The following is a 241,982-nucleotide window of genomic DNA, read 5'->3' on the forward strand; positions in this document are numbered from 1 at the left end:
TATAGAATCATAGACCTCCAGAACCAGGTGTCTTGAAAGTAGTTGGTTAGTCAGATGTCCTTGTTTTACAGATGGAGAAACTGAGGCAAAGAGGTTTACTCCATCACAGAGCAAGAGCCAGAGTCTGGCCTGGAGCCCATGGCTGAGCTAGGAGAGGGACCAAGCCTTCTAACCAGTGCTCTCTGGGGTATGTCTATCTGTAAGAAGACATGGAGTGGGAACACTTGTTTCTCCTAGCAGGCCTGAATTGCCTCTTTATTGCTAGCCAGGCAAATTCCCACTGTAACAGGCCATGGCTGGGTTTCTGGAGGTGGTGGACAGGTTTTCCCTTTGGAGCCCTCTGAACAGGTAGTCTTGGCTTTGCAGGTGTTCTTGGACAAGGCTCACACATGCTGCAGGAGAATGCCTCTGCTTGTTCAGATGCTGTCCCTTAGGACACATCCTTGGCTCTTCCCTATCTCTATCCTTTCGCCTGCTTTCTCACTCCCCACCTTGCATCCCTCTCTATGCCCTCCAACTCTGACTTGCAAAATAGACCAAGGAGACAGGTTAGGAAGAACTTCTGGGAGCAACACAGAAAAAAGTACGTTTTTGGAATCTGGGTGACTATCGTAATCTGCTGCAGATAATGAGCAGTGAATGTGTGTTTGATGAGATGGGACTTCTTCCCCTTAGGTCTGAAGGAACTCATTTGGAGAACAGGCATGCAGATGCCCTGAGAGCTCGGTGCCACACGATGGACACACAAATGGAGATGTGGCTTCCACACGCTGTGTTCCCACACCTCTCATATTTCAGATGCAGTGCTTTGCCCTTCATCCATTAACTCGCATTCTTTTTCTCTTCTATCTCCCTCCATTTGGGATGATCAAAATTTTATTTCTGGATGAGTTCCTTTTTGCTCACTCTGAGAGTTAAATACCTTTGCTGACACTGAATTTGGAAACACAGATTTAGGGAAATTTTTCAGAAAGACTGCTTTAAGTGTAATTTTTTTCCAACAGACAACACAGAAGTAGAATTTTATTTTCTTGCTTTTGCTATTATTAGCCATTTATATCATATCATAACTTATGAATAAGACATTAAGATGAACATTGTAAACGAATGCTACCAATTGCATAAGAGAGAGAATCCATTCATTTTTGCTAGCTTGTATTGTTTTCTGTGTTTCCACCATACAATTAGATGTAAAATAGAAATACAATTCTATTGCATTAAAGATTAATACTTGTTTATATGTTACTATGTGATAGGCATATAATTAAAGCTTAAAAAATTTTTGCTGAATTAAATTGAATGTAATAAGGAACATTTGAAAAACACAGAAAAATAAAATTTTTAAAAATATAAAGTTTTCCATCCCTATTAAATAACCAATATAAACATTTTGGTGTATATCCTTTAACTCTTGTCCCTATGTGTGTATCTCTATCCATATCTCTGACTCTATCTGTAGCTCTATCATCTCTACACAAACACACACACACACACACACACACACACAAACACAAGATTAACAAATGTGGTATCATAGTTTATAAAATGTGTAGTATTGTAACATTTATAAATGTTGTAGTATAGTGTAGGAGCTCTACATGAGATAATGCATGGTTTATTTTGTATGATTCATGTTGCATCCTGCGAATCTCATCCTTAGCTCAAACCATGGGATTAGAAGTTAGACAAATCTGGATATAATATTGAATAAGTTTTTTGACTTCTTTGTATATGTTTCTCTATTCCTATAAAAATGGGAATAATAATACTCACCACACATTTTTGTGAAGATTAAATGAGATAATGAAAAGGCATGAAAAGCCCTTAGCACAGTGTGTGGAACGTAGAAGTTTTTCCGTATTATTAAAAGCTCACTGACGCATTTCCGTGTATATATATCTTCAGCCTCATCTCTTTATGTTTTATAAGCATTGATTCCTGGAAGTAGAATTGTTGAATCAAAGGAGATAATATTTTCCCCAGAGAACTCATTCCCAATGTAAAAGTAACATTTATTGAATTCTGTCTATGGGACAGACACTGTTCTAAGTATTTTACATGTTTTAACTCATTAAATCCAATGGTAACTCTGTGAAGTTGGTGACATCATTTTCCACATTTTACTGATGAGGGAATTATGTCCCTGGAGCCTGAGGATTTCCCCGAGGTCCCACCATTAGGAAATGAGGAGCCCAGATTGAGTCCAGCAGCCTGACTCCAGGCCCCATGCTCTTAACCAGGGTACAATCCTAAGTGGATCTCTGGTTGTTAAATCAATAGGAAGAGGGAGAAGAGGGAGCAAACTGGAAAAGTCCTAAATGCCAGGGAGGAGGGGGTGAAGTTGGCAGGATAGATGAGAAGCTGATGTTAAGTCCAAGGCCTTTAAAAAGATATCAAAGAGATGGATTTTGGAATGGGGTGGGGTGAAGGTGAAATCTGTGATTTTTGATAAGATCTCTTAATTTTCTCTTTTCTTTTTCTTTTTTTTTTCTTTTTTAGGTGGAGTCTTGCTCTGTCACCCAGGCTGGAGTGCAGGGGTGCGATCTCAGCTCACTGCAAGCTCCGCCTCCTGGGTTCACGCCATTCTCCTGCCTCAGCCACCCAAGTAGCTGGGACTACAGGGGCCCACCACCACGCCTGGCTAATTTTTTTGTATTTTTAGTAGAGACAGGGTTTCACAGTGTTAGCCAGGATGGTCTCAATATCCTGACCTTGTGATCCACCCTCCTCGGCCTCCCAAAGTGCTGGGATTACAGGCGTGAGCCACTGAGCCCGGACAATTTTCTCTTTTCTAAAGTTAAATAAACAAGTTGGTTTATTTTATAAATCGTGTTGCGTTTTGAGAATCCCATCCTTAGCTCAAACCATGTTCTTTTCACTTCCCAATGATGAAGGTAACGAGAGAGCATTGAGTATTCTCCCCTTTTCCAGGACCCTCTGTGTAAAAACTTGGTGTTCTGAGAAGGTTAATTTCTTACTGAGAAGGGGTTCACCAACTATTCTTTAATTCAGCTTTTAACAAGAGTGTCATTTTCATGAAAACAAAAGCATCCCTGCTGCAGATGGAAGCTTTCCATCTTGTGTTTATGCTAATGGTTGTCCCCACCCGCCTGGCCTAGTTATTTCACACTCAGATAAACTATGCAAGCATTCGGGATGGGCTGCAAGGCAGTGCCCGCTCCTTTTTATTTGCTGCCATGGCTGGTCAATTGGGAGCAGAGTAGATGGTCTGTGGTCCCAATTGTGGTGGTCTGTGCCCTGTTAGGATGTTAGGATGGTCTGTGGTCCCAATTGTGGTGGTCTGTGCCCTGTTAGGAACCAGGCCACACAGCAGTAGTTGAGTGTCAGGTGAGCAAGGAAAGCTTCATCTGTATTTATAGCTGCTCCCATGGCTCACATTATCACCTGAGCTCTGCCTCCTGCCAGATCAGCAGTGGCATCAGATTCTCACAGGGGCACAAACCCTATTGTGAACTGCACACAGGAGGGATCTAGGTTGCGCGCTCCTTATGAGAATCTAATGCCTGATGATCTGTCATTGTCTCCCATCACCCCCACATAATATCATCAGTTGCAGGAAAACAAGCTCAGGGCTCCCATTGATTCTGATTCTACATTATGGTGAGTTGTATAATTATTTCATTATATATCACAATGTAATAATAATAGAAATAAAGTACACAATGAAAGTAATGCACTGGAATCATCCTGAAACCATTTCCCAGCCCTGGTCCGTGGAAAAATTGTCTTCCACTGACAACTCCCTCCACCTCCATGCCCCCATTTGACAGGTGAGAAACCCAGGTGCAGTGTGATTTGCTGAAGATGAGTCTATTCCTGGCAGAGTTGGAATGGTGACTCAGGTGACCTTCACAAAAACTACCTGGGTTTATCCCAGTTGCACACTTTTTTCCCTAAGTCCTTTTGGAAAAGGTGCTTGGTAACCCGGAGCTTAGATTTTCTTTCTGTAACAACTTGCATAACTGTGGTATTATGGGATTTTGTGGGAAGTTCTAGATTAGTGCCTGGCACCTAGGGTGCACTCAGTGTTAATTAGGTTTATTATTACACCAGTGGTTTTCAATTTTTTGATTTATTGATTTGTTAATTATTTATTTTTCATTTTTTATTTATTTCAATTGTTGCTCCAACTGTGGGACCAACCTACTCATCAACTTTTTTTTTTGGAACGAAGGCCCAATGTCTACACAGAGTAAAGGTGGATGTGACTGGAATCCTTGCTGCCAGAGCATCTGCCTCTTCCTCCTCCTCCTCCTCCTCCTCTCACAGCCCTGATGAGGCCTGGCTGTGTCAGAGACTGTGATTTGGGCCTACTGGCTTGATTTTAAACTGCCATTTGTGTGTGATGCCTACCTCTGGGACTTCACCTCTATCCAAGTCATCCCGTTTGTTAAAGATAGCATGGAGTGGAACGGAACTGGCCTAAAGTTGTGGTTTGCAAATGTGGCTGCCCATTGGGATCTCCTGGATGGTGTAGAATATGTCCCGGTCCCACCTCTGGAGGTTCTGATGTGTGGTCTTAGGTGCACCCTGGGCACTTGGATTTTTTAAAGCTCCCAGGTGTTTGTAAAGTACAGCCAGGGTTCAGAATTACTGGCTTTGATCAATAATTTTCTACCTCAGCTGTACACTGAGATCACCTGGGATCTTAAAAAATAAGTGCATGACTACCTGAATCCTACCACGGGAGATTCAGATTCAAAAGGCATAAAGTTGTGCAGGGTACCCAGGGCCTCCTTCCTCCCTTCCTCCCTTTGTTCATCCGTTCCTTCCTTCCATTTCTTTTTTTTCCTTCCTTCCTTCCTTCTCTTCCTTTCGTTTCCTTCCTTCTTCCTTCCTTCCTTCTTTCCTTCCTTCCTTCCTCCTTCCTGCCTTCCTTTCCCTTCCCTTCCCTTCCCTTCTCTTTCTTCCTTCCTTCCGAAGTAAAGTAGAAGTTCCTCTTCAAAGACTTTCCTCTCTAATTAGGAATAAATAGTAACTTCTAACTAGGAATAAATAGTAACTTCTTTTAGAAGCAAAATTTATTCAAAGACCTGTGCTAACATTATTAAATATCTGCTAGCCGCAATAAAGAAATCAATGTACTTTATGTTCTTGGCTCCCATAGTTTAGCCTAAATATTTGTCCTGGCATGCTTATACTGGTCCAAGCAAGCATTAGGTCATAGCCTGTTCCTCTTCCTTATTTGTAGATGTTTTTACCTTTCTCAGCATTCCACAAGTTACTTCCTCCTTCCTTTATTCTCCTCTGCCTTTGCCTCTTTTAAAAAGTTCTAAGTTGCTAGCCAATTGGGACAAATACAGAATGCGAAGTCCCATTCTAGCCAGTGGAAACTGGATACAGCAGTAGAGTGGACGCGTCAGGTTATAAATGACCCTGTCTCCTTCGTTCGATGTACTGTCATGGCTAAACTGCTGGCGAGTGTAGCCTTTCTGCAGAAAGTAAAAATGGCCTTGCTGAGGAAATTAAACTTATGTTCAAGGGCTACTTCTTTATGGCACCAGGGAACAAGCATTTCTAACACTTCCCTCCCTCCCTCCCTCCCTCTTTTTTCCCAGGTGATTATACCCTGGGGCATGCATTGGAACACTTGGTGGGCTTGTCAAAACACAGATGCTGGGGCCCCTTGTCAACAGTCCTTGATTCACCGCTGAACCCAGGAGGTGGAGGTTGCAGTGAGTTGAGATCACACCACTGCACTCCAGCCTGGGTGACAGAGTGAGACTCCATCTCAAAAAAAAGAAATTAAAATTAAAATTAAAAAAGAGTCCTTGATTCAGGAGGTCTGGGGTAGGGCTTAAGAATTTTAATCTCGCCAAGTTCCCAGGTGAGGCTGCAAGTGCTGACTGGGGCCCCATTTTGAGGACCCTGGGATGGAAGATGAATGCGGTCTGAGAGGGAGTGAGGGGGTGCAGCATAACCTTCCTTAGGACTTGCTCCTGGCATCAAGGGTGCCAAGGAGGGATGCCATCCTCCTGTTCCTCCACCACATGCCTCCTCAGGTCACAGCACTCTAACCTGTATGGCTTGGGACCAGGTGTCATTTCCAGTGATCTCACCAACTCTGATGGAAAACCTAGTACAGATCCTTCAGCCTGATTCTCCTCTGGGAAAATGTATTGTAGAGATCAACTTTAGCTTATCCTTGGCATAGAACTAGCTCCAGCCAAAAATGCGTTCCCAACAATGGCAGTGTTTCCGGGTGTCAGCAGGGATATGTTTGCCTTGGGAAGTTTAGAGAAAGGTCAGAGTAGTCAGTGGTCAGAAAAGTAAGCCCAGATACTACAGGCTCACAGGGGCAGGCAGGCTACCAGAACAGGGCCCAGCAGCAGACAGAAAGGGGGAACCATAGAAGACAGGTAGCTTTCAGCAGGTGGACAGTGCGAGAAGAAGACAGAGCAGACACCCAACGTGTAGGGAGGACTTGGGCTACTTCGGGATCCAGTCACACAGGAACGTGAGCAGCTTGACTTGGGGATAAGACAGAGACAAAGGAACAAGGACATGAGGCAGGGGCTCTGTTATTGAAAATCTGGCCCACAGAGGGTGGGAGCAGGATCAGCATCCACATCTCAGAGCCTGGGACGGGGTGGAGAGCACAGAGTTCAGGTTTTGGCCGGGCATCCTCTAAGCACCTGCCAGTTATCATGCACATTCATGAGTACCTTGTGTGCACGATGTGAGCATATGTGGTGTGTGCGTTCTGGCAGCCTGCTGGCTGTGGTTCTGTGGAAACAGTATGCCCTGCACTTCTGCAGTGAGCAGCTGTTGGCACACTCTGGCAGCCTGTCAATCCAGGCAGCCTGAACGAAGACACTGGTCCCTCCCATTCGCACCACCCCAGCTGCCAGCACAGGAGAGATTTACCAGTGCCCAATGCTGGCACCATTTGCAGGTCCCATTTGCTTTTAAGAGGCCTTGTTAGTAACCGTCCCTCCCAATGTGCCATTATAGACGTGCCCACTGGACTAAGGTTGTCTTCAGAAGTGCCCTGTCATGATACCAGTTTCCCATGGTGTTTGTTCTGTGGCAGTGGGGAAGTCAGCACACATAGAAAGCATCATGGAAAAGGAAATAGTTGAAATCGTTCTTCCAGGATGAGAGGTTTTTCTGCTGACAGTGAACATTCGCTATTAGCACAGTTTGGTTCGTCAGTGTTTTGACACTTTGAGCTTGCCATTTGGATGAGATTGCATTTGTCTGTGTTTCTAAATCAGTGGATCTCATTTGGGGACAATTTTCTCTCAGGGCTATTTGGCAATGTCTGGAGACACTTTATTATTGTCATAACTTGGCAGTGGAAGGGTACTACTGGCATCCAGTGGGTAGAGGCAAGGGATGCAGCTAAACATCTTGCCAGTGCCCAGCACAGCTCTTGTAGCAAAGAATTATCCAACCCAAATGTTAATAGAGGCTGAGAAATTCTGTTCTAAACAGAGAGAGTCTTACATATGTCAGGTTAGTAACAGAGAATCTTACATTTGATTTCTGATGGGTTCTCAGTGCAGAGTTGTGTTGTGTTTTTAAACTGTTATCTGTTTTGAGTCTATAACACAGCTTACCAAGTACAACTGTGTCCTACTCAATAAGCTGAAGGAGTTGGGAGACTATATCCGGTGGGCCAAATCCAGCCTGCCACCTGCTTTTGTAAACAAAGTTTTCTTGGAACAGAATCATGCACATTGCTCTATGTCTTGTTGATGGCTGTTTTTATGCTGCAACCTCAGAGTTGAATAGTTGCAACAGAAACCATATGGCTAGCAAAGCCTAAAGTATTTTCTACCTAAACCTTTGTAGAAAAAATGTGCTGACCCCTGGGTAAAGGGATATGTTAAATCGCTTTCTTTTGGTCAAAACACAGCCATGAAGGAATAATCTTTGACTATAGCTCTAAGCACAAGTCTGCAATCTTTTGTAAGATTACTTTTTATGTTCTTCAAAATCACTTTCTAGTCTCTCTGACCTTCTTTTGACTTATTTGGAAAAGAAGGCTTGGATGTTCTTTCTTCCTTAGGTCGGGGAATTAATGTAACCCAAGACCTCTCTTACCAGCTTTCCCCAGCTCAGCACTGCACCCAGCCGAACGGGAAGGAACAGGCACAGGAGAGCATTAATCACTGGGATGAACTGGGGAACTGGCTCCTCAGAACTTGTTAGCTGAAAATTGCTGGTCTTGTCAGCCTCAACTTGTTAGCTGAAAATTGCTGTACTCGTCAGCCCCAAAAGGTGGCTCTGCATGTTAGAGTATGAGTTTCAGCCACACAGACCTCAGCTATGCCTGTTGGGCTTCCAGGCATCTTAGGGCCTGTTATTAATTGGGTGCTATGTAGGATGTGGATCTGTTTTGGGGCAAGCATCAATTTGGGAAATGGATGGGTCTATCTTTGTAGACAGCTTCAATTTTACAATTTCATTGGGAGTGACATCTGGACCCAATTTTTCAAGGTCTTTCAAGTCAAACCCATGTGAGGAGCTTATTCACTCACTCATGAATTAATTTTAAAAGTACTTAGTGCAGAGACAAAGTAAAAAGGAGCTCACAGGCCAGTATGGGAGGAGACAGGTAATATTCACAGAGTGGTCATTCAGTTGGTGACCACAGTGGGGCATAGTGGGCAAAGGAAAGAGACGCTGAGGCACTGAAGGGGTCTGGGAGGATGGGGAAGGCTGTGGCAGATGCCAGGAAGGGCTGTAAAAGTCTGAAAGGAGACTTTAATGAGAAGGAGAGGAGTGGCGCCCAGAAGCCTGGCCTCTTCTGCAGTCACCTACCATATTGGATTTACACTGGTCCTTGGTCCTGCAGCCTCGGAAACTTGATCCCTCGGCTCCCGGAGTTGACCAGTCCTAAGTGTGGCATGAGCTCACGAGGATGAAGCTCACAGGAAACAGTTCTCGGAGGGCGCCATTCCTGCCCCTTCCACCACCTACCGCACCTACTACCAATGAATTGTCTTCAATTACATGCAACAGATAGTGGAGGGATTAACCCTTGAAGTTGTTATAATTTCTATTGTACAATTTAGTTTACTCAAGTGATGTCCAAAACAGCAGCATACTGACAACAGGAGGGCAAGGGCAGGAAGAGGGTACAGACAGCCCCGAAGAAGAGGAAGGAGAGGCAAGGTGGCACTGCAGGGGAGATGGATCCAAAAGTGAAGCCCCAGAAGGAGGCTTTGTCTGCTCATGTGTTCATTTTATTCTGGGCTCAAGAATGTGGAACAGCACCATGGCCTTGCCATTGAACAAACAGTCCTCTCTCCGTGTAAATTCCAGAGGATTTTTCTTTGAGGTTGAGTAAATCAAAGGGAAAGAATAAAATCATGTTTGGAAATTGTAATAATAAAAAATTCAAGCCAAGTTAAACGCCTGGAATATTGAACATGGATATTCACCTGGGAACATCCCACATTTTCCCTTTCTTAAGAAAACAAATGAAAAATCTAAAAAGACAAGTAACAGCATATAAATAGAGTTTACTTTGATTCTTCCATCTACTGAACTTCTCTCTGAAGTTCACAGAGGACTATAATTAACACAGAGGAAGAAAGTACATTTAAGTAGCTTTTAAGAGATAAATCTTTGAAATTCTTAGTGAAGAAAATCTAGAGTTCTACTATTTCCAGTTAGCCTTGAAAAAAAAGTCCACTTATTAGTTTAATAAATAGTTTGTAAAAGGCCAACCATTCCCAGGGCAAAAGCATTTAATCAAAGCAACAGTATTCAACTAGCAGCAAGTGGGAAATTCTATACAAAAGGGGAAAAGTCAGATAATTCAGACACAGGAGTGCAGTAAAATTCTAATGTGGGGATAAGTTTAGTGCTAACTAGTTCACTGCGAATATAGAGAAAGTAACTCAGAGAGATGTCTGATAATTATGTTGAACAAAATTGTTGTTCATGGACAATTGGGCCAAAATTTTTGTTTATTTACTTTAATCATGAACTATTACATAATGGAATAAATTTAAAGTTCTACAACGTTCCATCAGCTGCATTCAGATCTTTACCAATGAGCTACTCACATTGTTTAAGACTGGACTATTTGTGAAATGAGTTAATGCATGATATAATTCATTTTAATTGTGTTTGTTTGTTTGTTTGTTTGTTTGAGACAGAGTCTTGCTCTGTTGCCCAGGCTGTAGTGCAGTGGCACGATCCCGGGTCACTGCAACCTCCGCCTCCTGGGTTCAAGCGATTCTCCTGCCTCAACCTCCCAAGTATCTGGGATTACAGGCGCCTACCACCATGCCCTGCTAATTTTTATATTTTTTGTAGAGACAGGGTTTCACTATGTTGGCCAGGCTGGTCTGGAACTCCTGACCTCAGGTGATCCGCCCTCCTCGGCCTCCCAAAGTGCTGAGATTACAGGCATGAGCCACTGCACCTGGCCTCATTTTGAATTAAAAAGTTCTAAAATATCTCTTGTCCATTAAAATTAGACCAAAGGGCTTATAATTACCTCATTTCCAGAAACACTTAGATTATCTTATAAGCTCATTCCACCTTAATGTTAAATAAGGCTTTTCATTAATTAGTCAAACAACTAATTTATTCATGCATGAATCCAACCAGTATTTATTAAATACCTCTGATGGGTGCAACTCCATGTCAGGGGCCCAGGTGCTGCAGGGCACAGGATGGGTGGGAGTGACCCTGTGGTCAGGAACATCACCTTGAAATGTGGGGAGCACCTTACACTTTCAGGGGCAGCAAAACTAAAATCATATGTTGAAAGGTTCCATTTTTAAGTAAGAGTGTTGTGTCCACAAGGAAGCTATCTCAGAGCTCCCTGACACTCAAGCCAGTAAGCTGCGCTGGTACCTAGAGAACAGCAGACCCACAGTGGGTTTATATTTATCCAGGGGGGAAAAAAGAAAAGAACATTTGTTATCAGCCTAATCTTGCTGAAGTTTGCCTTCCTGGTTGTACTTCTGGTTATGTGCTTTCTTTTTTCTTTGAACAATACAATAGAATCCTAGGGTTTTGATGTCAGTGTAGAAACTGACTTTGAAAGCCAGCTGACTCAGCCTCTCTTTCAAAGCAAGAATTCCACCTCAGTATCTCAGGTGAATAACCATGCTCTTTACTTTATGAAGCAGAATGTTTCTTCTCTTTTTCTGTTTCTGTTTTAAAAAACAGTTCCAATTTTTCTAAAAAAGGGTTTCCCTAGATTAAATAAAAATCTCTGCAACTTGGACTGAGTAATACTGCCTAGGAATGAATATTTCAAATCAAATCCATGTGAAAACCTTTCAAATGTATTGTATGGGACATGTTTTATTCATTTTTTTCCAGGCCAGCATCTTGTAGTTTGGAGACCCTTGCCCTCTCCTTGGTAACACCACTGTGTTTATGCTTTGGGGGCTGTCCCTCTCCCAGTCGCTGTAGGCACAGGGATGAGCCAGCAAATGAGACGATGTCATCGCCCTGGCCACATGACTGGTCTAATAAAGAGAACATGACTCATGGGAGCCTCTCAGTGTTACCATAAGTAGCTTTGTTGGAGCTATCTGGAAACATGTGTCCCACAGTGATGGAGGGGGCTGTGAGCCTGGAGCTGTGGTGGTCTTGTTTTCTGCCATGTAGAACGTGTCTGCCTGAAATGGAAGCAGCGTGAAAGCAGAGTGAAAGGTGAAGAGGAGAAAGGGGAAGGAAGTAGGGAGGGAGGGAAGGTGAATTTGAGAGAGCACCTAAGGGCTTGGATCTTTCTATGCTCATATTAGTCCAGAGTTTGGGGGTCCTTGAGCTGGTAGATTTTTCCCTCTCAGGTTAGATTCTGGACACTTGAATTCAAGAGTTATGCCTAACACTCAATGACTGCAGCCCCTATGCTCCGCTACACCTTCTCTTTCCTTCCTTCCTTCCTTCTTTCCTCCCTCCCTCCCTTCCTTCCTCCCTTCCTCCCTTCCTCTTCCCTTCCTTCCTTCTTTCCTTCCTTCCTTCCTTCCTTCTCTCTCTCTCTCTCTCTTTCTTTCTAGGCAGGCTCTGGCTCTGTTGTCCAGACTGGAGTGCAATGGCATGATCTTGGCTCACTGCAACCTCCGCCTCCTGGGCTCAAGTCATCCTCCCACCTCAGTCTCCCAAGAAGCTGGGACCACAGGCACACACCACCACGCCTGGCTAATTTTTGTATTTTTGTAGAGATGGAGTTTTGCCATGTTGGCCAGGCTGGTCTCAAATTCATGAGCTCAAGTAATCCACCCACCTCAGCCTCCCAAAGTGCTGGGATTACAGGCTTGAGCCGCTGCACCCGGCCTTCAACCTGTGCTAATATAAGAGGATTCTGACCTTTTACTTTTCTGATAGTTTCTCCTCGGAGAAGAGCTAACTGGTTAGATTTCTTCTAAAAATGTGCCCAGCATCAAGCACAATAATCCAATCATGTTTCACCTCCCTTCATGTTCCATGATTTTCCCACTTAGAGAGAATTTGGAAGCAAAATAGCAGCTGAGCAGTTGTGCTTTCTTTTTCTTTTCTTAGCCCCCATTGGTGGTCCTTTTTCCCATTGGTTTTCTTTGATCATATCTAATTGAGGGCTTTTGAAGGCCCATTGCTTTTTCAACAAGTTTCCATTATTTCGAGGTCCCAGTTTTCCTGAAACAATTCATTTCACTGCTCTTCATTTGCATTTGCGGTGGGTGAAATATTCTATGTTCATTTTTTACACGTCTCTTTTATTCCTAAGCATTTCAGAGGTCTTCTTGATTCAATGACATTTTCTGCTTTGGGTATCTTCACTCCTCATTTCCTCATTGGGATAACATTTATTTGTAGAATCAGCATTTTGGGGGTTTTCTTTAAGACCTTTTAATGACTCGAGATTTTTTTCTGTCTTGGACTTTCTAGGCATGGGCTTATACTTTAATGTGTTTCAGAAAGTCTTGAAACCTGCTGTATTAGTTAGGTTAGCTTGGGCTATGCCCCACCCTAACACACAAGCCCCAAGTCGTACAACAGTACACAGAAGAGTGTGTTCTCCCTTCACTGTGGGTTTGGTCGGCTCCTCAAAGTCATGTCCTCCATACAGAGACTCAGGGACCCAGCCTCTTACACCTTTTTTGCTCTGGCCAGAGACATGTCAGAGTAAGGCATGGCTTCTTCGCCACCTCTACCTGAAAGTGACCTGTGCCATTTCTGCCCACCCTTCCTTGGACAGACCTATTCATATGGCCTCCCAAGTGCAAGGGGGCTGCCAGTACCATTTTCTGAGTTCCAGAATAATGGGAAAGCTGCTGGTGGTGAGTACTCATCATGCCTACTCTGGTTCATGTTTGACTACACCCAGAGTTCCCTCCTTTTACTATTATCCAACCTAAGATGACAGGCCCCTTTCTCTCTAAATGTTCATGTTGGCACATTTGCTTAAACCTGGGTTCTCAGTAGCAAGACCTTTTTTTGCTTCCCAAACACTCCTGAGAGTAGACTGCTGGCATACCTTTCTGTTGCGCAAATTAGGGCTTCCAGAGATATATGGTTTGTTGCACTGCTCCAGCACTACCTCCCTTGTCCCTTTGCCAGATGTGTTATTTTTAGGGGACTCTGAGGCAGACTGCTCAACTCCTCCCAAAGGACTATGGCCCTTACCTATGCCCCAACCAGTAGCAGGGGCCCTGCCACCCAGGCAGACCCCCCAATGCTGCAGCTCACCTGCCTTACCTGTCGAGCTCCAACAGCCCAGGATTCCCGTCAATGTGCCCCAAATTATTCTCTCGCCTTCACTGTGTACCATTTTCCTGGCCCATGAACAGACCTCACTGAACTGATCTGACTACAAGTTTTACCTGCTTGACTGTACCACCTCCGTCAACGCCGGCTTTTGCATCATTTTTCCTAAATGCCAACCCTTCTTGGGGTGCTGGCTGTGTTCTCAGTTCTCCTGCATCATGCAAGTCCTGAGTGTTCCTGAAGCAGGACTCTCAGAAGCGTTATCACTTGAGAAAAAGCTAGTATCTCCTTGGGATAGACTGAACGCTGCCTTCTCTATACCTGATGTGTATAATGTCACCTGGAAGAACAAAGCCATCAGCCTGCATTTCAACTAGACACCAGGGGCAGGATCAGGGGTAGGACTGGGGGGACACCTTGTCAAATAATTTAATTGAATTCTTACAAAAAAGGAATCAGAATCTCCCGCTGAGTCTCTCTGTGGCTATGGACTGGCCCTTTAGAAGTTTCTGCTTGGCTAATTCAAGTTCTTTTCTTATTTCTAGCACCCAGTCAGCAAATTTGAAAATGTACCAAAGACAAAAGAAAAGGAACCACTCCTGCTCTGCAAAATCCTGTGAAGTCTTGTGAAGTACTAACTGCACTGTGGGCAAGGTGGCCTCAAAGAGCGAGGAGTGGTTAGGAAACTGTTCTCTCCTTAAGGGGATGGGAAAAATGGCTACTTGCCATTGGAAAGAGGATGTGTGTGTGCGAGAGAGAGAGAGAGAGAGAGAGAGAGAGAGAGAGAGAGAACGTGTGTGTGCATATGCGCCTGTATGTGTGCATGAGTGTGTGTGTGTGTGCGCATGTGTGTGCACATATATGTATGATGACAGCAGTTACCATCTGGACAACTGGAAGAAAAAGGTAGCAAAGTCACTGAGCTATAACTCACGTGTAGGTGGGGCCTCAGAGGGGACTGACTTGGCGTGCCTGTGCCCACCCTGAAGGACTCCAGCTGTCAAAAGCCATCTTGCTCTATTTGCAGGTCAAGTGTACTGTGCCAGACAGAGTAAATCAGACTTGGGGACACATATGCTGGATTTGAGAGTGGAGGGTTAAAGAAAGGAGGCCATCTTGGAGAGCAACCATGGCCCGGGAACAGGGTGAAAGCTGAAAGCATGCATCACATTCCCAGTACCAGTTGTTGGAAGCCATGAGCCATCAGGAGATTTAGAACCATCTGACCTTCAGGATTGATCACTAACCTGCGGAAGGGAGGGTGATGTTCAATGTTTGAATTTTCCACCTTATTGAAATTAGACTTGTCTGCAACATTGCTGAACTAAGAATTAGTTAATTCATATGAAACACCTTTCATGATGATTAACATAGGTGGTAGCCACTGCAGTTGAAGATTATCTGGCAGTTTACATATAAGAAGGATCCAAGCAAAGATTGTTCTAAAATATTTTTCAATGTGGTCATCCTTTCCATAGCTCCTGCTTATTGACTGTGTGGCCTACAGGCTGCCCGTGACCATCTGGGGGTTGGGGGGACCCTGATCTAATCAACACGGACAGGACGGCCTGGGTCAAACTGGCTCTGTCTAAGATGAGTGAAGGCTGCTGGACTCACACGTTCCATGGAGCGAAGTCTAAGTGCACACGAGGGCATATGGGGCGCTATGGACTGAATGTTAGGGTCCCCCCACAAAATTCATATGTTGAAACACTGCCCTCCAATGGGATGGTATTGGGAGGCGGGCCTTGGGAGCTGATTGGGGTGAGATGAGGTCATGAGGAAGACACCCCATGATGGGATTAGTGTCCTTATAAAAAGAGAAGGCACCTGGAGCTCTCTCTCAGCCCTATGAGGGTGCAGCTAGAAAGCGGCCACCCACAGCCCAGGAAACGGGCTCTCCCCAGGCGTGGAATCTGCTGGCACCTTGATACTGGACATTGACCCCTGGAACTGAAGAATACATGTTTGTTGTTTAAGCCTGTAGTCTACCGTAATTTGTTATGGCAGCTGGAGCCTATTAAGATGTGGGAGGAGAGCCCTGAAGGAGTGGGACCTTAAGAAAGGGACATGGTCAGCGTGGCTAGAGAGAGAGGCAGGAAACAGGTGAGAGAGGCCAGGGAGACTGGGGAATTCTGATTGCAGAATACGTGATTCTGCAAGACTAGCTCACTGGAAGAACTTCCACTTTAGCCCTAGAGGGAGGTGAGCTGTGAGTGGTTTGAGCAGGGGAACATGAGTGACTGCATTTTTAGCAGCTCATGGTTGTTGCTTTCTTGAGGACAGCCTCCGGGGGGAAGGTTGGGACAGGAAGAAGCAGGCACAAGGCAGTTATGATAAAACAGGGCAAGGCACTGAGGGAAAAGGTGGGGCTCGGGAGGTGGGGAGAAGGTGCTCCTTTGAGACAGAGCTGGGAGCATTTGCTGAGGATTGATGTGGAGAGGACCCCAGGCCCAAGGATATTACTATCATCCACCAGGATGGAGATGACAAGAGACAGGTTTAAGCCCACGTAGAACTGGAAGAAACCTTCTTTCCTTTTTTCCTTTCTCCTTTCCTCCTTCCTTCCCTCCTTCCCTCCCTCCTTCCCTTCCTTCCCTCCCTCCTTCCCTTCCTTCCCTATTTCCCCCCCTCCCTTCCTTCCTATCTTTCTTTTTTCCAGGATGAGAAAAGCGCCTGCTTGTTTGTGTCCTGACGGGGTGATCCAGGAGAGGGGAAATCCCATGATGCCTGAGAGGAAGAGGAGAGAATTGCTGGAGGCCTGTCCTTGAGATGGCAGGAAGGGATGGGTTTAGTGCCCCAGAGGATTTGGCCTTGGTTGGTTCATGAACAGTTGGCACAAACAATTCCTCTGCAGTAACAGGAGGGAAGGCCAGGTGTGTGTCTAGACATGGGGAGGCGGGTAGATGCAGTAACAGGAGGGAAGGCCAGGTGTGTGTCTAGACATGGGGAGGCGGGTAGATGCAGTAACAGGAGGGAAGGCCAGGTGTGTGTCTAGACATGGGGAGGCGGGTAGATGCAGTAACAGGAGGGAAGGCCAGGTGTGGGTCTAGACATGGGGAGGCGGGTAGATGCAGTAACAGGAGGGAAGGCCAGGTGTGTGTCTAGACATGGGGAGGCGGGTAGATGCAGTAACAGGAGGGAAGGCCAGGTGTGTGTCTAGACATGGGGAGGCGGGTAGATGCAGTAACAGGAGGGAAGGCCAGGTGTGTGTCTAGACATGGGGAGGCGGGTAGATGCAGTAACAGGAGGGAAGGCCAGGTGTGTGTCTAGACATGGGGAGGCGGGTAGATGCAGTAACAGGAGGGAAGGCCAGGTGTGTGTCTAGACATGGGGAGGCGGGTAGATGCAGTAACAGGAGGGAAGGCCAGGTGTGTGTCTAGACATGGGGAGGCGGGTAGATGCAGTAACAGGAGGGAAGGCCAGGTGTGTGTCTAGACATGGGGAGGCGGGTAGATGCAGTAACAGGAGGGAAGGCCAGGTGTGTGTCTAGACATGGGGAGGCGGGTAGATGCAGTAACAGGAGGGAAGGCCAGGTGTGTGTCTAGACATGGGGAGGCGGGTAGATGCAGTAACAGGAGGGAAGGCCAGGTGTGTGTCTAGACATGGGGAGGCGGGTAGATGCAGTAACAGGAGGGAAGGCCAGGTGTGGGTCTAGACATGGGGAGGCGGGTAGATGCAGACATCCTTTGTTGATTGTTTTTTCTCAGTGAAAAAGAGAGTTAGGTCATCAGATGAGAGTGAGGCTGGGAGAAGGGTTGAAAGTTTGGGGAGAGGGGAATAGGAGTGACATAGTCTCCTAGGATAGGGGGACACTGAAGTGACCAGGTGAACACAAGATTTCCAGGCAGCTTGGAGGGTCCTCCTGAAGTCAGTGGTCCTAAATTCAAGTGTGGCCAGTAGACCAGGTAGGAGTTTTTCTCCAGTATAATCAGGTGCAAGGGTGCAGTGAGGGGCTGGTAGAGTTGGGTTTAATTGGGTTTGGGGGCTTTCCAGGCTAACGTGACTGTGAGAGAATGGACAAAAGTGCTGAATGCATATGGAGGGGAAGGATTAAAATGGTGGGCTCTGGAATCCAAGCTGGTGTGGAGGGAATCGAGGATGAAGAGGAAAGGAGGGACCACTGGAAATCTAGCATCAGGGAGGTGTAGGTCCCAGGGAGATCAAATTATTGTTGGGGTGGAGGTGCATGGCCAGAAAATTGGAGGTGGGTTCAGGGAGTGGGATGCTTGACAGAGATTATGGAGGGTCACAGTTATGATTATGACGCTGTCTATGACGTGATGGAAAGTGGCTCCTGGTCTCCTGCGGGCAGCAGTAGCCTGGAAGAGAGGAGGAAGCCACTGAAGTGCCAGGTATTGGAGGGACCATCAATGTGGATATGCACACTGATGCATTATAGCAGAAGCAGTGGTGGGGAGACAGACAGGAGCCAGATGCTAAGATCTTTAGGGAATGAGGCTGGTGGCCTCAGAGGAGACCTCTAAGGGTCGAGATTGGTGCCACAGTCTACAGCATAGGCCACACAGCTTTTTCTTTAGGCAGGGATTATGGGGGACATCATGAGGGCAGGAGAAAAAGTATAAAGATCTGAAAATGATGGCAAGGAACAAACAGGACTATCTCCTACTTCTAAGCCCAGGGATAGAATGGGTGTGAGCAAAAGACACCGACCCCTCAGCAGACAGAAGCACAAGTGGCCTCTCAGGGCAGCACCAGATCCATTCAGGCAAGCGACTGAAGGCATTGCTCACAGCAGATATTTGTGAGCTGCACAAAATGACAAATACATAGTTTATTAATATTTTCAACTGGATTCCTATGACATTTATTTTAAATAACATGTTTGCTAAGACATATGAACTTTTAAGACTCATTTATTTCTTACCTGTCCATCATTGTTCTTTCAGAATTCAGACATTTCAACCCTGGAACTGTTATTATCTGGCAAATTGCAATGCATTATAATTGTTATGCTCTTACGCAGACCAGGCAGCTTTGCTCAAACAATAGCTGGATACTGACATTCCACGTTTCTATTTAGTTTGTTTCAGCAGTTGTAAAACACAGGCAGCACTGCTGCCCCCAGGTGGTGTGCAGGAAAACTTCGTCTTCATCTTCTAAGAAACACATACCTGAGCGCCTTGTTGGTATAGGCTGTCTGGCCTCATCTTTTGAACTTGCTACAACTCAGTGGAATGACTGTAAAGGCTACTAAATGTAGTGTTTTACTGTAGCTGATACACACAGGTAATTATTTATTAATTGACAACTCTAAGAAAATGAATACTCCTCTTCACACCCAGTGCCCCAATACACAACCATTGATGTGGGTATGAAGATAAACATGCATACAGTTCCAATTCCTATGGTGTTTGAAGAAGAGATGGATTAGTGTGAATATTTAAGAATTTTCAATCTTCGAACTTAAAATGAGCATGCAAATAACCGTTAAGCATGTGAAATTAAATAAAAACTTAAAAGAATTCAAATTTAAGCTGTTGGAACTTTAAATTATCCCGAGTCTTGAAAGGAATGTGACTATGCAGCCTGCATGAAGCATCATGCAGCTGCAACTTCTGCCTTTCATGTCACCATACATAATTAAGACCAATGGTGCCAGAGATAAGCCCCCCTCAGATCACCACCCCTTCTCATGGAGTAATAATTTTTTTTTTTTTTGAGATGGAGTCTCGCTCTGTCACCAGGCTGGAGTGCAGTGGTGTGATCTCAGCTCACTGCAACCTCCACCTTCTGGGTTCAAGTGATTCTCCTGCCTCGGCCTCCTGAGTAGCTGGGACTACAGGCACGCGCCATCACGCCCAGCTGATTTTTGTATTTTTAGTAGAGATGGGGTTTCACCATTTTGGCCAGGATGGTCTCCATCTCTTGACCTCGTCATTTGCCTGCCTTGACCTCCCAAAGTGCTGGGATTACAGGCACGAGTCACTGTGCCTGGCCGAGTAATTTTTTTTTTTTAGAATGTAACAATCTGTAATCAATCAGATTGCTGTAGTGTATGGAAAAGGTTGCAATCCTGCTAAAATTTCCATATAGATGAACCCTTAACCTCTCCACTTTGGAACACTGACTCCATTGGTTCAGTGTTTCGGGGTGGCCATCCTTGAGCTTTGTACTCAAATAAACTCTATACTTAATCATATTTTCTGAATCTCATTATTTAAGGTTGACAAGCATTATTAACCAATACAGAAGACCTGTGGTTTTCAAAGTGTGTCCCTTGACTGACAGCATCAGCATCATCTAGGAGCTTGTCATAAATGTGAATTTCCAAGCCCCACCCTGACCTATTGGATCAGCTACTCTAGGGTGGGGCCAGAAATCTAAGCATTAATGAGAGATAGTCTGCTGTTCCTGGAAGACTGAATCTGAATCTGTATATGGTCTCTAGAGAGCTATTTAACTCTTGGCATCATTGTAGTTCATCTCATTTGCCACCAACTTCACACAAATGCTGTGAGCCTCACATAAGATGATCTATATGAAGCCAGTCTGGAGACTGCACAGTAGCAATGAAACAAAAAGAATTATAATAACTACTATCATTTTTGCACTGATTTTTTTTTTTTTTGAGAGGGAGTCTTGTTCTGTCACTCAGGCTGAAGTGCAGTAGTGCGATCTTGGCTCACTGAAACCTCTGCCTCCCGGGTTCAAGTGATTCTCCTATCTCAGCCTCCTGAGTAGCTGGAATTATAGGCGTTCGCCACCACTCTTGGCTAATTTTTGTATTTTTAGTAGAGATGGGATTTCGCCATGTTGGCCAGGCTGGTTTTCGAATTCCTGACCTCAGGTGATCCACCCACCTTGGCCTCCCAAAGTGCTGAGATTACAGGCATGAGCCACCACGCTCGGCGGCACTGACTTTTTAACAGGTAATTTTGAAAACGTTTGCACCAATTCATTTTCTAAAACAGGGAGCCAACATCAGTAAAGGTTATCAGTTAGGGTCTCTCAAATTTTAATTCCTTGATTACTTGACCTCAGGTCTCTTTGGTCTATTATACTCTTACTTTCCCTTCAGGAAAAGAAAATCTGTTTGGAACTACAAATACACATGAACTAGACCCATTTTTTATTTCCTAGCAGTTTTTTAGCCCCAGCAGAAAAAAAAAATAGGTAGATACACAGTTTTCAGCAAGAAATATTACTTTAATTCAATGCACCCAATTTGATCATGTCTTTCCTACATGATGGGTGCCACAATAGGGTCTGGATACAGAAAGCTGAATAAAATATGATAGCTTCCCTCAAAAAGTTTATCAACTGGGGGTGGCGGGGGGGCGGGCATAGACATTTAACAACAGTTGTATCTTAGCTGGAAAGAAAGTTAGAAGAAAAACTTTAGACACATTAAATGTAACAGAGTTTAGTTGAGTAAAGAATGATTTTCCAGTGGGATAGGCCCCTGAACCAGAATAGGTTCAGAGCGCCTCCAGGGCTGCCACATGGTGAGATAACATTCATGGTTAGAAAAGAGAAGGTGAGGCACAGAAATAGCTGGATTGGTTACAGCTGGTGCTTGCATTATTTGAACGTGGCTTGAACAGTTGGACATCTGTGCATGGTTGAGCTAATCTGCTGAGAAGAGTCAGTAACAGTCTGTTTACAGATACAGTTAGGTTATGGTTCACTGTGTATGGAGAAACCTTTAGGCCAAACTTAAAATATGTAAAGAGACAGTTTTAGGCTGGGCTTAATTGGGAAAATGTGAGCCTTTTATGGCACTTGTCCTTTTTTTTTTGAGATGGAGTCTAGCTCTGATGCCCAGGCTAGAGTGCAGTGGCATGATCTTGGCTCACTGTAACCTCTGCGTCCCGGGTTCAAGCGATTCTCTTGCCTCAGCCTCCCAAGTAGCTGGGACTACAGGCACATGCCACCACGCCCGGCGAATTTTTGTATATTTAGTAGAGTTGTGATTTCGCCATGTTGGCCAGACTGGTCTTGAACTCCTGACATCAGTGATCCGCTCACCTCGGCCTCCCAAAATCCTGGGATAACAGGTGTGAGCCACCACGTCTGGCCAGCACTTAATTCTATTAGTGTCTCACACTGCTCTCTCCTCTCTTCTGTGCTCTCATCTAGAGAGGATTCTGGAAGGATGACAGGGGCAGCCTGGTAGGGTTTGAATTTCCAGAATCTGCCCATAAAGGCAAACAAGGCACTTAGGATAGCAGAACCAAAGACACTCAGACAACATCTCCCAGAGAGCCAAGTGGGTGGTAAGGAACCCCACACGCCCCGAATGCAAGCACACAGGATGGGACCACCTGCAGCCCCAGGACCAATGTGGCATGAGCGCTTGTGTGGAGGAAGCACAGGGAAGGGAAGGGGGGGGAGGGGAAGGGAGGGGAGCCAGCTGCCCTGGGAGGCGGCTCTCCATCCTCCATCTGCCACTGTGGGAGGTGGGTCGGGCCAAACAGGCACTGCGGGGGCGTCTGCAGCATTCCTGTTCCAGAGGCTCTGATGTAATCAGCCTGATGGTGTGGGAGAAACCTGACCTATACAGTCTCCTGACCAAGGAATTCAACTCCCTTCTAAAACAGATCCACAGGGAGGCAAACACTGGAAGGAGAATCCAATTACAGTCGGACAGGAACGGTAAGAACAGAGAGGAGAAGGTCCAGATAAAAGCAGAAGATCACAGCTGATAATAATGTGTTGTGTATTTCAAAATTGTTAAAAGAATAGATTTTTAACGTCCTCATCACAACAAAGTATGTTGGTGAGGTAATAGGTATGTTAATTGGCTTGACTGAATCTTTCTACAATGTAGACATAGATGAAAACATCACATTGTACCCCATCAATATACACAATTATTATTTGTCAATTAAGAACGAAAGGAGAGGAGGCAGATTGGAGAGAGAACAGGCCATTTTTGACCACTCTGCAAAAACAACAGAAGACAGACAAGCTATGCTGACTCCCAGCTCCTGCCAATATGTTCAGGGAAACTCTTGTTGCTAAAATACTCATATCATAATCATAAAAATAAACAAGAGACATGGAAAGTTATCATAAGAAAACAGACCATACGTGCAAAAGAAGTCCCTTGAGATGATGAAAATATGACAAGAGGCCCACAAAATGGAGGGAAACTAAGGTTGTTTTTTTTTTTTTTTGAGACAGAGTCTCGCACTGTCGCCTGGGCTGGCGTCCAGTGGCGTGGTCTTGGCTCATTGCAACCTCCGCCTCCTGGGTTCAAATGATACTCCTGCCTCATCCTCCTGAAGAGCTGGGATTACAGGTGCCCGCCACCATGCCCAGATAATTTTTTTGTGTTTTTAGTAGAGATAGGGTTTCACCATGTTGGCCAAGCTGACCTCATGATTCACCTGCCTCGGCCTCCGCAAGTGCTAGGATTACAGGCGTGAGCCTTCGTGCCCGGCCTAAGGTTGTGTTTTTTAAAAGAGAGTCCTGTCTTCTGGAGCTGCACACGCCTGTGTTTGGAGATGAAAAGTGTGTCCGGAGCTGGTTCCTGCTGGTGGGTTGGTGGTCTGGCAGACTTCAAGAATGAAGCCACGGACCTTCGAGTGTTACAGCTCTTAAAGATGGCATGGACCCAAAGAGTGAGTGGTAGCAAGGTTTATTGTGAAGAGCGAAAGGACAAAGCTTTCACAGCATGGAAGGGGACCCTAGCAGGTTGCCACTGCTGGCTGGGGTGGCCAGCTTTTATTCCCTTATTGTCCCCTTCCATGTTCCATTTCCCTTCTATCAGAGTGCCCTTTTTTCAATCCTCCCTAGGATTGGCTACTTTTAGAATCCTGCTGATTGGTGTATTTTACTCAGCACTGACTGGTGCGTTTTACAATCCTCTTGTAAGACAGTAAAGTTCCCCAAGTCCCCACTGGACCCAGGAAGTCCAGCTGGCCTCACCTCTCAAAAGCTCTGATGTCTGGGAGTTATTTCCAATCCGGGGAAGAAAAAGTGGATTGAAGTGTAGGAGAAAAAGATTGGTTCATTCACGGATGATGGGTGAAGGCTGATGATGGGCGTGTGGTGTTTGCAGTATGATTGGCAAGGTTTAGTCCATGAGCTCCTCCTCTTCCTAGGGTGTCCCTCACTCAGTTTCCTTTGTGGGCACCTGTGAACGATGGGCTCTGTCTTCAGCCCTCTCTCCTCTCCTCTTTCTACAGAGGGAGGTTCTACATTTTCCACGTACACATTTCTCCTGAGCCCCCGCATGTCATGGATGTCATGGACTCAAAAGCCCCTGGGGCATGTGTAGCTCAGGGTGGCAAGGGCTGAACACATTGACTTCTCCTTAACTGGCTCCTTCTCCTCTCTCCATTTCCATGAAGCACCTCACCATGCACCTCTTACCCAAGTCAGAAACCTGAGCCTTATCCTGGATTTGGCTCTTTCTGAATCTACGAATCTGATTGTCCCTCCAGCCTGCCTGATATGCCTCACAGGTCCCATGTCTCTCTCCCACCTTCGTGCCACTTATCCTCTGGACATACAATGGGCATACACCAAGCATCTTGCTTCACTCCACATCGTAGTTACGGTGACTTTCTCAGGTAAAAAGCTGGCCACTCTCGCACATATTCTGTGGCCGCTCAGCGCCAGGAGCATATCAACCAGGCTCGTCCCGGGTCACACGGGATTGACTTTCCCAATCTCCTGCCCACCTGCTTGGCCTCATCTTTACTACTCCCGCCCTCCTGTTTACGCCCCAGCAGAATGGAAGTCTGATTTGAAGATCGCGATTTCATTCCTATGTCACTTTGCACGTGCATTTCCCTTTCTGAAATAACTTCCCTGTTTCACAGCAAAAGCCAAGACTTTTTCTCTTTGTTTTCTCGGCATCCAGCAGTGTTTAATGCATATATGATGCTTTGCTAAATATTTTGAAAAGATAAATAGGAACGCTTCAGAAAACATCATGTTTATTTAGACATATGTCTTTGTTGTCTTGCCTCGCCAATCAGCTAAACTACAGATGGTTACAGTGGTTCAGTTTAGGCTTTTTTTGACTTTATGATGGTGCGAAAGCAATATGCATTTAGTAAAAATAGTACTTCAAATTTTTAATTTCCATCTTTTCTGGGGCTAGGGATATGCGGAACAATACTCAGAATGGTGGGCAGGGCAATGAGCCAGATGTCCCAGTCAGCTATATGATCATGAGGGCAAACAGCTGATAATGTACAGGGTGCTACGATTTCAGATGATGTTACCCCACTGTAGGCTAATGTACGTGTTCTGAGCATGTTTAAGGTGGGCTAGGCTAAGCTATGATATTCTATAGGTTAGGTGTGTTAAATGCATTTTTGACTTGGATAGTTTCAACTTAACCATGGGTTTATCGGGATGTAAACCCATTGTGTAAGTTGGGTTGCATCTGTACTTTGAAAGTAGCATTCTTCATCACGCACATAAAAACTCACTCCACTTCCAGTTCCTTTAATTCCTTAGATGACTGTGTCATTTGGAAATGAGGACAAAGTAGTAGTCATCTATGAGACCCATTGTTGGAAGCTTTCTAATTTTCTTATGAGAGTATCCATCAGTTGAAAAGCTGAAATAGTATAGCATTTTTTTATGGGCAATGTATGAGCAACTGCTATGATTGGCTCTAGATTTATAGCAAATAAGACAATAAATACAGCAAACTGGGTTGGTTTTTAAGGCAGCAGCCATTGTGAAACAAAAAAATAACATTGATATTTTTAATCTCAAAATGACTATGTTGTAAACTGTTTAGAGATCATCTATTATCAGACTAAAAGTCAAACAATCTGGAATTTCTCTTAGATTTTCAAAGATGATTGGGGAATGGACTCAGATGGCACCGTGTGGCAAGAATCCATAAGATTACACACGCTGTTTGTAAATTGACATTTAAATATTAGGCTTGACGGAGAGACAAGTGTATGGGCAGATTTGAATTCAGATAAAGAAAGAATGTGAAAGTATCTGTGTAAACTGTAAACTAAGTTATCAATACAGTGTAGGTTTTTTTCTGCACATAAACACGATGTACATGATTTCAAGCTAGCTCAAATTTATGAAAACTCCCAGACAGCATGAGAAACAAGAAGGAAGCGAGAGAGCAACATTTCCTCTTGCTTGCTGCCCTGTGGGTCATTGCTCGCTAACGTCCAAGGTCAAAGCCCTTGGCCGAGGGGCACTGCTGGCAGCCTCTGGGCTGGCTGACAGAAAAATACACTACCACTTTTCATCTTGGTGAGTGGTAAACTGGCGACCTAGGGTCAAAACTGCAGCTAAAGAGATCTGCTGACAAAAAGGCAGAGTGGAAATTATCTAGATGAATCCAACCAGCTGTTAGAAAAACAGAGCAACCCTGCTCTGAAGGTGACAGCAGAGGCCAGCCAGGCGTCTGTCTTTTTCCTCGGACTGGGGCCAGCTTTAAATGCAGCCAAACCAATCCACTGTACCACGGTGAACCAGCCAGTCCATGGTGCCTCTGGTTATCTCTAGGATCATCTCGTATGTTGGTAGCTGGGGAGATTGTGGCACCCCATAATAACCAGGCAGCCTGCTCTCTTACATGGGTGCATAGTGGATGCTGCTGCTCAGAGGCTTTCGGGAGTGGCCCTTCCAGAACCCTGTGAAGGTCTATACTCCAGGCACCTGAGGTTCCCCACCAAGGGTTTTGTTTGCTCTGTTTCATGCTTGTAACATGCCAGAAGTGCAGGGCAGTTGACACCACCAGGAGCAGCCACTAAAGCAGCTAACAAGAGCCGGTGTGCCCAGCATCCTTACCTTCAGGAGAGGCAGCCCTGGGATGTGTCCACACTGTCCAGGAGACCCAGCCGGTTGGGGCCCCAGCTGCCTACAGAGGAAACCACTCATGAGCATGCCTTATGTCCCTCTCCTCCCCTCCCCTCCCCTCCCGTCCCCTTCTTTTCCCCTTGTTGAAAGACTTTCACTCATAAATCCAAAAATCAGAAACAATTCTTCGTTGGGCCATATGTCCATCTTTTTTGTTTAAAATACTGTTTCTGCAATATTAAGCTTAATTACTCCTATCCGGGTTATACTTAATGCTAAATTCTCATAATCTTAGTGCCCAGTCCCCCCAAGCAACTGCAGTTTTGCTAGAAGCTCTTTAGCTCAGCTCCTCTGAGGGCTCTGCCATCTGTCCCACAGCTTCCATGTCCTGTGGCTCCCCGGATGGCAGTGGCTTCCTCAGCTCCTGCAACGTTACCTTTTATGCTTGTGGATTCTAACGTCTACCAAGCAATCCTCACTTAGACTCAAGGAAGAAAACTGGGTGAATACCCCAATCTCGCTGCAAGGCCCACACCTCACAGGTGATGACAGGGGCAGGAAGGAAGCCACACTGAGTGGAGGGTGCTGCCGTGAGCCTGCCCACCGCGCCGTGGTTTAGTCGCTAAACTTACATTTTCCTGATCTTGTCAGAAGTTCTCTCTAGGGAGGAAATGTTTTGGATATTCACCTCATTTTGATGGTGAGCAGCTTGAAGCAGTTTGGAAGTTGCTGTCAGTACCGAAGCCCTTCAGATCTTCACACTGATTTCTGTACAAAGAACTGCTAGGGAAATTCCTACTCTGTTTCTCATCTTTATTGAAGCTTAAACTCAAATCCTTGAGCCTGTGAAACATGTCCTTTTCCTCTATAGACGCTTCATTTTCACAACCCTGCACGAAAACTGCTTAGAAGCATTCCTTTCCATCTGTCACCTTCCTTCACTTGGGTTTCTTCATTCCTAGTAGGGTTTCTTCAATTACCTTCTGCAGAATAGCACTAGGTCCAGTCCCCAGGGATCGGCAACGTATAAGCCCACAGCCAGCACCGCTGTGGAGCCTTCTGTTCCTTCCCATTCCTGATGAGATGAGAAACTTGAGTGGCAGATTTGCTGGGAACCGGATCGCAGGGTTGCTTTTTAGCCACCCCTGTCTACCAATCTGCCTTTTCCCTCAGCATGTGCGCAGTAATTTATCCAGCTCTCCTTCACTACACTTTGTTTGGAGTGTGTGTGTGTGTGTGTGTGTGTGTGAGAGAGACAGAAAGACAGGGACAGAGAGAGAGGCAGAAAGATAGAGACAGAGAGAGCTACAGAGAGTTACTGAGATACAGAGACAGGGGTCAGAGACAGAGAGATAGGGAGATAGAGAGACATAGAAAGAGACAGACAGAGATAGAGACAGAGATCAGAGACAGAGAGACAGACAGAGATAGAGACAGAGACAGAGAGAGACAGAAAGATAGACCCCCCCCCCCAACATACGTATGTCTTCAATCAGTTTTATTTCCATACCATAGGTTTTATGCTTAGGGGAAATCTCATTTCTTCCAGATAACCCTGGGCTTTTCAAGCCTCTAGTCTAAATTGCTTCTGTGAGGATTCATTTATCTCTTTTTCCATAACCTGAATTTTGAACTTCTTGTCCGTTTTCTCCTCCCAGTGCTTTCTTTTCCTTCTAGCCTGAGAATGGAGTTTTAAAGCTGAGAGTCTAGGTGGACGGCAGGGGAGTCCTGCACAGCACCGCCTCCACCCTACTCATGGCAGGGAGACCTCGCTCTCTCCGCGGGCCCTAGAAGTGCTGCGCTGCTCGCGGCCGGCAGGAGGAAGCGGGCCTCCCTGCTGTTGCCTAGGATATGTCCCGAGGTGCCTCCCTTCGGACATCTTACGTGGGTGTTTTTGCTGATGCGTTTTTGAAGCTCAGTTAGGTCAAGGAAGTGCCTATCCGTGATTGAGCTTGGGAAGCACTCAGGACATATCTGGCATTTTTCTGGCTCATAACCAAACAAATCACAGCGCCCCTCCACCACAAAAAAAAGAAAAAAAAAGAAATAAATGCCTTGGCTTGTATGTATGGAGTAAACGGACCAAAGTGGGGTCAGATATCTGCTTCTGTGAGTTCGTTCAAGTGGGGAGAATCCTCCTAACTGCACGTGGGGCTTGAACAGATGCCTGTGCCCGGCTGATTCTCCCACATGGAAAACTTTCAATTTCGCTCGGATTCAGGCTGCTTCCGGAGCCAGTCTCCCAGCTGGGGGAAGTGAGCGGATGCTGCCATCTAGAGTCAGGATGAGGTAAAGCGACCAAACCCCTTGGGTTAGCGTTTTCTATTTCCTCTCGCTTTAGAATTTTCTCATTATTTGTTTTATATTCTTACATCGCATTGACAATACCCGGAGGAAAGAATTCCAGGCAATGATTCTGTCCTTAGCTGTCTGGTGGGATGCTATTTATTCACATATCTATAGACGCCCCATGTGTGCCTTGCACGGTGCCAAAATCTCTGAATTCAAGTAGACAATAAATATTCTTGTCAAATAATCTGTGCCCTAAGGTCACTTATTAAATCAGTTATTTAAAAGGAATGAGTTTATCCGTGAAACCAATTTTAGAAAGGATGATGGCTGGGTCATTGGTTACATGCATTTAAAATGCTTACGTATTTGACAAATTCCAAATTCCAAAGAGGCGGCGCCTGTTTACCTCTAACAGTGTATAAGGGTACCTTTCCCTCCAACACTGCAAACATTGTGTATGGTCAAGCTGGCAAAACAATTTGTACTTGGATGTGTGAAAAGGATCTCTTATAATAAATAGTTCGTGAATTTTAAAATGTGAGGTTGAAATTGCTAAGAACTTATTTAAAGTCATCTATTTATGTATTTATTTAGGATTGTGTCCTATCATGTCATTTGCTTATTTTATTTTTATTAGGTTTTTGTTTTACTTTTTGCTATTGATTTGATAATTTTTTTATGTCATAAGGAAATTGGGTTTTCATTAGATTCCTTGTAAATACAGTTTCTCCAGTTTTCACTTGACTTTTGCATTTGCCTATGTTTTGAAAATAATTTTGTCTTGAAGGCATTTTGAAATACTCTGGTTATGTCCATGCATCTTCTCCTTTATGGCTTTTGGCCTTGGGAGTACTGTTGATCTAGATAAAGAGATAAACAGAGTCCTGGCGCCTAACTAGTGATAAATCATTTGCTGAATGATGAGTCCTTCCATGAAGCCTTTTTGTGATTGTGCTGATTTTGCATCCTTCAGATGATCAGTGCGGATACTTTCCCTGCCCACACTAGAAGACCATTGGCCATGCCCATGGCAACGAATAGAGTGGAGGAAAGTCCCGGGGCGTCAGGCTCCGGCTCCACTTCTCTGCAATGCTCCTGGCAGGTCCTGCATGCCTCCTGTGACTGCTGTACCTCAGCTTCCCTCCTTTCCTGGTGTCAAGACTGTGGCCTCAGGTATGCACTTCCATCAAACATAGCACAATCCACAAAGAAGAGGCTATGTCTTTCCATCAGTGCTTTTCAAGAATTAGGAGGCTTCTTTAAAACAGCACCTCACCTGTCATGGCCCAAGTGCGTCAGGTGCCTGGGCGTGGAAACACAGCAGCTGGAAGAGGCCTTGGCGGGCTTAGGATGGAGCGAACCTCAGCTCTTCAAAGGCAGGGATGCCTTAGGCATCTAAGGCAGATCTGTTAACAGAATAGTCAGTCCTCAGGTTAGCTGTCGGACACCTTTTAAGTAAGAAGGGCCCACTGATGTGGTGGCAGTGAGAGGTGACAGCAGCCTAGCAGCCCTCGCTCGCTCTTGGCACCTCCTCGGCCTCGGTGCCCACTCTGGCCACGCTTGAGGAGCCCTTCGGCCCGCCGCTGCACTGTGGGAGCCCTTCTCTGTGCTGGCTGAGGCCGGAGTCAGCTCCCTCTGCTTGCTTGCGGGCAGGTGTGAAGGGAGAGGCGCCGGCGGGAACCGGGACTGAGGGCGGTGCTTGCCAGCGCAAGTTCCAGGTGACCGCGGGCTCCGCGGGCCGCGCACTCCCGGGCAGTGAGGGCCTTAGCACCCGGGCCAGCAGCTGCGGAGGGCCCGCCCACGCCTTGCTCTGGACCTCAGCCGCCTCCCCGTGGGGCAGGGATCGGGACCTGCAGCCCACCATGCTCGAGCGCCCCACCTTCCCGCAGTGGGCTCTTGGGCAGCCCGAGCCTCCCTGACCCGCGCTGCCCCCTGCTCTGCGGCGCTACCCCCTGCTCAGGGGCGCTGGGTCCCCTCCACCGCCCAAGGGCTGAGGAGTGCAGACCTGTGCCCTGGGGGACTGGCGGGTAGCTCCACCTGCACCTGGCGCGGGATCCTAGTGTGCTGGATCCTAGGGCACGGGATACACTAGGGGAAACCAGCTGAGCCCCTGAGTCAGGTGGAGACTTGGAGAACTTTTGTGTCTAGCTAGAGGATTATAAATGCACCAATCAGCACTCTGTGTGTAGCTCAGGGATTGTAAATACACCAATCAGCACCCTGTCAAAGGGACCAATCAGCTCTCTGTAAAATGGACCAATCAGCTCTCTGTAAAATGGACCAATCAGCACGCTGTCAACACGGACCAATCAGCTCTCTGTAAAACAGACCAATCAGCTCTCTGTAAAATGGGCCAATCAGCAGGATTTGGGTGGGGTCAGATAAGGGAATAAAAGCAGGCTGCCTGAGGCAGCAGTGGCAAACAGCTGAGGTTGTGTGGTGGAACGTGGGTGCTTTGTTGTTTTAGTATTCGCAACAAAGCTTGCTGCTGCTACTCGTTTGAGTCAGCAGTGCTTTCGTGAGCTGTAACGCTGACTGCAGAGGTTTGCTGCTTCGGTATAGAGGCCAACGAGAGTACGAACTCACTGAGAGGAATGAACAACTGTGGACGCGCCGCCTTGAGAGCTGTAACAGCGCGAAGAAGGTCTGCAGCTTCACTCCTGAAACCAGCAAGACCATGAACCCAGCAGAAGGAAAAACTCCGAACAGTTTTGAACATCAGAAGTAAACTGGTCACACTGTCTTTAAGAATTGTAACAGTCACTGTGAGGGTCCGGTTTCATTCTTTAAGTCAGTGAAACCAAGAACCCACCAATTCCGGACACAGCACTAGATCCAGATTGGCAAAAAAGGGCCCTGGGCTTGCTCAACCGAGAGAGACAGGAGAACGGAGAGGGCAGCCTTAAGGAAGGGTGTGACCTAGAGGCTGGGCCAGGGGGTGGAACCAAGAAGGACGAGCGTAACGCCTGGCTCTTTCCACCTCTGTTCATCACCATTCTTTTTGCTGTGATTCCAACGTTTCGTATATGTGAAAACATTTTGAGGGAAGACTCACGAGAATCGTTTCACAAACTTATAAGCAAGAGTTCAGCAAAGTCCCAACGTGGGAAGTAAGTAGATAAAAGTCAATTGTTTTCCTTACACTGTAGTAATAATGTTGAATATGTTATGGAAAATATTTTGTTTACAACAACAAATAGACTAAGCCAACAGAAGCCATAAAATCGTAGATAAAAAAACTGGAATTTACCGTAGAGTCACAAAAGATTTCAGTAAAAGGAAAGTATTTCTGCAGGGAAAAGAGTACTGCTAGTATGTCAATGCTTTTGACAATGATTTTGTATTTGTTACTTGGAATGAGAGGTAGATTGTGAGCAGGTATGTGTTTGGGGAAGGTAACTTAATAAGCGTGGAATTAAATGAGTGGAATGGGGCATGGTGTAGATAGTGCGTGGGTTTACACGGGGTGTGTAGGTGGGTAGTGGGGTCGGGTAGATAGTTGAGTGAGTCAGGGCCGAGGGTAGCGAGTTGTGTGGGCTAGGGTGTGGATACTGAGTAGGGGACGGCAGCGTGTGGCTTAGAATTGTTGCTTGAAGAATATTCTGCTTTGTTCAGAAGACTGTTTTGAATCTAGTTGTGTTGTACTATAGTAGCAGTAGAAATTTTAATTGCTTTAAATATTTTATGTATGTATGTATGTATGTATGTTTTATTTATGTATGTATGTAAGAGAGGGGCTTACATACATACTAAGCCACTCGGTGGCTTAGGCTCAGTGCAGTGGTGCCATCAAGGCTCACTGCGGACTCAAAATCCTGAGTTCAAGCAATTTTCCCACCTCAGCCTCCTGAGTAGCCAGGACTACAGTATCATCATGCTCAACTAATTTTGTATTTTTGTAGAGACGGGATATTGTTGCTTGTAGATGTTGCCCAGGTTGGTTTGGAACTCCTGACCTCAAGCAATTTTCCTGCCTCGGCTTCCCACGTAATAACTGCGTGGGTTTAGATAGTGTGTGCTGTTGGTTTTTCTAGGTGACATTTGAGAGTTTAATTATTTTGCCTCATTTTTCTTTGGCCATACAGATCTAGCCAAGCGTAGAATAACTCGGTTTGGCAGAGGACAATTGGTCCCTCTTCTTTTCTTTTTTTTTTTTTGTTAATCGGATTTAAAAAAAATGTATAATTGACACATTATCATTGTACAAGTGTATGGAGTACAGTGTGATGTTTCCATGCACACAATGATCAAATTGGAATAATTACCACATCCATTACTTTAGACGTTTATTTTTTCTTTGTGGTGACAACATTGAGTATCTTCTGGTTATCTTGAAATATACACTACATTATTTGCTATGGTCACCCTACTGTGCAATAGAAATCATTCCTCCTATCTGTGACTTTGCCCAGATGACCAACCTCTCTGGTTCCCCGCCTCCTCCCTACTCTCCCCAGCGTCTGGTCACTATAACTCATGAAATCAACTAAGGTTCCAGATATGAGTGAGATCCTGCGGTGTTTGTCCTTTATGCCTGTTTTATTTCACTTGACGAGAGTCCTCTGGGTTCCCACACTGCCTTTCTTAGGAGTGAGCTTTTGCAGTGTTGTGGATCAGCTGCGGGGGATCAGCCTCTGGGCGCTGTGGTCCTGGCCCTCTTGTGCTCCGCTGCCCCCTGCTGCCCATCCAGGGTATGCACAGCGAGTGGGGAAATCCTATGCCGCCTGTGAACGTTCCCATTATGTCTCGTTTCTTGTCCAAAAAATGAGACTTAACGTTTTCATTGCTTCTATTCACTTTAGAAGAATGAACAGAAAGCACTCGCTACCCTTTAACCTAAATCAGAGTATAAGCCAACATTTCTAACAAGAGTACGGATTCTTTCTTACCTTTGGAGTCCACGGACCCTTAAAAGGTACGTGGGTGGTGGCCGGGCGCGGTGGCTAACACCTGTAATCCCAGCACTTTGGGAGGCCGAGGCGGGTGGATCACGAGGTCAGGAGATCGAGACCATTCTAGCTAACAGGGTGAAACCCCGTCTCCACTAAAAATAGAAAAAATTAGCCGGGTGTGGTGGCGGCGCGGTGGCGGGCGCCTTGTAGTTCCAGCTACTCGGCAGGCTGAGGCAGGAGAATCGCTTGAACCTGGGAGAGGGGAGGTTGCAGTGAGCCAAGATGGCGTCGTTGTACTCCAGCCTGGGTGACAGAGTGAGACTCCTCATAAATAAATAAAAATAAAGAAATATGCGGGTGGGCCTCCTGGAGGTGACCAAGCCCTCGTGACAGTTAGCATGAATGCGTATTTATTTAAGGCTGCACCTTTGGCTTTCACAAGATTCTGTATAGGATTCACATTCCCAGAAGTTTAATATACATTGCTCTGGAGCAGTGACATTGAAACTTTTTGGACTGTGCACCTCGAATATGTGTATTTACTCATAACTTCTATGCGAGTACTAAGTGATGAGCTGAAGGTGAAATAAGGATGTCTTTCAACATCCTTATTCATGTCTTTCAATGTCTTTTAGTGTCTAATGCTGATGGGTTCATAATAGCATTAGCCGATATCGCAAGTCACACAGGCAGAGGTTTGCCACCAATGGTGGAAATATAACCATACTCCTCCTTGACAGTTTCTGTTCAACTTCTTTCCTTCTGTGATAAATATTCTCATTGCTTCTATCTTGAAATGTGGTTGATGAAGAACTAGTATTAGAAGTAGTCTACTCGGGAGGCTGAGGCAGGAGAATGGCATGAACCTGGGAGGCGGAGCTTGCAGTGAGCTGAGATCGTGCAACTGCACCCCAGCCTGGGCGACAGAGCGAGACTCCATCTCAAAAAAAAAAAAAAAAAAATTAGTAGTATTAGGACCCTTCTCCTAATACTAGCTATTTTTTTGAGGTTCCCCTGGGCTGGCATTATTAGTAGCATATTGAATCTATAGTGAATACACAAAACTCTTTTTAAAGCCACTTTTCCGTCTTGTGAAGTTATTTTGTTTAAAATGAATCAGCAATCCAATCAACAATTGGCTCTGATACAAGCCCTTTCTCTATAGTGCCTGGATAATATTTTTAAAATATTGTTTGAAAGTCTGATTTCTTTTTCTACCTCCCTATTAGTCTTGAATATTACTACCGTTTACAAAACAGCTAGGTCGGTCTGGGATTCATTGCTTCTAGGAAGGAATGTTTTGATATTACTGTGTAAACATCTATATTTAAAAAAAACCCTGAGAATTAACTCAGTATTATGACTAATAATAAGGTTCACTAAGCTGGCTGAATACCAACATGTATGTACATGTACAAGTACATACGTGTACAGCACCATTCCTCTATGTCGGCAAAACCAGCTGGTAAATCGAGTTCATTCAACATGTGTGTATTGAGTGTGGATTTTCTTCTAGGTCCCTTTAGCCTTGAGACTATGGCCTTGAACAAAGCAGATGAACCCCTGTTTTCACTGGCATTTATATTCTAGTAAAGATTGACAGAGAATTAACAAATAAGTAAAATACGCTAAGTGAGATGTGTTATGGCCCCTGGAAGATGCAGAAGTGAGGAAGAAGAAAGATGATTGTGGGCGTGGGGCTGCAACTTTAAATAAGGGGTCATGGAAGGCCTCATGGAGAAGGTGTAAATTGGTAAAAACCCGGAGGTGGTGAAGGAGAGAGCCATACGGGTTTCTGGGGGGACAGCACGCCGGGCAGAGGGTAAAGCAAGTGCAAAGGCCTTGACATAGAAAGCTTACCATTCTGGAAGCAGCAGGAGGTCAGTGGGGCTGGTCAGTGTGTGTGCATGGGAGATGTGTTGTAGGAAATGGGTTAGAGAAATAGGTGGAAGCTAGGTCTCACAGGATTTCAGAGACTGTTGGTGAGACACACGGAGGCTTCAAAGAGGAGTGGCATCATCTGGCTTTTTATTTTTTTTTCTTCCACGATGATAGCGCACTGCAGCCTCTTAACTCCTGGGCTCAAGTCATCCTCCTGCCTCAGCCTCCTGAGTAGGTGAGACTACAGTGTACCACCAATACCCAGCTGATCTGGCTAAATTTTTAACAGGACATATCTGCCTGCAGAGCAGAGACTAGGCAAAAGGTGGAAGAGCAGAAGTGACTTTGGAAGAGCTGATATTTTTTAATAATAAAATGTCATTCTTGGGCACCATGTCCCTCAGAATCTTGAGGCTTATGGGCAGTCAGGGGAACTAGCATATTCTCAGCTCTGTGCCTCACTTGTCAAATCTTTGCTTGCTCCTACAATCTCACAAAATCTTGCATCCTCTGAACCTTGTTAGTGCCCATTCCTCTGTTGTCTTTATGTCTTCTTCCCTAGGACTTGTCCTTAAAGCATCTTGCTTATGTATCTGCCTCCAACTTGGAGATCCTTTTGCCCTGATGCTTGTGGAACCACATTGCATTTGAGAAGCGGGATTTTCTTTGTATTTGCCTAACCATGAATTCTATTTGGCTGTATATGAACACAGCTGTCTTTCTCCTCAATGTGAGTTTAGGTTCAGAGGACTAAGACGTGATGTCCAGTCAAAAACTGGGTTATGTAGTGGTGTACCTAGTTACAGATCAGAAGGTATCTTTGAATACAGGTTTTATGCCCCTAAATTTCTTTACCCTAAAAGGAGGCAGGGCCCTTGTGAGTGGATTAATGCCATTATTCCTGGAGTGGGTTCCTGATAAAGGGATGAGGTTTTGGCCCTCTTCTTTCTGTTTCTCACCGTCACACGTCTGCCACCGGGTGATGCAGCACATGCTCTTGTCAGATGCCAGCACATGCTCTTGGACTTCCCAGACTCCAGAAACTTGAGTTTCTGTTTATTCTAAATTACCCAGTCTGTAGTTTTATTCTATAGCATTGACATTATCCTATTTTATCCTGTCCAATCCTGTTCTATCGTAACTGTCAGTCCATTTTGCATTGCTATAAAGGAATATATGAAACTGGGTAATTTATAAAGAAAAGAGGTTTATTTGGCTCTGCAGACTATACAAGAAGCATGGTGCCAGCATCTACTTGGCTTTTGGGGAGGCTTCAGGAAGCTTTTTCTCATGGCAGAAGGTTAAACAGGAACAAGTGTGTCATATGGTGAGAGAGGAAGCAAGAGAAAGAGGAGGAGGTACTGGACTTCTACAAAAACCAGCTCTCATGTGAACTAATAGAGTGAGAACTCACTCATTACCGTGGGGAGGGCACCAAGCCATTCATGAGGAAGCCGTCCCCATGACACAAACACCTTCCACCAGGCTTCACTTCTGACATCGGGGATCAGATCACATTTCAACATGAGATTTGGAGGGGACAAATATCCAAACCATATCACTAACCTATGCTATCCTATTCCATCTCCTTCCATTTAAAAATGATGGTCAAGCCAGGCACGGTGGGTCATGCCTGTAATCCCAGTACTTTGGGAGGCTGAGGCGGGCAGATCACTTGAGGGGTCAGCAGTTTCAGACCAGCCTGGCCAACGCGGCAAAAACCCATCCTACTAAAAATACAAAAACCAGCCTGGTATGGGGGCGTGTGCCTGTAGTCCCAGCTACTCAGGAGGCTGAGGCACGAGAATTGCTTGAAGCTGGGAGACGGAGGTTGCAGTGAGCTGAGATTGCACAACTGCACTCCAGCCTGGTTGACAGAGAGACTCTGTCTTTGAAAAAAAAAAAAAAGATGGTCAAGACCCACTGCATAGGGTCCAATCAGGGAAGCAGAGCCACCATGAGTATTATAGATATGAGATTGCTTATAGGACTTGTTACTTTTACACAGTTACACAATTACAATTGTGGTGCCTGGGAAGCTTTGTTTAAGTGGAGAAGTAAAGGTCTGAAAGAGGACAGTGGTTCAGAACTACACAGGGAAGAAGTGAACAAGTCTGAGGAAAGCTGTCGCCTCTTCAGCGATTGAGGTTCTGAGGTGGTGGTTGTGGGCCCGCAGAGCAGGCAGCTGGGAACAAACACTGGACATAAGGTGGAGAAGGAGAAAGACTGGAACTCATGGAGATAAGCGAGAGGACAGCCTGGAGCCTGGTCTGTCTCTCATGGAATCTAACTTTGAAGATGTGTTTGAACAGCAGAAAACTCATCTTGGAAATATATACATGTCTGGCCTGGGAGCACCGAAAGAGATTATCTGGCAGGTGCTGCGGGAGCTGCAGGCCAGGCTGCTACCCCGTGCAATCCCGCGTCAACAGGCTGAGCCGACACATCAGTGACAATGCGCACAATCCGCTGCTGTGTTGGGGCCATATGTTGAGCTTCTGACAGTCATGGCAGCGGCTTCATGTCAATTTCCACATCTTGCACAGATTTCTCTTACAGCCAGCTCCAATCTGGTGCCATGCATGGAAGGGAAATTTGGAAAATAGGGTTCTAGTTTAGGTAAGATTACAGTACAAAATCAGCCCCTCCAATAATGAGGTGGCTTCAGTGATGTGCTGGAGCCAGCTTGAACCAGCTCGTGGGAGCCAGTTGTTAAATTTTCAGGAATTTTGCTAGCCTGTAGTTAAGCACAACGATTATTAAGGTTATCTGAACTTACAATTAAAATTATGCTTGAAAACAAAGACAATACAATACTCCAAACTCACACTAATACTTTCAGTTTTGTCTATTGTATCTTAATGATGGGTAGCAAAGTCTTGGCTCAATTCTTCCAGGTTCCAGCTGCTACGTTTTCTGTTGGCTTACTGGGGTCTCACCCATACATTTGAAGTTTAGTAGTCAGCCAGACATTTGGAGGATAATTACATGCAGATTCTGGGGTACGCTTTCTCCCAGGATTTTCCTTATACTTTCCTAGCTGTTCTATCAGACTCTAAACTCTGTCTTCTAGCACCTCTTGCCAGAACAGCTATAATTTTCTCACCCTCAAAAGCTGTGCCCACGTATCGGGTGGTACGCATAGGCAAAAAGCCACAGACTCATACATGTTCCCTTCTAGGTTCCATCTTTCGAGGCTGGACATCCCTCCAGTTTCTGCTTGCATTATTAGCCTGGGCTCCAGGTGCCTTCCATAGTCATTTTGTTTGGTTTTAACTGTATTTTATTTCTGAAGGAGACTTAGTCTGATCAAGCTACTTTGCCATTACCAGAAGCTGGATTATTTCTGGTTATTTTGGGAATTCTAGTTATTTTTAAATTGAAATCAGACTTTATGCCTGAAAACACCTGGACACTGGAATTGCTGAGAGGAAGTCTCCTATTAATTTTTTTAAAATGGTGGGGCAGGTGTCTTTTACTTCTGGTAGGCTTTTGGATTTTCCTCTCATCCCTAATGTTTTGCAGTTTCACCATTGTGTGTCCAGGTATGATTTTATTTTAATTTTGTTTCTAAGAATTAGTAGATGGAATTGACTTAATTTTTCTAAATTAATTGTGAACATGCAGTTTTAAGAAATAACACACAGACAATCTATATACTCCTCACCCAGTTTCCCCCCATGGTAACATCTTGTGTAAGTATATAGTATGATTTCACAACCAGGAGGCTGACGTTGATAGGATCCATTGACCTTACTCAGATTTCACCAGTTTTACATGCACTCATTTGTGTCTGTGTGTATTTTTTGTTCTATGCAATTTTGTCACCTGTAGATTCCTGTGATGTCACCACAGTCAGGATACAGAACAGTTTAGTCCTAACAATTTCTTTTGCTACCCTTTTATAGCACCACTTTCTAGTGACTGCCTACCACTAATCTGTTTGCTATTTTTTTTACAATTTTAAAAATTGATGCATAATAGATGTACATAGTTTTGGGGGTGCATGTGATAATTTAATACTTTCATGTAATTCGTAAAGATCAAATCAGTGCACTTGGGATATTCATCACCTTAAATATTTGTCATTTCTTTATGCTAGAAACATTGAATTATTCCCTTCTAGTTACTTTGAAATGTACGATAGATTATTATAAACTATAGTTGCCCTACTGATCTACAGAACACTATCTTTTTTTTGTTTTCCATCTTTATAAATTTATTTTGAAAACATTAAAGAACATTAAAAAGTTATGCATTATGTAGCCTTTGCAAAATATTTAACAAAATATTTAAAAATAAAAATAAAAAATTTAAAATAAGTCTCAGTGGGAGGGTTGATCTGAAGCAACTTAATTTGCCATGTCTGGGACTCGTCTTCAGAATTTGATTTAGTTTTCTGTGATCTAATATTAGAAACATGGCTTTTAATAATTTTCCTTTGCATTTCTCTCCTCTGTGTCTAAAAGAGACAAGCTTGAGCCCACTCAAACATTTTTCATGTTTGAATTGATTTAAAAAATGTGAGCCTTTTTTTAGTAGTGTTTTCTTCTGAAGGGAAGCATCCTTGGAGAAAAAAAGTGGAAAACATTCAAATAATCTTCACTATTTCTTATAGATACTGCATATCATCTTCAGTTACCATGCTGGGCTCTCAATGAACCTTGCAAATTTCTGATGGTATCAGGATATTCTGTTGCTCACTCAAGCTGTTGATTCTTGATTTAAAAATTCCTCTACTCATTGAGAATCTAAAGTGTATTCCTTGTTCAGTTTGGTTGTCTTAACTTGTAAACCTTCTATATCTTTTATCATGATGCTGCTTTTGCTTTGTTCATTGTTCTCTAAAGTAAGTAGCTATATCTGCAGAGTGGGGCTTTCACAACAGCTTCTGAGGTTGGCCCTCTGGCTTACTATATAGACTTCTGCTTGCCTGATGTTTTCTCACGTTTTTGCATGTACATGTTAGAGGGTTGAAGCTGTCTCTGGGAGCAAGTGGCTAACCTGCTGGGATTGCTTGCCTTTGGCATCCTGTGAGGTCAACCATGAAGTCACGACTTTCCAGGATTGTAATGGAGCAATTGCTCATTTCCTCCATGTCCCCTCATCCTGTGTTACCAGGAAGACCACAGACTGCCCAGGGACCAGGCTCATGGCTGGAAGTGGCAGCTTGAGGTTGGCCAGACCACACTCTCACTATGATGTCCACAAATACTGCTTCTGGGATGTCTGTTACACAGATATTGGAGCCTCTCACTCTGTCCTCCATAAATCCTACCTGCTCTTCCATACATTCTTTTCTCTTTGTCTGTATATGATGCATTCTGGGTGAATCTCTTGGTACCTCTGTTAGTCCATTTCACACTGCTGATAAAGACATAGCCAAAACTGGGCACTTTACAAAAGAAAGAGGTTTAATGGACTCACAGTTCCACATGGCTGGGGAGGCCTCACAATCATGGCAGAAGGTGGAAGGCATGTTTCATAGGACAGCAGACAAGAGAAGAAAGCTTGTGTAGGGAAACACCCCTTTTAAAAACCATCAGCTCTTGTAAGACTTATTCACTATCACAAGAAGAGCACGGGAAAGACCTGCTCCCATGATTCAATTATCTCACACAGGGTCCCTCCCACAACACGTGGGAATTATGGGAGCTACAATTCAAGATGGGATTTGGGTGGGGACACAGCCAAACCATATCAGTACCATATTCCAATCAAATAATTTTTCCCTATTTTGTCCAATTTACAGTTTATCCCATTAACTGAGTTTACTTATTTCATTGATAATTTTTTTATTTTCCAGATTTATAATTTTTTTATACTTATCTAACATTTTATAAATTTATTTTATACTTTTATTAATGGAAGTCATGCTTTTATCATCTTAGATATCATAATTATACTTATTGAACACAATGCTTAATCATTAGTTTCAGCTGGTGTGAACTCACACTCCTATTTTTAAAATGTTATTGACTGTTTTTCTTAGAGAATAGCTCCTTTGAGTTGGATATTTTCTTGCTTTTGTTCAATTCTATTCTTTATTTGCTTTTCCTTGAGTCTCTTTTCTTATCTGCTAATTTTCTAGTTTTGCTCTTGCTCTCAGCCAGCCCCTAAAGCCTCCTGGCCTTAAGTAAATATCATGATGGATTTCAAGGACTTCTGTTCCATTATGATACTGGGAATATTATTTAAAGTAACTAGAGGTAGGTAGGTTTAGTTTCTCATCATCTGGAGTTCACATTTTTGCCAACCACAGAGAAGGTGGCCATAGAGTAAGTGGTCAGTTTAATTCTTAGCCAGCAACCATGAGCTGGCTCCAAGATACCTTCTTGCTAAAGAACTTCTAGTGCTTGTTCCCCTGCAGTAGCCAGGTTACTATTCACCTATCTCTTGTGACCCTGAAGGTCAGGAGGCCCACAGCCTCTGCTCCTCTTATGACCTGGTATTTGTCTTTTGATTTGGTTCACAGAACTGTTTTCTTGGTTTTCAGTCCAGCTATAGTATTTGGGTTAACTTTCTGTATTTTATCATATTGCTGTGGGTTTGGCACAGAGAGTATGGTCTTAGCAAGGATACCTGATCTCTCTAGATAATCTGAAAAAGTGGGATGATAGTAATGTTCTTTACTTCGTAGGGTTGTGTTAAGAATCAAATCAGTTAGTGCATATAAAACGCTTGGCACATAGTTATTTTTACCATAGTATAAATAATACCTAGCACAAAGTACATGGTTGATAAATATTTATAGGGTAGAGTGGATTCGTTTAATACAAACAAATGCATGAGGCTCTCCTGGTTACATCTCATAATGATTGTATTAGTCAAGGTAAGCTGGGTTATGCTGCAGCCACTAACAACTTCTGAATCTTGTAGTTTATAACAACAAAGGTCTGTTTCCGACTCTGACTGCCTGCCCATCACAGGAAAGTTGGGCTTTGCTCTGCTCTGTTTTTATCCGTACTCTGGGTCCCAGGTCTTTGGAGGAGTCGCTTGCTGGAACACTTAGACACTATGGTAGTAGGAAAAGAGAATGGCCCTTAGCACTTCCTCGGCAAAGTGGCAATTGATGATACTGCTCACATTCTTACCAAAACAAGTAATGTGATCATTTGTTCGGTGGGGCAAGAGATGCAGTTCTACCATGTGCCCACAAGGAGAGAACTGAATATTTGTAAGCATCCTGATGATTTCTGCAGTGATCACCATGAATAAACATTGACTGGATGCTTACTTGAAGTAAGGTATTGTACTAGTTAGTCTACAAAGAGGTGGAAGTAACTTTTAACAACAGGACTCTTTTGATAATAGCACCTTTATCTTTACTCAAGAATAAAATTATTTTTAGTGGTTGGTGACAAGTATAAATTCCTGGCTATGAGAAAAGAGACATGATTGCGGTCTTGGCAAAAATACCATTCCAGTGCAATAACACATTTGTTATAAAGTCTTGGAACTATATGATCTGTTGAAATATTTATGGTTGAATTTAACTCTTTGAAATAAAAACACATCTCATACAGTGACAGATACAAGGTATGGCCATAAACTAGAGTCTTAAAGAAAACAATGCATCTTATGGTAAATGATTAGATGCATGCAGTAATTGCTGTAAGCATACCTACTCCAAATTTTCCAATGTACCACCTGCGATCCTTGCTACAAAATGAAATCATTACCAGCTCAGTAAAAGAATGATTAATATTTTTGTGAAGTGGGTTTCACATATCCTTGGCCTTTCTGCGATGTTGCTATAGCCTCACTTTGAGCTGAGGAAAGAGAACTGTTGGTGTATTGGGTTAAATGCTTCTATTTTAAAATCTAATTTTCTGTTCAAAGATACCTCCTAGACACATCATGTGCATGCTTTAAGGCTGCAGGTACCTGTGAAGTTTCCTCATTTTTATAACTAAAAGTTTGTAAGTCTAGTAAATTAAACTTCAAGAAATAAAATGAGAACTCAGTTAATAAGCTGACAGTTTGCCCATTGAAATTGCTGGAGGCTTTTTAGCTTCTAATGTACTAATTTCATTTCCTTACTAGTGTTTGCAATTTGGCTGGGCTTAGAAGCAGATTTGGTTTAAATTGAAGGTGAGAAAGGAAAGAGATGATGTTCTAACATAAAATAAGAGCATTTACTTGTCATTTCACCGTTAGATTTATTGTTTTGGATTTTTAATTTACGTTTTGGTCTTTGAATTCAAAGTAAATATCCTGCAGAATATGATTTAATAACAATATATGATCCACTGTCTTTAAGGGAGTTATTGGCAGCCAAAAGAGGAGGACACTGTGGGAATAAGACAAAGACCAGGCTTCTGGATGTATATATAGTGTGTGTATATATGTATGCATATAACATGAATGTGTATAATTAAGTTTGCATGTGTATAATTAAGTTTGCACGTATGCAGTGGGTGTGCAAGTACGCATGTAAGTTTGTATGTATGTAATGCATGTGTGTATGTATGAACATACACATGTGTTTAATTGTATGCCATGTAAATGTTATGTGTTCATATATAATGTAAGTGCATACATATAATGTGTATATATATGTGATGTGTATATGTACGTATGCGTGTAGTTTTGTTTGTGTATATATACAGAAATACATCTATCATTGGATCCCATTGAAACTTTGCTTTTGCAGGATGTGACATATTTAGTTTTCAGCATCAGATGTCTCTAATTTAATTTTCATTTTAAAGTTGCTTTTGATGTTCTAATTCTTTTGTATTTCTACATACGTTTTATAAGCAATTCGTCAATTTGTACGTAATAGCTTGTTGGGATGGAGTGGAGTTGCATTACAGCTATAGGTTTAATGAAGCCATTAAATGAACCGAAAGTTGACTTTGTTGGAAAGTTTTTAACTATAAATTCAGTTTCTTTTTTTTTTAATTATTAGTGTTTTTTGAGACGGAATCTCGCACTGTCTCCCAGGCTGGAGTGCAGTGGCACAATCTAGGCTTACTGCCAGCTCCACCTCCCAGGTTCACGCCATTCTCCTGCCTCAGCCTCCTGAGTAGCTGGGACTACAGGTGCCCACCACCATGCCTGGCTAATTTTTGTATTTTTAGTAGAGACAGGGTTTCACTGTGTTAGCCAGGGTGGTCTTGATCTCCTGACCTCGTGATCCGCCTGCCTCGGCGTCCCAAATTGCTGGGATTACAGGTGTGAGCCACTGCACCTAGCCAGTTTCTTTAAAAGATACATAAGTGTTCAAGTTATTTCTGAGCTAGATTTGATAGTTTTTATCTTTCAAGGAATTTGTCAAATTTATTGACATAGGATTTCGTAACATTCTTTTTATTCTTTTTTAACAGCTTCAGATAGAATTTGTATACCATACAATTCAAGTAAAGCATACAATTTAATGGTTTTTAGTATATTCACGGACATATACAACCATCACCTCAGTCAATTTTAAAACATTTTCATCACCTCAAAGGGAAACCCCATGACCTTTACTTATCACCACCCTATACTCCCCATCTTAGCCCTGAGCAACACCAACTCGTTTTTGTCTCCTTACTTGGGACTTCTGCCTGAATGGAATCATATAATATGTCATCTTTTACAACCAACTTCTCTCAGTTAGCATATAATTTTCAAGATTCATAAGTATTGTAGCCTATATCAGTAGTTTACTTTTTTTTTTTTGACCAAATCATATTTCATTGTATGGATATACATTTTGTTTATCTGTTTGCCTGTTGATGGGCACAGCTTGTTTTCACCTTTTGTCTATTTCAGTAGTATTGTTACAAATATTCATGTAGAAGCTTTTGTGTGGACATATGCTATCAATTCTTTCTTTGGATATATGACTGGGAGTGAAATTGCTGAGTCATACGGTGACTTTTTACTTAATCTTTTGATAAACTGCTAGATTGTTTTCCAAAGCAACTTTGCGATTTTACATTCTCACTAGCAGTGCTGAGGGCTCCAATTTTCCCATAATCTCACCAACATTTGTAATAATCTGACTTCTTTATTGTAGCCATCCTAGTGCTAGTTGAAGTGATACCTTACTGTGGTTTTGACTTGCGTTTTCATGATGACTAATGATGTTGAACATCTTTTTATATGCTTATTGGCTATTTGTGCATCTTCCTTGAAGAAATGTATATCCAGGTCCTTTGCCCATTTTAAATCTGTTTTTTCTTTTTATTATAGATTTTTAAAAGTATTTATACGAGTATATCTTAGATTATTTAATAATATTTTTATTGTTGAGTTGTTCTTTTGAATCCTGTATATACTCCGGATACAATTCCCTGATCAGATATATGGTTTGCAAATATTTTCTCTCATTTTGTGAATTGTCTTTTTATTTTTTTGATGATATCCTTTCAGGTAATAAGTTTTCCATTTTGATGAAGTCCAATTTATCTATTTTATATTTTGTTGCCTGTGCTTGTAGAGTCATATCCAAAAAATTATTGCCAAATTCAATGTCATGAAGATTTTTCCCTATTTTAAGAGTTTTATAGGTTTGGCTCTTACATTTAGGTCTTTGAGCTATTTTAAGTTACGTTTTGCATATTATATAAAGTAAATCTGCAAATTTGTTCTGCAGGTGGCTATACAAATGACTCAGTGCATTTGTTGAAAAGACTATTGCTTCCCAATTGAATGGCCTTGGCACCCTCATCAAAAATCGGTTAACCATAGGTGTATGGGTTTATTCTAGACTCTCAATTCTATTTCACTGATCTACATGTCTATTATCATGCCAATACTACACTGTCTTGATTACTGTTGCTTTATTCTAAGTTTTGGAATTGAGAAGTATACATTGTTCTATTTTGTTCTTCTTTTGCAAGAGGAGTGTTTTTGCCATTCTGGGACCCACCCATGAAATTCCACATGAATTTTAACACTGGCTTGTTAATTTCTATAAAGAAGCTCCCTAGGACTCTAATAGATATTGCCTTGAGTCTGTAGATCAATTTGGGAAGTATTGGCATCAGTGTTAGTCCATTTTTACGTCACTATAAAGGTATATCTGAGACTAGGTAATTTTATAAAGACAAAAGTTTTAATTTGCTAATGGTTCTGCAGGATGTACAAGCATGGCAACATCTTGGCTTCTGGTGAGGACCTAAGGAAGCTTACCATCATGGTGAAAGGTGAAGCAGGGGCAGGTAGGTCACATAATGAGAGTAGGAATGAGAGAGAGAGAGAGGTGAGGTGCCACACTGTTTTAAATAACCAGTGCTCCCATGAACTCAGAGTGATAATTCCTTGTGATCACAAGGACCACACCAAACATTCATGAGGGATCCACTCCTGTGACCCAAGCACCTCCCACCAGGCCCCACCTCCAACACTGGAGATTACGTTTAAATATGAGATTTGGAGGGGACAAACATCCAAAGTATATCATTCCACCCTGCCCCTGCCAAATCTCGTGTCCTTCTCACAATGCAAAATATAATCATCCATTCTCAATAGTTCCCCAAAGTCTTAATTCATTTCAGTTTTAATTTGAACGTCCTAATTCCCAAGTCTCATCTAGAGATTCCCACCCCCCCCCCACTAAGAGCCTATAAAACCAAAACAAGTTATGTTCTTCCAAGAGACAATGCAGGTATCAGCATTGGGTAAATATTCCTGTTCCAAAAGGGAGAAATTCACCTAAAGAAAGGGGCTACAAGTCCCATGGAAGTTGGAAACCCAGCAGGGCATTTATTAAATCTTAAAGCTACAAAATAATCTCCTTTGACTTCACATCCCACATCCAGAGCACAGTAGTGTCAGAAGTGGGCTCCCAAGGCCTTGGGCAGCCCTGCCCCTGAGGCTTTGCAGGGTCAGCCCCTGTGGTTGCTCTCACCGGCTGGTGTTGAGTGCCTTGGGTTTTCCAGGTGTAGGCTGTTGGTGGATCTTCTATTCTGGGGTTTGGAAGATAGTGGCCCTCTTCTCACAGCTACACTAGGCAGTGCCCCAGTGGGGACTCTGTGTGGGGACTCCAACCCCACATTTCCCCTCATCACTGCCTTACTAGAGGCTCTCTGTGGGAGTTTCCCCAATCGCTGGCTTTTGCCTGGGCACGCAGGATTTCCCATACCTCCTCTGAAATCTAGGGGGAAGCTGCCAAGCTTCTTTCATGCTTATATTCTGTGCAACTGTAGGCTTAACACCATGTGGAAGCCACCAAGGCTTATGACTTGTGCCCTTCAGAACAGAGACCCAAGCTGTACTGGAGGCCCTTTGAGCCTCAGCTGTAGCTAGAGCAGCTGGGATTCAGGAAACAGTGTCCTGAGGAGGGTGAGCAGGGCAACAAGGCCCCACACCTGACCCCTGAAACCGTTCTTTCCTCCTAGGCCTCTGGGCGTGTGATGTAATGTGCTGTCTCTAAGATCTCTGAAATGTTTCCACAGCCTTTTTCCCATTGTTTCGGATATTAGCACTTGACTCTCTTTTAGTCATGCAAATCTCCTTAGCAAATGGTTGCTACATAGCCTACTTACATTCCTTTTCTGAAAATGGTTTTACTTTCTGTGCCACATGGCTAGGCTGAACTTTTATGCTCTGCTTCCAACTTTAACTCATTTCTTTGCTTCTGTATCTGATCATAGGTTGTTAGATACAGTCCAGCCACATCTTGAATGCTTTGCTGTTTATAAATTTATTCCATTAGATACCCTAAGCCATCACTCTTAAGTTCAAACTTCCATAGATCTCTGGGACATGGACATAAATGCAGCCAAGTTCTTTGCTAGGATGTAACAGGGGCGACCTTTACTGTAATTTCTAATAACTTCTGCCTTTCTATCTGAGAATTCATCAGCACAGCCTTCACTGTTCATATCTCTGTCAGCATTTTGGTCACAACCATTTAACCAATCTTTAAGAAGTTCCAAATATTCCCTCATCTTGCCATCTTCTGAGTCCTCCAAACTCTTCCACCCTCTGCCTGTTACCCAGTTACAAAGCTGCTTCCATATTTTCAGGTATCTTGACAGCAACACCCCACCCCTTGGCAGTAATTTTCAGTGTTAGTCCGTTTTTTCATTACTATAAAGGAGTACCCAAGACTGGGTAATTTATAAAGAAAAGAGATTCAGTTGGATCACAGTTGTGCAGACTGTACAAGCATGACACCACCATCTGATTGGCTTCTGATGGGGGTCTTAGGAAGCTTATAATCATGGTAGGGCAGGCACATCACATGGTGAGAGTGGGAGCAAGGGAGAGAGGGTTGAGGTGCCACACATTTGTAATCCACCCGATCTTGCAAGAACTTAGAGCAAAATCTCATTATCACAAGGACAGCACCAAGCCATTCATGAGAGATCCACTCCATGACTCAAACACCTTCCACCAGGCTCCACCTCCAACATTAGAGATTACATTTCAGCATGAGATTTGGAGGGGACAAACATCCAAACTGTATCACCATACTAATGCCAGATCTCCTGATTCATATATGTTTGTTATTTCCCATTTATTTTGATTTTGAATAATTTTTACAACAATTTTTTGTAGTTTTTTAGAGTATAAGTTTTGACTTCTTGGCCACATTCACCAGAAGTTAGTCTCTGCAGGTTGAGTTGGAGGATAAGAGAAATAGTGGCAGCCTGCCCATCCTGGGAAGACACCATAGCAGTTTTCTGGAAAATCAGGAGTAAAGGGCCCTCTTCTTTGTTACACTCACGTGGAGCAGAGCTCCTGTCAAGCTGTGTAGCAGGAGAGAGAGAGCAGTTTGTGGCTTAAGAGCTATAGATCTTCACTATTTTACTTGAGTTTAGTAGATTTGAATAAATTATTCTTGGATAATTCTTCTTTAGCTAAATTGTTCCTTAGGACAATTTCCAAGGTTTTAGATGCTTTGGTTTTTTTTTTTTTTTTAAATAGTTTCTACTAGTTATGCTTTTATCAGTGGATATGAGTTCATGGAGCTCTGCATGCTGCCAGCCTCCAAATGGAACCTTTTTAATCATCACTTTAAAAAGCCCCAGAGGATGCACACATAAGAGCCTAAGGCTCCCTGGGAATTGCAGGCCTGAGAATCCACCTGACACCAGTGCTTCAGTCCTGAACAATTGTAAGGTTGGCATTACCATTCACTGAATGGGAAAGCCTACAGCAGATGGTGGTTTGGTGTGCCATGTGAGGAGTTTGATTTTGGAAATGCTGAATTCAAAATGCCTGTCAGACATCCACATGAGATGTAAGCGGGAAGATAGGTGTACAATCCTAAAACTTAGATAAGAGGCCTTTGATAGGGGTTTAATTTTGGGAAAGAACCATTTAGAAATAAGACTACTTAAAGTGACTCATAAAAATCATTTGCCCAGGTAAGATCTGACTTACTTCTGTTTTCCTGGTGTAACTATGAATGGCACCCTCTTTCATAAATGTCCTTATTTAGAGAACAACTTATATGGTTATCCTCTTCATGAAGTGAATAAAATATTCAATCAAAGACGCCCATAATTATTTATGACATCACACATTTTGGTGAAATAATTCAATAATGTCTTTTGTATAATGATATTTAAATTATTTTGAGAAAGTTTTTAAGATAAAACTATAGATACATACCTTTTGCATATTCCTTGATGATAAAAAAAGGCATTGAACTTTTGTAAAGTGGACTTTTTTATTGGAATATCACAAATCTATAAAACATGAAATATTGTAACTAAATTCAATTAAGAACAGACAATAAATTCAGAAATCTTGAAGAATGTGGGCTCACTGGTGAAAAAATAATTTAACAGACCTAAAGTTAATGCAGTTTGATGAATGAGAATCTTTCAAGAGTCACAGTATATTAGCATTTGATGTTGATGCTTTTGAAATACTGAGAATCACTTCAGTCAAATATTTCTCCCATTTGTGCTTTAGTTTTAGTGACTTAAATAGTGTCTAGCACATTGTATTAGTTCGTTCTTACACTGCTATGAATAATTACCTGAGACTGGGTAGTTTATAACGAAAGGAGGTTTAATTGACTCTCAGTTCTGCAGGCTGTACAGGAGGCATGGCCAGGGAGGGCTCAGGAAATTTACAATCATGGCAGAAAGCAAAGGGGAAGCAAGCACATCTTCGCATGGCAGCAGGAGAGAGAAAAGGGGGAAGTGCTACACATTTTGAAACAGTCAGATCTCATGATAACTCCATCATTATCAAAAAACAGCAAGGGAGAAGTATGCCCATATGCTCCCATTACCTCTCATCAGGTTCCTCCCCTGACGTTGGAGATTACAATTTGACATGAGATTTGGGTGGGGCACAGAGGCAAACCGTATCACATGTAGTCCATAATCAATGCATACATGTTGAATGAGTGAAGAGATAATTTAATGTGATAAGACACTGCATGAGCTGTAATATATGGAATGTGTATGCTTTAATGAGATCAGTTTTTTGAAAGAGTACTGTGTTAACGATAACATGATAAGGAAGGGTTAATTAAGGTGGATAGATCTTCATAAACTCAAGTTTATGAAGTTTAGCCTCAACTGGGGCCCTAGAGTGATGACCAACTGGCACTAAGTTCCCTTTAGGGGCCCAATTTAGGTCCGTTGTATAATTGCTCACTTCCAGTCATAGAGGATAGTCTTTGAACAGGAGAGACGGAGATGCCTGGAATAAGGTAAGTAATCACACTTGCAAAATGTATTAGAATGGGCTATTATTTCGATTGTACATGACTCAACTCAGATAAATCAAGCATTAGGAATTTTTTAAAAAGTCAGGGTAATGAGGAGTTTCATTTTACTACTCTTTGTAATTTTGCTTTCTGTTTGAAAATTTTTATAATAAAAAATCTAAATGTAGATTACCACCAATTTGAACCAGTTGAGTTTATTAAATTCCTTGCACCCATCCTAATAGTAAAATAGAAATTTATATAAAGTATGTCGTACAGTACAGGGTTGTATGCACATATGAGTGTTTCATAAAGATTAGAAAATGGCATTGATATATCTAAATTAGTAATATTCTCCATTCATGGCATGGCTATTACTCAGGTTATCACTTGTTAATTTGAAGATATTTGGTTCAAGGGTCTCAAGGAATAAGCAGGTACTTTTAAGGAGGTGTGAGGTCTCAATCTTTGTTTATGACTATTTTCAACTACTGTGAGAGAAAAGAAAATATTACCAATCTATGTATGGAAGATTATTGTGTCCGTTATTGTTTCTAATATTACCACCAGTTTTTCAGAGTTCATTCACTAACAATTTACAAAACAATTGCTTTAAGATTATCTTATTTTAATTTGCATTGTACAATGGCATACACTCAGTAACTAATTAAAATGGTTTCACATGGTGTTTTTTGGTCATAAGGTCATATTGCAAGGAGTGGTGAGGATCTAAACAAATGGGTTCATTAAAAAAAATCAAGTATTGATGGCTTCACTTCTGTGGCCATGATGATACAAAAATTCCTCCATTGTTTATTGTCCTCTTCCCCCAAAAGTCAGTACAATACTGTACCACAGGGAGCCAACAGGGTTATGTGGAGGTATCAGGGAGAAAGTGGAGGGAAATCAGAAGAAACTAAAGTGAGGAATAGGTATGTAAAATGAGATTCATTGTAATATACAGTTATCCCTTGGTATTCACAGGGGTTGGTTCCAGGACCTCCATCAAATACCAAAATTCAAAGATGCTCAAGTCCCTGGTATAAAATGGCGCACAGCATTTGAGCATCACCTATGCACACCCTCCCATACACTTTAAGTCATCTCTAGATTACCTATAATGCCTAATGCAGTGTAAGTGCTGTGTAAATAATTCTTACACTATATGTTTTATTTTCATCTTGTTTCACTGTTGTTTATTTATTGTGTTTTTTTTCTTCTGAACATTGCTGAATCCCACAATGCAGATAGGGGGGATTAATTGTCAGTGAGGACATGTATGGGAGAGTGTGGAACCTAAGAAGCAAATTATTTATGGACGAGCAGCAGTTGCTAACTGTTATGGTTTGAATTTAGTGTAGCCTGACATCCATCAGGAAAGTGTTCTGTGCTTAAATGGATTCCTTGCTGATCTCAATCATTCTGAAGCAGCAAGGGGAATACACATTTTTCTCAAACTATCCATTAGAAGCATCTATATCTAAGTAAGTGTACTGGACAGAAAGCTAAATTACATATAATATCTTTTTTGCAATGTGGAAAAAAATTACAAATGGACTAAAATGGCTTTGTCCAGATTACATAATTATGTATATTGTAATAACTTTTTGGCACAAAGAAGAAAAAAATCCTTTTAAATAACATATGATATATAAGAGATTCAAATTTCATAAAAACCAAAAATGTAACAATGATCAACGGTGGCATGCCAAAGGTGGGACAGTAGGAATGCCCATCGTAGATTTAGTTAGTAATGGGGAGGGGTGGAGAGGGTGGGGTTTGGGAGGTGGGAGTACATTATCAATGGAGAATAATAATAAAAAGAAAATCTAACCCGAATCTTTCTGCTTCTGTTATTACTGTGCTTTGCCTTTTGTTGGCTTAAGTTCTAGATCAGGGCTGCAAACTTTTTCTGTAGATGGCTAGGTAGAAAAGATTGTAGGCTTCGCAAGCCCTACATGTCTGTTGCTGCAGCTCTACCTTGTATCTGGAAAGCAGCCATTGACAATAAGCAAATGATGGGCATGGCTTTATTGGCTCCTGCTTTCCCCAGGAAAAGAGCAGGTGTCCCCACCCAGAACTGTGTGCCTTCTGAGTGCCTGGTGTGGAGAGTGGCTTCCTTTCCATTGGCATCGGCCTTAGCCATGAGTCTTGTGAGCAGACAGGACCCACAATTCATCCATGTGGATATTTTAGGAGTACAGTTGGGCTGCCTTTGACCTCTCCCCTCTGCAGTGAGATGAAGTACAGATGGACTAGCTCCTTTTACATGCAGGCCGGGATGAAGAAAACACTAGGGAGAGGAGCAAAAGTGCCTCTCTTTTGGAGCCGACTGTGAAGCTTTTTTGTATGGCAATGCAAGTCTGAGATAGCATGCTTCCACAGTAAAACTTAGTGAAAGACGATGGATGTATTTTCATCTTAACCAGTATCAATCTTAGACTGTAGGAAGAGGGGAAGCCTGAAGGCAGTTTCAGAAACTGTTTTTTGCTCATGAGAAACATGATTTCACACTATTTCCAACTTCTAAATGAGCTGCCAGGGAGCAGAATTTTAAAGCAATGGAACTTCTGTGAGACATTCAATTCTTCCTTCCACGTATTAATCCTCATCTACTGAAATAGCAAACAATAAAGATTTGAAATCATCCACTTATGACTTAGGTTAGGCTAAAGCCTTACATCTCTTCTTCCAATAATCTCTATATAAATCTATCTGATGCTGTGATAGAGACCATTTTGCACCTACTGAACAGACTCATGCAGACTTCTGAGCAATATTTATTAAACTTAATTCCTTTTGTTGACTTCTGTAGGGGACGGAGATGGTTGGAATTATTTTAATATTATAAGCCTTACACAAATAGGCTGTAGTTCCAATATATTTTATTAGGAGAGAGAATTTGCCCAATAATAATTATTGATAGAAAGATGCTTGGAAAAAAAATTTTATATCAGGCCACTTGAAATCTAATTATATAGTTTCCATTTTGTTCCAGTCAGTGCAAGATGAAGACAGGGATTTTGTTTCCATTGTAAATGGCTCAGTGGGTCATTGTCTTAGTCAGTTTGGAATGCTGTAACAAAGTGTCACAGACTGGGTGGCTTGTAGACAACAGAAATTCATTTCTCACAGTTCTGGAGGCAGGAAGTCTGAGGTCCGGGTGCCAGCATGGCCAGGTGCTGGTGAGGGCCCTCTCCAGGGTTACAGACCGTCAATTCCTCATTGTACCCTCATGGTGGGAAGAAGTCAAGAGAGCTTTCTGAGCCCCCCCCCCCCCCCCGTTTTTAAAACATTGTACTTATTTATTTGAGACAATGTCTTGCTCTGATACCTAGGCTGGAGTGTAGTGGTGACATCATAGCGGATCAAGTGATCTCACGCCTCAGCCTCCCCGTCCCCAGTGAGTAGTTGTGACTGCAGGTGTGCACCACCATGCCTGGCTAAGTTTTTAAAATTTTGTAGAGAGGAGGTCTCACTTTGTTTCTCAGGCTGGTGTCAAACTCCTAGCCTAAAGCGACCCTTACACCTCAGCCTCCCAAAGTACTGGGATTGTAGGCAAGAGACACTGCCTAGCTTGAGGTCCTTTTCATAAGGCACTAATCCCATTCATAAGACTCCACTCATGACCTGATCACCTTTCAAAGCCCCCACCTTATAATACCGTCACCTTGGGCATTAGGATTTCAACATATGAATTTTGAGGGTACACAAGCATTCAGTCCATTGCCATTCTCAATAAACTGAATCCATCTAACAAATTCTTACTGAGCAATGTGCTAGACATTGGGTGTTCAATGATGAGCAGAGCAGACAAATTTTGCTATCATTGAACTCTGGAATCACACACACACACACACACCCCAGAGAGAGACGTGAATCAATCACACAAATACAATTAACACTGCAATTCTCTTTAAGGATATGAAGAAGAAAACATTGTGTTTGGAGAATGTATTATGGGGGAATTTGCCTAGCTTGAGGATCCAGGAAGGTTACCCTGAAGACTAGACATTTCATCTACTCTGGGAAGAGTAACAGTCACTAGGTAAAGAGATGTAAAGAAGTGTTCCAGGCAGAAGGGACGGTGTATACAGAAATCCTATGGTGGAGAAAGCATGCTGGATACTTATGCCTGAGGCAAGGCCAGCGTGTACCACCTGGTGGTAAACATGGTGCAAGATAAGACTAGAAGAGGGGGCCATACCCCACAGGCCTTGTAGGCCAAACTAAGGAATTTTATGTTAATTACAGTGAGTTAATATTCCCCATGAGGAGGAGAGGCTGGATGCCACCAAATTGTGTTTGGAAAACCACTCTTGTAAGAGTAAAAGGTAACATAGCTGACTCCATCTTGCTTCCAACCTCATAAGCAAACTGCTTTTACTCATTCCTGAAAGTAGGCTAAGCTCACCATGAGAGGTATTTAGTTTATAGTTTAACTATGAGGATGATTACAGTCTCTTCCCAGTACTACCCCTGAAAAGGTAAGGAGGGTGTGTAGAAAAGTAATCATGTTTAAAGATTTATAGTAGCATTGTGACCTGACCAAGTGCAAAGACATTTTGCCAACTCCTCAAACCTCTGCTGACACCCACATATCTGTGGTCACCTGTTACCTCCTGACTTCATTGTCCTCCTTATTCTCCTTCCACTAATATAAAAAGAAGCTTGAGATTCATGTCTTTTAAGATGATTCTGTAGGACATTAGTCCACCATCATCTTGGTTTGCTAGCTTTCTGAAATAAAGTCACCTTCTTGCCCCAATACCTGTCTCTTGACTTGTTGGCTATCAAGTGGTGAATGGCACAAGCTTTAGACTCAGCTACACTCTGGCTGCAGGAAGTGAACAAATGGGATGCAGAGCAGGAGTGGGTGCAGGTGTACTATCTAGTAAGTTGCTGCAAGTGCACAGTTAGGAGATCATTGGGGTGATCCAGGTGAAAGTCTACTGGATCATAGGCTAGGGATGGTGGCTGTGGAAAAGAGAGAAGACATTAAATTTGAGGTTAGCTTTTGACACACACAAGAAGAGATGTCAAATAAAGAGTCGAATATAGAGGTCTGGAGCTCAGAGAGGTCTGAACTGAGACACAGACAGGCAAGTCATTAATATCTTACACACAGGTATCAGGTTACTTAGGGAGAGAGTACACAGTGAGAAGCAGAGAGAGTTTAGGCTTGAACTCTGAGGGAGGCTAACTTTTATTATATTTTGCAGGTTGTCAGCCATAATTTCTCTGAATATGTGTCATACTCTTCTCTGTCTCATGTCATTCTGTGACATCCATTATGCATATGTTGCTGTGCTTTACAGTGTCCTACATTTCTCTGGGCACTGGTTTTGGCAGGAGTCTTTTTGCCTGTTGATTGTCCTGACCACACCCAACTGGTAGCTTCTATTAATTGCTGGCTGATTTCCCTGTTGTTTTCATCAATGCCCTGAGTCATCAATTGCCCCGTAGATCAAACCAATCATATTACGCTTCTTTAAATGAATAATTTCTGTGGTCCATGTACGATATTTCTTCTGATCCCAGGCGGGTTCCTCTGGGCTATCTCTTTTCTGGGTTCCCTTGGGCAAACTAGCTGACCTGCAGTTTCTTGTGTATTTTCAATTAATCTAATCCTTCAGTTAATCTATCTCCTCTTAGTTGGCTTTGATGATGACTTTCACTATTTTTGAGAGTGCCCTTAGGCTTGAACCTCTCTACACTCTGTTGCAAATGGAATCAGTTTCTTTGGGAAGGGATTAGTAGCTTCAGGTTTATGGCCTGTTTCTCCCCTTAGGCAAAACTTCTGAGCCAGGAATCTGTAGCTGAGGATGAGGACAACAGTGCATTTCTTTCTGAGCGACATTTCCACTAAAGGAGCTGAGTGCTTGGTTGAGGTAGCAGGCAGTAGATTCATGTCTTTTTGGCTTGCCTCTCCTGGCAAGGGACCAGTGCCTTATGAGCTAGCACAAAGGCAGTCCAGACCCTGGTATTCTCAAGGTAGAGCGTCTGTCATATGGGTGAGGACTGGGCAGAAGAAGGGGGAGCTTGCACTTTTTGGCCATAGTCACCTGGAACTTGGAGCCTCAACAACAGTTAGCTTGAGGCAGAATGAGAAATGCTGACATCCTGGCCCTCCTTGGAAGAAAGCCCTCTTACTAGCTGCTAGGAGAAGAGGAGCTGTGTTTTCTTGGCTGCACCAGTCTGTAGTAGAATTTCTATCACACTGAGTTGGGACAGGGGAGGAAGGGAGTGAGTTTCAATGTAAATACCACAGACTCACTATTCTTACCACATTTTTAAAGATTTTCTTCATTTATTTCTTCTTTTGCCGTATGCTTTTCGGACCATTTCCAGAGACTTTAAATGGTTGTTTTAAAAAGATGTTTGCCATTTTTGCTGGTGGCAGGGGTTGCGGGGGGCAGATGTCTGCATGGTTTCTCATAGTGTGATGCTGGAAGTTTCTCTCTGAAAACTAACTTTGAGCAGCAGGGATAGAAGAGAATCCCTGCTGTCCTTCAGCAAGCTGCTGAAGGAAAGAAGCATAGACCAGTGAGGTAGAGAAAAATGAGAAGCTGTGTCATCAAAGCCAGGAGACCATTTCTGGTAGGTCAAGCAAGACTGAAAATGTGCATTGCGATGTACACAGGAATTCAGAGGCATTGTTACTTTTGGTGGATTGGTGGTTCTGGAAACCAGTTAGGAGTACAGTGGCATGGGAGCTAGGCAAAGAAGTGGATATAAAGACTATAGATAACTTTTGTATTTTTAAAATATAAAATATATAATTAGAAAATAATGTATAATGATCACATATGTACCTGCCACCTAGCTTTATCAGTTCTTAATGTTTCATCATATTTGCTTTAGATTAAAAAAATATACAGAGTGACTCGACTTTCCCTGTATACTCCTTCTCAATCCTACTTCCTACCTTCCAGAGATAACCATTATTGTTAATTTGGTGTCTTTCACTTGTATGTATTATATGTAATGCTATCAGTTCATTTACATGTTTGTATAAATAACGTACACTATTGCTTTGCAGGTCTGCAATCTGAATAGAAATGGTATTATGTATCATTGCTTTCTGCAACTTGCTTTTTTAAGCTCAATATTATACTTCAGAAATTTATTGATGTATCCATTGAAGATGTAGCTCAGGTTTATTTATATTATAAACATGCCTTAATTTAGCAACTTGCACTGATGAATGTTTAAACTGTATCCAAGTTTTTATAATTACAAACAGAGTTGCATTGAACATTCCTGTATGTGCCCCATTGCATGCCTGTGTCCAACTATTCCTGGGAATGGGAATGCTGTGATGGGAGGTCACATACCTGGAGTTTTCCCAGAGCGTGCTGGTGGCTCTCACAGTATCACCCACAGCAGTGAGCTTCTGTTACCTTCACATTCTCATCCTCAACACTTGGTTTTGTCTGACTTTCTAACTTGGCCTTTCAGATGGATGGGAAAAGGTATCTCACTGTGGCTTTAATTTGTTTTTCCTGACTTTTTTTTTTTTCTTTAAGATGAGTTTTCACTCTGTCACCCAGGCTGGAGTGCAGTGGGGTGATCTTAGCTCACTACAACCTCTGCCTCCCAGGCTCAAGCGATCTTCCCGCCCTAGCCTCCTGAGTAGCTGGGACCACAGGTGTGTGCCAGCACACACAGCTATTTTTTTGCATTTTGGGTAGAGACAGGGTTTTGCCATGTTGCCCAGGCTGGTCTCAAATCCTGAGCTCAAGTGATCCACCTGCTTCAGCCTCCCAAAGTGCTAAGATTACAGGCGTGAGCCACCACACCTGGCCTGTGGCTTTAATTTCTTTTCCCCGTTACTCATGAAGTTGAGCATCTTTATGCTACTTTCTGGCAACTTGATTTCCTCTTCTGAATTGCTTTTTTATCTAGTTGCCTTTTCTTCTCTGGAGATTTTTATTTTCCTTATTGACTTACGGGAATTCTTTATGTATGCTGGACTCTAATCTTTTGTCAGGAATGTGCATTACAAATATATTTTTCCAATCTGTGCCTTATTCCTCAGTTTGTTTTGTTGTCTTTCTTTGAACAGATGTGTTAAATTTTAATGTGTTCAGGCATATAAATGTCTGCTTTTATGGTTTGTTCTTATTGTTTTTGTTATTTGAAACAGGCTATTTTGTTTTGGTTTTCTCTTTTTTTATTTATCACTGATGTTAGAAGAGGGGGTGGATCAAAACATGAATTTATTACTTCATCTGGATATTCGAAATAGCTCTTAAAGACATGAAAGGCCAAAGGGAGATATGATACTGTGTAAGGTACAGTGAGGGTCACATTAGAGTGCACTTAAAAAAAGTGTCAGGAACTTACAAAAAAACAATGGGAAGGATCTTATCAAAGTAGGAAATGGCTAATTCAAGCCAGCAGAAGGAATGCATCTACTCGGGATGAAGAGGTTGAATGTGCAGAGATAAGATTAGGTTACTGCATATTCACACATAATCATTATATAGGTGTACTGGGTTCCTGAAAAACTGGAAAGCAGTGGAACAAATGACCAGGGGAGTTCTGGCCCCAGGTAGGAGGAAGGGCAGCATCCCTACTGTTAACGAAAGAGGGGAGGCCAGGGTGTGTGAGATGCAGCTGGGTTTGGAAGGCGAGGCTGTCTCACCTGACTTCTTTTTCTCTGCAAGTAGAGAAAATTCATCATCTGCTGAGAAAGAGGCTGGGATGGAAGAAGAATGATGACTTTCATCTTTTGAGAAAAGCAGAGCAACTATGAAACACTGAAGTGTTGGGAGAATGAGTTGAGTAGAGGAATCTGGTAGGTTTTCCAGTATCATCAACGTCCCACATGAAGTATTTAAAAATTCATAATAAAATCAGTTATCACTGTGGTGTGATCTTCTTCAGCAGCAGTTTGTTCTCAGGGGCAAGCATAGAAGCAGAAAGTCAAGACGAATTAAGGCAACTGTGCCACTGGACAATGATCGTGGAATACAGGCTGAATAAAGTAGGTAAAAGAAGAAAATGATCATGGATAGAGGGAAAGTGGAGAGGAGGTAAAACTTCATTACTCAGGGAGGAGTTGCCAAGCAGGCTGGAAAGAGAGCGATTGTAGGCGAGTGGTGTCTGAGTTAATGATTTTTGCACTTGGCACTGTTACAAGAAATGACAAGGTCCAGAGTGCAGTTATGTGCTGGACACCACCTGATAGCAGTGGAGGAAAATGGGTTTTGAAATTAGCACTTTGTGAAAATCAAAATGTCAAATTCAACTATTGGTAGAGTGTGGGGGTAGGAAAAAATGCAAGCCAGGTGCCAGAGTGGTCAGCCAGTGGGGAGGGTGAACCAGAGTTCAGCAAGGAGGAGCAGCATGTACAGTTTTAAAAGAGCAAGGTTATTTATATTTTTATGTATTCTTTTGATTGCTTTACAATAAAATGGAAGGTTGAGGGAAGTAAGAAGCATCTGAACTCTACTTTCTGACCCTGAGGTATCTGAGGTGGCAGGAATGCCTGATCTCTATGTGGAATAGGGGTACCTACAGGGAGGGTCACTGGCAAAGGCTTGGGAGTGCTGTTCTGTGGTCCTATGAAGCTGGGGCCCATAGGTCACAGTCGAAGATTTGGGGAGGTAGGAGGGCTGGGGCAGGGCAAGGACGCATGCAACACTGAGGGCATGAGGGTGCACTCAAGGATTGCAGAATGTGGCAGGAGTGGCAGCTCCATTTCACTCACAGGCTGAAGAAAACTGGTATAATTACATCAGTGGATTCAGACTGAGGAGAAGGTACACTGGGTCTCCCCACCAGAGGACCCATCGCATGTGCTTGGGTGAGGGCAGACTGGGAAGAGAGAGATCCCATATCCTGCTTGGACAGCTAACAGACCAACACTTTGCAATGGCTGACTTCTGAGTCTCTGCCTGACAAGGGACCAGCATTGAACAATTCTACACAGCTCCTGGGGCTAATGGTGGAGAGAGAAGTTGCTTGGAGATGCAGCTGACTTAGGACTCATGTGGCAGAGTGGCAAGAGTGGATTTGGGGAGAAATTGGGCCTGCCTAAGGCGATAGCTGCCTGGTGATCATGTGGAACTATGACACCATCTTCTTAGGCCAGTGGAACAAATACGTTATTATTTATGTATGATTAGCAATTCGATTGCTATTCAGATTTGAGTTTATTACCTTATCATTTGTTTAAATATCAGTAAACTATATTTTTGTACAATTTTACATTTATAGGAAGTTGAGCGGAAAGTACAGAGATTTTCGACATACTCCCTCTCCAACCCTAGAGTTTTCTCCATTACTAACATGTTGCATTGGTGTGGTACATTTTTTACAATTGATATACCAACATTAAAGTATTATTGTTAAAGTCCATAGTTTACATTAGGGCTCATTGTTTGTGTTATACTATAGGTTTTGAGAAATGTATAATGTCATGTATACACCAATACAATATGATATGGATGGAATAGCTTCACTGTCTTAAAAAATCCTCTGTGGTCCACCTGTTCATTCCATCCCACCTTTCATCCACTTCTCAACCCATGACAAACACTAATCTTTCCACTGTTTCTATAGTTTTGCCTTTTTCAGAATCCCCTGTAACTGAAATCATACGGTATATAGCCTTTTCATATTGGCTTCTTTCACTTTGCAAAGTGACATAAGGCTTCTCTATGTCTTTTTGTAGCTTGTTAGCCCATTTCGTTTTTATTGCTGAATAATATTCCATTGTATAGATGGTACCATACATTGTTTATCCATTCATGCATTAAAGGATGTCTTGTTTTTTTTCAGGTGTTGGCAATGATGAATACAGCTACTCTAAACATGCATGTGAAGGTTTTGGTGTAGACTTAAGTTTTCATTTCATTTGGGAAAGTACTAAGGAGTGTCATTGCTGGATCTTACAGTTAAGATTATGTTTAGTTTTGTAAGAAACTGTCAAACTGTCTTCCAAGGAGTTGTTCCATTTTGCATTCCTACCAGCACTGAATTTCTGTTGCTCCATATCTTCGGCAGCACTTGGTGTTGTCAGTGGTTTAAATTTTGGCCATTCTACAAGGTGGGCAGTGGTATCTAATCATTGTTTTAATTAATAACTTCCTAAGATGCTGTTGAGCATCTTCTCGTATGCTGATTGTCAACTGTATTATCTTCTTTTATCGCTTCAGATTTTTTTGTCCACTTGTTTAATTGGGTTGTTTTCTTGCTGTTGAATTTTAAGAGTTCTTTTTATATTTTGGATAACAGTCTTTTATCAGATACGTGTTTTGCAAGTATTTTCTCCCAGACGGTGGGTTGTGTTTTTATTCTCTTAACAGTGTCTTCCACAGAGAAGTTTTAATTATGTCAAATTTATCAATACTTTATTTCATCAATTGTGCTTTTGATGTTGTATCTAAAAGTCATGCCAAACACAATGTTAACTATTTTATCTCCCAAATATAACCTTCCAGAAATTTTATAGTTTTGTATTTTACGTTTAGGTATATGATTATTTTTGAGTTAATTTTTGTGAAAAGCATAAGATCAATGTCTAGATTTATTTATTTACTTTTTGCATGTGGATGTACAGTTGTTCCAGCACTATCTTTTGAAAAGACTATATTTTCTCCATTTTATTACCTTTGCTCCTTTGCCAAAGATCAGCTGGCTACATTTCTGTGGGTCTATTTAAGCGCTCTCCATTCTGGTTTATTGACCAATTTGTTTATTCTTTTATAATACCACACTGTTGTGAAGTGAGGTGATGCCAGTCCTCTGACTGGCACTTCTTTTCTGAACATTGTTTTGGCTATTCTGGGATGTTTCCCTCTGTATGTAAACTTTGAGATCAGTTTGTTCATATCCACAAGTAACTTGTTGGGATTTTGATTGGGTTTGTATTGAATCTATATATTAAATTGGGAAGAATTAATATCTTGATGATATTGAGTCTTCTATCCATGAACATGGAATATTTCTCAATTTTTTAGAACCGCTTTTTTTCATCAGAGTTCTGTAGTTTTCCTTATATAGACCTTTGTTTTAAAATGTAGGGTTTTTTTTGTTGTTGTGTTTTAAATATAACCCAATAATTCTATTTCTGGGCATATGTCCAAGGGAGGTAAAACCAGTATGTTAAAGACATATCTGCACTTCCTTGTTATTGAAGCATTATTCACAGTAGACAAGATAAGGAATCAAATGAAGTGTCCACTGAAGGATGAATGGATAAAGAAAATGTGACACACACCACACACACAAACACACACACACAATGGAATACCATTCACCCTTAAAAGATAAGGAAATTCTATTATTTGTGACAACATGGATGAAACTAGGGGACATTATGCTGAGTGACATAAGCCATGGACAGAAGGAGAAATAATGCATGATCTCCCTTTTGTGTAGAATCTAAAATAGTTGAGAAGTAGAAGCAGACAGTAGAGTGGTGGTCACCAGAGCCTGATGGTAGGGGTGAGGGGAATAAATGTGGAGAGGTTGGCCAAAGAGTACACAGTTTCAGTTAAACAGGATAAACAAGTTTTGGTGATCTATTTACAGCATGATGACTATAGTTAACAATAATGTATTAAATCTTTGAAAATTGCTAAGATGGTAGTTCTTAAATGTTCAATGTTCTCACCACAAGAAAGAAAGTATGTGAGGTGATGGCTATGTTAATTAACTTGATTTAGTCATTTACCAGTGTGTGTGTGTGTAATTAATATTGTACACTGAAAATATGTAGTATATAATTTTTATCAATCATACCTTAATAAGGCTGAGGGAAAAGAAATAGAAATGGAGGTTTTTTCTCACACGTCCGTGTGAAGAGAGCACCAAACAGGTTTTGTGTGAGCAACAAGGCTGTTTATTTCACCTGGGTGCAAGTGGGCTGAGTCCGAAAAGAGAGTCAGCAAAGTGTGGTGGGATTATCATTAGTTCTTACAGGTTTTGGGATAGGCAGTGGAGTTAGGAGCAATGTTTTGTGGGCAGCGGGTGGATCTCACAAAGTACATTCTCCAGGGTGGGGAGAATTACAAAGAACCTTCTTAAGGGTCAGGGAAAATAGAAAGTACATTGATCAGTTAGGGTGGGGCAGAAACAAATCACAATGGTGGAGTGTTATCAGTTAAGGCTATTTTCACTTCTTTGTGTGGATCTTCAGTTGCTTCAGGCCATCTGGATGTATAGTGCAGGTCACAGGGGATATGATGGCTTCGCTTGGGCTCAGAGGCCTGACAGGTTTTACTATTATTCAAATATGGTGAGCATAGCACATAAGGAGGTGACTGCCATTGAAAAGATAGTTTGTCACTCATCATTCCCAAGAGGAGAGGGCACACCACATCATGAAGGCACCACACAAGGAAGTGCTAAGGTTGGTCAGGAAGCAGAAAGAGGGAGGAAAATATAACAAGAGGCTTTATTGTGGTTTCTGTGGCGAAAAATGGCTAAGGCAGGCTAGGCATGTAGGATTGGCACATTTGAATAATTCAGCAGGCTCTCAGGTGTAGGGTATCCAGACCTGGTATAATTAGGGCATGGAAATATTCGCCCTGAGTGTGAGTTCCATAAAGAAAATTTGGGGGTGGAGGGGTAGGGGATATGGACTTTGGATTGCTTAGTTTGTATATGAAATGCACGCTCTTGGGCGAGTTGTTTACTATCTGTAGAAATTAGCTAACACTGGGAGGGGCAGATCTTCCCTGGTCAGGGAAGGGTTAGATAATAGAGCATCAAAAATACAGAAAATGATATGATATAATTAACATAATCTTGTGCATACTTTGTTAGGTTTGTATCTAAGTATTCCAATTTTTGGTATTAATGTAAAGGGTGTTATCTTAAGTTTCAAATTCCAGTTGTTCATTTTGGGTATATAGCAAAGCAATTGACTTTGGTATATTAACCTTGTATCCTGCAGCCTTGCTATAATCACTTGTTAGGTCCAGTAGATTTTTGATGATTCTTGGAAATCTTTTACATAGGTAATCATGCCATTTGTGAATGAAGTTTTATTTCTTCCCACTCAATCTGTATACCTTTTATTTGGTTATCTTACTTGTTGCATTAGCTTGGATTTCCAGTACAATGTTGAATAGTTGTAGTGAAAGAGGACATTTTTGCCTTGTTCCTGATCATAGTCGGAAAGCATCTAGTTTCTCATCATTAAAATGTTAGCTGTAGGTTTTCTGTAGATGTTCTTTATCAAATTGGAGAGTTTTTTTCTATTCCTAGTTTGCCGATATTTTTTAATCCTGAATGAATGGGTATCACATTTTGTCAAATGCTTTTTATGCATCTATTGATACGATCGTATGGTTTTTCTTGTCTAGCCTGTTGATATGGTGGATTAGATTAATCGATTTTTAAATGTTTAACCATCCTTGCTTACCTGGAATAAATCTCACTTTCTGTGGTGTAAACTCCTTTTTACACATTATTATATTCAATGTGCTAATATTTTGTTGAGGGTTTGGTGTATATGTTCATGATAAATGTTGGTCTATTGTTTTCCTTTCTTGTAATGTCTTTGTTTTGGTAATAGGGTAATGCTGGTCATAGAGTGAGTTAGAAAGTAGTCCCTTTGTTTCTACTTTCTGAAAAAGATGGTAGAGAATTGATTTAATTTCTTCCTTAAATGTTTGGTAGAATTTACCAGTGAACACATCTGGGCCTGATGCTTTCTCTTCTGGAAAGCTTCTAATTATTCCTTCAATTCTTAAAAAATAGATATATTTTATAATGTTAAATTAAAATGTCAGCTGTAGGTTTTTAGTAGATGTTCTTTATCAAACTAGAGAGTTTACTTCTATTCCTACTTTGCTGATAATTTTTCATCATAACGAATGGGTGTTAAATTTTGTCAAATGCTTTTTATGCATCTATGGATATGATCATATGATTTTTCTTGTCTAGCCTATTGCTATGGTGGGTTAGATTAATCGAGTTTTAAATGTTTAACTATCCTTGCTTACCTGGAATAAATCTCACTTTAAAAATAGATATATTTTAAAAACTGAACCTGTTTAGGTTATCAGTTTTTCCTATGTGAGTTTGGTAGCTTGTATCTTTTTAAGAAATAGGTCCATTTCATGTAAGTGATAAAAATCTGTGGGTACAGAGTTGTCAGTTAATAGCTTTTATTATCCTTTTAATGTCTGTGGGATCAGTAGTGATAGCCTCTTCATTTTTAATGTTAGTGACTTAATGTCTTCTACTTTCTTGGTTACCCTGGTTAGAGGTCTATCAATTTTATTGGTCTTTTCAAGGAACCAGCTTTTGTTTTTATTGGCTTTCTCTATTGTTTTTCTGTTTTTAATTTTATTGATTTTTATTATTTATTTTTTCCCACTTACTTTGCATTTACTTTTTAAAAAATTTTATAGTTTCCTGAGGTGAAAATTCAGATTACTAATTTTAGAGTTTTATTCTTTTTAAATACATGCATTCAATGTTATAAATTTCCCCTTAAGCACTGCTCTCATTACATTCCACATGTTATGATAGGTTGTATTTTTAGTTTCATTTGTTCAAAGAGTTTTTAAGTTTCTGTTGAGACTTCTCTGACCATGTGTTATTTAGAAGTATGTTGTTTCATCTCCAAACATTTTGGGCTTTTCTAGGTATCTTTCTGTTGTTAATTCTAGTTTAGCTTCATTGTGGTCTGAAAACATACTTTGCATGATGTCTATTCTTTTAACTTTGTAAGTTGTGTTTTATGGCCCAGAATGTAGTCTGTCTTAGTAAATGTCCCATGCGAGCTTGAGAAGAATGTATATTCTGGTCTTATTGCATGATGTATTCAATAAATGTCAATTAGATCAAATTGATTGATGGTGTTGTTCAATTCAACTCTACTCAATGATTTTCTGCCTGCAGAATGGGTCAATTACAGATACAGAAGTAGTGAAGTCTCCAACTTATGGTAGTAAATTTGCCTATTTCTCCTCACAGTTTGATGAGTTTCTGCCTCATGTATTTTGATGCTCTGTTGTTAGGCACACACATTAAGGATTGCTATCTCATCGTGGAGAGCTGGGCCCTTTATCATAACATAATACACCTTTTTATCCCTGATGAGTTTTTTATTTCTGCTCTGCATTTGCTCTGTCTGAAATTGAGTCTCCTACTCCCCTTTCTTTTGATTAGTGTTATGGCATGTTTGTCTTCATCTCTTTACTTTTATTCTATGTCTTTATATTTAAGTGGGCTTCTTAGAGACAACATACATTTGGATATTGTGGGGGGAAGGGTTATCCACTCTTACAGTCTCCAACTTTTAATTGGTATATGTAGAACATTCACATCTAAGATGATTATTGATATTGTTGGATTTTAATATCTACTACATTTATAACTTCTCTATTCATCTTTCTTTTTTGCTTTTTTTCTTGCAATTATTTTTTGCTTTCTTTGATTTTAAATGACCATTTTATATCATTCTGTTTTCTCTCCTATCAATTATAATTCTTTCAAAAAATATTTGGTGATTTCCCTAGAGTTTAAATAAATTACAGCTGGGTGCAGTGGTTCATTCCTGTAATCCCAGCACTTTAGGAGGCTGAGGCAGGTGGATCACGAGGTCAAGAGTTCGAGACCATCCTGGCCAATGTGGTGAAACCCTGTCTCTACTAAAAATACAAAAATTAGCAGGGCGAGGTGGCACATGCCTGTATCAGCTACTTGAGAGGCTGAGGCAGGAGAATCACTTGAACCCGGGAGGTGGAGGTTGCAGTGAGCCAAGATCGTGCACTGCAGCCTAGCTACAGAGCGAGACTCCATCTCAAAATAATAATAATAATAATAAAATAATAAATAAATTCCATGAAATAGCATCATCTGTTTTAGGAATTAAGAGTGCTTTGTGAAATATAAATGTAATTTACAAATATTGGGATTTAAAGACATTTAATAAGGATTATATACAAAATGATGTTTCAATAGGTCAGTCAATGGAAAAGTAGAGAACAAACCACTGTTCTTTGCCCAAATTTTCTTCTTTAAACAATTTCTGTAAATTTGTGGGGTATAAGAGAAAATTTGTTACATGTATATAATGTGTAGTGATCAAATCAGGGTATTCAGGGTTTTCATCACCTAAGTACAATATACTTTTTAAAAATATGGTCATCCTACTCTGCTAATTCAAACCTTGAATTGAGTGTTTTTTAATTGCTGATTAAAATTCTTCATGGCTTTGCATCTCTCTTGAGATTTATTCTACATATCTTCAAAGTAAAAGCAATATTACATTTTGTTGCTTCCATTGTCATGCTATTATAATTGCTTTTTCAATATTACTGCAAAACTTTTTATAAACACAATTTGAATGGAGGTGTAACATCCATTTAAGATGCCAACATTTATTCACTGATCTCTCTATGATTGACCAATTATTTCTAATATTCCACTGTTATAGTAAATACTATGATAAGCCCCAATATGGGAATCTTTCCCCCTATTTCGGATTATTTATCTAGAATATTTCCTGAATAGCAGTTACCTGGCTGCAGTGTACAGTTTTAAGGGTCCTAAGCTATACTGCCAAACTGTCCTCTTGAAAGGGTACACCGGTTTACAGTTCTGCTAGGAAGATGCGAGCCTGCTGATTTCATTTGACTCCTTATCAGCGAGTTTAAACAGCATTCACTAATTTCATGAGCAGTTTTCTGTATTTTCTTATTTAAAGTTTTGAAATTCCATAGCATGCTATTTGTTCCCAACTGTAAAGGAGTATGAACTTGATTATCAGCACACTAGGGAGAAGGGATATGTTTTATTCTACCTTTGTTTAGTAATTATTAAAATAAGAATTTCAAACACACCTTGTGTTCCTTTCCCTGTGATGTATATACTTATTTGTATACACATTTTCAAATCAAAATCATTAGCTGATTATCTCAAGAATAAACAAACATTCAATCAGACACCATTAGTATTCATACTGGAAACAACTAACATCTTCATTGTGAATGATCAAAATTGCCCAGCCTGCAGAGAAGAGATGAAGCAGAGACAATTGCTATAGAAACTGAGGGCACAATGCCTTTCAGATTGCAGGAAGAGTGTGCATTTCTGCTTCCTGCACACCTGTTTTCATTTGTGCTTTCAAATTGAAAGTTTATGGTGAGTCCCGGCAACAGCTTGAACTATATGTGAAAAACAATAATTGCTTTAGCCATTGGCTTCATTATAAGAAGTGTAGTTGAGAAATATTTTACAATCTGCAATAATAAGGAATAAAGAGTGACTTTTCTTTTTTATGTGTGTTGGAGCACCTTCCCTGCACCTGCATTGGCACTGACATCTACCCAAGCACATATCAAATATATAATTTGGGGAAGCAGGCTCTAGTAAGAAGCAGCATATTGCTAATGATTTAGCTAAAACATCTTTTTTTCTTTTTCGGTTAATTCTCTCCTTTAATCCTGATCACAACTCTCTGGGGAAAGGAGGAGGCTTGCAGGAGACAGGTTTGAGCTCAGGACAGTCTCCTGGTATGAGATTATGAGTTTTAACTCTTGAAATCCAGAGCTCTTGCTCTTCTGATGCCAGAATGTCTGCTCCTCATCTCTCAAATAAGATCCACAGACAGAAATCTACTTTTCATTTTCTTTCCCTGATAGCTGGAAGTGCTGATGTGACTTGGAAGGGTCCTGCTAAGTTTCACGGGCTTTATGGCCTCCATCCAAGTGACCCCTTTAAGCCCACGTAAAGGGAAAGTCCAAGTGCCTGGAGGGATGATGTGGGCGTAGGGCTTTTCATTTCTTGGAGACCCCATACATTTGACTGATAAGGGTGATGTGGTTTGGCAATTTACCTTGTGAGAGTAACATTAGTCATCATCAATTGGAGAGTCCTACTGTCTCCATTGCCAGGGTTCCATGTTGGTTTCCTTTACCTCTGCTCCAGGCTGTGTAGCATCTATAGGCATGGCCAGGCATTCACCTTGCCCTGACACAATGTAGCTGTTGGGCACAGATGGAGGGCAGGACAGTTGAAGATGGCTTCCACTGCAAAGAAAGCGGTATCTTGGGCACCTCCATCTTGTCATATGACAGATGGATATGGCTTCTGTGGGAAAGAAAACAACAGGAGTTTCTATTAGAAGAATTCAAGATTGTATCAACATAGATGCTGGTCTGGCTCCATATTAAGTTACTTTCTGTCCTGAAACACTGGAAGTTTTCTCAAGGTCTTGTTCTTTTTGCCTGCACAATAGAGAGAAGATCTTTTATACACTGCAACGTTTGGCTGCATCAAATTTGATAATAAGTGAGAAAATAGTTTGTAAAATTAAAGCTATCTGCAAGCTGGGTGTGTAGATAGCTGTTTTCTTAAAATGTACATTTATCTTTCTTCTGCCCTATGATTCCTCATCTCTGCCTGCCACCCTCTGCCCCCCACCATGTGCATAATGGAATTCTGTCAGAATTGTTAGACTAAGGTGATTTCCATCCAGAGAGCAGCTCAAAGTCAGCTCCCTATGGTAAACACTGTGGGTATGAAATGCTGTCAGTCCTATGGAGTGAATGTCTGAATCATGACAGCTCATACTTCTTAACTGCTTCCATCTCTGACTTTCTCGTTAAGAATTACCTCTCCACTGGCCACAGCCTATATGAAGGAAATTGCTGTTGTGTAGTTGTTCAGAATTAGTCAGCAGAAAAGAAAATATCACTACCCTGCTTAGGTAAGCCATAAAATGGGATTTAGCCCTTCAACCTATTGTAAAATTAGAAGACCGATAAAACAGATCACAGAATGCATTTCACAGAAGTAAAAGATAATGGAACATATGGTAAACTGAACAAACAGTGGATGGCAACGGTGTGATAGCTGAAGAGGAAATTGCAAGAACATAGGCATTTCAGCATTCTCTTAATTCAAGACCATGGCTGTTCACTGGAAACTTAATTTCATTAGGTGTATGTGGTTCAAAGACAAATTTTCAAGATAGATTTTATGATGAGCAAGGCAAGAGTGACCCTTGAAAGGACACAAGGTAATTCATTCAGGCTATCCACTCAACAGTGCTTGAACTTGGTTTTTAAAAAATGTTTTATTTTGAACTAATTTTAGTCTTTCAGAAAAGTCTAAATAATATTGAATGTTTACAGATACCCCTCACCCAGCTTCCTCTAATGTCAACATTTTAAATAAGTATAGCAAAATAATTAAAACAGAAAATTAACATTAGTACAATACTGTTAACAAAGTAAAGACCTTATTCTAATTTCAACATTTTTTTCCACTAATTTCCAGCATCCGAACCAGAACCTCACATTGCATTTGGTTTTTATTTCTCCTTATTCTTCTGAAATGTCATTCCTCACTTTTTCCTGTCTTTCATGATCTTGACATTTTTAAAGAATTTTGGTTAGTTATTTTGCTGAATATCTCCTACATTTGGATTTGTCTGATGTTTTCTCCAGATTGGGCTGAGGCTATTCACTTTTGCCGAGAATACTGAAGAAGAAAGTTGTGTTCTCAGCGTGTCATATCACAGGTTGCAGAGATCAATGTGTCTAATTATTGGTGATGTTGACCTTCGTCACTTGGTGAAGGTGATTTCTGCTGGGGCTTCCTCATTGTAAGACCTCTGTCATTCCCTTTGCAGTTAGTAAATATCCTGGGATATTTACGATTTCCTGTTTCTTCTGAAACTTTGCCTATTAATTTTAACATTCACCAGCAGATCTTTCCTGCAATAACAATTACTGTAGTGTTTGCCTAATGCTGATTTTCTATTCCGCTCTTTCCTTCTACATTCATTAACTAGAATTCCACCAAAAGGAAGAGGTCTCTCTTCTCCTCCATTTATTTATTTATTACATCAGTTTTTCAATTTTATATCAGTAGGGACTCATGGATATTTATGTTATGTTATGTGCTATAATCTAATTCTATCACAATCTATTTTGTTCCTCAAATTATTCCAGCTTTTGCATTAGGATCTTCTTCAGACAGGCTCTTGTGGTCTTTCTATAAGTGCATATATATATAATACATATAGGATATCATATATATATACACACACATATATGTATATAATTTTCTTTCTGGAATCACAAGATGCTTCAGCCTCACCTTGTATGTATTTTCCCTGCTGTAGACCTGGAACCAACCACTTCTGAAAGAGCTCTGGTTCCTTTTATTGGTGAAGGGCATCTAGAAATAAGATCTGAGCACTGAGTATTTATCTCTGCTGGGAGTCATTGCTTCCAGCCCTGTCGGCAGACAGAGTTGGAGCCACATGAGCATGCAAACACATGCCTATGCACATATCTGTATTTGTGTATCTCTATCTATCTATCTATCTATCTATCTATCTATCTATCTATGTATCTATGTATCTATGTATCTGTCTCTGTGTATGTGAAAACCATGGGTTTATACTGAAACTTGATTCCGGTCCAACACCAAGGGCTCCATTTAGCTTTCTCCAATTCCTTTTTTGTAACTTTCCCTCTAACAGTGAGCAACCTGATTCTCCTTATTTACAAAACATTCCCTGTTTTCCCGATTTTAGCATATCCATGAAGTAGTTCAGGATTTTCTAACTCACATTCCTGTGAGAAACATGTTTGTTAATTACCTTACAGTATTAATGCGTGGTTCTTTTGGTTTTCATCCCCACAGTATGTAGACTGTTTTATGCAGTCACTTAGTTGAGTTCTTTCCTTTTGTGTTGCCTTCAGCATGGTTATGGTGTTCATTGTAAATACAGTTTTTTGAGACAGAATCTCGCTCTGTCAGCAGGCTGGAGTGCAGTGGCATGATCTCGGCTCACTGCAACCTCTGCCTCCTGGGTTCAAGCAATTCTTTCACCTAAGCCTCCCGAATAGCTGGGACTACAGGCGCATGCCACCATGCCTGGCTAATTTTTGTATTTTTAGTAGAGATGGGGTGTCACCGTATTGGGGAGGCTGGTCTCAAACTCCTGACCTTGTGATCCACCCACCTTGGCTTCCCAAAGTGCTGGGATTGCAGGCATGGTAACACAGTTTTTAAGAGAAAACAGTTACTCAAGTTCACAGCCCAGATGAGCAAACTCATGACTGCTTCTGTCTGACTGGCTTTGGCTTACAAAGCAGATCTGCCACCTCTGCCTTTCCATGCACAGTCAAGCTCTGTTCTCTAGTTTGGATTTTTTACTTTAACAACTGCCTCCAGTGCTTTCCTTGTTTGAAGAAGTGGGCATACCTTGGTTCATACACTTCTCCAGGATTAGGTCCCATACTTCTAGAGGAGAACACTGGAATCCCAGCTGGAGTTGGCTTTGGTCTGTGCAGGCATGAGGGGGCCTTCCTGCCTCTGCTGTGCATGGACTGGTCACCACCAGCCACCTGTGGATGAGCTGGGGCAGGTTGTGCCACATGTCACGCAAGGGGACAGCATGGAGGAGTCCTTTTGGGTTTGTTGGAGATCAAAAAGAAAAGGGACCCTGTTGATGTGTTTCATTAGTGCCAAGTAGGCACCCTGCGATGACTCTTACCTGCATGTAGATCAGATCAGCAGGAGCATCTCTGCAGATGCGTGCTGTGGGCAGAATTCCTCTTCTGTCTTCAACCCCTTCCTGCTTCTTGCCCCCAGTTGACCTACCACAGTTGAGCTCTTGAAACTGACCCATTGTTCCTGTAGAGCTGATGTTTATGGTTTCTTTGAATAAACATAGAAATTGATCCTCTCAGTCTTAAAACTTGAGAAAGTTATATTTGTCTTATCTGAGTTCCTTTCTTAGGAAAGGAACTATCAGGACACCCAGATAGCATAAAGGAGTTGAAACTTACCAGATCCCTGTGTTTGGACAATGAGAAGCCAGACCCCTCACCCATTATGACTGCCTAAGTGACCACCTGCTGCCTGTTACGTTTTCTAACACATGGTTACATTTCTTCCCTGCTATATAAACTCCTAATTTTAGTCGGTGAGGGAGGTGAATTTGAGACTGAGCTTCCATCTGCTCAGCTGCAGCACCCGATTGAAGCCTTCTTCCCTGGCAATACTCATCTCAGTGATTGGCTTTCTGTGCAGCAAGCAGCAGGACCTAGACCAAACCCCTGGTGTTTTGGTAACATTCTGAGGAGCCATGGGCATCCCCAAGTGTGCCTCCTGTCAGCCTCAAACAGGCAGGGAGGAGAGCAGAAAGGTATCAAGGTGGCAGCACTGCCAGCCTCGCTGCCATGTGAGCTCAGCCCCTCTTCTGTTTGGCCCACTCTGAGTTTTCACAGGATAGGATTTTGGGGTAGATCCAGTTTGGAAGCATCTCGCCCCTCTTCTAGCCTTTTCCCAATGGTGTGTCTGCATTATTCTGCTAGAGCTGCCATAACTAAGAACAGTTGTCCTTCAGTATCCTGGAGGATTAACTGCAGGACCCCCCCGGCAAATACCAGATCTGTGGAAGGCTCAGTTCCCTGATAAAAAATGGTGTAGTATTTGCATATAACCTGCACATACCATTGTGGGTTTTTTTTGGTTTTTTTTTTAAACAGAGTCTGACTTTGTCGCCCAGGCTGGAGTGCAGTGATGCGATCTTGGATCACGGCTCACTGCAAGCTCTGCCTCCCGGGTTCATGCCATTCTCCTGCCTCAGCCTCCTGAGTAGCTGGGATTACAGGTGCCTGCCACCACGCCTGGCTAATTTTTTGTATTTTTAGTAGAGATGGGATTTCACCATGTTAGCCGGGATGGTCTCGATCTCCTGACCTCGTGATCTGCCCACCTTGGCCTCCCAAAGTGCTGGGATTACAAGCATGAGCCACCACACCTGGCCCCCTTTTTTATACTTTAAGTCACCTCTGGATTACTTCAAATAGCTAATACAATGTAATGTAAATGTTACGTAATGATTTTTACACTATCGTTTAGGGAACAGTGACAAGAAAAAAGTCTGTACATATTCAGTGCATCTACAAGCATCCATTATTTTTCCAACTATTTTTTGACCTGTGGTTGGTTGAATCCACAGATGGAGAATCCACCCACTTGGAAGGCCTGCAAGATTGCAGTGCCCTGTGCCCCTGGAGTTAAGGGAGGTGGTAGGAAGTGAGAGGCAGGGTAGGCACAGCGATAAGGATAGAAGGAGATGTGAGTCTTTTCTGGGTAACAACTTTCAATTTTCACTGTGTAGCTTGAAAACTCTCATGGGTCATTCCACCTCTGGCAAATGTATAAATTCACAGACTCTCAAGGTGTTCATTACTGTAAAACCTTCTGAATCGCAACTTTGAAGCTAAAGGGTGTATGGAATTTTCCAGAGTGAAGATCTTTTGGAGCAGAGCATGTTCCAAAACATCTCTAGGAGTGCTTTAAAGGGAGAAAAAACACAAATGTTCTTTTTTAGTCCTAACGAGCCATCTGCGGTTTGAAGTGATTTACATCTGACTTTTTTTCCACTTTGTAAATTATTGCCCTGGCTTGACAGTCTCTTGTTCTTGTCACCCCTGGATTCCCTTAACATAGGCTCACTGACGTGCTGAAAGGAAAGTGCTCCTTCTTCATGCTGTTTCTGCTGATGGATTTAGGTAGCTCACAAGTGAATTCTTTAATGGAGCAGTTCAGGCAGCCTATCTCATGTGTTGTTATAATACAGCCCACATCTCAGTACGGGAAGCAGCAGAGTGGGGATTCATTCAAATGTACGGCTGGGAAGCTCAGGTTCCTTCTCTTTCAGTTGGGGAATATTAATGAGATGGGATTTTAGGAAACAGGTGAAGTCTGCTCCCATGTAAGCTGATTTATAATAACTATTTCTTATTTACTGATTATAAATACTGGATTAGGTACATGTATGATTAAGAGAAAGAACCATATTTCTTACTGGTTTTTGATCTGGCACATTTAAAAATTGAAGAAAGGGTCAAAATTAAAAAAATAAAAGGAAGCTTGTGAGTTATCGATGGATGAATTATCAAAATGAAAGCTGAGACATCCTAAGATTCTGGAAAGTGCACAAAGGTTTGAGCTCAGGTTGTGACCTGGAAGGCTGAAGACCCTGGAGCTGGCACAGTGCTGTGACCCTCTGCCATCCCCTCTCATAAAGGTGGTGGCGGCAATGTCTGCCTCACAGGGAGGTTGTAAAAATAGCATCAGTTTATTTTAAAGCATTTTGAAGACTTGTAGTTGGTGCTTAGTGGCATGCTTTGCACATGAGAACCCCTTCACTGCACCTCCTCATCCAAGCCCTCCTAGACCTGCAGTGCAGCTCCATGGCCTTAGCTGACCCATGGGCAGACAGGGCTCCACATGCCCTGGAAAAAGATGGGGCAAACCATGGCTATAGGAGGCTGCCACAGAGTTGCAGGTGATCAAGAAGAGACAGTTGATAGACTGGCAGTGAAGAAAACCTTGGCATTTTATAAGTAGAAGCTAAGTTAATTAAAAATCCAAGCACAGCAAACTGGGGCCACTTAATGTATGGGAACAAACACTTCTGTATTTCTTAATCACCCTGGGAGTATCAATGTGAGCATGTTCAGCACAGTGGTGCAAGAACGTAAAGCTTCATCGTGATGATGTGCAGGCATTAAGAGATGGTTAAATTAGGCTTAATATTATTTGTTAAGTGGGCAGTGAAAAATGCTATTGGAGTATCTATCAATACTGGCAAAATATTTAAGTGTAGATGTTTATACTCATTCTGTCCTGAGCCGAATTCATCTTCTCCCTCCCTGCATCTACTAGATCTTGTTTTGTGCCAGGTGAACCTGCTTCTGGGCTTCCACACTAGTAACAATAGTTGCTTGAAAAACCACCCCAAAACTTAGTGGCTTAAAATGAACAGCTCATATTAAGCTCATGATTTGGGCAGGACTGGAGATTTTGGCCTGTGCTCAGCTGGGCAGTTCTTCTGGTCTCACCTGAGCTAAATCCTACGTCTGTGGTCAGCCTCCAGGCTTTCCTGCAGGGGCTTCAGCTGGAACCACACACCCTTCCAAGAGACTAACCTGGACCTCCTCATATGGCAATAGGCAGGGCTCCAAGAAAATGAGGGAATGTATCAAAGGCCTTCCAAGGCCTGGGCTTAGAACTAGCCACTTCTGCCACATTCTGTCGGCCACAGCAAGTTATGAGGCCAGCTCTGATGCAAGGGGAGCTCCTCCTGTTCGGGGAGCTGCAAAGTCACATTGGAAAGGACTTACATGTGGGGAGCCATGTGGACGTAGGCCACTTTCTAACCTACCACAGCTCTGTGCTTGGCTCTGTCAGGGAACTGTCCAACTCTATGGTAATTTTTGGTAGGCTTTTTTTCCATCTCCTTTTAGACTGCAAGTTGCTAAAGACAAGGATATTTTGTTTGTTTCCTGTATCCTCAGAAAACATGCCAATGGAGTGAAGACTCCATGAAGAAATAAAATAAAAGGGTGAGCTTTAAGACATTATTATGTTAAGGAAAGGATTGCCGGAGTGTGCAGGAAGGCTCCACTGACGGGGGGAAACTGACCTAGTCACAAAGGGTGGGGAGCGGTGAGACAGCTGTAAATGGGGAAAGCACTCAGGTAAGGAGGATGGGGTGACTTGTCTATAAAGGCAACACTGAAACTGGCCTACTTTCCCCATAGAACAGATGTTTGTGGTATTTTTGAATAAACATAGAAATTGACCATCCCAGTCTTAAAGCTTGAAACTTACATTTGTCATATCCAAGTTCCTTTCTAAGGAAACGAACCATCAGCTCTCTCAGATTGTATCAAGGAGCTGAAACTCACCAGACCACAGCAAGTGGACAATGACATGCCAGGCCGTTCACCTATCATGATGAAAGGTAGAGGCTTTGTTCTTTTCTTCTCACTGGAGAGATTTAGTTTCAACTGAAAGGCATAAATCCAGTTCCTGTGGCTTCTCTTCCTACACACCACCTGCTTTCTTTAGGCCAACTCCTCTTCCTTACTTCTCCCTAATTTCTGTTTTCCTGCACATAGTTACATTCCTTCCCTGCTATATAAACCCCCAATTTTAGTTGGTTAGGGAGATGGATTTGAGACTTCTTTCCTATTTCCTGACATCGTCCAAGTAAAGCCTTTCTTCCCTGGCAATACTTATTGACTCAGTGATTGGTTTTCCATGTGGCAGGCAAGGGGACCTGAACTGGACCCCTGGCATTTCAGTAACAACAATATTTAGGGGACTGAGGCTGAACTAAGTGCAGGGAATTAGGAGGAGATGAGATTAATAAGGTTGGTTAGGACCAAATGGTGGAGAGTTCAGAAGTTGCAACAGATTTGGACTTCATAGTCAAACAAAAGATGCATTTGGTTTTATACAAGTCTATATGTGGAGGACCCTTTATTGTTATAGGTATGTTCATATACTTGTGTTAATTAAAACAACTTTAAGCTTAGGTCTCTCTCTCGCTCTCTCTGTCTATAATCTGTCTGTCTGTCTGTCTGTCTGTCTGTCTATCTATCTATCTACCTACCTACCTACCTACCTACCTACCTATTTATCTATGGTACTGGTTAAGTCTGTAAATTTAAAAAGTTGTGAAGTTTGGCATCAGTTTGTCAGAATTTAAATGATATCCTTCAACTCTTGCCATCTGTGTGACCTTAGGCCAGTCACTTCATCTCTCAGGTCCTAGTTCCTTAATCTGTAAAGTGGAGTGTTGATGACAATACCTGGCTCATGGGTTACTGTGAGATAGAATGCCGTATGTACTATGTGGTAAGGTTCTTGGCCCTGGGAAGCACAAATGTGTGCTGGTGTCTTCATCATTAGTAATGATATTAATGCTGCATGGAGAGGTTGCTACCTGCCCCGTGTCCAAGCCCGGACAGCTAGCATTTCTGAGCAGGAGGAGCACATAGAAGTGGTGCTTTGGGAAGGTTGATCCCATAGATCCCATTGAAGACATTAACGTTGCCTTCAAGGCTTCAAAGGCTGGTTCGGATATAAATCATTCACACAGGAAAACACAGCAACACAAGATGGTAAGTAAGTTCCAGGTGAATGATACGGAGAGGGAAGCCCCTATAAAGATTGTGGGTGATGAGATAATATATGTGAGAGAGGAGGCATGGAAGAAGTGAGTTCTGGGATTGGTTTGATTCTGGCCTTGACTGTGGCTTTAGGCAAACAGAATATTATTTGTTTACATTTAAGATGAATTTCTAGGGGAAGCCCATGCAAAATAAAGTGTAAATATCATATAATGCTGCCTTTTCCTACATAATGTAACACTGCTTTTTGGGAAAAAAAATGATTTGTTTTTTTGTCTAATTCCCCTAGCTAGGCCAGGGATAGCCAGCCCTCTTGAAGACATTAAAAGCCAGTAAAACCAAGTTAAAAGGTGTGCATCACACTGATTCTTGAAGGTAATATTTGAGTGAGCCGACTGAACTGACTGAATAGGAGTCAGGCATTCTATTAAGGTGTTGGGGTGGAGAGAAGGTGAGGGTGCATTTTATTTCTTGCACCTAAGAAGATACGGTCAAACATCTCTGGAAAGGTATGTGTGGGTTTTCATGAAAAACTGTGGTATTTAGTAGAATGCTATAGTTACAATATTATTTTCTTGGTGACAGAATAAAAACAATACAAGTAAAAAGTATGTAAATATGTCCCAGAAGAATGGGGTGGAGCTGTGGATGCCCGGTGGATCTTGACCACATATTTCATTGGCCTTGACTCGGCTTAGGAACTTCTTTACATGGCCCAAGGTGCTCTATGAAGCTAATTGTTCATCAGTTATTACACAACTATGAGTTGCCTCTGTGTGTAAATATACACATATCTGTTACCTAACCTGAATTTTGCTGGAGTGCATTTCAGATCTTCACTTCGACGTCTTCTGCTCCTGAAGAGAAATGTCTCTTTTCTGCTCAATTATCATTTTAATCCAAATTCTTCCTCCCCTTCCTCTTCTTTTTCTGTCTTCCCCCTTCTTTAAATTTCTCCCCTTCTTCCTCCTTCCTCATCTTCCTTTTCTTTGTCTTGGGTTCTCATATGGAATCATAATATCTCACTCAGATGAGTAATTTCTGATATCAGGGACTACGTCCTCATTCCAAAGGACTCTCCTACCCATCATCACGTGTCTCCCTTCCCTCTTGCAGTCTGTTCTTTAGCATGTCAATCTCACTACATGTTATGGGTTGAGTTGTGTCCCACCAATATTCATATGTTGAAGTCCCAGTCCCTTATATCTCAGGATGGAAGTTTATTTGGAAATAGAGTCATTGCAGATGTAATCAGTTAAGATGAGGACAAACTGGATTGGGTGGGCCCTAATCCAATATCACCAGCATCCTTATAGAAACAGGAAATTTGAACACAGACCACACACAGGGAGGACGGCAGGGATTGAAGTGATGCATCTACAAGCCCAGAAATGCCAGAGACTGCCAGCAAACCACCAAGAGCTAGTAAAGAGATAATGGAACAGTGTCTTCCTCATAGCCCTCAGAAGGAACCAACCTGGCTGACACCTTGATCTCAGACATCTTGCCTTCGGAACTGAGCTAATAAATCTTTGTTGTTTAAGTCATTCACTCTGTGGTACTTTGTTATGGAGGCCCTAGCAAACTAGTACACACTTTTATAAGTGTTCTTAACGTATGTATACATTTAATCACCTTTATTATTTCAGAAGTGACTTGAGATGTTGGTATCAAAGAGATAGTAAATCTTAAAAAGAATAACATTGGATTTATAGAGTGCAGTTGAAGAAAGACAAAGCAGGAATTCTGACAATAAACTCATATTTTCTCTCAGCATTTATTATGAACCAAATTAATTTGGAAGTGGAAAAAGTTGTATTGATATTTAAACCTGTGAAAAGACTCATACCTTCACAGAGTTGTTGACCAAAGTTCTGAGCTTAAGGTTAAACTGGGAGCTCCGTGAGAGCAGTGACTCTGTTTTGTTTAACATAGTATTCTCAATACATCGTGCAATATCTGGCATATAGTAGGTACATAATACATTTTTATTGATTGCTTGTCTAGGGAAACAAATTTAATCATGTGGCAAAACAGAAATCATGTGGGCAAAACAGAAGGCAGATGCCATTGCTCAAGTGAGAAAAATATTAAACTGACTTCGTTAGGTCTGAAGACATGTATTATCAGTTTCTACCTGTCCAATTGGGGTATCATTTACTAAACATTCTTCAGATGTGTAGCTCAATGTAGACTCTACAGAGAGTGCAAAGAAATAATGTTTCATACTCTTTGGCTTCAAGGGGTTTATGATCCAGTTGGGGAAATTAGACATTGAATGGAGATAAGCAGCAATAATACAGTAAAATGCTCAGATCTATCCCACTGATGATAATGCTGTGGGAGGTCCCAGGAAGAGGCATGGGTGTGGCCATAGAGATTCACAGAGAATGCAGAATGAAGTCTCTGAGACAGTGTCTTTCAGGTGTGCATCCCCAGGGTACCAAAGAGCGTGGTCTTCAAAAAGAGTTTGTTGAATACAGAAATGGGAAAATGTGAGGTTGGCCTAGAGTTAGGTTTAGGGTGGGGGTGGAGAAGTATTCCATGTGGTCAGGATTGGCTTCATGGGCATGTCACCCCTAGAGTTGCATGGGGCCCCATTCTCAGAAGGGCCTGACACTTGACTGATGTGCTGCTGCTATATGTTGAAATTCTTAATGACTTTTGGACAAGGGGACTCACATTTTTATTTTGCACTGGGCCCTACCAATTATGTAGCTGGCCCTGCATATGCTTAAATAGCACTAAAGTGTTTGCTTCATGGATGCGATCTGCTGCAGTGGCACAATGTTTTCAATATAATTTTGAATTCTGCTTGGAAAGGACCTAAGCTAACCTGGTCATTGACAATTCTTAAGCCCTTCTTTCTGGACTGTATAGTAGTCACGAAGTTTGGGCTGGGTAAAGAGAGTTAGTTTCTCCCTTAAAGCTTCATACTCGCTTTACTACCAAGTGTTAACCAGAGCAAACCTCAGAAAAAATCAGTCTCTCATACCTGCATGAACTGAACAACCATATGGCCTGTCTTTATAGGCTCAATGAAGCCTGTGGATTCCGTCTTTCTGGAGCTCAGGCCACCACTTGCAGGAAGGATTTGTCCACAAGTCTAGGTTAGCACAACAACATTACAGAGCAGGATTCTCCAGCCTTATAGCTGGCATCAGGGAACTGATGGCTGAACAAGGGTTCCTTAGGGACAAAGTGGATGTGACAGATACAAGTCTCTCTGGATATACTGGATGCAAAGACAGGCAGTGCCTAGTTTATTTCAGTCAATCCACATATCTTGAGTACATTTATCTTTCCCAATGACAGCCTATTTCTAACTTCCATCATGCTATGACAGGTCACTATCTTCTCTGATGAAAACCTCTCCCTGATACTCCGTAGGATCATTAGAAAAGATTCAAGTGGGCCGGGCATAGTGGCTCATGCCTGTAATCCTAGCACTTTGGGAGGCTGAGGTGGGTGGGTCACGAGGTCAGGAGTTTGAGACCAGCCTGGCCAACATGGTGAAAGCAAACCCTGTCTGTACTAAAAATACAAAAATTAGCTGGGCATGATGGCATGCGCCTGTAGTCCCAGCTATTTGGGAGGCTGAGGCAGGAGAATTGCTTGAACCTGGGTGGTGGAGGTTGCAGTGAGCTGAGATTGCGTCACTGCACTCCAGCCTGGGCAGCAGAGTGAGACTCCGTCTCAAAACGAAAAACAAACAAAAAAAGTTTCAAGTGTTGGCTGTGATGTGAATAACAGGAGTTCTTGTAGCAGCCACTGTGCTGCCAATCAGGAAACTGGTGGGTTGTCCTGGATCTGCACATTTTTATCTTCAGCAACTTGTTAGCTTGAGTGAACACACCTAATATTACACTAACTGTTTTGAAGTAGTTAAAAGTAAATGGCAAACACTGTGACAAATGCTTTCGGTAGGTCACGTCAGTTACATAGAGTCCCTGTCACTTCCTAATGTCTTGAACCCACGGCTTCTGCCACGTGTGCCCCTGTTCGTCTTCTGCATTTTTTTGAATCCACGAAGTATGAAGGTTGATGGTATGGGCGTTGGAATCTAGGTGATGGAATTTACAGTTGACTCCACAAGACATTGGTCAGCCATGATAAAAATGGCATGTAGGGGAGCACATGAAAGTTCTTTAAACGGGCACTCTTGCGACGGCTTCAGGTCCCAATTCTGCCATTCCCTGGAGGTGTGGATTGGCTGCTACTTCATCTCTCTGGGGCTCAGCAGCCTCCTGTATAAAAAGCATAAACTGGATGAGATGCTTTTTAAAGATTTTTGTAATTCCCAACTGCATAATTTCGTATTCTACCTGGTGGTCATAGGCAGGATGAACTATTTGTAGAAGGAATATAAGTAGAAATTCAAGTTGGGAAAGAATAAGTACATTTTAAAATTTGCAGACATATCTGTAAACATTCCATACATAGTATGGAACGACTTAAATTTATCAGTTTATTACATCCTACCTACACCTTTATGCTATATGCACTATGGGACAAAGTTGCTATGTGGTGAAATTTTTCCTATTTATGCACTGATGTATTCACTGTACTCTGGTTAGCGTAGGATTAAAGGTGAAATTTCTTCTACTGGCATCTTTCTAATAATTTCATACTTTGTATGCAGAGCACTAGGTGGCAATGTTGCATCTTTTTAAAACCAGTTTTCCTTTTAGAAGAGAGAAATGATGGGTGAGATACTACTTAAAATAATTATTACGTTTTAAATTGTAGCTTATTTTGGAATCATATTTCCTAGGATTTGTTCATTGTTGGAAATGTGACAGGAAATCTTAATCCCTAAGTTCAGAGAAATTGGATTATTTTTGTTGTTAGAGGTAAATATCCCAATAGCTACATAAAATAAACTCTCTCCTACGGCAATAAGGGAATTTGAATTTCTCCTTTAAAGGGAATTTAGAATCTACCCTGAAAATATTTAGAGAATGGACAGATTTCTTTATTCTCCACAGAAGAGAGTGCGGAAGCCAGCATTAATCTTTTTAAAGTATATCTGTTTTCAGAGAAAAAAAGAAAAGTCTACTCTAAAAAGCAAAGGTCATTTTGGGTCATTATAATCATACACTTTTGGGAGAAAAGAGAGGTTAATCTCACAGACAGATAACTGTTTGCAAAAAGGCAAATTGCCCAATGCATGGTTTTCTCAAGTGAAGGTGAACTCTTGAAAGAAAGGGAAGTAAGTACACAAGACCAAGGATTTAGAGAGTGTGTGTTTTCTCCTGGATGACAGTGAAAGTATAGATTGATCTCTTTCACAGCTACTGGCTGTAGAAACTATCAATTTAGAGGAAAGATTGTTTGTATGTTCAATTATCTGAGATTGGTTTTCTCCAAATACTGTTATATTGACAATGGACAAGTGGCGGCAGGAGGAAGAATGAATAACATGGTGCTAGTCTTATTTACTCTGCCTGTCATTGATGTCACAAATCCTCACTTACTGATAAAACACACACCCAGCCAGTGTCTCAGAGAGCCGCAGAAGGTCGTTTAATATCACAGTTGGGCCAGCAACTCTGGAGCTCAACTGTTTGGCTTATCCTAGCTCCGTAGCTAGGGAGTCAATGTTTCAGGGTCTTGACTTTCTCATCTGTAAAATTTAAAAATTGTGCCTTCTGTCTCTTGGAATTGTGAAGACTCAGTAAGTGACAGCTTTAAAAAAAAAATCAAGCACAGTGCTTGAAACATAGTAGCTTTTCCCATAGTCTTCCCTTTGTACTGAAGGTTGACCAAAACAACCCTACCATCATCCAACCTGAATTACTGGCCAAACAAAGTAAGATTTATAACTATTTATTTTAATGTAATGTATGTATATATCTTCTCCTACTCATAGGCATTTTCATAGCAAATTCATAAGTTGTTCCACATTCAAAATAAGTCACTGCCCTTTAAAAAAAACAAACCATGAATTGTTCCCCGACAAATAAAAACCCTCATCTATAAAACAATGGCCTCAACAAGTGACTTGATCTTGTGATCAACAGTTTTAAAACTGTCCTCACTTAGAGGTTTAGAAATTCTTAAGACAAATAAATATGCATATGGAAGTTTGGTTTTGATTTGATTTCCTATCCTTATTTAACTTTTAGATTTTTAAAGTTTTTGCGTAATTTTTGTTTGTCTAATTCAACAGGCAAAAATAGAAGTGACGCTAGAATGCCCTATGATAAACATTCTTCTATAACTTGTTGAAATGATGAAACTTTATTGTCATATATATTAGAATACATGTTACATAATACATATATCATGTTACATGTATTATACATATATATAGTCCACTAAATTGAGGTTTCTTTAAACTAGTATCTCTGGAAGAGATAACTCTGCGTTCTTCACTGCTAAACGGGAGAAAACATCCACTCTCTCTAAATCATTGGTCTCATCCCTTCCCTTCCTTTCAACGATTCACCTTCTCTTGAGAAAACAATGCCCTAGGTAATTTTCCTTGTACGCAAAAATGTCTCTTAGATAGAATAACGTCTTTCTTCTCCCCAAAGTATATGCTTTGAAATAATGAAACCTTGAGTTCAGAAGGTACTTTCTGGTGAGTGTGACAAGAAGCAGCACAATCTTCCCAAGCAGGCGAATGGGAAGATGAGATCCCTTGTTATGGAAGGATCTCTGGGGACAGTAACCAAGGTGAATGATGATGATGATGATGATGATGAAAGCTGAAAGCCAACTGCTCTTCTAGAAGTCCTTCCAAGTAAAGGCCTTACTGACCACCCAGCACGTGCTAGCCATGGGATCCCATCAGTGTTCCTGGGTCACAGCAGTGGTTCTCAGCTTTGTCCCTTGCCCCACTCGGGACATCTGACAACATCTGGAAACATTTTTTGATTGTCACACCTGGGAGAAGGGCTACCACTGACATCCAGTGGGGAGAGTCCAGGGATGCTGCTAAACATCCAACAACACAGGAAAGCCCCTACCACAAATAACTACTCAGTCCGAAATGTAAACAGGGCTGTGGCTGAGAAAATCTGGCTTAGAAAGAGCTTCCTTGTTCTGGGATCCAGAGCCCTCTTGTATAGGTTAAAATTGTTAGGTGATAATGGGATGTCTGGGCCGCAGGTTAGCACTGAGAATGCCCTGCAATGAAAAGATAGAGTTTTTACCCTTTGCTTTTTTGTATCATTATGTCCAGAGAAAAGAAAGCTATGCGTGGGCTATTTTAGAGGACTTCAATGATCTTTCTAAGAAAATTACACAAACTAAACATTGTATACTACAATTACCTAATTACTTGAACACAATATGGGTTGTCATTCTGGATGAGCCTGTTAGAAATAATCAGTGTTTTATTGGCATGTAAAACAAGACGGAAGTGAATTTGAGGACCACTATTCAATTGAGGCTACGCTACACAGCAGGTACTAGGGATACGCAGGTGGGCAAAAAGTTGCACTCTTCATGGAGCCAACAGACCTAGGGCAAAGACAATTGCAAATCAAATGATAACTTAAATCAATGTAAAATTAGCGTGTGGGGAATGGGTTGGGGGAGATAATTGTATTATTCCTATTACATAAGTGATATCAATGTCCCTCCCCAAACAGGGTTTGTTCAGATGGACACAAGGCCTTCTTCATAATATCCTGGGGTACAAGGTGGGCTGCTTAACCGTGTTGATGTATGGAACCAGGGTGAGAATTCTAAAGGACGGTCCTGAAGGTACAGCAAGGACTCAGTTGAGGTAAGTGTTTCAAAACCAAAAATAGGCCATAGGTCAGGATAACAGGCATAAGCCAAGATGGACACTAAGGTTCTGAGAAGTTCAGTGATGGAGAAAAACACAGAGGAGAAGGAAGGAGAGCCTGGAAGGATCTGCAGACCATGGCTGGCTCACTGCCTGTGACTCTTCCTATGGAAAAAGCAGAGCTGGCTCCCTTCCCCAAAAAAGCCTCTCCCTTAAGAAGGGTCGGGGGAAGAATCTCCTAAGGTTTGATGATCAAGTGCTCTTAATGAAGTCCTGAAATTTTTTCCTGTGGGGTATGAATCTCTGAAACCACTGCACCAGTTTGCACCTTCTGCGATGTACCAATGCTGGGACTGGCCTTGCTCTCATCAGGATCCCAGTACTTTTGTTTAAAAACAGATTCTCTAATTCCCTGCTAGGTTGCTGGAGTGCATGGTGGAATATGGGGCCTTAGGAGGGTAGATGAAGTGAGTAGTTGAAAAAAAAAGTTGCATGTCCATGGAAAGGAGAATGGAGTAGTAGAGGCCACAGAGCTGATGACCTCCGTCACCCCAGAGATGCTGTTAAAAGTATCTACCAGAAGACATGGAATTACCCACTACTTTAAGTCAGCCTCTCCCTCATTCCAATATTCACGGCCTTCTTTTTCTACGCCACTGGGCCTCTTTGCTAATCCAGGCCCTACACTGTTTTTTGTTTGTGTGTTTTAACGAGGGGTACCTTTTTTCCTTGCCTATCACGAAGGGGCTATCCTCATGAACAGGGACACCGTGTTGCACACTTACAGGAGACATCATGCCCAACACAGTGTGTGTGAATGATGCCCCTGGGCTTACTCAGTGGACAACCCTTGCAGGAAGCTTATGCGTGTGCTGCTGGATGATCCACAGGGGAAGTGCAGGCAGCTGTTGTTAGCAAGCCTTCCTCCTGCAGGGATGAGAAGAACGCAGGAGTCTGCCTTTGATTGATGAGCTCCCCCAAATAGGGGGCGGTCACCATATCTCAGCTTGATTTCTTTTTCCTCCCTGGAACTGGAGGTCATGTCATCTCTCAGCTCTGGTTCCTTCCCGCCTCCCTCCTTCACCCAGGATCTGTCTGCTTGTTTCAGCCCCTGACATCTGCCCACATTGCTCCCACAACCTTCTCTGTCACCACCTACCCTATAAAACCCTTCTCTTGTTTTCCTGGGAAAGGGAAGCTCTTGCCTCTCTCTCCACTCTGTTTACATTATTTTTTATGGCTCACAGTCTCTCCTCTAATTTTTTTAAATCATTTTTTTTCATTTGGATCATCCCACCCTTTACCCTATGATCAAGATCCATATTTGGAAGTTTAAAATCAGGATATTAACTGTTTCTTGTCCTTTGCATTCCTGCTGTAATGCAATGCCCCTGACTAATGAAGCAAGTGGAAACTATTGGAAAGAAAAAAATACAGAAATGAATGTACCAAGAGTTGACCTTTTTGAATTCATGGGTAAATGGCCTGGTCTCCCTACTCTTATGTGAGTTCCAGGATGTGGGAGCCATGTGTCTTGTTCTGTGTTTACAGAGCTTCTGGCATAGTGTCTGACACAAAGCAGACACTGAACAAATATTTGTGGGCTAAATAAATGAATGAACATTATCATTTCTGTGGACATTGTTTTATATCAATTTAGGGTTGTTTTCAGTTGCACAAAAACGAATCATTACTACAGATGTTTAACCAAATGGGGAGCTGTTTTTTCCCTCATACATCTACAGGCAGGGACCCGAGGATGGATTAGCAACATGCAGTTGCCACCAAGAAAACAGTTTTTTTGTTTTTTGTTTTTTCTTTGAGACGGAGTCTTGCTTTGTCACCCAGGCGACGGAGTGCAGTGGCCTGATGTCGGCTCACTGCAAGCTCCACCTCCTGGGTTCATGCCATTCTCCTGCCTCAGCCTCCCGAGTAGCTGGGACTACAGACGCCCGCCACTAGGCCCGGCTAATTATTTTGAGTTTTCAGTAGAGATGGTGTTTCACCATGTTACCCAGGATAGTCTTGATCTCCTGACCTCGTGATCCACCCGCCTCGGCCTTCCAAAAGGCGTGAGCCACCGCGCCCAGCGCCCAGCCTGGAAACAGTTTTATTTTTCTGCTCTGTTCTTTGCATAAGGCTTGTGAACTCAGAGTTCAAAAAGCCTTATGCAAAAGCCTTATCCAAAGGTGGTACCACCTCCAAACACACAATGAATCTTTATGATGAACCAGATGAACTGGTATCTTCTCACTGGGAAAACCATCGCCTTCCCAGAAGCTTCACCGATATCTCCTTAAGCAAGCTGTATTGCCCCTTGCAGCAGGAGACCTGGAAGTTACATTTATTTTCGTCTAAGCATATCATCACCTGTATTCTCTTGGTGTCTACTACAGTTGTAAGGGTTTCTTAGTGATCATGTTGTGTTTACATTTTGTATTTTATATTTTTGATTAGCATAAAAATATTAACTAACATTTTATAAATATAATTCCTAGCATTGTAATTTTGAGAAGCTTTTCTTATACGACCTAAAGCTCCTTAAAGGAGGAGACCTAGGAATATTTTTGACAATGTCTTGTAAAAAAAAACAAACCTTGTTGTAATCATGCTCATGAGTGTAATCCAAACTGATTGCAACTGATCAGTAATTTAAAATTTAGATTAAGCAAGAGTGAAAATGAAAGATAAATTATCTCTTTAAGGAAACATCCAGTTAGTATACTCCTACTTATCTGCACTAAAGGCATTTTTTTTCATATATTCAAAACATGGATTTATTCATCGGTTAACTCTGAACAATCGCTGCACACCTCCTAGGTTAGGAATAGGGTTACAGGTGCTTTGCAGGCTCACGAATGTATCTGCTGAACAACACGTATGGAATGCCACCACCTGCTGGAGCTAGGACGCCCCATACAGTCGACAGGATGGAGCCCTCACGGAGGTTGCATTCTAGTGGCAGAAGGCAACAATATAAACAAATATACAGACCAAAAAATAATACAATTTATGCAGAATTCAGTGCTTGAAGAAAAGAAAATAAGGCGGTGGAGTAGAAGGTAATGGGTAGAACAGGGAGCCCCTTCAGACTGGAGGTCGGGGAGGCCTCCCTGAGATCCAATAAAGAGGAAGGAGCCATCCATGGCAGAGTGGGGACAAGGGCTCCAGGCAGAGGGCACAGACAGTCCAAAGCCCTGAAGCATGAATAACTTAGGGTTCTGAACAAGGGAAATGGCTGCTGTGGCTGAGTGTGGTGGTGGGGAAGACGGTAGGACCAGAGCAGGTAGGCCCCCAGGACACCTGAAGGAGGTCAGAGTTTATCGTAAGTGAAATTAGAGACCACTGGAGCATGGTGCCTGATTTATGATTGAAAGCCCCTTTCTGATTAGCTGTAGGGGTCAGGGCTGGGGACAGCGAGATGGGCTGGCAGGCATTGCTGTGGAGTACGAGGTAGGGGAAGGTGGCTTGGATTAAGGTGATAGCTGTGGAGTTTTGACAAGAGATATGGTTTAGGATCCACCTAGGAGGTGGAGCTGATAAAATTCGCTGTGACCCTCTGTGGGGTGGAGCGGGGAAGAGAATCAAGGATCACTTAAGTTGTGTATATATATATATATAACATATGTATAAAATATATGTAGAAGAGGTACGACACTATTCTTAGCTCAGCCTGCAATCATAAAATCCCACCGACTGCGAGGTGTAAACAACAGAAACTCCTCACAGTTCTGGAGGCTGGAAGTCTGAGCTTAAGGAGTCAGCGGGTTTAGTGGTTCCTGTGGCGTCTCTCCTTGGCTTGCAGATGGCCACCACCTTCTTGCTGTGTCCTCATGTGGTCTTTCCTCTGTAACTGCATCTCTGGTGTCTCTGTGTGCCCAAATTTCCTCCTCTTATAAGGACATCAGCCAGATTAGATTAGGGCCTATTCTAACTGCCTCATTTTACCTAAATCACCTTTCAAAAATCCTATCTCCAAATACAGTCCACCACTGAGGTGCTAGGAGTCAGGGCTTCAGTATAAGAATTTTGAGGGGACATAATTTGGCCCACAACAGTCCCCAAGGGGCAGATGCACAGATAAGCCCAGCAAAGGAGCTGGATAGGAGAACACAGAGAATTGCTGGAAAAGTCAGAAATGCCATGAAGATGAAGACTGCATTAAAAACCAGATCTGGGAGTCTAAGATATTTCTGTTGGTCAGAATAGTACTACCAGGGTTCACAATGCCAGGAAGGAAATGAAAAGGAAGATGAGAGTGGAAGTGAGGGTGGGAAGGGAGGGGGAAAGGGAGGGGAAGAGAAACCTTTTAAACTGACCCTGATTATTGTGCTGACTGGAAAACATTATGTGCAATTATATTTACTCAGGTTGATTCTGAACTTTTGCTTTAAAATAAAAAGAATTTCATGACTGTAGGTGAACTTTGATACTGATAAGATTGGTGATTTCTTTGGGGAGCGAGATGGACAGAAGTAATTCATGTTATGAGACTGTGGGGGTAGTTGGTAAAAAAGAGTGACCCAGCTGCAGATTACATTTGGCAGCTGCCTCCTTAGTGCTGTGAAATCATGGCAATGCAAGGAAAGACGTTCTCACAATGAAAACACTTGTTTCTTTCCTAATTATACAAATAATATGTGGTCATTCATATTTCACTTGTGCACTATTAAATATTTAAAGTGTTCAACATGTATTTGGAAGAAAGTGAAATCGTCTGATATTCCACCGCTGAGATAACTGTCATTAACAATTTTTAGTTATTTCTCCATGCTTTGCTTTATGCATATACGTGCACATCTATAATTAACACCATACAAGCAATTTTATTTGGAGTGGTATAAATGTGTGAATGTGAGTGTGCATGTACATGTGTGCATACATGTGCATGTGTGTGCACTATGCAACAGTGTGCATGTGTGTGTGTGTGCATGCATTTCTTCCCTCTCCTCCACCATTCCCTGGGAACCCATGTTAGCTGTCTGGTTTGCATCCTTCTCTCTTTTCTCTAAGGACTTATGTCTACTTACGAATACACGCTGATGTGTGCATTCAAGTGCAGGTGCAATTTTAAAATTAACATCTGTTTTTGCAAAAATGTGATCTCAAATGAATGTATCTGTATATGCAAACACATATTTTCCTCATCTTACTTTCTTATTCCCCTCTATTCTTATGAGTGTTCTGCCTTGTGAGTGCTAATAGTGCATCTGCTCTATTCACAGAACTCAATTTCTGTGTCTATCGAGGTGCTGCCATATTTCATGAACATCCCTTCTGTTCCCATGGCATCCTCACATCAGCATGGCCTCAGCTCTCGTGGCTTCTCTTTCTTCCGACCTGTTTGTGTGTGAGCTAATGGGGCACTTGTTGGTGGACAGATGATGTGATTAGATGCTGCATTAGCATACACCTCAGTACGCTTTTCTCAGAGCACGCTCCCTCTATGCATGTTAATTTCTTGTAAATGTCAGTGAGTCAGAGGGTGTTGATAAACATCACTACTATTAGTTATTTAGCTATCTGGATCACAGTTTCCATTGCTCCTGACCTTGGTTTGGAAATCCACAAAGCACTTCTCTGACATTTTTGTCTTTGTTGCGGCTTTCATAAAGGTAGAGGCTTTGTTCTTTTCTCCTCACTGGAGAGACTTAGGTTCAACTCAAAGCCATATATATATCCAGTTTCCGTGGCTTCTCTTCCTACAGAGCCCACCCAGGAAACTTCCCCACCACCTGCTGGCCTCTTCCACACCATTTTACTAGCCTTGATGCAGAGGATGTGCATTACTTACCTGAACCTACCTGATAAGCAAAGTTATTTCTATTGAAGTCCTATTCCAGTCCTTAAGTGAAACATTATTCTATTTGATTTTGCCTGGGTGGCAGAAAAGAAAATTGGCCTATTTTCCTGATTAGTATACTTTCCACTGTAGAAACTGTTCTTAGTCTAGATCTTGACCCCAGGGAAGCAAAATGATTGATCTCTGGTTTCAATGTTATGAAACTTTAACCCCAAAGGGCAAACCGAATATTATTAGTTCTACATTCCTAATAACGCACACTAAATGAGTTAGTGAGTTGCAACTGTGAATATCAATCAAATGAGATTTAATGGAAATATGTGATGCTATTATTCAAGTGTAATGCGAACTTGCTAAGATTTTATTTAAAAGATTTCATGAAAAGTGAAATAATAAAACTGTACAAAGGAAGAAGTTACAGATTGATCAAGAAGTAGATTAACTTGTGATGAGCATCTGATAGTGGTTCTTTCTCTGGCTGTCATCTGGTAGCAACTGACTTATGCCTGTTTCTGTATTCTGCAGAGGTCAATTCTCTGTAAAGATCAGTTTGGTTATAGACTTGGTCTTACCCAGTTCTGACCCTACACCCTAGGCTGGGTTGAGGCAGACTGGAGTAGCTAGTGTACCAAGCTCCTTTCTTCTTGTGCAGTGACTGTGAGGCCACAGGCCAGAGGGGCAGGTATGGGATTGGAAAGGAACCTGTGGTGGCTGCCTATGTCCAGCTACATATGCAGAGTGGTGAGCAGGTCTGTCTGCTGGTTCTGCTGGGAGGACTCTGTTACCAGAATCTGAGCTGTCCAGGGGACTGGCAGATAGATTGATGGTCCCCATGTGATATGGTTAAGCTTTGTTTCCCCACCCAAGTCACATCTTGAATTGTAATCCCCAGGTGTTGCAGGAGAGACCTGTTGAGAAGTGATTCGATTATGGGAGCGTTTTCCCCCAGGCTGTTCTTGGGATAGTGAGTGAATTCTCACGAGATCTGATGGTCTTATAAATGATAAATGGTAGTTTTTTCTGCACTCTCACATGCTCTCTCTCACCTGCCGCCACGTAAGATGTGCTTGCTTCCCATTCTGCCATGATTGTAAGTTTCCTGAGGCTTCCCTCCCCAGCCATGCAGAACTATGAGTCAATTAAACCTGTTTCCTTTATAAATTCCTAGTCTCGGGTAGTGTATTTATAGCAATATGAGACTGGACTAATACATCATGCTTGGCCTTCTTGTCAGTATATCCAGGAATGTGCAGGGAAAAAAATCTTTTGTTGCTCAAAAGTGAGGCTTCTGCTGCTAGAACATTTCCACAATCACAAAACTTCAGCAACTAAATATTGGCCTGCTGTGTGTGACTGTGTGTGTGTTCACGTGTGCAAACGGTTCTGACTTTCTTTTAGCAATTTAAAAGCAAGTTAAATCCCTGCTGACAGAACTTGGTTTTCCTGCTGTGTGGGTGCCTGGGATATTTAATTGAGTCTAACAAACATTTCACTTTGTGGAAGGGACAGATGCGTTTTCTTTTGGGAATAGATAATACTGGGGGGTTCAGGATTGAGAGACAGTCTGTGAGAGTAAAAAGATCTCTATGCTGGGAACTGTGAGACTCTCACCCTAACTCTCTTCTTATCTCTCACTGTATGGCTAAGCAGATCATTTAAACCCTCTGAAATTTTCTACATCAAAATTTTATCACTGGTGAAAGGACTAGGTTGACCAGCTTACACAGAAAGCTCCTCTCAGATCAAAAACTGTCTTTCAAAGATAAAGTGATAAGAGAGTCATTACCTTCATCGTCAGACACACATATATATAATGCATAAACTATGAAAGCATTTGAAAAATCTTGCCATAAGCAAACAAATACCATAACTCCCAGCATTTAATTTATAGCTAGGATATAAATTAGATGCTCTAAAAATTCCCTTTAGTAATTATTGCATTATACAAATCATTGCCCTGATCATTCATTGATTCATAACATATTTTCGGTTCACCCTCTGTGGGAGGCAGCTTTAAGGTGCTAGAGACAAAAAGGGAATGAGACACAGAGTCCTCACCCTCAGAGAACTCATGGGAGGTAGGTCTTCGATAAAGGACGAGAAATAAAAGGCAAAGAAACTAATTATAGTATAATGAGGACTACAGCATGCCATATCCCTAAATTAAAACTTGCTACGTAGAAAATGCTAACTTCATTGCATATTTCTATTCACATCATAAAAATGTAGGATGAAAGTGATTGTAAAATGTTACTACAGACATACCATGCTGATATTGCAGGCTTGGCTCCAGGGCACTGCAATAAGTGAATATTGCAGTAGTGTGAGTCACAAATATTTTGGTTTACCACTGCATATAAAAGTTATGTTTAACAGACTATACTATACTGTAGTCTAGTAAGTATGCAATAGCAGTATGTGTAAAACAATGTACACAATCTAATTAAAAATACTTTAAAAGTGCTAATGATTATCTTTTTGCTGTTGGGCAGTCTTGTGTCCAGGTGGATGGCTGTTGACTGATCAGGGTGTTGGTTGCTGAAGGTTGGGGTGGCTGTGACAACTTCTGAAAATAAGACAGTAATGAAGTTTACCACACTGATTGACTCTTCCTTTCACAAGAGATTTCTCTGTAGCATGTGTTGCTGTTTTATAGCCTTCTTTTCACAGTAGAATTTATTGAAAATTGGAGTCAGTCCTCTCAAACCCTGCCACTGCTTTATCAACTAAGTTTATGTAATATTCTAAATTCTTTATTGTCATTTAAACAATGTTCACAGCATCTTTACTAGGAGTAGATTTCATCAAGAAACCACTTTATTTGCTCATCCATAAGAAGTAACTCCTCATCTGTTAAAGTTTTCTCATGAGATTGCAGCAATTCAGTCCCATCTTCAGGCTCCATTTCTAATTCCACTTCTCTTGTTATTTCCACCTTATCTGCAGTGGCTTCCTCCACTGAAGTTTTAAACCCCTTAAAGTCCTCCATGAGGTTTGCAATCAACTTCTTCCAAACTCCTGTTAGTCTTGATATTTTTACCTCCTCCCATATATCACTAATGTTCTTAACAAGATCTAGATTGGGAGAATCCTTTCCGTAAGGTTTTCTATTTACTTTGCCCAGTTCCATCAGAGGAATCATAATCTATGTCAGCTATAACCTATGATATTTATTTCTTAAATAAGAAGACTTAAAAGTCAAAATTACTTCTTGATCCGTGGGCTGCAGAATGGATGTTGTATTAGCAGGCATGAAAACAACATTAATCTCCTGTGTACATTTATTAGAGCTCTTGGGTGACCAGGTACATTGTCAATGAGTGGTAATATATTGAAAGAATCTTTTTCATCTGAGCAATGGGTCTCAACAGTGGGCTTAAAATATTCAGTAAATCATGTCGCACACAGATGTGTTGTTATCCAGGCTTGTGGTTCCATTTATATAGCACAGGCAGAGTAGATTTAGCATAATTCTAAAGGACCTTAGGAATGGCAAATGATCATTGCCTTCAACTGAAGTCACCAGCAGCACTAGCCCCTAAAAAGAGAGCCATAATGTCCTTTGAAGCTTTGAAGCCAGACATTGACTTCCCCTCTCCAGCTATGAAAGTCTTACATGGTATCTTCTTCCAAAAGAAGGCTACTTTGTTTACATTGAAAATCTGTTGTTGAGTGTAGCCATCTTCATCAATGATCTTAGCCGGATTTTCTGGATAACTTGCTGCAGCTTCTACATCAGCCCTTGCTGCTTCACCTTGCACTTTTATGTTATGGAGATGGCTTCTTTGCTTAAACCTTATGAACTAACCTCTGCTATCTTCCAACTTATCTTCTGCAGCTTCCTCACCTTTGCCAGCCTTCATAGAATTGAAGAGGGTTACGGCTTTACATGGGCTAGGCTTTGGCTTAAGGGAATGTCGTAGATGGTTTGATCTTCTATCTGGCGCACTAAAACTTTTTCCCTATCAGCAACAAGGCTGTTTTGATTTCTTATCAATCGTGTGTTCACTGAAATAGCACTTTTAATTTTCTTCCATAACTTTTCCTTTAGGGTCACAACTCGGCTGTTTGGCACAGAGGCCTTGCTTTTTGCCTATCTGGACATTTGGCATGCCTTCCTCACTAAGCTTAATTGTTTCTAATTTTTTGATTTAAGGTGAGAGGTGTGCGACTTTTCCTTCCTGAACACTTAGATGCCATTGTAGGGTTATTAATTGATCTAATTTCAATACTGTGTGTTTCAGGGAATAGAGAAGTCTGTGCTGAGAGAGAGATGGGGGAATAGCAAGTTGGCAGAGCAATCAGATCACACACATTTATCAATTAAGTTTGTCATCTTATATGGCTGTGGTTCACAGTGCCCCCCCCAAACAGTTACAATAGTAATATTAAAGATCACTGATTACAGATCATCACAACAGATATAATAATAATAAAACTTGAAATATTGCAAGAATTAGCAAAATGTGACACAGAGCCACAAAGCGAACACATGGTGTGGGAAAAATGGTGCCTGTAGACCTGCTTGATGAAGGATTGCCACGAAGTTTTAATTTGGAAAGAATGCAGTGTCTGCAAAGCACAATAAAGCCAAGTGCTTTATACCAACAAGGTATGCTGGTACATACTTCTAACTTACTGATACATGAGAAGCTAAAGCCAATCACCATAAACCATAAACAGGAAAATGTGTGTGCGAGTATCATATATTAATAGATACAGTATGGGGGAAATGGTGCAGGAAACTATAGTTAAAGGAACATTGTCTCTGGAATAAGGTAGCTATGAATTCAGATTCTGACCCCTTCTAAATCTGATATCTTAGTTTAGTCACTTAACTTCAACTTTTATTCCCTCATTTGTAAAAACAAAAGCTAACAGTGACTTTCTCACATAGTTACTGCGACAATGAAGTAGAATAATGTGTAAGTATTTAATTTTCTGAAACCTTTGCATAGAGTTGTTATTGTTTCAGCTTTTGTTGGTCACTATTTCCTCTAAAAATCTGGCAAATCTTTATTTTACCAAAATCCTCCATCACACAAGTGACACGGGCCTCCCCTCATCTCTGGCACCCTTGAGGCACTGGGACATCTGGAATTCAATTTGCCTTGTTAAGAAGTTCTCTTTCACACAGTAGTGGGATTCATGCAGTCAGGGTGTCTCCACGGGCTCTCAAGTCAGCATGTGGCTGTCTCCACTGTCACTTGGTTCCGCTTCACCTGCTCTCAACCTCCCAGGGGTCATTTTCACTGTTTCTCTCTGTCTCTGTCACAAGTTGCATCCCTGGTGCCCCACTCAGCCTAATGCCCTTCATCTCTTTTCAGTTGGCCAGCAGCAAACAAGTGAGGGCCTAATGCATGCCAGATGCCAGTCACACAGCTATTTTGTAGGTGCTGTTGCCTGTGACATGCAACTTGCCAATTTAGATGCTCCATTCTCTCTACTGCCTGCATACTCTCTGCTATTACTTACCTTGCCTTTGCTTATGGGGAACTAGAATCTACTACTCTGATGTCTACCCTCACAGAGGGGCTTTGCTGTACAGTTGCTTGGCCCAAGGGATTTATATTTCTTTTAATTTACACATTATTTTGCTTCTCAGTGCTATATTTGCCACCAAGTTGCTAGTCCAGTCTGGGTCCCTAAAATCCACACCACAGTTTAGTTTTTAACATACCTATTGCTGTGCTTCAGCTTTCTATCTAAGGACCTAAATGGTGCTATCGAACACTTCTGAACTCTTTCCCCATGAGGCTCCTTGACCGCATACAAGTAGACGGGAACAGACAGACATCTGAGCACAAAGGGTTGCTTAATTCTACTCACGGATATGTCTGCATTCCAGTATCAACTAAGTTCAGACATGCAGAGATGTTTCAAGATGTAAAACAAAATGGAATATTCGTTTTAAAGTAGCTCTTGACTTCCAGTCAAATTGGTGGATTGAATGTAACAAATTACCTTCTTATATTCCAGTCACCTTCTTATATTCTGAATCAAATATTTTAAAATGCTTTCAAAGGTGCAAGCATCATGTAGGAGACTCTAGATGGAAGCAGAGGATAAACTGAGCTGGCCCCAGGGCAATGGCCAGCTTTTGACACCTGTATGGGATTGGGAAACAAGTTTGTAGGAGTCACACTGAGCAAGGAGTAGAAACTGAGCTCCTACGTGAACCCACAAGCTGGGAAATTGCTGCTTCTTCTTGACGAGGGACAGTGCTATCTGTCCTCCAGCCTCAATCGTAGCAAAGAGCAAACTGACCACTCCTATTCAGAGCTGTAACCGGAAACATCTATGACCTCAGACCTGTGAACATCAGGTTGCTTGACCAGGCTTTACATTCTCCCTGCAACTGAGTGGCAAGGGTCCACAGTAGGGTTTGAGCAAAGGCAATCAATAGACCAGTATCCAGAGAGGTCTTGATGACCCAGGGAAAGAAACTCAAGGAGAACCTATGATGGGAAACAAGGTCATAGAGAAGGATGACACAATATTTGAGATAGTTCCAAGAAAATCAGCCTACATCCTCCTCCCATCTGGTGAATGCATAACTAAGAAGCAAGAGCTAAGAGAAGAAATGAATTCAACTAAGTAAGTATGTTTAAAAGCAGCCCAAAAAGATAAAAGAGGAAATAGTGAACACAATGAAAGAACACGAGGTTATAAAATGGAGCAAGCAAATATAAAAAATAGCCTAAAATGTAGTACTTTCACATTTTTGGGGGATTTATTAAATAATAGACTAGGCAAAACTGAAGGGAGAATCAGTGAAATGGAAGATAGATTGATCAAACCTTCCAGGAATCAGCACTGAGACATAATGAGATGAAATATAGAAAAGAAAAAATGAGAGATAAGGAATAGAAAATGAGAAGGTCCAATTACCTTTAACTGGATTTCCAGAAGTTTATGGAGGGAATAGTGGAGTTAATGTTTAAAACTGTAATAGTATGACAATTTTCCAGAAATGATGAAACTCTCAGATTGCATTGGTTGAATAATAAAAATAAGTTGTGTAAATATATGGAGAAATTTTGTCATTAAACTGTAAAACCTCAAAAGAAAATCCTAAAACACAACAGAGAAAATTCAGAGTTCTGATAAAGAAGCAACTATCTGATAGGCTTCCATGATAAATAAATGAAGAGATAAGACAATGGAATCAAGTTTTAAAACTCTAAGGAAATATTTTCATTTAAAATTCTTGCCAATAAATGAATATGTAAGACTGTGGACAAAACGAAAACATTTTTAGTGTACAAATACTTGTTATTATTTAAATGAGCGGTACAGTGGCTCATGCCTGTAATCCCAGAGCTTTGGAAGGCTGAGATGGGAGGACTGCTTGAGGCCATGTATTCAAGAACAGCCTGGGCAACATAGTGAGATCCTGTCTCTTCCACACACAAAAAAAGAAAAAAAACAAAAAGGTGGGTACGGTGACATGTCCCTGTAGTCCCAGCTACTCAGGAGGCTGAGGTGAAAGGATCTCTTGGGCCCAGGAGTTCAAGGCTGCAGTGAGCGATGATTGCAGTACTGCACACTGCCTGGGTGACAGAGTGAGACCCTGTCCCTACGAATTAGTAAATAAATATATAAAAATAACATTATTACAACAAGATAGATGAAATATGCAAAATAATGTACTTAAGCAATATATGTGATTTCATAAAGAAGGAGTGGGGTGCAAGAAGTAATTGTGAGCACAGAAACACTGTAGAACGTGGTGGTATATTTAAATGCATGTCAACGATAAAATAAGATTATAGTAATGAGGGCAAAAGTGAAAAATATTTTGTTTGTATATGATTTTATAGGCTGTAAAGAAATACATAACACAATATTAATCATGTGAATTGACGTTTGAGACTGTAGAAAGTTTGGATGGACGTTATTACTAATTTTTTTGTCTTAGAAGAGAATAGAGATACTGATTAATGTTATACTTGTTTGTACAACAGAAATGTAAGTATGTATGTAAAAAACAAGGATAGATACACAAATAATAAAAATATAGTAGATAATTTATAAACAAATAGTGGAAAAGACAGAAAATATATGCAGTTTAATCAACCTAGTGGAAGCTAGCAAAAAATAACATAGAAGTGGATAGAATATATATAAGAAACAACAAGGTGTCAGAAATAAGTTCAAGTATATTAAAAAATCATGAAATATATGAATGGATAAAACAGAAAGTAAATGACAGATATACTCAGATTTTATCTAGTCTATATTTTCAAGAAACAAATGTAAAACCTAAGGATGCAAAAATGCTGAAAGACAAAGGACTAAAACATACATGCCAGGTAAATATGAAAATAAAGTGATAAACATTAATAACCAAAAATAATATTAGATTAAAACAGAAAAAGAAAATATTTAAAAAGAAATTTAAAAAATCCCAAGAAGTTTTATCAGTAATAATCCTATGTATAATAACACTATTTCCAAATTTCTGAACCAAGTACTGACAGAATAAGACATGAAATTGACAAAGCCACAATGACAGTAGGAAGTTTAACATACTTCCTTCAGAAAATGAAGACTCAAACATCTAAAAGAATAGACATTTAGAAAAACACATTTGAAAAGTTTGATCTAATAGTTTTACATAGAATTTTGCATGTGACAAAAAATACACTTTTTTCAAGTGTATATGAAACTTTAAAAAAAGTACCATATATTCATTAAAATTTTGCAACAAATCCCAAAGAATTGATGTCATATACCCATACTCTGACTACAGTGCAATGAAAATAAATAATTAGAAATACATAAAAGACTGTCAAATATATATGAAAAGACTTACAAAAATTACATTTCAAAACAATCCATAAGTTATAAGACAGGTGATGAGGAAAATTAAGGAGATTATATTTAAAAAATTTGTACTACAGTTAAAAGTTATCAGAGTGAAATTTATAGCTTTCAATAAATGCATTAGAAAATAAAACATTCTGAATACTAGCTAGCTAAGCAGCCAGTTCAAGAACTGAGAAGAAGATTAACACAGCTGTCACAATTCTTTTCCAATTCTGAAAAAATTCAGACGTTATCTCTTTAAACATTGCCTCTGTCCCCTTCTCTCCTCTTTTTGGCATGCATATTAAAAGTATGCTAGACCTCCTTGTCCTATTTTCTGTGCCTTTTTTTTTCTGCATTTCTTTCTTATATTTTTGTCTCTCTACTACATTTTCAATAGTTTCTTCAGACCTACTTTCCAACTCATTAATGCTTTCATTAGCTATGTCTAATCTGCTGGCAAACCATACTTTGTGAACTTTTAAAAAATTTTAATATTTTAATCATAGATGTTGTTTTGGGTTTGTTTTGTTTTCAGATTACTTATATCGTTTTTTAATAGTTTCCTGTTCCCTGCTGATAATTTCAAGCTCGAATTTTGCTTTTTAACTACAGTGGTAATTATAGTTGCATTCTTAGTCATATGTAATGACTTCAATATCAGGTCTTTGTAGGTTTGTTTCTCTTGTCTGTTCTCTCTCCATTTTAGTGTCGTGTGTGTGTGTGTGTGTGTGTGTGTGTGTGTACTAGGTTACCTTTGACTGTGTGCTGGTCATTGTATTTTAAATTTTTTTTGTAGGAATAATGTGAGGTCTAAGATGAGGGTATAGTCTTCCAAAGAGGATTCACATTTCTTTCTATCAGGCATTTAGTGACACTACCAGTTTGTGGATGATTTTAACGCAAGATTAAAGTTTGACGTTATCTGGATCATGCAGATGATAAGAGCTCTGATTTCAATAACTCCTGGTTTATTTTCATATTTTGAGCCTTGGTTTTGGTAGTCCTCAGTTAGTATGTGACTGAGTGTTCATTGGAATCTCCACTTTGGTCAGGTCTGGAATTTTACCTGTATTCTCTTGCCCTGTGAGATGGCCAGTACTACAGCTCAAAGTCACATCTGTTTGGTGGTCGTAGTTGGGGCAAGGGGTTGCTAGCAAATACTCTTAGAGAGCTGTGTTTACCTTTCTAGACTCTTACCTTTTTCTAGAAATCTATAGCAGTGAGTTTTAGGAAACCCTATATTCTTCTTAATCTATGTTCCTAATTCTGCAGTTGTTTTATGTTTTGGATATTCATGTTGCTAATTCCCCTACTCCTTTGTTTTGTCTCTAGATAGCAAGTGCCTATTTGACATCCCTTGGATGTTTTCTTGAAATCTCAAACCTAACATGATCAAAAGAAGACCTTTTATTCACACACACACACACACACTCTCTCTCACATGCCCACACACTCACGATACTCTGGTATTTTCATTCCCTTACCCTGGTGCATTATTTAACTGCAGAATCAAAAACCGAGGACTCCAGCTGGGCGTGATGGCTCTTGCCTATGATCTCAGCACTTTGGGAGGCCGAGGCAGGTGGATCACTTAAGGTCAGGAGTTCGAGACCAGCCTGGCCAACACGGTGAAACCATCTCTACTAAAAATACAAAAATTAGCTGGGCGTGGTGGTATGTGCTTGTGGTTGTAACTACTCAGGAGGTTAAGGTGGGAGCATCACTTGAACCCGGGAGGTGGAGGTACAGTAAGCTGAGATCATGCCACTGCACTTCAGCCTGGGCGACAGAGTGAGATTCAGTCTCAAACAACAAAAACAAAAATCTGGGACTCATCATTCATCCTCTTTTTTTATTTTCTTGCTGTCTGCTCCCCATTCACTCTATTGGCGAGTTCTCTCAACATAACTGCAGAATCCACCCATCTTTCTCTAGTCTCCAAATCCACTATCACCACTCTATTTCTGGACTGCCATCTCCCCTTTCTACAGTAGTCCAGGCACCAAATAAATTAGATTAAAGCTTTGCTTCTTCTCTTGCTGAGCACATCACTTCCATCTTGAAACCCCAGACAGGATGATCTTCAAAAATGTAACTAGTATCCTGTCCTGTCCTCCCCTGTATAAATGGCATTCTTTTTGTTGTTGTTGTTGTTGAGATGGAGTCTCGCTCTGTCACCCAGGCTATAGTGCAGGGGCACGATCTCGGCTCACTGCAACCCCTGCCTCCTGGGTCCAAGTGATTTTCCCGTCTCACTCAGCCTCCTGAGTAGCTGGGACTACAGGCACATGCCACCATGCCCGGCTAATTTTTTTTTATTTTTATTTTTTATTCTTAGTAGAGATGGGGTTTCATTATGTTGGCCAGGCTGGTCTCGAAGTACTGACCTTGTGATCCGCCTGCCCCGGCCTCCCAAAGTGCTGGGATTACAGGCGTGAGACACCATGTTTGGCCTTAAATGGCGTTCTTTCAGTTTAGATTAAGGCCCACTGACAACGAAAATCTATTGGTCAGATGTCCATCTTTCCTCTCTCCTCGTCTTGTGACTATACTCCATGCCCTTGTGTTTATTTCTGTGTACCTGACAGGTGGAGTTTATACTGCCCTGGCGACTTATTCTGCTAAGGAACATGCTTCCCTAGGTCTTTGCTGGTTTTGCTTCTTCTGGCCATTCAGCTCTCAGCTTGTGTGGTGTCTTCTGTGAGGGCTCCCCTGACCATCTAATATACATCACCAACACTGCTCTTGTGCCACTGTTCCTGTCCGACAAATCACGTAATCACTAATTCCTATCTGAAATGGTTCTGCTTCTTTATTTTCTTGTTTATGGCCTGTCATTTATATTGGAATGTGGCTCCTAGAATACTATATGACACAGAAAAATGTTCAATAGGTATTGTTTTTAATGTGGTTGTTGAAATAGGAACATTGCCTGTGTACTCACTGAGTTGCTTTATGCTCAGAAACACAGGTTGCATTTGAATATATGAAATCTTTTTCTCCTTTAGAAAAAATTATGCTCAGAAACACAGGTTGCATTTGAATATATGAAATCTTTTTCTCCTTTAGAAAAAAAAGGGCAGAGGTATGGGATATGGTCTGTGCTTCAGAAGACATCCAGGGAGAGAGCTTCCTTCCTTCTGCTGGAAGGGGGATGTTAATATCCATTGAAGATCCTCCTCCAGACTAACTCCTGTGAAATATGACTGTGGGCAGGTCCCATCTGTTACTGTCCTGGCACCTAGGACCCACCCAGCATGGGTCCTCTTCCCGTCACTGTTTCTTTCTCATCCGCCCTTCCCTACCCACACCTATGTTCATCTTGCCTATTTTCTGATTGACTGTTTACCACTCCTTTTACTCCAATGACTCTTACTAGTTCTATTCTTCTAAGAAATATTGTCTTGAATTTGTAAGAGTCTGATTCTTTCAAATAGTTGCATGTTTAATTTTGTTCTTAAAATTGCTATGGACTTAAGGATAAGAGTTTGAGACAAACATTAAACACTTAAGATGTTTAATACATGAGGGAATACATACATGAAGAAAGGAAAATATTTACGTGTGTAGATTTTAGATCTTCAATTGGTAGTTGGCTGATATTTCCATCATAATTATCTTTCAGAGTTTCATGTTTATTTTATATTAGGTTCATTTTTTTCCTACTCTCACCAACAAAAGGGAAATGAATTTCTAGCGTTTTGGCTTGAATAAAGAAATTCTTAGTTCTATTGTTATAGAGGGTCTCATAGCAAATACAGAGAGAGGAGAGAGACGGGGAAGCTGGGACGCCAATCAGGCTCCTCTCAGGCCAAACTTCTAACTATCCCTGGATCACCTAACTCAGACTTTGAGGAAAACACAGATTGTATTGCAAGTGAACATTAAAGAAATAAAAAAGTGCGGCATTTCTGAAACTGTAGTGGCAGATGCAAGGTGAGCTGTGGCCCTTGGTTGCATGTTATTGCTGCTTTCTGTTTATGTATTCTGTCTAGCAGGTTAATCTTTCAGCTTTATTCATGCCGCTGTTCACAGGGAATTGATATGCTCTGCCACTGTCTAATTCAGATCATGAGCTAATGTTTTGCCTTCACTCCTTGTGTGCATTGTTGCTTATACATTAATTTACTGTGTACCTTTCCAGTATTTCTAATGTCTTGAGGGTTCATTCTGCCAACTGTGAGGAATATATCTTTACTGTGTGCATAAAGAATTTAGAGCTACAGTAAAAATGAAATACAAGGAGTCCCTGACTTATACATAGATGAGGACATTCCAAATATGGTTTATATTAATACATTTCTTGTTTAAAAATCAGAATGCATTTTGCCATAGCCACAATATGATAAGAAGTTGCTAGGTTCCCAATCTAACCCAAAAAAGCTAATTAAATTATTAAGCTTTTGGCACTAGAATAAGGACTCATTAAACCACAGACTGGGATGGACTATAGAATTGGGAATACTCAGGAGTCTAATTGCCCTTTTCAACCCTGTTTTGAAGTCCTGAGGGTACCACAGATTTATCTCTGCTGACACATTCTTTCTCTTCTTACTTGGTTCCAGGTGGAATTCATGGTGGAATCTTTTGATGGGGATTTTCCTGCTTTGAAAGGAAATAATAGGATGTTTTCAATGTGGAACAGGGCTGAGGTTCTAACTGCTGGCCTAAAAGAAGTATCTGTTTAGATCCATAAGATAATTTCTGCTTAGGAGAGTGACCAAGTGGGAGAGAGCTGTTGTGAGAATCACAACACAAGAAACACCAAAGGAATTGGAAAGCAGTGAAGTGGTTTAAACTGTGAAGCAGGAGGAATGTAAAGTATTGAACCGACTTCTGGAAGGAATGATTCATTTATGTATAAGGTGGTAAAAATTGCCAATAGACAGCTGCAGTAATGTTCACAGAATAAGGTATTTAACCCACAGCCTATTAGTCTCGTCTATTCAATAGAACATCTGAGCCACATTACCATTTCTATTTTAGAATGCACGACTGGTATAGTCATCAAATCTTATTAAATCAGTCTAAAACTATTGGGAGTTGTAATTGTTAGTTTTTATGCACTGTGTAAAGTCTTATCAAACTATAGGCTTCCATAATTGTATTTGAGGCGCTTCCTCCCAGAGCCCACACAAATAATTCCCAATACCAAGGTGCTTGGAGATCCCACTTCTTTTATGTTTGGTCTTATAGGACCAAACATATGGTTGATTTGACCCTCCAGCAAAGTAATGAAATGAATTAATTTCTGGGATGATGAGCTACATTTCATAGTGACTATATTGGCTTTGTAATGAAGAAAAGCCATATGTACATGTGCTTCTGTGTGGATACAGACTAAGAAAATGAGAGAAGGCAAATGCTTTGTTATGATACCAGAATGTTGAATTTATATTATCCTCATTCTACTCCAAACAAGAGGCTGTCGTTTGAATAACTCTGTTAATCAGCTCAGGTAATAAGTGTTGTGACTACTTATGTTACATCTCATTCTTCCAAAACAGAAGTGAACGACAACACAGCACACTGTTGTAATTACCCATGAAAGCCCAGGAATCTGATCAAAATGAAAGTAAATGAAACAAATACCAATGTAATGTTCTGTTTTGGGCTGCCATTTGGGGAAGGCTGTAGTGTTAATTTTCCCTCAAGTTTTTTAGAATTTTTATAAAAATTGTATTGTTATAGGCCTTCCATCCTTCAGATATGTTGAAAATTTCATTATTTATTGCCATGTTTTTTCTAAATCTCAGAAATAAAGGGCAGTTAAAATTTAGTAGTCGTAAGCTCTTGAAATAAAATGGTATCTCTCCACCACGGCACACGTTTACCTATGTAATAAACCTGCACCTGCTGCACATGTATCCTGGAACTTAACAGCTGAAGAAAAAAATTGCCACAACACTTTTTTTTTTTGCAACATGTTAAAGGTTTGATGCATTTTTGAATTAAAACCATTAAATTGTAGTCTGAGTCAGAATCTCAGAGGTTTATGTACTTTCTGAGGGGAAGATAGAGTCATGTGTTTTTACCACTCACTACACTCCCCTCTACCCTCTAGAGGTAACCGCCAATTTTATGATAATTTTTTCTTTTATTTATCTGTGTACCTGCAATAAATAACTCTAAACAGAATAGTTTATTTTGCCTATTTTGGAACTTCATATAGTGGTTCATATAGAACGTATTATTATTATTATTGTTATTATTTTGTTTGTTTGTTTTGGAGACAGAGTCTCACTCTGTCACCCAGCCTGGAGCGCAGTGGCAAGATCTCAGCTCACTGCAACCTCTGCCTCCCGGGTTCAAGTGATTCTCCTGCTTCAGCCTCCTGAGCAGCTGGGACTACAGGCACGTGTTGCCACGCCCAGCTAATTTTTAGTAGAGACGGGGTTTCACTGTGTTAGCCAGGCTGGTCTCAATCTCCTGACTTTATGATCCACCCACCTTGGCCTCCCAAAGTGCTGAGATTATAGACGTGAGCCACCGCGCCTGGCCTATTTTGTTCTTTTAATCAGTGTTTTATTTGCAATTGTTTGTATGTATTGCATGTAGGTTTGTTACTTTTTAGTACTATAAGTGTTTCATTGTATGACATCACTGCAACTCATTGATTCTTTTGAAGCAGAACATTGATGTAGTTTTTGGTAATTGTGAACTCTACTGCTGTGAATATTCTTATACATATCTATAAGAGCACATGTGCAAAAATTTCTCTAGGGTATATATCTAGAAGTAAAATTGATGAGTCAGAACACATGTGTATCTAAAGCTCCAACAGATAATGCCATTTTCCCCCTAATATGGTTTGGCTTTGTGTCTTCACTTAAATGTTATCTTGAGTTGTAATCCCCTGGTATTGAGAGAGGAACTTGGGTTCGGGAATTGGATCATGAGGGCAGTTTCCCCCATGCTATTCTTAGGATAGTGAGTGAGTTCTCACGAGACCTCATGGGTTTATAATTGTTTGGTAAGTTCCTCCTTTGCTCATTCTTCTTTCTCCTGCCACCTTGTGAAGAAGGTTCCTTGCTCCTCCTTCTGCAGTGATTGTAAGTTTCCTGAGTCTTTCCCAGCCATGCAGAACTGTGATTCTATTAAACCTCTTTCCTTTATAAATTATTCAGTCTGGGGTAGTATCTTTATAGCAGTGTGAGAATAAACTAATCCTGGAAATTTGTACCACAGAGAATGGGATACTGCTATAAAGCTACCTGAAAAGGTGGAAGTGACTTTGGAACTCGGTAACAGGCAGAGGTCGGAACAGTTTGGAAGGCTCAGGAGAAGATAGGAAGATGTGGGAAAATTTGGTACTTCCTAGAGACTTGTTGAATGGTTTTGACCAAAATGTTGATAGTGATGTAGACAGCGAAGTCCAGGCTGAGGTGGTCTCAGATAGAGATGAGGAGCTCATTGGGAACTGGAGCAAAGATCACTCTTGCTATGCTTAAGCAAAGAAACTGATGTAATTTTGCCCCTGCCCTAGAGATCTGTGGAACTGTGACTTGAAATGGGAACTTAGGTATAAAAGGGAAGCACAGCGTAAATGTTTGGAAAATTTGCAGCCTGATGCTGTGATAAAAAGAAAAACCCATTTTCTGGGGTGAAATCCAAGCCAGGTGCAGAAATTTGCATGAGTAATGAGGAGCCAAAGACAATGGGGAAAATGTCTCCAGGGCATGTCAGAGGTCTTGGCAGCAATCCCTTCCATCATAGGCCTGGAGACCTAAGAGGGAAAAATGATTTGTGGGTCAGGCCCAGGGCCACCCTGCTCTGTGCAGCCTCTGGACTTGATGCCCTGTATCCCAGCTGCTCCAGCTCCAGCTGCGGCTAAAAGGGGTAAGTTACAGCTTGGGCCATTGCTTCAGAGGGTGCAAGCCCCAAACCTTAGTGGCTTGCATGTGGTATTAGGCCTGCAGGTGCACAGAAGTCAAGAATTGAGTTTCGGGAATTTCTGCCTAGATTTCATAGGATGTATGGAAATATCTGGATGTCCAGGCAGAAGTCTGGTGTGGGGCAGAGCTCTCATGGGGACCTCTGCTAGGGCAGTACAAAGGGGAAATGTGGGGTTGGAGCCCCCACACAGAGTCCCCACTGGGGTACTGCCTAGTGGAGTTGTGAGGATAGGGCCACCATTCTCTAGACCCCAGAATGGTAGGTCCACCAACAACTTGTACTGTATGCCTGGAAAAGCCATTGGCGCTCAATGGCAGCCATGAAGGCAGCCAGTGTGGAGGGTTGTACAAAGTCACAGGGGTGCAGCTGCCCAAGGCCATGGGAGCCTCTCCTTTGCATCAGCATGCCTTGAATGTGAGACATGGAGTCAAAGGACATCATTTTAGAGCTTTAAGATTGGACTGCCCCGCTGGATTTTGGACATGTGTGGGACCTGTAGCTCCTTTGTTTTGGCAATTTTCTCCCATTTGGAATGGGAGCATTTATCCAATGCCTGTACCCCCATTGTATCTTGAAAGTAACTAACCGGACTGTGATTTTACAGGCTCCTAGGTGGAAGTGAGTTGCCTGGCCTCGGATGATACTTTGGACTTGAACTTTTGAGTTCATGCTGAAATGAGTTAAGACTTTGGGGCACTTGTTGGGAAGGCATATTTGTTTTGAAATGTGAAAGAGACATGAGATTTGGGAGGGGTCATGGGCAGAATGATATGGTTAGGTTTTGTGTCCCCATCTAAATCTCATATTGAATTATAATCCCCTAGTGTTAAGGGAGGAACCTGGTGGGAAGTGATGAGATCATGAGGGCAGTTTCCCCAATGATGTTCTTGTGATACTGAGTGAGTTCTCACGAGATCTGACGGTTTTACAAGTGTTTGGCAAGTTCCTTCTTTGTACACTCTCTCTCTCACCTGCTGCCTTGTAACATTTGCCTACTTCCTCTTTCACTGTCATTGTAAGTTTCCTGAGGCCTCCCCAGCCATGCAGAACTGTGAGTCAATTAAAACTCTTGCCTTTATAAATTATCCAGTCTTGGGTAGTATCTTTATAGCAGTGTGAAAATGGACAATACACTTCTTGAGGTTTAAACCTCTGATGATTAATTTGTTGTGGATGTTGCTGGATAAATAGTTCACACTTTGATATTTTTGTACGACGTTTGTCAGTTGAAATTTTTGTTTAACTTCCTCTATCTGGACTTGGTATGAAAGTTTTGCTAGCATCATGAAGTGAGTTGGATAACTTTTATCCCTTTTATCTTTTATTGAATGATTTGTATAAGATAGAGAATGTATGTACTACAGCATTTGGTAGAATCACTCGTAAAACTACCTGGTCATTTTGCGGTAATGGCAGATGGGGAGATTTTGATGCCCTCATACATTTCATTAATTGTTATTTTTTTGGAAACGTTTCAATTGCATTGTGCCAGGGCTTTTGTTTTTTGCATGAAACTTTAAGAAACGGATTTATCGAGACATACTTTGCACAGTATAAAACTCACCCTTTTAAGTTTGAAGTGTACAATTCATTCTTTTTAACTATATTCAAAATTGTGCATCCATCACCTTATCTAACTTTAGAATACTTCCATTTCCCCTAAGAGAAAACCTAATACCTATTAGTAGTCACTCCCCATTCTCCAACCCCTCAGTCCTAAGGAACCACCAATGTGTTTTCTGTCTCTATATATTTGCCTATTCTGTGTATTTTTTTTAAATGTAGTCATAAACTGTGTGGTCTTTTGTGACTGCCTTCTTCACTTAGCACATTGTTTCCAAGTTTCATCTATATTGTATTGTAACATGTATCAGTACTTCATTCCTTCTATTCTTGGATATCCGACATTGGCTATTATACATAATTCTGCTATGAATATTCACGTACAAGTTTTTTCATGGACACATGGTTTAATTTCTCTTGAATACACCCAGGAGTGGAATATCTGGGTAATATGGTAAGTCTGTTTAACATTTTGTAGAATTGCCGGACGGTTTTTAAAGTGGCTGCACCATTTTACATTTCCACCAGCAATGTATAAGGGTTTGAATTTCTCCACATCCTTGCTAGCACTTATTATTATCCATTATTCTTATTATTATTGTCATCCTACTTGATGAAAAGTGATATTTCACTGTGGTCTTGATTTGCATTACTTAATAGCTGGTGATTTTGACATCTTTTCATGTGCTTAAGGGCCATTTGTATATCTTCCTTGGAGAAATTTTTAACCAAATCCTTGGCTCATGTTTAAATTGATTATTTGTATTTTTATTGTTGAGTTATAAGAGTTATATTTTGGACATCTTATCAGATGATAAGTTACAGTTTGAAAATTTTTTTGTCATTCTGTGGGTTGCCTTTTCCCTCCCTCCCTCCATCTCTCTCTGTCTTTCCTTCTTTCTCTCTTTCATTCTTTCTCTCTTTCTTTCTTTCTTTCTTTCTTTTGTTGTTGTTGTTGAGACAGAGTCTTGCTCTGTCACCCACACTGGAGTGCAGTGGCGTGATCTCAGCTCCCTGCAACCTCCACCTCCTGGGTTGAAGCAATTCTCCTGCCTCAACCTCTCAAGTAGGTGGGATTACAGGTGTGTGCCACCACACCCGGCTATTTTTTGTATTTTTAATAGAGATGGAATTTCACCATGCTGGTCAGGCTGGTCTTCAACACCTGACCTCAGGTGATCTGCCCACTTCAGCATCCCAAAGTGCTGGGATTACAGGAGTGAGCCACTGTGCTTAGCCACCTTTTCACTGTCTTGATGGTATCTTTTGAAGCAAAAATATTTTCAGTTTTAATGATGTACAATATCTGTTTTTTTCTTTTCTCTCTTGGACTTCTGGTATTAAATTTAAGAAATCATTACCTAAACCAGGGTGATAAAGATTGACTCTTACGATTAGTTCTACAAGTTTTATAATTTTCACTCATAAGTTTAGGTCCATGGCATATTTTGAGTTACTTTTTCATATGGTGTGAGGTAGGAATCTAAATTTATTCTTTTTGCATGTAGATATCCACCTGTCGCACTACCATTTGTTGAAGACCATTTCTCCCTTGGATTCTTGTGTCAACCTTGTCCAAAATCCATTCACCATAAATGTAAAGGTTTATTTCTGAATTTTCCACTCTATTCTATTGATCTTTATGTGTTTATCCTTATGCTGGTGCCACACTGTCTTGATTACTGTAGCTTTGTAGTCAGGTTTGAAGTTGGCAAGTTTGAGTCCTCCAAATTTGTTCTTCCTTTTTAAGATTGTTTGGCTATACTCGGTGGATCTTTATGATTCCAGGCCTTTTTGTTTTCTTTATTAAGACAGGGTCTCACTCTGTCATCTAGGCTGGAGTACAGTGGTGCAATCATGGCTCACTGTAACCTTGAACTCCTGAGCTCAATTGATCCTTCTACCATAGCCTCTCTAGTAGCTGGGACCACAGGCGTGTACCACCATGCCTGGCTGATTTTTTGTATTTTTTTGGGGGGTTTTTTTTTTTTTTTTAGAGATGGGAATTTTATTACGTTGCTCAGGCTGGTCTTGAACTCCTGAGCTCAAGTGATATGCCCTCCTTGGTCTCCCAAATTGTTGAGATTATAGGCGTGAGGCACCATGCCCAGACCCCAAGCTTTTTTGTAGGAGAAGGAAATGTACTGTTAGAATGTCAGCAAACATTTATACCATCTCAATATATAGTAACCCTTCATGTAGCACTGGGAACTGATAGTGCAAGCAAACCTGGCCCCAGGCTAGCCCTGGACATCTGGGTCCAAATGTAGCTCTAGTCATTTCATGAGTAGTGTAATTTTAACCTCTCCAAATGCCTGTTTCTGTATCTGTGAAGTGGAAGTAAAATAAATCCTACTCACAGTTATGTCAGCTACCTATCATGGCAATAATGCTGGATAATAAATAACAACAAAACCTCGCCAATGAACAGTGTTTATTGCTCACATGCCTGTGGTCAGCTGGGAGAAAACTAATGAGCTCTGTTGATATCAGCTGGGATATCTCAGGTCTGAGTATGGGTCAGGGTGGCCTGGTGATTTGGCTCTGCTCCATGTGCTTTTTTTTTTTTTTTTTAAAGAACAAACATGTTTTTTTTTTTTGAGATGGGGTCCTGCTATGTTGCCCAGGCTGGAGTGCAATGGTTATTCACCGGTGTGATCATAGCACATTGTAGCCTTAAACTTGTAGGTTCAAGTGCCTCAGCCTCCAAAATAGCTGAGATTATAGGTGAACACCACTTTGCTGGCTTCCATGTGCTTTTTGTACTCCATAGTCTTATGGCAATGGCACAATTGCAAGAATGAGAAGCCCAGTCATACACGTGTGTTTCATGTGTTATGACTTCTAACATCCCATTGACTCAAGGAACTTGGGCGAAAAAGGGTCTCTGAAGAACTACCTAAGTTACTCCATAAAAATAAAGTCATCTGCTGCCACACCAAGATGGCACTCCTGCCATGTTACAACTATCCAAGTCCATTGGGGATATTTCTGTCCCTCCTCTCACAATCTTCAAACTTAAGCAAGGGACAGCACAATGAGTCTGAGAGGAGAAATGGAAGAGGAGTGGGAGATAATAGTGATAAAGGTCTCCTGCCCCATTGCAGGCTTCCCCATCTCAGGCAGGACCGAGTTAGAACAGGGGATAAACTTTGAAGTCCATGCAAGATAAAAGTTTAATATTGAATTAATCTGCATTTTTTTATACCTAAAAAATCAGACTAATTGTAATAACTGGGAATGACCACAGTAATTGTGAGATCTACTCAAGGCCATCTCCAGGGCTAGAGGTGGGAGATTTGCCATAGAACAGAGGAAATACAGAGCTGGCCAAAAAGCAAACTGACTTTCTGCTTGCCCCCTACAAAATTCAACTCATTGAATAAATCTGTTACAGGGACAGATAAAAGTATTCAGAAACAGTATCTGGGTAAGCAGAATTCATTGTTCATGTGATAATAACCAATATTTATATTTTTAATACAAATTGCTTTCACATATATTACCTTTGCTTTCAAAAAGTTTTCACCTGACAAAGCATAAAATTTCCTATTTCTCCTCTATGGACATTGCTCTCTTAACCGTTTTCACATCCATAATGTTATACTCAAACCTACAAAACCTGTGTACACAAGTTTTATGGTTCATCCTAAAATTGAAAAGAGTATGAATGCTCTTCAGAGTCTATGCTGCTAAACCATTGTTTTCCTAGAAAATTCAGTGACTATAATAAACGTGGGGTCGTGGGGTTACAGCTTATGTCTGACCCAAATAAGATAAGGTTTCTGGTTTGTAGCCATTCTCTTGGTGGATATTCCCATGACAAAAATGTTTGTCCTTAGGGAACCACACACATGCATCTCCCATAGGGGAATCGATATAATTTTGTGGTCAGGATTATATTATCATAATGGTGACACCATCTAGCTCCTCAAAACGAAAACCTGGAAGTCTATTGTTATTAATTTCATGTTTTTACTATGAAATATTTACTTGAATATCTGTATGTAGTATATACATAAGGTTTAAAAACTGAGAGTAAATAATCATATATGTGCTCACGTCCCAGGTTAATTAACAGAACACTATGCCTTGCAGACCTTCCTCAGTCCCCACACTCTCTCTTCTCAGCAATGGCCACCACTATTGTGAATGCTGTGCTTATCACATCTTTAATTTTTCTTAGAGTTTTACCTCAGATGTGTCGATAAACAATATAGCATCACATGTATCTCAACTGTATATAAGTGATGCAATCCTGTGTGTTTATTTTTTGCATCTTGCATTTTTTATTCAACTTTGTTTTTTGCATTGTTTTTTAAAATTTGTATTTAATCTATGTGTTTCAAGTGTAATTTTCTTACATGAGTACACTGCATAGAGGTGACATCAGTGTGTTTAGAGTATCCATCACCCAAATAACATGCATTGTATCCATTAAGTAATTTATCATCATCCACCCCAATATGGTTTGGATCTGAGTCCCTGCCCAAATCGCATGTCAAATTGTAATCCCTAATGTTGGAAATGGGGCCTGGTGGGAGGTGATTGGGTCATGAAGGCAGTTTCTCATGGTTTAACACCATCCCCCTTGGTGTTGTCATGGCAATTGTGAGTGAGTGAGTTATCATGAGATCTGGTTGTTTAAAAGTGTATAGCATCTCCCTTTTCCCTCTCTTCCTCCTGCTCTGGCCATGTAGGATATGCCTGCTTGCCCTTTGCCTTCCACCATGATTGAAAGTGTTCTGAGCCTTTCCCTGAAGCTGTTATGCTTCCTGTATAGCCTGTAGAACCATGAGCTAATTAAACTTGTTTTCTTTAAAAATTACTCAGCCTCAGGTACTTCTTTATAGAAGTGTGAGAATAGACTAAAAGAGAAAATCGGTACCAGGAGTGGGATATTGCTATAAAAATACCTGAACATCTGGAAGTGACTTTGGGATTCAGTAACAGGCAGAGGTTGGCAGAGTGTGGAGTTCTCAGAAGAAGACAGAAAGATGAGAAAAAAATGGGAACTTCCTAGAGACTTGTTAAATTGTTGTGACTAAAATGCTGATGGTGATATGAGCAGTGAAGTCCAGGCTTGAGGAGGTCTCTGATGGAAATGAGAAACGTATTTGGGAACTGGAGTAAAGGTCACTTTTGCTATGCTTTAGCGAAGAGCCTGGTTGGATTGTGCCCTTGCCCTAGGGATCTGTGGAACTTTGACCTTGAGAAGGATGATCTAGGGTATCTGTTGGAAGAAATTCCCAAGCAGCAAAGCCGTCAAGATGTGGACTGGCTCCTTCTAATAGCCTATGCTCATATATGTGAGCAAAGACATGATCTGAAATGGGAACTTATGTTTGAAAGAGAAGCAGGGCATACAAATTTGAAATATTTCCAGCCAAGCTATATGGTAGAAAGAAAAGCCCGTTTTTGGGGGAGGAATTCAAGCAGGCTGCAGAAATTTGCATAACTAAAAGGAGGGAAAGTGCTGATAGCCAAGACAAAAGGGAGGCCTCGAAGGCATTTCAGAAACCTGCATGGTGGCCCCTTCCATCAAAGGCCCAGAGGCTTAGGAGGAAATAATATGTTTGTGGGCTGCGACCAGGGCCCTGCTGCTGCTCTTTGCGGTCTCAGGACGGTGCTCTCCACATCCCAGCTACTCTTGGCTAAAAGGGGTCAGTACAGGCCTCTGGCTTAACAGGGTGCAAGGCATAAGCCTTGGCAGGTTCCATGTGGTATACAGCTCGTACGTGCAGAGAGGGCAAGAGTTGAGGCTTGAGAGCCTCCACCTAGATTTCAGAGGATGTATGGAAAAGTCTGGGTGTCCAGGCACAAGCCTGCTGCAGGTACAGAACCCACATATAAAACCTCTTTTAGGGCAGTGCAGAGAGTAAATGTGGGGTTGGATCCCCCGACAGAGTCCCTACTGGGGCGCTACCTACTGGAGCTGTGAGAAGAGGGCTACTGTCCTCCAGACTCCAGAATGGTAGATCCACCGAGAGCTTCCACCATGCACCTAAAAGTTATGCCTGGAAAGGCACTCAGCACCAGCCCTTGAGAGCAGCTGCAGGGAGTGAACCTTACAGAGTCACAGGGGCAGGCTGCCCAAGGCCTTGGGAGTCCACTCCTTGCATCGGTGTGCCTGGATGTAATACATGGAGTCAAAGGAGATTATTTTGAGTTTTAACATTTAATGACTACCCTGCTGGGTTTCAAACTAGCATGGGGCCTGTAGACTCCTTTATTTGGCGATTTCTCCCTTTTGGAATGGAAATATTTACCCAATGCTTGCATCGCCATTGTGTCTTGCAAGTAACTAACCTGTTTTTGATTGTACAGGCTCATAGGTGGAAGGGAGGCTTGCCTCAGATGAAACTTTGGACTTCGGACTTTTGAGTTAATGCTGGAATGAGTTAAGACTTTAAGGGACTGTTGGAAGGGCATGATTGTATTTTGAAATGTGAGAAGGACATGAGATTTCAGAGGGGCCAGGGGTGGAATTATATTGTTGGGATCTGTTTTCCCCCCAAATCTCATGTCTAATTGTAGTCCTCAGTGTTGGAGGTGAGGCATGGTGGGATGTGATTGAATAATGAGGGTGGTTTCTCATGGTTAAACGCCATCCTCCTTGGTGTTGTCATGGCAAGAGTGAGTGAATAAGTTATCATGAGATCTGATTGTTGAAAAGTGTATAGCACCCCCCACACCTTCCTTCTGCTTTGGCCATGTAAGAAATGCCTGCTTCCCCTTTGCCTTCCAGCATGATTGAAAGTTTCCTGAGGCTGCCCCAGAAGCTGCTATGCTTCCTGTACAGCCTGCAGAATCATGAGTCAATTAAACTTTCCTTCGTAAGTTACCCAGTATCAGGTATTTTTTATAGCAGTGTGAAAACAGACTAATACAAACCCCCTCCTACCTCCTCACCCTTCTGAGTGTTTATATTGTGAGTTAATCTGTACTGTGTATGGCTGTAATTGATTTCTTCTCTCTCCGGTCTTGTATTCCACTGTGCCACCATTTTATCCTTCTGTCCAAGGATATTTGGATCCTTTGCAATTTTTGCTAGTAAAAACAATTTTGGGGGAGGAGCCAAGATGGCCGAATAGGAACAGCTCCGGTCTACAGCTCCCAGCGTGAGCGACGCAGAAGACGGGTGATTTCTGCATTTCCATCTGAGGTACCGGGTTCATCTCACTAGGGAGTGCCAGACAGTGGGCGCAGGTCAGTGGGTGCGCGCACCGTGCGCGAGCCGAAGCAGGGCGAGGCATTGCCTCACCTGGGAAGCGCAAGGGGTCAGGGAGTTCCCTTTCCCAGTCAAAGAAAGGGGTAACGGACGCACCTGGAAAATCGGGTCACTCCTACCCGAATATTGCGCTTTTCAGACCGGCTTAAAAAACGGTGCACCACGAGTCTATATCCCACACCTGGCTCGGAGGGTCCTATGCCCACGGAATCTCACTGATTGCTAGCACAGCAGTCTGAGATCAAACTGCAAGGCGGCAGCGAGGCTGGGGGAGGGGCGCCCGCCATTGCCCAGGCTTGCTTAGGTAAACAAAGCAGCTGGGAAGCTCAAACTGGGTGGAGCCCACCACAGCTCAAGGAGGCTTGCCTGCCTCTGTAGGCTCCACCTCTGGGGGCAGGGCACAGACAAACAAAAAGACAGCAGTAACCTCTGCAGACTTAAATGTCCCTGTCTGACAGCTTTGAAGAGAGCAGTGGTTCTCCCAGCACGCAGCTGGAGATCTGAGAACGGGCAGACTGCCTCCTCAAGTGGGTGCCTGACCCCTGACCCCTGAGCAGCCTAACTGGGAGGCACCCCCCAGCAGGGGCACACTGACACCTCACACGGCAGGGTATTCCAACAGACCTGCAGCTGAGGGTCCTGTCTGTTAGAAGGAAAACTAACAAACAGAAAGGACATCCACACCGAAAACCCATCTGTACATCACCATCATCAAAGACCAAAAGTAGATAAAACCACAAAGATGGGGAAAAAACAGAACAGAAAAACTGGAAACTCTAAAACGCAGAGCACCTCTCCTCCTCCAAAGGAACGCAGTTCCTCACCAGCAACGGAACAAAGCTGGATGGAGAATGATTTTGACGAGCTGAGAGAAGAAGGCTTCAGACGATCAAATTACTCTGAGCTACGGGAGGACATTCAAACCAAAGGCAAAGAAGTTGAAAACTTTGAAAAAAATTTAGAAGAATGTATAACTAGAATAACCAATACAGAGAAGTGCTTAAAGGAGCTGATGGAGCTGAAAACCAAGGCTCGAGAACTACGTGAAGAATGCAGAAGCCTCAGGAGCCGATGCGATCAACTGGAAGAAAGGGTATCAGCAATGGAAGATGAAATGAATGAAATGAAGCGAGAAGGGAAGTCTAGAGAAAAAAGAATAAAAAGAAATGAGCAAAGCCTCCAAGAAATATGGGACTATGTGAAAAGACCAAATCTACGTCTGATTGGTGTACCTGAAAGTGATGCGGAGAATGGAACCAAGTTGGAAAACACTCTGCAGGATATTATCCAGGAGAACTTCCCCAATCTAGCAAGGCAGGCCAACATTCAGATTCAGGAAATACAGAGAACACCACAAAGATACTCCTCGAGAAGAGCAACTCCAAGACACATAATTGTCAGATTCACCAAAGTTGAAATGAAGGAAAAAATGTTAAGGGCAGCCAGAGAGAAAGGTCGGGTTACCCTCAAAGGGAAGCCCATCAGACTAACAGCGGATTTCTCGGCAGAAACCCTACAAGCCAGAAGAGAGTGGGGGCCAATATTCAACATTCTTAAAGAAAAGAATTTTCAACCCAGAATTTCATATCCAGCCAAACTAAGCTTCATAAGTGAAGGAGGAATAAAATACTTTACAGACAAGCAAATGCTGAGAGATTTTGTCACCACCAGGCCTGCCCTAAAAGAGCTCCTGAAGGAAGCGCTAAACATGGAAAGGCACAACCGGTACCAGCCGCTGCAAAATCATGCCAAAATGTAAAGACCATTGAGACTAGGAAGAAACTGCATCAACTAATGAGCAAAATCACCAGCTAACATCATAATGACAGGATCAAATTCACACATAACAATATTAACTTTAAATGTAAATGGACTAAATTCTCCAATTAAAAGACACAGACTGGCAAGTTGGATAAAGAGTCAAGACCCATCAGTGTGCTGTATTCAGGAAACCCATCTCACGTGCAGAGACACACATAGGCTCAAAATAAAAGGATGGAGGAAGATCTACCAAGCAAATGGAAAACAAAAAAAGGCAGGGGTTGCAATCCTAGTCTCTGATAAAACAGACTTTAAACCAACAAAGATCAAAAGAGACAAAGAAGGCCATTACATAATGGTAAAGGGATCAATTCAACAAGAGGAGCTAACTATCCTAAATATATATGCACCCAATACTGGAGCACCCAGATTCATAAAGCAAGTCCTGAGTGACCTACAAAGAGACTTAGACTCCCACACATTAATAATGGGAGACTTTAACACCCCACTGTCAACATTAGACAGATCAACGAGACAGAAAGTCAACAAGGATACCCAGGAATTGAACTCAGCTCTGCACCAAGCGGACCTAATAGACATCTACAGAACTCTCCACCCCAAATCAACAGAATATACATTTTTTTCAGCACCACACCACACCTATTCCAAAATTGACCACATAGTTGGAAGTAAAGCTCTCCTCAGCAAATGTAAAAGAACAGAAATTATAACAAACTATCTCTCAGACCACAGTGCAATCAAACTAGAACTCAGGATTAAAAATCTCACTCAAAGCCACTCAACTACATGGAAACTGAACAACCTGCTCCTGAATGACTACTGGGTACATAACGAAATGAAGGCAGAAATAAAGATGTTCTTTGAAGCCAACGAGAACAAAGACACAACATACCAGAATCTCTGGGATGCATTCAAAGCAGTGTGTAGAGGGAAATTTATAGCACTAAATGCCCACAAGAGAAAGCAGGAAAGATCCAAAATTGACACCCTAACATCACAATTAAAAGAACTAGAAAAGCAAGAGCAAACACATTCAAAAGCTAGCAGAAGGCAAGAAATAACTAAAATCAGAGCAGAACTGAAGGAAATAGAGACACAAAAAACCCTTCAAAAAATCAATGAATCCAGGAGCTGGTTTTTTGAAAGGATCAACAAAATTGATAGACCGCTAGCAAGACTAATAAAGAAAAAAAGAGAGAAGAATCAAATAGACACAATAAAAAATGATAAAGGGGATATCACCACCGATCCCACAGAAATACAAACTACCATCAGAGAATACTACAAACACCTCTACGCAAATAAACTAGAAAATCTAGAAGAAATGGATACATTCCTTGACACATACACTCTCCCAAGACTAAACCAGGAAGAAGTTGAATCTCTGAATAGACCAATAACAGGAGCTGAAATTGTGGCAATAATCAATAGTTTACCAACCAAAAAGAGTCCAGGACCAGATGGATTCACAGCCGAATTCTACCAGAGGTACAAGGAGGAACTGGTACCATTCCTTCTGAAACTATTCCAATCAATAGAAAAAGAGGGAATCCTCCCTAACTCATTTTATGAGGCCAGCATCATTCTGATACCAAAGCCTGGCAGAGACACAACCAAAAAAGAGAATTTTAGACCAATATCCTTGATGAACATTGATGCAAAAATCCTCAATAAAATACTGGCAAAACGAATCCAGCAGCACATCAAAAAGCTTATCCACCATGATCAAGTGGGCTTCATCCCTGGGATGCAAGGCTGGTTCAATATACGCAAATCAATAAATGTAATCCAGCATATAAACAGAGCCAAAGACAAAAACCACATGATTATCTCAATAGATGCAGAAAAAGCCTTTGACAAAATTCAACAACCCTTCATGCTAAAAACTCTCAATAAATTAGGTATTGATGGGACGTATTTCAAAATAATAAGAGCTATCTATGACAAACCCACAGCCAATATCATACTGAATGGGCAAAAACTGGAAGCATTCCCTTTGAAAACTGGCACAAGACAGGGATGCCCTCTCTCACCGCTCCTATTCAACATAGTGTTGGAAGTTCTGGCCAGGGCAATCAGGCAGGAGAAGGAAATAAAGGGTATTCAATTAGGAAAAGAGGAAGTCAAATTGTCCCTGTTTGCAGACGACATGATTGTTTATCTAGAAAACCCCATTGTCTCAGCCCAAAATCTCCTTAAGCTGATAAGCAACTTCAGCAAAGTCTCAGGATACAAAATCAATGTACAAAAATCACAAGCATTCTTATACACCAACAACAGACAAACAGAGAGCCAAATCATGAGTGAACTCCCATTCACAATTGCTTCAAAGAGAATAAAATACCTAGGAATCCAACTTACAAGGGATGTGAAGGACCTCTTCAAGGAGAACTACAAACCACTGCTCAAGGAAATAAAAGAGGATACAAACAATTGGAAGAACATTCCATGCTCATGGGTAGGAAGAATCAATATCGTGAAAATGGCCATACTGCCCAAGGTAATTTACAGATTCAATGCCATCCCCATCAAGCTACCAATGACTTTCTTCACAGAATTGGAAAAAACTACTTTAAAGTTCATATGGAACCAAAAAAGAGCCCGCATCGCCAAGTCAATCCTAAGCCAAAAGAACAAAGCTGGAGGCATCACACTACCTGACTTCAAACTATACTACAAGGCTACAGTAACCAAAACAGCATGGTACTGGTACCAAAACAGAGATATAGATCAATGGAACAGAACAGAGCCCTCAGAAATAATGCCGCATACCTACAACTATCTGATCTTTGACAAACCTGACAAAAACATGCAATGGGGAAAGGATTCCCTATTTAATAAATGGTGCTGGGAAAACTGGCTAGCCATATGTAGAAAGCTGAAACTGGATCCCTTCCTTACACCTTATACAAAAATCAATTCAAGATGGATTAAAGATTTAAACGTTAGACCTAAAACCATAAAAACCCTAGAAGAAAACCTAGGCATTACCATTCAGGACATAGGCGTGGGCAAGGACTTCATGTCCAAAACACCAAAAGCAATGGCAACAAAAGACAAAATTGACAAATGGGATCTAATTAAACTAAAGAGCTTCTGCACAGCAAAAGAAACTACCATCAGAGTGAACAGGCAACCTACAACATGGGAGAAAATTTTCGCAACCTACTCATCTGACAAAGGGCTAATATCCAGAATCTACAATGAACTCAAACAGATTTACAAGAAAAAAACAAACAACCCCATCAAAAAGTGGGCGAAGGACATGAACAGACACTTCACAAAAGAAGACATTTATGCAGCCAAAAAACACATGAAAAAATGCTCATCATCACTGGCCATCAGAGAAATGCAAATCAAAACCACTATGAGATATCATCTCACACCAGTTAGAATGGCGATCATTAAAAAGTCAGGAAACAACAGGTGCTGGAGAGGATGTGGAGAAATAGGAACACTTTTACACTGTTGGTGGGACTGTAAACTAGTTCAACCATTGTGGAAGTCAGTGTGGCGATTCCTCAGGGATCTAGAACTAGAAATACCATTTGACCCAGCCATCCCATTACTGGGTATATACCCAAAGGACTATAAATCATGCTGCTATAAAGACACATGCACACGTATGTTTATTGCGGCATTATTCACAATAGCAAAGACTTGGAACCAACCCAAATGTCCAACAATGATAGACTGGATTAAGAAAATGTGGCACATATACACCATGGAATACTATGCAGCCATAAAAAATGATGAGTTCATGTCCTTTGTAGGGACATGGATGAAACTGGAAACCATCATTCTCAGTAAACTATCGCAAGAACAAAAAACCAAACACCGCATATTCTCACTCATAGGTGGGAATTGAACAATGAGATCACATGGACACAGGAAGGGGAATATCACACTCTGGGGACTGTTGTGGGGTGGGGCGAGGGGGGAGGGATAGCATTGGGAGATATACCTAATGCTAGATGACGAGTTAGTGGGTGCAGCACACCAGAATGGCACATGTATACATATGTAACTAACCTGCACAATGTGCACATGTACCCTAAAACTTAAAGTATAATAAAAAAAAAATTTAAAAAAAAAAAAAAATAAAATAAAATAAAAATAAAAAAAATTAAAAAAAAAAAAAAAAAAAACAAAAAAAAAAAAAAAAAAAAAAAACAATTTTGTTATGAACATTTCTGTGTGTGAAAGTTGTGGTGCCCGTGCAAGGGTCCCTCAGAATACATGGGCATGAGAAAAATGGCCGCATAACGTAATGCTATACTTTTGTCATCTACATAGGATGAGAGTACCATTGGCTAGCATCCTTTCCAATCTTGGTAGAGGTAAAATTGTGTATCATTTGGTTTTAAGTTTTATTTCCTGTTTATTAACAAGGTTAATCTTTTCACGTGTTTGTCAGTGAAGTGCCTGTTGATGTATTGTTTTTCCATTTTGTTTTTCTTAAGACTTCTTTTCCTTTTGATTTTCAGAAATCCTTTATAAATACTGGATACTCACCTTTCTCTGGTTATGTATGTCAGAAAGACCTTATCTTTTCAGATGCTTAATGGTGTTCTTTCAATAACAGAAGTTTTAAATTTTAAAGTGGTCAGGTTTATCAATCTCTTTGAGTTTTGTTCAATGAATTCTGACATAATTGTAGAAGTATTATGCTATATCCTCATCTAAAAGTTTAACATTTTTGCTTTACACATTCAATCCTTGATCCACATGGAACTATTCTAGCTGATGTTTGTAATTGCTGTGAGATTTGTACCAAACTTCATTCTTTCTACACGCATTTTCAGTACCAAACTCTACTGAAGAATACTTTCCTTTTTCAAAGATCTGTAATTCCCTCTGTTATTTATCAAGTTTCTAGACAGGGGTGAATTTATTTCTGATATGTATTATGTGCCATTGATCTATGTTTCTATTCAAAGCTGATACCACAACATTTTAGTTATTGCTTTAATAAGTCTTGATATTTGACAAGTTATCTCACCTTGTCCTTCCTCAGCAATCTCTTTTTTTCATATTATAAATTCAATTTATATTGAGTTCAAAAATAAGCAAAACTGAATTATATCAGCAGAGGTCAGGATAGTGATTAGCTTTTTTAAAAATTATTTTAAGTCCTGAGTTACATGTGCAGGACATGGCAGTTTTGTTACCTAGGTAAACATGTGCCATGGTGGTTTGCTGCACCTATCAACCCATCACCTAGGTATTTAGACCCACATGCATTAGCCATTTATCCTGATGCTCTAGCTACCCCTGATCGCCAACAGGCCCCAGTATGTGTTGTTTCCCTCCCTGTGTCCATGTGTTCTCATTGTTCAGTTCCCACTTATGAGTGAGAATAGGTGGTGTTTGGTTTTCTGTATCTGTGTTAGTTTGCTGAGGATGATGGCTTCCAGCTTCATCCACATCCCTGCAAAGGACATGATCTTTTTCCTTTTCATGGCTGTATAATATTCCGTGGTGTATATGTACTACATTTTCTTTATCCACTTTATCATTAATGGGCATTTGGGCTGATTTAATGTCTTTGCTATTGTGACTAGTGCTGCAGTAAACATACACATGCATGTATCTTTGTAATGGAATGATTTATATTCCTTTGGGTACATACGCAGTAATGGGATTGGTGGGTCAAATGGTATTTTTGGTTCTAGATCCTTGAGGAATCACCACACTGTCTTCCACAATGGTTGAACTAATTTACATTCCCACCAACAGTGTGAAAGCATTTCTATGTCTCCATAGCCTCGCCAGCATCTGCTGTTTCTTGACTTTTTAATAATTGCCATTCTGACTGGCATAAGATGGCACCATCTCGTGGTTTTGATTTGCATTTCTCCAATGATCAGTGATGTTGAGATTTTTTTCATGTTTGTTGGCTGCATAAATATCTTTGGAGAAGTGTCTGTTCATGTTTCTTGCCCACTTTTTGATGGGGTTGTTTGTTTTTTTTCTTGTAAATGTGTTTACATTCCTTTTAGATTCTGGATATTAGACCTTTGGCAGATGAGTAGATTGCAAAAATTTTCTCGATTCTGTAGGTTGCCTGTTAGCTCTGATGATAGTTTCTCTTCCTGTGCAGAAGCTCTTTAGTTTAATTGTATGCCATTTGTCAATTTTTGCTTTTGTTACAATTACTTTTGGTGATTTCGTCGTAAAGTCTTTGCCCATGCCTATGTCCTGAATGGTATTGCCTAGATTTTCTTCCAGGGTTTTTATGGTTGTGGGTTTTACGTTTTAAGTCTTTAATCCACCTTGAGTTAATTTTTGCATAAGATGTAAGGAAAAGGCCGAGTTGTAGTTTTCTGCATAAGGCTAGCCAGTTTTCCTAGCACCACTTATTAAATAGGGAATCCTTTCCCCATTGCTTTTGTCAGGCTTGTCGGAGATCAGACGGTTGTAGATGTGTGGTCTTATTTCTGAAATCTCTATTGTATTCTATAGGTCTATGTGTCTGTGTTGGTATCAATAACATGTTGTTTTGGTTACTGTAGAATTGTAGTATAGTTTGAAGTCAGGTAGCGTGATGCCTCCAGCTTTGTTCTTTTTGCTTAGGATTGTCTTGGTTACACAGACTCTTTTTGGTTCCATATGAATTTTATTTTATTTTATATTTTATGTATTTATTTTATTTTATTTTATTTATTTTATTTTATTTATTTTATTTTATTTTATTTTCAATTTTATTTAATTGTATTGTTTGAGACAGAGTCTCGCTCTGTCACCCAGGCTGGAGTGCAGTGGCACTCCATATGAATTTTAAAGTAGTTTTTTGTTTTTTCTTTTTTTTTTTTTTGAGATGGAGTCTCGCTCTGTCACCCAGGCTGGAGTGCAGTGGCGCAATCTCGGCTCACTGTAAGTTCCACCTCCTGGAATCATGCCATTCTCCTGCCTCAGCCTCCTGAGTAGCTGGTACTACAGGCACCCACCACCACACCCGGCTAATTTTCTTGTACTTTTCGTAGAGACGGGGTTTCACCGTGTTAGCCAGGATGGTCTCAATCTCCTGGCCTGGTGATCTGCCCTCCTCAGCCTCCCAAAGTGCTGGGATTACAGGGGTGATCCACTGTGCCCGGCCTAAAGTAGTTTTTTCTGATTCCGTGAATGTCAAGGATAGTTTAATGGGAATAGCACTGAATCTTTAAATTACTTTGGGCAGTACGGCCATTTTCATGATATGGATTTTTCCTATCTATGAGCATGAAATGTTTTTCCATTGATTTGTGTCCTCTCTTATTTCCTTGAGCAGTGGTTTGTATTTCTCCTTGAAGAAGTCCTTCACATCTCTTGTTAGCTGCATTCCTAGGTATTTTATTCTCTTCGTAGCAATTGCGAATGGGAATTCATTCGTGATTTGGCTCTCTGCTTTTCTGTTGTTGGTGTATAGGAATGCTTGTGAATTTTGCACATTGATTTTGTATCCTGAGATTTCGCTGAATTTGCTCATCAACTTCAATGACAAAAACCACATAATTATCTCAATAGATGCAGAAAAGGCCTTTGACCAAATTCAACATTGCTTTATGTTAAAAGCTCTCAATAATCTAGATATTGATGGGACATATCTCAAAATATTAAGAGTCATTTATGACAAACCCACAGCCAGGATCTTTTGGGCCTAGACAATGGGCCTTTCTAGATATAGGACCATGTCATCTGTAAACAAAGACAATTTGACTTCCTCTCTTCCTATTTGAATACCTTCATTTCTTTCTCTCGCCTGATTGCCCTGACCAGAACTTCCAATACTATGTTCAACAGTGGTGAGAGAGGACATCCTTGTCTTGTGTTGGTTTTGAAAGGGAGTGCTTCCAGCTTTTGCCAATTCAGTGTGGTATTGGCTGTGAGTTTGTCATAAATGGCTCTCATTATTTTGAGATATGTCCCATCAATATCTAGGTGATTGAGAGTTTTCAACATAAAGCGATTTTGAATTTTATCAAAGGCCTTTTCTTCATCTGTTAAGATAATCCTGTGGTTTTTGTCATTGATTCTGTTTATGTGATGGATTGCGTTTATTGATTTGCATATGTTGAACGAACCTTGCATCCCAGGGATGAAGTTGACGTGATCGTGGTGGATAAGCTTTTTGATGTCTGCTGGATTCGGTTTCCAGTATTTTAGTGAGGATTTTTGAATCAGGGATATTGGCTTGAAGTTTTCTTTTTTGTTGTGTCTCTGCCACATTTTGGTATCAGGATGATGCTGACCTCATACAATTAGTTAGGGAGAAGTCCCTCCTTTTTAATTGTTTGGAATCACTTCAGAAGGAATGGTACCAGATCCTCTTTGTGTCTCTTGTAGAATTCAGCTATAGATCCATCTGGTCCTGGGCTTTTTATTGGTTAGGCTATTTATTACTGTCTCAATTTCAGAACTTGTTATTGGTCTATTCAAGGATTTGACTTCTTCCTGGTTTAGTCTTGGGAGGGTCTGTGTGTCCAGGGATTTATCCATTTCTTCCACATTTTCTAGTTTATTTGCCTAGAGCTGTTTATAGTATTCTCTGATGGTTGTTTTTATTTCTGTGGGGTCAGTGGTGAGATTCCCTTTATCATTTTTTTATTGTGTCTATTTGATTTGTTCTCTCCTTTCTTCTTTATTAGTCTAGCTAGCAGTCTATTTATTTTATAATTTTTTTCGAAAAGCCATCTCCTGGATTCACTGATTTTTTGAAGGTTTTTTTATGTCTCTATCTCCTTGAGTTCAGCTCTGATTTTAGTTATTTCTTGTCTTCCGCTAGCTTTTGGATTTGTTGGCTCTTGGTTCCCTAGTTCTTTTTGTTATGATGTTAGGATTTGAGATCTTTCTAGCTTTCTGATGTGGGCATTTAGTTCTTTAAATTTCCCTCTTAGTACTGCTTTAGCTATGTTCCAGAGATTCTGGTATGTTGTCTCTTTGTTCACATTGGCTTTAAAGAACTTCTTTATTTCGGCCTCAATTTCACTATTTACCCAGGAGTCATTTAGGAGCAGGCTGTTCAATTTCCATGTAGTTATGTGGTTTTGAGTGAGTTTCTTAATCTTGAGTACTAATTTGATAGCACTGTGGTCTGAGAGACTGTTTGCTAAGATTTCACCTCTCTTGCATTTGCTGAGGAGTATTTTTCTTCCAATTTTGTGATCGATTTTAGAGTAAGTGCCATGTGGCACTGAGAAGAATGTATATTCCATTGATTTGGGGTGGAGAGTTCTGTAGATATCCGTCATTTCTACCTGATCCAGAGCTGAGTTCATGTCCTGAATACACTTGTTAATTTTCTGCCTCGACAATCTGTCTAATATTGACAGTGTGGTGTTGAAGTCACCCGCCATTATTGTGTGGGAGTCTAAGTCTTTTTGCAGGTCTCTAAGAACTTGTTTTATGAACCTGGGTGCTCCTGTATTGGGTGCATATATATTTAAGATTGTTAGCTCTTCTTAATGAATTGATACCTTTACCATTATGTAATGCCCTTCTTTGTCTGTGTTAATCTTTGTAGGTTTAAAGTCTGTTTTGTCAGAAACTAGGATTTCAACCCTTGTTTTTTTTCTGCTTTCAATTTGTTTGGTGTAAATTTTCCTTCATCTCTTTATTTTGAGCCAATGTGTCTCCTTGCACATGAGATAGGTCTCTTGAATACAGCACACTGTTGGGTCCTGACTCCTTATCCAATCCAATTTGCCAGTCTGTGTCTTTTAATTGGGGCATTTAGCCCATTTACATTTAGGGTTAATATTGTTATGTGTGAATTTGATCCTCTCATCATGATGCTAGCTTAGCAATCTCTTGGTCTGAAGGAGCATATGGCATACTTTGCTACTTTATATAGTTTCTAGAATTAACATTCCAAGTCCTATGAAAAACTCTCTGTGTTTTATATTTTGACACTGGCATACCTGCCAACAGTATTAAATGCTGTTTTCTTGCTAAATTACATAATTGTTTTTAGACTTTGAAACTACCAGTCAGTGAGTTAAAAACTGTCTTAGGGCTGGGTGCGGTGGCTTACGCCTGTAATCCCAGCACTTTGGGAGGCCGACGTGGGCGGATCATGAGGTCAGGAGTTCAAGACAAGCCTGACCAACATGATGAAGCCCCGTCTCTACTAAAAGTACAAACATTGGCTGGGTGTGGTGGTGTGTGCCTGTAATCCCAGCTACTTGGGAGGCTGAGGTGGGAGAATTACTTGAACTCAAGAGGCAGAGGTTGCAGTGAGCCAAGATCATGCCACTGCACTCCAGCCTAGGTGACAGAGTGAGACTCTGTCTCAAAAACAAAAACCAAAAAACAAACAAAAGCCGTCTTAACAAGTGACCAGAGTTAACATCAAGATAGTACATCATATCAACATCATGATTCCCTGATATGATGTACTCCCTCTGACATTTCAGTTTCCAGAATTGCCCCATTCCAAATCATTTTCCACCTGCAGCCAGAAGAAGCTTTTGAAAATGCAAATGTGACCATGTTCTTTACTTAAAACTTAAAAACAATGGTTTTCTATGGCCCTTAGAAATCAGTCCAAAACGTCAGTATGTCCCTCCAGGTCCTTCACGATTTGAACTTTGCTTATTCCTCTGGTCTTCCATCTCCTTCACCCTCTTTGCCAGTTTGCCTGGGCCACACTTGGAGATCCTCACTAGTGCCATGCCTTCCCACCCCAGTTTAGTGCTGTGTCACACCTTGTGTCCCAAAGTTTCCCTCTAGAGTAGTTACAAAACTATTGGTCTTTATAGCATCTCCTGTCTTTCCTCACTTTTCTTCTCTGCTCCCCCACACCGATACACTTCTTGCACTACAATGGAATGACCCAACCTTAACTACCATCATGAATTTTAAGGATCTCTATCCAGTTTGGAAGCTGAGATGGCAACTGACAAAATATTGACAAAAAATAGCTAAAACAATAAAGATTTATTTTTTTCTACAAAATAAGCAGCTGGTATTGGTTGATCCAGAGTTAATTCCATGGCTCCATGATGTCAGGGTAAGCTTGTTTCTTTCACTATTTGCCTCATGGTCACAAGATGGCCATAGCAGCTGCAAGCAACCTAGAGAGGAAAAAGGTCTTCTCTTCTTTATTATTCTCTTTTTATCAGGCACGGAAACGTGTCTCAGAAGTCATCTGGGAGGCTCACTTTCACGTGCCATTGGCCAGAGCTGCCCCAAGAATTTGGATCTGGCATATCTGACAGCTGTGAACACAGGCTTCCTCTGCTAGCAAGGAGGAAAGGCGTTGGGGGATCATGGTAGGAAAATGTCTGACAGGATTTCCCCGTTTACAGTGAAGATGTTTGTGTGAACTTGTAAAGGAAAGTATTCTGAAAATAAGGGGTTAATATCCAAAATCTATTTGATAATATCTTGAGCTACCCAATATGACAGCCATTAACCGTCTACAACTTTTTAAAATTAAAATTAGATTAATTAAAATAAGATTAAATAAAAAATTCAGTGTCTTTTTTTGAAAGTCATATTCCAAGTGTTCAACAGTCACTTGTGGGTACCTTATTGAATAGCACATAGAAAACAGATTTCATCCTTGCAGACAGTTTTATTAAGTAACTGGTTTGGAGCTTACTTAGAAAAGCTTTTGAGGGCTGATCTAGACCAAGCCTGTGAGAGGGTCCTGTATATTGATAGTTCTTAACAAACATTTAGTAAGTTGAGAAAAGTTAGAAAAATTGCATAAAGTAGATTTATTGCATCTAGGTTTACCACTTTTTGCTTTAATTGGTTATAAGTAATTTATTCTAGTAGATTTCCTTTTAAAAGTAACTATAAAATCAATCATATGACACATTTTGTTTTTTCTGCTTTTTAAATAATAGACACATTTTTTTGAAAAGGCCACACTCTCAAAAAGTTGAAGTATGAAATTAAATTGTCAAAGAGTTATGACTTGCATTGCAAGCAGAATTATTGTAAATATATATTAAGCCAGTTAATTACTCAGAGCATTTAATGAGTTCCGTTAATGTGAGCAAATTCAATCCATTAATTATATTTCCAATGGTTATCCCTGTTAAAGTATGAAAAATAAAAGAAAGTAAAACTCAGTTGTAGTGTAGCAGTAACTCAACAGTTCACACAAGGACTTTAGGCTCCGGCAAAGCTAACATACATGCAGTGTCCTGAAGGCGTCATACTATATCACCCTTTCAGTCCTATATCAAAGGATATTTACTTTGCATACTTTGTGTTTTTATTATTTACTTGAATATTTTACTGTAAAAAACTATGTTGTTTTTATTGTTATTTTTTGATTTTTATTTTTTTTATTATGCTTTAAGTTTTAGGGTACATGTGCACAACATGCAGGTTTGTTACATATGTATGTACACATGTGCCATGTTGGTGTGCTGCACCCATTAAATCGTCAGTTAACATTAGGTATATTTCCTAATGCTATCCCTCCCCCTTCCCCCCACCTCACAACAGGCCCTGGTGTGTGACGTTCCCCTTCCTGTGTCCATGTGTTCTCATTGTTCAATTCCCACCTATGAGTGAGAACATGCGGTGTTTGGTTTTTTGTCCTTGCGATAGTTTGCTGAGAATGATGGTTTCCAGCTTCATCCATGTCCCTACAAAGGACATGAACTCAGCATTGTTTATGGCTGCATAGTATTCCATGGTGTATATGTGCCACATTTTCTTAATCCAGTCTATCATTGTTGGACTTTTGGGTGGGTTCCAAGTCTTTGCTATTGTGAATAGTGCCACAATAAACATACGTGTGCATGTGTCTTTATAGCAGCATGATTTATAATCCTTTGGGTATATACCCAGTAATGGGATGGCTGGGTCAAATGGTATTTCTAGTTCTAGATCCCTAAGGAGAAAACTCCATCGTCTCAGTCCAAAGTCTCCTTAAGCTGATAGGCAACTTCAGCAAAGTCTCAGGATACAAAATCAATGTTTTTAATCATTATAGATTCACAGGAAGTTTCAAAAATAGCATAGAAATGTCCTAATGTACCCTTCACTCAGATTCTCCCAATGTTTGCACCTTATGCAATACTATCAAATATGTGTTGGCATATTTCCCAAACCAGGAAATTTACATTGACACAATATGTGTGTTTAGTTCATTTATGCAATACTATCAAATACTGATGGTACAGTACCAAATCAAGCAAATTGACATTGGTGCAATATGTGTGTTTTGTTCAGCATCATTTTATTACATGTAGAAGATTCACGTCATTACTACAAACAAGTTACAAAACTGTCCTATCATCACAAGACTCCACTGTGTTATCCATTTGTAGCCCCAACCACACCCTGTGTCTCCACACCCTTCCCCTAACCCCATTATTCCTAACTCTGGCAAATGCTAATCTGTGTTCCAGCTCTACAATTTTATCATCTTGAGAATGTAATGGAAGTGGAATCAGAATATACTATCTTTGATACTGACTTTTTTTTACTCATGTATTGTCCCTGAGATCCACTGAAGTTGCTGCAAGTCTCAATAGTTTGTTTCTTTTTATTGCTGAAGTGTATGGTATGAATGTAACACAGTTTGCTTAACCATTCATTGATTTATAGAATATTTTTATTGTTTTTAATTTTTGACTATCACAAATAAAGCTGCTATAAAACTTTTTGTGGGGACATAAGTTTTTCATTTCTCTAGGATAAATGCCAAGGAGTGTGACTGCTGGGTTGTATGGTAAGTGTATGTTTAGGTTTTTGAGAGGCTGTCAGACTGTTTCCCAGTGTCACTGTACCATTTTACATTCCCAACAGCAAAATCTGAGAGATCCCATTTCTCCACATCCTTACCAGCATTTGATATTTTCATTATTTTAATTTTAGCACTTCTAATAGGTGCATAGGATATCTCATTATGGTCTTTGCTATGGTTTGAATGTGTCCCCTCCAAAACTCATGTTGAAATGTTAAACCCATTGTGGTAGTCTTAAGAGATGGGGCCTTTTGGAGGAAAAAATAAGTAATAAGGAATGGATTACTGATAGGTTAGTGTTTTTTTGTTACGTATTAGTAATCTATTACTTGTAAGATATAGTAATCTATATTTATTACTTATAGTGTTTTTATGACTGATGGTAATATTAGTAATAGATTGCTAATCTATATATTACTGATAGAGTAGTGTTTCTTATTAGTGCTTTATACAAGGACTGGAGAATGCTAGCTAGTCCCTTTGCCCTCTTGCCTCCTACCCCGTGAGGATGCAGCATTCATGGCATCATCTGGAAGCACAGAGCCACCCTCACCAGACACCAGACCTGCTGGTACTTTGATCTTTGACTCTTCAGTCTCCAAAATTGCAAGCAATAAATTTCTGTTATTGACAAATTACCCAGTTTGTGATTATTTAAATATCAGCACCAATGGTCCAAGACAGTCTTCATTTGCATTTTCCTAGTGGCCAGATATTGAACATTTCTATGTGCTTGGTGAAATGTCTCTTTACATCTTTTGCACATTCTAATTTTTGTTGAATTTCTAGACTTCTTTACATATTATATATATAAGCACTTTGTCAGATATGGGGCTTGCTGATATTTTGCCTTGTATTTTCATTTTATTAACATAGTTTCTTACAGAGCAAAAACATAATTTTGATGAATATTAATTCACAATTTTTTCAATAATTCATGCTTTTTGTACTAGGTTTAAGAACTCTTCAACAAGCCCTGGGTCCTGAAGATATCTCCTGTGTTATCGTATAGAAGTTATATAATGTAATGTTTTACATTTAAACCTATGATCCATTTTGAGTTAATTTTTGTAAAAGGTATAAGATTTATGCTGCGGTTCATTTTTGTGCCTGTGAATATGCACTTTCTTTGGCGTGATTGTTGAAATGACTGTTCTGCCTCTGTTGAGTTGTGTTTGCACATTTGTCAAAAACTCAGATCAGTAGGCACTCTTGTATCGGGTTGTTTCTGAATTCTCTATTATGTGCCATTAATCTATGTGTCTGTTCCCTCTGCCAATATCACACAATCTTGATTACTATGTCTTGTAGTTGTCTTGAAGTTGAGAAAAATAATTTCTTCCACTTTCTTCTTTATTTTTTCAAAATTGATTTAGCTATTGATCTAGCTTCTAGTTTCTTTGCCCTTCTGTATAAATTTTAGAACAATTTTATCTATGTCTACGGAAAGTCTTGCTGAGCTTCTGATAGGAATCGTATTATACATGTATATAAATTTAGGGAGAGTTGACATCCTTACTATATTAAATTTCTAGTCCACAAATATGACAAGTCTTTTGATTTATTCAGATCTTCTTTGATTTATTCCATTAGTAATTTTTAGTTTTCACCGTGCAAGTCTATATCTTTGGTTAGACATGCACCTAAGTATTTTGGGGGCAGTAATAATTGATATTATATTTTAAATTTGTTTCCCCATGTTATTGCTAATATATATAAGTAAAATTGATTTTTATGTGTTGATCTCTTACCCTGAGATCTTGCTTCACTCACTTATTCTAAAGTTTTTGTAGATTTCTTGGGTTTCTCTAGATAGACCATTATGTCATCTGCAAACTGGGGCAGTTTTACTTCCTCTTCTTTTTGTCTGCATTCCTTTTATTTTGTTTTGTTGCTTTATTTTTAGTACTATAGTGGACGGGAGTGGTGAGAGTGGACATCCTTGCTTTGTCTCTGTTTCGTTTCCGGATAATGCTGAGTTCTTAGAATAAGCTAGGAAATGTTTCTTTCTCTTGTTTTTTCTGGAAGACATTCTGAAGAATTAGTGTGAATTCTTAAGTATTTGGTAGAATCCTCCCATGAAGCCATCTGAGCCTGGGAATTTTTTGTGGGGGATTTTTAAGTTCTAAATCCAATTTTCTTAATCATTATAGGGTTATTCAAACTATTTTATGTTGGGAAAGTTGTGATACTTTGTTCTTCCCAAATAATTGATCTGCTGCTTCTAAGACATAGCATTTACGTTTGTAGAGTTGTTCCTAGTACTCTTATATTATCCTTTTCTTATCTGCAGAAACAATATTCCCGTTTCATTTCTGCTATTGGTAATGTGTGTCTTCTTTCTTATTTTTTGGTCAAAAACACTGTGCTAGATGTTTGTCAATTTCAAAGATTTCCCCAAAGGATCAAGTTTTTGTTTAATTGATTTTCTTTGTTTTTTTATGTTCTAAATAACATTGATTTCTGCTCTTGTCTTAATTTTTGCTGTCTTCTACTTGCTTTGGGTTTATTTTGCTTGTCTTTTTCTGGGTTCTAAAGATGGAAACTTCAACTACAGATTTGTGATTTTTCCTGTTTTCTAATATGTGCTACTAGTGCTATAGGTTTTCCTCTCAAAACTGCCCTAGACAGCATGTTTCATTTCATTGGCACTTGAAAAGAATGCATATTCTGGTGTTGGATGGTATGTTCTACAAATGTCAATTAGATCCTGTCTGATAATTTTGCTGAGCTCTTCTGCTGATTTTCTGTCTAGTTGTTTTATCAATTGTTGAGAGAGAAGTATTGAGGTCTCTGTTATTGTGGTTTTTACATTCTCCTTTTAGTTATTTCAATTTTTGCTTCACATGGGTGCATGCAGATTTAGATTTGCTATACCTTCTTGGTAGATTGCTATTTTTTGAAATCATGTAATGCTTCTTTTTATTCCTGGTAATTTTTTTTTGGCTTGGATGTCAACTGTATCTGACAGCAATGTAGCTATTCATAGTTTCCTTTGATTAAAGTTTGCATGGTACACCATTTTCCATCCTTTTACTTTCAACCTACTTATAAGCTTACATTTGAAGTGAGTTTCTCACAGACCAGAATATAATGGAGTTGTGTTTTCTGTTTGTTTGTTTTGCTCTTATCTATTTTCCCAATCTCTGTTTTCTAATTGGTGTATTTGTATCACTTGCATTTAATGTAATGCAATTTACAGATATCTAAGGGCTTAAGTCTGATGAGTGTTTTTGTTGTTTTGTGCTTGTTCATTTTTTATTTCTCTGTTTTCTGTTTTCTTCATTTCTCTGAACTTAGAAATCTCTTTTGCATTATCTATATAGTTTTTAGAAGGACTACTTATCACAAACTACTGGTGTCAGCATTTTACCAGTTTGAATTTACAAACTCTTACCTCCCTTCACATTTCTTTAATATCTCCCATTTATAATTGTTTTGTATATATTATTTACATACAGGGTGCTTCATTGCTCATTGGGTGGCTAGGTTGTGTGAACAAAGTTAAAAGGCTGATTAGTGCCACCAACGAAGGAGACCAATGCATGATCTGAGGTAGCTGAGAACAGACAATAGACACATCAGGCTCAAGTTGCATGGTGTTTACTTGCAGAAAAAGGAAAGAGCATGAGCACAAGATATAGCCCCTTGCAATGCATTGGCCCCCATGTGGCCAGCAGATCTACTGCACATACGATGTTGGCAGTGTGGCTACACACGCTCTAGTTTGTCCTGCAGTAGAAGAAGCACCTTCTCCTTCTCCCATGGGGACCTGAAATATAGAAAGCCAGGGACATGCTTGAGGACACTGACACATACACATGCTTAGGCATAACAAAGGAGTAACTACATCAAGGCCAGAACAGGGAAGATTTACTCTCTCACAAGGCGATAAACCCAGCAGTAGTTATGAGGGCTCTTTACCTCTTTGTAAGGAAATGTTCCAGGCCTAAGTCTACTCTCAGGTAGCCATTCAAGGGCTGAGGAGCTGTGCATGACTGCCTTTCCCAACACATTGAGAACCACGTCAAACAGTGTTATACTTTTTGCTTTATCTCTCTTGAGTTTAGAAAACTCAAGAGGAAAAATATTCATCAATATTTTTACTTTTTATTTTTCTGTCTTCCTTCTGCATATTCCGAGATTCCTTTTTTTTTTTTTTTTTTTTTTTTTGAGATGGAGTCTTGCTCTGTTGCCCAGGCTGGAGTGCAATGGTGCCATCTCGGCTCACTGCAAGCTCCGCCTCCCGGGTTCATGCCATTCTCCTGCCTCAGCCTCCCGCGTAGCTGGGATCACAGGTGCCCACCACTACGCCTGGCTAATTTTTTGTATTTTTAGTAGAGATGGGCTTTCACCATAGCCAGGATGGTCTTGATCTCCAGACCTTCTGATCCGGCTGCCTCGGCCTCCAAAAGTGCTGCGATTACAGGCGTGAGCCACTGCACCCAGCCCCATGATTCCTTCTTTTATCTCTCCTTTTCTGTTTAGAGAACTACTTTTAGCCCTTATTTTAAAGTAAGTCTTCTGGGGAGAAATTCTCCTACTTTTCATTCATCTGAGAATATCTTAACTTCTCCTTCATTTCCAAAATGCATTGTTCCTGGGTATAGAATTCTGAGTTGACAGTTGGCTTATTTCTTGAAAAATACGTGCCTCTTCTTTCTGGCCTCCAGGGCTTCTAATGGGAAATCTGCTATAATCTAATTGGATTTCCCCTGTAGGTTAGGGATCCTTTTTCTCTCATCACAGCTTTTAAGACATTTGTCTTCAGTTTTCAAACATTTGACTTGTGATATATCTTGTGTGGGTTTCTCGCACTTCATCCTGTTCAGAATTTTTCTAGGCTTTTTGAATCTGTAGAATTTTGGCATTTTCTAAGTGTATTAGTCTGTTCTCATGCTACCAATAAAGACAAACCCCAGACTGGATAACTTACAAAGGAAAGAGGTTTAGTTGACTCAGTTAGTTCCACATGGTTGGGGAGGCCTCACAACCACAGCAGAAGGTGAATGAGGAGCAAGGTCACGTCTTATGTAGTGGCAGGCAAGAGAGATTGTGGAGGGGAACTCCCATTTATAAAACCATCAGATCTCATGAGACTTATTCACTACCACAATAACAGTATGGGGGAAACTGCCCCCATGATTCAGTTATCTCCACCTGGCCCCACCCTTGACATGTGGGGATTATTACAGTTCATGGTGAGGTTTGGCTGGGGACACAGCCAAACCATGTCGCCAAATATAAGAAATTTTCAGTAATTATTTCTTCAAATGCTTTTTCATCCCATCTTATATATTCTTTTTTTCTGGGACATCAATGACCTGCATGCAAGACCTTTTATTATCATCCCACAAGTCCCTGAGACTCTGCTCATTTGTTTTCAGTCTATTTTCTCAGTATTGTTTGGATTAGGTAATTTCCATTGTTTTATGTTAAGGTTTCCTAATTATTTACTTTGTTTTTGTCCATTCTGATTTTGAGTCCATTTATTGAATTCTAATTTTGGTTATTGTATTTTTAATTTCCAAAACTTCTTTTAGTCTTTGTATTTTCTATTTCTTTGCTGCGATTGTTTGTGTATGTTTCTATTTTTATGTAGTTTGTGGCATGTATTTGTAATTCCTCATTGAAGAAATTTTATAATGGCTGCTTTAGATTCCTTGTCATATAATCCTAACCTCTGTGTCATTTCTGTTGTGTACCTGTTAATTGTCTGTTCTGATCGAAGTTGAGATTTTTCCAGGTTTTGATACAAGTGATTTTCAATTAAACCCTGGGTATTTTGAATACTGAATATTATTAGACTCTACTTTTTAAAAAAATCTACTCTTTTAATAGGTTTCCTTTGACATTTCAATGGCAGGGGAAGGGGGTACCACTCTTTTACTGCCAGATGTGGGAGGAAGTCTGGGTTTCCTACTTGGTCTTCATTGACACTCCCTGGATGAGTAGGACACCTTGTTATTGCCTGGGAGGGCTAGGATTTCAAGATCCCCACTATGTGTTTGTTTGATATCAACTTGGCTGGATGGGATAGGGGTTTCTCATTGCTGCTTCTCACATGATCTCCACTCACACATGACATAGTGGCCTCATCAACACTAGTTGGTGATGAAAGTCTTGACTATCCAGTAGACTTTTGATGCTACTCTGGCAGTGTTCCTGGTTGTTTTAGTGGGTTCATGCAAGTGGCAATTCAGGAACCCTGGCCTTTTCTATCCTGCCATTCCTCCATTCCTCAGGATCTTGCAGTTCTTGGTTCCAGATAGCAGATGGGGAGAAAGTAGCGAAGGCACACCTCTGTCCTTGAAACACCAGTCCACAAGTGATGTACACTAATTTCTCTCACACTCCTTTGGTGAGAACTGATCACGTAATTGCACCTGGATAAAAGGTAAGTTGAGAAATATAGACCTTTGCTAGGGAGGTGCTTCGCAGTAACTACTCTACACCATGAGAACAGCATTATTTAATGTGGCCTATTAGCTTTCTGTGTTTTTCGTTCATTGCTCTTTCCATGATTTATAGTTATGTATTTGTATAATTATTTGATAAATATGTTTTCCTGACAAAATGGTACACCCCATGTAGAACACACTGTGTTTGTTTTGCTCATATGTGACCCCACTGCTTCTTATTCCTCAGAAGGTGATCGTAGGTTTAATAGCATACAAGTTAGCAGATTGTGTTTTCCAGAAGTTCATTCATTCAACACATTTAGAGTTTCTACTATGTGCCAGGCACTGCCCTAGTTACTGGGGAAGCAGCAGTGAATAACGTGAGCAAAACTCGCTGCTCCCTATAGCTTACATTCTAATGCGGGAGACTAGGTTGGGAACAAATAAGTACGTAAACTATATAGAGGTTTGATGATTATGAATATCAAGGAGAAAAAGAAAGCAAGAAAGGAGATAAAGGTCTGAGGGTTGCAGTTTTTAGAAGAATGATGGGGTGGAGCGGGCCCCAAGGAAGGTGGTATATCTGAAAAGCCAGGAGGGAGGTGAGGGAGCCAGCCATGCAGATGACTGGCAGAGGGGGCTATTTTTAGAAGGAACAAAAACTGCAGAAGTCTCGAAGCTGGAGAGTGCTGAGCATGTGTGAAAGAAAAGAAGGAGGTCTGTGTGGCTGGATTAGTGTGGGCCAGGGACAGAGAATAAGCAACAGGATCAGGAGGGGCAAGTGGTGGGGTCTTGTAGGCTACTGGGGCTTTTACTCTGAATGTGATGGGTGTCAAGAACTGCACAGAGCCTGGATCTTTACCTTCCTTGTAAGCTAAGAAGTATGCCTGTTACTTCATGGATGAAAACAGAACACATGAGACTCCTGGGCCAGAGACAGATGGCACAACAGTAGCCAGAGTTCACAGTGGTTTGTGTGCAGCTATCCATTCCCTGCTAAGTTGCACAGAGGCAGCACAAGGCCCCATCATGGGTGTCTGCACACACAATGGATTGTGTTACAGGAGAAGAACTCAGCCCAGAGCCTAGCACTTTCTGAGTGAGCAGCAAACTTTATATGAAACAGCCAACAAGCCAGTCTCCCTTCCTCCAGGAAACTTAATGGCCCACAGGGCCAGCTAGAGAAATTGCTCACTCTCAGAGGACAGATTAGGATTGCAGTTTGGCACACTAAGCAGAAACAGGCAGGGATACTCAGGAACCCATGTGGACGGCCTCTTCCAAAGTGGGGTGCTTTCAGGGATTTTGAGCAGAAGAGTATCATGATTACACTTATATGTTAACAGGCTTACTCTGACTGCTGTATTGAGAATGCAAGAAAGAAGTTCAAAGGCAAAAACAGGAAGTAAATTTAGGAGGCTGTTAAAATAACCCAGGTGAGAGATATAATGATAGCCTGGATTAGATGCTAGCTGTGGAGATGGTGAGAAGGACAAGCGTGGACCTACCTGGAGGAGGAGCTGGCAGGATGTGTTGATGGATTCAACATGGGTGCAGGAGAAACAGAGGAGTCAAAGTCGACTCCATCTCTTTTAGACCAGGGAAGTGAAATAATAAGGTTACGGTATTAGTCAGTTCTCAAACTGCCATGAAGAAATACATGAGACTGGATAATTTATAAAGAAAAGAGGTTTAATTGACTCACAGTTCTGTATGGTTCAGGAAACTTACAATCATGGCAGAAGGCACTCTTCACAGGGCAGCAGGAGAGAGAATGAATGCAAGGGAAATTCCAAATGCTTATAAAACCATCAGATCTCATGAGAGCTCACTCACTGTCATGAGGACAGCATGGGGGTGCTGGGCGTGGTGGCTCACACCTGTAATCCCAGCACTTTGGGAGGCTGAGGCAGGTGGATCACTTAAGGTCAGGAGTTTGAGACCAGCCTGGCCAACATGGTGAAATCCTGTCTCTACTGAAAAATGAAAAATACAAAACTTAGCCAGGCATGGTGGTATGCACCTATAATCCCAGCTCCTCGGGAGGCTGAGGCAGGAGAATCACTCAGCTGGGGAGGCAGAGGTTGCAGTGGGCTGAGATCATGCCACTCTACTGCACACCAGCCTGTGCAGCAGAGTGAGACTCCATCTCAAAAAAAAAGAAAAAGCAAGAAAGAACAGCATGGGGGAAACCACCTCCATGATTCCATTACCTCCCACTGGCTCCCTCTCATTACACATGGGGATTACGGGGTTACAATTCAAGATGAGATGTGGGTGAGGCCACAGCCAAACAGTATCAGTTAGCATTTAGGACAGTGAGGAAATCTCTAGGACTAGTTTTGGTAAAGCAAAAGTGATCAGGAGCTCACTCTTAGTCTTAGGCATGTTAAGATTAGATGCTTCCATGTAGAAATGTTGATAAGGAAGTTCAGCAGGTAGATCCAGTCCAGAGATACAAATTTGAATGTCTGAGTATATAGATGATGCCTTAAGTCTGGTTCCTTAGAAGTAGAGCCCAAGACAGGGGTTCTTGTGTAAACGGTTTACGCAGGGATTGGGTGAATGATGTATTACAGTCCCTAGATGAGATCTGTAAGTAAGAAAGCAAGGGAAGTAGGATAGGATGGGGGAAGAAGCTAGGCAAAGATGTCAGTTTGGCCAGGCACCGTGGCTAATGCCTGTAATCCCACCACCTTTGGGAGGTCAAGGCGGGTGGATCACCTGAGGTCGGGAGTTCGAGACCACCCTGGCTAACACAGTGAAACCCTGTCTCTACTAAAAATACAAAAATTAGCTGGGCATGGTGATGTGTGCCTATAATCCCAGCTACTTGGGAGGCTGAGGCAGGAAAATCGCTTGAACCAGGGAGTCAGAGGTTGCAGTGAGCCGAGATCGCGCCATTGTATTCAAGCCTGGGTGACAAGAGCGAAACTCTTGTCTCAAAAACAACAAAAAGATGTGGGTTCAGCTGACATCTGGCCTCAGCCTGATCCCGTTGGGGAGCTCTGGGAGTAAATGGTACCAGAGTGTGCCACTGTGAGGCACTGGAATGACCATTTGTACCCCTTCACCCCCACCTCCCCATATCAGCCAGGAAGTGACCTGGGTAGGATGACAGCAGCTCTTACTACAGACTGTGTTCAAAGCCATGATTACCAATGAGCTCCTCCACGGCAGGGGTGTAGACAGAAAAAGGGAAACTGGGCCAAGAGTAGGCCCCAGAGCACTTTTCCTATTGTCGTTCAGGAAGGTGAGGAGAAACCAGAAAAAGAACTTTTGTTAAATTGAATATAAAACATCATAATAAAAAGAAAAATTGTTGCTTATCAGTTATGACACAATGCATTAACAATATTCCTTCCTAATTCATGAATTGATCCTCAACAAACCTCTTGTCCCTTGGAAGTCTCCTTTGTCCACTGGAGGGATTTGGTTACTTCTCTGGGCTTCAGTGCACTGCTGAATGTGTGCTCAGCTTTTCTCCTTCACGGGTCACAGTCACAGGATGTAACCCAGCTTCATCCATTCCAGGCAGTTGTTCTTCTCAGAGCCCATAGAGAATTTGGATGTTGCTTTCCAAACTAACTGGAAATGTGCACATTTCCTTATGGTGAATGTTTGCTTCACTAACATTAAATCTTCACTCAGCTCCTCACTGTCATGCCGTCCTCTATACCCAATATCTTTTTTTGTTTGTTTGTTTTTGTTTGTTTGTTTTAAAACCAAATCAGAATGTAACTTTTTAAAGACATTTGAAATGTAATTAAATCCAACAAGTATAGTATCAACATGCATATACTTTCCATTCATGCCACAACAATACGAGCAAATCCACAACCTTACAAGTGCCCAGAGAAGCCAACTGCAGAAGGGGCAGGTGAAGGGCAGAGCCTAAAACAAGCAGACCACTCAAAGGTCTCTAATAGAGAATAGTCTGTTGCCCACCCAGGTCCCTGCACCACCACCTCAAGATGAATGTGTAACCATCAGCAATGCAGCTTCCACGCCAAATAGAGGAAAAATGAAAGAGCCACATGAATTTTTTGTAAATAAATTAAAATTACTTTTTGGGGAAAACTAGTGTACTTTCTAGTGAGGAACTAGCACTCAAGTTAAATTGAATTAAATTAAATGTCTGCATTCTGGGCTTCGTGCCCCAGCCTGCTCACCCAGGGAAAGCCTACTTGTCAGGAAGCCTTGTGCTCGTCCCCCAGGACTCCCACTAGCCTTCATATTGGATTTTTTTTTTAGTTTTATTTCATTTTTGGTTGACAAATAATATTTGTATATTCTCATAGGGTACAAAGTGATATTTTAATACATTTATACACTGTACACTGATCAAATTAAAGTAGTTAACATGTCTATCACATCAAATACTTATTATTTCTTTCTGGTGGAAATATTTTAAATCCACTCTTTTAGCAATTTTGAAATATAAAATGCATTAGTATTAACTATAGTCAACTTGCTATGCAATAGAACACCAGAACTTTTTCTTTCTCTCTAACTAACTTAGTGCCCATTGGCCAACATCTTTTCTTTCCCCATCACCACTCCCCACCCCAGCCTCCGGTACTGTAGTAACCACCATTCTACCCTCTACTTCTATGAATTTGACTTCTTAAAAAATTTTGCATACAAGGAAAATCACAGGGTATCTGTCTCTGTGTGCCTGGCTTATTTCACCTAACATAATGGCCTCTAGGTTCATTGGTGTTGTTATGAATGACAGGTTTTCACTCTTTTTCTGACTGAATAGTATTCCATTGTGTATGTATACCACATTTTTAATCTATTCATTGGTAGATGGATACTTAGGTTGTTTCCATAACTTGGCTGTTGTGCGTAATGCTGCAATAAACATAGGAGTGCAGATATTCCTGACAAAGTGATTAAACCTCCTTTGTGTGCATGCTTAGCAGCGAAATTGCTGGATCATACAGTAGTTCTTTTGATAGGTTTTTGAGGAAAGTTCATCCTATTTTCCAAAATGGCTGTAAAAATTTACAATACCACCAACAGTGTATAAGGGTTCCCTTTTCTTTACATCCTTAACATTTGTTGTCTTGGAACTTTCTGATAATAGTCAATCTGATGGGTGTGAGTTGATGCTTCATTATGGTTTTAATTTTCATTTCTCTGATGATTAGAGATGTCAAGCGTTTTTTCATATATATGTTGGCCATTTTTATGTCTTCTTCTGAAAAATGTCTATTCAAGTCCTTTGACCATTTTTAAATAGTTATTTGATTTCCTATTATTGAATAGTTTGAACTCCTTGTATATTTTGGATATTAAGTCTTTGATGCATAATTTGTAAATATTTTTTCCCATTTCATAGTTTGTCTCTTCACTGTATTAATTGTTTCCTTTGCTATGCGGAAGCTTTTCAGTTTCATGCAATCCCATTTTTGGTCTGTAAAATGAAAGAGAAAAATGGAGAACCAACAAGACTTAAACTATTACTGAGTAATATAAAAGACATTGTATCCATTCAGCAAGAACTGGATGCTATGGAAGGAAGGCACAGGAAAGGGTTCTTGGAACTTAAAAACACAATGGGCTAAGTAACAAAATTCAGTACGAGACCGTAAGGAAAATTAAAGAAATCTCCCAGATCAAAAATAAGGAGGTACAAAATTTGAGAGGACAGAGAAGACATAGAGACTGCAGTCAAGACTGGAGATGAAACATCTAATAGGATTTCTAAAAAGTAACAACAAACAGGAGGGAAACATTTTTTTTTCCTCCAAAGAAATAATATAATAATTTCTATACAGTTGAAGGTAACCCTATTTCTAAAATGGAAAAAAAACTTAGTACCAAATCCAACAAAGGCAAAAAGCTGTTGACATAGACACATCATTGTGGAATTTCAGAATATTAAGATAAAGGCTTTTAGAGAAAAACAAGTCAACTGAGAATCACAGTGGCATGAGATTTTTCATCAAGACATCACATGCTAAAAATAGAAGACACTTCTTTTTTGTTTATTTCCAAATTTTCCTGCTGTTGTCCGTTGTTTTTACTGTTGCTTCTGAACTCTTAGGAAGAAAAATAATGTATTTACAAATTCTAGGGCTGTTTTGTTTTTATTAGGTAAATGATTATGAGTAGGTGTGGATTGTAGGTCTTCCCGTCAGAAATAAGCTTCTTTGTAGAGACAACATTCTTTAAGACTTGCTTGACTTGGTTTCTTCTGTTATCACAGGGGTTCATCCTGGCTGGGGTTCAGAATGTTTGGTGGCTGGACAGGGCAGAGGTGCAGATCCACTCCCCATCTCCAAGATATGCAGCCCAGTGGTCTGAAGAGAGCACCCAAGGGAAAAGATCAAACTCCAGCCTAGAACTGCCAAACCAAAATGGGGCTTGACAGAAGCAAAACCTAGCTTCAAAAGTGAAGTTCCTAGAAACGGGTTCAGTGAGAAGATAAGTTGATTCTAGGGGGAAAACAGGAAGCAGAACTAGAGAAATTCTCTAAGGGGAGATAATCAGACAGGTTTCCTTTGATAAGACCCTGTACATTCAAAGGAGAATGGAAGGCCACTTAAAAGATATTGGATTGGTTCTAAATATCCACCCACAACACAAATGGAAACATTTTATGAGAACAGCAAAAACAAATAACTGAGACTGCTGGAGAGTAAAGCCCAAATGCAGTGAACTATATAATCGAACTATAATTATATGCAGTAAACATAAATGATTGACGGCCAGATTCTCATAACAATTTCTAAGTCTTTCATACTAAAGACCTAGTGAAACCTTTCACAGACAATAATTGCTCTTCCACTTTGGTGCAAATTTCTTTCATTATTGTGCAATCCAGTTTCTTCTGTGTTCCAGGCTGTTCAGTCCCAGGATGAGCACATCTTTATACGAAGGTTTATATTAATGTCTTGCCAAAATTATATATATTTGAAATTCACTTGTATGGATCATTTTCACGGGAAGTATGAAAGAAGTCTGCTTTTTCCAACTAGCTTTGTAATATCTACTAGTACTGGTCCGGCCATTTAAAAAATGCAACTCAACTTCTAAGCCTCTTTGCTCATTTATAAAACAATTATAATAGGACCTAGTATAACCTTCCTCATAGAGACAGGGATATTATAAAGACTAAGTGAGATAAAACATGTAAAATGCTGAGCACAGTATTTAGAACATAACAATCCTAAATGATGTTAGTCATTAGTGCTGTCATCGTTACTGTCATCATTCTTATTAAATCTGATTATCAAAAATGCTAGTGAAAAGGCACTGTAATATTTCCAATTTTACAAAGGTCCTGATAACTTTAAGAAGTAACTAGGAAAATTAGCTATGTGTTCTATTTTTAGAACGTTGACATAGCTCACACAATTGTTTCTAATTCGTTTTACTGCTAATTTAGGCAGTTTTCTATGGACTGAAACTACTCATCAATAATTTAAAATCTTTTATGGCACAAAGGAAATTGGTGTTTTAAGTAATATTTGTGAAAAAGTTATGTAAGTTTAAAACAATGTAACCATTTTGGAACTGGGATACCTTCTGTGTCTTCTGAGTCGAAGTCGCCAGGGTGACTGGGAGGCCTTCTTGCTGACCCAGTTTTGGTTGTCAGGTTTCAAGTACAATTGAATGCCATTAAAAAGTGTTATTGTATTGACTTATCCTCGACACACCCAAAGGGCCTTCTGGTTCATTCAGGCTAACTAGAAAAGCCAAGAAAAAAAATTAACTCCATACCATTGTGCCAGTTCAAAGCTGCCCAGGGAAGTGACCCGACAGATGTGATGCCTGAGACAAAAGCTCTTGAATTAACATTTATATGCATTTCAACTTCCATTCCCAGATATCAAGGCAAATTAAGGACACTTAGCAGAATACTTTCAGGGCAATGGGATTGGAGAACTATAGGTCTCAACTAGTGAAGAACATCAGAAACTGCTTTGAAAAAAATTGGTTTGCCAATACAGAGTAATTTTCTTTGGTTTGGGGTGACTCATTTATTTGTGTCTTAATTCACAGTGTTTCAACCTGTGCTTCAGAAATTACTATAACCAAACCCAGGTTCGGGTGCTTGCTACTTGAAAGCCAAATACGAGAGGTGAAGTTGGTGGGAGGAAAAGCAAGAAGATGGTGAACTAGCATTCTCTAAAGTACCACCTTCAAATTTCCAGGCTGGCTGCAGGATTTTTATGGGAGGAGGATATAGGGAAGAAGAGGGTGTTTGTATCAAGAGGTGACAGAGGTCTGTAGACATCTGGGCTCCAGTGACAGATGGAGGAGATGGGGAACCTCTTTGTCCGTGGTCCTGTGACAATGCTACTACAAATCTTTATTTAACAAGACATAGTAGTTGTTTGCATTCTTTCCTTAATCCCAGACTTAGTTTAAAAACCACATGATTGCTGTTTCTGCATGTAATCTCAGTGCTCTAAAATTATTCTAACCTATGTGCGGGAATGGGTAAAGCCCTCTTAAACAAAAATGGAGTCAGTCATGTTAGTTGTTTTTACTGTTGCACTGTTACATTACTATCTGGGTGACCTTAAGCAAGAACATTTGGGGTCATGACAATTTTTCAACCTTTTTTTTTTCTCATTAAACTTTTTTATTGGGTCTCAATTCTGTGGCAAATTTTTGGTCAAGTTGTTTCCATTAAAAAGTACTGATTTTAAAAGCTAGTAACTTAAAACTGCCACATGCAAAAAAGAAAACCAAAGTGGTCCACAAAACATTGTCCTTTCCTTCTGAAGGTTTTACGATGCATTGTTATCATTAACCAGTCATTCACTACTAAACTTAAATGGCCAATTGAAACAAACAGTTCTGAGACTGTTCTTCCATCACTGATTAAGAGTTGGGTGGCAGGTATTAGGGATAATATTCATTTAGCCTTCTGAGCTTTCTAGGCAGACTTGGTGACCTTGCCAGCTCCAGCAGTCTTCTTGTCCACTGCTTTGATGACACCCACTGCAACTGTCTGTCTCATATCACCAACAGCAAAGCAACCCAAAGGTGGATAGTCCGAGAAGCTCTCAACACACATGGGCTTGCTAGGAACCATATCAACAATGGCAGCATCACCACACTTCAAGAATTTAGGGCCATCTTCCAGCTGTTTACCAGAACGGCGATCAATCTTTTCCTTCAGCTCTGCAAACTTGCATGCAATATGAGCCATGTGGCAATCCAATACAGGGGCATAGCCAGTGCTTATTTGGCCTGGATGGTTCAGGATAATCACCTGAGCAGTGAAACCAGCTGCTTCCATTGGTGGGTCATTTTTGCTGTCACCAGCAATGTTGCCACGACGAACATCCTTGACAGACACATTCTTGACATTGAAGCCCACATTGTCCCCAGGAAGAGCTTCACTCAAAGCTTCATGGTGCATTTCGACAGATTTTACTTCTGTTGTAACGTAGACTGGAGCAAAGGAGACCACCATTCCAGGTTTGAGAACACCAGTCTCCACTCTGCCAACAGGAACAGTACCAATACCACCAATTTTGTAGACATCCTGGAGAGGCAGGTGCAAGGGCTTGTCAGTTGGACGAGTTGGTGGTAGGATGCAGTCCAGAGCCTCAAGCAGCATGGTTCCAACGCATGTTAGCACTTGGCTCCAGCATGTTGTCACCATTCCAACCAGAAATCAGCACAAATGCTACTGCGTCAGGGTTGTAGCCAGTTTTCTTAATGTAAGTGCTGACTTCCTTAACAATGTCCTCATCTCTCTTCTGGCTGTAGGGTGGCTCAGTAGCATCCATTTTGTTAACACCAACAATTAGTTGTTTCACACCCAGTGTGTAAGCCAGAAGGGCATGCTTTCGGGTCTGCCCATTCTGGGAGATACCAGCTTCAAATTCACCAACACCAGCAGCAACAATCAGGACAGCACAGTCACCCTGAGATGTCCGTGTAATCATGTTTTTGATGAAGTCTCTGCGTCCTGGGGCATCAATGATAGTCACATAGTACTTGCTGCTCTTAAATTTCCACAAGGAGATATCAATGGTGATAGCACGTTCACACTCAGCTTTCAGTTTATCCAAGACCCAGGCATACTTGAAGGAGCCCTTTCCCATCTCAGCAGCCTCCTTCTCAAATTTTTCAATGGTTCTTTTGTCGATGCCACCGCCTTTGTAGATCAGATGGCCAGTAGTGGTGGACTGGCCCGAATCTACGTGTCCAATGACGACAATGTTGATATGAGTCTTTTCGTTTCCCATTTTGGCTTTTAGGGGTAGTTTTCATGACACCTGTGTTCCGGTGGCAAACCCGTTGCGAAAAAAAAGCGAATTTTCAAATATATTTAAAAGTATTACAGCTACCTAATCATAACATCATTATCTCAAAAAACCTAGCAATAATTCCTGAATATCATCCTATATTCATTATTTTCACATTTCCCTAATTGGATATTTAATTTTTTAAAGTTTATTAAATTTAGAACTAAAAGAAGCCCACCTTTTTTGATCATCACTCTTAAATTCCTCTACATCATTTTTTTCTGTTGAAGAAACTGGGTAGGGTGTACGTTTTCGCACAGTCTGGATTTTGCTTATTTTATCCCCATGGAATTGTAAGCACGTTCCTCTGTTCCCTGCTCCTATAGGTTGATAGATAGACATTTGATCAGACTTAGTCTTGATTTTGTTCTTTTTCTTGACCATGCTACTTTGCAGTGGTGTACTTCCATCAAGAGGCAGGTAATATCTAGTTGTCTCTTTTTTTGGTGATGCTTATCAACCACTGAAATTATTTGCCTAGATCCTTTAATTCATTAGTATTGCAAATGGATAGTCTATCTCACCTCAGTTATTTACTCATAATTCCAGAAAGATACTTTTCTTTCATTAACTATTTGGATACTCTGATAAACAGATTTTATAGGGAAGGCCTGATAATTGCTCCATTTCTTCTCCCTAATTTTTAGAAAATCAGTCCTAAAAAAATTAATTGGCTCTCTGCATGTATCCAAGATTGATTAATGAGCTGAATTTTTCTTTTTTTAGTATAATTATAAACTCCTGTATTAAATCATATGTAATGTCTTTCAATCCATTGCAAGTATTATCTTTTTTAATATTCAAATTGCTTCATTTTCGGCCAGTGGGAGCCTATTCAAGTTAGTTCCTCAGTCTTTTTGATAAGACACTAGTAGTCTTGACAGGTTCCTTGCTTTCGGGCATGAAGAGATCTTCCAGGCTTTTCTTGTACATTGGAACCAGGCATTTCTCAAGGAGCCCTACTGTTCATTGCAAGAAATGGTATTTGAAGTCCACAATCCAAGATGTAATCACTACTGGGTTTGTCTTCATTTCTAGGCCTGTTCAGTGTATAGAAGTAGGAAATATATGTGCGTATGTATACAGTTTCACACACACATACTCACACTCACACATATATATATTTAAAGGTAAGTAGAAAGTTCAGTCTGATATTTTCAATTCTAACTGTGGGTTTTTACTTATTATTATCTGTACAACTCATAAGGAACATATATACATTTTAAACACATTTTATCCAAAGAATATTTAAAAACTCTTGGTGATAAGTGGCTAAGAAAGTAGTGCCTATTCTGGCCTTTTGTGTGCATATGTGTTGGGGTGATTGCTTTGATTCCTTTGATCTTTTTCTCTCTGTTGCAGCCCCTCCTGGCTGGGATGGAGATTTAGATGCTGAGGAGAGGAATGCAGAAGGAACTCAAGTTTATTTATGTTACATGTTACTTTCTAAAATCTAGCCTCCCACCTTGGAGAATGACTGATTCTAGGACTGGAGCAAGAAGTATATAAGCCTGGAGCATCTTTTAGTGCCAGAAAAGAAGGAAATGCTAAAAAAAAAAAAAAAAAAAGAAGGCGCAGGAGAGATGGGTATATGTCAAAGGGACTCAGGAGCCAATTGTAAGAACTTCCAGTGGCCAATGCTGAAATTTGAGCAATAAAATAAAGCAGCACCAAACTACAACGCAAGTTATAAATATCTGTGAGTTCATACTAATATAAATCAATTATTTGCTAAATAACTGAATGGGAGAGAAGAGCCAAATCTCCCATGCAGAGGAATTCCAGTAATTCATGCAGATACTCTGCCCTCAAACAGGGGTAACACAACCACAACTCCCACCCCTAAGTGTGGGCTGCACATGGTGACTTTCTTCTGAAAAACTGTCTCAGTCAGACAATCAAGGTCAGCAGCAACTGTGTTATGATGCTGGCAGAGTGTACCTTGATACAATGTGATGAAAAGGATACTTTGCTTCTGTGGTTTTTCTTCCAAAAACCTGTAATGGTCTAATCACACAAAAGAACCAGACAAATCCCAATTTACAAAATCTCCTCAGAACTGCCAAGGTCATCAGAGCAAGGAGACTCTGAGAGACTGTTACAGTCTAGAGGGGCCTAATGAGGCATGACTACTAAATGTCACATGTTCTCCTGCACAGGGTACTGGAAGAGAGACGGGATATTGGGTAAAAATGAAGGAAATCAGAATAAATTATGGACCTTAATTAATAATAATGTGTCATGTTGATTAATTGAAGTAAATGTACCATAGTAATGTGAAGTGTTAATAATAGAGAAAATTAAGTGTGGGATACATGAGTATCTCTGCACTATCTTTATAATTTTTCTACACATCTGTAACTTAAAAACTGAAGTTTCTAATGAAGTTACTTTATTTCTAAAAAAAAAAAAGATTTATTAAAAAAATTCAGCTCCCCATTTCAGTGTGAACAGTTTTTTTTTTGTTCTCAGTCTCCCCACATTTTAGATATCTCTGCTCTTCCTGGGTCATTGGTCAGTTTGATCACTAGAAAGGCAGCCTGACAGGAACTGACAGGAAATCCCCTTTGTTTTATTGTATATAGTAAAACTCTTTTATTATATGTAATAAAACTACTGAGAGCTGCTTTTCAGGATGTGCAGAAGACCCTCAAGGTCCAACTAGTCTTAGAGAAACTGCTTGAGGTGGTGCCAATTTAGCTGGTCACTAATTGGCCCAGTTTGTTCTCTCTGTTTGCATAGGCTAACTTAACAGTAGCATTTCTTTGAATAAATTTTAAGCCTCACCATGGAATAAAGAATGAAAACAAGGCTTCTGTCAATGTAGGAGTAAATTTTATCAGTTGATGAAACTATTTACTGTTAGAAAATTGGTATATAGGAAAACAATGTGTTATGTTGGAGTCTGAGTTGCCAGATCAACAGAAACAAAACAAAACAAAAAGAAACCAACCACCACTCCAAACGTTTAACTAAAGAGAGAGGTATGAGCCAGGGTCAAGACATCTAGAAAGGGTGAGGAGAGGCTCTACCAGCAGGAAGCTCTTCCCACTCCAGTGTCTGAAGGGCTGCTGACAAGAGAATCTCACTGGATTTATTGGAGGAGAGACTACCTAAGGGGAGCAGTAACAATGAGAGTGCAGCTCTGCCCAGATGGCCATGTGAAGGTGGGGTGGGGTGAGGAGAAGTGCACTGTAGCCTCCCTCCCCTTCTGCTAACCGACTTCCTGTTGGTCCCTGCTGCTTGCCAGATCTAGCTGAAGCCCAAGGGTAAGGGCACCGTAGTGATGGCCACTCCAGCACTCAGCCTCCTGGGGGTACTAAGCAGAACAGAGAAAGGGGAGAGGATGGATGCAGAGAACAGGTGGAGAATGAGCAGAACTATTAGAAACCTCAAGTGCATGTGGTATTTTTAACAAGGTCTGTGTTTCCCAGCTGTGTCTTTACTAAACATGGTGCCAAAGTAATAGAAGGTGCTTCCCATCACCTGCTCCTCCAACGCCCAGACTTCAATGTCTAGTCTGTTCCCCACAAAAGGAACCAAGAATCATTGTAGGGTGGCTGATTCCATACCTGTAGCAGGGTAAAATCAGGATGGATCTGGAAAATTTAGTGGCCAAAAAGCGAAGGGCTGTACTGAAAGAACAAAGAGAACAACTTAAAGACAACTTAAAGAGACACCCACTGGCCAAGTTGTAGTCATTTCAGCCTCAAATAGAATTATGTTGTAATCTGTTTTATCAAATATAATTATATATAATATATTCTATATATTTAGTCTGTAATATATTTATGTTTTATATAATATAAATATCAAATGTGATTATGGCTATAATCATTTGGGTCTCAAATATAAATACAGTTATGATGAATGAGGATAAAGTGTCCTTAAAGCCATGAATTGATGAAGATACCCCAAAGAGAAAAGTCGATAAGAAAAACACAGACAGGTAACTGTAACACAAAAGAAGGATGAAAATAGTGAAATGGCTTTCATTACTTTATAGATTTTAATAAGTAGGTGACGTCAAAATACGTAGATATTCTATTCTAAGTCTAGTTTTAAAGAGCAAATATACACTTGCTTCTATCCACGTACATAAGAATACACCAAAATAACTAAACAAACCAGAGAATCCCAGAGAAGGTAGATACTGAAACCTCAAACAGTAAGTTGTGGTCACCTACAAATAGAGATGGGCCACATATTCCAAAGAGAAGAATTACTTAAATGTCCTAAGGAGGAAAACTAATTATGTAGACTAAGTCCTTCTTCCAGGAAATATTTATATGGCTGTACTAGTTATAATTTAGTATGTGTTTAATAATGTGTACAGACTATACTTAGCAATACATCCCAAAGCATGGACTCTGAACGATGTAATGCAAGCCAAGTCATATTTTAAAATTACTGCTTGGAGGCATATTACCTTCCTGTGGCTGCTGTAACAAATTTACAACAAACTCAGTGGTACAAAACAACATAAATTCATTCTCTGTAGTTCTTGAGGCCAAAAGTCTGAAATCCAGGTGTCAGTGGGGCCTTGTTGCCTTTGAAGTCTCTGGGGAAGTTTCCAAATCCACTTCTGACCGCTGCTGGCGATCCTTGTCTGTGGCTGCGTCGCTCCAATCTCTGCCTCTGTGGCATGGTCACACTGCCTCTTTCTCTGTCTCTCTCTTTTTTTTTTGGCCAAATCTCCTCCAAGTGTTTCTTGTGGCATTTAGGGCCCACCTGTGAAACCCAAGATTATCTTTTCATCTCAAGATCCTTAACTTAGTCACATCTGGCAAGACTCCTTTCCCAAATAAGTTCATATTCACAGGTTCCAGGGACATATCTTTTGAGAGGACCACTATTCTATCCATGACAGTGGGGAGTATGACTAATACTGGTTAAAACAAAACACAAAACCTAAAACCTAAGTACAAGGTCTAGAATTTAAAACTCATATTGAACAGCACCCCCCATTTGCCCTGCTATTCAACAAATGTAACATTTGAGCTATGCAAGAAGGATGAATAAGGTCGAGAGATCTGCTGTAGAACACTGTGTGCCTATAGCTAATAATACTGTATTATGCACTTGGAAATTTTGTAAGTGGGTAGATTGCATACTAAATATTCTTATCACAATAAAAAAAGTCTAACTGCAATTTAATTACAAAAAGGAAATGCAGGTTGATGCTTTGCAGCTCCAGTTTGAATTCGCTTGGGAGAAGAAACCATGTCGAGTAGCTGGATATCTCAGCTCACTGAACAGAAGACAGTTGGCCTAAGAAAGAATTATCTTTGTCTGGAGTCTGGCAAAATTTCTGCAGTCCCAGGGAGGAATCAAAGTATTATTACCTAAGTCTTGCAAAGGATATTAGAATAAGCATGTCCATAACACTCGGAACATATAAACACATTATAGAAGTGAAAAAGAAATGAAATAAATCCATGCTGTTCATAGTTTAGTTTTGAATATACCTGAATAAATGTATTTTGTGGCCATTACATGTTTATTTTTCTGATGCTTCAGGTGTTTGAACCATTGAAAGAAATATGGCTTGCTAAATTTGTTATTTAAAATCTTTTTGGACATATAATGATTCAAATTTGTAATCAATGTTGAAATTCTCAAAAAATACTGGTTTTCTGTATTTTATTGTTAAATATATTAACTACTTAAATTTTGCACTACATAAATTCCAAAAAGTAATGAATATTTCACTTCACATACTCACTCTTTAGACTTTAAAGAGGCTCTTAACTGTTTCAATTAGTATTTGAAATATTTCTTAAAGGAAGTCCTGCTTCCTTTTCTCATTTCTGCTCTTTGTAGACACCTTCGAGGGTGACCCAACCTTCCTCCTCATCCTCTTTCCTAAAGGGTTGAGGAACCTCAGTCTTTAGAGGTGTAGCTGAGTTGTTGGGTTCTCCTTCTCTGACACGAGGTCTCTCAAGGTGATCCACATTGAATTTTTCCATTAATTCAAATCTGACATCAATTTATTTTTATTAAATTAAGTATTCAATCGTGTTCTCACATAATTGGGAGCTAAGCTGTGAGGATGCAAAGTCATAAGAATAATGGACTTTGGGGACTCAGGGAGGGGTAGGAGGGGGATGAGGGGTGAAAAAACTATACACTGGGTACAGTGTACACTGATCAGTTGATGGGTACACCAAAGTCTCATAAATCACCACTAAAGAACTTATCTATATAATCAAAACCCACCTGTTCCCCTAAAAGTATTGCAATTAAAAAATGCTGAGTCATATTGTTACTGTAATGAATAACTGATTTTTATGGAGTAGACATTTCATAGCAATGCCTCATTCTCTAGTCTCATTTCTTCAACAAAATTATATCTTTATGCAGAATAGGAGTATATACCTTTCCCAAGAATACAGTATTTGCTTTGCTTTTATGTGTAATACGTATGGACATATTGCTGTTTTTCCCCTCCAAGAGCTAATTCTAGATTCTGTACTCACTATTTTTGATGTAGTGATTATGTATTTATTCTTAGTTTAGTTTCTTATGTTCTCAACCGTGGTTTTGAGATATGAGGGGACTTCAAAAAGTTTGTGGAAAAATAAAATTAAAAGATAAAAATTAAAAAAAAACTTTTATTTCTTCACATAAGCTCCATCAAATTCAAGACATTTTCGTAAGGCAAAATACCAGCCATGCAGTCCATCCCTAAACAAACGAAAGTCCTGGGAATTTAACCATGTCAATGCAGTCTATTTTTATATTTTAAGTGAAGAAAAATGGGTGCTTTTTAAAGATTCTTTTAAGATTGGGAAACAAAAAGAAGTCAGAAGGAGCCAAATCAGGACTGTAGAGTAGATGTCTATTGATTACCCATCAAAGCTCTCATAAAATTGCCCATGTTAGATTAGAGGAAGGAGCAGGAGCATTGCTGTGGTGGAGGAGGACTCTGGTGAAGCTTTCCTGGGTGTTTCTCTGCCAAAGCTTCAGCTAACTTTCTCAAAACACTCTCATAATAAGCAGATGTTATCATTCTTTAGCCCTCCAGAAAGTCAATGAGCAAAATGCCTTGAGCATCCCCAAAAAACCGTTGCCACGACCTCAGCTCTTGACTAGTCCACTGTTGCTTTGACTGGACCACTCCCACCTCTTGGCAGCCATTGCTTTGATTGTGCTTTTTTCATACTGGTAAAGCCATGTTCCATCTCCTGTTACAATTATTTGAAGACATCCTTTAGGATCTTTATCCCACTTGTTTAAATTTTCCATTGCAAGTCCTGCTCTTGTCTGAAGCTGATCTTGGTGCAATGGTTTTGGCACTCATTGAGTGGAAAGTTTGCTTAAGTTTAATTTTTCAGTCAGAATTGCATAACTGAAACCAGTGGAGATGTTCATGATGTTGGCTATTATTTGTGCTGTTAATCATGAATCTTCTTCAATTAGGGCATAAACAAGATTATTTTTTTTCCTTGAAAATTTATGTGGATGGTCTCCTGGTGTGGGCTTCATCTTCAACATTGCCGCATCCCTTCTTAAAACAAGTTATCCATTTGTAAATTGCTGATTTCTTTGGGTCATTATCCCCATAAATAAAGCATCAGTGTTTCACAATTTTTCCTCTGAAGGTTCACTGTAAGCTTTATTCTTATTCTTGCTTCAATTTTAGCAGAATTCATGTTGCTTTATTATGGGCTTTTTTCAAACTGATCCTCATTAGACATGTCATAACAAGTTAGTACAAGTATGCGTTGGTGCCAGAAATTGAAATCCATGCGTAATTTTTTCATAATATGCATTTTCCATGAATGTTTTCATGACTCCTTGTAAGCAAGCTTTAATGTTGAATGGATACAAAGGGATGCTCCCTTTGGAAATTGATACCCATTAAATGGCAGAGAACACAACTGGTGGAAATACTTGTTTTCTCCTCTTAATTCAGCAAGTTGATTCAGAGTTCATGGACAACAGCTTGAAACAGAAATTGAGCTCATTTTAAAATTTGTAGGTTTTTATTTGATGGGAAAAGGATAAAGATTACATATGGTCTTTGCAACAAAGGAAAATTCAGCATAGAAATGTACAAGTCTTTCCAAATTGAACAGTTGGGGTGATCCTTATCAGGAGGAACATGACGGGTTCCTTGGAGATGATTAGGGAAGGCAAGTTGAGGCCTAAAGTGCAAACTTGTCTGTAATGTGTCTCGTCATCTTCTTACATGGTGGTTTAGAGATACCACAAACATTTTATCTTTGCCTTTTAAAATTCTGGGGAAGTGTCCTCCCCAAAAAATGATGCATCAAGCGATAAATAACAGTAAACAATTCCTCGGACAGACCTATATTGTTGAACCCATTTCATGAGACAGACAAGGGATTGGGCACTGGAATCACGGAGATTGCAAAGTCAGGGCTAGGCTGGAAGTGCCATTGTGCATGGTGGCAGTGTGTCTGGGCCTTGGGAACATGGCTCTCCTGTGTGCAGCTGCCTTCCATGATGCCTCCCCTGCCTGTGATGATTAGCTTATATGACCATTGCAGTACTCAATTCACCAAGTGAGGTTCTGGACCTTAATTTTCCAAGAGTGAAAGAGGACACCATACATGGATGGGCAAAAAGTGTGTGTGAAAGTCATATTGTCACATGAGACAATCCTCTATGCGGGATTAGAAAGGACCATGCCAACATCACTGTGCAGATCAGCATGTCTTTTGCCCAAAAGTTTCCCCTCCCTCCCCTATGTGATTTGGTCCTGTGCAAAGCCACAGCTGCAACTGTGTGACACTTTGTGTGGCAGGACATAATTGCCCTGGTGCAACTGGGTCCAAGTCTCTAAGATTAGAAAGGATGGGACAGGGACCTGGTGCTAACAGTTAGCTCAGCTTCACCTCCGCTCTTACCTCTTGTTCTTTGTTTAGTCTCCACTGGTTTCCGTTTCATGCTAACAACTTTGGGAGACTCCTGAGATATTCTCCTGGTTGATAGGGCCACAGTGCACATGTTGGAAATAAAGACTTATCCTCTGGGATCCAACATGATAGATTCAATAGACATGTCTCCTGAGAAGGTCAAGGAGGGACATCTGGAAAGGCTGCAGTGAGCCAACACTTCTACCATGTTGTTGTCAACCTAAAAAACAGCAGAAAGAGATTCTGTTAAAGAGAAGATATTTGGTAATGTAGCACTGCAATGGGATTACACATACTGTAATAACTGTGCATATTCAGAGGGGTAAAGGAAGACAAAGGTTTTTAAAACATGAGGAGTACTACACAGTTGTTTTGAAATAATTATTCTTGGCTACAAAGATTAGTAACAAGGTTGCTGCCAGTCCTAGGTTGGACAGGAAGCTGCTGGGAAGTACTTGCAGAAGCATTTGTAATGGTCTTTGTGCAAGGTTGTGGTTTATGCAGAGTCTTTTTCGTTATCAGGCATGCCAGTGTGAGACCTCTTCATGGCATTCCCTGGTTCTGTTTGTCAGGGTTACCTTAACATTAGTGACTCCAGTTTGATTCTGACAACTTTCCCATTGTTCAGTCACCCTAATGGAGAGTCATTTGGAACCCTTTACAAGAGTAGGTGTGGCACAAATCCTCCCTTATTGCAGGACGGATTGATCAATCCTCTGCTCTTCCTATGGGGCCCTTTAAGGAGCTGCCAAGCAACTGCATTCCACAGCAGTCAGCACGTAACAGAAGTGTCAGCACTTTCTGGCTGGGAATCAACAATCCTCCTATTCTCATCTTTTCTCCTAGTTTTTGGCAGAATTTTCTCCTGCTTGGACTTTCCTTGTACTTATGATGTGAGACACAGCAGCACCTTCCCAGCTGTGCCCCACATTCCCCACACCAGCTTCCCTCATCTTTCTCCCTGAGCTACCTTAGATGGCAGCCCTCTGTTCCCCTGGGGTCTTGAGATCTTCTACCCACCCTGAGTAGGGTTGCTCTTGGTTTATCTGAGCCCTGCAAGGGAAACTGATGTCACCCTGTATAAATGTGCAGAATAATCATAAAATTGGAAAAAAAGCTAGTCCTGTAATTTAAAAATAAACATGAATATGAAGACTATACTGTACTGACAGTAGGAAAAAAGAACTCTTCTGGGAAATTCACTCTGCAGGAATCTTTTAAAAATCGATGAAGATCTACAACAGCAGTAGCAACATAACCTCCATGCCACAAATCAAGGTAAGAGGCAAAATGCCTTAAACGTAATTCACATTTCTTAATTTTTTTTTTTTCTTCTCGAAGACTGCATGGTCTGGCATTGCAATGTTGTATTCCTGAGTCCCCAGTTGTAGGTTGTAGATTAGTTCTAATTAGCTTAGTCTTTCACATATATCACATATAAGAAACCTTTGCCATTCACTGTGGTTGCTAACAGACTGATGTCCTCATGATAAATCACATTAGTAGTAGGCATGGCCAGAAAAGAGATCAATGTGTCTGTGACTGACTGGATCATCTGTTGGGTGGAATACACATTAGACAGCAACTTGCATTGGCCTTCTATTTAGAACTGAAATGTTGTGGTTTTCAATCCTGTATTTGACATTGCAAGGTGTGATAGTTGGCAAACATATATAATCTTAGTATTTGGCAATATTTTTAATGTGTACTTTATTTAAATAAATACATATATGTTCTCTATCAAACACAGCTACGGAAGAGATCAAACAATAAAACTCCAGACTAACTCAGTGTTGAGATCATTGCACCTTTGCATTATTGGCTGAGTCCAAGTTATTGTCTACATGTATTTTGTCTCCACATTGTAGATGGCACAAGTTCAAATAGACTTTAGAGTTGAAATTGGAAATATGATAATTTATGTGACAGGATTCAGTTTGATACATATAGTTCTTCACTGTATTACACAATTCCAGTGCTTAATTTCCATATAGTGTTTTCTTCTATCATCTCACATAAAATTTTAAATGTCAATGTACAAACACCCCAGTTAAATGTCATTTGTGTTGACTTTTTCTCAAGAAAATTTAAAAATGGAAATTCCTGAAATAGACAATCAATGTAAGAATTAGAAGCAATGCACCTGAAACCAGTCCAGAAAATTCAAATTCAGTTCACCATGGTAAATACTTGCAGCTCCATGTGTGTTATGCACACACCTGTGCATGTATACACATTTAATACATATTAAAATTCACCTAGTCTTTAATCCTAGCTATAAGTAGCCACATTAAGGTGGAGAAACAGTAGATCATCTGAAGAGAAGAATAAAATGGCTTCTGAAATATCTATAAGTTATGTAGATCTTAAAGTCTAGTAAAGATGTAAGAGCAAATTAGAAGGAGTGAGGTGCTCTCTAATGCAAATTACTTTAAGTGTACAAATGATTAATGATGGGCCAATGTGTTTTCTGCTCATGTTAACTCAGATAATCTATTAGTTACAATAAAAAGCTGCCTGAGATGCAGCAGATTCATATAAAGGCATGATGAAATTGTGAGTTGCTCCCTCTAGGGTAAGTCTTCTTCAAGTGGGTACCAGCAGAAGCTGCCTCCTCCTAGCTTCCCTCTTCTTTGTAATCATAGACAAAATGGATAATTTGATTTGGTTATTGTTTTTGTGCATTTTAAGGTAGGTTTTATTGGCTGTAGGATACAATTAACCTATCAATAAGTCTTCACATATTTTTATTAAATTCCTTTCAGATTATAGTAGTTGGTGCACATCAAATGATATGATTGAGTCTTCTCAGGAAACCTGATTTATTCTGTGGAGCTGGAGCTCAAGAAAGTAAGGAAATTCCTCTGCTTTTTCTTTCAGCTGCTTTCGTCAACTGTGATGATTGTTACAGTTGGCCTTTGCTTCTTTAAGAGGAGCTCTTCAATAGTTCTTTCATGTGACACTTTCCTCTCATTTACCAAGTCTTGAAAGCCTTAACCTTTGCATCATTCAGTAAGATGAACTTGACTTTGAGCCATTAACTCCCTTGAGCTATCCTCTTGGAGTTGACATTGTTGTTTATGTTTGCTGTTTTTCAGTGTTTATAAAATCAATGAGGTAAGTGGCTATGTGATACAATAGTAGAGGGTAGTGAAGAGGGAGGATGTGGAGGAAAGAGGAGAAGTTTGGCTAAAACAAATTTCTCTTTGGACACGAATGTTCATTATCCCTAATGATTGGAATTTGGGTCTAAAAAGAAGAAGAAAAGCCCAATGTAAGAATTGCTTCTACAATATATGTATGTGAAACGAAACCAAATGGATCCTACAGGATGGGGCTACATTTCAATTAATCTATGCAAACGTCCAAATAGCCCAGTGTGTGTGTGTGTGTGCGTGTGTGTGTGTGTGTGTGTGTGTATCTTCCTTTTGGAATCCTTTTCATTGCAAAGTAAGTTTTCTTAAGGTCATTTCCTTTTGCAGGAAAGAACTAAAAACGTTTTCAGAATATGTGCTAGGGTTTGAAATGAACAGTTATGGTGGTTCTTACATACCAGAGAAAATATGCAGGTAGATATTCTCTTGAATGACTAGGAGAAATGGTGATGATATTCCCTTTGAAAACACAAAATGTTACAAAAATGCTAAATAACAAAGATAAAATGCTACTGACTCACTATAGTTTTGGTTATTATCAAAACTTGACTTCACTGACAATCAGGGTTGGTGAGTTGTGAGCATCAAACTGCAATTTGCTGGTTCCTGGGTTTCTGTTTAGATAAGGAGCTGTAGTTTGGATGTGCATTACTAAAGCTACCTCTGTATTTGACATACCTACGTCTGATGATTTCATAACAGAATGAAGAGTCAATCCATGTCCTCAAAAATGCCATCTTAAGAATCCACAAATTGAGTTTTATAGGCCCAATTATGTCAAATGTATCATCTGAGTAAAATTTTCATGTCAAGAATAATCATTATATTCCATTACCTTTAGGAAACATGAGCAACTAAATTATTTAAAAGTCCGTCTAGATACTGACATTTCATTTTTTTCCAGCAGAAAATGTGAAAAAAGGTAAAAAAGGTAAGAAAAAGTCTTTCTTAAAAATATCTGAATGGTAGTGTAATTGTTGGGCAGGTTCTTCTTGCCCATTGCACAGATAAACCCAATCCACTGAGACAGCATTATTGCGGTAAAGAAATAGTTCAATTAACACAAGGCTGGCCAAGTGGAAGGGCAGACGTTTATTATTACTGTAATCAGCCTCCCTGAGAACTCAAAGACTAGGATTTTTATGGATTATTTGGTGGGCAGGGGGCTAGGGAATGGGTGCTGCTGATAGGTTGAGAAAGAGATCATACGGGTATGGGAAATGGTCCTCATGTCCTGAGTCTACCTCTGGGCTGGAGCCAAAGGACCGGTTGAGTCATGAGCCATGGGTCTGGGCGAGGTCAATTGGTTGCCAGAATGCAAAAGTCTGAAAAACATCTTAAAAAACAATCTCAGGTTCTACAATAGTGATATTATCTACAAGAGCAATTGGAAAAGTCACAAATCTTGTGACCTCACACCACATGACGCCTGAGCAGTAAGGGAGTCATTTTAGCAGAATTCAGGCCTCTGACATAATCCTAATTTTGTGCCCTTTCATTAATCTTACAAAGACCATTTCAATCCCTAAACAAGAAGGGGATTGATTTTAGGGAAAAACTATTATCACCCTTGCTTAATTAAACTATAAACTAAATTCCCTCCATGATTAGCTTGGCCCACATCCAGAAGTGAAGACAGCCAGCCTGTGAGGCTTGAAGCAAGACTGAGTCAGCCATGCTTGACTTCGCTCACTGTCATGTTTTTGCAAAGGCAGCTTCAGTAGAATCTATGTTGTAGGTATGTAAGTGCTTAATGTAAAATACTGTCAACTTTGCCATAGGTTTTAAAATTTTTAGAGTAAGATGTTGCCAAAAAAAAAATCTGTCTATTCTTAAGGCTTTGAGAACAATTACTGACACAAGCAGCTGACCAATTAAAAAGCAAGGAGATATCCCAAGTTTGGAAGAGAGTTAGCAGCTGTTCTGCTCAGACCTTGACCAGCCGAGTGCCTCCCTGCCGTAGCCCTAATCACAGGCCTCTGCTTCTGCGTCCTGCTCAAGCGTGGCTTTATGACACAGTTTGCCCTCTTGCTGGGCATCTATAGAAGTAGAAAGTTCATTCTCCACATTAAGTCAAAAGCTTCCTCCTTCTTAGTTGTGCATTTTTTTCCATAGGTTAGGGTGGTGCCTCTCAACCTTGGTACAATAGACGTTTGGAGCAGACCAATATTTGTTGTGGTGGCTGTGCTGTGCATTGTAGAATGTTTAGCATCATTCCCGGTCTCTACCCACTAGACTCCAAGAGGTTTCCCTAGTTGTGACAACCAAACATATGCCAAACATCCCCTGGAAGACATTCCCTGATGAGACCCATTGCTCTGGAGTAATTCCCAGTTATTTTTTCTTTTTTAAAGTGAAATGCTGCTGAGTAGTCAACGTGTAATTTTCTTACCTAAAGCTACAGTTTTATTTGTATCAGATTTCATCTTGTTGAATTGGAGATGTCATTCGACCTGTTGAAGTCTTTCTGAATTGTAACTTCCTTGTGTCCTGTAAGCTCTCTCTTCTTGAGTCCTCTTTCTTGGCTGGGCAGCCAGGCAGGCTGATGTGGTAACCTGGCTTCCGCGTCCATCAGGGTCCCAGCAGAAAACAGATGCCTCACTCACTGGGTAACTGAGGAGAGTTTAATGCAGATTTACTGTCAGAGAGAATGGCAGAATTTTAGAAATCAACAAGTTGTCACTCATAATTGCCAAAAGTTAGAAGCAACCCCTGTCATTGACAGATGGGATAAACAAAATGGGGTCTATCCATACAGTGGAATGTTACTCAGCCTTAAAAAGGAAGTAAATTCTGACACATGCTACAATATAGATGAGCCTGGAGGATATTGTGCTAAGTGAAAGCCAGTCACAAAGGGAAAGATTCTGTATGATTCCACTTATATGAGGTCCCTGAGCAGACAACTTCATAAAGACGGAACGTAGAATGGTGGTTACTAGGGGTTGGTGGGGAGAGAAGAGTGGGGAGTGGTTTACCAGGTGCAGAGCATTAGCTTTGCAAGATGAATAGAGTTCTGGAGATTGGTCGTGAATACATATGGCCCTACTAACTGTGCACTTAAAAATGACTGTGATGACAAATTTTACGTTATGTGAATTTTACCACAACTTTTTAAAAAAGAAAAACTATTGAGCAATAGTGTGGTTCCCCAAAGCTCTCGACAGCCTTGGAGGAGCAAGGTGAAGGCTGCCAGCCTTGAGTGTGTAGCTCTACCAAGAGGACTGCCTGACAAGCAGCTGTGGCCCTCAGAGGGGATTTCTGGAGAGAGACACATGTGGAGAACAAATACATCAGGCTTCGTCTACTTGCTTGCTCCCTCTGATGTCTGCCAGCACCTCCAATGGCAGAACCAGCCTAGAAGGCGAGGACCCACTGATGTTACCTTTAGGGTCAGCTGTCTGGGACACACAGCACAGTGGAGAAGAAGGGCCAGGGCCCTGCAGCAGGTGGAGACATCCAGCTTAGGTCCCACTGGCACATGCTGAGGGGACAAGAGGGGTCTCTCCTTAAACTCTGGCTTCAGAGACCCAGAGGGCAACATCTAGGACCTTTCAGGGGGGATTCAGAATCAGAAAAGGATGAAAAGACACATTCACCATGTAGAAATATGCTGAATTGATTGTGGGGCCCTAAGAACATGCCCACAACAAAACCCAGCCCTTGAAGACACCCACAGAGTGAGTGGCTGGTCACATCTAGTAAGCAGAAGCAGACAGCATGAGCACAGTGGGCCACCCCAGAGAGGAGCTTTTTATAGAGACTACATGACTAGCAAGGATGAGCAGTCTTCACAGGTTTGTGTGTCCATGTAAGTTGCTATATGTCCTACATCATTCTCTCAGTACTGGGTTCGCAGTCGGCATCACAGGGCTCTTCCCATTTTGTGAAAGGGTGGTTTTGGCCACTGATCTTCAGGCTTGGCCAAGACTAATCTTAGAGCAGAGAGTAAAGAAACAAAAAGGAAATGAACAGGACTGATGTTTCTGGAGAGGAGGTGAAGGCAGCAGAGGGACACAGGCTTCTCTTCTCTGCTTTCTAAGGTGATCCCTGAGTAGACTCTCACAAAGCCCCCCAGGATCCATAAAGCATGGCATGGGATCTACAGGTGTCCCTGTCTGCTAGGGTTGCCATAGCAGAATGCCACTGATTGGGGGCCTTAAACAACAGATATATTTATCTCTCACAGTTCTGGAGGCTGGAAGTCCAGGATCAAGGTGCCTGCAGTTTCTCCTGAGGCCTCTCTCGTTGCCTTGCAGATGCTGCCTTGTCTGTCCTCACATGGCCTTTCCTGTGTGCCCAAGCGTCCCTGAGGTCTCTTTCTCTTCTTATGAGGACACCAGTCCTATTATATTAGGGCCCCACCCTTATACCTCATTTAACCTTAATTACCTCCTTAAGGGCCCTATCTGCAAATACAGTAAGATTAGGGGTTAGGACTTCCACATATGGATTGTGTTGCCCAAGACACAACTCAGTCTATAACAACTGGTAAGGTGAAAAGCATACAGGCTGCAAAATCAGACTAGCCCCACTTCCACTCACCTTGGGCAGATACTTTCACCTCACAGCAGTGACCACATGGCTGTCCTTAAGGATGGTGTTGTCAGGAACAGCTCAAGTGAGAAGAATTCACAGAAAGTGCCTGGCATAGGACCTGACCCATGGTAGCGTCTTAACAAATGTAAATGCCTTTCTCTTTCCCTTCAATTACGGTTTTCCAGTCTTGCCCTCTCTCACTCACCTCCCCAAGCCCTAATAAGCACACTGGAATGTATTGTTTTACAGAAATTCACTGACTTTATTTTATTTTTTCTTTATGATTGAAACATGAAAATTGTACATATTTATGGTGTCCAACACAATGTCTCAATATATATAAATATCTGTCCATACTGCACAAAACAATTTACAGACTCAATGCACTCCTTCTCAAAAATACCAATGACATTCACAGAAATAGAAAGAAAATGTCCTAAAATTTGTATGGAACTGCAAAAGACCCAAATAGCCAAAGCAATCTAGAGCAAAAAAACAGAGATAGTGAACTGAAAAGGGGTTAAGTCCACCGGTTGATTTAAGTGGCTCATCTTAGGGAAGAGGGGAGTTAAAGTAGGATGAGGAGTCAGATGGAGACTTCCTTAAGGAGAATTCTAAGTGTCTTTCAGGGTTTTTTGGTGAGGTTGCTGTCACTGTCAATTTTAGCTAATTTTAGTTCAAAACACAGGGTTTTGTTTGGGCTTTTAAATGTTGTATTCATACTACTCTCATGTTTAAAAGTCATCAATAGGTGAAATGAAATGAACCAAAGAGGAAGGAAAGAATTTTTCTCCAATAATCAGACAAAGGCTGGTTTAAAGAAAGAGAAAAATGCAGTTACAGAGAATCTTCCTGGAATAAGTTTATGACCACTGCAGCCCAGATTGTCCCTGTTGTAGTCCCCACCCTGTGAGATAAAAACAATGTTTCAAAAGTGAGACACTAGCTGAAGTCGCAATAAGAGTTAAATCTGCCACACTCCTAAGGAACCTGGGTCCTTCTGCTTCACAGGCTCCCTGCTAGGGACTGAATTCTTGTGTCACCCTTACCCTAACTTCATATGTCGAGGCCTAATTCCCAGCGTGATGGTATTTGGATGTGGGGCTTTTGGGAGATAATTAGGTCATAAGGGTGGAGTCCTCCTGAATAAGATTAAGGCCCTTATAACAAGATATGAGAGAGACTGCTTCTTTCTCTGCTCTGTGAGGACACAGTGAGAAGACTGCCATCTGCAAGCCAGGAAGCAGGCTGTCATCAGGCACCAAATTTGCTAGCACCTTGAGCTTGGATTTCCCAGCCTCCAGAACTGTGAGAAATAAATGTTTGTTGTTTAAGCCCCACTACCCTCCCCTGCCACAAAAAAAACAAAAAAAAAACAAAGAATCATTACACTACCTGCACTACCTGACTTCAAAACATACTACAAAGCTACGCTATCTAAAACAGCATGGTACTGGCATAAAAGCAGAAACAGACGATTGCAAGAGAATAGAGAGCCCAGAAATAAATCTGCATGTTTACAGCCAACTAAGTTTTGACAAAACTGCCAATTGCACAAAATAGGGAGAGGTTACTCTCTTCCATAAATCATGCTGGGCAAACTACATATCCATGTGCTGAAGAATGAAATTAAACCCTTATCTGTCACCATGTACAAAGACTAACTCGAAACAGATTAAAGAGTTACATGTAAGACCTGAAACTATGGAAACAACTAGAGGAAAACATAGGGGAAAAGCTCCATGACAGTGGTCTAGGCATAGACTTTATTTTTTAGAGCAGCTTAAGGGTTACAGAAAAATTTAATGGAAAATAAAGTTTCCATCTCTCCCTTTCCCTTCCCATATGGAATTTCCCCTATTATTAACATGTTGCATGACTGTGATACATTTGATAACAACTGATGAAGCAATATTAATATATTATTAATTCAAGCCATAGTTGTATTAGTTAAAGTTCACCAAAAACTAAAAGGAGATACATGGATATATATAAGAGGAGGTTTATCATGGCAATTAGCTCACACCAATTATGGAGGCTGAAAAGTCCCACTGTCTACCACCTGCTAGCTGGAGACCCAGGAAAGCCAGTGACACAGTTCAGCCAGAGTCTTAAGGATTGTGAACCAGGGACCACTGGTGTAAGTCCTGGAGTTCAAAGGCCTGAGAATTGTAAGCCCTGATGTCTGAGGGCAGGAGAAAATGGAAGTCACAGCCAAAGAAGAGAGAAGTTGCCCTTCCTTCACCCTTTTGGTTTTTTTTCGGGCCCTCAACAGATGGGATGATGCCTGCTCATGTTGGTGAGGGCCAATCTCCTGTATTCAGTCTCCTGATTCAAATGCTAATGTCTTCTGGAAACACTCTGTGTCCTGAATGGTATTGTCTAGGTTTTTATAGTTTTTGGTTTTACATTTAAGTCTTTAATCCATCTCGAGTTGATTTTTGTCTAACAGAAGGTGTAAGAAAGGGGGCCGGTTTCAATCTTTTGTATATGGCTAGCCAGTTATCACAGTATCATTTTTTGAATAAGGAGTCCTTTCCCCATTGCTTGTTTTTGTCAGCTTTGTTGAATATCAGATGACTGTTGGTGTGCAGCTTTATTTCTGAGCTCTCTGCTCTATTCCATTGGTCTATGTGTCTGTTTTTGTACCAGTACCATGCTGTTTGATTACTGTGGCCCTGTAGTATAATTTCAACTCAGATAGTGTGGTGCCTCCAGCTTTGTTCTTTTTGCTTAGGATTGCCTTGGCTATTAAGGCTCTTTTTTTGGTTATTTTTTCTAGTCCTATGAAGAATGTCATTGGTAGTTTAATGGAATCTATAATTGCTTTGGGAAGTATGGCCATTTTAATGATATTGATTCTTTCTATCCATGAACATGGAATGTTTTGCCACTTCTTTTTGTTACCTTCAATTTCTTTGAGGAGTGTATTGTAGTTCTCATTGTAGAAATCTTTCACCTTCCTGGTTAGATGTATTTCTAGGTACTTTATTCTTTTTGTGATAATTGTGAATGGGACTACATTTCTAATTTGACTCTGGGCTTGGCTGTGGTTGGTGTGGGGAATGCTAGTGATTTTTGCATGTTGATTTTGTATGAGACTTTGCTGAAGTTGTTTATCAGCTGAAGGAGCTTTGGGTCAAGAGCTTTTTGTTCTCTGCTAGCTTTGGGGTTGGTTTGCTCTTGGTTCTCTAGTTCTTTTAGTTGTGATGTGGGGTTAGTAAATTGAGATCTTTCTAATTTTTTGATGTGGGTGTTTACTGCTGCAAATTTCCCTCTTAACACTGCTTCAGCTTTGTCCCAGAGATTTTGATATGTTGTATTTTTGTTCTCATTAGTTTCAAAGAATTTCTTGATTTGTGCCTTAATTTCAAGGTTTTCTACGTGTAGGATCATGTCATCTGCTAACAGAGATAGTTTGACATCCACTCTTCCTATTTGGAAGCCCTTTATTTCTTTCTCTTTCCTGTTGTTATGGCCAGGACTTTCAATACTATGTTGAATAGGAGTGGTGAAAGAGGGCATCCTTGTCTTGTGCTGGTTTTCAAGGAGAATGCTTGCAGCTTTGGTCCACTCAGTATGATGTTTGTGGGTTTGTCATAGATGGCTTTTATTATTTTGAGGTATGTTCCTTCAATACCTAGTTTACTGAGACTTCTTAACATGAAGGGTGTTGATTTTGTTGAAAGCCTTTTCTGCATCTATTAAGATAATCATGTGTTTTTTGTCTTTAGTTCTGTTTATGTGATGTATCACATTTATTGTTTTGTGTATGTTGAACCAGCCTTGCATCCCAGCGATAAAACCATCTTGATCATGGTGGATAAGCTTTTGGATGTGCTGCTGGATTTGGATTGCCAGTATTTTGTTGAGGATTTTTGCATTGATGTTCGTCAAGGATATTGGCCTGAAGTTTTGAATTCTTTGTGTGTGTCTCTGCCAGCTTTTGGTTTCAGGATGTTGCTAGCCTCATAGAATGAGTTAGGAGGGAGTTCCTCCTACTCAATTTTTGGAATAGTTTGTACAGAAATGCTATCATCTCTTCTTTGTACATCTGGTAGAATTCGGCTGCGAATCTGGTCCTGGGCTGTTTTTCATCAGTAGACTGTTTATGACTGATTCAACTTTGGAGCTTGTTATTGGTCTGTTCAAAGATTTAGTTTCTTTCTGGTTCAGTCTTGGGAGGGTGCCTTTGTCCAGGAATTTATCCATTTCTTCCAGATTTCTGGTTTGTGTGCATAGAGGTCTTCTTAATATTCTCTGACGGCTATTTTTATTTCTGTGGGGTCAGTGGTGATATCCCCTTTGTCATTTCTGATAGTGTTTATTTGAATCTTCCCTCTTTTCTTCTGTTATTAGTCTAGCTAGCTGTCTATTTTATTAATATTTTCCAAAAAACTAACTCCTGGACTTGTTGATCTTTTGAATGATTTTTCATGTCTCAATGTCCCTCAGTTCAGCTCTGATTTCACTTGTTTTTTGTTCTCTGCTAGTTTTGGGGTTGATTTGCTCTTGGTTCTCTAGTTCTTTTAGTTGTGATGTGGACTTGGTAAATTGAGATCTTTCTAATTTTTTGATGGGGGTGTTTAGTGCTGCAAATTTCCCTCTTAACACTGCTTCAGCTTTGTCCCAGATATTTTGATATGTTGTATTTTTGTTCTCATTAGTTGCAAAGAATTTCTTGATGTGTGCCTTAATTTCATTGTTTACCCAAAAGTCATTCAGGAGCAGATTACTGAATTTCCATGAAATTGTATGGTTTTTTAGTAATTTTCGTGATCTTGATTTCTAATTTTACTGCACTGTGCTATTTTAATTTTCAATGCCCTAATAACATATGAGTTTGAGCATCTTTTCATATGCTATTTGCCATCTATGTATCTTCTTTGGTGAGATGTCTGTTTAGATCTTCTGCCCATTTGTAAATTTTTTTTTCTTATTGTTGAGTTTTAAGAGTTCTTTCTATATTTTGGGTGCAAGTACTTTATCAGATATATGTTTTGCAAATATTTTCTCCCAGACTGTGGCTTGTTTTTTCATTCTCTTAATGCCTTTTGTAGAGAATAAGTTCTTCATTTTCATGAAATATAACTTATCCTTTTTTTCATGGATTGTGCTTGTGTGTGTGTGTGTGTGTGTGTGTGTGTGTGTGTTTCATGGATTGTATTGTAACTCAAAAGTCACTGCCAAACTCAAGGTCACCCGATTCTCTCATAGGAGTTTTATAATTTTGCATTTTACATTTAGGTCTATGACCCATTTAGAGTTAGTTCTCATGAAAGCTGTAAGGCATGTGTTAGTTAGATTTTTTTTTTTTTTGCATGCGAATATCTGATTGTTCCAGCACCATTTGTTGAAAAGATGCTCTTTTCTCCATTGTATTTCCTTTGCTCTTTTGCCAAAGATCAGTGGACAATATTTGTATAGGTCTATTTCTGGGCTCTTTATTCCATTCCATTGATCTATGTGTCTATTCTTTGGTCAATACCTCACTGTCTGGACTGTGATAGCTTCATAGTAAGTCTTAAAGTTGGGTATTGTTAGTCCTCATTAGAAGCTTTTGATAGTTTTACTTTGTGTATAGATTTTATTCCTTTTAAAAATCTGAATTTATCACAAGATTCTTCTTGCAGCATCATTCTTAGCTTATTTCCTCTCTTTTATTCTGTATATACAGTCTTTGCAGGTACATTGTCAAGATTTTAATTTGGGAAACTCCCATTGTTTCCTTAGTTGTTTTTCCCTCCATTTTGAGTTAGGCAGGCTATGGCATTGTCAGAATGGACACGTAGTGGTAGTGAATACTTTTGAACTGTTTTAAGTAATGTCCTATATCTGCGAAGAGCAAATTTGAATGTTGCAGTGTAGCTTATCCAATTGTAACATGGTAATTTTTACAGATGTGCTACAATATATACTGTTTTCTATTTGATAGTTGTGTTTTACAATATAAAATGCCAATAGTTTAATGACATTTTTGTTAATAAATATTTAATATGAATACAGACAAAAATCAATGATGCATTAAAACATAAAGGAGTGGGATATGAATATAATTTCTGAAGCAATGACAAAATGGAATCAATAGAAAATTTCAGAAACGGAATTATTTCATATAGTCTATATAAGTAAAGCTAACTCTTACAGTAGTGGAGACACAGATGCAGATGCTAGAAAATTCTACTGAGATTTATATTTTAAGATTTCTTAAAGACTCAAGTACATACAGCTAGAGGCTGCAGAAAAGCAGAAAAAGGCTTTCACATTTATCAAATGATCTATGGGTCTCGCGTTAATAATTGTTTTGAAAATTGCTGTTTCATCTGAGGTTGCCTTTTAATCAGCATTTGTTCAGCTGCATCATTGTAGGAATTTATTTATTGCTTTTTGAAGCTGGAGAATTACAGGCCCTCTCTCTTTTATTTTACTTTTAAGAGTCAGCTTTGTGTTTGCAGTGTCAAAATTTACATTTTAAGGAGATAGGTAGGGAAAGCAGAGAAACAAAAACCTGCATCTTAGAGAACTTTTGTCTTCTTGGCTGTGAAATTCACAGTGAAAAGAATACCACACTAATGTTTCTGTTCATTTCCAGGAACTTTCAAGGCAGGATTTTAACAATGCCCCATTTTTCTTACTTTCTTTCCTTTTTTTAAAACATGGAAGTATCTGATAGTAGGGTTAATTATTCCATTCTATTGAGTGAACATTCAGAACCAATGCCTGGATAAATGTCACAGTGTTTCCTAACAGAGAAATCTTCTGTATTTCAGTGGGTTAGGGTGACCAGGTTTGCTGCAGAGGCTGTGCAGTGAATAAGGGTGTTGCTTCTAAAGGACAACATTTATACCTCTGACAGCATTAATTTCTATTTTTATAACAGTTTTCCAGCTAGTGAAGATAATGTCTTGTCCTAACACAATTAATACACAATTAATCCTTGAACAATGCAAAGTTTAGGTGTGTTAACTTCTTGCCCAGTTGAAAATTCTTGTAGAACTTTTGATTCCCCTAAAATTTAATTACTAATAGCCTACGATTGACTGGAAGCCTTACCAGTAATATAAACAGTTGATTAATACATATTTTGTATGTTATATGTATTATGTAGTGTATTCTTACAGTAAAGTAAGCTAGAGAAAAGAACATGTTATAAAGAAAATCGTAAGGGAGAGAAAATACATTTACTATTCATTAAGTGGAAGTTGATCATCATAAAGGTCTTCATCCTCATTGTCTTCACATTGAGTAGACTGAGGAGGAGAAATGGGAGGGGTTGGTCTTGCTGGCTCAAGGGTGGCAGAGGCAGAAGAGATGGAGGAGATGGAAGGGGAGGCAGGAGACGCAGGCACATTTGGTGTAACGTATCGAAAAAAAATTGAAGAAAATTTGTGCGTAAGTGGACCAACAGAGTCCAAACCTGTGTTCTCAAGGGTCAACTGTATTATGAAAATTTTCCAGTAGATGAAAGTAAAGTGTCTTATGGAAGGGAAACCTTTTTTCTAATTTGCACAGCTACAGGGATGATTATGCTTACAAAGGTGAAAACTGCTGGAAGCAGAGTAGATTTGGGGAAGAAATTTCTTGGGTTGCATTTTTGAACCGTTAAAGTTGTTCAACCATGAGGCCAAGAAGGCAATTGAATGTATTCAACTAAAAAGAGAGATTTAGGTTACCAATATACATATAGGAAGAAACACTATCTACACAATGGTGACAATATAGTGATGGGTAAAATCATGAAAAGATGGAGTGTAGAGTTGTAAGAGAAGTTCTAGCATTGGAGGAAATCCAAAGTTTAACAGGGAATGGAGGAGGAATCAGCAAACAGACAAGGAGGGACAACAAGGGGTCCATAAGAAAGATGCAGCCATGTGACTTCAGGGGAGCCAGGAAAGAGAGAGGCTCAGGAAGGGAGTCATCCTCAGTGTCGAAGTTGCTGAGAGAACAGCTTGGATGAGAAAGGCACAGGGTCCCCTGGACTCAGGAGGAGGAGGAAAGGCAAAATGCAGTTGCATGAGAAGTGACTGAGTGATGAACAAATGGCAGCTCTGAGACATTTAGCTGTGGAGGATGGTGATAGGGCAGTGACTGAGGAAGATAAAGGATGGGAGGAGTTTCTTTTTTACTAATGAGAAACACTTAAGTGTTGGGGGACAGCTTTTGATGGGTCTCTCACACTCCTGTGCATCTTGCAGGCAGAGGCATTGACTGCCTTTGTTCAAAAGTATATTTTCAGGAGTGTTTGTATGGGGAATAGGCTTGGAAGATAGAGACAGTGTTTTTCTCCCCTCAGGGGGTAGATTTGTTTACTGTCAGTCAACAAGGTAATGTCTCCCTCTGGGGAAAATCTCAGGCAGGCTTTAGGGCTCACTATGAAAAACTGGTTTCCCTAAGCACAAGGCTCCTATAATACACCTTGAAAAGATCCCAGGTATTACTTGGCCCTTTTCACGTTATTTTATGGGCACTGGGGCTCAGTAAACCAATATCAATAGGCTGGTGCTTGTGCTATTTGCTGTGAGTAATAAAATCCTTTGCCTCTGACCCAGGAGTCTTGTGTTTTCTCCCATCATCCATAAAATCATGGCAAGCTACTTGTTTGCTTGCAAGCAGAGTCAAATCTCAGGCTTTCACAGGTTTTCAGAGTAAGCATTGATGGTAAAAATCCTGTAGAAAGGGAGAGAAGGAATCATTATAATGAAGTTTTCTGAGATCAGTGAGGAGATAAGATTTAATGTATAGTTGGCAGTTTTCAAAAAAAACCTCCCAAATCTAGAAGTCTTGGCATGATTCAGCCACACAGATTCTAGCTCTTTGATATATTGTCCTTTGCATATAACATTCTTCTGCTGTCAGCTAATGTGCTGCTGCTAATTTTAGCAAGTTTCAAAGCCAGAGCAAAAGACAAGAAAAATGTTGTATGTTGTATTCTCCTTGCAGGCTTATATTTGCAACACACTTTTTTGGATCCTGGTTATAAATAGGGTTTGTCATTTACTGATATTTTCCATAAATAATTTTATCTCGACATCTTCTGTGAATGTGTGTGTCTGTGTGAAAGTGTGTGTGTCAGTGTATATGTGTGTCTGCATGTATACGAGTGTGTGCCTATGTGTGTGTGCATGTGTGTCCGTGTGAATGTGTCAGTGTGTCATGTGAATGTGTGTCTGTATGAGTGTGTGTGTAGTGTGTCTGTGTGAATGAGTGCGTGTCAATGTGTATGTGGGTCTGTATGAATGTGTATGTGTCAGTGTGTATGTGTGTCTGTGTGTATGCAGGAGTGGGCCTCTGTGTGAGTGTGTGCATGTGTTGTGCATGTGCGTCTGTATGTGTACTTCATTTCTTTCTTCCATCCATTATATTATTGGGAAGAAGGCTTTCTTTCATAAATAGCACACTTGGCTTCTAAATTAACTCTTCATTGAGAGGAACATGAGCACCATGAAACACAAAGCCAATCTAGGGAAACAATGATGTTTCCTGCTCTTGTGCCTGTGGGACTGGCGAGTACCTGTACATATTTTTTATTCTTTATAAAACTCCCAAATCAGAATACTCTGGTAATCCTGATTATTCACATTCATTCCCCCTTCTAAAATTTATTATTTCATTTGAACTGAAAAAGGCTGTCATTATTTTTTTTAATAAACCTAAATAAACAATTTTGGTTCTTACATACTTTGCTTTTAATTTGGAATTTAAATAAAAAATTAAGAATATTTTAGCCTAAAAAATATTTTTTAAGGATAAATATGCTTTAAGATAATAATTCTTCATATATATAGATAAAATAATTCCAGGAATGTGTGTAAATAGAAGCCATTTTTTCTCTACTAGTTTCTTGGCCTGGGTTTCCCTTGTTCTCTCCTGAACCTTTCTCTGCACTTACATGGCTGTTCTAATTGAGCATGCTGTAAGTAAGCTGGCGTGCACACCTACTGCCACAAGCCAGGCAGCCTTTGCTTTTTTCCATTGTAATCTCAGTGGCACATTAGATATTAAATTAACCTTGTGAAATTGTATCTCTCAAAGGCACTTTTTAAATAAAAAAACAATCATAGTCATAGTCACTGATATATATAATATATATTATATATGGATAATAATATATGGATATATATCTTTTACAAGAAACACTTTAGTATTCACAAATTGAGTTCATATCAGTCCTTAAACCGATGTGGCAAATACAGACCTGGTGTGACTGTGCTGAAATAAACACACGTGATAACTTATGTGGAGAGGGATGCTGATGGTTATAATTACCCTGCTGAAATCTATCCTCTGTATCTACATTTGCGGAATGCAAACTCCCAGCCATTTAACAAGCCACTTATGATAGTAGACCCTAAAACAGAAGATCTTAACTTTTTGTACTATGAGCTTTTTTTGTACTTCTGTGGTAGTACTGTGAGGATGAGGAACCCCTCCTCAGAGTATTTTAAAATGTGTAAAATGAAATACATAGAATCACAAAATATAGCAGGTACTGTTGGTGCTCTTCACAAATCCATTTGGAGTCCCTGTACCATTTCTCTGTGCTGATTTCCCAGATTTTGTGTGTGCTGTATCCTGTCCCAGACCTGTGAGTTTCTTCCGACGACTGCTCTTGGCCAGGTGGAGCTCTTTGCCCATAGACAGAAAGCTAGCAGTGACTGAGTTTATGGGTTCTGAGCTCCCTAAGCTAATAACCGACTGTGCCCAGAGTTCAAAACCCCACTTCTGTTACCTCTGGTTGAAACATACTCTGGGAGTTCTAATGTTCACTCCAGACCTCCCAGTGGAACCAGGCTGAAGCTGAGGCCTCACGGGAAGTCTGAACCTTGCTGTCCTCTTTCTTTCCCTCTCCTTCCCCATTCCTTCTCCCGTTTCTCTTGGAAGCTCTGCGTTCATAAAACACTTGCACATGAGCCCTCAACTCATGATCTTTTGTGTGGAAAACCTCAACTAAAATACAAAGGAAACTGGAAATTCACTGACAAAGTTTTTTTTTTTAAGTGAGACATAGTATGTGCACTGTTATTGTCACAACAAATACCAGGATTCAGTGGCAAGTCTGATAATTACAATAATTTTGAAGCAGGGATGAACATAATTGATATTGTAAGATGTCTGCAACAATAGTATTGCTAGTACTACAATGATTGGCCACATCCATAATAATAGGAAATATCAAATTTCAGTTGCCATTAGTGAAAATAAAGATGTAATTTCTCCACCTGTTGTAGGCAACATAATAGCCCCTCAAAGATGTCCATTCCTAAACATGGAAACTTATGATTCTATTTCATTACCTTACATGGCAAAGGGAAGTTGACCAATGTAGTTAAGTTAAAGATCTTGAGATACGGGGGTAATTCTGGACCTAATGTAATTATAACGGTCCTTATAAGAGGTAAAGAAGAGCATTAGAGTTAGAGAAAGAGATGCAATGATGGAAGCAGTGGTCGGAGTGTTGCCGCCACAAGCCAAGGAATGTCAGTGGTCTGCAGAAGCTGGAAACAAGCAAAGAAGTGGCTTCCCCTGTGGATCCCCCATAAGGATGCAGTGCTGCCCACACCTTGATGTCAGACTTCTGACTGCCAGAACTGGAAGGACAAACATTTGTGTGATTTTAAGCCACAAAATTTGTGGTCGTTTGTAAAAAACAGCAGTAGGAAACTAAGACACCACCCGAGTTCATAGATCCCTGAATTCTGTCCACTGCCCTTGAGGGGTCATAGACTCCAGATTAAGAGCCCTTTCAGAGAGGTGAATTCCTTGGGAAGGATCTCAGTTCCCTCAGCTACAAAATAATGGTGATTTGTCTTAATGATGAATATGGCCTAGCTTGCTGCTTGGGTCACTGGTTTCACTGTCATTCACAGCCTTTGTCAATCTGGCCCAGGGAAGTTTGGCACCTAGTACTAGCACTCAGAATGCTGAGACAAATTCCCCATACTCAAGCCTACTCTCATCTCAAACTAGGGAACACAGACATTACCAGCCAGGGTTAGAACAGGCTGGAGGGATTCACAGTTAAGTCTTGGTGCACAGAAGCCGAATGACTGAGGACAAGGGTAGGGTGGCCAAGGGGAGTGGCTGTGTGCCAGGGCTTGGGCAATGGCCCAAGTGATGCAGGAATTACTACTTGGGCAGAGACAGACCTCTTACTCGTGAAACACATATTCAATCACTCAGTAATACAGACTTCTGTTCAAGGACCTTATACTATAATTGGAGAGAAAAGGCAAACACACAAGTAGGCAAAGTAAGGAATTTTGCACTGAGAGCCAAGCCCTGTAAAGGGTGCTATGGGATTTTAGAGGGGAAAATAAATCAATAAAGGTTAATCATAGATGGCTTCATGGAGGAGGTGGGACCAGGCAGGTAGTAGTTGCACAGTCAGAGAAAAGAACAAGGAAAAGTCTAGTAGATTATAAAACATAATGAGCCAAAACTTGGAGGTGAGAAGAGGGCCATCTGCTTATTTCAGCTAATTGTGCTGAATTAAAATAATTAATTCAGGGTTGTTCCCAGTGCCGTGCGCTGCAGCTGTGATGTGGTCTCTGCCCTCAAGGAGTCCGTGGTGGCAGAGGAGGACACACAGGACAGGAATATGCTGAGCCACATTCAATGAGAAAGATGTATGCACAGTGAAGCTTGATGATGGTGAGCTGCTTCTAGAAGCATGAGTGGCATGGACAAGAGGGTCTTTGGAGAGAGGGCTGCTTAGGTGGGACAGCACAGTACAAACAAATAGGGTGGAAAGGCTGGCCTTGGAGCAGCGAGTAGTGAGTACCAACAAGCAGCTCCATTCAGCACGTGCAGGTCTGACGGCCTGAGTCCCTTCCACCCCTACAAGTACAGGCAGGTGGAGGGAAGGCAAGCCAGAGAAACACCCAGCACTCCAGGACTTGCTACTATACTTTATTAATCCTTTAGTACTTTCCTTAAATAGGTCAAATCCCTCATAATGCAGTCCATGGAGTTTATCGATTTTTGTGGTACAGGATTTTGCTGCATTACTTAAAATTCATTTCCAATTTTTAAGCGCTCAATATAAAACTGCTGTTATTTAGTCTTTCATTATTGAATGATGAAGGGATGAAAAGGCTTCGGAAAACAGAAGAAGGAAAGGAGGAATTGCATGAATGTTTTAAACCATAGACCCTACAAACAAATCCTTTTTCCATCTCCATTTCCCAGGAATTTGGTAGATGGTTTGGGATGTCACGTTTTGCCTGTTGCTATTTCATTTTCCAGGAGTGCGTTTGATTCGGATGTTAGAGATAGTGTGAGTGGATAATTTATGCTTGGAAGAACATTGAAAAGGCCATGAGTAGCTCCATTTCATTCCTTCTCTGAAAGAACCAGTCCATTTAATAAGAAAGGGCCTGCTCCATCCATGTGAGGCAGGACAATCTTAAGTAGTTCAGGATTTTTCAATACACAGAAGTTTTCCAAATGAGATTTAGTTAGCAATTGTGTTATGAGTGATCCTAGACAGCAGAAATGGCTAAACAGTTGGGGACCACCCTGTCCTAGATGTGATGGTGGCCTGAATCTTCATTCCCCATATCTAGTCCCTCTCTAAATCCCCTGACACAGCACAACTGGGAAAGGCCGTCCCCTGCAAGCTGTCTCTCAACTTCTTTTGGCCACATGAAGATGACCCTTGTGCCTGGAACAGTGCCTTTCCCAGAGATAATGAGCCCACACAGCCTGTGCCAGACTAATTGCCTTTGTGGGGATATCTTTCCCCATTGCAAGCTTACTACATTCCCATTTGCTGTGTGGGAATGTACATTAAGCGTGTGCCTCACACGGCACCTGGACAACCTCACTGCTGTATCTGTCCTCCACGAGGAGGGGATGGGGTCCTTCTGAGGGATGAACAGGGTGTCTGTAGTCACATCTCTGCATGGGCTGCCTGGAGAGACTCACTAGCTATAGGGAACCAGCACACAGTACTGCAGCTGTTCTCTTCCCTATGTAAGTGAAAGCATCACTCTAGACAGTGCTTGGCGACTCTGATACCAAGAAGCAATGTGCAAAAGTGTTTGGAGTCCTTGCCTGGGATTGGCACTGGTGCACAATGAAGGAGGCTTGGGGGCCAGGGCTTCAGCTATGGACCCCTGGACAAGGTGGGAAGGTGGAATCAGCTCTATCTGTGAGGGTCCCAGAGACCTGGAGTGTTGATTGAGGAGCTTCAGTCCAAGAAGAGTGGCTCTCTGCAAGGAACTGGAAATAATGGGGGGCACTGGAGTTGGCCATCTCCTACCACCATGAGTGTGTGACCCAGGCAGTATCTGCCAGGAATTGCTGGCCCCAGCACATTTGCAGGGAGCAGCATTGGAGGGCTAAGGTGCTGTCTGCTGTGGATAGAGTTGTATCTTCCCAAATTCATATTTTGTCCTCCCTAAACCCCCAGGGAGTGTGTTGAAGACAGGACCTTTAAGGAGGTGACTGAGGTGAAATGAGGTAATAAGGATGGAGCCCTGCTCCCATAAACCTGGTGCCTTTAAAAGAAAAGGAAAAGGTACCAGAGTTCTCGCTCCACAATTTGAGAACTTAGTGAGGAGATCCGGGAGCCAGTAAGAGGCCCTCAGCAGAATCTGGGCACGCCATCACCCTGAGCTCAGACTTCCTGCCTCCAGGGCTACGATGAAATAAGTGTCTGTTCTTTAAGACCCCGACCTGTGGTATTTTGCTACTGCTGTTCAAGCTGACTAATTCACGGTTTATCTCTCAGGCTGGTAGGGGCTGGTACTTAACATTTCAGGAGAAATGGGCCCCCAAATCCTCTGCTCAGCCCGTGACCTGGGGCAACATGTTACTGTGGGCTGGCTTATTGCCAGTTCAGAGGGGTGGAAATCACCCTGCCTCTCTAACACCGGCTGGTTTTCCAAGAGGTAGCAACAGTAGAGACTGTACTGGTTAGGGATTGCATCTAGCTAGGAATAATAGAAAATGTAGCTATTAATAGATTGGCTTAAACAAATTAGGGGTTTTATTTTTTTCACTGTAACAGGTAGTCCAGAGCTAGGCATTTCAGGGTTGGCATAACAGGTCCATGATGCTGTCAGAGACTTGGGCTCTTTCTGTTCTTCTGGGCAACTGCAATTAGCAGACAGCGTGCTTATTACCTTGTAGTTTTCAAGATGACTTCCCTAGCTCTAGCATCAAGTTCCTGAACCTGGTCAGAAGAAGAGAAGGCCAACCAGCGTGTCAGCTGACACTGACCATCCCGTAGCAACTTCCACTTATATCCCATTGGCTAAGACTGTGCTCTTCCTACCTGAAGGCAGGCTGGGAGGTTTGGTGCATCAAAATGTTCTGTTGGTAAGAAGCAGCAGAAAAGCAGGGAAGGACACTGGAAGGCAATGAGCACTTTCTGACACAGAGGATTCACAGAGCCGAAAGCAGGCAAACCAGAAACAAAGCCAAACCTTGCCTATGCAGACCTGGCTACCAGAAGGGAGAAGACAAAACAAAATACCTAGAATAGGGGCTGCTGTTGAAATTAAGGAGTCGACAAAGTCAGCAACGACTTTAACAATAACAACAAAAAGTAATAGGGGCAATTAAAGGAATTCAGTTAGATAAAAACGGGCTTTTCAGAGCTAAGACACATGATCTTTTAAAGCAGGGGTCCCCAACCCAGTACCAGTCTGTGGCCTATTAGGAACCTGGCCACACATCAGGAGGTGAGTGGCTGGCGAGTGAGCATTACCACCTGAGCTCCGCCTCCTGTCAGATCACGGGTGGCATTAGATTCTCATAGGAGTGCAAATCCTGTTGTGAACTGCACATGCGAGGGATCTAGGTTGCTCACTCCTTATGAGAATCTAACTAGTGCCTGAGGATCTGAGGTTGAACGGCTTCATTCCGAAACCACCTGCTCCCCAGGTCTGTGGAAACATTGTCTTCCACAGTATTGGTTCCTGGTGCCAAAAAGGCTGGGGACTGCCAAGGCGGGTGGATCACCTGAGGCTACTCTGGAGGCTGAGGCAGGAGAATCACTTGAACCCAGGAGATAGAGGTTGTGGTGAGCCGAGATCGCACCATTGCATTCCAGCCTGGACAACAAGAGTGAAACTCCGTCTCAAAAAATAAATAAATAAATAAACAAACAAACAAAGTTAATTTGGGCCAGGTGTGGTGGCTCACACCTATGATCCCAGCACTTTGGGAGGCCAAAGCGGGCTGATCACTTAAGGCCAAGAATTCGAGACCAGCCTGGCCAACATGGCAAAACCCCATGTCTACTAAAACTACAAAACTTAGCCAGGAGTGGTGGCACACTCCTGTAATCCCAGAGACTCTGGAGGCTTAGGCAGGAGAACTGCTCAAACCCAGGAGGCAGAGGTTGCAGTGAGCAGAGATCATGCTGCTGTACTCCAGCCTGGGTGACAGACCAAAACTCATTCTCAAAAATAATGATAATAATAATTTGATAAAATGAAAGAGCACTCATTCTTGAGAACCAAATTAATTGCCTAAGTGGTTAAGTTGAAGAAAAATATCAAAGCCTAGAGCCATGAAAATCATAATCAAAAAGGTAAATTCCTTGAAGGTCCTGGCTAGAACATCTAACCAAAAGAAAGATTTGGATCTGCTAATGAAAAGGGCTATCAAGTGCCAGATAGGATGAATTCCTTTGGAAATATAGAATTCTCAGAAGAAAAAAGTAAACCGTTAAAAACCAAGATCTAAGGAAAATAACTTACAAGGCAAATGGCCTTGACACCAGGCTTCTTCTCTGCATGACTAAAAGCCTGAAGATAGTGGGTTAACATGTCTACACAGTGGAGACAAAAGGAAGACCACCACCACCTGTCACGGCAGGGTGTTTGCTGGTGTGAGGGGATTGTGAGGGGACATTGTGCATTGGATATCTCAGGCATATACTCAAGAAGGTACACTAATCACATCAACTCACTCTTTCACAGTCACGAGAAACCAGAAGTTGTGAAGATTGAGAGTTTAAAATAGCAATCAAAAGTAAACCTAGGAAAATCTTTAGAAACTTCTGTTGAACATGTAAATAAAAATAAAGTGAAAAATTCCCTATTGCTTCTAAAGCATTTTACAATAATCTGATTGCAGGGCCCTCAAGTAAATCAATGGAACCATTTCTTCATAAGCCAAGATAAGAATGCTAGGGAATCCCTGTGACAAACATTCAAACACAGAAATATGCCTCAATGTCTGCTGGTTAAAAGGGGCATATGGGGGAAATGCATATATAGAATTTAAAGTAGGTAGGTGATCTGAGGGGAAGGATGTAGACTCCTGTTACAGGTTTGTCTGCTAGTGTCTGCCAAAGCCCTGGCCTGTGTGAAGCTGTGTGATGGGGGAAAGAAGGGAAATGTCGAGGGGCAGGGAAATGTAGGGGGTTGGTGGCTGCTCCTGAGCCTGGGGGGAGGTTTTGGAGATCTTTCTTGGGGATTATATGTAGTCATGGTGTTGAGAAGTCATTTCTTTTAGAACTTTCGTTTTGAAAAACTAAATGAAAGAGAAATGGAGAGAAAGGGAGGTGAAGGGAAGGTAGAGGAGAAGAAAGAAGTCCAGGTTGGGAAGTCAGAATGAGCTGATTATGAGTGGGACCAGGTGGCATGTTTTATGCCCACAACACTGACAAGTGCTAGTTGGGGGTCTTCTGTTGCAGGGGTCCAGTTGATGGCTCATGTTCAAGGTTTACATGATTATGGGACAATCATTTATCTGAAAGCCAAGGAGATGGACCTAATAACTCAAACAGAAAGGGACTACAATTTTCCAGAGAACAAAGCAAATGACAATAAATAGATCGGTATTGGACTTGATGGTGAAAAAAAGGAACAAGTTGTGCAGAAACAACAGTAACCCTTAGAAGAGCAGAGCCACACGTGGGCTCTGCCATCTGGAAGAAATGTGGGTGAGTAGTCTAAAGAGAAACTTTTGGGCTAAATAGTCTGAGCAGTAGGTGCCTTGTCACCTGTCACCACACCTGTGCACTGAGTCCTGGTGCAGTCACTTTTACCGTGCTGCCTTACTCACATCCTCTTGGGTCAAGACCCTTTCACATGCCAGTGAGTGTTCCTTCACCCAATAAGCCCCTCTTCCAACATACTATTAAGCTACAGCCATGGTTTCCTGGTAATAAAGATAAACTCTACCTAACTCTTGGTTAGCATCTTAATCCCCGCTAGATATGGAATCCTCTCTCAAGCCAAACCTTACCTCCCTGTGAGGCTGGACTCCATCTCTGACCATCTTTCCCAGCCTACCTTTTGCCTGAAGTGCATGTCTCCTGCAGTGCAACCATACCTATCTGAATATCATCCCCAGTTTATTGACTTGTTATTTCAACAAATATGTGTTGATTACCTACTAAGTTTTGGACACTCACAAGGCCAAATGCCAGGGATTTTGAGCTAAATGAGGTAAGGTCTCTGTCTCCAGAGAACTTCTTATGCCCAGACCATTAGTTCCCCAAAGAAGACCACCAGAGTCCAGAGTCAAAGCCAAGCGGCAAGGATCTTTACTACAAGTTCGAACCTGGTCCCTCCATTCCACAGCATACAAGAGGGCCCTGAACAATGCGAGTGTTTGCTTTTTATAGCCTGAGAGTTACAGGGGAACAAAGGAATTCTTTTGGTTCCCGCTTTTTCAGTAAAACTTTAAACGGCTGTCCCCTTATCGGAGACTTTCCTGGTGGTGTTTGTACTGGGCTCAGGAAGTTTGAGAGATATATGGCGATATGTGGTGAGATGGGAAGATGGGATGTGTTTGTACTGGGCTCAGGAAGTTTGAGAGAGATATGGCGATATGTGGTGAGATGGGAAGATGGGATGTGTTTGTACTAGGCTTGTTTGTTTTGAGCCCGGGGCTGAGGAATGTGCCCGGCTCCTTTCAAACTCATTTTCTGGTGAGAAGGAGACAGTCACATCAGGAGATAACTGCAATGTAATGTGGAAAGTAGATAAAGACAGGCACATGATAGAATGTGGGAAGTACACTGAATGTGGGAAATACAATGAGAGAGACAGGCACACGGTAGAACGTGAAGATGGATTAATGGTGCTTCATCCCACTTAGGGAAGGAGAATAGATAGTGGAGAACATACTGGCCTGAGTCTTAAAAACTGGATAAGCATTTTCTATATATAACAGGGAGGAAAGGCAGGTACTCCCCTACAGGGGACAATACGAAACAGGCAAGGAGGTGAGCTATCACATGGTATGTATGGTGGGCTACACGTGTCTAGTATTGACTGAAAGTACAACTTACAAGAAAAGTACAGTGTCCATATGCCGCCACATCCTTCCTACATTCAGGACAAACAACATTAAGTGGTCACAGCACCATTTCCTGCTGAGTCTGATTTTAGCCTCAAAATCCTTTGAAACACACACCTCCAGGCAACCACAGCTAATTGGTCAGAATTAGCATACAAAAGGTAATATTTACCATAGTTTCTGTAAGCAACAGGGACTATTGAAGCTGAACTGTGACAGGGACACACATCTTTGTCTTCACTGCACTGACTGCAAACTCATTGACCCCGAATTCTGCATCAGATGCCAGAGTGCTGGTTCTCGGTCCACCCTGTGCTTTCTCCAGTCTGCTCTGTATCTCAGGGAACAATATTCTCCGTGTCTCTTTGCCTTTGTCTTTCAGGTAGGTTTTGCCAATGGGAGGCATGTGCCAAAAATTGGAGGCAAGGAGATGGGGGAAGCTCTCACTCTGCCTTGTGGCATTTCTGGCCAAGTCCCCTGGTGGACCCAGGATCCCCTGGGCATGCTGTCCCTCTGTGGGCTCAGCTCCCACCAGACTGGCCTGCTGCAGTTCCAGCTTCGGGTGGGTGACCACCTCATTCCTTTGTCCCTGCAGCTGCAGGAGGGATGAACCTCTGGTTGACCTTACTATCCCTGTTTGTTTGTTTAGTCTTTCAGCAATTCCACTATCTTGTTCCTGACTGCAGAATTCAATTCCTTGTTTGAAGCACCTGGAGTGACTTTATTTTTCGGAATAAAGCCTTCACTGACTCACCTTGTGTCACTTCTACCCTGTCTGGACTCACTTTCCTTTCCCCACTCAGTAGCAGATGGTGCCCCATCATGCTTCAACACTGAGTTTATACTGTGTATGAAGTTAGCGACCTAGTAGAGGAGAGGTGGGTTAGGGATGAGGGGGTGACAGAGAAGAGACCTCTCCAACCCTGTCTGGACATTCCAGGTAGTCGCTCTGCACAGGGCCCCAGAAGAGTGCCTCAGTATCCCCGGCTGAAAGATTTTCTTCAGAAGAGACGACCCTGCCACCCTCCTGCCCCCTGCTTGGGAAGTCTGAGTTCTGTGAATTAACAGGAGGAGCTAATGAAAATTTAGAATGTACTGAGGAAAGGACTTATGAATCCCAGAATTGACCCTTATTTCACAACCTTTTGGCGAAATGAGAGAATAGTGGCACCCTTGGTACCCATTCAGAATGGGAAGTTGTCTTATGTATCTCTCCCTCTGCACCTCCAGCCACTTATTCCCTCAGAGTGAGAAAGGTTCAGAGAAACAGGCAACAAAAAGGAATGGCCTTGATATTCCTCAAATCCACCTGGAGAGTTTCCTTCCAGGTAAGCCACAGAAAGAACAGTAGCCTTCCTCTAGGATTGCTTTTCCTTCTGGGTCTCTGCAGGATTGTCATTGAAAGATGGTAACTTACCAGGTTCTGAGGCCCCTCAAATTTTGTTCAGTAATATGTAGAAATATGGTTTCTAAAAATATTCTCATTATACCTAACGGGATAAGGATGATGATGTCAGCTGAGTTTCATTTTAGGCAACAGTAAGTAATTCTGCTTACCTCAGCTTTTGAGAACACATGATTCTTACCTGTAGATTCTCTTTTGAAATGATTATTCTTCACATAAAAATAAGTTTTTTATCATTTTAGAAAGAGCACTCTTGTTTAATTAAACCTTCCTGTTTATGCTCATTTTGTAAAATTTCTCTGGGATTTGGAGCTGGTCGTCTGTGGGAATTTAAATCCATGGGGAACAGCTTGTCAGAGTCTTGGTAACTTTATTAGTAAAGATCTTTCTCTCTTCTTTTTCCTGCTGACTAGGCATTAAGGCATGATCTGAATCATCTGTTATTTTGAAACTGTACATAAGTACGGGGCTCTCAAATTCAGAGAAAAACATAGAGGAAGAAAACAAAAAATGACTCCTGTGGTACTATAAATAAGCAAACCTGTATTAAGTGAATAATTTTTATTTCTTTCTTGACGAAGGAATTCAACTGATTCTCCACGTCATTTAGTGACTTAATGACTCCAGGGACTCCTGTGTGGCTCTGCCTCATATTAACTCATGGAATCTGTGTTTCTTGCTGTGTTTTTATTGGGAAAGCTGGCTGTCTTTTTGAATAGATGTAGATTGTTCTTTCTTTTATGTGGTTGTTTTATGAAGGTGTTAAAAATGCCACTCTAAAAGACGGGACTGGCGAAGTTGTTTAGTTAAATTGTGCGTGGCAGACGCCTATGAATTCTTCACACCCATTATAGTTTCCCTGTAATGTGCCATCATCCTGAATAGATTACACTTTAGATATTTTCAGTGTTTATCCCAAATGATGCCACAACCTTATGTGGTCCACTTGGAAACACCCCCACTCCAAGCCCCAGCAGCAGCTCATGGAGTTTGATGAAATGTTTCCATGCACACTCTGATTTTATTACCCCTTCATTTCCTTGCACCAGACAGATAGGGAATTCAAGATGCACCTAAACAATGAGGGACATCCTTTATTCAGGTCTAAATGCTGTATTGATGTTATAGAATGACTGAATTAGCATCATTCCATTTTGTGTTTAGGGATATTAAATGTCATTGAGAGGAAATATATTTAAGAGGCAAAACCCTAAAACTTGAGGATTAAAGAAAATTTTCAACACATTGGTGTTTTCATATGAGCATATGGAGATATAGCAATTTTAATAATGTTGTCGCTTTACTAAAAGCTTCTGTATTGAAGAATTTCTTGATTATGTAAGCAAATCTGATAACCCTCATCCCAGAGAAAAAAAAACCATCATCACATATCATCAGGGCCTGGGATATTAGAGCTGACCCTACAGTCCTGGCCAAGTGTTCTGTCCTTTTTAACCACATACATGACAAATGACAGACTGCTGTGTAATATATTCCCTTGGGCAACCCAAAACTTCCAGCCTTTGATTCACTCTGCAGTTCAAAAACTTCTACCTAAATTCAAGTGATTGAGAAGGTTACAATTTTGGAATATCCTTAAGCTCGTTTTAACCCATTATTTTTTAGTTTAACAAACAAACCGCAGGGAAATTCACATAAAATTAATGATTAAAAGTGCACAATTCAGTGGTATTTAGTACGTTCACAACATTGTACAACTACCACCTATTTTAAGTTCCGTAACATTTTCATTGCTGATATGGTTTGGCTCTGTGTCCCCCCGCAAATCTCATCTCGAATTGTAATCCCCACATGTCAGGGGAAGGACCCAGTAGGAGGTAATTGGATCATAGAGGTGGTTTCCCCCAAGCTGTTCTCCTGATAGTGAGGGAGTTCTCACTATCAGAGAGCTGATGAGAGAGCTGATGGTTTTAAATGTGGCACTTCCTTGCTCTATCTCTCTCTCTCCTGCCACCTTATGAAGAAGGTGCCTGCTTTCCCTTCACCTTCCACCATGATAGTAAGTCTCCTGAGGCCTCCCCAGCCATGCGTAACTGTGAGTCAATTAGATCTCTTTTGTTTATAAATTACCCAGTCTCAGATAGTATCTTTATAGCGGTGTGAAAACGGACTAATGCCATCGCCCCAAAAGGAAACCGCATTAAACAGTTACTTGTTATTCTCACCTTTTCCCAAGCCTTGGCAACCATCATTCTTCTTTCAGTCTCCATAGATTTACCTACTCTGGGTATTTTATAAAAAGTGAAATCACACAATATGTGACCTCTTGCGTCTGGCTTCTTTTACTTAGTGTAGTGTTTTAGAAGTTTTTGCATATTGTAAGATGCATCAGTACTTCATTTATTTTTATAGGTGAATAACGTTTCATTTATGTGTATGTCATATTTTGTTTATTCGTTCATGTTTAATAGATTTAGGGTTGTTTCCACCTTTTAGCTTTTGTGAATAGTGTTACAATGAACATCCATGTACAAGTATTTTTTTAGTATCTGTTTTCATTTTTGGGAGTATTTACGTAGGAGTGGAATTGCTGGGCTATATAGTAATTCTATTATTTACTCTTTGGGAAACTGCCAGACTGTTTTCCGTAGCAGTTGTACCATTTTCCATTTCCACCAGCAATGTCTGAAGGTTTCAGTTTCTTCATGTCCTCACCAACACTTGTTATTTCAATTTTTCTTTCTTCTTTTTTTTTGTTATTATAGTAATTCTAGTACATTTGAAATGGAATCTCATTGGGGTTTTGATTTACATTTCCCTAATGGTTAATGATGTTGAGTATCTTCTCATGTGTTTTTTGGTACTTGCGTATCATTGCAAGATATTTGTCCAAATTCTTTGCCCATTTTCTAATTGGGATACTTCTTTTCTGCTGAGTTGTAAGAGTTCTTTATACATTCTGGATACTAGATAGACCCTTATCAGATGTTTACAAATATTTTCTCCCATTCTGTAGATTGTCTTTTCACTTTTTTGCTAATGTACCTTGGTAAACAAAAGTTTTTAATTTTGATGAAGTCCAACTTATCTGTGTCTTGTTGCACTTGCTTTTGGTGCTACATTTAAGAATTCATTGCCAAATCTCAGATTATGAAAATTCACTACTATGTTTTCTCCTAAGGGCTTTTTGGTTTGTATCACTTCCAGGTAGATCATTAATACATTTTGTGGATATGCAGTTATGCAGCTCTACTTATTGAAGAGACAGTCTTCCCCATTAAATTTTCTTGGCATCCTTATTAAAAATCAATTAGCCATAGGTTTATGGGTTTATTTGTGTAGTCTCAATTCTATTTCATTGGTCTATATGTCTATCTTTATACCAGTACCATACTCTTTTAATCACTGTAACAGGTAGTAAGTTTTGAAATTGTTTTCAACTTTGTTTTTCATTTTCAAGATTGTTTTGGCTATTCTGGGTTCCTTGTAATTCTTTATGAATTTATGAATTTGAGAATTGGCTTTTCCATTTCTGCAAAAATAAACATTGGAATTTTAATAGAGATTGAATTGAATCTGTAGAACACTTTGAGTATTATCATCATCTTAATAATCGTAAGTCTTTTGATCCATGAACATGGATGTCTACATATATTTAGATCTTCTTTAATTTTTTTCAGCAATGTTTTATAGTTTTCAGTGTATAAGTCTTTTACCTCTTTGATTAAACTTATTCCTATGTATTTTACTGTTTTGGATGCTAATTGTAAGTAGAAGTAACTTAGTTTTTAAAAGGCAAATGAAGCTCAAATGCGATGCTTTATTATCAACACATTAACTACCATTTAGTTCACCTTTGCCTCAATAACTCTTCTATGTTGTCATTGAGGTAGAAATCTTAATCCTCTCACCCTTCATTATTATTAAGCTTTTGCTTCCACAGTTCTTTATAGTGCATAGTTTTAACTAAAGGTGACAATTAATATAAATTTATTTATTTTTACATTCAGAAACTACTCATGCCATGCCAAATATATGTTATATGTGACTGCATATGAACACATAGCACAAATACTACAATGTAGTGTCTGACTATTTTAGGATGAGGCAGTTCTACATGAGCCAGTGATTCTGTTATACAGTATTAGACATATTTTTTGTAAGTGAGCAGTCATTGAAAACTTATTCTTTAAAAGCATTAATAATTATCTATTGTTTTGCTGAAATTTAAAAAAATAATGAGCACCAAAACTTACTGTCTATCTGCAAACTAATCAAATCTAGTTTGGTTGGGAATAGAGTGAGATGTTGTTCAGAGAAATTTAGAAAACTCTTGTTATTTCCTATAGAAGTAGAGTTTTAGGATTCTTTCATGGATGTCTCAAGGTCCTTTAATGGCTTATTAGGAGAAAAGGATGCGGAAGAGAATGATCTCTAAATTGCTAGGAGTAATAGAAAAAGGCTTTCCTAGTTCCGAGTCCATGGGAAGACTTGGTTAGTGTATTGTTTCATAGAACCTTAGCCTGGTTGTTTTACTTATGTAGCTACAGGTCATGGTAATTAATTACACTCCAAGATAATTAGCATCTAGGTGGGCAGAGTTTCTGTGACATAAAGAGAGACAAAAACTTTTTTTTTTTTTTTGAAACAGAGTCTTACTGTCTCCCAGGCTGGAGTACAATGTTGCAGTCTCGGCTCACTGCAACCTCTGCCTCCCAGGTTCAAGTGATTCTCCTGCCTCAGTCTCCCGAGTAGCTGGACTTACAGGTGCCTGCCACAATGACTGGCTAATTTTTGTATTTTTAGCAGAGACAGGGTTTCACCACATTGGCAAGGCTGGTCTTGAACTCCTGACCTCAGGTGATCCACCCACCTCAGCTTCCCAAAGTTCTGGGATTACAGGTGTGAGCCACCACACCCAGCTGACAAAAACATTTTTTCCACTAAATCTGTAACATTCAAAGCTACAGAGTTGGGGAAATAATCCATTTCTCTTATTTATGCTGAGGGATTTATGAACTGTTGAATAGTTTGTAAAACAAAAACCCAATATGGGCACAGTGGTCCCCGCTTATCTGTGGTTTCATTTTCTATGCTTTCAGTTACCCTCAGTCAATTGTGGTTTAAAAATGTTAAATGAAAAAATCCCAGAAATAAGCAACTCCCAAGTTTTAAATTGTGCACCATTCTGAGTAACATGGTGAAATCTCATGCTGTCTCACTTAGGACGTGAATCATCCTTTGTCCAGCATATCAAACTATCTAAGCCACCTGCCCACTAGTCACTTAGTAGCCATCTCACCTATCAGGTCAATCAACTGTCATAGTATCACAATGCTTGCATTCAAGTATCTCTTATTGTACTTAATAATGGCCCCAAAGTGGAAGAGTTGTGATGCTGGCATACTGTTATAATTGCTTTATTTTCTTATTAGCTATTGTTAATGTATTACCATGCTTAATATATAAATCAAACTTTATCATGGGTATGTATGTATAGAAAAAACATATGTAGTATGTATGTCCATATACTATACTATGATATATATACACACACACATGCACATATATATATGTGCATGTGTGTGTGTATATATATACCTGAAACCCTATATATAATATAGGGTTCAGTACTATTCACGGTTTCAGGCATCTGCTGAGGGTCTTGGAATGTATCCCTCATAGATAAAGGGGGACTACTGTATAGCCTTTCAGACTCATGATTAAATTTCATTAACTATTGCTGAGATTATGTTCAAAGAAATGGTATAAGGTTTTTAAATTAACTAGGTTTCATAATCTCATCTGTAAACTACAGACCTTACTCACCTTTACTATTCAATGAAAACCTGTATTTGGGGATAAAAGGACTGTCTATGATTTCTATTTTTTTTCTTTTGACCCATTAACAAAAATCTTAAAACTTTACTAACGGGATTTAAATGATATACATTCAGGTTGGGAAAACCAAGAAGACTGCTCCTCAGAAAAGGGAATACCACATCCTTCTCATGGTCATTAGTCAAGTCATCTGACTTCTCATTTGGGAGACAGTCTATGGAGTGTTGCCTTACTTGCTACATATGGGCCACCTGGAATGGTGTCACCAGTCATAAGTACTATACCATTCATTTTGACAAGGAGACCCTGTATATAACCCAATTATCTACGTATTGATAAGCAAACAAAGAAGGCCCTGTGTTCTACACTTCCTGTAACTTAGCGGAATTCAATCTCTCAACCAAGTCATGTACATTAAAAAGTACCTATGTTTCACTAGGGAATAGAGTCTTTTTACCAGGCCTGTGGAATTAGGAAGTCAATAAGATAATAAAAATCATCATCAGGTTTTCCTGTTTGGTATAAATAGAAGAGACAAGCTTACTATTTCTAAGAATATGTTGACCAAAATCCTGTAGCCATTTCTTCCCCAGGCTATGCTGACTGATGCTGTTATCAGTCCTTGTGGATTACAGTGGACTGCCTGTCATCAGCATTGCTCACTAATATTTCCTGTTCTCCTCCTTCTGTGAACATGGAAGGATTAAACTTTCCTCTCTCCTAAAACTTAGGTTTGGTCATGTAATTAGTCTTGGTCAATGAATGTGAAAACTGATGTGTGGCACTTCTGGGTGGAAGCTTTAAAAAGAGCTAGCACAGAATTAGCCACATTCCCCATTCCCTGCTCTGTTGATTACAGAAGTACCTCTGTCAAGAAAGCCTCTGTTGAGAGGAGAGAGCTGTGGACATGGGGCTGGGATAAAAACATAGCTGTCACCATTTCTGTGAAGGGATTAGGATTCTTGAAGGCCTGGATATTCTTATGTAGGACATGGAATTTTGCCTCTGGAACTCATTTTTTTTCCAAGTGCAAAATTGAATTGGTTAAGTTCTTAATATTTCTACAAATACAGCACCACATTGATGACAAACTATCAACCAGCCTGTTCAATAACACTGACAGTATATCAAGCACATGTACTAAGTTCATAAAATTACTGCTAATATAAGTTACAGAGAAAAATCAACTCTCTCAAAACGTTCCTATAAAAGCGGAAAATATTATGTCTTATTAACCATGCGTATTTTAAAAATATTAGGGAAGTTTTAATAAGTCAGAAATTAACTTAAATGGGGCACTTAGAAACTTTATTAAAGCTGATGTTCAAAATGTACACTATAATTTGTTTCAAAATTTCAGAGTAAGTTGATGAAAAGACAAAATTTGGGGACACTATAAAAATAATGGAATAAGATATATAGATAATGCATATGCATATATTATATGCACACATACATACACAGAAACACATGTATATGTGTGTGCATGTGTGTGTCTATGTGTGTATGTATAGAAATATATTTATACACATATTTTCTCACACATGGACATTCTTGTACTTCCTCCTGAGCAACAGAACTATTTATCATTTTCTGCTCTTTTAAAATTTTGACATTTGATTATCATCTGTGATACCTTGATAAATAATTTCTCAAGTTTTTTGTCCATATGAAAATTTCTGAAACGCATCTTTTGAGTTCTTGGGTTTGACAAATTCTCCCCTTTATTATGATAATGGTTTGAAAACATCAGAGGGCAACCGCGGGTCAACCAGAGCTGTGTTATGTTTTCTCTTGGTATAACCATTTATAGTTTTCAAAATGCTTTGAAATAAATCTTGCTATGTAATACACGTGTATGTCTTTGTATATTCACACATACACATTTAAATGATTTTACTAGCTATGAAATTCAAGTGTCTCTTATTTTAATAATTAAATAAAACATATTTGAGCAATATTTGACACACTCAGGATACTAGGAAAGGTATTGTGGGGAATAAAAATTATTAACATTTATAACCCTCAAGAAACTATTTGATAATTCAAAGTTTTTGGTGAAAAGTGAGTAATAAAGATGTATGAGATGTCACGTTTTAAAATAGTCTTTTGGATCTTGAAATGAAAGCCATTTAAAACTTCATGATTAAAGGTGAAATTGGCTATGTAAAATCAATTGTGGAATAAAACAGGGAAGTACGTAGGCAATCTAGGATTTTATGCTGCCATTACCTCTGCCTCCTACTCTGTCCACGCCGTTGCTTCTTCCTCTCTACACTGGTGTAGAAAAGGAGTCTCTCAAAAGTATAGAAATTAAGAGAAATTCTGCAAGAATTTGCTATCTGAAAATGCTTTGTAACTGAGATGGACTGTTTAAGACTTTTTAAAATTGATTTTTAGTATGTTTTCTCTCAGGCCTTTTTACTTCTCCCTTCTGGCCATGGTGTGATCAGAATTTAAATCAAAGCTCAATTTAGGGTAAAGTGAATTCGAATAATTTAAATTTTATTTTGTTCAATAAAGGCTTATTTTTGGGTGTCATTTCACTTATCTGATTCCTTGCTGTAGACAATGGGATATTTGGACTTTAATTACATACACATACTTAGGGCACCAAATTGTCATTGAAGTGGGCCTGATAAACAGTTGCTCTAATGATGTCACTCCTTTGTATAAACGCTTCTGTGTTCCTTGTTTTGGGCTGATTTTTTTTTTTTTTTTAAGACAGGGTCTTGCTCTGTCCCCCAGGCTGGAGGGCAGTGGTACAATCATAGCTCACTAAAGCCTTGGATTTCTGGGCTCAAGCAGTCCTCTCTCCTCAGCCTCCCAAGTATCTAGGACTACAGGTACGTGCCATCATACCTAGCTACTTTTTTAAAAAAAATTTTGTAGAGTTGGGGTCTTGCTATATTGCCCAAGCTAGTCTTGAACTCCTGGCCTCAAGTGGTCCTCCCACATTAGCCTTCCAAAACACTGGGATTACTGGTGTGAGCCACTGTATCTGGCCTGAATTTTATCCCCAACAAAATTTATATGTTGAAATCCTAATCTCCAGTAACTCAGAATGTGACTATCTGCAGACAGGGTCTCTAAAGAGGTAATTAAGTTGAAATGAAGTCTTCAGGATGGGCCCTAATCTAATCTGACTGGCATCTTTATAAGAAGAGGAGATTAGGACACACAGACACACAGAGAGGGACGACCGTGTGAAGACAACAGGGAGAGGGTGGCATTTACAAGCCAAGGAGAGAGAGCTCAGGAAAAACTAGCCTTGCCAACAGCCTGATTGCAGACTTCCATCCTCCGGAACTGAAAGAAAATAAATGTCTGTTGTTTAAGCCACCTAGTCCGTGGCACTTTGTTATGGCAGCCCTGAGAAACTAGTACATTCCTTTTACATTTAGGAAAAAATGAACAGAGCCATCCATGAATTGACCTCGGCCCAACACTCACTTCATTTTCCTTGACTGCTCTTTTCTTAAGCTTGCTGTAGCCACTTCAAACATCCCGTAGTTCCCTGACACAGTGTGTGAAATATTCCTGGGCCTTTGCATATGTTGTGCCCTCTGCTTGAAGAAATGCTCTTATTTTTCTAGTGCAATGCATGTTGCATTTCACCTTCTTGGGGAGGCTCCTTGCAACCCCAGCCTTGTGCTGATCACTTTTCTCAACTATTCTCAAATCTTGTAGGTACATGTAGTACTGAATTATTCTGTAGTCTGAACTCTTGAAAGGCAATAGCGTCCATTCTTGGGATCTATGAGATGAATAATAAATGTTTGATGTGTGGATTACACACATACATAGATTATGAAAACATTTTCATGGCAAAAGACAATTTTCTAACATTCTTAGGTTGGGCCTGATTTGGTTGTGTGTGAGCTCAGAATACCAGATAATTTATGCAATTATTAGGCCAAGCGATGTTATCAAACTACTTCAAACAGTTGTGGTAAGAAAAACAAGTTGTTTTTAGAAAAGTGTTTCATTTTTGAGGCGTGCTCAGAGTAAAGAGAAATTACTTGGCACATTAGTCAGGATTCTTGGTTGCAAGTGATAGAAATTGACTGGTCAGTTAATCAGAGAAGGATGCTGAGTAGTTTACAGCAGCAGTGAGAAGGCTCAAAAGCCCGTCTGAGAGAAGCAGGAGACCAGGCAGCCGGACCGAGCTGAGCTCCCTGCTGAGAGGAGTCTGGTGCAGATTTCATCAGGGCTCACATCTCAGCTGTCTCAGAGGCTCACCCAAAAAGCAGGATTTGAGTCCTGGGTAAGAGCATCAAATTACTCCAGCCTTGGCTACCTGCCCACAGCCCAGGTTGCTGGCAGGCTAGGGGTGAGAGGAAGCATCTGGTCTCTCTGCTTCTGGCCTGGGAGGGAGGGCTCTGCCTCCCATAAAGCCTGGTAATGAGGCACTCCTTCAAAACTGGAAGAGCCTTTGAATCAAGGTAGCGGCCCTCCTCTAAAGAAAATGTGAAATATTTCTACATCCCCTCCCTTTGACCACTCAACACCTTTGTAAACCTTTCTTCAATCCTATGGAAGAAAGTACTTTTGCCTAAAATAATATAGTCCTTTCTTGTATGATTAAAAGTACAGCACTCCTCAGCGGAATATAATCCAAGTTGTAGTCATTTACTTCAACCACTCCACGTTCCTTGAGTAATACACAGTCTTCTATAGCAATTGCAGTGCCCTCTCAATATCCTGCAACCTATGCTCTCAGTTTCAGTGTTAGTACTACCAGGACTTACTGTACACCTATATACAATATGGGAAAGAAAAAGAAGATCACTAAAAAAATTATGAACATAGCATGACCCAGCATGGAAGGCAACGTCAATGGAGACTGCATTCCCCATAATGTATTCTATGTTCCTTCTGCCTTCTGCCAATAACTAAGTTGTTGTTTACCCATTGGGATAACTCAACTTTTCATTACCAACGAATATCAACCCTTGGCATTCTAGCCCATATACGGTGATAGCATTGGGCGTGGTTGCATAAGGACCTGGGAGAATCACCTGGGCTCCATTCACTTGCCTTCCTGTTGCCATTGTGTGAAAAACTTCAGTATTTCCTTCATAGTGAGGACCTATGCCCCCCAAACACTACAACTTCTCCTCTTTACTTTTTTCTTTTCTTTTTCTTTGTGCCAGATGGCCTGAAAACATAAATGGCCAAGCAGTTGAAGACATTGTTGTGATCCTTAATAGAAGGGTTTCTTCCATAGCTAGTAAACTTCCAAACAGGAAAAGCACTGAAGTACAAGGACTGGAAATACAAATGTTTCATTAGGCTATAGGTCTAATCATGAGGCATGCCACCTTTATTCTTACCTTTTAGATCCATGTATTTTGGCCAAGGGTGAGAAAGCACCACATACTGACTGCTGGTTCAGTGGACATATTGCACCCACAGGACAGCATCCCAGCCTCGCAAGATGCTCTTCTCCCATCTGGGGTCAAAACTGAGTTTTTAGTATGTATTTAAGAATGTATATACTGCCTATATCTGGAGGATAGTACACCTGATAAATCCTGTGAATCCCACAAACATTAAGGTAGTTGTTTTTATAAAATTAATTATTTGCCAGAAGCAATGTAATGTGGGGCAACATGACAACGTATAAGATGTTTAGAAAGTCTGGGACGTAGTGATGCTGAAAGTAGCATGAATGCAAACTGAAGCACAAAGTTCATCTTAATTCCAGTGAAGCAGATCGCTGTGCTTCTATGACGGAAGATGCTCGGTGCAGTCACTGTGCTGCCAAGAAGCTGGCTGTTCCTAGGGTATGGTAAATATTAAAATCTCAATTTGGTGAATGGTGCCAGCCGCTTGGGCACTATGCAGAGGGGATGGCAAAGCAGGTTGTGGAGAATTGCTTTTGACCCATTTCGTCACCTCCTTTCTGACAGTTTGGCCACTCTCTAGAATACCACCACGCAAGAGATTGGCTGGTTGGAGGAGGATGCTGACCCACAGTGACAGAGTAGGACATCTCATCCAGCCTGGGAGCAGCCGCAGAGAACACAGATATTCTGCTACTCTTGCACCATTCTGAAAAGACAGCCCATATCCTCTTTTCCACGCTTTTTGTCTCCAGGTCCACTCTGTTGCTTCTAAATCCCTTGCTATTTGGCCAAATCACTGAGCTGGAATGAACTGTGTACCCCTATCTCTAGCCACCCCTCATTCCAGGAAATGTAGGGAATGAAATATGTGGCTTGAAGTTCTGCTTACCACAGGGAGGTTCCTCCTCCACTGTCCTTTAGTGCCACTGCTGAGCTGTGATGCCATGCAGAGTCATCTGTTTCTTCCTAATGAATTGTTCCTCAGGAATGTACCCTGAAGATAAAAGTGAAGCTTGAAGAAAAAGGAACAAGGTGGTGGGATGAGGCTCTCTGAGATTGGGTGCTGCAGGCTTGCTAGACAATGGGGTGCAAAGCTTCTCTAAGATGAAATTGACAATTCCCAGGTCAGCAAGGGCTGCCCAAGTCACACACATGCCTGGTGTATCAATTAGGGATGCTTCAGGATGCAAACAACAGAGTATACAACTCATAGTGACTTCAGCACATAGGGCTTTCCTTTTCTCTTGTACTCTTGTAGAAATAAGTCGGAGGGGATGCAGGCTCAGTGACCCAGGACCAGCACCTTTGCAGTTATCTTTGCAGAGACTTCTGCTTTTGTCTTATTGGCCCAAAATCTGACCTGTGGCATCCTACCCCACCCTCATCTACAGAAGTGGAGGAATATTTGATAATATAGCTCCTCCAGTCCTGCTAATGATACAGACATGGGGATAAGGGTTTGAGCACATAGGAATTGGTTTGACAGCCAACAGCGTCTACAGCACCTGGTGATATAGTCAGATGCTGAGTCTCCACAGAGCCTAGTTACAAACTAAGAAATGTTTTCTCAAAGGGAAGTTAATTCCTGATGGAATGCAGAGGCTCTCATTCTCCCCTGGGGCTCACTGCGGGCTTCAGACGGCAGCCAAGCTGTTTGGGTACTTTGCCCTTAGTTGGCTCTGCCAGTTTGTAAGTTGATGAACCCAGCTGCTGTTACTGCAGCTGCGTCACTTGAAAAACTGATTTCTCCTCTGGGTACCAATCAAAACTGGAAGTAATTTGAAAAAACAGTAAGTGAATCAAAATGGGCCACCCAAAAGTTATGGAATATATATATCCAAAGTCCAATGTGTTGTCTTGGAGGTGGGGAGCTCTAGGTTTAGCAGCTTGTCCTTTGTCTCCTTTGTCTGGGAGGGGTATCCCGATGTGCCCCAGGACACTAGACCCCAGTGCTTTATCAGGGTGAGCCCTGCATGTTCATGGTGCTCATCTCCCTCCCTCTGGCAGTTTGCCTTTTCCAGTGATTTAGGGTGTGCACCGCTTCCTACTGGTTAGAGCCAGAGTGCGATTTCATCACTGTAACAGGTTCACGGACTTCTCAGTTTTCCTTTCTACTCAGTGGGTCTAGGAGACAATATGGGAGTTATCCCAGTTACTGAAAATAACAATTCCAAGTATGCATATTCTCCTAGGAGAACAGGAACCTGAAACTAGGAACTAGGAGAATAATCTTAGGAGGAGCTATGATTGACGTTTCAACAACTGCCAAGGGAACTCGGTCTATACTACACATATTTACTAATCTCCATGACACCCCTACTCTGACCCATGGATAGCAGCAGTGATCTAGGTCTCAGCAATCAGCAATTTTCTTACAACTTTAATGAGATACATTTTACGCATCATATAATTCACCCACTTCAAGTGTGCAATTCATTGAACAGTAAATTTACCAAGTTGTGCAGCCATCACTATTAATCAGTTTTAGAACATTTTCATCAGTCCAATAAAGTCTCTCTGGCACACAGGTAAAAGAGGTCTTATTGAACTGATAGAAATATTATTAAACAGACTTTGAAAAAAATTGTGAAATAATCGCGCTATATTCCATTGTCGTAATCTACTTAACCGGGACTACCACTTAGATTGTTTAATATCTTGTACAATGTACATAAAGATATGATTAACTTCACAGGTGGTAAATATTTTCATGCATTTCTCAACATACACCTAGGATAAATTTCTAAACGTGGAATTAGTAGACTAATATTTTTAAGTGAAAAGAAAATTCAGAAATTATAAAAAATTACCAGAGTCTGAATGAAGATAAAAATAGTGAAAGGGCCCTTTGTAACTCTGCAGTTGGCAAAAATGTCAGGGGAACAATTATTTCCAGTGACAGCTGACACCTACTGTGATAAAGAAGATGCAGCCTTGTCTCCGTAGGCCCAAAAGTGTCCCTAGGCAGTCCCGGGAGCTTCCCTCTGTGCCTTTACCTCTGCTGCCAGAAAAGTAATTCCTTAGAAACTGCCCGTTAAAATTTAAAATCTGACTGTTCCTGAAATCTTACAGCCAAAAGTCACATAAATGATCTCAGGTCTGGGCCCAAATAGGCAGCTGTGATGTCTTTTCCTTGAGTCTTTTTTTTTCCCCCTTTGGTGTGTGTATAGTATTCTGTTTTCAGAAGGCTAGGCCATAGAGACTCTCACTTGAGCTGCTTTGAGTTGGATGTGGCCACACTGGGGGCAAAGAGCAGCACTCCAGTGTGTAAGGAAAACATTCATCACCTGTCAGAGCCCTCACATTAGTAAAGCTGAGAAAAAATACTTCAGTTTCTCACTGTGAGTCAAGGAAGCACCAGGGCTGGAATTGAGATGGTGCAATTTGCAAGTTGCCTCCAAACTACTAATTTATCATCCTCATTTTACAACATTTTGCCGCCACCACACCCAAGGGAATAGCTTTGACAAGCCTTCAATTCTTCTATTCTAAAAGAACTAAATCCATAGCATGCACATGCGCGCGCACACACACACACAAATTTAAATGACATTTATTATTTCAATAGGCATTTTTCTTGTACTTTACGATTTTCCAGAAAATTCTTAAATAGCCTCTAAATAGTTTTGCACTCAAGGCAATAAATTCTCAGTGTTGAATGATTCCAACCAGGTTTTGCTGAGTACAAGTGTCTTGGTTTACCTCTTCCTCATTTAAGAAGTGGGAGAACAGCCTTTCCTTTTCCAGGCTTTTGAAGGAGTCACAGAAGTTCTGGGAATTGAAGGAGTTCGAATATGTCCCCGCAAGGATACCTCAGAGGATCTGGAGATACCCGGTTCCCAGCATCACAAGCAGCATCACCATGCTCTGCAAGCTGAACTCAGGCTCCACCCAGGCTCTGGGTCCTAAGCCTCCTTTTGCTTCCTATTACTCATTGATAGATGATCAATACAAATGACAAAGGACAAAGCTAGAATGAGCCTGTGATATCAAGAGGCATTGGTATGAACTCACGGTATTTTTAATACATTTACAAAAATGTAAAAATAAGTAATATGATAGCTTATTTTACATTGTTACTTTACTATTTATTATTTTGCTTTACATTATAATTAAAATACATGTGTCTCCATAAAGAGGAACAACAGACACTGTGGTCTACTGGAGGGTGAAGCATGGGAGGAGGGAGAAGATCAGGAAAAATAACTAATGGGTACTAGGCTTAATACTTGGGTGATAAAATAATCTGTACAACAAACTCCTATGACATCAGTTTACCTGTATAACAAACCCGCACATGTACCTCTGAACTTAAAATAAAACTTAAAAATAACAGTAATGATAAATGCATCTCAAGAGAATGAGAAGACAATCCATGAACTTGGAGAAAATATTTGCAAAAGACACATCTGATAAAAGACTGTTTTCCAAAATAAAGAACTCCTAAAGCTCAACAATAAGAAAACAAACAATCTGATTGAAAAATAGTCAAAAGACCTAAATAGACACCTCACCAAAGAAGATATACAGATGGTAAATAAGCATATGAAAAGATACTCAACATCATATCTCATTAGAAAGTTGCAAATTAAAACAGCAATGAAATAACACTACCCACCTATTAGAATGTCCAAAATACAGGACACTGACAACAGCAAATGCTGGTGAGTATGTGGAGCAACAGGAACTCTCATTCATTGTTGGTGGGAAGGCAAAATGGTGCAGCCACTTTGGAAAGTAGTTTGGCAATTTCTTTCAAAAGCAAACATACTCTTACCATATGACCCAGAAATTATGCTCCTTGATACTTACCCAAGTAAACTGAAAACTTATGTCCACACAAAAATCTTTCCCAGTGATTTAGGGTGTGCACAACTTCCTACTTGGAATATTTTTATAGACACTTTATTCATAATTGCCTAGAGGGAGGAAGCAACAATCCAAAACTTGAAAGAAACCAAGATGTCCTTCAGTAGGTAAATAGGTAAATCATGGAATATCCAAACAGTGAAATATTACTCAGTGCTAAAACAAGATGAGCTATCAAACCATGAAAAAGTGTGGAGAAACCCTAAATGCATATTACTAAGTGATAGAAGCCAACCCGAAAAGGCTGTGCACTGTGTAATTCAACTATATGACATTAAGTAAAAGGAAAATGGAGACAGTAAAAAGATTCATGGTGGCCATTAAATTGGGAGAAGGAGAGATGAGAGATGAATAGACAAGAGTACAGAGGATTTTCTGGGCAATGAAACTACTCTATATGACACTACGATGCGGGAAATTATACATTTGTCAAAACCCATAGAATACAAAAGATTAAAACCGAACCCTAATGTAAACTATGGACTTTGAGTGATAATTATGCGTTAGTGTAGGTTCACTGCTTGTAACAAATGTACCGCTCTGGTGTGAGATGTAAATCGTGGGGAAAGTTGTGCATGTGTGGGGACAGGGGTATGTGAGAAATCTGTAGTTTTCACTCAATTTTGCTGTACTCCTAAAAGTGCTGTAGAAAATAAAGTCAATTAATAAATCAATAACCAATTGTGTATATACATAAATTAGTATATAAACAGATATTTCCTAGTTCTTCCTAATGTTACTTAGAAGCAGGAACACCCCAGTAGCAACAAGCAATCCTAATGTCCAGGTCTTGGCTCCTAAATACAAACATTTTCTAATAAAATAAACCAGGGCTCCTGGAAAAAATGCTTGATTCTAAGTGTTATGGACTAAGTGTTTTTGTGTCCCCTGCCTCAAAGTCCTATGTTGAAGTCCTAACCTCTAATTTAATGGTATTTTGTGATGTGGGTTTTTGGAGGTAATTAGTGTTAGATGAAGTCTCATAGAAGAAGACACACTAGAGAGTGCTCTCTCTCTTCACCATGTGAGCACACACCAAGATGGCAGTTTCCTACAAGCCAAGAGAGAGGCCTCAGAAGGAAGTCTTCCTTGTAGGCAGCTTGATCTTGAACTTCTTGCCACCAGAACTATGAGAAATACACTGCTGTTGTTTAAGCCACTCATATGTTATAGCATTTTGTTATGGCAGCCCAGCTGACTAATTCACCAAGGCTGTGACAGGAACAATCGAACAATCCAGGATGAGCCTGGAGTATCTTGTGGCAAGAGAAAGTAAATAAGTACTATTCAAAAAAAAAAAAAAAAAAGGAAAGTATATTAAAAGGACACAAAACCTAATCTAAAGAGTTGATAATGGACAAAACTGGAACAATTTGAGCAATGAGCTAAAAGAAATAACTAATAGATAAACATCTGTAAGTCTATATTACATAAATGATTTAATAGACAAACAAATGAGGGAAAGGGTGTAACTATTCATTACAGGGGAGGCGCAGTTAATATGCGCAGGAGAAATGAGGGAAGTAGACAGTGACCATGAGGACACCACAGTAATAGCTACTGTAGGTGCAGTCCATTGATGAATGCTAATATTAGAGGACAAAAGTTTAAGGAGAACCAGAAATTTGCATAGCCTCAAAGCGTGTCCCAAGTATTCACTATTTACAAAAGAAAAAATATTCAGAATATACTAACCACTAAAGAAGACACATAGACAACAAATTAAGTATGCTGTAACTATTAGTACTTATAAAAACTTAGCAAACCATAATGGTAGATAGGTGTAAAAGTAATTGCATTTTTTCCATTAAAAGTAATGGCAAAAACTGCAATCACTTCGCACCAACCTAATATTTATATATCATATAATTTTGGCTTTTTAAAAATCTTTTGACTTTGATTCTGAAATCTCAAGTAAATTAACTCAAATTGGGTATTAGTAAAGCGCAAAGTTTCGAGTCTGTGAAGATCTAATGGAACAGGCCTCTACATACAAACACTCTGATAAGCTTACTGAGTCCTCCATTTGAGTATGTCCAGGTAATTGTCTATTTCCCTAACAGGAAGCAGTATTCCACTAATAGGAAGCAGCTGGCCAGTTGTTCTCGTCACTTCCTTGCTCCCTGGACTTCGGGCTTCTTGCCCTCCCCATGCTCCCAAGCCCCCAGACCTCCTGGACAGCTTGTCATCTGTGAGCTTCCTCTGGTGCATGTTTCTCACGAGCCACAGGGAGAGGGACTGGAAGAAGCTTGCAGCTGTGGGACTGTGCAGAGCCCACCGTCAACCAGATTTGCACTAGTCAGGATTCCTGTGGTTGCAGAGTCCTAGATGGGTTTACAAGAAGGGCGAGGTAATAGGACCAGACGGGTTGCTGAGCATCTAGACCATGTGGGCCAGGCTGCACTCAGGTTCCTCACCTCTGCTCTTCTCTATTTCATTTTGCAGGTTGGTGACCAAGTCTAGAATCATGGCTCATGCATATTTATATAACACATGTGCTTCTATGATACATATTTATTATTAATATATAATTGGTTATATCTTGATTTTACAATATACAATAAAACAATGGTATTTATAATTCTAGACTTCATTGCCTCCTCATACACACAGATGGGATATATATGAATATACCTGGGTCCCATGGTACAGGTATTGGGGCAAGTGAGGCAGGGTAGAGGAATATCTAACAGTTCCCAATTTTACATGTCACAGACCAGGCAGTCAAGGTAGACCGACTCCTGTCTCGGGTTCATTTCCAGAATTCCTAGTGGGAAAATACCGTTTGGCCCCCTTCACCAGATGTTTTACTGCTGCCTGGCCAGGAAGTCACTGAAGGTCCTGCAATCATCACCCACCTGTGTGGGTGGAGGTCCCAGCCTGATAATCTGAAAGTGTCCACTGTAGTCCATAGTCAGGACCCTCACCTAGGACTCACTATGGGGAAGGCACAGTCTAAGCACTTTACACAGACTGTGGTTTGGAGCCTGGATTGTGACTCCAGGCAGTCGGGCTCCAGTCTGCAGTCTTATCACTGACTATGCTGGCAAACATTCAAATAACTTGTTTTTAGATTTGTTTCCTCAAGTTTTAGGTGTTTATTGTGGAGAAATTGGAAAATACAGAAAACATTATGAATAAAATGGGCCAAGCACGGTGGCTCACACCTGTAATCCCAGCACTTTGGGAGGCCGAGGCGGGCGGATCACTTGAGGTCAGGAGTTCAAGACCAGCCTGGCCAAAATGTTGAAACCCTGTCTCTATTAAAATACAAAAATTAGCTAGCCAGGTGTGGTGGCAGGCATCTGTGATCCCAGCTGCTGGGGAGGTGGAGGGAGGAGAATCGCTTGAACCTGGGAAGCGGAGGTTGCAGTGAGCCAAGATCACGCCATAGCACTCCAGCCTGGGTGACAAGAGTGAAACTCTGTCTCAAAAAAATAATAATAATCAAATTAAATTAAAAAATAAAATGTCACTATTAACATCATCACCATGTACAGATAAATACTGTTAACAGATTGGTGTATTTCTTTATGGTACTTTCCATTTTGTGTGTGAATGAGTGTGTCTGTGCTTTCCCAATTGAGTTCATATTATACTCACCTTATACCTTGGGATTTGCTTTTGTTTTTCATTTTAAGATTTGAATCATGGACACTTTCCTATGTCATTAAATAATTTTTGAAAATCTGACCTTTTAGAAATCTGATTTTTCAAATTTTACTGCACAGTGTTTAATTTTATAAGGTTACACATTTATTATTGGGTTTTTTGTTGTCTACATTTTGTATAAATAATTCAATCATAAATATGTATGTGTAAATATTTGTGCATGTCTCCAATTATTTCATAAGTTTATTTCATAAGTAAACAAGTAAATTTATGTCATGAATTCCTATGAAATTCTAACTTTGTGAAATTTGTTCATGGATTGTTGTGACAAAGCTCTGAGGTTTTCAAGGCCTTGAAATTTGTGGTCCAATTGCTTGCCTGAAAAATTTACCAATTTATACTCTCCTTATACAGACAGTTTGATAAAGAAAACTACCTATTTGTCTCATGAGAAATGAAACTTTATAAGCAAAGGAGAAATATACAGTCTCAGAAGACTTTGAATCTTGGAGGAAGTGAGTTTTTAGAAGGATGGTCTGAGAATATGTGCATGCCTTTACATTTTAAATGAAAGATATGGCTGATTGGATTAAAAACAGAAAATAGATATAAATTTGGGTAGCACAGTAGTTGCTTAGACTTAGAAGATGGTGAATTTCTTACCTGAAGTTAATTAGCTAAAGATTAAACCTATTAGAAGGAAAGATAAAGGGTTTATATTACTCTCTCTCCCTCCCTCTCTCTCTCTCTCTCAAACCCAGCAAGCAGCTAAATACCAAAGTAATCACTTCTAGGAATGCAAAGGAGAGAAGATCCATTATCCAGTAGACAAATATGAAAAATGGGACATATGGTGAGGGGAGGCACTTTTCTCAAATCTCATGAAAAGAAAAGGATTAATTAACTTCAAGAGGACGGAACAATTTTGGGAAAGGAGACAGAGCACAAAGTGTATTTAAAGCAAGGAGGCAAAAGTGTTGCTGAGCCCCAGTCAACAACTGCTCAGCTCTCGCCTCCAGAGTGTAATAACTAGCGGGAAACAAAGACAGAAGACTGTTAGGGGCAGGAGCAGCACCTGGCCATTTACGGGATGGTGTCAGTGCTCAGAACTTAGAGATCCTCTGTGAAATACAGGCAGAAAAAAATAGGGGGAAAGGACATTAACAAATAACAGACATTAAAGAGCAAGTGATGATAGCATGAAAAGAACTAAGGTGGTTAAATGAAATAAAAGACACAACATTCATTTTTTATGACTGCTATGATAAAGTCCCTCAAAGTTGGTGGTTTAACAGAATACAAATTTATTATGTTACAGTACTGGGGGGTCAGAAGCCCAGAATGAGTCTCTCTGGGCTGAAATCAAGGTGTCAGCAAAGCCGCTGTCCTTCTGAAGACTTCGGGGAGAATCAGCTCTGGGTCTTTCCCAGCCTCTAGAGGCCCCGCATTCCTTGGCTCATGGTGGTGTGGGATTCTAGCCTCTGAGCCGTCTGCACATCTCCTCTAACTTCTTGCTCCTTTATAAAATCACATTGGGGCTACCCAGATAATCCAGATGACCCCCCATCTCAAGATCGTTAATCACATCTATAAAGTCCCTTTTGCCATGTAAAGTGCCATATTCACAGGTTCCAAGGATTAGGACGTGGGCGTCCTTGGGCAACCATTGGTCTGCCTACCACAGACACTAAACACATCTGAGATCTCTGGATTCCAATAGTTGGAAGTGATGTTTCAGGGAATCCTGGACAGGCTTCCCAAGTGAAGCTTAAAGCCCCTTTCTGTCTGTAGGCAGAATAAATGATGAAGGATCAGAAAGGAAGCAGAATCATGGGGATGGTAGTTTTAAAAATCAACAATAGATCAATGAGAAGAACAAGAAAAAAATATTGGGAATTCAGAGAAAAAAATTATCCCAGATGGACAAGAAGCAAAGAACGTTGGACTTTCCCTCTGTAAGATATCACTGGTGCCATTTAGAATCAAGAATCAGTGCATTAGTGGAGAATTAGTGAACCAAAGCCCCAAGAAGGAAGACCGCCCCTGACTTTAACGTATGTTCTCTGACTGGTCATCTGAATTCATGAGAAAATGTTCAGTGTCATTTTGGAGAAAGTGAATAGATTAAAGTTTATTTGTCCATTTTGACAACTCTTTTTCATGTTGGAGTAATGTGGAAGACCACAGGCATGGATGTTAAACAAACTCTTTAACATATAGCTGTACGTGACAAGGGCAGGAAAAGTCCTGGGTGTGTGGGGAGTAAGAAAGCCAAAGGTCCTAGCATTTGCCTAGGTGGCCACTAAATATCCTGGGAGGAGACTGGATGTAGGAAGTAAAAATTCCTTCCAGAGAGAGGGGCCGGAGGAATACCACAGGGTGGCTTCTGGCAGAGATCTCTTGGCCACAGTCTTTGCATAGGCTAGGATTCCATCTGTAATAGCCACTGTAGCACTGATGTTTCAAGCATTATGCTATAGAGGCAAATATCTTTATCTTTGGTTTTTAAGGTGAAATAAACATGATCTCTCTTTTTCTCTCTCTCTCTCTCAAATCCAGCAACTAACTAAATACTAAACTGATCACTTTTAGGAAAGCAAAGGTGATTACAAGATTGTAAAACAGGACTGATTACGGACTAAGGTTATCAAGTAATGGGAAGAATATAAAAAAAGAAAAAAATTGAGGATAAGTGAATTTATCCCCAGATACTTTCTTCATATTTGTTATTGAAACAAAGAATAAATGAATTGATTCTAATGGAAAGAAAAACTAATATCATAGAGATATGTTTCTATAGTATATTGAATATAATTCAGTCCTTATCTATATATATATTTATTTTTATTTTTTTTTTTTATTTTTTTTTTTTGAGACAGAGTCTTGCTCTGTCGCCAGGCTGCAGTTCAGTGGTGTGACCTTGGCTCACTGCAATCTCCACCTCCTGGATTCAAGCAATTCTCCTGCCTCAGCCTCCCAAGTAGCTGGGACTACAGGTGCCCACCACCACGCCCGGCTAATTTTTGTATTTTTAGTAGAAACAGGGTTTCACCGTGTTGGCCAGGATGGTCTCGATCTCTTGACCTTGTGATCCGCCTGCCTGGGATTACAGGCGTGAGCCACCGCACCTGGCCAATCCTTACCTATATTTGATGGATAAGAACAAATCCATCAATTGAGGAAAAAAATACATAGTTTCCAGGAAAAAAAGGACAAATTAGATAAGCAATAGAGAAGTAATGGAGAAGTTTTAAATAACTCAAAGAATTGTAAAATTAGAAATAAAATGTCCAATCATTTTGGAATGACTCCATTCTCATTAACCATGCAACATAACATATGGACTCATTTTGAAATTATCTCACTTTCATTGGCAAAATTCAAATAAGTAATTCCCCTCCAAAATGAGTTCTTACTAAATCTTTATTGTCAAGTGGCATGTATATCTTTTTGCTGAGCCAGGGAAATAAGTAAGTGCTGAACTTACACTCACTGCCAACTGATGAGAAAAAAATGCTGGAGGACTGCCATTTTAATGGAAGAAAATGAAAGTTTACTCTATATTAAATCCTGAAAGGCCTTAGCTCTAGCACAGGGAATGTCAGACCAAGGTCAGTCTACTGGGGGTATAGAATCTCAGTGCAGGGTGGGAGCAGATTTCAACTCACTAGACATGTTTTCTCTATAAAGAATTCCAAGCTCTTGCTGCTTTGGAAGCAAAACCTTAAGATGTAGGAAAATATGACTACATGTTGGGAATATCACCAATGTAAAAAAGGGCTAGCAACTTTCTGACGCAGTTCCAAATGAAGCAATTTGTTGAATGTAAGTGAAACATTTTGCTGTCCATTCTGTCCTTGGAACATCTGTGCTGGGAAACAAAGTGCATGAGAGACCACTGTTTTGGGCTGGCCTCCTGCACTGGGCCCTAGGAGATCAGGCCAAACCAGAATGGAGTCACTGGTGCTAAGTGCCATGTAATCAAATTGAACATTGAAATAGGACAGTTTTCCTAAAAACAGGAGATTCTAGTCAACCTGATTCGGTATAATAAGGAAGTCCCGTTTTTTTTTTTTTTTTTTTTTTTTTTCTGAAACAGGGTCTTGCTCTGTTACCCAGCTGAGTGTGCAGTGCCATGATCATAGCTCACTGCAGCCTCAAACTCCTGGGTTCAAATGATCCTCCTGCCTCAGCCTCCAGAGTAGCTGAGACTGCAGGTATGTGCCACCACACCGAAGTAATTTTTAATTTTTTTGTAGATATAGGGGTTTCTCTGTGTTGCCCAGGCTGGTCTTGAACTCCTGGGCTCAAGCCATCCTCCCACCTCAGCTCCCTGTAGGATTAGAGGTGTTGGGGCTGTAGGCCCTTGGCCCCCTAATTGCTAAAAATCGCTGACATGAGGCACATTGATTAATAGGAGAAAAGGCATACAAATTTATTTAATGTGCATACACAAGAGTCTACAGAATGAAGATGTAAATTCCCAATGAGTTAAGAAACTTGTATACCATTTCGAGGTTACAGAAAGACTAGAGGCTTAGATTCTGGTAAAACAGGGTGTGGGAGGTGGAGAAGAGGCTTGGCTGCAAAGGAGGACTTGTTATGTAGATGAAGCCTCCCTCAGACAGAATAGATGGTAAACTGTTTGTTTTCAGACTTTTAAAGGTGTCAGATTCTCAATGTCTCCTGGATCTGGGGAAAGGAGCAGAAAGGGGAGGGGCCTGGATGCATTAACAGATTCTCTACAGATGCACATTTTTCCCACTTGATATGGTTTGGCTCTGTGTCCCCACCCAAATCTCATCTTGAATTATAATCCCCATAATTCCCATGTGTCAAGGGCAGGACTTGGTAGGAGGTGACTGGATCATGGGGGTGGTTTTCCCCCATGCTGTTCTCATGATAATGATGGATTTCTCGGGATATCCAATGATTTTATAAGTGTTTGACCATTTCTCCCACACACACTCTCTCACCTGCTGCCATGTAAGACGTGCCTACTTCCATTTCCACCATGATTGTAAATTTCCTGAGGCCTCCCCAGCCATGCAGAACTGTGAGTCAATTAAACAACTTTTCTTTATAAATTACCCCATCTTGGGTATGTCTTTGTAGCAGTGTGAGAACAGACTAATACACCACTTAAGGCAGCTTTGAAAGGCCACATCTGTCAGGATGCCTAGGTGGCAGCCATTTCAAAATATGCCAAAGAAATATATTTGGGGGCAAAATATTTTCATTTTCTCCATAGATGTGAGTGATTGTGCCCAGTCAGTCCCCTCTGTTTTGAATCCTATAAGAAAAGTAACTTCGAAATGACCAATCTTTTTGTTCCCTCTGTCTGCATTTCTCAGCCCTTTTCTGTCTGTAAAGCCAAACTCCTCTGCTCAGATTATCAGAACACTCATTCTGTTTTACAGAATAAAGTGTTGCCTGATTCTAGAATCACAAATATAGGCCAAGTAAGGTCTTTAAACTAAATTGCTGTGATTTTGTCTTTAGACATTGCCTAGGATTCAATCAGAACACTTTGGCAGCTTTGGTGTGCCTCATAATCTTGTATTTCTTCATGCCCTTTTGCTATTGTCTGTCTGTGAAGATGGAGGTGAGATAGAAATTTGGTAGAACTTGTTTAACAAGACACAGGTGTTAATCAAAAATAAAATTCTAGGGCTGGGCAAGGTGGCTCACGCCTATAATTCCAGCACTTTGGGAGGCCCAGGTGGGCGGATCACCTGAGCTCAGGAGTTTCAGACGAGCCTGGCCAACATGGTGAAACCCCGTCTCTACTAAAAATAAAAAAAATTAGCTGGGTGTGGTGGTGGACACCTGTAATCCCAGCTACTGGGGGCACTGAGGCAGGAGAATCACTTGAACCCAGGAGGCAGAGATTGCAGTGAGCTGAGATCACGCCATTGTACTCCAGCCTGGGTGACAAGAGCAAAACTCTATCTCAATTTAAAAAAAAAAAATCTGAGCCCCTCAACCAATTGAACAGACCCCACCTCTCAGCCAAGTGCCTTTCTAAGTTAACGTGAAAAACTAGGTCAGGTCATGATGGGAAGTGGGGGTCAAACATGCCTCATTTTACTCTCCTCCCTTTGGAAATCAGGCACACCTGACCAGTGTTAACATTAAGAGACCTTAAGACTGACAAAGCAGACTCTTTGTAGCCATAAGATACCAACATGATGGATAGTAGGCCCTAAAAGAAATCAACATAATTAAACCCAAACTATATTTATTTGACATGTTTTGAAATGGTCCTCATATATGTCTCTTGTGGGGAAAATCTACATTCTGCAGAAAACCCCTTTCTTTTTCCAGGTCTTTTTCCTGATTTAGGAGAGAATTAAGAGTCTGACACCTTTTTAAGTCTGATAAGAAATATTTACAACCTATTCTCTCTGAAGCCTGCCACCTGAAGGCTTCATCTGCATAATAAAAACCTTGGTCTCCACAGTCCCTTATCTTAACCCAGACACTCCTTTCTATTGATTGCAGGTCTTTAAATAAACTCTTTCAACCAATTGCCAATCAGAGAATCTTTGAATCCACCTATGACTTGGAAGCCCCCTCCCTCCACTTCCAGTTGTTTCGCCTTTCCTGACTGAACAAATCTACATCTTACATGTATTGATTGATCTCTTGTGTCTCCCTAAAACATATAAAACCAAGCTGTAGCCCGAACACCTTGGGCACAAGTCCTCAGGATCTCCTGAGGCTGTGTCACGAGCGTGTCATTAACCGTGGCAAAATAAACTTCTAAATTGATTGAGACCTGTCTCAGCTACTGTTTCATTTACACGGGTCACAAAGACCTGCTGATAAAACAGCATGCAGTGAGAAGCCTGCTAAAACCTGTCCAGCCTCTTTACTTTTTAATAAACATACTTCCTTTTTTTGGTGGGGAGTGGGGGACAGAGTCTGGCTCTGTTGTTCAGGCTGGAATGTAGTGGCATGACCTCAGCTCACTGCAACCTCTACCTCCCGGGTTCAAGTGATTCTCAAGCCTCAGCCTCTCGAGTAGCTGGGATTAGAGGTGTGCACCATCACACCCAGCTAATTTTTGTATATTTTGTAGAGATGAGGTTTTGCCATGTTGGCCAGCCTGGTTTCAAACTCCTGGTTTCGAGTGATCATCCACCTTGGCCTCCCAAAGTGCTGGGATTACTGGGGTGAGCCACTGCACCTGGCCAAATAAACATACTTTCATTTTACTCTGTCTGCTTGCTCTTGAATTCTTTCTTGCATGGAGCCAAGAACCCACATAGCCTCCTAGGCTGAACACCAATTTTGGGATTTGCACCATGACAGAGCTGGTGGTAGTTTTAGAGGTAGAGAACAGGGCAGCTTGTTGCCGACGGGCAGTGGAAAGGGATGTCACTGCGTACATGTGCTTGTATACATAATTATTAAATAAGGGGAAAGGGATGTAGGTGGAGGAGTTTTGGCCATTTCATTGGCTTGTTCTTCTGAATCCAGGAATTTATCCTATGGCCTCCTATAACAAATGGTTTTAGATATGATTCTTGACTTCCATCTAACTTACAAATAGCAAAAATAATAATATTGCAATGGTCGTATCAATCTCTTTACACAAAGGAAGACATTTTCCAGTAAATTCGTTACTATTTGTCTAATGATGAAATATTTTTCTGCCTTCAGGTGATTTATTTAATTTGCTATGGTTATAAAACTCCTACAGTTCATTCCCTGGGCCCCATTTCCCACTAAGATGTCATAGTGGGACAATAGTGGGCTCTGAGATCAAATAAATGCCAAGTCCTGCTTGGGGCTGGCTGGCTGCTCTACCTTGCTAAGGTATTTAGGAACTCTGACCTTGCTTCCTCCCCTGGAAACTGTGGAGATAGAAAATGACCTCTGATCTAGATATGAGAATCAAGTGCACATATGGCAGATAACAGAGAACCAAGAACTGTGGTTTCCCTTTCTAAGAAAAGGATAACATAACAAGTCCCTTCTTCTGGAATGGGTAGAACTTATGCCCAGGCTCTTGAGGTGCTGTGGAGTCCCCCACATGCTTGGGCAAGGGAGCAAAGCTTGAAATGCTTTATTCATTCCATCCTAGCCTTCCCTGCTTCCACTTTGTTTGTAATTCTTTTTTTTTTTTTTTTTTTTGCCATCTTCTATCAGCATCCTCTGCCTAATTAAAAAAAAAAAAATCTAAATGCCCTATCAGACAGTTTGACTTGAAGTCCCATGGGAATTTAACTCAATTCATTGAAAAATTGAACTCCAAACCTGAACACCAGCCTGTATATTTTATTATCTTTTCTTTTTTTTCAAGTTTCTTACAAACTAGTGAAACTTTCTTAGGAGCTGATGTTGGTTTCATACCTTCCTTCTCCAAACCCCTTCCTACCCTCCTAAGCTATTTATTCTGGATTTCATTTTTTGAAACTATCCCACATCTTTCTTAGAAACTCTTTTTATTCCTATAATTTTAACATAATACATTTAATACATCTCATTTGCTGTCAAAGTTATGTTCCTTGGAAATGGCTTCCTGTTTAAAATGCCCCTTCCAGATGTGTTACCAGTTTTATTCCATAGAGCAGAAGTTGGCCAGTTAACACTGTGATCCTTCAGGGCAGGGTAAATAATTCAGTGGTAATCCACTGTGTGATTTTTCTTTTTTTCTTTTTTTTTCTTTTTTTTGAGACGGAGTCTTGCTCTGTCACCCAGGCTGGAGTGTAGTGGCACGATCTCGGCTCACTGCAACCTCCACCTTCTGGGTTCATGCCATTCTCCTGCTTCAGCCTCCCGAGTAGCTGGGACTACAGGTGCCCACCGCCACACCCGGCTAATTTTTTTAATATTTTTAGCAGAGACGGGGTTTCACCGTGTTAGCCAGGATGGTCTGAATCTCCTGACCTGGTGATCCGCCCACCTCGGCCTCCCAAAGTGCTGGGATTACAGGCTTGAGCCACCACGCCCGGCCCACTGTGTGATTTTTCAAGCCAGTGTCCTGAAAATCAAGGGTCTTGTTTTCACATCCAACTAATATGAAGGCTAAGGTTCACAAACTGGTATTTGAAACAACATTTCTCATCCTCCCAGCAATTCACAGCTTCAAGAATGTTTATCAGCTGCTGACATTGGGTGAGAGACCCAGTGGATGCCTTGCTTTAAAATCGTGAGGAGATAGTAAACACACATTGCCCTAACTGAGCCTTGGAATTCTTTGAGGGATAACTAAAAGTCAACAGCAGAAATTATCTGCACTACTAATTACACATCCAGGGACTTGGGCGAAAGGTCTTATTGTGAGGAATTGTGAAACGTTTTGTCTACCAAGGTCAGCCCTGTCCTGACATAACTTGCTGGATACAATTATAAATGAATTAGATATGACAGCCTAAACCCTCTGTTAACTCCAAAGTCACAAAAGACTCTATACAATAAATTCACAACAGAATAGACACATGAAATCTGATTTTAAAATAAAAATATATGACTTTGTTTTGCTTGGCTCCTACCAAACTTAAAGCATTCTGTCCTTTCATGAGGTTGTAGACAGCTTTTCTCTAGAGAAAGCCAGAAAATTCTCTCCTTTACTGCCTAGAAAAACTTCAATAACCAAGAACTGGCATAAAACCTGCCTTTACAAATCTCCATTTCTGGTACAGAGTGACAGGAATATGAGCCCCAGCATTCAACGAATCCCCTTTGTGTATTAATAATCCTCAAACATGGCTGTGAAAAATTATGAAGCATGCCCATTTGTGGTGCATCATCCTTAGCTGCGTGTGATTGGTTTGTTTGCCTCCTGGTTCTTTGAGTATACTGATCTGCATGTCAATTTGGGAACAGGGTGAGAAGCTGTTGATTTTAGGGTAAAAAAGTTAAGAATATTTAATGGCTACATTTTTCTCAATTTCTTCCCTTAAATCGATGAAACATAGAACTCCTCAGTTTTTTTTCTTATGTAAAATCCATCTAAAGTAGTAAGAGGTAATGCTCACCAAATGCTTTCCATGCACCAGGTACCACACGGGGGTCTTGCATCCATTTATTCACTTACTCTCAATAACAGCCTTATGAGTTAGGTACACAGAGATATAAAAGAAACAGGGCCCTTTAAAAAATGGTGTCTTTGTCAGTTTTGTGTTGCTATAACAGAACGCCCAAAACTGAGTAATTTATAATGAACAGAAATGTATTGGTTCATGGTTCTGGAGGCTGGGAAGTCCAAACTCCAAGACCAACGTTTGGTGAGGGCCTTCTTACTGTGTCATCTCATGGTAGAAGGTGGAAGGGCGAGAGAGAGAGAGAGAGAGAGAGAGCACCAAACTCCCCCTTTTATAGCAAACTCACTCCAGTGATAGTGATAGTGGCAATGCACTCCACCCTCATGGCCTAATCACCACTCATTAGGCCTCATCTCCCAACACAGCTGCATTGGGGATTGTTTCCAGAACCAGCTTCTTGGGAAATACATTCAAACCATAGCAAATTGGTTCCTGGGAAATTAGCTTTTATATGAAAACCATCAAGAACAGCATGTATGTGCCTTGCACTAAATATTGCCTCCTGACTTAGCTTTGGGACAATGAAGAGCTGAATGTGCTTGCCATTTCAATCATTAATATGCTACAAAAGACTGTAGTTAATTAGAGCAGAGTGTCTCAAACATTAATATCTACCCAACTCACCTGGCAATCTTGTTAGAATGCAGATAATGTTTTCATGGGTCTGAAGTGGGGTCTGAGAATTTGCAGATCAAGCTAATGCCACTTTGCCACTTCTCAGAGCACACATGAATTGTGGAGAACCAGAAAACAGACTTGATAGAACCACAAGACAGGAAGGGCAGCTACTGAGCATCTTCAAGATGACAGGGATAACTGCCCAAGGTTCACAAATGGCCAAGTGAGCTAACCCAGTGGATGGTTTAGGGCAGAACTAGGGTGAGGCATGACAGGCACCAGGGCACAAAATCCAAGGAAACCCCTGCTCTCAGGTACCCATCTGCCTGTGAGAGTGAGTGTCGTCTTCAATTTGTGTCATAGACATTTTGGTTGCCTTCCTCTAGTTCCTGTTCTGATTTGCTTATCAAATCAACCTCATCCAGATGAGAGATCTTACCTCATACTAAATTTTCCTGGTAATTCTGGGCTCCGGTGGCTCTGAGTCACAGAGAGAGAGAGGAGTGGGGCAGCCTGGATAGCACCCAAGACCCTCCTTCCCATGTCAGAGACACTGTCAGCTGAGATTACTAGATGGGCTCCAAGTGAGGTTCTGTGAGGATCCACACAGTGTGGATGCTGAAGCCATTCCGTACTGTGCCCCAGAGAGTTATACTACTTATGTGGCATTCTCCCCAGGGAGCCTTGCATTGTAGATTCTGGTTTTATTTGCTCAAAGTTATTCATTAGGCCGGGACATTCTGTTAATGGCATTTAATAAATAAAGTCTCTTCCTCCTAGCAGATATTGTTAGTCTCTTTCCCCATTTGTTTCATTGCCACAAAGCTCAGACCAGAGGCATTCTACTGTAAAGCAAGTGAATGGATACAAGGCCAGCAGCTTCCACTCTTTCCTCCTGTCTCCTTGAGGCACAACTTTTATGTGTTCAATGATTTTTGGCTCACTTGGTAATAGTATTATCGGCAGTTTGCAGGAAGTTTGCATAATTCACACAACTCATGTAAGTGGAGGAGTCAGGAGTAGTTCTCAGCAGTTGACTCCAGAGCCTATGTTTTTAATCACACAATGGACTCCTTTATAGTCTGTGCTGACCACAAACCCTCCTTCCTTCCCACATCTTTCTGGGTCTGTGAGCCTGGCCCATATGGATGGCATCAATGGGTTTCCTTGACCTCTAGCCTCTTGTCGACTTGGGTCAGTGGGGATGGGCAGAGATCGAAGAGAGGAGAAGATGAGACTGGGCATTTATTCATCCTGATCCCCTCCTCCAGGGTCACCTCAGGCTGGACTCCATCCCTGGACTAGGTCACAGGTGCTCTCAGGTGGCCCTCTCTGTGAACTGGGTTTGAGTGATCCCTCTTTCTCTTGCCTCTTCAGTTCCAGAGGTGCTGTCCCTTATGGTCTCCAACACCACGCCCAAACCTTTACAATCATTTTATTAAACTTCCTTGAATGATGCAATCTGAGTGTGATGTCTGTTTTCAGCCAGGATTCCCCCAGTTGGACTCTCACATACCTGTGGACCTCAAGTGCTCCTTCATATGTGTTTTCAATGAACTTCATCCAAACCACATCAAATGGCTGTGTATAACACTAAGGAAATGTCATATTGTCTCCTAGTCCTCTACCATGGTAAGCTAAACTTTCATATTTTGAAAGTTCTCCCTTATTTTTAATGAAATAAGCTGTATGTGTCCTATATTGCACATGAATCTTACTGTGTGGGATGTCACAGACAGTGACATTCAGGATATTTTGAGTCCTTTCTTCCTCTCAGCTCTCCTGGGACATAGATTAAAACTGTCATCTTCAATTAAGAGAGAAGCCAACTCCAGCAGAAAGCCCGACTTTCTCAAGGTCACTGCAAGTTGTTGACGAGGGCAACATCCAGGCTCTGGCTTCCTGCCTTCCCTATGGCTTTCTTAGACTTCTGCAGAAACCCAGAAGTGTGTCCATTTTCTGCCTGGTATGATTAGTCCATGGGATGAATTATATGGAAAACAAAAATAACTGGCATAAATATCCCTGATGAATATAAAGGCAAAAATCCTTAATAAAATACTAGCTAACCAAATCCAACCGCATATCAAAAAGATAATCCATTATGATCAAGTGGGTTTCATACCAGGGTTGCAGGGGTGGTTTAACATATATGTCAGTAAATGTGATATGCCACATAAACAGAATTAAAAACAAAAATCACATGATTATATCAATAGACATAGAAAAAGCATTTGACAAAATCCATCATCCCTTTATAATTAAAACCCTCAGCAAAATCAGCATAGAAGGTACATACCTTAATGTAATAAAAGCCATCTATGACAAACCCACAGCCAACATAATACTGATTGAGGAAAAGCTGATTTCCATCACACTTTATTGAAGAACTGCAAATGGACTGAGGCAGCCCTAAATCTGAGCCTATTGTGGTTGCAGATGTTGTTGGAAATCGGTGACCACTCTGGGAAGCCCACTGGGGCTCTTTAGGCAGCTCCTCCCCTCTCGTCACCCCAGCTCCTCTATTCCCACTATAATTAGAAATTTTTCATGGCCCCGAAATAGCAGCATGGAACTCTGCAATGTACCAATTCGTAAGTGCCATATTTACTACGTATTTGTAAATCACTCTGGATACTAATTGGATCTTAACTGTATCTGTTTGATTGTTTTTAACAGAAAAAAGTGAAGTTTATTCTTTAGGAAATAAGTTTACAACGGACCACATGTGTGATTCTAGACAAATTTGCTTTGAACATTTAAAAACGATAAGAAGACATGACAGACTCCTTGAGGTGTCCTCAGAATGTATCTCAGGGACAGAATCAAGCAAGAGCTGTTTTAGCTTGACTGCTTGGGGTTGCCTGGGGCTTGTTTACCTTTTTTCAGAGGCAATACAGGGCAGGGGTCCTACCCTGCTCTGATCCTTAAGAGACTCACACTCCCCCATCCCACTGTGTCCAGTAGGGTCTGCAGGTGAGTTTTCATCACGTTTGTGTGCTCCTCCCTCTGCGGTTGACTTTGCACCTTTCTTCCTGTCCTGGACTGTCAGCAGGTGTTGTTGGAGGCTGGAGAGCTACCTGAGTCTCACTGAAGAATTTTCACTATAAATGAAGGCACTGCAGTCTCAGACTATGACAGCAATTGATATTGTCTGTTTCTACCATATGGAGACATTAAGATGTTTTACCAAGTATCATGGTATTTTAGCAGCCTCTGTAAATAAAATGCAAAATGCTGCAGCCCAGCCTCTTGTTTCTGCGCTGAAGGCTGGGAAGAGAGACAAGGGCTGACATGGAGGATGTGAAATCTATAAAACTCTTTAAGCTTCACTTGGCTGAGGGTTGGTAGTCTCCTCCCTGGCCAAACTGTCCGGAAGAATTGTAAACAAGAGATACATTTGCTTGATTTAAGTTTTACTCATCATTTTATTATGAAGAAATTTAACCGTATAGCAAAGTTGGAAGAATTTTACGGTGAACATCTGTGATATGGGCTGAATCATATTTTTATGTTAAAGTCGTAACCCCCGGTATCACATAATGTGACTGTATTTGGAGATGAGCTCTTTGAATAGGTAGCTAAGTTACCATTATGTGTTAGGGTGGGCCCTCATCCAATCTGACTGGTGTCGTTATGAAGAAGAGGAGATTAGGACATCCACATGCATAGAGGGAATATCGTGTGAAGACACAGCAAAAAGGCAAAGAAAAAGGCCTTAGAAGAAACCAGCCCTGCCAGCAACTTGATCATAGACTTTTAACCTCCAGAACTCTAAGTCAACAAACTTCTGTTGTTTAAGCCACTCAGTTTGTTATGGCAACCCCAGCAAACTCATATGAGCCATGTGATGATATTGAACTGTAAATCCAAGGTATGTGTGTGAATCCGTTTCCTCCCCAGGAGGTTCCATGGCCCCCGTGTGCATTTGTCCACCCCATCCCAGGATCCTTTGAACTGAGTATGAAGCAGGGAAGCCTTTATAAACATGGAAGGAAGCCTGACTATGTTATTTCCCCTAGAACAAAAGGTGTCAATCTACAGCCATCACCTAGATTGCACTGTCATTATCCTTGCTTTATTATGTGTCTACTCTCCACTCCATCCCTCTGTCATCCATCTTCCCACTTGGTTTAAATTTACATAAGCCCAGAAGCATGTTAGCTGGAAAAGTCATTCTGACCTGAGAATAAGCCCCTGATAGCCCTCTCTATCCCAAGGATTTCAGGCTAATCTGGTCACTGAAGTTATTCAAGGTGGAGCCTCAAATGGAACTTCAGAGAGAAGTGGTCTCATTGCAGTCTGCTGCTGATAATCTTCACAGATATGGGTAGACAAGCTTCTGGAACCTTGGTTCAGTACTACCGTGTGAATTTTAGGGCACTGCTCTTGTTAGAAGTGAACCCCTCTTCAATAGCTATACTGAACTGCCAAGGACAGGCACCTGTGGCCCTCCAGGGAAGATACTGGAGGGAGAGATTCCTTTCATTTTTGTCTTTTGAAAGATACTCAGTTTGTCCTTCTTGTGATCTTTTTCTTAATCAATCATGCTTGACACTGAGTATGTGTACTCATCATTGATATCAGTGATAATTGTGCATTTTTGATGCACAAGTAATTTAAACAGATGAATAAAAACAATAACTTTTTTCTTTTCTTTGATCGGGAGGGTCTAAATTCTAATGCTGTGCCTCACTGATCTCTCTTTGAAAATTCCTGTGGTACCTATCATCCATATCACTGATCTTGGCCCTTCCAGTCCACTCAGTGTCACTCCACTTTTAATTTGATCTGACTGTTGGTTGCAAAATCTTAGAAGGCCCATCCAGTCTAAAGCATACTACTTGTTCCTGCCCCATCCATCCAAGGTCCATCCCAGTGCACATACTAGGTCCTTACTAAACATGTTTTGAATGAAGGGCCTGATGGAAGCATTTCCATCTATCTTTTGTGGGAACCAATACCCAAAGCTTCACTGATCTCCTGCTAGTCTGTCTGTCAGAGATCATGGCTCTGGGGTCTCTGTAGGAGACAGACGCAGAGTGAAATGATCCTCATGAGTTAAACGGGCAGGTGACTGCAGTCAGTTGATGCCTCTGTGACCAAAGCTTTTCCTCTTATTAATCATTGTCTCCACTGCTCTGCCCATCTAAAGTCTCCCTTCAAGGTCTAGCCAGACACTTGTGTCTCTAAAGCCTTCCCTGAATACTCCATCCAAAGTAGTACATGGTGGCAAAGAACAACCAGCCAGTTTCTGATAATATATCTAATAAATATGATATATAAATACATACATATATGTACACACACATATATATACACATATGTAATATGCTTTTTTACCTTCAACATTTTTACATTTGGCAGTTTGGTTTCAAGTATAGTATAATGTTACTGTTAGTAGTATAACAGATATGCCCCCATCACAGGTAGAGGGTACACATTAGGTCACATTACTTTCATTAATCAAATTTAACTCCTAGGAGCCTCCATTCTGCCAAACCCAAGAAAGCATTTTGCTTCTTTGACTTCCTGGGTGATAAATTAATCCAGGATGTTAGTTCTTATGTTTAGTGCCTTGTAGAAAGCTGGAAAATCCACTAAAGCAGAATCTCTTAAGCTTCCATGTGCATGTAAAGCCTCTGCAGACCTTATTGAAATGCAGGTTCTGATTTGGTGGGAAGGAGGCCCAAGACTCCACGTATCTGATGACCTCCCTGCACTGCCACTTTGTACACCACATTCAGAGCAGCAAGGCAAGAGGAGGCCCTATCATGGCATTGCTGAGCTGTGTATATCTGGTCCCCCAAGCCCTATTGTATCCCAGGGCCCTACCTGCTCGTGGTGGGATTTACTCAGGTGGCTGAAGGCTGCACTGCTGTCACTGGTGTGTCAGCGACAGACATCTCAAGGCTCCCTCTAAAGAAAGTCTCTTGCATACAGTACTATGGTCACTCTGTAACTCCGAGGACTCAACCCCCACCAGTACAGCTTTGTACACACACACACACACACACACACACACTTCCCCCAGGAAAGCTCATAGTGTTAGCATTTCCAGCATGACCACATGCTGTAAACAGAATGAGTCTTCTCCCTTCACACTCTAAACCCGAAAGTAGAGCCTAGGACTATTCTAGGCTTTTCTCTCTCTTGTGCTGTAAGTGACTTTCAGGTCCCTGATGTCCTTGATTGCCAGATTTCTTATATGAAGTCATCCCTGTTCTTCAGAGGTGTGATGATATTGAAGGTGTGTGTGTGTGAATTCCTCTCCTCCCCAGGAGGTTCCATGGCCCCTGTGTGCATTTGTCCACCCCATCCCAAGAACCCTTGAAGTAAATATGAAGCAGGGAAGCCTTTATAAACATGGAAGGAAGCCTGATTATGTTATTTCCCTTGGAACAAAAGGTGCCAATCTACTCTCTCTGTATGTATGTTACAGGAATCACACACACTCACACTAAAGGCCACAGGTAGAATTCCTCTCGAGCTGCACCGTAGAATTTGGTGGTTAGGGTTACATGCAGAAGTGTGGCTAGTCTAAATTGAGATGAGTTGTGTGGACCCAGAAAATCTGAGACAGGTCTCAGTTAATTTAGAAAGTTTATTTTGCCAAGGTTGAAGATGCGCGCCCGTGACACAGCCTCAGGAAGTCCCGAGGACATGTGCCCAAGGTGGTCAGGGCACAGCTTGTGTTTATACATTTTAGGGAGACAGGAGACATCAATAAATTTATGTAAGAAGTACATTGGTTCAGTCCGGAAAAGTGGGACCAATCGAAGCAAAGGCAGGAAGACGCCGAGCGGGGAGGGGGCTTCCAGGTCACAGATACATGAGAGACAAATGGTTGCATTCTTTTGAGTTTCTGATTAGCCTTTCCAAAGGAGGCAATCAGATATGCATTTATCTCAGTGAGCAGAGGGATAACTTTGAATAGAACGGGAGGCAGGTTTGCCCTAAGCAGTTCCCAGCTCGACTTTTCCATTTAGCTTAGTGATTTTGGGGGCCCAAGATATTTTCCTTTCACAGTTGTAACTGTAAAATACATGCAGAATTTCAAAGAATTTAGTAAAACAATTAAAATAAACATAAAAAATATATCTCATTGATAGTGTTTATATTGGTTATATGTTGATGGAGTGGAGAGGATAAAAACTTTTTTTCTATCCTCTCAGATTCAGTACCTGGGATGAGCAAATTCTACTGGAAAAAGAAAGATTAACATGAGAAAAGGCACATACATTTTTATTGATGTTAATATTTTTATGTGCACAAGTACTGCACAGAAAAGTATAAACCCCAGAAAGCTGTTAGACTTGGGGGCTTAGATACATTTTTTTTTTTTTTTGAAACGGAGTTTCACTCTTGTTGCCTAGCCTGGAGTGCAATGGTGCAATCTTGGCTCACCGCAACCTCCGCCTCGCGGGTTCAAGCGATTCTCCTGTCTTAGCCTCCAGAGTAGCTGGGATTACAGGCATGCGCCACCATGCCCAGCTAATTTTGTATTTTTAGTAGAGACAGGGTTTCTTCATGTTGGTCAGGCTGGTCTTGAACTTCCAACCTCAGGTGATCCGCCCACCTCAGCCTCTCAAAGTGCCGGGATTACAGGCGTGAGCCACCGCGCCTGGTTGATACCTTTTTAACAATGGGTTATTGATTGAGGAGAGGTGACTGGACAAAGGAAAGAGTTGAGGCTTCCAGGGCTAATAAGTGACGAGGAAATCTATAGGGGGACCAAATGGAAGGTTAGGGTTATTTTAGTAAGGTTTAATCGGTGCTGGCTCCTCGTATCCAGTGATAAGGGTCACCCTCTTCATTGTAGTCCAGGAGAGAAGGGAAACCTACGCTCTGATTTTAGGCAGAAAAGGAGAGGGCAGAGAGTTCATCTTGCTCCTGCCATTTCTCAGTTGCCATCAGCTCAACATAATCAATATGCCACAGTAGCACATTTTTGGGTGGCATATCCTAATCCTCTTCATTGAAATGACAATATTTTGAATGCTTCAGGTTAAATAAAATACCTCATGAAAATTGATTTCATCTGTTTCTCTTTATTTTTTAATGAGGCTAATAGAAAATTTTAAATTACATATGCAGCTCATATTCCATTTCCATTGGACAGAGCTGCTCTAGGGAGAAAACAGTTATTTGTTAAGCAAATTATTTTGGACCCTTGGAAAGGGAGAAAATAGTCCACAGAGTAAGGCATGAAAAGAAAGGAGGAAAACCACTGAGCTGGAGATAGGAGCTTGAGTTGGCAGAAAGAGCAGAGGACACTTGTTAAAAGCAGGAAATCCAAATATTCATTTACATTGTTTGCAAGTTAGTGATGCAAACCCTCTTTGTCCCTCTTGAATTTCAGGAAAATCTGCTCAGAGGCTTTCAAGGAAAATAAAGGGTAAGAGGCTGGTTCAGCTCTCTCTGATGTGAAGTGGGGTTATAAAGCCACAGATTGTTAAGTAGTGAGTGGCAATTTGTCAGAAGCAGAAAAGTCCAAATCAGAAGCCTGTACGCACAATGAGAGCCTCCAGAAAAATGCAGAATTCTTAGGGAGACAATTGAAATCATTAAGAAGCCATGGAATGGGCTTGTGGGTCTTGCAAGTGGGGCAGCCTTACAAAAGGGGTCACCCAGATGTCATTTTCTGGACAGTAGAGGCTCTATCAATGAACACAGCATAGTTTCCAGCACTTTCTTATGAAAATTTGCAAACAGTCATCAAAGTTGAGATAATGTTATAATAAGCACCCATATACTCACTACCTAGTTCTATCGTTAACATTTTACTCTCTCTCTCTCTCTCTCTCTCTCTCTCTCTCTATATATATATATATATATATATATTTAATTGGCCAAGTGTGGTGACTCATGCCTGTAATCCCAGCACTTTGGGAGGTGGAAGCAAGAGGATCACTTGAGCCAAGGAGTTTGAAACCAACCCTGGCAACATAGAAAGCCCTCATTTATACAAAAAATAAGAAAAATAGTCAGGCATGGTGGCATGTGTCTGTAGTTCCAGCTACTTGGGAGGCTGAGGTGGGAGGACTTTTTGAGCCCAGGAGTTCGAGGCTGCAGTAGGCCATGATTGTGCCACTGCACTCCATCCTGGGCAACAGAGTGAGACCCTATCTCAAAAGAAAAAAAATTACACATCTATTTCTTTATCAAATCCTCCATTTATTCATAATTCCTCTTATTTTTGATGCAATTTGAAGTAAATTCCATACATCAGTATACATCCTTCTAAATAGTGTGTGGCTGGGTGCAGTGGCTCACATTTGTAATCCCAGCACTTCGGGAGGCCAAGGCCGGTGGATCATCTGAGGTCAGGAGTTTGAGACCAGTCTGGCCAACATGGTGAAACCCCATCTCTACTAAAAATCCAAAAATTAGCCGGGCATGGTGGCGGACGCTTGTAATCCCAGCTACTTAGGAGGCTGAGACAGGAGAATTGCTTGAACCTTGGAGGCAGATGTTGAGAAGTAGCAGGACTGTGCCATTGCATTCCAGCCTGGGCAACAAGAGTGAAACTCTGTCTCAAAAAATTAAAATAAAATAAAAATACCGTAGTGTGCATATTGCAGGGGATCAAGGTATGCCTCCCCAAAATATGCCACTTTGGCCTAAGGATTATTTTGAGCCATAGACAATTGAGAATCAATGGATGCAGGAAGAGTTCTCTTTCTTCCCCCTTTTCTGCCTAAAAGAAGGGCATAAATTTCCCTTTGTGAGGTGTTTCTCTGTCCTATACAAGAAAGATGAGAGCAACTCATCACCAGAGACAGAGTTGGCATCAACGAGTTTACATAAACAGACTGAAGGAAAATAACATTCAACTTCCATTAATTTCTCACATAGGTAGGTGTAAAGGTAATGCAGTTTCTGCCAAAGTAATGACAAAACTGCAATAAATTTTGCACCAACCTAATATTTCCTGTCACTTTCCCATAATTTATCACTCCTAGAAGCTCAAACCTTTTTTCCTTTGTTAAAATGATTAAAATGGTATGTAAGCCCCAAGTCTAACTGCTTCTTTGAGTTTCACTTCTTTTCTGTGAACTCCCATGTGTGTAAAACATTAAAACATTTTGTGTTCCTGTCCATCTGTCTTTTTGCATTCTTTGTTGTTATTGTCGTTTTGTTGTTGAGACAGAGTCTTGCTCTGTTGCTCAGGCTGGAGTGCTACGGCACGATCTAGGCTCACTGCAACCTCCGCCTCCTGGGTTCTACCAATTCTCCTACCTCAGCCTCCCAAGTAGCTGGGATTACAGGCACGTGCCACCATGCCAGGCTAATTTTTGTATTTTTAGTACAGACGAGGTTTCTCCATGTTGGCCAGGCTGGTCTGAAACTCCTGACCTCAAGTGATCCACCCACCTCGGCCTCTCAAAATGCTGGGATTACAGACATGAGCCACCATGTCCGGCCAATCTGTCTTTTTTCAGTTAAATTTACAGCCACTGTAAGTTTTAAAAAGCAACCACTCTTCTGATTTTTTTTCCCACCATAGGTTAGTTTTGCCCTTTCTTGAAATTCATGTAAATGGAATCCTACTGTGTGTACTCTTTTGATAAGGCTTCTTTTACTCAGCATGATATTTTGAGATTCATCCTTGTTGTTGCAAAGCACAACATTCAAAGGCTTTCCTCACTCAAGCAAGCCAAAACAATTTTATTTCTACTGGACTAAGCATTCAGTATGAAACTTAACATAAAGACATAGACCATCATCATAGTTCTTCTTACCCAATATTATCTTTCTGATATTGTTAATAGTAGAAAGAAATATCTGTGGACACCATAGTATCACTTCAAATGTTCATGAAGAACAACAATACTAAAACATTGTGTCTTCCTTTTGAGGACATTTGATAAATTCCTCAACCATAAATAGATCATAATGCTTCATTAATTTAGTGTATTCATTTCTTTTCTGATTTTTTTATTGTAAAATGCACATAACTTAAAGTTTACCACTGTAACCATTTTTAAGTGTACAGTTCAGTAGTATTAAGTACAGTTAGATTGTTGTATAACTATCACCATCATTTATCTCTAGAACTTCATCTTCCCAAATCAAAATTATGTACCCATTAAACAATAACCCCATCCCCCATTCCTCTAGCCCCTTAAAACCACCATTCTACTTTCTGTATCTATGATTTTGACTACTCTATCTGCCTCATGCAAGTGGAATAATGCAGTAGTTGTCTTTTTTCCACTGGTTTATGTCACTGAGCATAATGTGCTCAAGGCTCATTCATGCTGTAGTGTGTGTTGGAATTTCTTCTTAAGGCTAACTGATAAGGAGAGACTTACTTTTGTCATTTTGCTATTTGTTTTCTACATGGCTTATAGCTTTTCTGTCTTTCCTTTCTTGCATTACTGTCCTCTTTTGTGTTTAGTTAATTTTTTATAGTGAAATGTTTAAATTCCTTTCTTATTTTTTGTGTGTATTCTGTAGCTATTTTCTTTGTGGTTACTATTGAGATTATCTTTAATATCATAAAGTTATAATGCTCTAATTTGTATTTAAACCATCTTAACTTCAATAACATATGAAAACACTGTTTCTTTACATCTCTGCCTCTACCCTTTCAGTTGTTAATGTACCATAATTACATCTGCATACTTTGTATGTTCAACAACATAAACCAATTGTTTTTAAAAGTGAATTAGTCTCTTAGATTATGTATGAAACAAAATGTGGTTACAACCCAAAGTTACAGTAATTCTAGCTTTTAGACTAATCATTTCTTATTTTGTTTTTTAAATAGTCTTTTATACACACCGAAAATCATGTGAAGAAAGAGAGAAGATGGTCATCTATACACCAAGTTAAACGACCCTCAGAAGAAACCAACCCTATGGACAACTTGATCTTGAACTTCTAGCTTTCAGACCTGTGAGAAAATAAATTGCTGTTTTTTAAATTTAAAAAAACAGTCTTTTAAATCATGTATGAAACAAAGTGGTGTTACAAACCATTGTTATAATAGTACTAGCTTTTGTAATTGCCTCTTTGTCCATCTTTACTGAGATCTTTATTTCTTCATATGGCTTTGAGTTACTGAGTAGTGTCCTTTTATTTCAACCTGAAGAACTCCCTTGAGTGTTTCTCTTAGGGTATGTCTAGAAGTAACAAATTACCTTAGCTTTCGTTAATCTGGGAATGTTGTAATTCTCCTTCACTTTTGAAGGACAATTTTTAACAAATATAGAATTTGGGGTTGATATTTTTATTTATTTTAGCACTTTGAATATATCAGCCCACTGCCTTTTGGTCTCCAGTATTTATGATGAGACTGTCTTTTTTTAATCTCATAATTTATTATTTATTATTTTTAAATGTTTCTAGAAATATAGAGTAATTAAACATATTTGTGGGATATACATGATATTTTGATACAAGAATATACAATGTGTAAGCTGTATATTCAATATACAATCAACGATCAAATCAGGATATTTATTAGGATATCCATCAACTTGAACATTTATCATTTCTTTGTGTTGGGAGTATTTTAAATCTTCTTTACTAGCTATCATGAAATATAAAATATTTTATTGTTAACTAGTCATTCCACTGTGTTATCAAACACTAGAACTTATTCCCCCTATCTACACTATATCTTTGAACCTATAATCTTATTGATGATCATTTTATGTGATGAATCACTTTTCTATTGCAATTTTCAAGACTCTGTCTTTGGCTTTTCACAGTTTGGTTATATTGTGTCTCAGTGTGGATCTTTTTGAGTTCATCCTACTTGGAGTTACTGAGTTTCTTGAATATTTTTACTTATGTCTTTTATCAAATTTGTAAAGATTTTGGCCATCAATTCTCCTAATAACCTATCTTTCCTGTTTTCTCTTCTGTTTCTTAGCCTACCACCACACATGTGTTGTTCTGCTCAACAGTGTTCCAGAAGTCCCTTAAGCTCTGTGCACTTTTCTTCAATCATTTTACTTTCTGTTCCTCAGATTCAATGATTTCCTTTGTCCTATTTCAAATTTGTTGATTCTTCTTCGTTCTCAAATCAGCCTTTCAATCTCTCTAGTGAATTTTTTATTTCAGTTATAACACTTTTTAGGATCAAATTTATTGTTTCTTCATAGATTTTCTATATGCTTGCAAATATTTCTATTTTGTCCTTATGTCATTTTCTTGGCTTTTTCTGCATCTTTTGTTAGCTCTTTCGGTATCTTTAAGATAATTGTTTTTGTTTAGTAGATCTGACATCAGGTCTTTTTCAGGAGCTGCTTCTTTTTTTTCCCATTAAAATGGGCCACACATTCCTTTTCTTTTGTATGTCTCTTGATTTTTTTTGTTAAAAATGGACATTTGAAGCTAATGATTTGATAACACTGGAAATTAGGTTCTCTCCCTTCCCTGAGGTTTACTGGGCTTTTGTTTTTGGTTTTGTTTTTTGTTGTTGTTGCTTACTGTTTTTGTTTTTTTAATTGTTGTAGGCTGTCTCAGTGCTGAGGGTTAGCCTGAGGTGTAAACTTAAGGTCTTCTCAGGTCTTTCTGAGCCTGTGCCTTTCCCTGGGCATACATAGTCACCTTCCAATATCCCCCATATATGCAGTCACTTCGGAATGTCCCAGTCTCTAATGGATGGCTCCCAAAACGGGAGAAGATAAAAATTAAGGAGAAGAAAAAGAATGCTGGGCTTTTAAGTACCCTGGAAGTCACCTCAGCGAGAGAGGGGCTAGCAATAATGAGTGTGGGGCAATAGCAATGGCCACCTGCCTCTTTGTCTGTACTTCTGTGATGAGAAGCAGCAATTAGTAATCACAGCACCAATACTTGGAGGACTGGGTCCTTATTGCCCACCCTGGCTCCCACAAGCTGTATGCAGTCTTCTTCAGGTCATAGGCACAGCTGCCTGCCATAGGGCTGGGGCGGTCAATAGGTAGTTACTACTGTGCTGAGTCTAAGTTGACCAAAACTAACTGAAATTTACTTCTAAGACATTCCCTGGAAGTTGCAAACCTTCAATAGACTCCAGAATTCCAAAATAGTTACATCAGGCAGATTCTGCCAGTGCAGTTGTTGTCTGGATGGGTAAACAGATTCCTGGAGCTTCCTATTTCAGCATCTTGCCAGAATCTTCTCCCTATGTGTATTTATTTTATCACGTCTTGAGATAGTTTTTGTTTCAGAACTTTGCTATCCACTATGCTGAGTAGAACTTCAAGAGCTGTCCCTGTGTCTAATAGACTAGAAGTGGTAGATTTCAGCCTGGGAGTACACAGTGCGGTCACAACCATCCATATGGCAGGAAGTAGTCTACTGAGTTTTTGGCTGCCATGATTCTTTGGCATTTCTGGTTTGGTGGTCATTGATTCCTAAATATTAAAGTGGTTCCTAGCATGTATCAGTTGTTTGTTTGCTAAATGACCTTAAATGTTCTGATACTTGCAGAAATGAAAAAAGCTAGTTTCTCTGTCAATAAGACTCTGATCTGAATGTGAATAAATATGCATGAGCAGTAACTTAATGCACATCTGGAAAATATGCTTTGTTAGAAATCTATCACTATTTTTTTTAATTTGGAGAGTTTTTCTCAAGAACAATAGAATGTAATAAAATTTAAGGAAGTGCATTTTACAAAAAGTATCAAAGACTTTATTAAACATCAACTCTTTACTTGAAGAAATAATGTTGTTTAAAAAAATCAATCTTGTGAATTTTCTCCTGGGAAGTTTGTCAGTGATTTCTTTCTTTCTTGTTCTTTTTTGTCCTTATATAAAGTAACCAAGCTTTATTCCTATAAGCTGTAAATTTTAACAGAAAGCAGATTCACATGTATTTATTAACATTCCTAAATTCTCAACACCACTTATTAATCCCTTAAAAACGATTCCTTCTTTATATGAAGATAATGGTAGTCATAAAGACATACATTATAGTTTCATTATGATGTTTGTGCTTTGTCTCAAGTGTCTTCTGAAATGCCTCCACTGAGTTAGGTGATAATGACAGCACTCAGACACACAGTCCAGAGGAAGGGGACAAAGGAATCCCAGGAAAGAAGCAGGAAAAGGTATTTGGTTAGAATTTAAAGTCAAGTGGAGGAATCAGTGAACCAGAAAACAGACAGGGGAGGCTGCTTGTTCATCTGGAGCTTACAGCAGCAGCAGGAGTTGGAATTCACAAAGCAAATGGCTGAGATGGGGGTGCCGGAGCACAGGAGTGACAGACCACGGTAGGATGCAGCAGCCTCTACTCTGGGAAGAGGGTGCCAGCCACTACTGGGCACCATCTCCTTTTGAGGGGTGGACCCATGCAGCATTTAAGGAGGAAGCCCAGTAGATCTGGTTAATTAACGTGGTAATGGGACTCCCTAGAATTTAAGCCCAAAGCATGGTGTGATTTTCTTTGTTGAGCTACCATATATTGAAGTTCAGGAAAGAAACCACCCAGTTGATATAGCAATAGTATACAAAACCTGCTGGATTATGAGAAATTTCCAACATTCTTTATTATGTAAGCAAACGCTTTTAATGCTTAACTGTGATAGGTTTGGAACTTTTGTTTCCAAGTTGTTACACAGAAGGAAAGCACGAAAGCAAGCACGAAGGCCAATTAGAAGGATCATTCAATATTTCTCAGAAAAGAGAATGATGGCTTAGACCAGTGGTGATGTTCAAAATCTTACAAAGGTAGAAGACTAGCAACATTTGTGACTGAATTGGATACGGAAGTGTGTGAGAGAGAGGAGCCAAAGGTGACTTTATTCTTCCTTTTCTGGGCAAATGGAGGAAGGGAGATTGTATTTATGAAGATGGAGGTCTGTGGGAAGTTTTGTGGGGAAAGATTGGGGGAGTTCAATTTTGGACATGTTAACTTTGAGATCTCTGTTAGACGTAGAGATCTACAAGTCTCTACAAGTAGAGATGTCAAGAAAGCATTTGGATATAAAACTCTAGAATCCAAAAGGTAAAGAATTGGTTCGGTAGTTGTTGGTATGTAGATAGAATTTCAAGCTATGAGACTGGATTTAAGCATCTGAAAAAATACTCAATATCTGAAATGTCTATTAAGTAGATCCAGAAAAAAATGAAAGGACGTATTAACTAAAACATCAGTATTCAAGGAACAATAAAGATAGAATTTATAACTGGGCTTCTGAGAGAGGTGGACAGATTTACAGAAGACTGAAGCTGGGAAACACCTAACCCCAGCTAAGACACACCATGATTGTCTAATTTATGCCTGTACCCCGAATAGGTGTCAGAGTGCCTGAAACATCATAGATGGCCATTCAATATCTGACAAATGATAAATGAATGGATGAATAAATGAAGGAAAGAAAGCTTGGTGGAAGGGCAGTCAGGCTTCCTGGAGATGGGGCTGGGCTGCGGGGGGTACTATGTAGCAATTGGTTGTCCCTGGGTCTTCCCACACTGGCTGTTTTCTTGGTTATTTATGACTATTCCTTAGGCTATGACTCTTTGACTTTCTTGCCTGTGGTATGAAAATTACGCTTACTATCTACCTTTTCTTTTACAATAGGGATTCATGGGTGAGTGCTTAGGAATCACTAGGCTGAGAAAGGGAAGGGTGAATAAACCAGAAACCCCCTAGAGAAGCTCAGGGAAAGTCATTATTGTAGGGTTTACTTCCACAGTCACATTCTTTTATCTTGCAGCACAAGTTCTCGGCATAGAATACCAATGAGCTGAGGCACATTACTAATTTGCCAGATCGACATAGCCTCTAGGGAGAAAAGCAAAAAAGCATTCCTATTAACTTCAGCATTGGGATAATTTGAATCTCTCTTCTAAGACATCTTGTCTCTTTTTTGGTTAATTACTGTGGCAAACCTTATTTTCTCTTTAAATTAAGCCCTGAGATGCCTTTAATTCAACTAGGCTGCTACTAAAATGTGGTTTTCATGGGAAGGAATTAGGAGTCTTTCTTTTGAGAAAAAACATATATCATGTTGACTGTTGTCTCTTTGCCACTGATGTTGGAGAGGATGACCTTATGTCACTAGCCCACACCTGTGGAATAAGACGCTCACTTACAAACCTGTTCCGAAGAAGGTGGTAAGGATGCCGTCCCTGCACAGTCATGAACGGCTGCTGTTCCTTTTGAAAACCACAACCTGTTTCTCTAGTAGCATGAAGTGAGTGCTGTTTGGGAATCTCTTAACTTAGAGAGCTCTCAGGCACAGTATTGGCCTGGGCAGATTTCTGTGGTTGCTGCTCAGCAAAGAATAGACAGGTCTCACACTTGTGGAGCAAGCATTGTATGATGGCTGCCTCCCAAGCACTTTATCCAGGTCCACTCATCGAATACCACAACCCAAAAGATTGGGGCTATGAGTATACCCTCACTGTAATAAAAACAAGAGAATAGGGAGTTTCAGCAATTTACCAGCTAACATGCTGCTAGTGGGGAGTAGGACTGGACCATAAACTTACCGTCACTGCAGTTTGGTCCTTCCATGATCTCTAATTGAACGGTTCATTTGTTCTGTCATTTCAACTGTACTATAAGCTTCTAGAGGTCAGGGATGTTTTCATGGTGCTCATTCCAGGGCTGCGGGAAACCCCAGTGCTAAAGCCAAGCCAGACAGCTGACTGCTGAGCCTGTCCTGTGTACCAGGCTTTGGGCAGGCATCCCACCCTGTGCCCCATTCCCAATGTAACATATATGCACTGTCCTTTCTTAAGGAAATGCTGATGGTACTACAATTCCTTTCTCTCCTCTAGAGAGAGCATTCCCCAAGAGTAGGAACCATTGCTTTCCATCTACCAGCCCACCTCTTCTCCTAACTGACTCTGGGTGGTTAACAGAGCATGCCACTCTTCAGGGTGCTGTATATACTGTGTCTTCTTACTTCCCCTGGATCCATGTTATTAACTAGTGTGGGGTAAACAAGAGAGAGAGAACAAGCACTGGTGTCCATTGGGCAACTATTTGCACACACTTGTATCTCTCCTGTGAGATGCCCAAAGAGCAGAGATCTTGTGTTTCTCTTCTTTGAATGCCCCATCTGCTAGAATAGTACCTGATACACAGTACATGCTATTTGAAGGCATCACACCAAAATCCAGATAAAATTCTTTGGATGAATTCAGTGCTGATTATTTTCCTTTTCTGATATTTTATTTCTCCATTGTGAGTGATGAAAACTAGTATCCTATTCAAGAATTATTTTAAGAGTGTAGTTAGAATGAAATGATCAAAAATGAATTCAAGACTGATGGTCTTAATCGGGGCACATTTCATAAACAAGAGCAAATAAAATCTCCATGGCAATTTTAATATTTTTTTCTCCTATTGTTAAAAATTGTGGCATGTCTTAATAGGCATGCATAGATGCAATAAGTGCTCATATGTATGCAAAGCTTGCTCTGATAATTATATATTACTGAGTCACAGTGATTAGTGAAATGCACAGAAAGAACACGAAGAACAATGCTATTTCATAAGAGATTAAAGCTGCTGAACTTTTGCTATAGAACTTCTGATAAATGATGAATGATATGAATAGAATTGTAGCAATAAACTAAGCTGAGATTCTAGTTTGAGTCTTATTTTAAAACTCAATACATGACAAAAAGCACACATTGTGTACCTTTTGTGTGCCAGGCACTGAAGATACAAAGTCAATTAAACACACAAAAGCCAATAAAAAACTCAGAATGCTTAGATCTTTGACTTTCCATGATCAAGTTGGAGTCATGTAAAATAAGAGAGATAACTGTTAGAGCACAGCTCCTTTGGAAACAGCCAGGGCAGTGGTATTGTCTTAGTCTGTTTTGGAATGCTATTACAAAATACCATAAACCAGGTAACTTACAAACAATAGAAATTTATTTCTTACAGTTTTGGAGGCTGGAAAGTCTAAAAACAAGGTGCCAATAGATTTGGTATCTGGTGAGGGCCCATTTCCTGGCTCACAGAAGGCATTTTCTCGCTGTGTCCTCACATTGTGGAAGGGGCAGGGGGTCTTTCTTAGGCCTCTTTTATAAGGTCCTTAATCCTGTTCACACTGATAATTAGGAATTTGTGGGAAGGTACAAACATTCAGGCCACAGCAGGCATTTATATGCAAGTAAAGGAGTCAATTTCAATTTCTTTCTGATACTCGGCTTTGTAGGAACTGGGAGATAATTCTCCAGGGGCAAGGATCTTTTCAAATGTTCTTTAAAAACATGGAGGAAAAAACAAATGAACATTTATTGAGCATCTACTATTGCATAGACAAATAGCTCACAAATGTTAGTGATAAAGATCACTAAAAGACTTGTTAACAATACAGATTTCTGGGTTCCACAGCCAGAGGTTCTGACTCAGGAGGTCTAGGAATGTGGCCTAAGAACCTGTATTATAATATAAGTGGCCTGAGGGCGGCATTATGAAAAAATAGATCTTGGCGGAGATGAGAAAGATGAATCTGAAGCAAATGTCTGCTATTTCTGGGCTCTATGAAGCTTGGCTGAGATCAACAAAATGTGGCTTTTCGTTACAAACTGGATAGATGTCTGGTCACAGACTTCTGTTTCTGGCAATATGGGGAAATAGGTACCCTGGGAACTCTCACTCTACAAAATGCCTCTAAATACTAGGTAAAATAGAACAAACACCACCTACTAATCTTTTATATGAATATTTAGCTATTCTCAGTAGTGTGTAATACGAACGCAGCTTCCAACCTGATTACGGCTCCCAAGCCATTCTCATTTTAAAAATTTAGAGATTCTGGAACTACCCGTAGTAGGCCTTTTTGCCTGACTTGACTGACTTACTGACTGGCTTGGTTCTACCTCAGATGTCACCTCTGACTGTCTCCCACACTCCTTCACTGAGCTTACATGGGTCTTGTTCTGGCTTTAGTCAAAGAACAAACATAAGTTTGTCCCAAGAGAGTGGCTCCCGAGTCTCTAGGTTCCCACAGCTTAGTTAATTACTTTTTAAACTGTTTTCTCCGACATCCCTGCTACTTCTTTATGATTCTGTTTATTCCCAAACCTAGTTTCCTCATCCCCTCAGCTACCAGATGTCTGCTTTAGATGAAGATCAACTGTTAGAAATGACTACTGCCTCACCCCTAACTGGCTCTGCCATTGGATCCTACCATAGGTGCTTTTGCTGTGGTGTTCCCAGGCCCTCTCCTGAGTGACAGGTTCAATTCCATGTCTGCTCCTTTAACCAAAACTCTCCCCATCTGGGTCCCCAGCTAGTCTTAAGTTATCCATTCAAGCATGATGGAAGCACACCCTTTTCACCCTTTGAAGGGTGAATTCAGACCAGTGGTATTTTCAAATGAATATGGTCTCTTTAAGATAACGATAACAGTCACATTTACTGAACATACAGAGAATACACTGAACACATATGGAGAGGTCCAGAATACGCCACTTCAAAATATGCTACTTTGGCATGAGGATTATTGTGAGCTAAAGGCAGTTGAGAATCAACACATGTAAGAAAGGTTCTCTGCCTTCCCCTTTTCTGCCTAAAAGCAGAGCATAAATTTCCCTTTGTGCAAGTGGCCTAAAATACCCCCAACCCCAGTCCCCACACCAGGATGGGGAGAGTGACTCTTATCACCACAGACAGAGAACTAGAGCTAAGTTTACATAACTGAACCTTACTAAAATAACTCTTATCTTCCATTAGTTTTCCCCCACATATTTCCTAGTTCTCTTCCCATAATTTATTGACCCTAGAAGCCCAAACCCTCCTTCCTTTTTCTAGTCACTTCTCCACAATTTCTCACCCTTTCTTAAAATTTTATAGTAGCCCTCAAGTCTAACATTCTTTGGGTTTTTACTTTTCTGTGAAGCCTCTCTGCACATAACAATATTACAAATATTGTATGTCTTTTCTCTTATTAATCTTTTGTCAGTTAATTTACAGTCTACAGGTTTGCACCTAAGATGGCGGAGAAAAAGCTTTTCCCCATTATATGTATTGCGTATCAGGCACTGTGCTCAATATGGGCTAGATTTTATTTTAGCCATTCCTCACATAGCCATGTAAGGCATTTCTGCTATTAACCCCCATGGTTTTGAGACTCAGGAGCTTAACTGCTTTGCCTGAGATCAACAAGAAAGTAAACTGAAGAAATACCCAGTAGAGGAACTTTGGGTAATGGAGCACAAAGGGGCTACATGGAGGAGAGAGAGGCCATACAATTATTGGTAAAATTGTAATTAAATGCATATTTATAAGTTCAGTCTTAATTAGTGGCCTAGGGAATTGGGAAACTGGGAAAACAGAAGGGGACAATCAGTGTATTATTTAGAGTAATGTTAGTTGGTTAGTTGGACTAATACATCAACCCCAAAATACACATTAGATTAAGACAAGCTTGTTTCCTGCTCATATTGCAGTTCTTAGTAGTTCAGGTCATTTGGGGAGTTTGGCTCCATGCAGCCATTCAGGAAAGAACCTGGAGCCTCATCACACATTAGAAGTGTTTATAGACCAGCCCAGTAATTGGTACCTATCACTTTCAGTCACATTCCATTGGCTAAAACTCAGTCATGTTGCCCCATCTAATTGTAAAGGAGACTGGGAGATACTGTCTAGCTGAGTATACAAAAGGCAGAATAGAACATGAAGTCTGGGGTGATGCCAGCAGTCTCGGTCCTAGTCCATCATTCTGCTAGCTCCCCAAATATCCATTCATATCCTTATTTCCATCTCTGCTCACATTCTACTGGCTAAACACAGTCATGTGACTACTGACAGTTGCAAGGAAGGCTGGGAAATGAAGGCTTTCTGTGTACCCTTGAGTCAAGGCTCCTGGGAAGAAGGTAGAGAAGATACCTTCTTCTCTCCCTAGAGGAGACAATTTAAGACCTATCCTGATACCACATCAAGTTTAAAGTCCAGGTTCTCCTGGTTATGTGCAGTCTACTCTATCAGGTCTGAGGGTAGCTTTGTATGGTTTGACAAACTAAAAGACAAGTTATCCTCTTCCTATCCTGCCAGGCATCCTCCATTACACTCACTCCTAATGCTGAAGCAGGAATAAGATAATCACAACAAAAATGTCTCTATTGAAAAAGGGAATGAATGTTTTTGCACACACAGCAGTCGTTGGTCCGTAGCAATAATAAAATCCTTACAGGCAGGAATTGCAAGCCTCTGCCTTGGCATGGGGCAAAGTTCTTGATGCAATCCTGTTTCTATGTAGCCTAGAGGGAACTTCCCTATCCACCAATTTTTGTGCTTCTGTCCTCTGGGAGGGCTTTCTTGTTCATTATTTTATGTGTTCACAGCAGAAGGGAACTTCAGAGTATTAGAGAGGATATCCTCTTAGGGATCATGAACTTTCAGCGCCCACTTTCTGCTCATGTGAGTTTGAGGAGCCAAGGTTGCAGTAAGACTCAAACCATCACAGGCGTTTGTTTTTGTTTTCATGTTGTCCGGCCTTCTTGGCAAGGTAATTCTTTCAAACATCCGAAGGCTTCTGTCTAATCTGTGTGATTCCACTCTGTTCTGTGCAGGAATATAAGACTTTTCCTAGATGTAATTATCAAGTCTGAATTTATTTTCTTCCTGGACTCCATTATAGCCTCAATGTAATGGCAGCTGCTCTGAGGCCATTTGAACCACTGGTAAGGGTAGGGGAGAAAAAGCTCCACCCTTGATCTGATACTTGCCACAGGACAAGCCACTTAACTGAGAAAATTTAATGGGTCATTATTGCTGGAAGCCTTTTTTAGTCTTTTTCCTAAAAATGTGTGGTCTAGCTATTTTCTGCCCCTTTTAACCCTGCTAGACCCTAAATTTATGCACAGTCTCTATTCTCTCTTTGATTTTTTTTTTTTTTTTTTTTGCTTACAAACTTGCCAGAATTTCCCAAATTCATCTCTTTCTTGCATCATGTTAAATGCGCCAGCAGGCAGCATTTTAGCTGGTTTCCCTCCTTTCCAAGTTGTGTTAAGCAACCATTTTACCAAAGTTTTTGTCTGACCTAACGGGGATGTGTATCGCTGTAGAGCTCAGGCTGATGGAAGGTCTGTCATTTTCAAAGAGTGGCTTCCCAAGGTCACATGGCCTTTGTCACTTGGTTGCAGAAGGGGAAAGAACGTGGACACGCAATGTGGCAGGTTTGCAGAGGCTATGGGCAGATATGGTGTGCACCATCTCTGCTCACATTCTATTGGCTAAACTGTCATGTGACTACTGACAGTTGCAAGGAAGGCTGGGAAATGAAGTCTTTGTGTGTATCTTGAGTCAAGGCTCCTGGGAAACTACTCATGCCCAGTAACTTCCCACTCACTCTTGTAAAACCCGAGGCTGACTGCTTTTTAGCCCCAGGAACACATCCTTCTATTGGAGGATTCTCTCCATCCTTGCCCATTCCCCAATCTGAATATCTCATACTGACCTACTTGCTGGCCTCAGACATGTGAAACTGTATGAGAGCTCTGAGGTCTCACAACCCAGATTACCCAAAGTTCCCATACAATCCCCTCCACCCAGCATTTTCCTTCCTCTAGGATGTAACACCTTGCAAATAAAGACTGACACATATGTTTTAGCCTCAGAATAAAATTATTTTGTACTCCGAAAGAAAATAACCTGGATTTTGGAGAGCACTAACAATGCTGACCACAGTTAGAAAGAGAAGCTTGTTCTCAACACTTTTGGGTAGGGCACAGGATATCAAAGAAGATACTTTTGATCTCCTATAGCCTTGGAGTTTTGCTTTTGTTATTTTTCTTTGTGGGGTAAGGACTGGGAAGGGGAGGCTTTTCTCCATCAAGGCTGTTCACATATATCCAGGTATTCCTCTCTGCCATTGAAGTACTGCCTGCAAGTAAAGCTTGGGGAATATAATACACTATTTGCTCACTCCTTTGGGAAAGGAATTATAGACTTGACATTTGGGCTCATGAAGTTTTTAATCTCAAATGCTGCCTTTTAGAAACTCAAGGGTCAGCTGTCCATGTCACTATTATGCTAAGTCCCCCAGGAGCTGTAGCAGTATATTAACTGTTAACCTTCCCAGAGCTCCTTTCCACTGCCACTAGCTAGCAAAGATATAAATCAAAATGTCAAGGCTTGATCCTGCATACACATCCCATTAGCACCTGCATCATTCTTGATAAGCATTTAATTGAGCGCAATAAATGGTTTAGCACTGAATCATGGCAGATTGTACACTTGGGGTCTC

General features: G+C 40.7%; 1 long non-coding RNA gene and 1 pseudogene across 8 annotated transcripts; one reads left to right on the top strand and one right to left on the bottom strand.

Annotated features, from left to right (window-relative positions):
• Window positions 1–31,147: 31,147 nt before the first annotated feature.
• Window positions 31,148–232,744, top strand: LOC109025754 (uncharacterized). 8 transcript variants are annotated; one of them, XR_008677285.2, is made up of 6 exons: window positions 31,148–31,850; window positions 86,660–86,796; window positions 105,982–106,092; window positions 196,042–196,163; window positions 219,308–219,454; window positions 229,599–232,529. It is a non-coding gene; the product is annotated as an uncharacterized lncRNA (long non-coding RNA). The 8 variants fall into 8 exon arrangements; XR_010129883.1 differs by lacking the exons at window positions 196,042–196,163; window positions 219,308–219,454; window positions 229,599–232,529 and adding exons at window positions 58,169–58,190; window positions 59,802–59,929; window positions 151,628–152,564 and having other exon boundaries at window positions 31,158–31,850; XR_010129884.1 differs by lacking the exon at window positions 219,308–219,454 and having other exon boundaries at window positions 229,599–232,744.
• LOC101126707 (elongation factor 1-alpha 1-like) lies at window positions 148,630–150,244 on the bottom strand (annotated as a pseudogene).
• Window positions 232,745–241,982: the final 9,238 nt, after the last annotated feature.

This window comes from Gorilla gorilla, chromosome 12 (assembly GCF_029281585.2).
Source record: "Gorilla gorilla gorilla isolate KB3781 chromosome 12, NHGRI_mGorGor1-v2.1_pri, whole genome shotgun sequence".
Taxonomy (NCBI): domain Eukaryota; kingdom Metazoa; phylum Chordata; class Mammalia; order Primates; family Hominidae; genus Gorilla; species Gorilla gorilla.